This window comes from Castor canadensis, chromosome 2 (genome assembly GCF_047511655.1).
Source record: "Castor canadensis chromosome 2, mCasCan1.hap1v2, whole genome shotgun sequence".
NCBI lineage: Eukaryota > Metazoa > Chordata > Mammalia > Rodentia > Castoridae > Castor > Castor canadensis.
The window spans coordinates 61,116,195-61,372,378 of record NC_133387.1 but is presented as its reverse complement, the minus strand read 5'-3'; the positions used below and the strand labels follow the sequence as shown (position 1 = coordinate 61,372,378).

General features: G+C 35.2%; 1 protein-coding gene across 1 annotated transcript; it reads right to left on the bottom strand.

The window, feature by feature from the left end:
* Window positions 1-75,415: 75,415 nt before the first annotated feature.
* On the bottom strand, window positions 75,416-224,527 carry Sema3c (semaphorin 3C). The gene is made up of 18 exons (XM_020178631.2): window positions 224,215-224,527; window positions 222,104-222,243; window positions 155,941-156,101; window positions 154,641-154,703; window positions 145,666-145,785; window positions 139,702-139,792; window positions 136,183-136,302; window positions 134,660-134,802; window positions 133,294-133,408; window positions 131,468-131,537; window positions 128,465-128,609; window positions 122,661-122,883; window positions 95,496-95,584; window positions 92,537-92,578; window positions 89,263-89,420; window positions 83,567-83,634; window positions 81,589-81,719; window positions 75,416-78,357 (listed from the first exon to the last, which is right to left on the bottom strand). The coding sequence occupies exons 2-18, from the start codon at window positions 222,204-222,206 to the stop codon at window positions 77,944-77,946; spliced, it is 2,256 nt and encodes a 751-aa protein (XP_020034220.2). The 5' UTR covers window positions 222,207-222,243; window positions 224,215-224,527; the 3' UTR covers window positions 75,416-77,943.
* Window positions 224,528-256,184: the final 31,657 nt, after the last annotated feature.

Genomic DNA, 256,184 nt, shown 5'->3' with positions numbered 1-256,184 from the left:
TGAATCCTCATTTTAATTCAGTTTGCCATTTCGTATAATGTAATATGAATGTAGTCCCTTTAGGAATCCATCCAAACTGCAATATAATGAAATTTATAAAAATGACTTCTTTTGTCTTCCTTATTATGCTTATGTCTTCTCTTCAATAAAATTAGTGATAAGGGCAGAACAGGACCTGCCTGGAGCTGAGGGAGGTAAGGGGATAAAGGGTGGGGGAGGGAGGAAGGGTGGAGAAATGACCCAAATAGTGTATTCACATGTGAATAAATGAACAAAATAAAATTAAATAAATTTTCCCTGCTCATTTACTTTTTTCAAATCTGAAAAATCCATTAGTCAGTGAATTAAGTAAATGTAGGGATCAAAAATGTGCAGAAGATGATGATGGCTTTTATTTTGTTTTCCTCTTTTTATTATTTTCTGTTTTCAGTAGAGTTTTTTCCTTACAAAATCATGCTCATGGATGTGAGGGCGATCTGGCTGCGACATCTGTCACCCCATTGATCGCAAGGGTTGATTCGGCTGATCTGGCTGGCTAGGTGGGTGTCCCCTTCCTCCCTCACCGCTCCATGTGCGTCCCTCCCGAAGCTGCACGCTGGGTCGAAGAGGACGACCATCCCCGATATAGGAGGACCGTTCTTCGGTCAAGGGTATACGAGTAGCTGCGCTCCCCTGCTAGAACCTCCAAACAAGCTCTCAAAATCATGCTCATATTTATAATGCCCATTATTATGTCCACAGTCCACACTTCCCAAGACACACAATAGCATGTGTCATGAGGTAAATGAAAAGAATGTGATTTTCGGAGTGGAATATGTTTTCATTTCTTCTTCTGTGTTTCAATCACTAATCTAACTTCTATCTGCCCCTTGGATATACAACCTCCTAGTCTCTATAGCTCTGTGGCAAATAATATTTGTGAACTGTATGGGTAAGACATATATGTTTTATGGTCAATGATTTTTCTGGGGCATTTTTAGTTTAATTGTAATACTTTTCATTGCTGGCCTTTCACTGTAATCCTTACATCCAGTTCTTTTACTCCAATGATTCCCTCATATATAAAACTATAGTTTAGAAGTCCTCTTTATAAGCAATTGTAATGTCTTAAGGCCAACTTCTAATTATCTTTAGGACATTATAGTTTAATTATATTTTACTGGCCAAATAACAAATAAGTTATTCAAGCATATCTCTTTTTTACTGAAAGGCTCTATAGCCAGTTCTTTGAATTAATATCTTTTCTTGATGGGAAAACTAAATTCATGAAGGCAGCCTTATATTCCAAACTACGTACTTCATAGAAATGCTAAATTATTTTTACTTCTTGTCAACATGCTTTTTAGCATCTTGAAAAAAAGTCATTTTGGAGAAATAATACCTATTATTGGTATTTTATTTAGTTTAGAAGGGAACAGATTTAAAATATTTATATTTACCATAAGTATTAGTTTTATGTAAGGGTAGCAATTTCTTCTGAATATCTTCACTGATATTCTTCAGCTTTCATTTTTTGTATTGATTCAGCACAGACTAAGAAGTTACTAGTTCTTGGTAAAATCACATTTGTCTTGACTATTCTTCACACCAACTAGAGAGGTCTCTGGGTTTGGATTTTCTTCTTGAGACCTTGACTGCTTGGAGTTCTACATCACAAACTTAAGCTGTCTATTCCATGTAGAGATATCCAGCTTTCTTGCATTTGACTGTTGAATTTAAGTTAAATATTAAATTTTATTTTTCAGGTCACTGTATTAACTTTGCAAACTGGCCTTCCTGCTAGCACATATTGTGATTCCATTTCTGGGGTTACAAGCAATAACAATTGCCCAGGAATTAAGATCAACGTTTTCAATGATGGCACTGCTCATTTTTCTATTAGCAATTCTGCTGAAGACCCACTTATTGCAATTCACACTGAATCGAGATTATAAAATGCAAATTAAATACTTATAGATAGAGCAATAACCAAGTGTGTTTCTCTTCTTGTTTGTACATTAATTCTTATTATTCATTAACTCTTAGTATGAGTAAAAAGCTTGGAAAAGTCTTTTAAAATATTTTAAAATCACACATATAATTACAAGACAACTATAGCCATGATGTTGTTTTGATTTTGAAGATTTTCTTTGGGCTGGTGGAGTGGCTTAAGTGGTAGTGTGCCTGTCTTGTAAGCATGAGGCTCTGAGTTCGAACTCTACTACCATCAAAAACAATAATTAGAAGAGTCACTACCCTCGTTTCAAAAAGAATAATATCTAAGAACTCAAAAGGCATCTTGACAAATACGTCTTTTTGTCATTAACACCATTTGTCCACTATATATCTCTAATTTCTGTTTACTCATATTTCTTCTATAGTGTTCCTATTGATTAGGCATAGCAGGTTTAATGATGAATCCCATAGAAAGATAGCTCATTTGGGTGTTTTTCACAATAAGAAAACACTTTTGAAGTTAATAGAGTTAAAAATAGAAGAAACTTCTAATATATACACTAAAACTTTTTAGTAATATTGAGCTTACAGGAATCTTCCCATATTTTCTGTATAGCCTCACTCTCATTTTCTTTGCACAGCATTGACTTGCTATCGCATGGCTATCTGTTCTTTGTGTTTCTAGCTTTCAATTTTTTTAGGGCTTTAATAACACTATACGCCCAGGTCTTCTTCCTACTCTTTTATTTATGCTTCCTGTTACTTTCTATATAAAATTTGTTACGGCTCTTATCAAGATCATCTTATAACTGTTTTTTTCTTATTCTTAAATAAGAAAATAGAAACTATTACTTGAAAACTGACTTCTTTTCATCTATACATGTATATAACCTGCTAAGAAGCAGATTCACCGTGTATGGGTTACAATTTCCATGCACTGCATCTTTGGCTGCAATTTCTACTATTCATTGGGTCTTACGAAACCGAAAATATATACACATAAGAAGTTTCATTGTGGGAGACCAGTAACTAAATAGACTGAGAAAGAACTTTGACATGTTCAAGGTTGTGTCAAAGACCTTTGTGCTGAGAAGACAAGGACCCGGCACAAAGAAGGTGAGCAAGGTTCAGCAAGGCTGCCTTGAAAGAGGGGAGACTGAGGCAGTAGAGACAGACCTTGGCATGAACATGGCTCTGTCAAAGAGCCCCTTGGCTGATAGGCATGGATCTAGCCAAGGGAAGGCAAGGTTCAGCAAGGCTGCCTTGAAGGGAAAACAGGGCATGTTGATGTAGTCAGCAGAGTCTGCAGTAAATAATAACATGCCACAACTGTGCTGTTCCTGTCACCTACAAAACTGGACCAATGAGAACTCACCTGCACTTCACCCTGCCTTCCCACACTTGCCATATAAATACATGCACTTGTAGGTGGAGGGGATCGCCAGCATCTCTCATCAGGAGTGCTGGACCCACCCAGTACCAAGCTTTTCTGTATGTCTGTCTTTGTGTCTTTGCTCTCAATCCCCAGTCACTCCCAGTCAGGTCAAGGGACCTGTTCATGCTGACTGTGAGAGGTGGCGCCCAATGTGGGGCCTGGCTATGGGGAACTCACAGCTCAGGTGAAGGGATGCTCTCCAGGTGTTGCACCCTGTAAAGTAAAGTAAGGGGGAAAGCACAAAAGATATAGCCGGGTATAAAACAACGGGACAAAACGGCTCAAATGAAATAGATCGCTATGTACAAATGCTAAAAACAATGCATAAAACTAGAGGAAGCAAAATTAGGTCGCTTCAGTTTACACAGTTTTTATATTATGTTCAGGACATATGTCCCTGGTTTCCAGAGGAAGGCACTGTAAGTCTTGATACTTGGCAAAAAGTGGGAGAAAGACTCTGAGACCATCCCACAACTAAAGGGCCAGATGGCATGCCAGTTTTCACTTTCAGTTTGTGGAGTCAGATTAGAGACTATTTAGATCCAACTCCCATACATAAATTAAAATTTCTCTCATCTGTGTCACAGTCTGGAGGTGCAGGGAGTTTTTCCAGGGTATCTGCAGCTCCTTCAGGGGGAATACCAGACTCTAGTAAGTGGGGTAGACTCTATTATTTGTCCGACTGTTCCATCCCTAGGAGACACAAAGCCTGCCTTTGAATACCATAAATATAAGACTGAGGACTCAGACATGAGCTCTGACTCCAGTTCTGAGGGGAAAGAATATGAAGATGCCATGGCTCATCAATTAAAAGATACTCTTCACTTGGGGGACTGTCCATGGCCCCCAAGACCTGAGAGCCATAGCAGTCCCTTACAGAAGGCCTTATGGCAAGCACAAATGCATGGGGAAGATATGTCAGGTTTTTTGTGTCTACCCAGTGTTGAGAAACCTGATCCCAATAATCCTTAGGCACTCATCAGAGTTCTGAACATGTCTCATTTCAAGCCTTAAAAAAACTCAAACAGACGAGATCCGGCACATTCAGGGTGATATGAAACCTTAAAGCGACAGAGGTCAACACAAGAAGGGGATCGGGAACCAGTGTAAAGATCAGTTAGAGATGAATCAACATGGGTTGTAACACATTTGTACATGGAAGCAATGCTAGGAATCTCTCTGTATAGCTATCCTTAACTCAACTAGCAAAAAAGCTTTGTCTTTCTTATTATGCTTATGTCTTCTCTTCAACAAAATTAGAGATAAGGGCAGAATAGGTTTTACCTAGAAGCAAGGAGGGGTGGGGGGAAAAGGTGGGGGCGGGAGGCAGGGGGGAAAAATGACCCAAACAATGTATGCACATGTGAATAAATGAATAAAAAAAATAATGAGATGAAAAAAATTTTAAAAAGCTCAAACAGGCATGTACTATGCATGGTCCAACTGCCCCTTTGACTGCTCAGTTGTCACAGAGTGCAGTGGGAGATTCAGCCCTGCCACCTGAGAATTGGATGGGGATTGCCAAGGCTTGTCTATGCCCAGGGGAATATTTATTGTGGAAACCTGGCTACATAGAGTTATGTGGGGAACAAGCAGCTCATAATGCTGCTCATGGAATTCCAATTAACTCAGACATGTTACTTGGTAGGGGCCAATTTGAAGAGGTGCTTAATTAACTCCAGTTCCCTATTCGGTCTTATCAGCAGATGGTAATTGCAGCTATTACAGCCTGGAGGGAGTTGCCTGCTAAGGGTGATGAGTCTCAAAAAATTACTAAAATCTTACAAGGGTCCAATGGACTATTCCAAGATTTTGTTGCTTGCCTCCTAAAAGAGCTCAGCTCCAACCAGGGCTGGCCCCTTTCCTGTCATGTGCAACTGCTGCAGGAGCACTCTCCTGCTAACCCCACCCCTGAAGCCAAGCCCGGGAGTTGAGTGAGGAGATGGCCACCAGCAAGACAGACACAGACTGCTGGTCCATCCAGTTGGGGATCAATCATGTGCCCAACAAGGATGACAAGTGATGTAATCAAGGGTGTAATCAGTCTCGTAGCCTTTTTCTTGGCCATGTTGGCAATTATCACCCTACAGGTAGGTGGCTCAGTGATCCAAACTCAACAACACTGGACCTTTACACCTCACCCACTGCTGCTTCAAGCAGCAACTTGGAAAGGACCAAACATAGTGGTTTACACCAATGATTCAGAGTTGGTGGGAGGCCATTCTAACGGATACATGACTCCCACCTTCAGTTCCTATAATTTTACAGAGCAATCCACTTTTGTGGCATTATGCTTAGGCTCATTGCAATGGTGCCTTCCTACAGTGCCCACCTGGAGGAGTGCCCTTCTATGGAACAGCACCCATTACATAGATGAAAAAAAAAATTCTGGGCTTCAATGCCACTTAACAGTAAAATGCCCACTATGTTAATACTCTCATTCAAAATACCACATACGCCCTTCAACAGCAAATGTCTATAGATGAAAAAAATTGGTGTCTGCTTAAGCACCCTGGAGGCGGCTCTCCTCACTATAGGGGATGAGCTACGATCTATAAAATTCAGACAGGACCTCCTATGTCACGCGGGCTTCCAGCATATCTATATCACTGCTGCTCCCTACAATGAGTTGGAGTATTCTTGGAAGAGCATCAAAGCTCACGTAATGGGAGCCTGGAACACAGCAATGATACCTTAAATTTGCAACACCTCAGACAACAGCTATTGGCAATGCAGAGAGCATATGACCAGGTCATTTCTCCTGCCAACATGTCAAAAACTATATTAGATGAGCTGCAAGGTTTTAATCCATTCAATTTCCTTAAACAGTCCTTCTGGTACCTTATGGGAATAGGCATTTTGCTACTAATCTGTTTTTGTATCTTTTCAGTCGGATGCAGAGCAATCCAAAGACAGCTTCTTGTACTAAACATCAGTCTGCACTGAGAACATTTAAGAAATATAAATGAAGGAGATGTGGGAGAAAGAACTTTGACATATGTAAGGCCATGTCAAAGACCTTTGTGCTGAGAAGGCAAGGACCTGGCACAAAGGAGGTAAGCAAAGGTCAGCAAGGCTGCCTTGAAAGAGGGGAGACTGAGGCAGTGGAGATAGACCTTGGTATGAAGACAGCTTTGTCAGAGGGCCCCTTGGCTGATAGGCATGGACCCAGCCAAGGGGAGGCAAGGTTCAGCAAGGCTGCCTTGAAGGGAAAACAGGGCATGTTGACGTAGTCAGCAGAGTCTGCAGTAAATAATAACATGTCACAACTGTGCTGTTCCTGTCACCTATGCAACTGGACCAATGAGAACTCATCTGCGCTTCACTCCACCTTCCCACACTTGCTGTATAAATACATGCACTTGTAGGTGGAGGGGGTCACCAGCATCTCTCATCAGGAGTGCTGGACCCACCCGGTCCCAAGTTTTTCTGTATGTCTGTCTTTGTGTCTTTGTTCTCAATCCCCAGTCACTCCCAGTCAGGTCAAGGGACATGCTCACATTGGCTGTGAGAGTTAATTATTTACTGACAGATAGCAAGGAACTTCAGAAGTCTAGCATTCATGATGAGTCAGGCTCCCAATGATCAGGAAAGCTGCCTAGAGCAGATAGAGACTCATTTGCATCTTCCCCATTTCCTTCACCCCAGAAAGAACCCTGGCCTAGAGCATATGCCCCAGGAGTCACAGGATTCACTGGCTGTATGTACAAGGACATCCTCTCCTACAAGGGACAGAAAGAATGTGGGCTTGTTCTTGCCTGTTTTTTCTCATCTCAGGATGTACTCCTAATACATTCTGCAGTTATTTTTGACAATTACAAGTGTGGATGGAGGGGAAAATGAGTTAATACACAACCAGTTGGACAATTGTTCTTTATTTACCCTAGAATTTTCTTCTTTTCCATGTCATGATAAAGAAAATGTACCTCATTCTTCCAAAGGCCATTCCTATCCCTTATATTAATGATAATATATTAATGACCTGTTGGTCACATTGGTCCCCTCAGATTAGTTGCTCTATATTCTTTTAACTAAAATCTCCATGTTTTGTTTGGATTGTAGTTTGTCCCCTAAGTATTCATATAGGGATATATGGTTGCTTGTTCACTATTGTGGTGATGTGAAAGGTATGAGACCCTTAAGTTGTGGCACCTAGTGGAGGTGGTTAGGTCATTGAAGATGCTGCCCTCAGAAGGAATTAAGGAAGTTCTCTTGGGTCCCTCTCTGGATTCCTGTCTCAACATGTGATCCCATTCACAAGTGATCTGGCCATGATGCCATTCATTATGATACCTCATCAGTAATCAAACAAATGAGGCCAACTGATATTGGTCTTTCAGCCTCCAAAACATAGACTATACAAACCTCTTTTCTGTATATATTTTATCCTCAGGTATTTTGTGATCACAATGGAAAATGGACTCATACAATCTGTAATACACAGAAAGGTTTTTTTTTAAAGGTATACCTGCTTTCTTTTGTAGCCAAATATCTGTTTTCATTACAGTCTTAATATTCTCAAAGTTAATCATTCCTCTTCACAATCAAGAGTCCATCATCAATACCTCACTGAATCTTCTCCTGCCAATATTAATTACATTTATTTTACCAATCCAATGTACACTTCTATCCTCTTTGTTCTGTACCTCGCAGTAGTCATCAATGTGGTGCGTAACTCCTTCATTCTCCCTTTGGTTCCTATGATTCTAACCATATGATTCCCTTCTGTCTTATGACTCTTTTGTAATTTTTTACTGGATAATGTTTTTATGTCATGTTCATCCTTTTACGTACTGTTTAAGAATTTCTCAATGTTTGGAAAGGGAGTACTGTGGCAACACATGATATTCAGGTAGTGATGAAGATATATCTTTACCCCAACAGTAGAGGGGAAGATGAACATTGTGGACATAAACTAGCAAACTTCACAAAAGACAATTGCAAGGGATTCTACAGTTGGCATAACCACATTTGTCCATAGACATATGTTTGTACAGAAGTTAAAAGATTGTCCAGGACAATAAAACACTAATGTCACATATAAGCTGAAATTTTAACTTTTAGAATACCTCAAAGGAGATCCTGTTGATTATCAAGGAGTTGAATGAGGCATCTACATCTATTTTAGTCTTCCCTCCCATCATTCTCTTACTTACCACACAACCAGGGTGATTTTCAAATCAGGAAATCACCATCACCTCTACTATAATGTTCCCAAATTCCATCAGTGGATTACCACTTACCTTAGGATAAGTCTGCATCTGAAGCCTTACTTCCCTTTAACTTTTGCTTCCTTACCATGCTAACCTTTTAGGTACTCGAACTCAGCAAGCCCTCATTAGCTCCTCAAGTTCAATAAAAAAGAACATTCTACTCCTTCCACTTGGAATACTCCTTTTCTCTTCATTAATTAACTCCTATCCACCACTAAAATCTTAGTTCAATGTTTAATACTATATGGACTTACCCAGGATCATTTCAGGACTGCTGGTTACTTTCATGGCTGGCTTTACCTTCTGTCTTATATTTATGATAGTACTTTGGGACATATCTATTTCACTTTCTATGGGATTCTTAAGTCTCATGACAGTATCTAGAATATTTTATGAAAGAGAGCAATAATTAAGTAAGTATTTGCACAATGAACTGAGATGAAGAAAGAGAAGAAAAAATGTTAAAATATTGTTTTCTGAGGAGGGAAAAATTTTTAGTAGAGATGTGGTCTTGGAATAGAGATATCCCTCTCATACTCTCTCCAGTTCTTCCCAAATTTAATTAATTCCTGGTTAGCTCTGATTATCAAAAGAAAGTTAAATACTAGTAAGATAGCACAGGAGGAGGTAGAAGCTTTCATTATGGCACTTCATGAATAAAAGTCTGGATAACATAGAAGACTCTACTTACAGAAGAGTGAAAGAGAAGAAGAGCACTGAGAACCACAAAAGAGGAACAGGACAGCTGAAAAATACAGTGAAACAGAAAGGCAATTAAAAAACAGTTTACAGCTGCAACTGCAGCTCTAGTCCCAGCTTCCTCCCCAGGGGATAGGGTGAGGAGAAGAAACCAAGGTTTCCACCCCAAGAAGCATGGAGAAGGTTAGTGCTAGGGCCAAAATAGTTTTGAAATACCAACATCTCACAAGTATGTTTATAAATGTCCAAAACAAGGATCCATGTGACTAGAGGGAAAAATTATTTTGCCCTTATCTCTAATTTTGTTGAAGAGAGAGTATAAGCAATAATAGGAAGGCCCAAGGGCTTTTGCTAGTTGAGATAAGAATAGCTATACAGGGAGTTGACTTGTATTGCTTTCCTCTACATGTGTGTTACCTTCTAAGTTAATTCTCGAACTAAACGTTTCTCTAGTTTCTGGTCCCCTTCTCCTATTGGCCTCAGTTGCTTTAAAGTATCTGCTTTAGTTTCTCTGTATTGAGGGCAACAAATGCTATCTAGTTTTTTGGGTGTCTTACCTTTCCTCATACCTCCCTTGTGTGCTCTCGCTTTATCATGTGATCAAAGTCCAATCTCCTTGTTGCGTTTACCCTTGATCTAATGTCTGCATATGAGGGAGAACATATGATTTTTGGTCTTTTGGGCCAGGCTAACCTCACTCAGAATGATGTTCTCCAGTTCCATCCATTCACCTGCAAATGATAAAATTTCATTCTTCTTCATGGCTACATAAAATTCCATTGTGTATAGATACCACATTTTCTTGATCTATTCGTCAGTGGTGGGGCATCTTGGCTGTTTCCATATCTTGGCTGTTGTGAATAGTGCTGCAATAAACATGAGTGTGCAAGTGCCTCTGGAATAACTTGTCTTTTGGGTATAACATTCTTTTGGGTATATCCCCAAGAGTGGTATTGATGGATAGTATGGTAGATCTATGTTTTGATTTTTAAGAAGCCTCCACATTTTTTTCCGGAGTGGTTGTACTAGTTTGAATTCCCACCAGCAGTGTAAAAGGGTTCCTTTTTCCCTGCATCCTCGCCAACACTTGTTGTTAGTGGTATTGCTAATGATGGCTATTCTAACAGGGGTGAGGTGGAATCTTAGTGTGGTTTTAATTTGCATTTCCTTTATGCAGATAGCCTAATTTCTGAAGAGATTACTTTCTGTGTTGTAAGAGACAGTTGTTGCCGTCTGACACAAAAAAAGAGAAAGAAAGAAAAACTCTTGCTGAGGGCATGGCTCAGGTGGTAGAGGGTCTGTCTAGAAGTATAAGGCCTTGAGTTCAACTCCCGTACCACAAAAAAATTCCTAGTCATTTAAACCAAAATTTTTAGAATTTTTGACTTTTGTTCTTATGAAAATATCAAAGTAAATTTTAAAAATCGCTTTGAAATTAGTGCTAGTTTAAGCAAGTCTCTGTTTTTACTTCTTGTTTGTTACTGATGCAAGTTTCCTCAAAAAATAAAAGTAGATATGAAGAAGAAAATCAGTTATAAGAGCTGTAGGTAACCATTTGCTACATACAATATAAAGTTTTAGAAGCTATCATCTATGAGCTCCAATGAACAGCAGTATTTAAAGAAAACAGGAATGAAAGTGATATATTAAAAGTCATTTAAAGGTCTTTCACAAGAAATTAAACAGATGGGTAAACTCACAATCTGCTTGCTGTTTTTGTCCTTGAACATAACTCTGGAGAAAAAAAAGAACAAACAGCTCAGAGCCACTCATGTAATTGGTTTTCAGTTTTGAGGTAGAAATAGGTGCTGAAGGGGTTTATGTACAAATAGCACCTAAATAGGCACGAATAACAATGATGTTTATTATTTTCCTGTAATTGAAAAGTACAACTCACTATTTTTTATTATTGATTTAAAATATTTTTTGAGTCACATATAGATTATATTTTAATAGCTCAATCAGTGGATATTTAAAAAAAAATCTCTGAACCTCATGTCTTCATGGAAATGGGACAAAACAGAAACACTCCCTACTTTTCTCAGCTGTGTGTATTAAATGAGAAGTATATAATACACTAGATGTTTTCTGGCTGAATGCAAACTACCTCATTTCAGCAATAATCATGTGGCTTTTATTCTCAATATTCAGGGTTGACAAAAATCCAACTCAAAGAAAAATAAAACACAGAGCATTGGAATCAGAGCAGAATGTAATACTGAACTCTAGTGTGATAACTTGCCATATTCAGGCTATGCCTCATAAATTAAAGCTAGTTTGTAACAGAGACTTGAAATCAGCTTTTGCCAAAGATATTGGCTCTGTACTTGGGCCTGCAGATATCTGATGTGTAACTAAAACCAGAATTAAACTTTGCATCTCTGTCTTCAAATTGCATCAGTCTCCTCTGCTACCTTAAACTTCAGCTCTGACCCCTGTGAACTTTGCATGTGGGTATACAAATCATTGATGAGTGTTTCTAAAACTTAGAAACTTAGGTTTATTAGCCCTAAATTTACCTAGTCTCTCTCCTCCTTCTTTAAGAGTAAAGAGACTAAAATTAGAATAAATTATTTTCAAGATGGATAAGGAAATCTGTTGATATCATAGTCAAGAGATGTCAACCACCAGGTTTTAAAACATCTGTTCCAAAACAGCTGAGTGGCACCCAGAAATCACTGTCCTAAACCTGAAGGAGAACCCAATTGTTGTCTTAACTAATTACATTTTGTTCCTCTAATCTTTTCTTTGTCTTTGAATCATGGACCCAGCCCCCAGTTTACCTGCAGTTCCAGAAGTGAACCTGGAAGGCAACCATCTCTGCTGGCACCAGTAAGACCCCACAGAACAGACCTGAAATAATAATCAATGAGATCACAGTTTGACCAAGACCACTTGGCTATGGATACCTCCCCCCACCCCACCTCTACTTTGTCCTTCCCCTCCATAATCTTACAGCTATTATCAATACCTCTGTTCTTGGTAACATGACCACACCAATATTTATTTCGTGTTTTACCACTTCTCTCTCTCTCTCTCTGCTGATGGTAGTATAGCAAGTAGCTGAGTCTGGTCTGTTGGGACCCTACAGCCAGATTCTTGGCCTACCATTCTGGTAACAAAATGATAGAATATAGTGGTCTTGAATTTAGTGTTGCTTCTAACTCATTTGAGGTCATATTTTATAGTAATCTTTCTGTCAATCCTCAGCTTCCATGTTGTATGCTATGATCAGGTAGCCTATGTGTGCTTTAGGACCACAAGTTAAGTAGATTTATATGTTATAGGGAAACCTACATTAACCTTAATTCTTAGCTGTCTTCTAGCTGCTTTGAAATGTGTTGTTCATGTCAGTACAGAGGATAATTGGGAAAGCAAAATATATATATATATATATATATGATATTTAATAAAAAATGTAGTAAAATAGTTAAAGTAAGACATAATAAGGGATGGAAAGTAGTTTGGGGCTTCACATGGTGGGGGGGTGCATGTGCTAAAGTTGTCTGAGTTTTCTGGAAAAAGAAGTACTTGATATGTATTAGGAAAAATATAAGAAAGAAAAGGGAGGGGAGTGTATTCTAAGAAGAAGAAAAGAATGACAAAGGGATAAAGAAATGAGATGTTTGGTACCAAATAGATAAATTGATTAGTAAGACTGGAGAGATTGATACAGATCAGCTTATTACATTTTAATGAACATTACCTTAAATTTGCTTTTCTCCTACCTCAGCCTCCACTTCGTAATTTAAATGACACTGAATTCCATTGCAGTCCATTTGCACATATGTCTGCCAGTTTTTAAATGGTTTTGAATTTGCATGAACCTATATTTGTCAATTCTCACTCCAGAGTTCATCATCATATGTTGAAATAATTGGTTATGAATGACAACTTGCTTCCTGCTTACAATTTTTGGAGAAAATAGAACTATCCCTTAATTTAACTGTCAGTCAATTGACAACGCATACTACAAATTAAACAAAGACCCATCATCTACCAAGAGCTGATGGTTTGACTACTACCACTGTCTTTGTAGAACAAAGTTCAGACATAAAATGTATTCATATCTCATAGCAGTTATTACTAAAATACATTAAAATTAAAATGCACAATTGTATCCAGCAAAACAGTTGTTGGAATCATAGAAATACTGGGAAAGACGTACTTAGTTTTTTGTTTGCCAAACTGGTAAAAAGTAAGCTTGACACTATGGGAAAAGCCTGCTTGAGGATGAAGTCAAGACATGGAAAGAATGCACACTCCATGAAGACAGAAGGTATCTTGAGGATTTTGTGAGCTCACAATTCTACTCTGAAGCCATCTGTATCATTGCATTTCTGAGTTATCTAATGCATTTTCTTTATGCTGAGTCAATTTGATTATGTTTTTCATTTGAAATCCAAAGCATTTAACCTAATATTGATTACTACTTTTGTTCTGTAGTGTTTCTCCAAAACCCTCTTTCTTTGTATTCATTTGCCATACCACCTTATCTGGCACACCTTTGGCTCAAGGGCAACCTATTTTCTCATGGCCTTAATTTTTAACCATATCCTGGACTCATGATTAATTCATCTATTTTACTTCTTGAACATGGAGTCTCGCTGACTAAAATGTGCTCTTTAGCCATCATCTTTGTTTCCTCTCTTAGGCATTTATATTAACTCCCAAATCCTAGTGAAGAAGATTTATGTGTTTTGCTGTACGCCTTGGACTCTAACTACAACTATTACTGGGGCACTTCCAGCTTGCCTTCTGAATTCTTATTTACAAAACTTGACGCTATGTCTCACGTCTGAACATATTTCTCAAAACCACAGGACACAGGCCATTTTTCTCCATTGTATTATGGATCCTAAGCACCAATTAGGCACCATGCAAAGTGGCTTTTCAGCAAATATAGACTACCAACCCCTTCTCTGCTGCTGCGAATTCTCTTTGTAAAACACGAGAGTTATGCATTGAAACCACCATGTCCATGACGAAGCCATTAATGGAGCTCACGTGCTGTTGGCTCTCAGTATCTATGGAGTTCATATCTGTGAACTGAACTGCAATGGATTGAAAATACTTCTTAAAACCCACAAAATTGTGTGTGTACTGAACACACAAGAGTTACATATATTGTACATTAGCTACATTGTGTCCATGTCTCTCCCTCAACCAACCTCTCCACCCCACTTAACAATTACAAATAAAAACAGCACGGTACTGGCACAAAAACAGACATGAAAACCAGTAGAACAGAATAGAGGATCTGGATATGAATCCACACAACTATACCCACCTCATTTTTGACAAAGGTGCCAAAAATATATGATGGAGAAAAGACAGCCTCTTCAACAAATGTTGCTGGGAAAAGTGGTTACCTGTCTGCAAGAAACTGAAACTAGATCCATGTCTATCACCCTGTACTAGTATCAACTCAAAATGGATCAAGGACCTAAATATCAGACCTGAAACTCTGAAGTTACTATAGGAAAGAGCAGGAAACACTCTGGAACAAATAGGTATAGGCAAAAACTTCCTCAATAGAACAGCAGCAGCTCAGCAACTAAGAGAAAAGATGAATAAATGGGACTTCATAAAATTAAAAGGCTTCTGCACAACAAAAGAAATGGTCTCTAAACTGAAGAGACCACCCTCAGAGTGGGAGAAAATATTTGCCAGCTATACATCAGACAAGGGTCTGATAACCAGAATATACAGGGAACTTAAGAAGCTAAACTCTCCTAAGATCAATGAACCAATTAAGAAATGGGCAACTGAACTAAACAGAACTTTTTCAAAAGAAGAAATTCAAACTGCCAAAAAACACATGAAAAAATGCTCACCATCTCTGGCCATAAAGGAAATGCAAATCAAAACCACACTAAGATTCTACCTCACCCCTTTAGAATAGCCATCATCCGAAACACCAACAACAACAAATGTTGGCAAGGATGTGGGAAAAAAGGAACCCTAATCCACTGCTGGTGGGAATGCAAGCTGGTAAAGCCACTCTGGAGAAAAATTTGGAGGATTCTTAAAAATCTAAACATAGACCTGCCATATGATCCAGCAATCCCACTCCTGGGGATATACCCAAAGGAATGTGACACAGGTTACTCCAGAGGCACTTGTACACCCATGTTTATTGCAGCATTATTCACAATACCCAAGTTATGGAAACAACCAAGATGCCCCACTACTGTTGAATGGATCAAGAAAATGTGGTACTTGTGCACAATGAAATTTTACTCAGCCATGAAAAAAATGAAATCTTATCATTTACAGGTAAGTGGATGGAACTGGAGAACATCATTCTGAGCGAGGTCAGCCAGGCTCAGAAGACCAAAAATCATATGTTCTCCCTCATATGTGGACTTTAGATCTAGGGCAAATGCAGCAATGTTGTTGTACTCGGATCACAAGAAAAGGGGACAGTACATACAGGAGATACAGGAATAGGTAGAAAACCCAAAACATGATAGCGTTTGATATGCCCACTCCATAGGAACTAACACAGAAACCTTAAAATGGCAGATTATCACTAGCAGGGGATCAGGAACCAAAGTAAAGATCAGTTAGAGTTGAATCAACATGGGACGTAACACATGGGTACATGAGAGCAATAGTAGGAATCTCTCTGTATAGCTATCCTTAATTCAACTAGCAAAAACACTTTGTCTTTCTTATTACGCTTAGGTCTTTTCTTCAACAAAATCAGTCACAAGAGCAGAAGGAGACTTGCCTGAAACTGAGGAGCGGAGGGGGGAATGGGTGGGGGGGGGGGAAGGGTGGAGAAATGACCCAAACAATGTATGCACATAATAAAAAATAAATAAATAAAATTAATAAAATAAAAAAAGAAATGCAAACACATATTTGAAAATGATAAAAAAAAACCCCACAAAATTGTGTGTGTACTGAACACATACAGATTTTTCTTGTCATTTCCCAAACAATACAGTACAATAATTTACTTAGCATTTATATTATATTAGGAATAATAAATAATGTAAAGATCATTTTGAGTATATGGGATGAGTGTTTAAGTTATACATAAATACTACAATAATTTAAAGAACTTGAGCATTTGTGAATATTAGTATCTGCGAGTGAATCCCCTATGAATACCAAAGGACTACTGTTTTCATTGTTGGTAGAAGCTCTTCACATGCCAATGCCTTGTTTGTTTAGGAAGAATCTCTTTACCCTAATAATGATGAGCTGCATGAAGTCTTAAATCAATCAGTATTGTTTGTGCATCAATGCATCACAGAGACTTTCAGTTAGTATACATACTTTCTTTCTTTAGTCTTTAACCATCAATCTATGGGAATTTGTTGAAAATAAGCTGACTAGTAGAGGCAATATTATATGCTGAGAATCACATTTCCTCAACCCTTTTATCACATTTCACCTGTCTTCATTACAAGTTCTGTCCTTAAGATTACCTCATCTCTCAGGAAAGTCGGAAGTCTCATCCTTGCAATCATTCTTTCTTGGTTGAATTCTATCAACAGTATGGCTTCTGGTCTTGTTGAGAATCTCATCATGAAAATATGAAACATTTCATATGGATTGTGGGGCTTCATTGATTTTCGTTTTTGTTAAATTTTAACTAACACTTTTTAACTGATGCATAACAGCATAGAAATTGTACATATTTATGGGGTGCATTGTAATTTTTTTTGAGATAGATTCTTACTATGTCTTCCAGGTTGGCATCATATTCTCTATGCAGACCAGGTTGTCTTTACACTTGTGATTGTTCTATCGTAGTCTCTCAAGTGTTTGGATTATAGCAGTTCACTACCATGCCAAGCCCATGAAATGTTTTGATATATGTATATTTTGTGTAATGTTTAAATCAAGTTAAATATATCTTTCTCCTTAAACATTTATCACATTGGTTGAGAACATTCAAAACCTTTTCTCCTTTTTGAGATATATGATATTTCATCATTAGATAGAGTCAGCCTATTATACAATAGCACACCCAAACTTCTTACTCTTATCTAACTACAATTCAGTATCTACTAATCAAAATATTTCCATCCTTCTCTCTCTCTTACTCCCCCAGCCTCTGGTAACCACCATTGTACTTTCAGCTTCTATGAGATCAACCTTTTTGGATTCCACAAATGCTGAGATCATGCAGTCTTGTCTTTATGTGGCTGGCTTATTTCACTTACTGATATCCTGTTCCATTCATATTGTCACAAATAACAGGATTTTATTCTTTTTAGAGATGAATAGTATAGCATGATGTATGTGCATCATATTTTCTTTATCCATTAATCAGGTGATGAAAATTTAGGTTCTTGCCATTTCTTGACTATTGTCAATAGTATTGCATAAACATGGATGTGCAAATGTCTTTTAAAGATACAAATTCCATTTGCCTTGGATATACACCCAGTAGTAGTGTCAGCAGAGACAAATTTCAGGTTCTTCATCTTGTCAAAGAAATAATTCAGGGATGGACACAGTGTAGTTTTAACAGAGCAAGATTTATTAATGAAGAAGCAAGTGAAAAAGCAAAAGTACATCCTCAATGGAAATTAGGGGCAGGCAGTTTGACTAAGCAGTCAAAGGCCCAAAGCACCTAATCTAAAGCAGTGTTATGGATAGGGCTTAAAGATTATGCTAAGGATGTATACATAATTGTGAAGATTTCTAAGAAATGACAGGGAACTTCTAAAAGCCAGGGGTTAGAGAGTGGTTTTCCTATAAGGTGGCCTCAGAGACAAGATGGTGATTTGAAGGAAGGTGTGTACACAATACTGAAACTATAATGAGATGCAGATGAGGGGTTGGGTAAGTCTGTTGGGAGACTGTTGGCTGTTGCACCAAGAAATAGCCTCAATGCTGGTCAAGTGTAACTACAGGACAAAGGTGAAGCAGAATGTTTGGCAAAATGTGTCCAGTGCTGCACGTGCTCTCAGACTCCTTTGTGTCAGCATTTCCCTTATGCCTGCCTACCTGCCCTTTGCATTTCAGTAGGATTGTTTTATTATATAGCAGTTCTATTTCTAACTTTTTAAGGACTCTCCATACTCTTCATAATGATTGTACTAATTTACATTCCCAATGTATAGTGCGTGAAGGTTCCCCTTTCTTTTTATTTTCATGAGCACTTGATATCTTTTGTCTCTTTGATAATAGCCATTATTATTGGAGTGGTTTTGATTTCCATTTTCCTAATGAGTAGAGAGAGGTCAAGTGTTTCCCATGTAACTATTGGCCATGTGTATATCTTCTTGTGAGAAATGTCTGTTTACATCTATTGCCCATTTTTTAAAAAATGAAGTTATGTAAATGGATTAAAATCTCCAATGAAAATACATAGAATAACTGAAGGGATACAAAAATCAGTCCAAGTTGCATGATTCCAATAAAACACATGCTGCACCTGTAAGGACACACATAAATTGAAAAAGAAGGGAAGAAAAAAGATACTCCATGCAAACAGAAACCAGAAGAGCAAGATTAGCTATACTTAGAGGAATAGTATTCAAGCCAAAAATTATAAAAACGATAAAGAGAAGTCACTATAATGATAAGTGGGTCAAATCACAAAATATAGAATTTCAAAAGGGACTGTTGTGAATTATATATTTGATATATTGTAAGAACTTTTGTAAATGTCACAATGTACCCCCACCAGCACAAGAATAAAAAAATGAAAATATTTTTAACAAATTTTCTTTAAAAATAAATTTCATTGCAAAGCTCCCCCAAAAATTGTATAACCTACAAGTTAGGGATAAAACCTTGACACATACATATGACTTAATCAAAAGTCCCTAATTACAAAAAAATCCAAGACTGGGTGGCTTCACTGCTGATTTCTACCCAACACTTAAAGGAGAACTAATACCACTTATTTTCAAATCTTCCGGAGAAGGGAACACTTCCAAAGTCATTTTATGATACCAGGATTACCTTCATTCCAAAAATAGAAAAGGGCACAACAACAACAAAGAAAACCTATAGGCCAATATTCTCCACTTCCACTCAACATAGCACTGGCTGAAATTTCTCTCCAGAGCACTTATCTAAAACAAGAGAATAAAAAGGCATCTAAATAAAAAGAATTGAATTATTTCTGTTTGCAGACACTCAGATCTTAGATATAGAAAACCCTGAAGACTCAATGAAAATATTTATTAACAGCAAACTCTCTGAAAAATAAATTTTTAAAATTTCATTTATAATAGCTAACAAAAATAAAATATTTAAAGATAAATTTAAGAAAGAATGAGATCTCTACATTATCAACTATATAAAACATTGATAAAAGAATTTGAAAAAGATACAAATAAATGAAAATGTACCTCAGGTTCATGGACTGGAAGAGTTAATATGATTTAAATGTGCATATATAAAGTGACCCACAGATTCAATACAATTCAAAATATCAATGACATTCTCCACAGAAATAGGTATAGTAAACAAACAAGATTGACACTGCCATAAGGAGATATACAAAGACCAATGGAGCAGCATAGAAAGCTCAGAAGTAAATCTGCACATTGACAGCCAACTGCTTTTCATAAAGGCACCAAGAATATGTAATGAGGAAAGGAAGTCTCTTCAATGTGAATCACGTGCAGAATACTAGAAATTCACATGCAGAAGAATAAAAGTAGTCCCATACTTCCCACCGTATACAAAATCAACTCAAAAAAGACTAAGAATTTAAAGGTAAGATCTGAAATTGTGAAGCTAATAGAAGAACACCTAGAGGGAGAGGCCCATAATATTGGTCTGGGCAAATATTTTTTCAAGCCACAGACACAAAAGTAAAAATAGATTAATGGGATTACATCAAACTAAAAAGTTTTGCACAGTCAAGGAAGCAAGAGTGAAGAGACAACCTACTGAATCAGAGAAAATATTTTTAAACTCTACATCTGATAAGAGGTTAATATCAGAATATATAAAGAACCCAAAGAACTAAATAGTAAGAAAATAAATAACTGAAAACACATTTCAAACATTTCTCAAAAGATAAATAAATGGCCAACAGGTATATGTAAAAATGATGAACATCATGAATCAAGGAAATGCAAATTAAATTCACAATGAAATACCACTTTACTCTTGTTGAAATGACTGTTTAAAAAACACAATAGATAATTGTTGGTAAGGATGTGGAGAAAAGTGAATGCTTTCATACTATTAGTGGGAATGTAATTTAGTACAACCATTTTGAAAAAAAAATACAGAGGTCCTCAAAAAGCTAAAAATAGAACAACCATATGATCTAGCAATTCCACTAGTGGGTATATATCCAAAGGAAATGAAGTCAATATGCCAAAGAAACTTGCACATTCCTGTGTTCATTGCAGCACTATTCTTAGAAACAACCTGACCATTGAATGGTGAATAAAGAAAATGTGGTCTACATAGACAATGGCATGCTACTCAACAATAGAAAACAAGGAAATAATGTTGTTTGCAACAGTATGGGTGAACCTGGAAGACATCATGTTAAATGAAAAATCCAGACATAGAAAGACCAATACTACATAATCTCATTCATATGTGGAATCATAAAAGGATGATGCCATAGAAGTGCAGCACAGAAGGATGGTTACCAGGAGCAGGGATGGTGGACAGTACGTTGAGATATTGGTCAAAGCATACAAAATTTAATTAGATTAGAGGAATAATTCCAAGAGATCTAGTGCAAATATGACAATTATAGTGAATAACAATACATTGCATTCTTAAAATCTGTCAGTATTTTTGTGAGGTAACACATTATTTAACTAGACATACTCATTCTACAATGTAATTGATATATGTGTGTATACAGTTCAGAAATTGTGTATGCAAGGAACACCCAGAATTTTTTCTGTAAACTTTTGAAAAGAAAGTGAAAAAAACCTGGGTTTTTGATCCGTGTGTGTACACATGTGGGTGTGCACTGCTATAGGAGACAGGAGAGTTAGGAAATACAGTAGATGTGCAACTTTTTGTTTTGCCTTGATGAAAGTAAACAATGTTCAGAAAGGGTGTTTGGATATTTGTGTTTGTATTTGTTCGTGAATTAATTTGTATGTCTTATTCCCATGCACCATTTGATAAAGACACATACATTATCCCAAACTATGTTTATTCACTAAAAATAGTTGCTGTTCAATACTTGTTTGAAAACTTATAGCCTCTGCAAATGGGCTAGCAAACTAGAGAATCAGCTGCTTCTGTAAATGGGTAATTATTTATTGCTGCTTATCAGTACATGAAGAAATAGAACAATCATAGATTTCAGCTCTTTGAAAAAAAGGAAAGATATGAATATAATTTCAGGAAAAAATACAGTGTTGGTTTTTGTCTATGCAAATTCACTTGGAAAATGGTGAACACTTAGATTAAGATATGGATATGTGCAATAATCTGTCATCTTTTAACTTGTTATCAATGTCTAAGCTACACAATACTTATCTTGCTGGCTAGAGTTTGTTTTAGATATGATCCAAACAGCAGTTCAGTTTTTCTGTTTGAAGTCCAGTGTATCCATGATATTATAGTATGCTGTTACCTGCTTCTTTCAGCCTATCTACCACTCTGAAAGGATTTTGAACTCAAATAAGTAACATTGCCTATTATTCTGCATGCAAAGAATTACATATGCTTTTATTCTCCTAACTTGCTTGTAGCAAGGTGAGCTAATAACCTAAAAATGAGTTTGATATTTTTACCAAATCCATACAGGAAGCTCTACTTTTTTCCTTTTGTGGCTCAAAGGCAGCTTCATCTTTAAACATTTGTAAAAAATAATACTCCTTTTATAAGAATGATTTTGTTGTTTAAATTTTTGAGTGCATTTGACTTCCGTGTTTAATATTGCTACTATAATTTTCTTTTAGCTGTTATTTTCTATTCATGAGGTTTTTTTCTATTTTCTCTTCTCAGCTGTTCTAAGATGTCTGTACCATTTGTCTACACATTTCATAAATTTTTTATTTCACATACTCATTAAGGGGAACTGTTGCTTTTTTAATTATGTGAATTCTGAGCTAGCAGCCTCAGCATCATCTGGGAACTTGTTGAAAATGCAGAATCTTAAGTCCTACCCCAGATCTACTAAGTCAGGGTCTGCAGATTACACATGCACAAGTGAGTCATCCACATCAAGACCTTTTAAGAGCCATGATGGAAGTCATATGGAAGCTGTACTTGCTGTAAGAGCTTTATTTGACCTGTTGTTGGTATTAGTTTGATTTATTATTAGAAGGACAGGGAGAATAAAGCTATATAAGCATACCAGGTTCAAAGGAAATTCATCAGCCTTGAAAATGTTGCTATAAATATTCCTTTGTTTTGTCATTTGCCCTGTCAAGATTTTCAGACAGTAAGAAAGCTAATCTATAGGGCAGAGTAGAGGGTAAAGTGCTGCTAATCTTATATTCCCTAGATTTGCTGGAATGTGTTATTTTATCTGCTTGACAATGTTTATCACAAATATCTAGATTTACTGCATGCAAAGTAAGGAACAGGTTTGGGGCAGATAAGATACTGAAGTTTAAGCTATTAGAATTTATCTGAAATGGAGATGATTCACCTGATAAAGAAAATTATCAGGACCCAGTAATTTTATAGAATAAAGTGCTGGAATGGAAATATGCACTGTAAGAAAGTCTCATTTAAGATTTTCATCTCCTGATATAGACTAGAAAGCAGAACTCTGAAAATTCTCTTTTCTGGAACCTACTTGAAATATCAAAGTATATTAATGGTGCAGATTTCCTTAGAAATATCTAGAGGTCATTTAAAATTTATAGTTCCAAGAATTTGTGAAACCGTATATCTACTGATAATAATTCAGGAATTTGCCTTTACCCAACCCTCCCACTTACCTTCACATATTAGCTTGGCAAGCAGAAGCATACAGTCTTGGTAAAATGCAAGCAGCCCACTGGGCCTCAGGACAGTAACCAACGAAATGGATTGAGAAGTTTTCCCAGGAAATAGCCTCTTGCCAGAATGTGCAATGCTACTTTGCTATACTGCTTTTGTTTTCTGCTTTACTTAAGAATATTCAGTTCTATTTATAAAGGAAAAAAGAAAGAAAGATGAAACTGAAGGGAAAAATTAGCTAGTGTAAAATGGCAGATGTAGAGCATGTGTTGAAAACAAGAAGTGATTGAATTACCAAATGCCAAGTCACTAAGTGTTCCTCTTACCCTATATTTATATGTGTCATAGAGAGATCTCATTTGCCCCTGCTGTTAACAAGCAACAAAGGATAAACAGCAATTATGTCTGGTCACTGTCATATTTGTGTCAGGTGAACCTGCCCCTGTGCCTCTCCAGTACAAGAGTAGATTCTGAAGCCTAGCATCCTCTATATTTTGGACTCCTTTTTTCAAATCCCAACATTGGTCTTTATCCTCACCACTAGAAGAGAAGGCCAATGAATACAGAGAGAGGATCTTTAAATACTATTTGTCTCAGGATTCTGATACAGTGGCACTTCCACTCCGCTTGTGCCCTGCTTTAAGTTTGTAATCCTACCCCTTTTTGTTCTGGCTTCTCCTTATGTATTTTAAGTTGATTAATAAATCATCTTATTTGATAATCTCAAACTATTCCTTGAAATTTTTGTTTTAAGAGCTCTGGGGTAATGCCAGTTGGTGTACTTGGTAGATACCATTAGATCAAGGTAATTTCCTAGGGAATAATATGACATTTATATTGAGAGTAAGAACAAGTTTCTGTTGGTTTAGAGTAACTCAGCATGCAAAACTTAAAGAATTAAATAAACTTGCTAAATAAATTATGTCAGATGCAGGATAAGGCCATGGCAAATAAGCTTCTCTTAGCAATCATTTGATAGCAATTGCTTTAAATTATTTAGTTGAAAAGGACTTGAATTGGTCGAGAAAGATATGAAGATAAGACTAAGATCTGTGTTAGAATAATCTATCATGAAAAATATAAGAGAAAATTCTGGGGACCTAAGGCAAAGAATAGGCCTCTAAGGGTAAATACGAAATAAGAAAATTGATGATTTATTCATTGACACCATAAGTGATACAAACTTTTATGTTCAACTACTATCTTAACTCATTGCTACATTATAGAAACATTTACCAGCAAAACTCTCAGAGTGTATATTATAGTAAGTTCACTTTTAAATATTAGAGCTACCTTTGACTTGGACCTGGGTTTGAATTCCAGTCCACTACTTACTATATGACTTTGGAGAAATTAATAAACCGTTCCATGTCTCAGTTTCCTCATCTCAAAATGAAGATATTAGAAGCTCCATCATTAACTACTTTGAGGATTAACTGAATTAACACATGTAAAGTGCATTCAACAGGAAATGAAGTAGAGTAAGCATGTTTAGTAAAAGCAGATAACTTGGGTCAATCGTAGCAACTCTGAGTTAGCTGTCTAATGACTCGGGTTTCTTCTTTGTTAAATAAAACTAACAGCCCTGGAAGTATTCTTCAAACATAATCAATCATTGGAAAGTGCTGAAAATTTACCATTACCATGTTGTCATGTTGTGTACTTGGTTTGAATTTGCCCTGCTTACCAGCTAATGAGTCAGCTAATGAGCTAATAGTCATGTACAATGTCATGGATGTTGCCAGAAGACACATGCTACCCCTGGAGTCGGAATGAAAAGCTCTGTTACTTAAAGGTAGTAAAGTACATGTTCACCAGCATATTTTCCATCAGTTCCCCTTAACCCCAAGTTTCCTGGGGAACATGCCTTGTGGATGCTGTGTACACTGTGGGTTTGTATCACGGCCATAGAATACTGAGCTGCAAGAATTCAACACTTTGAGGGAAAAGAATAAGCAAATCCTGCTTTCACTTGGGGACAAAGGTGGGACATCATTTCAAGCTGACCACTGCAAACATACTTCTAAGAAAAGGACCAAGTAAGGAGCAGTGAGGGCCTTTCATTCTTAGATGAAAGGATACCGTGAAGCCCAAAGATGACTGTCTCTTCGAATTGTCCTCCTGTGTGGATAGTACATCACAGGTTAGTTTTTCCCTCTTCCAGCTTTATGATAAAAGTTTGATAAATTTAGTAAGCACCATAAAACTTATTTCTTCATGGGAGACTTTTTAGAGCCTTTAATGTGTTATAAATCTGAGAGGAAAATCTAAGTGTTGAATGTTTACCAAAGTTTTAAGACTATGAATTTCTTTTTCTAAGAAAAATTGCTTAGAAATGTATAGTGCATTTAGAAAAAAATAGAACACTGTTGACTGTTGCTATTTTGCTTGCATCTCAATTTATTTCTTGACTTTTCAATCATTGTAAGCTATCCGACATTTAATTTATGCTTGATTTTATAATGCCTAAAATATAGAGGGTTGTGCATAGAATGTTTAGCATTTGAAATGTTCTGTGTATTCCATATTCTCTAGCTTTCACTGACATGTTGATCATCAGACCATGGTAATGACTGCATTATTTTAACCTTGTGTACATCATGACACATTCCTGGATCCACAGTTACCATTTGGAAGTGGAATGCCAAATGGTCCCTTAATTGCCTGCCATAAATTTCTGAATTTCTTCTCTCTTACCTCTCAGCTATCTTGGCAATTTTTAAACCTTCTTTTAAACTCAATAATTCCTTCCATGGACATCTTTCAACTTTGTTCACCATCTTAAAATACTTATGATAATCTATCATAACATTAAGAAGCCATTGATCTGTTACTGCTATGGACACTTTGTTTATGAAGAAAAATTAGGGAACATTGTTAGTGGTGGAATTGTTAAGTGGTTCCTACTTAAGGAAGCACTGCATCTTCTAGGCCACTACAATTAAGGGGAATAATGCAATAAATTCTGGCTTTTTGTTTGTGGATGGACATGTCAGATAATAATCCTCAGAAGCATTGAGGAACTTTCAGATTCTTGTCAACTGATGCACTACAATCAGCCTGGTATCCTGAGTGACCGCAGTTTGCACATTTCAGGATTATAATAGGAGAAAGAAATCCCCATGATATGCCATGGAGATTTTGCCAAGTAAGGCTGTGGTAAGAAGTGTGAATTTTACCGTGTTTCAAGTAGTAAAACATTCTCCTAAAGTTGAAAGATTTTCAAGCTGTCTTCAGAGCTACCAGTAGCCTATGTAAAGCCTGAGTCATAAATTTTGAAATCTTGAAGATTGTTAGCAAGAATTGAAGCACCCTATAAGTGGTATCACTTAGAACACTAATTTGGGGATATGATAATAGATACTTTATAGAAAAAAAATGTTCCTCTGGTGAAACATTTGAGAAATGTTCCAAACTAAATAGTCCTTTTGGAGCACAACTAGATGTATAAACATGATAAATATTCCTATAATTCTTTTAATCTAGTATTTCTAAACTTAAACTAGAACACATCCCCCCATCAGACATTTGGAATAGTAACCTACAGAATGACAGTTTGAGAAATGTCAACATAGAGAAAAGTTTTCTACTTCTCAATATGGCTGCTATGTGATAGAGAAATTATGTATAATCCATATAACTCAAGAGCTGCAGGAAAAATGGGCATGATATAACATTCATTTAAGCTGTAATTTACTGAGTCATAACAAAAACTTACTGGTGTATATATAAAATTTTGAAACATAAAATGAGAGGGAACTACATGCATTCATTTCATGTATATGCATACATATACATGTATACATGCAGACATATATATGTACATGTGTGTTTGTATATACATATATATATATATATATATATATATATATAGAGAGAGAGAGAGAGAGAGAGAGAGAACATTAAAATGGCCCATTTCACAGAATGTTAGGTTTTTCGTGTGAATCTTGGCAATGTGGTAACCAGAATGTCCCTCAACATCCCCTAATTCTTAGAACCTGTGAATATGTTTTGTTATATGGCAAAGGGATTTTATTTTATTTTTATTTATTTATTTTGTTTTATTATTCATATGTGCATACAATGCTTGAGCCATTTCTCCTCCCTGCCCCCACTCCCTCCCGTACTTCTGCCGCCTCCCTCTGCCCCCTCCCTCTTCCCCGCTTCCTCTTGATACCAGGCAGAAACTATTTTGCCCTTATCTCTAATTTTGTTGAAGAGAGGATATAAGCAATAATAGGAAGGAACAAGGGTTTTTGCTGGTTGAGATAAGGATAGCTATACAGGGCATTGACTCACATTGATTTCCTGTGTGTGTGTTTTACCTTCTAGGTTAATTCTTTTTGATCTCACCTTTTCTCTAGTTCCTGGTCCCCTTTTCCTATTGGCCTCAGTTGCTTTTAAGGTATCTGCTTTAGTTTCTCTGCGTTAAGGGCAACAAATGCTAGCTAGTTTTTTAGGTGTCTTACCTATCCTCACCCCTCCCTTGTGTGCTCTCGCTTTTATCATGTGCTCATAGTCCAATCCCCTTGTTGTGTTTGCCCTTGATCTAATGTCCACATATGAGGGAGAACATATGATTTTTGGTTTTTTGAGCCAGGCTAACCTCACTCAGAATGATGTTCTCCAATTCCATCCATTTACCAGCGAATGATAACATTTTGTTCTTCTTCATTGCTGCATAAAATTCCATTGTGTATAGATACCACATTTTCTTGATCTATTCGTCAGTGGTGGGGCATCTTGGCTGTTTCCATAACTTGGCTATTGTGAATAGTGCCGCAATAAACATGGGTGTGCAGGTGCCTCTGGAGTAACCTGTGTCACAGTCTTTTGGGTATATCCCCAAGAGTGGTATTGCTGAATCAAATGGTAGCGCAATGTTTAGCTTTTTAAGTAGCCTCCAAATTTTTTTCCAGAGTGGATGTACTAGTCTACATTCCCACCAACAGTGTAAGAGGGTTCCTTTTTCCCAGCATCCTCTCCAACACCTGTTGTTGGTGGTGTTGCTAATGATGGCTATTCTAACAGGAGTGAGGTGGAATCTTAGCGTGGTTTTAATTTGCATTTCCTTTATTGTTAGAGATGGTGAGCATTTTTTCATGTGTTTTTTGGCTATTTGAATTTCTTCTTTTGAGAAAGTTCTGGCAAAGGGATTTTATGGATATAATTAAGGTTACAGGTCTTAAAATAGGGAGATTATCCTTAATTATTAAAAAAAGCCCAATCTTATATGAGCATTGAAAGCAGAGAACTTTCTCTGCCTAGAAGGCAGAAGAGATACAGCAGGAGAGAATGCTATCAGCAAGATGGCTGACTAGAAGATCCTAGTGCTCTGCCACCACTCATAAAAAAACACAGAACAATGTATAAACAATGACATCTTTTCCAAAATAACTCTAAGAGAGCATCAGTGAAAAAGCAAGTATGCAACAGAAATACTGTAGAGCATAGCATGTGGCAGAATGGCCACATAGAGAAAGGAAGGAAACACCTTGCCCCCACCATCCCATCCTTCTAGTCAGGATCAACTTCTCTTTGTGAGAAAAGGTAGGCAAAAGAATTCTACAACCCCCATTCATAGTAGTCTTCCTTATTGGAGACATCCGCAGTAATCACAGGCTCTGAATCCAGTTGAATGAGCTTCTGGGATGTACACACTGAGCTGGTCCAGAGAAGAAATTGACATTACACATCTTTCTTATGGTCCACATGTTGATACTGCTTTGTCACATTGTGGAACCAGTATCACAACTAGGGTGAGTCCTATCCAGAGATAAGTAGCCATTATACCGCTTTATTCCTAAGACTCAGACACCACAGCACTGTGCCCACTGGTAACAAACCATCGTTGGGCAGAAATAGTGCTACTCCTTACTCACCAGGTACCCAAGGGTACTCCGTCCCAGAAACTGATACACCCTCACTTTTGGGTAAAGCTGAAATGGTAGCTCCCTGTCTCAGGGACCCAGAACCTCTAACTATTGAAGCAATCACTCTTCTGCAACACAGTAGAGGCAGCAGCCTGTCCCAAGGGACCTCAGTCTCCTAGCACATTGGTCCAGTAACTCCACCAGAGCTCTGGGCTCTGGGCCTCCAGCACACCTGAGAAGTTGTACCTTCTAGCACCACAGTTGATTCAGCAACCTTACTCTCAAGAATCCAGAGGCTCTTCCCACCCATGTAGCCATGTGTTCTGGGGCCAAGAAGATGCAGTGTCTTATATGATCTGTGTCACCCGGCACTCCAAGTTGCATAGGCTCAACACCCACATACCTGTAGCTGAACTGGTCCCAAATGTCCGAAGTGTTGAGAAATCACTTATTTAGGGAATAGAGCCAGTGATGTTTGCTGTGTCTCCTAAACCCAAGCCATAGCAGGATCTTGCCATTCTTAAGTTCTAGATGCTGTTGCACCTGGCTTCACAGAGTCTAGGCTACTGTCCCACATTCCAGAATCATGACTGAATGCTCCCACATCCTTGAGCCCAAGTTGACATTGTGTCCTGTTGATTCTGGGTCCCAAATTATGGCTGTGCCTTGCTCCCCAGGGCCTGACCCTTCAGAGCATTCCTGTTTTCCTGGGGCCATACAAGTGATGTGACCTGGCTCACAGTGTTTTTCTAGTAAGCACAAAGACCTGAACTCAAAACTCAGTACTGCTCCCCTCAAAAAAAGTTAGAAACATTATATTTCCTGATTTAAAATTATGTTACAAAACCATAGCAAGGAAAACAGGATAGCACTAGCATAAAAATAGAGAACCAAATAGAGATCCCCCAACAAATCCAAACATACAAATCCAAATAAATTTTGTCATGGGCAACAAAAATACACAATGGGGATGGACTCTTCAGTAAATGCTGTTGTGAATTCTGGATATCCAGGTGTAAAAGAAATTGTACACTTACATTACATAAACACAAAAATAAACTCATGATGGATCAAAGAACTAAAGACTAGAAACCATAAGACTAGCATCATAGAACATGTGGGAAAGCTACTGGACACTGGCCTTGGCAATGATTTTTGTGCTATCACACAGAAAACACAAATAACAAAAGCAAAAATTTCATTTTTTCCTCTTTTTTATTGTTATGCAGGATGCGGGTACATTGTGGTATTTGCAAAAGTTCTTATAGTATCAAATATACTTGAATTCACCCTCGAAGCAAAAATTTTTTAAAAGGACAACATAAAAAGTTTCTGTGTAGTAAAGGAAACAGCAAAATAAAACAACAGCCATAGACCAGGAAAAATATTTAAAAACTATGTATCTGTTAGAGTTAATATCCAATATTTATAAAGAACTCACAAACCTAATAATAGAAAAAACAAAGCACCTCAATGAAAATGCACAAAAGACATAAATATATATTCCTGAAAAGAAAACATAGGAATAGCCAACAGGTATATGAGAAGATATTCAACCACTTTAATCAAAGAAATGTGCATCCAATCCACTATGAGATACCACTTCGTACCCACTAAGATGGCTATTATAAAAAAAGTCAAAAGGTAATAAATGTTGGTGAGTATGTGGAAAAATCAGAAGTCTTGTACATTGTGGGTGGGAATATAGCCATTCCCAAAAACAGCATGAGGTTTCTAGACAAATTAAAAAAGAACCACCACCTGACCTAGCAATTCTTCTTCTAGGAATATACCTATAGGAAATTAAGTTAGCCTTTTGTAAAGATATATTTACTGCAGCATTATTCAAAATAGTCAAGAAATGCACACAACCTTAGTGTTTGTCAATGAACTAGTGAATGAAGAAACTACTATATATATATATATAATGAAATTTATTCAGTCCTAAAAAGAATAAGAGTTTGCCATTTGCTCTAACATAGATGAGCTTAGCAGACATTATGCTAAGTGAAATAAATCAGAAAGAAAAATATTGTATGATCCTACTTATACTTGATATGTAAAAGTATTCAAATACACAGAGGTAAAGAATAAAGCAGTGGTTACCAGGGGCAAAGGTAGGGAGTTGAACCTGGGAAGTGTAGGTCAGGGGATACAAGGTGGCAGACATGTAGGATGAGCAAGTCCAGAGATCTAATGTGCAATATGAGGATTATAAGCAATAAAATTATGCTGTTCATGCTGAATTGATTTAAGCGGTTCTTTCTGCCAAAACAAAGGGTACTCTGTGAAATGATGAATATGGTAATTTGTTTCATTATAACAAAAATTTCACTCTATATGTATCCCATATCATGTTGTATATTCTAAGAGTACACAATAAAATTTACTTTAAAAGGAAAGAGATGGAAGAGCATATGAGAGAGGAGGTAAGAACATTCACTGCTTGGTAAACAAAGTGAAGGTTTGAAATTATTTCTTTACAGTCAGACTTCTCATTTGTTGTGAAAAGGTGATAAGAACTAGGAAGGAACTATATTATACAAGTATTTCTCAAATGCATTATTTTTTAGAGAAACCTACATGACTAGTGTTCTACAAAACAAACTTTAAGAAACGGTCATCCAAACAGATTGTAATCCCTATGTGTGAAGGGGAAGAGCATTCGACCAGCAGATAGAGGCTCCAAATTTAATCCAAAGTGCCAATAACTTCTTGCGTGAACTTTATTTGCTCCACACATAAGCTGAAGGAAATGAGTTAGTCTAATTGCTTTATGTTGATAATTCTAGATTGTCAAAAAGAAACCTTGTGCTAGTTATGTATGCTATTAGAAAAATATTGTTTCCCTAACCAAGAAAACTGATGGTGCCATTCTAGAAACAAACATTTACAAAACAATCTGATAAAAACTATTCAAACATTTTAAATCTCTGATGAGACTTGATTATTTTAATAATCTTCTACCTTGTATTCTCTGACCTACACCTCCCTAGCTCACTTCCTTATCTTTGCTCCTCGTAAATGCTGCTTCGTTCAATATCACTGTATATTTGAAAATTTTTTGGTTACTTGAGATATTTTCCCATATTTAAATTTCTGTTCAGATTAAAGCTGATTCTATCACTCCTGAAAGACCACAGTCTTACTTTAAGCACACTGGAAATCCTAACTGGCTCAGGGGCTGGGTTGGTGCTTCTCCAATGTCATTTGGTCCTGAATCATTTGAGGATCTTGTCAGTACACAGAGCCTGCTGACAAGGGTCTAGTGTCAAGTCTGAGAGTCTACATTTCTCCCAAACTCCAGTGCAATCATGGGTCCTGAATCACTTGAGGATCTTGTCAGCACACAGAGCTTGATGACAAGGGTCTAGTGTCACATCTGAGAATCTGCATTTCTCCCAAACTCCAAGGTGATCCCAATGCTGCTGGTCTGCAGCCAGTAGCCTAACTTGAGTTTTTATTTCATTGTATTGCAACTGCTTGCTTTGATGGGATTGACCCATTCACCAAATACTTTTCTTTCTTTGTTTTTTCATTGAAAAATAGTGATAACACATTTGTTCTGATGGCTATTGTGAAAGTAAATTCAAATTTTATGTGATGATTCACTAAGATTTCAAAGTATGTATGTATTATTTTTACATAGATTCAATGGTTCTCTCAAACGGCTTTCAACCCTGTTAGATGATATACGTTACATATGCCATCATTTGTTATTTACTGATTTCCCTCATATGTTTAGGCTTCTAATAGTTCATTGATGTAGGAGATGCTCCAAGTAAGGGTAGGGAAGAATTAGGCACTGAGAAGGAAAGAGAGTACTGATTTTTAAAAATCAAAGTAATTTTTACTGTTATGTAAAGATGCAGCAGAGTCACAAAATTTTGTACGTAAGAGAACTTTACCTCATTTTATGGAAGATTAAATGGAGATTTAAGAAAGAAAGAAAGGAAGGAAGGCAGGAAGAAAGAGAGAGAGAAAAAAAGATGACCCTAGGTCACAATGCATGATAGTCAAGAACTAGGCTGTACTGAAACTCAGGGTTGCAGAACATTTACTACTTTTGAAACAATAAGAGTCTTTGCATGAAAGTGCTTTAAAAGTATAAGGTGAAGATGAAGATTTATATATTTCAGGGGGAAAAAACAGATTGAAAACCTAAGGCACTGGTTCCTGATCCCCTTCTCATGATAACCTCTGTCACTTTAAGTTTTCTGTATTAGGTCCTCTGGAGTGGGGACATCAAATACTTTCATGTTTTGGGTTTTCTACCTATTCCTATATCTCCTGTATGTGCTCTCCCCTTGTCATGTGATCCAAGTCCAACCACATTGCTGCATTTGCCCTAGATCTGAAGTCTGCATATGAGGGAGAACATACGTATAAAGATCGGTTAGAGATGAGCTAATATGGGTCATAACACATGTGTACAAGAAAGCAATGCTAGGAATATTTCTGTATAGCTATCCTCAACTAGCAAAAACGCTTTGTCTTCCTTATTAGGCTTGTGTCTTTTCTTCAACAAAATTAGTGATAAAGGTAGAACAGGACCTGCCTGGAACTGAGGTGGGAGGGGAGAGATGGGAGGGGAGGGGGCCAGGGGGGAGAAATGACCCAAACAATGTATTCACATGTGAATAAGTGAATAATTTTTTAAAAATCAAAAAAGAAAAAAGAAAAACCTAAGGCAAAGCCTTTTTTCAAAACATGCAATTTATCAAATTTCCAGTAGATGGCAGACTAAATCCAATGTTATGTAGAGTGAGTATGATGAGAAGGGAAAAATGGAAAAAGCAAATTTTTTCTTTATTAAAAGACTGGACTTCTGACTTTGGCATGCTTGTTCAACTTATTCATGTATACCTAGCACTAATTGAATATGTTGATATATACTTCATATGAAACTCTTCCTAAACATTTTTAAATTGATTCATAACATGTCTGTATATATAAAAGAGGAAATAATTTAATATGGTAGTAAAACTGTAAAAAAGAGATTAGGATCCTGGTTTTGGATCCTCGGAATCCTGGATCTTAATTGGGATCCTGGGATCTTGGGTCTAAGTAAAGATTGAGATCTTTATTTTGATCCTGATCTAAATAAAGGAGTGATCTTGAATAAGTTTTTGAACTTCTCTGAATTTCATCTTCTCACCATGCAGTACACTATTAATTTGAAGGTTGTTGGGGTTATATGGAAATTTGCTTTGCAAACTTAAAGCACAGTGTCAATTACTGTTCTTGGATGAGTTAGTGGGACTGAGACTCCCTCCCCCCCACCATGGTAGTAAACCCACTCAGTGCCCTGAAGATTTCGAATTAACAGTGTTCACTGACTACCTGGTGCCGCTGTTTGTCTACCGGACTCCTTTGGACACTTGCAAGTTTCTTTACTCAGGTAAAACAGTCTACTGATAATAATACAAGAGGACTCTAGTTTCATTTATGAGTTAAAAATCTCACTTGATTCTTATGAGAGAAAACAGGAAACTTTCAAGAGTCAAGAGTGCTGGAGTCAATAAATTTTCAAATCCATGTGACAGAGGTCAGATATTGTCATACTTGTCCCTTCTCACTTCCCTCTGTCCTTCTTAGATGTGGAGTTTATTCTTTCCTCCTAGCACTGTCTAAATTCCAGTGATTCAGACTCAAGAATAGTCCAAACTCTCTGTTCATATCCCCAAGAAGGATAGTACAAGCCACATCCCAACAATAATGTTTACGATTAAAATTACTAGAGTCTGAGGTTTTATAGCTGTGACTGAAGTCTTTACCTATAGCAAGCAACCCTTTGAAAGACATTTGTGTTATCGCACAAGTGAGAGGGCAATAGAACAAGTCTTGCTAGATCTAACACTGCTTAGCAACATAGGTAGTAGGATATTCCTCAACAAAGGTTGTGATCAAGCATTATTGGGAGAATATTAATCAAGGATATTATTCAGGGGTTTATGTAATCATTTCAAGCAGAAATAATAGGAGGCTTTGATAAACTTCAAATTTCAGAATAATAAAACACTTATTTTGCCCTTTATATACTATTACAAAAGTACATTCTATCATGGAAACTTCTGGTTCTTTTACAGAAAGTAATTTTTCAAAGTGCAACTTAAACTTCTCAGCTGTCAACATTATTATCAAGACATGCTTGTCCTCATGAATGATTAACTTGATTCACTGTGATTTCTTTTCAATAATGTTATTCCCAGTTTTCTGCTAGTACACCTGCATTTGAAATTTCTTTATTTTACTACCCAAATTCTACCTCCTGAACTTGAATTTCTAATGAGATTTTTCAATGAATTACTCCTTCCAAAGCTTTTCACATTTCACAAGAATCAGAATAATAAAACGAGGAAGAATGGCTGAGATTTTTAACTGACTTCTAAGTCCCTTAAAATCCCCATCCAAGACTTAGTTTCTAGCACCTTTTAATCATGTGTGAAAATACGCTAAAATTCTTTGTTTTGTTACTGAATTGGAAGGAATGATCAGACAGGGATGGGACACCTGAAAGGTTATGTTTAGAATTAATTGACTTGAAACATGTTATATGAGAATATCAAACTGATTTTAGGTGGCCTGAAGAACAGGTCTCAGAGCTGTAAGGGGCTAGCTACAAGGGCACACAACTAAGGTTCAAATAAAGGTCCATATGATGCCAAACAAGACACAGTGTTCCATACAACTTAGGACAGTTCATATAGAAAAAAAAACAGAACTTTTAATTGAGTGTTGAAAGTGGTAAGAACTGATACTGGAGCAACTACAGAATGTTTGGCAACAGAAATTTTTACTTGGGCTCTACAATGTGAAGGAGGTCCAATAATAAATATATGAATGCATATCAATATCCTTTCTCTCCTGGGGAGCAGGAAGCTCTTATCCTCTTCATTATACTTCCAAAAAGACAGGCATTTTTGTCTTGCATGTTGATATAAGACCCAGTTTCTACGAAGTACATAATAGGTACTCAGAAAATTTATGTTGAATGGTGATACTGGCATAAGCTGAAAGAATTCCAAGTGGAATAGAGAGGATTGAGAAATATGCAAGAGAAAATGTCAGGATTTGCTGAGTGACTGGAAGTAGGGTGTTTAAGCACATTAAACTTTCAACACCATTAAGAATAGACAAACTGAGTCAGGAGAGTATAGACATAATGGGAGCCAAAAGATGAAATGCTTCTGAAATCGTCAGTAGTCTTAAAGCAAATTAAGGACTAAAAGAAATTTTACTGGATGTGGAAGCATGAAGAACACGGTGAGAATATGTTTGACATAATTCTGCAAGCATTCTATACTCATTGTCCCACTGTTCTTCTTACTAAACAAGCCTCCTGTTCTCTCCTCTCTCCAACCAGCACCATACAAATGTGCACAGATAATTCTTCACTGGTTGTAGTTGCTTTGAAACATATGCACAAACTTTTTGATATTTCTTTGACAGGAGGTGGAGTCAAACTCACTTCTTCCAGAACCTGGGTTGGCCTTGTCTAAACAATACCATGTGGTGGAAGTGATTCTGTATGACTGCCTGGCTTTGTCTCTACTGACACATGTCACTTTGGAGCACTGGGCCACAATGTAATCAACTCTGCTACCATAAGACCAGCATGGTGGAGAGGCCAGGTGGACAGACCACAAAGAGACATAGCCATGACTGAGGAGCTTCCACACCTTTAATCTGCAGCTATGTGTCTTCTCTGCTTACTTCAACATGTGAGGAAGGAAGCTTGTAAGATGGCTCTAGTCACCATCACCATCCCACTAGAGCACTAGAGGCCTGCAGTTTCAGCACACCAGAAACTGTAAGAAAATACAGCTGTTTAGGCCACCTTGTGTATGGTATTGGAGATCAGGATGGTAGCATGGTCAGGTCTGCTGAAGGCTCTCTTCCTGTCTTCACGACAGCTACATCTGGCTGGATGCTGGTGGTTCACACCTGTAATCCTAGCTACTTAAGAAGCAGAGATCAGGAGGATCATGGTTCAAAGCCAGCCCAGGCAAATAGTTCATGAGACCCTATCTCAAAAAAACCTTTCACAAAAAAAAAAAAAAAAAAAAATAGGTCTGGTGGAGTGGCTCAAGGTGAAGGCTCTGAGTTTAAGCCTCAGTACTGCAAAACAGACAGCTACCTCTGGTTACCTCACATAGTAGAGAGAGCAACAAGCAGGACCTAGTGTCTCTTTTTATAAAAGGCACTAATTCCATCCTATTAGGGTCCCACCCTTATGACTTCGTCTAACTTTAATTATTTTTCAAAGCCTCCATCTCCACATACCATTACACTGGGGTTCAGGTTTCAACATATGAATTTGAGGCTGGGCTCACAGAGATCCATTCTACCATAAATAGTCACCGAATATGGAATAACTACCTGAGGCCAGTCCACAGTAGGACCATGGGAGATAATAAATTGGAGTTGTGCTTTTATAAATTAAATTGCAGATAATTTGATATATTGATAGAAAACCAAAAGGTTAGATAACTACCATTTTCCTTTTAGGCTTCTGCAACTATTTCTTCAGACAAGAATTTTCTGGTGTTCCCTTCCCCATTTCTTCCAGTCAGGTAGCTAGTCCTATGTGTTACCCTAAATTCCTTAATTTGCTTTAATATGGCATTTATCACATGTAGGCATAAATGTTTGTATTCTCTATAAAAGTCTCTGAAGGCAGATAATATAGAAGTTAAAAAATATGTTAAAAAGATAGATCAACATTTAAAACATACACACATATGATATCCCCAAAGAACTGACTTGTGGATAGAGAAGACGTAGGGAAAAACCCACTTACAGGAGTAACATATTACACCTGAAGAAAATCACATCATTTTTACCCCTCCTTCTTCAACAGCCCTCTGAGAGAGAGAGAGAGAGAGAGAGAGAGAGAGAGAGAGTGTTTGAGGAAGAGACAGACAGACATGTCTTACCTAAAAGTCTGATATACAAATCTTGACTAATTTTAAGGAGATGCAGAACTGAAGAAGAAAAATCATTAGAGGCAGCTTGCTTGGTTTTCATATAATTATGTAACAACAATTCAACAGGGCCACAGATGGTAATTAACACTGCAAACATTAAGCAGAAGAAATATTTGCATATTTATTGAATAGCTTATTTGTGTCTGGATCCATTTTAATTGCTACAGCACAAATAAGAGAAGTACAAGGAAGTCTTCAAGGAAGTAATTTTCAAGTTAGTGAGATAAGACATAATCACAAGAGATTTAATACAGGTGATATTAAGATATATTAAGATATACCCCACTAGGAAATAACCCATGTAAAGGGTTTCCATTGCTATCTTCAAAATTTTTTCTTCAGTAGTGGTTGACATGGGTGGGAAGAAGAGGAGGAAATGGGAGATGTAGGTCTAAGGATACACAGTAGCAGAGTATAGGATGAAGTCTAGAGATCTAATTACAACATTAGGACTATAGTTATTCAGGATTTTGCTAAGTGAGTAGATTTTAGTTTTTCTTGCCTTTAAAAAATGGCAACTGTCTGAAGTGATGAATATGCTAATTTGCTTTACTATAGTAACCATTGTACTCTCTACGTACCCCATAAAGTTATGTTGTATACCTTAAACATACATGAGATTTATTAGCAAATACTTTTCAAATGTGGGCATTTATGAGTTAGTAATGTACATTTTGTTATTATAATTATTTAAAAAAAATGAAAATATCCCAAAATAAATCTCTGTCTTAGATTTTCTAATTAAGAAAAATAGCAATATTCTCCTCTATGTTTTAACAAACACATTTTCTTATTTTCCTCTTTCAAGTTTATATTTAAAGGTCATTTATGCATGATTTCTCCCTGGTGTTAAGACTCAAATAGCTTAAAAAATTTTTGTGCTTTCTCTAGAAAAACACTAGGTTAAATTTGATTTAGTACAATATGAACAAGAGTTATTTCTTATTTTGAGACTCATCATGATAATTTTGCTCAATAAAAATTGCACTGTTTTAAGTTTTAAATAAAAGGAAGTTAGTATAACTGCAGAAGTAGAAAAATTACCCGAAGGCATAACCAGATAGAAGTGTTTTACATTACCTTTCCCTACTCTGTTATTTTCTTTCATTCTCTGTCATAGTGAATGACTCCTTTAGTTGCCCAGTTGTGAACAAGATCAACCCAAGTAGCTTTCGATATAATGTGCATATAAATAAGCAAACATTGTAATACATTATTTGCTATAATAAAGACAAGAGAGAAACCTATGGAAAATCACTCTGAGAAACAGGAAAAACCAGAAAGCATCACAAAAGGTAGTCATCCATGAAATCCAAGCAGGATGAATTCTAAGCAGAATGAAAATATTGACAGGAGGGAGAGTTCCTAAAAGCACAAAAGTAGGTTTATGCAAATTAAGTGCAAGTTAGAGTTTGGCAAGAGTGGAGCTGAAGTAGGAATGGTAGCTAAACAAGGAAGGAGTCCATGCAGCAAGCGTGGAGTTAAAGAGGCTGAAATGGAGTCTTGAAATTTTATATAGAAAAATGACACAGATAATATTTTAGAAAAATCATTCTACCTTCAAGGCAGAGAATTAATTGAAGGATATTATAACAAATTTGATATGAGATATTAGTGATCTGAACCAAGATAGGGAAATTTGAAATAAAAGTAAATGGTGTTCAAGCAATGTTGATGGAATTGAATTGATAGGATTTGTTGATAAATTAATAGGAAATAGAGGATTTTTATGTAGATAATTGGATAAACTGATGGGTAGACATGCCAATCACTGACACAACCAATGCACAGGTAGATTTGACTAGAATTGGGTAAAGTGGATGTGCTCAGTATTAGAAGTACTGATTTTTTCAAGTGTATATAGAATTTGTAAAGAGATTCAAACCCCACATCCATCTTTCTCTCTCTTTTTTTTTTTCTGGTAGTACCAGGGTTTGAACTTGCTAGGCAGATGCTCTACCACTTGAGCCACATCCCCCTCCGTTTTTGCTTGAGTTATTTTTTGAATAGGGTCTTAATACGGTCACTCTATACTGTGAGCCTTTATGTTTCCCAAAAGTGCATGCCATCATGCCAAGATTTTATTGGTGGAGATCAGGTCTGTTGCTTTTTTCCCAGGCTGTTCCTGAACTGAAATCATCCTTATCTCTGCCTCCCAAATAGCTAGGATTATGGACATGAACCACAGCACCAGCTGGTAGCCATCTCTTATTGGATATATGACATTGGGAGAAATTACATACCCTTTCTGTCCATCAGTTTGCTCATCTATAAAATGCAGATGCTAATAGATTGATACTTAACTGGATTTTAGGAGGTTTAATAAGTTAACATTTTAAAGAATTTAGAATGGTACATTGTACATAAAACCATTTACTTTGCCTAGTACTTGGTGATTGGTAAAGATAAAGAAGTAGGAGGAATACTTCCTAGTTCATTTTATGGAGCCAGAATTATCCTGAGACCAAAGTCAGACAAAGACACCACAAAATATGCCAGACTAAATCATCTGCTGAACGTAAAGGCAAAAGTCCTCAATAGAATACTAGCAAGCAGAATCACATCTACAAGACTATGCATTATAACCAGTGGAACTTATACCTGGGTTACAAGTTTGTTTTATTACATGCAAATCAGTTGAAGCAATACATCTCATTAATAAATTGATGGACAAAAGCCATATAATTATGTCAACATATACATAAAAAGCAATTGACAAAATTCAATATTCTTTCCTTTTTTGTGTGGCACTGGGGTTTGAACTCAGGGCCTCATGCTTGCTAGGCACTCATCTCTTGAGCCACTCTGCCAGCCGTCAGTATTTTTTCTTAATAAAAACTCTAATACAGGTAGAAGGATATTCACCCAACATAATAGAAGCAAAGATGTCCATGGTTGCTACTTTTGCTCAACACAGTACTGAATATGCAAATAGGAATCAGATAAGAACTAAAATGTATCCAAATCAGAAAGTAAAATCATTCCTATTTGCATATTATGTAATCCTTTATGTAGAAAACCCAAAAGACTTTGCTAAAATCTGTTAGAACTAATAAATGAAGTCAGTAAAGCTGAAATGTACAAAAATCAACCTGTATAAAAAAATTAACTATTTCTCTTTCCCTGTCTCAGCAAAATCTATAAAATATTCATTTTATTAATTTTTATATAGAGATTTTAAAAACTTAGTTAACAAAAAATGATATGTTTATGGTAAAGTATGGTGTTTTGATATGTATCTATATTGTGGGATGATTAAATGAAATTAATGAGTAAGTCAATCTAATTAACATATTCCTCCCAAAAGAAAATTAGGTAAAACCAATCCCATTTAATAGCTTCAATAAAAGGAAATGTTCAGGGATAAATATTTGTATACTAAAACACTAGTAAAAGAAATTGAAAGCACAAATAAATGGGAAAAAATATCCTATGTTCACAGACTGAAATAGAGAACATTGTTAAATGTCTATACTATCAAAGTTTTGTAGGGATACAACACGGTATCTATCAAAGTTCCAATGGCAACTAAAGGCTCATGCCTGTAATCCTAGATTCATGGAAGGCTGAGATTGGGAGGATTGTGGCTTGAAGTCAGCCCAGGCAAATAGTTTAGGAGACCCCTATCACCAAAATAACTAGAACAAACTAGACTGGAGGTGTGGATCAAGTCATAGAGTGCCTGCTTTGCAAGCATGAAGCCTTGAGTTCAAACCCCAGTACCGACAAAAAAAAAAAAATTCCAATGGCATTTTTCAAAGAAATAAAACAATTCTTAATACTGATATGAAATCACAAGAGATGATGAATTGTCAAATTTATTTTGAGACAGAAGACGAAACTGGAGGCATCACACTTGTATTATGAAACTGTAGTAATCAAAACAGTATGGCACTGGCATAAAAACAGACACATAAGCAAATGGAACAGAATATGGAACCTAAAAATGTATATAAAGTCAATAAATTTGACAAGGGCACTAGAACATACAATAAAGCAAGAATAATGTGTTCAAAAAATGTTGCTGAGAAAAACTGATTATTCACATGAAAAAGAATGAGACTGTACCACTGTCCTACATCAGACATATTTGCATTTGGAAAACATATGGAACGTCTTAAAAATATTAGAAATTAAAAACAGAATTAAATGAATTCACCAATTTTGCAGGATATAACATCAACATACAAAACCAATAGCATTGCTATATACCAATAAAGTTCCGGAAACAGAAATCAAGAAAGCAGTCCCATTTACTATTGCTACAAAAAATGGGTAGGAATGAATTTAACCAAAGAGGTAAAAAGATCTCTACAATAAGAAGTACAAAATATTGATGAAAAAAGTAGAAAGGCATTCTTTGATCACATATTGGAAGATTCAGTACTGTTGGAATGTCTATACGCAAAGTATTCTACATACTCAGAGCAGTCTATTAAAATCAATGACATTTATAACATATATACTGATGGAACTACCACAAGGAAACTCCCTGTATAGCTATCTTTATCTCAAACAAACAAAAATGTTATGTTTTTCTTTTTATCTTTTCTCATCTGCGAAATAGCAGAATAGGAGGGTGAAACAGGTACTGCCCAGGGGCAAGGGTTGGCACTAGCAGGAAAAGGGAGGTGGTGGGGACAGGAGATAGGAGGGTGAACATAGTGCAAAAAATGTGCACACATGTATGTAAATGCAAAAAAATGATACCTGTTGAAACTGTCCCATGAATAGAGGGGGATAATGGGAGCAGTGGAGGGGGTGAATTCAAGTATGAAATAGTTGATACATTGTAAGAACCTGTGTAAATACCATAATGTATCCCAACTCAGCACAACAATAAAGGAAAAAAAGAAAAACAAAAACAAAGTTTCTACAGAACCACGAAAAGAAATTCCCATTTAATCAAAGCAATATTGAGCAAAAAGAACAAATCAGGAGCCATTCTACTACTTAACTTTAAAATTCAGCACAAAACTGTAGTAATCAAAACAGCATGGTAAGTGGCATTAGAACAGATGTGTATGTAGACCAGTGAAATAGAAGAGAGACCCCTGAAGTAAACCCACACATCTACAACCAACTTATTTTTGAGGTACTAAAATACACATTGGAGAAATCATAGTTTTCAATAAGCACTGCTGAGAGATTGAATATTCACATGTCAAAGAATAAAACTGGATCCTTATCTCTCAACAATTATAAAAATCAACTCAAAATGAATTAAAAATAAATTTAAGACCTGAAACTACTAGAAAGAAGCAAAGGAGAAATGTTTGGGACATTGGAACGAGCAAGGACTTTTTTGGACAAGTCTCTAGAAGCTCCTGCACAGCAAAGGAAATAATCAACAAAGTGCAGAGAAAAGTTAGAGAATGGGAAAATATATTTACAAGCTAAACATCTGACAAAGGCTTGATATCCAGAATATAGAAGAAACCCCAAAAATGCAATAATAGCAAATAAATGAAGGCAACAGACCTAAATAGATATTTCTAAAAAAAGATATTTAGCACATGAAAAATTGTTCAAAATCACTAATCAAAACTGCAGTGAGACATCACCTCATTACACTAAGAATGGTAATTGCTCACAAGGACATGGAGAAAAGAGAACCTTTACAACTGTGGGTGAGAATGTAAATTAGTTGAGTCATTATGGAGGACCTCAAAAAACAATTCAGAGATTCAAAATAGAATTACTATGTAACTCAGCAATACTACCACCTGTATGTATCCAACGGTATTGGAATCAGTGTTAAAGTGACGTCTGTTCTCCCGTTCATTGCAGAAACAGTCAACAATAGCCAATAAATGCAAAAAATCCAAGGGCTTATCAACAGATGCATAAGTAAAGAAAATATGGTACCTATATACGGTGGATACTATTCAGCCATAAAAATGAGGAAAACCTGCTATTTGCACCAACATATATATAGTTGGAAATCATTATATACTAAGGAAAATAAGCCAGGCACAGAAAGAGAAGTGTCATGTGATATCATTCATATGTGGAATAATTTTTTTTCAAAAGTTGAATTCATGGAAGTCTAGTGTAGAATGAATAATGGTTAGCAAAGGCTAGGGAAAGTAAGGGGGAGGAATGGAGAAAGGTTGATCAATAGGTGTGATAGTTAGAAAGAAGTTTTGGTGGGGTATTGAGTACTGAGGTAACTACAGATCACCTCAGTACAAATAATGCATGATCTTACTCATAGATAGAATTTTAAAATTTTGAGTACATAGAAGCAGAGAGAAAAATGGTTTTTACTAGGCATAGAGATGTAGGGAAAACATGAAGATTTTGGTCAAAATACAGTAATGTGTATTTCCTAAAGCAAAGAAGAACATGATCATCATAAAGAAATGATCAGTGTTTGAAGATACAGAAATGTTTTAACTTGATTTAAACATTACACTCTTTACACATGTATCAAAATATTATACAGTACCCCATAAATATGTACAATTTTATGTTTTAATGTGCAAGTTAAAAGTAAATTTAATTTAAAATAGAACCCATCACACAATTCCCCGGGTATATACAAGCAGAAATGAAGTCAGCACTTCAAACAGATTATCTGTGCTCTCATGTCATTGCAGTGTTATTCACATAACCACGATAAGGAAATAACCTATGTATCCCTGGATACCTGAGTGGTACAATGCAACATTATTCAGCCTTAAAAAAGGAAATTTTGCCACTTGTAACATTATGGATGAACCTGGAGGGTATTCTGCTAAGTAAAAAAGTCAGACAAATAATGCATGATCTCACTCATAGATAGAATTTTAAAATTTTGAGTACATAGAAGCAGAGAGAAAAATGGTTCTTACTAAGCATAGAGATGTAGGGAAAACATGAAGATTTTGGTCAAAATACATAAAGTTGTAGCAAATCAAGTAAATCAGCAAGTGAATAAATTTAGATAGTGAAGTTATAATATAATGATAATAGTGAGTATTATATCATATACTAGAAATTACTAAGTCAATTTCAAGTGCTCTCAGAGTAAGATAAAGATCTGAGATATCCTAATTTGCTTCACTGTGATTATTCTACTATCTATCAGCACATCATGTTTACCTTAAATATAACTTTGTGAAAAAGAATTTTAAAAATTAAAAAAAATGTATATTTATTTTTTAAAAAGTGAGTCATTTTAGAATCTCAATTGGCTTAAGTCATGCTCAAATTGCTGTTTACTGAGAATAAACTTCTTCAGAGCACAATTCTTTCTATATCATTTTTCCCATGTTGTCTGGCCTATATGCCTGTATAACAGTAATTTCTCAGTGAGGGTTTATTGAGCTTAATTTACTTCATAAGAGCAAAAACTTGCACAACATTGAAGAATTAGGACAAGGGAGTTTTCTAACTGTATGCCAAAAAAAGACAATGATATGGGAAGTACTGCAAGAATACAACTTCCACCATATGCAAGCAGTGGTTATTTCTGGTCAGAGCTATAGTTTTCATTCTCCTAGCAAGCATTTCCAAATGCTGCAAGTGTGATAAATGCTGCTGCCATGTCTGTTATAAATTTATATTTATTATTATTAAGCAGCTCTAGTTTACAATTGAATTTTCTCTCTGACCTAACCGTCCTCTTCTTGTGTGCATATTGTCTCAGTTTGGATGCTCAGGAACCCTCAGGCATCCTTTGGCTCTCTGCTGACACATGGTCCCCTGTGGGACATTCAGCACATCACACACCTCACTGTCAGGCACACCCTCCTAAACCCTTTCTCTCCTGACTCACATGTGATCCTGCCAAACTCTTCATCATCTTCTTGAGTCACTATTCCCCAGGGGTCTTGCATCTGGCTGAGGGACTTGGAGAATCAGGAGTCATGCCCAGAATTCCTGGATATCTCTTATTGCCAACAGGAATTAACATCTGGGTTGGACTAACCAGGATTTCAACTTCTCCAAACTGAAAAGTGCAGTGGGCCTGAGAGTCCCCAGCATGACAGCTGACCAAGTCTTAAATCCAAGCCTTCTGCACACAGCCAGGACATAGAATTCCCCCTTTACATGTCAGTCTGCTGCTCTGGATCACTCCCATTTCTTCTTTATTTGAACCACTGCTCAGTGAGAACAATAATACTAAATGGAACTCAAGGAACTTTATCTTGTTACAGGATTAAAAGGTGAGGTAAAAATAATTTTAAAACAATGAAGAAGCTTTCTAACTTGAAAAGACCTATTTTACTTTAGACATGATCATATTTAAATTGTCAAAAGCACTGTTTTTGAACATATGATCTGGGAATACTATCTCCAAAGTCTATTAATGGTATTTACTCAAAAGAAGGAAAAAAAAGTGGGGGAGGGATCAGGCCATGAGAATAACTCTGAGCAATGCTGGAGAGAGTGCACAAAATTAAATGGGTTGGTTGATTGCAGAATTCTTCAGCCATTAGTAAATAACAGTGCAGTCTGCATACTTAAGAAGATAGGAATGCAAAGTGCAGTATTTCCTGCTGTAGCTTTACAGCGGTTAGTATTCCACAGTGCATGGTTACAGAAAATAGTCCTTTAAGGAGATCACAACTGACAAGCTAAACAAGTCATGCATATGCATGAACTATGGAGTTGCTGCTGATCCTTTTGATTTGTTTTAGCTCTAGGACCCAGGAGGACTCTCACCTGTGCTTTTCAATGCTGCTCTTATGGACTTGATACAACAGAATAAGAAGCTGCTCAACTGAATTAGGTTATAGGTTAATCAGCCAAATACACTAACACCAATTTCGAGTTACAATTTTTTATCCTGATTGGAAATAAAATTAATAATATTCTTGGCACTAACTAGCACTTCAGTGGCTTAAAGTTATCACTCAAAAGCCTACTTAAATAGGAAATTTGAAAAACAAGATATGTCTAAGTATATCTTAAAAAATAAAAATCAAAAAGTGGGCTTGCTCACCTAGTGACCAGAATTTCTTATGTATTTTTAGAGTTAACTGAAACATTAAGAAATATTGAAAGCATAGGATGAGGTCATGGTGAATTCCCTCCTTCCAGTAACATCGCTGAGGATGACTCATGTTCTGGAGACAAAAGATTCTTCTGTCACTTCTGTCGTTAGAGGGTGAGGAGTAGCGAAGACAAAGGAAGAATCTGTCCATCTCTGAGTGGTTTATCACGTGCTGAAACAGGATATGGAAATCTCTTATCTGTATGTGAAATGACTTTGAATTCTTAGAAATAAGGGTATCATCTTAGCCTTAAGGGTATCACATTCACATTACAGATGATTCTGAGAGTGTTTTGTTCATCTCATGTTTGAGGGACAGTGTTCTCTCTGGACCTGTAGGTTTACTGTTTCAGGGTTGGATGCCCTGGTACATGCTGAGTTGTTACATACTGAGCAGCAGTTTCACTTAAGATAAGAATGTGCCCTAACAAACACAACAATGGGATTGGACTTTGAGCATGTGATAAAAGCAAGAGCACACAAGGGAGGGGTGAGGATAGGTAAGACACCTAAAAAATTAGCTAGCATTTGTTGCCCTCAATGCAGAGAAACTAAAGCAGATACCTTAAAAGCAACTGAGGCCAATAGGAAAAGGGGAACAGGTACTAGAGAAAAGGTTAGATCAAAAAGAATTAACCTAGAAGGTAACACACATGCACAGGAAATCAATGTGAGTCAATGCCCTGTATAGCTATCCTTATCTCAACCAGCAAAAACCCTTGTTCCTTCCTATTATTGCTTATACGCTCTCTACAACAAAATTAGAAATAAGGGCAAAATAGTTTCTGCTGGGTATTGGGGGGGGTGAGGGAGGGGGCAGAGTGGGTGGTAAGGGAGGGGGTGGGGGCAGGAGGGAGAAATGACCCAAGCCTTGTATGCACATATGAATAATAAAAGAAAATAAAAAAAAGAACATGCCCTAAAACGGCTTCTATTGCTGTAGATGAACAAGAGCATCAACCATTCTTTAAAGCCATGAAAGCAAAGACTTCAGTCTTCTTCTTCAAAATTTAAAGACTATAATAAAAGATAAGAACTGAAAACTCTTAGACTCAATAATCACTGAGGGTGGTTTCAAAATCCAGAAAATTGGTTGAAACATGAATGTGAGTACTGTAAGCTGCAGCAATATGATTAAATTATTTTCAACAGAAACCTTACATAATGTAAAGACATCTGCATCCTATGCTTACATATTATTCAAATTGTAAAATATAAATTATTTATAATTAAAGTACATAATTAATATAAATGTTAACCATAATTTTAGTGAAAATATTTAGAAATAAAGTTAATTTAGTTATTACCCTAATGCAAATCTGTAATGAATCATAATTGATGAAAATAAAATACTATTTGATCATGGTAAAGAAGTTCAATTTATACATATATATATATATATATAATTCATAGTTACTAAAAAGTAGGAACTATTCAAATATCCAATGGATAAACTAAGATGATATATCCATGCAACAAAATATTAAGCAATAACAAAGGAATGAAATCCTCATATATGCTACAATGTGTATGAACACTGAAAAATTATAGTAAGTGAAAGAAACAATTGACAAATGATCACATACTATATGATCCCATCTATCTGAATTGGCCAGAATAGGGAAATCCATAGACACAGATCATATGTTATTAGCTGGAAAAGGTGGAGGAGGATAAGAGGAAACTCCTGTTAGGTACATGGTTTCATTGAGGGGATGACAAAAATGCATTAGATTAAGGTGATGGTTACAGAAATCTAATTATACTAAGAACACATGCATGGATGAAATGGCCATATGTAAATTGTCATCTCATTGGAGCTATATATACATAGTAGTATGCTCTTTAAGTGAGTTTTATTTGCTTATTAAAAAGCTTGTTATGTGTCTCTATCAATTAAAGGAAGAAGGCTGAGATATTTTAAACTAATTCCAAATCTTTAATCTTCAAATAATTCCGATTTTTCTTTGATAACCTTAGGAAGACTTTTCTGTTTTCCAAAATAAGAATGGTATGTTTTTCCTTGACAAGAGCTATATTCTGTTTTAAAGAACACTTTTCAGTTTCTTCAGTCTTTTTGGTGCAGAACTACTTGAAACATTTTTTGTTGTATTGAAATCCTGTTGGTTAAGAAAATCAAATCTAAATTAGAGGACATTTTTGCTTTCTTATGGAAGTAACCAAATATGACAGCATGCTGAGTCACTAGAGTACAAATCTGCTTAGCACTACAGGCTGTGGCTTGGAGTCAAAAAAGAAAAAACGAGGTAAGAGAGTCATTGCTTTTGAATTCAAGGTACAAGGGTCAGATTTCTGAACTTCAAAATAAGTTGGTATCACAACAAAATTATGTATAGTTCAGTAACACAAAAAGTTTTAAAACTAATTTTTAAATACCAGAGACAATTTTGGAGATTCCATCTGGCAGTTGTCACTCCTGTTGCTACTACACAGGAATCAGGGTACTATTTGAGTCAAGGTCAGTATGGATGACCTTGTTGTACAACAAGAACTCTCAAAATATGCTGCTTTTCTTAGTCAGTGCCCAGATCTTTGACTGTCTGATAAACCTACCACTGTCACCTTTTAGGTATCTGTCATTCCCTCAAAAAAATAGCTACCCTGCAGCTCTAGGACCAGAAAACCCTTTTCCCTTCCCAGTTTCTAAAACTCCCTTCCTACTTGTGTTGCTCTTTCCTGATTTCTTAGCACACCCTTCTCAAAGAGTTAAGGCACCAAAGAACTAAATCCCAGAGCCAACTGTTCTATATAATCAAGCCATGCAAATCTCCCCAGGGCTAGGGAGCATCATGGCCTGGGAGAAGGAGAGAAAATACAGTGAGTGCCAAGTAAATTATCTCCAGTTTATCCTGCCATATATGGATTCACTTTATTCCTAACAGTTTACTCCCAATACTTCTGTAGTTACATCAAACAAATTGTGTCATCCAATTTGCTATGAGTTGAACTTTTACATTCCTGTGATCCACGTTAGTCAGCAGTGGTGATTGCTTAATTCTGTTCAGTTTGCTTAGTTGTTGTGTCTTTCAGTCAGTCCATCAACATAAGTCATTGTGCATAGTGTCAATGTATCCTGTGTCCACTTCCCATTGACTTCTGCCTTAATGCTCATTTTTAATCTCATCTGGGCCTCCAGACCTGCTGGTAGTCAAACTTGCATTCTGCATGATGCATTTCCTGAACTGTACTTTACTATGTGTATTTTCTGTTGTCCTTTCACAGGTCTTTTGTACTCCTAATTTACTCTCCTTTCCTTAATTTATAGATTCCATTATGGTTAATGATTAAGATTACAACACATTTTTGTAATTCTAACATGGTTATCACCAACATCATTTTGCTGTAACTACCATACAAATTCTGGATATGTAAGACTGAACATTAGGTTAATAAACTTATGTTTTAAACAGACTTCTTATTTCTTTTGCACATTTGCACTCCAGTTTTTATATGTGTATGTGACACATGTGTGATAGAAACAAAGAAAAAAAAGTTTGAGTCAGCTTCTCATTTAGGAAAGGAAATTAAATCCTCACAAATGACAAATACCTTTAAACCTTAGAAATCCTAAATTAAAAACGTGGATTAGCTTAACTTTCTATGATAGGGGGATTTGAATTCCTGTCCAATTCAAGAACATACGTAAATCTCCATTTTAGAAGTACTTTGTGATTTTTCCTCTCACTCAATCAATTTGAACAAATCTTTTTAAATCAAAACCATTGATTTAAAGGATGAAAATAGGGCTGGGAGTATGTCTTAAGTGGTAGAGCACTTGCTTGGCAAGTATGAAACCAGGAGTTCATTCGCCAGTGGTGGAAAAAAGATGGAGGTAGAAAAGCAACCTCTGTAATCAGATACCCTAACACCGCACTAGGTACTATGAAGAATTCAAAGTAGTTCGATGTCTTTATTTCTACATAAATACATAAAAATAAAGTATATATCAATAAAACCCCAGATACTAGAAGGGAGTACAGTTTTCAGATAAATTCTGCAGACAGTAATCACTCTTAGCTGAAACTTAAATTAGAAACCATGCAGTGAATTACTCACTAGCCGTTTTTTTTTCCAGAAGGCTGTCCTTATTGGTACTGCAATTAAACTTTAGGACTAGAATTGGGGGATGATTTTGAAAAAAGATGGTAAAAAAGTAGTAAAAGAGAAGAAGATAATGTTGGGGAAAGGAAGAAAAAGAAGCAGAAGTAAAAGAGAGAGGAGAACCAAATATAAAAGCAATAAAGAGAGAATGTCACCTATAAGTGCCATAGTACTCAACTACACCTGTGCTGGGTCCTCTCAGGAGTAGGAGAGGATGTAGATTCTTGGATGGAAATCAAGTTCATGTGAGTGCATTATTTAACTTACCTTAGTACAATTTTTCTTTGGGGTAAAGGATCAAACTCATACCGATGAACACCAAGATTCCTGTTTCATTCGAAATTCTATGAAAGGTCACACTAATCCAGGTGGCAGCTGGGCAACTCAAGTGTATGTTTACATTCCAAACATACTCCAAAAGCACCCTGTGGAGTTTGAACAGGCCTCTGAATGTGTTCCTCAAAAAGAAAAAAAAGTCTTAAATATAAGCTGTTCTTTGGAATTTGTTAAAGTGTTCTTTTCTTCTTTTGTAAGAGATCTCTGTCTGAAAAAGCCATCTGGGAAATATTCACCCTAGGTTTCCTTGTAGGGTGGAAACACTGCTGCATACTAACTGCCTAGAAGGAGTACAAATCTATCCAGCGGTCACTATCTGACACCAAAACCCTAAATCACTTTCAGCTTTGAGGAGACATGTATTGGGATGGGTCCCATTCAATTAGTCTCTTTTCGTTGAACTCGAGTGAATTGGGGCTTAAGCCAACTCTTAACAAACACACCAGATTTTAGCATCTGGAAGGAAGGCAATCCAAAACAAATTAAATGATCCACATAGTATATAGCTCTGGTGTGGTCATCTGATTCCTGAGCGGTGACCATTCCCTGGATGTGTAGGATGAACTTTTAACCCAACAAATGACAATTTAGCAAACACCAGCTGCATAGCCCTGTCACCAAAGGAACTATAAAAAATCAAATAAAATGATTTGTGTTTACAGTGGTATTAGCATTTCAAAAATGGCTAATTCTTTTAGTTCACAGAAAATAAGAGACCCTGCAACAATCATAGGATTCAGCTCCTTTTTGGGAGATAAACCATTCCATAGAAAAGCAGGTAAGATTAATGTCTTTCCTTGTCCTGTTCAACTGGCTATTTGCTTTTCTTTCTCTCAAATCTTTTCCAAGGGAAGGCTTTGCCTTGAATAACTCAGCAACAAAACTTATGCTATGTTTTATGACTAATTAAAATGGAACTGAAAAGTGCATGATGGTGTCACAAATGAATGCCCACCCATTTGGACCTCCCCCATTGACTCAGCAGGTTGTGTTCTTATCCTACAGCCCTAGGCACGTTCAGGTGGCTATTGATTGATCCAAAGATTGAGTTACAGCAAGTGACACTGTAGGGTCAGTCTCTTAATTACTTAATGCAGTCTCTGTGGGTCATGACAATATGTATATTAAAATAAGGGGTATAAATAGAGCTGGAATGATCCTGGCTGAGGTAATTTTTATAAAAGCTGCTCTGTCCAAATGGGAGGAATTTCAAATTCAGTTAGGCAAAGTGTTTTAGTGAAAGTGATGCGTTATCCAAAAGCCATGAGGTTATCTATTATGGATAAAATGACCACATGAAAAAATTAAATAACACATACCTGTCTGTATGTCTGGTTCTGGATGGGTAGGGCTGTACTTTGCTTTGCAACAAATTCCCTTTTTTAAACAAAAATAAGAAAGTATCATGATGTCGAATTACTAAGTCCAGGCCAGTGGGTTATTATTAAAGATACTCATCTTTTCCTAAATATCAATGAAGCTCATCTAAATACTAAATATGAATGAGTAGGGTATTCCACAATGCAGGAAATCAATTTATCTACATTTGTCAATTTGCTGCAAGTTTTAATAGTTAATAAAGATCAATTCACTTGTTATTTTTTATTCTGTTTTTTTGGTTGGGGCTGGTTTTTAATTTTTTTTCTCTTTCTTCTTCTTTCTCCTTTTCTCTTTTCCTTTTCTTTTTCTCTTTCTTCCTTTTTGTTTTTCTCTCCTGTTTAGTACAAAATTATCTCAAAGAAGATAGGGATAAAGGTTTGGGAGAAACTTCTAAGTTTAAGTAGTCAATAAAAAAAAGAGGTCTTTAATTTTCAGAAATTCTAAGATTGTTAAAAATTCCATCAATACCTAAAATTTGTGTATATTTTCCTATTGATTCATCATTTCATACATGTGTTACCATTCAGACTTATACATATTTCCATTATGTTCTTAGTCAATTACTCTGCCTAGGAGACTCAAAGTCCAAATCAAAACATTGTTTGAGACTAGTTGTGGTATACACCTGTAATCCCAGATACTGAGGAGGCAGAAATAGGCTAGCTCACACCAATGTCAGTGAGACCCTATCTCAAAAATAAGTTGGGTATAGTGATGCACATCTGTGGTCTTAGATACTTGGAAGTTGGAGGTAGGAGGATTGTGATCCAAGCACAAGATTATCTATAAAAACAAACTAAAAGCAATAGGACTGGGGTTTAGCACTAGTGGTAGAACACTTGCCTATCAAACACATGGCATAGAATTCAATCTCTAGTACCACACAAAAAACCCCAACCAAACAAAAAGAAAAACAAACAAATAAACAACATTGTGCTATGCCATTCAATATCCTATCATATTCGTTTCATATATATATGTGTGTGTGTGTGTGTGTGTGTGTGTAAAATATTTTAAACAACATATATAATATACAAAAGAAGTACTCCTGAAACTGCAAAAGCATATCCATATTTCTTTAATAGTCTTATTAATCTGGCACTTCAAAAGTATACTACCCTCCTTTATCAATAGATTTTATATTGATTGTGTAGTATGTGAGAAATGTAAGATGAAAGGATATGTCCATAAGAGTAAGGTAATTACTCTGCCAGGAAATTAGCCCTCTTTGCTAATAACAGTGAGGAAAACTATCGGAGAAAGTAGATTTTGATCAGGAATGTAACCATGGTAGTGACAAAGTCAGATGAGTTTCCAGGCATGGGTTTTTGAAAATTCTGTCTGTTGCTAAACTCCAATAACTATGTATTAATTGTTTCATGAACTCTGAGATCATGAGACTATAACATTTCTTTTAAAATGAAGGAACTTGAACAATTCTCTTGTGACATGCAAACCACAACCCCTGTGCTCATCAAATTATACTGTTGAGTAGTTTCTTCTTCAATAGCAGTGATGGACAAGTCCTCTTTGCTGACCCTATTGCTATCTGTCATCCTGAATTCCACCTACAGTGCATTCTATGAGCTACACTGAACAGGTTTCACCCTGGTCAAAGTCACTGCCCAGCCAATCAAAAGTGACTGGGTCACTGCAAATATCCAAATTACTTCCAAATGGAGGTGGTGACAGACATTGTTAATGAGCACCGTTCTGTCAGACCTGTTGATGACCTTTGACAACATCTTTCTTCCAGACTGCCAAGATTAGTCTGATTTTTCTCCCTTTGACATTTAGGTGGTACCTGATACTTAAATGCACATTGGAAGGTAATCTGAATACAGTGTCTGAAGATGAATTGGCAAAAGTGATAAAGCTGATGGCATCATTATGCATCCATTAGCTAAGAAAATATTTCATTTGCTGATCTTAGTGAAGATCTAAGCCTGCACCTCTGGATAACTGTTATTTGAGAAGTGGATGTGAACTATGTGAATCCACATGTTCATCCGTACAGCCTAATTATGATAGCAGAGCAAGAAGACCTACTTCTAAGCAGCAGTATAATGCACTTCACTTTTCCAGTTGTGCCCTGCTTGTGCTGGCCAGTGAAGTGCAGATAAAGGACAATAATAGAACTTAGCATTAAAAAATAGTAACATCTGCTGATGCTTGGGCATTATGATGAAACTATCAGATATATCACATAGACTTTTGGGATCATAGCCTTCACCTTCTACATATCCAGTTATCTGCTGTGGTAAATTAGCCAATTCCCAACACTTAAGGAGTCACTTGAAAGGCCTTAAAGTGAATGGGACTGTGCATAAAGAAAACCTATGAACAGGTAGACCCTGAAAATTCTGTAAATAAAAAACAGAAAGGTTTAATACATAATTTTTTAATTTTAAAATTGTACTACCCAGAGGCTTTCTGTTTATGTTCTGTATTTCACACTACTATTCACCAAGACTGTACTAGCTAAATGCTACTTTGTTCAGTAATTCTACTTCACAGATACTTGATTCTTTAAATGTTCACACACTTACGTTGAGAGAACTCCTTACCTGACTATCTCTTCAGTCCCCCAACCGTTTAGTCCCCAAGGCAAGTTTCAGGATTTTCTCTTTCTCTGCTTCTTTGACTGTGTTTAATCTCCATGCATAAGACCATTACTACTTGTTGCCTCCATCAGGATTCTACTCTTAGCTTTCTTCCAAACTAAAGCTTACAGAATGTTTCATGACTGTCTCACAACATCAGATAAAACTACTTCAGAAGTACAGAAATATTCTCAGAATACCTATACGTTACAAAACATTGTTCTTAAAATATCACAGACGATACCATAGACATATACTCTATCAGTCCTCTCGTGTTTCACTGAAAAGTCATACAGGTTTTGTTTCTTCAAAAACAGTTTTAATAGTCAACTTTTACATTCTCCTCCACTTGCAATTCAACATCTATTTTCAAAAGTCCTTTATTACAAATATAATGGACAAAAGACATTTAGAACAGACTTATGATCTAATGTCTGGGAAACAAGTCCAAAATTAACTATGAGAAAATAAAGAAATAAAATAGAAGCCTTGATATAGACACAAAGTTCAAAACGATGATAGCATCCTCAACATTTTTTATCCTTTGTAATTTTTCTCAAATTATGTCACTTTTCCTTATAGCTTCAACTATCTTTTGTTGAGCATCAATAGCCCCTGGGCTCTGAAGGCAAACTGAGGGAATCTCTTCCTAGTTTTGTATTTAGAGACCTCATATTGGGTAGCTTGACCCTACCCATGAAGGTAATATTTATACCATGGAAATGGGAAGATGTTATACATCAAGGCTTTTTTCCCCTCTTCATTTAGTGAGCCAGTTTTTAACCTATTAGTAGTTCACCATTTATCTTAATCCTATCCTAATTCAATTCAGGTATAGTCTTGGCAAAAACAATTTTACTTTGTCTTTGAAACGAGCATACCAAAAAATCTTACCAATCTAGTAAGTAATCGTGATGGAAAGTAATCAAATTTGGTTTCTTGGAGAAATATTCTCTGTATGTTACTCCAAAAGGAACAGCCAATTTTATGCAAGGGTAAATTATATATTCTTAGAGTCTGCCTCAGCTGTCCCAATCAAAGACTGTAATCATTTATAGAGAAAAGAAAAACTAGTCTCACTGTGAAGGATGGGGAGAAAAGGAAAAAGAAAGAAATTCTCCTCTTCCCCTAAAATCAACCTTCATATCTTAACCGTCAATTATAAGAGTAGAGTCTCGCATCCAGTTTGTCCCTTAGATCAACAACCTGGATATCTCCTGAGATTTCATTTCAATCTCACTGAATGAAAACCTACCTTTTACTAAGACTCAGAGACAATTCTTGTACACTCTCAAGTTTGAGCAGCACTGAAGATGAGGTAGAGGCAAAGGAGAGGAAGGAAGAGGGAAGGATTGTAAAGAAAGATGACATTGGGTTGGACCAAAGGTCCACACATTCAGTTTTCAGGCCCTAAATCTCTGCCCTCTTACAAAGGAGAGGCACAAACAAGCACTAAGTTGGACTTTTTAAATGACTGTGTTCAGATGACTTTCTATTCCCTACACCTATGGCTGCTTGTCTTACTCGTAGCACTTATTTAAAAGGGAGGTGATGCTGACAAGATAATTCTCAACTACTGCTGAGGAATTTGGAGAAAGTTGTCATTGTGACCCCAAGGATGAAGCTATTCATTTCTTTACCAAGTAGCAAATAGGGATTGAGGGAAAATAGATTCTACTTTCACTTTGGCTTTGTTTTACGCAAAGGCCATGTGTAGCTGAGCAAAGCCAAATGAGACTGACCAAAAAAATCTGGCCTAGTTATATGGGGCAATTGAACAGCTGCCAGGCCATGAACTGGAATTTCAGAAATTCAAGCTCTTACTTATGTGATGCTGACAGCTGAAAAGAATAATTTTTTGGTCTTGTGTATACTTTTCTGCACTACATAACTATATCTCAAGGTCACTTATGTATATGGAAAAAGCACTACATGAAGGCATAGGAAACCTGGCTTTGTTACAAAATGTGTGACCTTTGTATATGTCTCAGCTTTATCATCTGTAAAATGGTTGTGTTTGACTGCTCTTCAGACCACCCTGGTCTTCCCACCTGTTTTCACAGTGTTTACCCTTAAGTATTATGATCAGTAAGAATCTCTTAACTAAAAACAAGTTGTTCCCTGGTTCCAGCTGTTTCAGTATGTTCTGACAATGTGTTCCCTTGGCCTTAGGTTTGCTGGATTCTTAGGCCTTACATTAAATTAGATTTGTCTGAAAGATTTTCACAGTTTAAATGTGTACACACATTGTAAATCCTTCTATATATAATTAATATTTTTAACTTTGTCTTAATCATTTATCTTTTCATCATAAAAGTGATGTCCTAGCCAAGCATGGTGGCACAAGTCTAAAATCCTGGCACTCAAGATATGGAGGCAAGAGGATTTGGGCTACATAGTAAGTTCTAGGCTAGCCTGGGTTACACAGTGAGACCCTTTCTTAAAAAACAACCATAATAAACAAACAACAAGAAAAAATGATGTCCTGAAAATTTTCAAATATTGTGGTACTATGCTACTTGATAGTCTAACAGTATATGGTAAAATTATATTATCTGCAGAGGAATACATGTATACAAAGGAATACAAAGCTGGAAGTCTTCCTGTGTATTACACTAATATTTCCTACCCCAAATTATCAAGATTTTTAAAAATATGTTTATTTTTGTGCTGAGTGGGATACGTTGTGTTATTAACAAAAGTTCTTACAATATATCAAATACATCATACTTGAATTCATGCCCTCCACCACTTTCCTTTATCTCCCCTGCCCCTCCAAATTATCAAGAGTAAAGATCACAGAGGATCCAAGATGGCCACCAGAACACCGAAACAGACTTTCTGATCTCCATGATCCAGGGACTTTGATAAGAAGCTGGAGACACACTTGATGAAGGTAAAGCACCAGGGGAGCCGAAACAGCAGCACTCTGAACCCCTAGCTCACAGGAGGCCTCTCCATGCCACCATATACTAAAAGAATAGCAGGTGCTGCATGCTAAGCCCTGGCCCATGGAGCCGCTGCTCCACATGCTGTGGGATCTCCAATACTCCAGCCTTGCTCCTTTGCTCTGTCAGGGCTGTGCTACCCCAAACTCCCACCCCTCAGAACCGCATATCTCCGTGGGACAAGCCCTTAAGACCGAGGATCCATAGACATTCACGATCTCTGCCAGGCCACGCCCCCAGGCCGGCTGCACCAGAGATACAAACAGGCATGATCTCAGTTCTGCTGGGCCATGACCCCAAGGCTGGCACAGCCCTACAGGAGGTCTGTTTCCACTGGGCTGCACCACCCAGCCCTGCATTATCTCTGCCTTGCCAGCTATGCCCCCCAAGGCCTGCACAGCCCTGCACAATGTTCACTCCTCAAGCCTGTGCCTCTAAGACCTGCAAAGTCGGGGACCCACACACACAGGATCTCCATTCTACTGGATAGCACCCCCCAAGCCGGGGATCCACAGACATGCAGGATCTCTACTCTGCCAGCCTGCGCCCTTCAGGCATGCCAAGCCCACTGCACCAAAGGCCCACTACTTCACCTCAGCTCAAGGCCTCCACCCGAAGGCCAGTGGGATCCCACCCACTGTCCACTTCCATAGGAAGGCTCCAAACCTACCTAAGAGACACACACAGACAGCTCTGGATGCTAAAGAACTAGCATCAGAACAACTAAGACTGCAATTCTACTGCTCCAGAACTGGTGATTTTTTTTTTCTTTCTTTAAGGGATTTGCTGCCTGGTTTACTGTTTGATCATCCACCATCTCTACCATTTTTTTTCTCTTTTCCTCTCTACTCCATTCCTTTTATCTTTCCATCTCTCTCTCTTTTTTATCCTTCTTTCTTGGTTTTGTTAGTATTAATATTGCTACCCAGCTAATACTAAATTACATATAGTTCAGGGATAGAAATGTTACCTAGTGGAAATACAGAAAGAAGAAAAAGGGAAGGAAACCATTCCCCTCAAAAAATAAAGTACTACAGGATTTAGAGCAAAATGAAGAAAATGGATACCCAGATCCAGACTCCAACAAAACAAAGATAAACTATACCAAGGAACCCAAAGAAGCCCACAAGAACCCTCTGAAAGAAGAAATCCTACAAGCAATTAATGAGAATTTCATAGAGATGTTACTAGATATGGTCAACCAAAATGTACAGGAGACACTCGAGAAATTCCAAGAGTACAAAAATAAAGACTATAAGAAAACACAAAAATAAATAAGTGAAATCATAGAAGCCCTAAATAAACACCAAACTGAAACTGAGACCACCATAAATAGAGAGATAAACAAATTTAGGTCAAAAATTGACAATATTAAAGAGGAAGTAACCCAAGATGTGGAAAACCTCAGAAAAAAGAATGAAATAGAAATACAAAGCAAAATGGAAGGCCATTCCAGCAGAATACAACAAACAGAACACAGAATCTCAGAACTTGAAGATGAAATGGCAATTGAAGGAAAAACTGAAGAACTATTACTTAAACAACTGTGAAAAGAAAATGCAAGAACTCACCTTGACTCCATCAAAAGACCAAACCTGAGAATCATGGCCATTGAAGAAGGAGAAGAGGTGCAAGCAAAAGGAATTCGTAATATAGTCAACAAAATAATAACAAAAAGTTTCCCAAATCTAGAGAAAACTATGCCCATTAAGTAACAAGAAGCCTCCAGAACACCAAATAGACCTGACCAAAATAGAACTACCCCATGACATATTATCATTAAAACAACAAATACAAAGACTAGAGAAAGAATATTGAAGGCTGTAAGAGAGAAAAATCAAATAACACACAAAGGTAAACCCATCAAAATCACAGCAGAAATCTCAACAGAAACATTAAAAGCAAGAAGAGCATGGAGTGAGGTCTTCCAAGCACTGAATGAAAATATCTTCAACCCTAGGATACTCTACCCAGCAAAACTATCATTCAAAATAGATGGAACAATAAAAGTCTTCCATGATAAGCAGAAACTAAAACAATACATGACCACCAAGCCACCACTACAAAAGATTCTCCAAGGAATTCTGCACACAGAAAATGAAAGGAAATAAAACCATGAAAGGGCAGGCAATACCAAACCACAGGAGAAGAAAAGGCAAGAAAGCAAAGAGTAACATTGATTCAGCTACACGCAATCAAACCCTTAATCAACAAAGACAACTACATGACGGATCACCACGTACTTATCAATAATAACACTGAATGTTAATGGACTAAATTCCCCCATCAAAAGATGCCAATTGGCAAACATATTAAAAGGAAGATCCAACAATCTGCTGCCTACAGGAGACCCACCTCATCAACAGAAATGAGCACTGGCTGAGAGTGAAAGGCTGGAGGAATATTTTCCAAGCCAATGGTCCCTGAAAACAGGCAGAGGTAGTAATACTTATCTTGGACAAAGTAGACTTCAAACCTACTTTGATCAAATGAGATAAAGAAGGACACTCCATACAAATAAAAGGGGAAATACACCAAAAGGAAATAACTATTATCAACCTATATGCACCCAACATCAATGCACCCAATTTCACCAATCATACTCTGAAGAGCCTAAAAGCATATACAGACTCCAACACAGTGTTAGTGGGAGAACTTAATACCCCCATATCACCAATATATAGGTCATCTGAAAAAAAAAATCAGTAAAGAAATCCTAGAACCAAATCACACCATAGATCAAGTTGACCTAGCTGATGTCTACAGAATATTTCATCCCAACTCCTGCACAATATACATTCTTCTCAGCAGCCCATGGAACCTTTTCCAAAATTGATCATATCTTAGGGCACAAAGCAAGCCTCAGCAAATATAAGAAAATAGAAATAATCCCATGCATTCTGTCTGACCATAATGCATTAAAACTAAAAATCAACAACAAAAACAGCAGTAAAAAACATGCAAACAATTGGAAGCTGAGCAACACATTGCTCAATGATCAATGGGTCACTGATGAAATAAAAGAGGAAATTAAAAGGTTCCTGGAAGTTAATGAAAATGAAAACACGACCTACAGGAACCTATAGGACACAGCAAAGGCAGTCTTAAGAGGAAAGTTTATAGCCATGAGTGCATACATCAAAAGGACAGAAAGATCTCAAACCAATGACCAAACACTGCAGCTCAAACTCCTAGAAAAACAAGAACAAATAAATCCCAAAACAAGCAGAAGGAAAGAAATAATTAAGATAAGGGATGAAATCAATGAAATAGAAACAAAAAAAAATACAAAGAATCAATGAAACAAAAACTGGTTCTTGAAAAAATAAATAAGATTGACAGACCCCTGGCAAACCTGACTAAAAGGAGGAGAGAAAAACCCCAAATAAGTAAAATCAGAAATTGAAAAGGAGAGATAACAACACCATGGAAATCCAGGAAATCATCAGAGACTACTTTGAGAGCCTATATTCTAATAAATTTCAAAATCTCAAAGAAACGGACAGATTTCTAGAAACTTACAACCACCCAAAACTGAACCAAGGGCTATTAATCACCTGAATAGATCTATAACACAAAAAGAAATTGAAGCTGCCATCAAGAGCTCCCAAAAAAGAAAAGTCCAGAACCTGATGGATTCACTGCTGAATTCTATCAGACATTTAAAGAAGAACTAATACCAACCCTCCTTAAACTGTTCCATGAAATAGAACAGGAAGGAACACTGCCTAACTCATTTTATGAAGCCAATATTACACTCATCCCAAAACCAGACAAAGACACCTCCAAAAAGGAGAACTACAGGCCAATTTCCCTAATGAACATCTATGCAAAAATCCTCAATAAAATAATGGCAAACCAAATCCAACAACACATCAGAAAGATCATTCACAATGACCAAGTTGGCTTCATCCCAGGGATGCAAGAGTGGTTCAACATACATAAATCTATAATACAGCACATTAATATAAGCAAAGACAAAAACCACTTGATCATCTCAATAGATGCAGAAAAAGCCTTTTTTCACTTCATGATAAAAGCTCTAAAAAACCAGGAATAAAAGAAATGTAGCTCAACATTGTAAAGGCTATATATGCAAACCTATAGCCAACATTATACTTAACAGTGAAAAACTGAAACCATTTCCCCTAAAATCAGGAATGAGACAAGGGTGCCCACTATCCCCACTCCTATTCAACATAGTATTGGAATTTCTAGCCAGAGCAATTAGGCAAGAAGAAGAAATAAAAGGAATACAAATAGGTAAAGAAACTGTCAAAATATCCTTATTTGCAGACAATATGATCCTATACCTTAAAGGCCCAAAAAACTCTACCCAAAAACTTTTAGACACCATAAACAGCTACAGTAAGGTGGCAGGATACAAAATCAACCTACAAAAATCATAAACTTTTCTCTACACCAACAATGAACAAACTGAGAAGGAATACACAGAAATAATTCCATTCACAATAGCCTCAAAAAAATCAAATACCTAGGAGTAAATTTAACAAAGGATGTGAATGAACTCTACAAGGAGAACTACAAACCCCTGAAGAAAGAGATCAAGGAAGACTACAGAAGATGGAAAGATCTCCCGTGCTCATGGATTGGCAGAATCAACATAGTAAAAATGGCTATACTACCAAAAGCAATCTACATGTTTAATGCAGTGCCAATCAAAATCCTAATGACTTTCATCACAGAGATTGAAAAATCTACCCTAAAGTTCATTCGGAAACACAAGAGACCACGAATAGCCAAGGCAATACTCAGTAAAAAGAGCAATGCTGGAGGTATCACAATACCTGATTTCAAACTATATTACAAAGCAATAGCAATAAAAACAGCATGGTACTGGCAAAAAACAGACATGAAGACCAGTAGAACAGAATAGAGGACCCAGATATGAATCCACACAACTATACCCACCTCATTTTTGACAAAGGTGCCAAAAATATATGATGGAGAAAAGACAGCCTCTTCAACAAATGTTGCTGGGAAAAGTGGTTACCTGTCTGCAAGAAACTGAAACTAGATCCATGTCTATCACCCTGTACTAGTATCAACTCAAAATGGATCAAGGACCTAAATATCAGACATGAAACTCTGAAGTTACTACAGGAAAGAGCAGGAAACACTCTGGAACAAATAGGTATAGGCAAAGACTTCCTCAATAGAACCCCAGCAGCCCAGCAACTAAGAGAAAGGATGAATAAATGGGACTTCATAAAATTAAAAAGCTTCTGCACAACAAAAGAAATGGTCTCTAAACTGAAGAGACCACCCATAGAGTGGGAGAAAATATTTGCCAGCTATACATCAGACAAGGGACTGATAACAAGAATATACAGGGAACTTAAGAAGCTAAACTCTCCTAAGATCAATGAACCAATTAAGAAATGGGCAACTGAACTAAACAGAACTTTTTCAAAAGAAGAAATTCAAATGGCCAAAAAACACATGAAAAACCATCTCTGGCCATAAAGGAAATGCAAATCAAAACCACACTAAGATTCTACCTCACCCCTGTTAGAATAGCCATCATCTGAAACACCACCAACACCAAGTGTTGGCAAGAATGTGGGAAAAAAGGAACCCTAATCCACTGCTGGTGAGAACGCAAGCTGGTAAAACCACTCTGGAAAAAAATTTGGAGGATTCTTAAAAATCTAAACATAGACCTGCCATATGATCCAGCAATCCCACTCCTGGGGATATACCCAAAGGAATGCAACACAGGTTACTCCAGAGGCACCTGCACACCCATGTTTATTGCAGCGTTATTCATAATAGCCAAGTTATGGAAACAACCAAGATGCCCCACTACTGATGAATGGATCAAGAAAATGTGGTACTTGTACACAATGGAATTTTACTCAGCCATGAAGAAAAATGAAATCTTATCATTTGCAGGTAAGTGGATGGAACTGTAGAACATCATTCTTAGTGAGGTCAGCCAGGTTCAGAAGACCAAAAATCGTATGTTCTCCCTCACATGCAGACTTTAGATCTAGGGCAAATGCAGCAATGTGGTTGGATTTGGATCACATGACAAGGGGAGAGCACAAACGGGAGATATAGGAATAGGTAGAAAACCCAAAACATGAAAGCGTTTGATGTCCCCACTCCAGAGGAACTAATACAGAAACCTTAAAATGACAGGTTATCACTAGCAGGTGATCAGGAACCAAAGTAAAGATCAGTGAGAGTTGAATCAACATGGGTCATAACACATAGGTACATGAAAGCAATAGTAGGAATCTCTCTGTATAACTATTCTTAACTCAACTAGCAAAAACACTTTGTTTTTCTTATTATGCTTATGTCTTTTCTTCAACAAAATCAGTGATAAGGGCAGAACGTGACCTGTCTGAAACTGAGGCGGGGAGCGGGGGGAAGGTGGAGGAGGGGGGAAGGGTGGAGAAATGACCCAAACAATGTATTCACATGTCAATAAATGAACAAATAAATAAATAAATAAATAAAAGATCACCTGATTCTCATAGAGCGTCTATGAATGGCTCCTTATAATGAAACAGAGCATCTTGGTTTTTAATATTCTCTTTAATATCTTCTTATTAAAGTCAAATTTTTAATACCATTTATGCCTCAGTTTCCTCATCTATAAAAGGTAAATAATAATAATACCTATGTTTGAGCATGAGAATTAAAAAAGACAATGCTTAAAAATCATAATACCTGACAATTAGCATCCATTAATGTTAGGCTTATTGTCATTATTATTATCATTGCTTATTCTTTTAGGAAATCCTCAAAGTACCACGCTGGCAATACTTAAATGCATTCAATAATCATTTTACCAAAATTTAACTATCTGGTAGTATCTACATGTTTTGGCACATATATACAATGAAAGCCTAGTTTCAATGTGCCACTGAGTCATTGGAAAAAGCTAAGCCCTCATTAGCACTGTTATTCCTATTATGGTTTCTTTCTAATTTGGTCTTCAGGTCTCAGTCTGGAAGGTGACTATGAGCTTTGATAGCCCCTCTTTAAGACAGCTCTGTGAGTAGGAATGTTTTGGTCAAGTGAGACACAATGAGAAAGTTAAACAAAAATGCATGAAACATAAGAACATAGTACTTCCAGGTTTCAGAGAAGTTGGGCAGCCAACAGGACACTGATGGAAAGTATTGAGGTGGCAGAGATTTCAACCAACAAATGGAGAGCAAGAGAGCAGTGGATGTTTTTCCTTTATTAAGATACATGGTGTCAGTCATCCCTCAGGCTTCCCTGCAGGCATGTGGGTTGGTATATTTCAGGGAAATGCCTACAAAAGGGAGACTTTATTTCTATGACTCTGATGTTGAACATTAGACTTTATCATTGTTAGTGGCTATGGTGTGTGTCAGATTTACAGTGAGTAAGATGAGAAACAAGTGGGCTACCCTGGAAACCACACAGGAAGGGAAGTTTATAGTAAGCCAAAGGTGATGATGTATGACTGTCTAAAAATTGACAGACTTAAAAATGGATGCCATGACAACTACATTAAACAAACTTATGATAAGTAATCTTTCACTTCTTTAACGTCATTGACTTTTAACTTGTCTCTCATTTTGGATTCATCTGGAAAGAAGCCAGTGCAGCATTAGTGAATCAATGTAAATGTTTGCCTTTCATCTTTCCCTTTTTAAATACATCTTCTCCTCAGTCTTCTTACATTGATTAACCTATCTCAAAAATCAATGACAGACCATGTTTACTTCATTGATTATTCCATTCACATGTATAGATATCTAACTGGATCTTAGAATTAATCAGTGAATCTTTTTCTGGAGTGTTTATTTTCTCATCCCTACACAAATTAAAAAGTCCTTCCTCTTCCATATTAATGTATCCAAATCCTAAAATACACAGTGCATTCCAAACTCCTGCTTGCAGCACAAAGCCTTCCCCAGTTACCACAGAGAAATTCCTTTCTCTACTCTTATTATGTGGGCAATATAACACTACCAGGCAGAGGTAGTTTTTCAGTCCTAGTCCAGAAGCCTGCTACTTGTAGCAATGATGAACCTACTTTCCTACCTACAAAATTCATGTAAATATTCTATGAGATAAGTATCATGGTGAGTAATAGATGAAAGAATAAATAGGGCTTAAATAGCACAGTAGTAGAACAATGTAGATTTTTAATCATATTCTCTTGCTGCCCTTGTGATATAGATTAAATTGTTTTATTGATGTTTAAATGTAATCTTGAATTATTAAATGTTTGTAATTGGGTTAGGTGCCTCTTATTGAATAGAGTTGTTATTGTTTCTTATATGAGGATACATAGCATTTTAGTTGTTTGTTTGATAAGTTTTGTGTGTTCTACTTACCATAATGAAAATTCTACAGATTTTCAAATCAATAACTATTCATGTTCTGAAATGTGTATTGTATAGTATATAGTATCTATACTAATCATTCAATATTAGCATCTATAAGGATGCATGATATACTATCAACAAATGAGGACTCTGAATCCATTCCACCAGTTTATTAAGCAGTGAATTAACGAGTATGTGACTGGCACTGTCCTAGATACCAGGAATAAAAACTGATTGAGATATGAAGCTTATGCTTTAGTTCTCTTATTTTATATGAAAATAATGGGTTTTGTGTAATAAACAGGCTGAGTGTTACAATGTAGCATGGACCAAGCCATATATGGACCAAGCAGAAATGAACAAAAGACAGAAGACTTCACAGAGCTGTGCTGCGTTTTTATTTTTATTTTTATTTTTTTAGAGAATGTATTTCAAGTCAGTCTGTAAAAGGTTTTCATGGCTTCTCCCAACCAAATGGAAAAGAAAAACAAGTGTTGACAATCTCAAAATATGTGAAACACTCCCTCTGCTGTTCATTGGCTATAACTATTTTTTCATAATGCCAGGCCCTAGTTTTTGTAGTGGTACTGGTGGTGGTGGTGGTGGTGGTAGGGACAGTGGAGGTTAGGACTCATTAAGTAGAGGCAAAGACAATTCATCTCTTCTTCCTTCTTTCTCTTCCTCAAGTTCATCTTCCATAAGTATTTCTAGCCCCAAGTATTCATAATTATTCTGTTCTTGAAAAGGGAACTAGATTCTCTTCCATTTTCAGTCCTCACTGCCAACTTCTGGTGAAGTCATGTTAATTAAGGCCATTTCTAGAAAGTTTCCCTACTTTGACATGGCAAAGAAAACAGCAATGTAGGGAAGGGGTCCACTGTAAGAAGTTATAACAGTCCTGGAATCTCTACCTCAATGCTGACCCCAGACCCCTAATTAAAGGTGCGTTCTCACATAAATGGAAGTATGAGTTTCATTCTTTAGAAAAAGAATATCTCATCATAAACTCCATTTTCTATGTCTTCCTCATTCACTTGGACAGCTTGTTTCTAAATGAAGGAATAAAGCACATCATTTCCCTAGTAAATAAAAACAGGGCTGTTAGGGCAGCTGGGCTTTGCAAAGAGTTGTTCTAATTCTGCTGTGTTGCCTCTGTAAGTTATTTATTGTGACCTTTCATCAGTAGAGATGCTTGTGTCCTCAGTGTTTAGAGCCACTGCCCATGGGCCAACAGCTTGTCCTAATACATCCGCACAGCTTGTCTCTAACCATCCTTGGATTTTCATTCCTGGTTTTGGTCCCTAATATTGAAACTTAACCGTTTCTTCTCTTGGACATTATTAAGTGGTAAATATCTCCTGACAGTCTCTGCATATTCTAGCTCTAGGACCACCACATCTCTAGCTCTCTTCTTGATCTCTGTTTGTGCTCATTTTTCCTTTGTGGAGCACATGTATCCCACCTTCTTTGCCCCAGGCAATGAACATCTCACCCTTTCTTCCTAAAAGTGCACTCCAGGAGAAATTATTACAAGAAGTTTATACCATTGGGTGAATGGAAGTCAACACAACACTAGGATCTCTTTTAGATTCCTAGTTGGTTGTTCTGTTTTCTTTATTTTTTGATCTTGACTCTAAAGTATAGCCAGAAATTGTTACACTGAATGTAAATCACCCACTTAAATCACTTCAATGACTTTATAACCCTTAAAAGAAAACTAAACTTCCTACCATGGCCACCAAGACCCAAGTGACTTGTTTTTTCTACCTTAGAGTCCAGTCTCATACCTCTGGTCTGCTTTCTCATGTATACCAGCCACATAGATTTTCTTTTGTTTTCCTCAAATCTGCCAGAATTGTTTCCACCTTAGAGCTTTTAACTAGTGTTTTCCTCTCCTTAGAAGACCCCTCTCCAGTTGAATACATGATCCTTTTACCTTCCTTTAGTTTTTATCATAGCATGTATCTCAACTCAACCTATTACATAATGATCTGCTCATTTAATTTTCCCCTTTAGAAAGCAGTATTATAACAGACTTTGCTCTTTTCTCTGACCTTGTAGCCTAAACTGATGCCTGCTACATAATAAGTGCTCAGTAAATATTTGGTGAAATAATCATGATATATACAGCATAGAGTTGTGGTAATAAAAATAGCCATTTTACATTAGGTAAATTCTAAGCACTTCACATGAATTATCTCAATTGACAGTACTCCCATCAGATTGATATGAGGATAATCTTAGACATGAAAATTTAAAAGCTAATGAGATAAAAAGCCAAAGCTAGTCATTCTGACTTCTTGGCCTAAACTAGATGATACTGAGGGCCCTGCAAATCATATTACAAAAGCTACTATTTATGAAATCTGTCCCAATGATCTTATTTTCCTAATGGATATTCCTGAGGGATACTACATTTTGAGGCACATAGCTGCTTAAAGATTGAAGCCAGACTCTGTCTTTCATACTTTTTGATCTTTAGGGATCATTTAACTTGAGCAAGTCTCTAAATACATCAGACCCTTGGCTTGCCACTTTTAAAATAGACTAATAGTATGCACTTAACATCCTATGGGAAGCAGACAATCATGTATAGTGAGTGTTTAAGTTCACATAGAAAATGCTCCAAAAATGCTCATTTTATGAGAATGGTGGTGGTAGAAGTTCTGATGGTATTATAACTGCTGATACTGTGAAGTCCCCAGCATGGTGTTCAGCTTACCTACCAGTATGAATTCAGACTCTGTGGATCATTCTTGCAGAGTTGCAAGGGCAGACGTTTCAGGAGGCTGTAGAATGGAGAACTGAGGAATCTTAAGAAAAGTCAAGTTCCTAACACTGAGGATGACAGCTAAACTCCAGGATGAATAAAATCAAAGCTCCATATTCTCTGAGTAACTACAAGGCTGCCAGGCAGTTGGAGAAAGAATTAGATTTCAATTTGAGGAAGCAGTGAATCAAGGATTAGTTTTTGGATTTGGAGGGGAAAAGTTTAAGGGAATGAAGGGGATAGAAGCATGGCTGAAATGCACTTGGTAGCAAGCATGAGCTCCTGGGTTCAATCTCCAGTAACACACACAGACACACACAAAGGAAAGACACAAAAAGTGCATGACATGACAACAATTACCAGATTTCAGCTACCCAGGACCAAGAGGGTAAAAAATAAGAACAATAGGATAACAAACTGTTAACTGTTAACTGAAGCTTTTAAATGAAGTCAAGAGGGTTAAGACAGTATGCAATAATAGCAGCAATTAAATTAATAGTAGTGAATCATGTGGCAGAAAAATTAAAAGTACCTTCAACAGAAAAATTATTTCACTTCACAACAACTCTATGAGGCCATTAATAGTATCCCCATTTTTTGGATACAGAGCCCAATCAGCAGAGAGGTTAAGTGATTCAAAGTCACTCAGTTATCAGAAGCTATAGGTGTCTGTTAAAGTAGAAGGAACAGAGAGTTATCCTGGAAAAACCATGGCGATGGCACCATGGAGCCAGAGAACCAATCAAAGGCACAGTTGTCAATATCTGCACACATATTGAGAAGAATGACGTTGAATTGCAAATCTTCTCATTAAGTTAAATTGTAAGAGAGAAGAATAATATTGTTGGCTCATTAATTAAAATAAAATCTGATGGTTGTGATGTGAGATACATTCTTCAATAGATATTTAATGTTAGAAAACCAGCACTACATTGGAATTCCTGCCATATCCACCTAACTATGTAAACACAATTGCTCACTGTTTTCATAGCTACAGAAATTAGGAAAGCATTTTGTTGAGCTTCATTTAATTCTCTCAAATAAGATTCATCTACAGGCAGCTTAATTAATGGAACAAAAAGAAGTTCCATCTATTCCATTATATGCTCTTTTTCTTTGGTTGTACTGGGGTTTGAGTTTAGGGTGCTTAAGAAGCACCCTACCATTTGAGCCAAGTCGCCAGACTTTTTGGTCTTATTTTTTAGAATACAGTATCACATTTTTGTCTGGGCAGTCTTGGACAGCAATTCACCTTTATACACTTCCCTGATAGCTGGGTTGATAAGTATGTACCTGGCTCACTGTTTGAGATGAGCTCTTGAGAACATTTTGCCTGGACTGGTCTCAAACTTGAATTACGAGGCTTAAAAAACTAAATAGATTTGCAATTTATTTTTATAATCCAGCAATACCACTCCCAGGGATATATACCCAAAGTAATGTGATTCAGGTTACTACAAAGGCACCTGTATACCCATGTTTATTACACCACTATTCACAATAGCCAAGCTACAGAAATATCCAAAATGAGCCAAATGGATTAAGAAAATGTAGTACTATACACAATGGAATTTTATTTAGCCACAAAGAAGAATGAAACTATGTCATTCAAAGGTAAATGGATGGAACTGGAGAACATCATCTTAAGCGAAGGTAAACAGGCTCAGAAGGCCAAAAATCACATGTTCTCCCTCATATGTGGATTATAGACCTAAAACAAATGCAGTAATATTATTGAACATGGGTCACACACTAAGAGGAGACCACACACAGGAGAAATAGGGAAAGGGAAGGAAACCAAAAACTTGAATGTGGTTGATGTACTCACTGTATAGGAGGCCACCATGGGAAGGGGACTAGGGAGTAGTGAAGAGGTCTGGTAGAGATGAACCAATTGGTGTTATAGTACATATATGCATGGAAACAACACAAGGACTCTCCCTGTAGAGCTATCTTTATCTCAAACTAGCAAAAACATCATGTTTTGCTTATTATCTTTTATGTTTTTTCCTCTACAAAATTGGAGAACAAGAGGGTGGAACAGGGTCTGCCTGGAGGTGGAGGGGAGCACAGAGGGTAGGAGAGGGGAGGTGGTGCAAATAATGTATACACATGTAAGTAAATGCAAAAATGATTTTAAAAAATGAGGAAAAAATAATCAAAAAAAAAAAAAAAAAGAAAGAAAGCTTGAATCACAATCTTCTCACCTTCTACCTCCTAAGTAGCTGGAATTATGGATTTGAGCCACTGGGCCTGGCTCTATTGTATGCATTTTCAATCAAGAGTTCACTTTTTCATGTTTAATAATTTTCAGAATTTGAAATATAGTTATGTTCTGTGGTTAAATTGTGGCAATTTATACATTTGATTTAATCAAAAAAGAAAAATATGAATACTTAGAATCTTATGGTTATAAAATATTTTAAATAAGAATGAAGCAAATATACATATTTTTGCTGCAGAGGTATATCATAGTAATCATTCAAAAACAGCATAACTATTATTTTAAAAGATCAAAATTTAATTACTGGAAATTATATCCTTTGCAACAACTTAAACTTAGAATAAAAATTCTATTTTAACTTAAAAATGAGTTAGCGGCTATGTAACTTTTCAAAAATCTCTTGTAGGCTGTTGGTGACTATGGTTGAAACCCTGTGTTGAAGCTCAAGGGAACATTCACTGGGGGGTCATCTTGGCTCCAGAGAGAAACAAAATAGAGACCTACCAGCATGGGAGATGCAGAGCACATCCAGACTGGGGGCCCTACTTTTTTAGCTCACGTCCAGGTTTGTGTCTTGGGAAGGTACAAAACTGTGGAAGTTCAAAACATACATACCCTACAGGTTTTAGGTGAGAGAGGCACAGGAGCTGTTTCCTGGCACGGGAGTTGTTTCCAGGAAACAGAAAAATTTCCGATTCCCTGAAGTGTGTTTGGTCATAGCTGAAAGCACACCTTCCTTGAACACATGATGCAGTAGGAACAAGGGAGAACTCAGAGGACACTTAGGTAGGAACTAATGGCAAAGTTAGAAAAATGATGTGGCCACAGAGCCAGTATAGATGAACAACATCAGATATCAATTGAGCTATAACATTTAACCATTCTGAAGTGTACAAGGCATTGTCATTCACATTGGTTGCATTCAAATTGACTTTAATCCAGTCTTTATTTTTTTTTTTTTTTGGTGGCACTGGGATTTGAGTTCATGGCTTCTTGCTTGCTAAGCAGGGACTTTATCCCTTGAGTCACTCCTCCTGATCTCAACTGAACTATTTAGATGCACAAGTAAAAGAGATAAATGCTCAAATAAAATAAATATTTTTGCCCTCCTTACTGAAAAATAATTGTATAGAGTATAAGAACTTCACACTTATTAATTTAATTCTCACAACACAATATGAAATCCATACTATAATTCCAATTTTAGTGAATGTAATAATTCATTGATAGGGATTAAGAAACATTTCCAGATTATACTATTTAGAAGTAGAGAAACTGGAACAGGAATTTGAAGCATAAATTGAGATTTGTTTTGGAGTAATAAATTGAATATAGCCATTTTTTGCATTTATGGGTGTACAACCCATGGATGCATACATCCTATATGTGAATATAAAGAAGTTGGCAAGAGTGCATTATATGTCTTAGGTTGTATGGCTTGGGTCAGTCACATCTCTGTCATTGTTTTCTGTGGCCCATTTTTCTGACTCATAAGACAAACTGTCAATATTAAATCATAGTTTACAACATTTTCTCATTAAAGACAGGACTTTAATCGTGTCATGTGGACTAGAAGTGAAGATGATTATAATTTATCCTCAAAATCAACACAAAGAAAACTTAAAGCATACAACTTCTTTTTCCTATTTAAAATGTAGGGATAACATTATTAAAAAACCTAAGAAAGCAGGAGGTTCTTTATATGCCATGAGCCAAGTGGTAGAGCACCCGCCTAGCAAGCATGAAGCCTTGAGTTCAAACCCCGGTACTGCCCCCCTTAAAAATCAAAGAACTTATCTTAAGGAAATGATAGTACTATTTTCAATATATGTATGGCCAAGGATCATACATATATTGAAAAATATTCAAAGAAACATAGGGACGACTTTTATTTTCATAATAATGCTATTATATGTCCATTTTGCCTTGCAGAAAAAATGAAATTTTTGACCACATAAGATCTTTGGATGACCTCTTTTTGTGTGAATAACTCAGAGGTGAAAAGAAAACACAAGGAATAGAAACCCACCATTTTTGATCTGAGGGGTTGTGAGGTAACCTTACATAGAATAAACAGTTTTAATGTGTTTGTTATAATGCCATTTTTAATAGCACTTTATGTAAGTAACACTCATAGCATAGCAACATAATAGCCCTGAGAAACACACAATTCAAACTATTTGAGAAGTAGGATTTTATGAGGTGAATAGACAAATACATTTGAGTCACTAGAATGAGGAGCATTTTGTTTTTAGTCTCAGAGTTCTTTCTTCTCTAGATACCTGTATAGCATGAAGGTAACATTACTATGAAGCCATAAAAATTATAATATATACCAGAGAGCTCTGAAGAAAATAATTTATTGACAATAAATTATTGTCAATAGTTCACCAGTTGGCCTGTTCAGAGAATCTTCTTTATTTGTTTTGATTTTGCAGAGGGATTTGGATTCTCATGCAAATATTGGTTAGTTAAAAGGATGGTAAGATAAACTATTAAGAAAAAAAATTGTTCTCCACAATGGTCTTCTACAGCTTTATTGTTATGCGTAGAATTCAATAAAATTCATCCTGTCTGGTGGTGCAAACATTTCTGCTTACTTAGTCTGCTTATTTCCTTGTCTACATTTAAGCTTTTTAATGGACTTAACTATGTGCAAAACAAAGCTTAAGGTCTCTTTTGACTTCAGCTAGCAGAACAGATGTGGGAAACTCATTGTTTTTCTCAAAAATTCCATTTAGGTAAGAGGCACAAGGCATCACAATTATTACAATTATTAAAACACATCAAATTATTTTAAAACTAAGGTTAAGTTGAAATATAAGTAAAGGAGACAGAGAGAAAAATGAGGCAGTTAGGAGTAGTATAAAATTATTGGTTTGGAAGGTTGTTCTGACAAATTTTAAATTTTGCTGATCCTTTTAATCTACTCACATTAATACAGATTGAAAAGTCAGAGGTAGACAGAAGAAAGCTATCGAATAGTTCTGTCACTCAGAACTATGAATTAATTTATGGTTTCTTTCCTGTCACTTTATCTGGTGAGGTGTTACCTGATCCACTCACTGACGGTTCCCCAACGGAATCACTGGCATTTAACTTGACATAGAACACATCTGAAAGATTCCATACTGTTCTAGCATGCTGTTATATTCTAAACAAAGAAAATATTATGACATTTATTGAATACTTATCATATAACATGCTTTTGCCTAGAACTTCCCTAGTATGAACTTACGGAGAATACTAAAGCAGAGAGAAGTATTAAAAACTTTCCCAAAATACGATAGTGAGCTTGGATTAAGTCTAGGTAGTTTGACTCCAAGGCTCATGAACTCCTAAACAATAATTTTAAAATAATGTGGACTAAATGTACATTGAACAGTTATATATAGACATGGATAGATATGCAATACTAGGGATAAAATGTGTCTCTATTTTCATATGTGTGCAATATTTTGGAAATACACACAAAAGACTGATGACACTGGATGACTTTAACTCTGGGACTTGAATGAAGGCTAATAGTATAAGAACAGCTGTCCATGTCTATCCTTCTGGAAGTTTTAAATCTTGAAACATGTACATGAGCTACTTTTTAAAAAATGGACAAATAAGTAAATTTTTGAAAAATTCTAAGAATTCAGTGGATGCTATTATATTAACAAATAAACTCTGCATTAAAAAGAAAAGTAAAAGACAACCTTAGGGGAAATTCAATATGTTTTATTTTGCTAGGTAAATGATTTCTTTAATATCCAATTAAATCTTGGTGTGTTAACTACATTTAGTTTGCTTTCTTACACAGAGTGAACACTTGCTGTAATGACAGTTTCATCATACTAAAATCTATTCACAAACCTACACCTTGAAAAAAGTGCACTTCTAGGAAATTTTATATACAATACAAATGAAAAATATGTTAAATCATTAAGTTGCCAAACTACACAAATTCAACCAACCAACCACCAATATTAAGTTTACATTAATGATATCTTTGACAAAGAAAATCTTCTTTACAAATTTGGCAGAATTCAAGAAGAATTTCTATATCTTTAAAAATAGTGAAAGTATACAATTTAATGATGGTTGAAATAGAAGGTATTAAATAGCACAAATAATATTATGAAGCTAAACACCATCATTGTTTATCAGTTTGGAAGAACATAAAGCAAAGGGAACTGTGTTAACTTGCCTTTAAATTTGGTACATACAATAGATTGATCATAAACACAAATACCTTGCTATTTGTCCAGGTAGAGGCGAATGTTAAGTGTAGGACTTTTAAGAAGGCAAGCCATTTGCAGAATAAACTGATTTAGAAGTTATCTTAGAATAACACACATTTGCACCTATAGCTTTTTAAAAATAAATTTGAGTGTTCTTTATGTTGTGCATTTTCACTGTTATTTTTGTCACACCAAGACTTCCTCTTACATTATTGAATTGTACCATTATTTAAATAATAAGTTATATTTTTTGATTTTGATTAATGACCACATTCATTTTGTCAAGGATTTTAGTTACTTTTTTCCCTTTGATGCTGGGGTCTTCTTCACACTAAGCATATATTCTACCACTGAGCCGTACCCCCAGTCTTGATTTTACTCCTTGAAGTTTTATATTGCAATATTCAAAAAGGTAATATATCTGCCTTGATTACCATCTTTATGAATTGTTAACTAGAAATAATGTTTTATATTAAATTTCATTAGTTATTTGGTGCAATTTCTATTTTTACCTGGAAGCATAACAAATATCTTAAAAGTAAATGAAACAAACATAAAAGTTGTATATATATTTTGTAAAACATGAGAATATGAAGAAGTTTCTCACATTTCTCCTATCTAATTTTTAATTTGGACAAAATAATTTTAGTATTGAATTTCTGTAATAAAACTATCCAAACTTATAATTAGAAGATAATTAATTTATCACTAAAGTTGCCACATTGATACTTACTAAGAACCGAACATGTATCAACATTGTTTTAAAAGAATGTTTGAATAACAAACAGTATAAATCAAATACAAATAAACAGACTAAAGCATGTGTAATATAATGTCAGAATCTTAAAGAATGTCTATTTTTTGTTTAATTATACTATTTTTCTTGCTTGATATATTGAGAACATCTCCATCACACACAATAATTATAAAACATTGAAATTTGGACGAAAATCAATATGACATGTGAAATTGAGTTTTTAAAAAGTGGCAGTTAATCACAGAACTTGGTTATTGTAGAAAATGAGCCACGTTTGTTTGGAAATCCTCTTGATAACTAATTTTCTATGTTGATTTTTTTTCCTTTTTGATGAATTCACCCTTCCCATGTAGAAGTTTGATACTTCGAAATGTTTTCTTCTTACATTGTTTAATTTGTCATGCAGAGTAGAAAATTAAAATCAAAACAGTGCTCAATTAAATAGTGTAAGATTATATTTGTCTACAATAACTTAAATTACTTCCAAAAAAGAAAGTGCTTTTGTTTACAAGACAATAAGATAACAATATACACCTAAATGTTTACTGATTCATCTCCCATCAAACATGTTTACGGTATGGATTATTCATTTCACCTACCAGAAATAAGAGAACAAAGATCAATGAAAGATATCAGCAACTGACAAATTTTACAATTTTAAAAAAGCAATACTATATTTTACGGAAGCATATTAACTAATCATTTTCTCCTTGTGAATCATTCATGTTTTTATACACTACTTAGATGCCCTCTTCCCTATCATTAATCTAGTCTACATTTCTTTTGATGGTCATTCTATCACATGCATTTACATGATGTTTACTACATGAAAGTTCTGAACTTGAATTTGTTTTCACATATAAAAACCATTGATGATTAGAAATTTAAACCCCTAAAGCAGGGAAAAATATCACAGGGTATAGCCCTCGCTCAATCGAGGGATGTAACAGTTCTACTTTTGTAGCCACCACATTGATTTTGAAGAAAAGATGAATAAAGATATAAATAAAATCTGGGTTAAGTTAAATATTTATATGCACCATGAGGACCATGACATGTCTAGTGCTAGTCAATATTATACAAAAAAATGCATGCTCACTTCAGTTCATGTCAAACTCACTTTAGGAGTGAGTAATCACCTTTTTGTCAGCTATTTCGCATGGGAAAAGTACAAGATTCTTTGCTCAGTATTTGATCGCTGAGGACAGAGCATTTGTTAGGGAGGCACAGGCCCTTGGAAGACACTATTATGACTCTGGCAATTGGTTCCTCCTGTTTCTGCTTTTCCGGCTGTTGATGAGAGCCTTCAGCTTGCCGTAGTCCCCTCTCATCTTCTTTGGTTCTTCTCCCTGGTGATGTTGCTGTCGAGTGTCTTTGCAGTACTGATTGATCATCTGCATTTCTGAGTGGCTGAATGCCCCCAAGATGTCCTTGGGGTGGAAGGACAGAGCCCTCACAGAGCTGGCCCAGGTCCACGGAGACCATTTGTCTGTCACAACGGCCACCATTTCTGAATCTAAAACTTTGAAGTTAATCTTGGCTATGGTCTGTTTGAAGCTGTTTTCAGTGGCAATGCAGTGATACAGGCCTTGGTCAGAATCTTGAACAGAGCGAATCAAGAGTCCTTGGGAAGTGGCTATGATTCTCTCATTCAGCTTAACCTGAAAGAGACACAAAGTTCTCAAAACTGAAGACTATACTTTCTAAAAAGGTATGACCAAATTTAGTGAAAACATTGAATTCAAATTAGCTTCATTCCCAGTAGACACAAATTTTTGGTTAATTGCACTGCTGTTTGTTCTTGTTACATATGAAAGATCTTGCAACATGATTACTGAATTGATTGAAGGGAGAGTGAAGGTATTACCTGTGTTCTAAAAATAAAGTACATTTTCTTTGGCTAGATTGAGCAAAGTAGCTTTCATCACCTATAAACACAGAATTTTGGTTGCTTTTGGAATCTGAACCACAGGCAATGTATATAAATGAAATTCATACATAATTTAAAATATCCATTTCATCTGAGAGTTCTTTCACTTTTACAAAAATATTAGCAAAAATATGGATCGATTATTAAAGAGTTGACATTTTTCACTTTCTAATGTGTGAGTATTTTAAATAAAGAATTATATGGGCAGAGCTCTGAATGTTTTCAAGGGTGCATTCAAAGTCACCACACACAAAAGTGAAAGCCAAAAAAAAAAAAAAAAAGCATAGTATCAAAAGAAGGGCAGTAGAATAAGATTATAAAAGAGAGAATCATAAGGAAGACGTAAGGAACAAAATTTTGACATTAATTTTTTGAGTTTGAGTATAGTTCAAAATAATTCACATACTAAAGAAATGGACTTAGGAATTAAAGAAAAGAAAGGCTTTCCTATTTGTGCAAAATTGAAAAAAGTTTCTTGAGGCCTATTTATAATACCCATAAAATATGGCCATAATATGTAGTGCAGTGTTTTCTTTCAATGATTTTTTCTGAGACAGGATCTCACCATGTGGCCCAGGCTGGGCTTGAACTCATGACCTTCCCACATCAAGCACTTCCCTTATGAGTGCTAGGATTACAGGTATGCACCATCATGCCCATCTCTAGCAATTACTTTTCTAAAATTTTACTTGGAGGATAAACTCCAGCTAATTAGAAGATATATTCTCACAAGTATGCAGATATTTGTTTACAAGAAGAAAGATAAGAAACAACTTAACTAGTAAACAGCATTAAAGCAATTACAGGTATGCTCATGCAACAGAATACTGTGTAGTCAAGAAGAAAACAGGGAGCTCCACATGTAGTGACTTGAAGGTGTGTGTGTGACTGGGGGACATATTTGGAGGGATATAAAATGACTAAATACATAACTCCTCTGAACTTGTATGCTCAGAAGTGGAAGTAAGTATCAAAGTGGAAGAGGATGTTTAGCTTTCACTTTATGCCATTCAGTGTGAACTATTGAATTCTGTCTCATGAGCTTTTATTAGTTATATTATTTTGTTTTTTACAGAGGTCAATTGTTACATATCAGTAATGTGAGAAATGTGTATATTTGCCTAAAGCAGTAAGAATAAGAGTAAATTTAATAAAATACTAATAGTTTAACTAAATTGACAATAAGTAGAATTATGTTCTTAAACCCTAAAAAGATACGTTTCATAGTTGTAATAGAATTAGCTTTATCATAATGTTAAATTATTATATTCTTGTGTCTTTAGGACTGAAAGAAGAATCAATACAGCAATATTTTTGTCTACATTCTTGAGTGCTCTGAAATAAAACATCAGAACTATCACAAATGAAATTGAATCCATACATTCCATTTGAAATTGTATTATTAACTTCTAGGACATATATTCATATTTGTATATTTATTATAAATGCATACATGTTTCTATTTAAGTTAATCTTAAATTATCAAACTATATTCATCTGTATATTATCTTATTGAACTTTTACTAAATAGAAGAAAGATAATTCCAGCTTGACTATTAATTAACCAATTCATGCACATACATATGGACTTTTCCAGAAAGACTGTTCATGTCTGTGTGTTCATGCTCCAACATAAGAACCCATTTCTGTATAGCAATCACCATCACACACTACAGCTTCTACCCTAAGTTACTTGTCAAGGTGATTGTCATTAAAGTCCACATCAATTCAAAATGATTTAAAATTTATTAGACTGTGGCTATTTCAAGAATTCCTTGATGACAAATTTTAAAGCTAAAAATAAATCTTGAATAAATAATTTATTTAAAATTACTTTTTTAAAGTATCAGAATTCTGAGGAAAGAAAGGTGTCCTGAAGTCCATCTGACCCATCTTTCCTTCAAACAATTAAATCTTTTGTAAGGAGTATCAGACTATGGTTTAATATTCCACTAACACAGGGTACACAATTCATTCCACAGCTCAAAATACTCTTGGATAGTCAAGTCTGGGAGTAGGAAAGTTTTATCTCCAATGGAGCAAGTATTGCAGTAACTTTGTATTCTATATCTCGTGATAGTGTGCAGTCTACATAACCTTAAGTAACTTAAACTGTAGAAACAAAATTGCCTACAGCAGAAGAACACACACAGATGCAGGAGGCTCCATCTTCCCTTTGACTGTATCAGCATTTACGCTGTACTAATAACACTTTAGTGTTATTTTAGAATGTCCTAAGGCTTTATAATCCACACACATGCATATTTTTTTCTTGTTTTTATTCATCAATGATGTCAATATTTTGGAATTCATTAATTATAATATATTACTCTGTGCCATTTTAGATCTCTTTTCTACAAACAGTTCTTTGCAATCAGTGAAAGGTTACAGTAGGTGTCTTTTTATTTGAAAATCTAAGATTTTCTTCCATATCAGTAAGTAAAGGCAACAGTCCCATAAATAATGACTCTATATATTACCTGAGTGAAATATGAGAGTTATGAATAATAAAGCAATGGAAACAGATATTGCACAGTGGAAAAATACACTTTGCCATAAAGGTAATGGTTCAATGTAATTTCTTGCTGTGGAAAATTGGACTATTTTTAAAGTCTCCTTTTATCTTATGAATCACACAAAGGTCTGTTGTGTGAGAACTTGGCCTCTGGATTTGCACATATCTTGTTTCTTTTACAAATGCATCCTTACATCAATATAACCACCTTCAAGGCCAAGTTCTTATTTCAATCACTGCATTATACAGGTGGGCAGGCAAAGAGAGGAGATCTAATTAATCCTTCAAGTCTAAGGGCAAAGGGTTTTATAGAAGGTAGCACTTGTCATGCCATCAAAAGGATGTCCCCACATCTCTCCTTTTTGTTGGCTCTGTACCTCACAAACGAGGTGATTTACTGTTCTGTTCCTAGGTCCTGATTGATTGCTGCTGTACTGCATCACTCACCTCTTTCCTCCTGTCTTTGTCTTTCTGTAGCAACCACTTGATAGATGCCTGTGGAGACTTGGGGGCACACTCCAGGAACGTGGTATTATTTTTTACTCCATACTGAACAATTTCAGCTGCATTTCTATACGCTGAAGAGCAAAAATTAAAGGAGACCGAGAGAACACAATAGAATTTAGAATTTAGAGCATACTCTTCTATAAGAATGTTTATCTACCTATAAAACTGTGATGAAATATGGCAGTTAGAAAGAAACAAGGATAATCATTTAATAAGCAAACTATTGTAATGCATTTGCCAATTTTATTTAATGTAAAGAAAAGGAGAGCAAGACTATAAAGTTAATTAAGGTGATGTTGATATAGTTAGTATGGTATGGAGGAAATAGAACAGAAAGAATGGTGTGGCTACCATGGGATGTCTTTGAAAGAAGAGGAAGCTGGTGTAAAATCTTGTGACTTCAGCACTACTGGTTGTGTGACCTCAGACAAGTTACTTGATCCCTCTTTGTGCCTTTATCTTACTCATTTCTAAAGCATGGGACATAAATGGGATATAATCTTTTGTACTTTTCAACAAAAGTATTAAATTAGATAAAGCACTTAGTGTAATCCTGTGGTAAGTAATTGTCATTCATATAGCAGGGAAAATAATGGACTCTCCTTTTAAAGTACCAACCAACTCAAATAATCATAAAAACACACTTAGCTCAGGTTCTGATCCAGAGTCAACAACAGTATTTGCTATTACCTTCTCTGCCTGTATTCTTATTACTCTGACAATTACCATTGTTAATGGGAACTGATATGCTTTTTTTAAATAGTCTGTGAATAGGGAAATGGCACCTGGATTTATTTCCTCAAGTACATATATGGAAGAATGAAGCAAAATCTTAATTTGTGCCTTGTAGTTGGGGAAGTTAGTAAATAAGAGTGCCATTCCTTACCACAGGAGAGCCCAGACCCAAGGCATTGGAGTCAGGAGTCTCAGTATTAATGTTTGAAAGCAATACATCTGTGGCACCTTCATGAGCCTGGAGGGGGTTCTGTTGGAGATACTTCTAGTTTATGGAGTTGAGGTGGAAGGAAGGGATTAATGGAGAAAGTTTAATAACATGGAATACAATCCATTTCCTGTTAGACAAGGAAAGAAGGAAGGGATAAGACTAATCTAAAACACAAGGCAGATGGTCAACAGTACCCAGGCCCATGCTCATAGCAGGATTATTCACTAGAGCCACAGGGCAAAAGAAATACAAATGTCCAGAAATGGATGAATGAATAGATGAAATGTGCTATATACATACAATGGAATATTACTCAGACTTAAATTGGAAGAAAATTCTGATATATCTTACAATGTGAATGACCTTAAAAACATCATACTAAATGAAAACAGTCACAAAAAGACAAGCTTTGTATGATTCCACTTATATGAGAGATATAAAGAGTCAAATGTATAAGAAATTCATTAAAAGTAGGATGGCTGTTGCTTGAGGAAGAGGGAATAATCACTTAGTGGAAAGAGAATCTGGGAGGATGAAAACTATCTGGCTGGCAAACATACTTAATGATATATAACTGCATAGTTTAAATGCTTAAAATCATGAATTTTACATTATTTCTTTTTCTATAATAAAGAGTACTATTCTTTGTGTTATTCCATAGTAAATTTTAAAAGTAATTTTTTTATACATAAAGAAAATAGTAGCTAAGAAAATCTACAATAACAGTTTGTATGAAAGACTCAACAAATGTACTGGAATTATATGTGTTCTCAGACATTTATTTTTCATGATTTTCAGGACTCACATAAATAACACTTCATTTAAAATTACCACAATAAATATTAAAAATTTTCATGATGCTTTATGGAGCTTTCAAATGAAAGGCTTGAGTCTAATACATTTCTGTTACTGAAATATGATACTGGCCATTGCTAGTGGTTACCCAGATGGAACACTGCCCACTTTCAATACCTTTCAGGTTAAATCCTCTGCACTGAGTCAGTGGATTTCCATGTCTTACATCTTGTCTTCGGCTCCTCCTAAAAGTACAGAAATATGTAAAAGAGATTTGAAATCATTGCCAATTGTGTCATACTAATGCATTCCATTTTTAAATTCACAACTTTTTGGTTGCATGTGATTTCATAAAAAATTAAAATTAAAATCGAGTCACATTTCTCACTCAATTGCACTAATGAGGTGGGTCCTCATCCGCATTTTATTTGAATGAATCCAGTCCCTCCCCATGGGACATTTACAATGGGATGGCCATGAATCTCTTAACATTTACCTTTCCTGGGTAAGTGCTACATTTTATAATTAATTGTGTAAATTATTTCATCCAGAATTTTATAAAATGATAGCTGCTAAAGTATATACTCAATAGTATTTTTCTTCTTGTAAAAGTTTGCCTTAAGTAAACATGTTTTCATTATAAAACCTAACATTTCTAACACTTTCCAGACGTATTTAAGCTTTTCTGAAATAAGTAACACAGAGATAAAACATGGACATTTAGTATAAAGTGAAATAACATTGTTGATTCGCTAGAATAAACATCCCTACTCCCAACTTTGTATTTTGAAAAATTTCAACTCCACAAGTAAGTGGATATATGAGTACAGGGAATGCTGGAATGACTCGATTCACAAATTATTTTATTTTCTACTTTTTCCTATGAAAGTACATATTGTTCATATACTGTGTATGCACATATATGAAAACTTTTAGAAAATAAGATGTAGACATTATATTAGTTCACTCAAATATTTAGCATGTACCCTCCAAGGCTAAATAATCTTCATATATAACAACATTATCTTACTGAAGAAATTAAAATTAATTTAATAATATCATCTAATCACAGTATACAAAAAATTTCCCTAGTCATCCTCAAAATACATGCAAATTGTATTTTAATTGTTTTATTGAATCTCAGATTCACTTTAATTTCAATTTCATTTCATAGAGTAACAGATCAAAGTAAAACAACTGAATGCAATGTGTCCTGGATACAAACATTGCTGAAAATAAGATGGAAAAGCACTCTTTCAATTTTGGGAGAATGGTACTAATTGTTACTGCCACTGCTGAAGAACAAATGTGAATGAGAATACCATTTAATAGGTTTAATTATAAAGTCTTAATATGTTTATACTTAAAGATAAATTATAATATTCAACCAGATACACAGAAATATTAAAGTCACACAGTGATTATTAAACTTACAAAATAAAATTAATGTCAAAATCATCAAAAAACTTAAAAACTTATTTTGATGTTACAGCAAATAGTAAATCGTTAGGTACATATACATACATTTATATTTATGTAAATATAGATATGCAAACATATCATTTAAGTGTTTCTTTTCTGAACAGTCACATGATCCTTATTAAATTACATATTTCTATACAACCTCACACACAAAATACTGCAAGTGTAATATGTTAGGAAATATGATTAATGTTATATTCTAGAATAGCTTCCATATCCAGTTTTTACTGTATTGCATTTGCTGTATTTGAAGTCACAGCATTATTTATGATCAGCCAATTTAAGAGCATATATTATGTGAGCCCTGAGTGGGGGTTCTTCTGCCTGACCTGGTCATTTCCAGTCTTTTTGACAGGCAGTATCATTCACAATGGCTAAATTTATTGTCCTGTGATCAGCACAACGTAATGGCTACTCATTGAAAGAATATAAATTTTCAAGCTGGGCAATCTGAATTTACAGTGTCAGCTTCCAGACATTCAAACAGAAACACATTATCCCTGCTTGGCTTAGATGATGAGATTGGCAAGAGCCTTTTGTGTGTGATTGCCTTGAAGGCATTCTGGAAGAATCACAAGGCATGCTGGTAGGCAGGCAGTATTGTGTTGCATGTAGGATCTGGATTTGATTCAAGTTGCCAATGTTTCATCCATGATAGTCAATTCCTTTGGATAAACAATGAAATCATTTTCTTCTTGTATAGAAAACATAATTACTTGAAGATTAAACTGATTATCTTGTCTCAAACTTTCTAACTACATGTCTTAAACTAGAGCAAATAACACTAGAAGCTAAATTGCAATACTTGATACAAATGAACAAATATTTAAGATACTGGAGTGGTACAAAAATGCTCATTTTGTTTACTGTGAGCCAAGCTCTTTCAGAAATAAAAGAAACAACTAAGCCAATGACACTCAAGAACTTCACTGTGTCAGCATATGGACTGCATTGATGTCTAACTATTACTGTACTTTTCTGATTCTTTCAAAGGACATAATTTTGAATTTCATTTTGAATTCCTCTAAGTGATATTTGTGAACCAGTTAGAGCAACCAGAATAAAACCAGGTAAGTTAACATTATTAAAGAAGGCCAATATGGAAAATATTCCAGATAATCATTTTCATCATTACCTTTTAATCTCTAGAGAAAATGAGTACTGTATATGGGAATAAGAAAAAAGGTTATTCAACAAGCATGTTTATATTCTGCTTAAGTGTAGGTTTAATTATAGTTGGAAATAATTTGGAGAATTAAAATAGTATATAGATATTTTTAGTGAAACTTCCAGTATGCTAGTCAAAGATGAATGTGGGTAGGCTCAGACATTCCATGTATATGTATCATTTCTGTCCAGCTCTTCATAGTAGAATTAAAAGAATTCTAGAGATAACCAAGACAGCTCTTTGAACAGTACTGCTTTCTTTCTCAACCCTGATGCATGATTTAATAATGATACTGTAATAGCAAACAAATGCAAGGTAGCTTCAATTCTTTGTTTATCAAAAAGACATGATTAAGTTCATGATTTGTCCCGGTAGGATGACAATGTACAATCTCCAGTTTAGTACATATCTTACAGAGGAAACTGGGGTTGCAATAGGTGGGAAAATGTGTAACATATTTCAACAGAAACTTCTATAATATAAAAAATATATCTAATATGCAATGATATTGGAAGGAAATTTACTTGAGAAATATTCTTTGTTTGCTGATTTAAAATGCTTGTTGTTCTAAGCCAAGGTCTTTATAGGAAAGGAGTATTGATCTCCAATTCCTTCAAATTACTTAAGAAGTTGATGGACTAATAAAGATTGCAGGAATATGGAGAGATTCAATTTTTAGTCCCCACATTACTTTCTTCTCGGGAAAGTGTAGTGCTTCAGCTTTCTTCAGCACTAAATCTGGTAAATAGATTGAAGATTACCTTCCAGGTATAAGAGATGCCAAGTATTAGAGCTTCTACCCAAAATTAGTGTATGGCCTTACAAATGCTTAGTTGTGGTAATTTTAAAACGTTGTTATCATATTTGTGAGTGTAAAACAAATATGGTTGAACAATTCAACAGAGGACACAAAAATAAAATTTTATTTGAGATTACATTTGGAATTTGTATCCCTCACACTGCTGACCATGATCAGATCTTTCCACCCACTGAAAATTACAAAAGATTGCATGATAATAAGTTTCCAAAATTCCATGTAAAAATCAAATGAAGCCATGGACCTCCTAACTCCTAATATGACAAAGGAAAACATTTTGTCTCCAAATACAGATACAAAGGACTCCTGGTTTAAATAGAGTTCTCTTCATATCTCATGTTTATAAATACTGAAGACCCTCACATGATCCAGCCTGGGCCACTCAGCTCTACTCCAGATTCATGCCTCTTAGTGCCTCTTATCTTCCTCACAGGAATAGCTCATAGACATCACAAAGTTAAAATCCTCTTTCTCCCCCTAATCTCTCCTTTCCCAGTCTTCACTTGATGTCTTTGTATTCCTAGTGCTCAGTTTTTAGACCTTGGATTAATTTTTTAGTTGTGTAACCTCCCACATCCAATATATCAACAGATTATATGAGCTCTACAAAAATCAGACAATCTTCTCTTTTTGCCACTGCTACTTCTTTCTTCATGTACAAACCACCATGATATCTCACCTGGGTTATTAGAGTAGCCTCTCGTTTTGCAGCTTTTACAGCCCCATACTACCCCAACTTCTTTTTTACTGCAAGGTTTCAAGGCAAGCCATATCCCACTAGTGAACTTTTTAAGCCGAAAGTCAAATAGTATCCTTCATGTGGTCAAAACCCTCAGTCACTTTTCCTTTTACTCTAAATAAAAGCCCTTCAATTATTTACAAAGTCCTACATCATCTGGTACTATGAGTTCATTTCTTCCTACCCTGCCCTTTCTCATTTCTAAAGCTAATATAATGAGTAGCCTCATTAACTTTGGTGCTGTTTCTTCAATGTTCTCTGGCATACTCCTGGAATGCTTTTCTCCCAGGTTATGCCCTGGTGCCTTTCCTCATCACATTCAAGTCTTTGTTCAAATACTATGACCTTGGTAATACCCTGCCTGACCACCCACACATTCAACATTGCAAACCTCTGCTTCCCACATGTTTTACTGACCTTCTCTACACTTCTCAAAATAATAGATCTACTAATATTTGATATATTAGTGGGTTTCTATTTGTTGTCTGTCTTCTGCCTTTAGAATATTTTATACCTGAAAGCAAGGATTTCTGTCTTTTATTGCTATTCTTTATTTCATATGCCTAACTAACTTTTACAACATGTCCAGAAAATATTTGGCCCATGATAAATATGTGTTGAATTAAGAGATAAAAGATCAAAATGTTCTTGATGTGTGCAAGTGCTAGGATAGGGTTATTTTAATCTGTCTACCGATAAATATATCTGGTAAAGAGAATATAAGCTATAAAACACTATCACCTCAATGATTTACTTTAAAGATCATTGGTAGTGACTCAAGTAGTAGAGTGCTTGCCTATCAAGCATGAGGACATGAGTTCAAACCCTAGTACCACAAAAGCAAAACAAAACAAAAAAACATTGGCGATCACAACTGAACTGCTTTCTCCCTTTGTTGACATAAATTTTTATAACTTTGGACGCTCATACACATCATGATTCATATCATAAGATGACTGAAAATAGCTATGCCCTCGACTGACCATGGACTCTCCATATTCTTTGTTATGCAATCAGTTCTTTACTGCTGATCCCTTCCAAGTTGATGCAGACTGACGCAGTGCTTCTTCCTGTCTTCCCTGGGATGAAAGGCATTCAGCCTCAGACAGCTCTTTTAACTGGACCAGTAACCACGTACTCACCACTCAAATAGAAAAAGCATGCTCACCAAGATTTAAAAAAAAAAAAGCAGGGCACCTTTCCTGGGACAAAGCTTCTGCAGCTAGAATGACACAAGTAGTTTCATTCTAGGTAATATTTGTTTTCATCATTTCTACTATTTTCTGTTAGATGGAGGATATGTACTTGACCATAAGGTTATTAAGCAGTATAAGGAAATCCTAGAATGTGTGATATAAGGATATACTGAAGCAAATAAAACAAAACAGAGACAAAAATTAGGCAGTGTGAAAATAAAGTTAAACGGTTTTTGAAATATTTGGTGGGTCCTGGGAGGGATAAGATTTCCAGAGGGGTACAAGAAATAAGAATCTTCAGTTATAAAGCATGACATTTTCTTCATTTAAAAACTGTATGTAACACTAAGCAGTTACTATTTTTGTGTCATTTTAAAAGAAATCAAGAATAGAACAGATTCTCATGATATGGGACACTTCTGCACTACCTGGTGACATGGACTGATCTTCGGTTGAATGTTCAGTACTCACCGTTTCCCAGTTGGGTAGAATCTAGAGCAAGAATGACCATCCCAGGCACAGTAAGGGTCCCTGGCCAGGCAGCAGTCAGCACAGGCTGTGCCATAGATGTGGCAGCGGTGCAGAGACACTTGGGAAAGCCCTTCATTGGAGCTCACATACAACTGTTGCTATAAGAGAAATAGTGATGATTTATTTCAGATGTAGAAGTTAAAAGAAGACTTTCAGCAGGAATGCATTATGCCCACAAACCCTTGGATTCATTTTGAACCAGACTAAAAATGAGAAGCAAAGCACACAAGGGTATAAAGCCAAAATAAATAGAATTTTCCTATGTTAATATGCCTATAACATTACCACTTTCCTGCTTTAAAAAAATGCTCAGAGCACCGTGAAGAATGGCAATGTGTTTTAGACATTGGGATTCATTGTTCTCTCAGATTGGAGCTAATATATTGCAGACTTAAATTATGATGTTTTCTTTTTTCTTTGAATGCTGTCTCTTAGCAAAGCACAAGGAAGCTTTCTTATTTTTCAAGTCTGGCAACATGTTACTTTGTAAATTTGAAAAAAAGTCAGGTTTAAAATAAAGGGTACTTTACATTTGGGAGAAAAAATATTAGTATTATATGAAATAAAAAGACATTTTGGTCATATGTCTTTGAAAGTAACATTATTTACTTATTGAAGCTATTTTAAAATTATTTAGGAGTATATCAGTATTTATATTTAAACATGTCATAAAATTTCTGCATGATCCACCAAACTTCACCACCCAAAGAAATTCATGAATAAGGATTTTATTCTCCTTCATTTGTAAAATGTTGAGAACTTATTGTGATATTGCTCCAACGCTTTTACTTATGCATAAAAATGTTCTCTGGAGTTGAAAGAATGTATTTCTAATTGGCACTCCTTCTATTCCAAAGGACTAATATTCATAATTCAAGTTTGCATAGAATTTCTAAGATTGGATTAGAATAGACGTGGATATGAGGGATTATTCACACCCCACCCATAGATGTGTAAACATTTAAGAATTGAACCTATGGGAGCACATTGGTCTACCAGGCTATGGAACTTTGCAGGCAGACTTCCTGGGCTCCAATGTCAGCTCAGTCCCAAATCTGCTGTGTAACTTTTCTGAATCTCAGTCTCCTTATTATTAAGATTAGCACAACATAGTACTCACCATACAGAATTTTGTAAGAAGATACATACTATAAGGAATACCCCATATAAAATGCTCAGAATAGTTTCTGATCTATAAATGCTTAATGACTTAATTATAATAGTAGAATAAAATACCAATTAACAAGTTATCAACCAATAAAATTTTAATTCTGATCAACTATCTCAACCATATCTTACTGTACTGTGTCTAATGTAATTATCTTATTCAGATCAAATGACTTAAATTGTGCCAAAATTGATTGATCCCTATTTAGGCATTCAAATTATAAGAAAACAACAGCATGATTTAAAATAAACAGTTATCCAGAAATATTTTGTTCATTAAATAAAGACTAATATAGAGAATGTGTCAGTTTCATTAAAATATTTTAAGCACACCAATTTATTTGAGAAAAGAATAAAGGTTGTTTTATTGGATATAGTTTACTTTTGATTAATCCTATTATTTTTGCTAAATGCAGAATAAGAATGAATTGAAAATAAAAGCATGAAATGGAAAATGACATAGTTAAAGTACTAGAAATGGTACTAAATTCATGGAATTTAAATATTATCCTTTATTTAATATCACCTTCACAATATATCTCCTTCACATATTTCACTCCTCTCACATGAAAAATAATACAGTATGCAGTTGCACAAATGAATTCCAAAATTCAAATAATCACTGCTGTCTTGAATCTGTTTAAAGGAAACATTTTCAACTATCTACAATATAAGATGTTGAAAACCAATGTCATATATGAACTACAAATAGGTGGAAACCTGAAATTTTAGGTTAAGACTGCTATGCCAAACAAATGGCTTTGTGTTCATTTGAATTTTTCGCTGATACTTTCTCTTTCCATTAAATCATTGTAAACAAAGGGCTTCCCTGCTGACTTCAAAGACAATTCTGACTTGGGATCTGCTCTCTAGGACATTAGGCAAAATGAATAATGGCTTCTTGTTACTTGGGAACATGTTTCTTATGCACCATACAAACATTTTTACAGGTGAGGTCTTTAGCTCCATTGTACCATATTTATTTTTCCTCATAAAATTTAGTCAAGTGAAAAGAGAACAAGACTAACTATGGAAAATGACATCAGCTCTAACAAACCAAATATGGTGAAGATCACTAAAATTCTATAATCCATTGTGCAAACATATGAAACTTTTATTTTCTATTCCAAGAAAAATAAGTCTCAGGCTCTTACAGACAGTGTTTGCAGAAGATCAACTTTATTTTCAGCAACTTATATAAATTAACTTTTTGTGAGAAAATCAGATATAGAAATTCAGGTTAGAGAAGTTAAATAATTTATCCATAATTTATGGACAGGTTGGGATTCAAACACATCTCAATCCCAATCTGAAGCTTACTCCATTCTGCCTACACTACCCTACTCCATTGAGCTGTTATTTTAAGATAATACCTTTAGGGCTAGAGAAGTATGTGTCTTGCACACACACACAGATTGGAGTTGTGTTCTTTCTTCCCATGACCATTGTACATTTCCATGTGATGGAAAATCAGATTAATTAGAAGATTTCTGAGAATTATCATCAAATATTTCTCCTTCAAATCCTGAAGCCTTAGATTTGGGGCTTCAGATTTTTATAAGACATGTGTAAACCCTAGAGAATAGCATTTCCTTAAAAATAATCACAGAAAAATTCATTGTGCATTTCAAACAAGTGACAGAAGCAGGAACTCAAAAGAGGATTGATTGCTCCTTCCAAGCCCTGAAGAATGTTGTGATGTTACAGTAGCCCAAACATTATGCTAAGTTCTTCCTTCAGATAGTTATTTTTATTTTACTTGGCTTCATATACTGTAATATTTGAGAATACAGTATACATAAAATGTTGGAATATCTTTCTGTATGTATGTTCTGCTCTGATGAACTTTTATACAAAAATAAACTATTCAGTCTTACACTAGCAGCCAATAAATTCTATATCAAAATTAAAGATAATTCAGTGCTTTATTTAAAATGGTATTAATTATTTGTTATGATCAAAATAAATTTTCAGAAGTTATGGAATGTCTTTTCATAACAGCAAAATATTTTACATGCAAAGAACATAAAAATTCTTAGTTTTTTACCTTTTTGGATGAGATTTTCATTGTTGTTATAGGAACATGATTCTAAAAGATTAGAAAACATATTTTAGTTTCTCATATAATCTTTTTTAAAGCCATTTTACATTACATTTCTTGTAAAAAAAAACCTCAAAAGTCATCATTTTTCTCTCTGTGTATCTATTTCTCAGTAAAGGGCATTTCCTCTTTTGGGACTAAGGGTGGATTTCTTATTGGATAGATATAACCTTAAAAAGTAGTAATCACAACTTAGTTACCATTATAGACATTAGAAAAAATAAAATTTGTGACAACTGAAAAAAGTCTATCTTGATATACTGAATTCATAATTGGATCTGGGTATTCAGGTAGTACAAGCTGTAGAAAGGTAGCCCATCTGATTTCTCCATGACAGAGACAATCTTCATAACACACTCTTGTTCACCTGCCAAGTGCTGCTCTGGGAAGATATATATGGGTCTGAACTAAACTATTTAATTCTCATTATTGAAAACAAAAGAATATTGTTAGAAAAGGACTTTTTATAAATGTGAATGAAAGAAAGAACCTAAGGATTCTTTGAAATAGTAATCCTTCTGAAAGTCATTCTACTCATAACTTTACTTCTTAAACATTACTTCCTTTAAACTTAGAAGTTAGACTTCTGATAGCCTGATGAAGATCCACAGAGATTTATTTGAGAAATTTAAGTGGAAGCAAGTTCTCAAAATCAAAACACATTTTTTTGTGTTTTCTGGAGTCATGTGTATTATAAACACTCAAAAAGAGAAAATGGTGTTATCTTTAACTCTCAATTGCAATGATTTTTGATTGTCATTTATAAGCACACACACACACACCACAAATGTTGCAACTGATGGCCACCTAGGCAACTGCTAATAGTTGATTCAAATTAAATGTAGAGAAGCCAGATGGATTTTCAGGAAATATAACCAGAGGAGTAAAAGAAGAGATCATGGCACTGCACTGTATAAAAATGAAGTGCCTGGTTTTCAAAAGTCACAGTAAGTTTTCTGCAGTACATCAGAGTGACACTCAGCTAAGGAATTTTTTCAACATAAATGCATTATTTCCTCACGTGCTCATCAGTCTATATCATACACACCCGATTATTTTTACCTTGCCTAAGAAAATGTGACATAAACATCATGTTGCCGACAGTTACTGTATTTGGTCACTGTGTTTCTTGATTTTTGACTTATCAATCACCACCACCCACATCAATAAGAAAGCCCACATAGTTTTCATTTCTCTCTTGGGCTGCTGTCCCCCACACACATTCTGACTGTCTTCTTCCATTGAGAGTTTATTCTTCATGATGATAACAACAGAGTAACTCAAGCAACAGACCATAAATACTTCTCACTTGACCAGAGTAGCTCACATTTCTTTAAGACTTTCCCATAACATATATGTCTGGGTAAGTGTCAAACTCACTTAATTAACATTTTCTGATAATCAAAAAAAGATATTTCAGTATTAAAAATTAAGTCTGCAATTTGGCATTTTTGCTATCTTCAGAAAATTACAGAATAAGACACATTACATTACTTTGACCACCAAAAATTGTTTCTGTTTAGCTGAATGAGAAAAATTGTATAATGTACAATGGAATTTTAGTTACTCTAACAAAACAATCGGTTTCTTTACAAAAAAAGCGTGAAACACTACTTAAATGGTCATAGTTCACATTATTTTATGGGCATACTTTTAATGTACTAATCAGTAAGAATCTAATGACAATCTGATGTTAGTATTAAAAAATGGTAAGTTTAATAACACATTGAGAAGTGGCCAGAGCTCCTGTGATTTATATTTACTTGATAATTTTTCCATTTCTTTTCTTTTAAACATTATTAGTAAATTCTAACAGTATTGTATCTTCACTATTTATATGCTCATGCATTCAATACTTTTAATGGCTATGTTAATGTACATTAATGAGTCAATACATTCTGAATCCACTCAGCTAAGCAAAGCAACTCATTGGACTTGCATTCTGCTTCTGGGAGTTCTGAAGTGTCCCTGTATTCAGTCATAGGCCAACTCTGGTCTTTTGTTGTCCTTAAGCCGTTGTTTCTTAATTGGCTTAGTTGGAAATAGTGATCTGCAGCAGGACTGATTCCCTGCCAATGTTCCTTTGTAATTCTAATAGCTCCTCTGGCCGTGTTTTAACCATCTTTTCAAGTATAGATAAGAAGGACCACTTGAACTACCTTGAACTATGGAGGTGGACTCTTAAGAAGGAAATGGCAAGGCAGGACACCCAAAATCCCCTCTCCTGGCTCACAGTTACATAAAGAGCACTGCCCTGACCAGCCAGATCTTAGTGAATTGAACTTTCCCCTGTGTACCCTTTTTGCTTGTTTGTTACTCTGTTTTTCTTTTAGTCCCCAGTCCAAGGACAAGTAGAATAGTACAGTGAAATCACAAGTACTGAGAGAACATAAGGCTTTAAGTGGTAAGGGACAACATTTGTTTTGTTAGCAAGAGTTACATTTGAATTGAAAGCAATAAAACAAGAAAAAAACAAAGCAGTTTTCTTGAAATTACTGGTTGCAAAAATATGACAAAACTTATCTAACAATCAATAGTGTGAAAGTATTTGGATTTCAGTGGCTTATGAAGCAAATGATAAGAAGCCTTTTCATGGCAAACTTTTCTAGACCTTGACCACAGAACTCATTCTTTAAAAATAATGATGACCAAAATTCTTTAAGTAATGATGACAGCTGAAAAAAAAGTAATCCTTTTATGTTAAGATAACTTGAAGTGTAAGAAAATACTTCAAAAATATTTGTTCTACATTTCTCATTTTATCTGATGTTTATCTACCAGCAAAAAATTTATAGCATTCATTTATTTGATCTTTTGTCAAGTATTTTTCCTCCCAAGTGGCTGTAAGATTAAAGAATTGCATTCATCACCCATGTTTTGAGATTAATAAAAGATATGGTCAAACCTTAAAGACTTCCAGTTCCTCCAGAATGAGCTCACCACTGGCAGAATTATTTGTAGGAAGAACCACCACCTTCTGCACAGTGCCCCGATCTGAAAACAAGGAGACGCCAAGTTTTTTAAAGGAAAAAAGACATTGAGAAGATTACTATGCATTAGAACTTCAAATGTTATTTATGTAAGTACTCATCAAAAAGAGATTGTATATATTAAGCACTACCATTTGTATGTAATACTTGGATTTATTTTAAATTGGGATTACATGCAACTCAAAAGGAAAAAATGTGAACACGTTATATTTTGTGCATATTTTATCTTAACCATAACTATGAGAAAAGGAAAGACTATCCAAAGTCTTAAGTCAAAGTTGTTAACCGAATGCGTTAAGTGAGTGTAATACATAACTTTAAGCTGGTCCTTGAAAATATTACTTCTTCAAATCAACATTATAAAGTGATGCTCTCATCATTTTCTCACATTGACCTATAATGATTTCATTATCTTAAAAGAGATCACTAGAAATAAATTTTATAATAATTGTATAATAAGTCACTAGTACCAGAAGATTGACATTTGATCTGCAGCTGTTCAAGAGTTTAAACAACGCAAAACATTCTAATCACATTTCAAAATATGGTTGAAGGAGACATCTAACTGTGATTTTATTGCAGGTATTATACCTATTTATAGAATTATTGTACTGTTTCCACATTTTAATCATTTGGCCATGTGCCTCTGCATATTCTTAAAATGCAGAGGAAAATTTTAAATCAGATGGACCAAACAAAAGCCAATAAAAAAAATACTCATATTTCCCAGATATTACTAAAAATAAAGATGTTTAAATAAGTGTAATACATATGGAAAATTTTATTAATATCAAATCAACATTTATAATTAAGATAGTTTCATTTAGTCATGTAATTATTTTCTATGCATATAATTATTCTACTCTATTAATCACATAAATTTTACATTTAAGAGAAACTAGTTGAGATTTAGTCACATGAAGTTAAAACAAATTTGTAAGTAATTTGGTAAAGTAAAAACATGTTTACTAACTAAATGTTTCCTTAAAATGATTAATTATTGGCATCACAAGTATCAAGTTATTACTCTTAAAATGTAACTGTGAATTTATAATTTATAAGTATGTATTATTATCAACAGATATATAGCATTTTTAAAGTTCAATTCAATGTGAAATATTAGTAAGAAGAATTACTTTGAACAGGACTTTAAAAAACTAGGACTCATTTAGTGCTTAATACTACAAATCTCAGATCTTACATCTCAGTTGGCCTCTAGTCCATAAGCAAGATTTGCTATTACAAAAATAATCCTGTTTCATGTTTAGAGTTTGTGTTTTATGAATCTCACTGAAAAACTCAGCTCTAAATTAAAGAGAATTTCAACTTTAAAATGGTGTAAACTAACAAGAACAAAAAGACTATTTAAAAACTATCCTTCTTCAGGAAAACAAAATCTAGAGAGTTTGCTAGAACACCACCTAAAATTATGAGGATATGAGCATATGGCCTTAGAAATTTCAAAGTTCATTCTGCAAATTATAATTTACTGCTTAAATTATACTAAATGAATAATACCAAAGCTTTGCAGCCTCTAGCTATAATTTAAAAACTGAAATTTCTCTGTTTTATTGAGAAGCTTCCTTAGAATGAGTCTTGGAACACTTTGGGCTATTTTGCTTGAAGATAAGTGATATAAGTAAAAATTGGAAATGACAAAAACACTTGGAGATGCTGTGCAGGGATATGTCAAGGTTGAAAATGGAGGAACGTGGTTGGAAATATTCCTTAAATTCTATTAACAATTTATTACACTGAGTGGTGGAAACTTCCAGGGCAATATAACATAACAAAAAATCTAATCAGAAAGCCAAGAAATTGTGACACCTAGAGCAAGATTTGTGTAGTGCTGTGTGGTATGTGTGTGTATATATGGGTGTATGTGTGTGTATGTATCTGTGTGCAGGTGTGTGTATGTGTGTCTGTGTGTAGGTGTGTGTATGTGTATGTGTGTGTGCGCACATATGTGTGTATGTGTCTGTAGTTGAGTGTATGTGTGTATGTGTATGGGTGTGTGTATGTGTATATACTTACACGTGTGTATGTGTGTATGTGTGCATGTGTGTATATGTGGATATAAGTGTGTGTATAAGTCTAAGTGTGCATTTGTATGTAAGTGTGTATATGTGCATATTTGTGTGTAAGTGTGTGTATATGTGTGTGTGCATATATGTGTGTATGTTTGTGTGTGGGGGTGTATGTGTGCATGTGTAAGTTTGTGTATTAGAGTGTATATGTGTGTATATATGTAAGTGTGTGTGTTTGTGTGTATGTTTCCATTTGTGTATGTGTGTTTGTATGTGTGTATGTGTGCATGTATGTATGTATTTGTGCATATGTGTGTAACAGTGTGTTTGTATGTGTGTGAATGTGTGTATTCGTGTGTGTAACTGTATGTATGCATGCATGTGTGTATTTGAGAGAGTATGTGTGTGTATATGTGTAAGTGTGTGCACGTGTGTAACTGTGTATGTAGGTGTGCATCAGTGTGTAAGTGTCTGTGTGTGATTGGTGTGTGTCTGCGTTTGCATATGTGTGTTTGCATGTGAGTGAGTGTGTGTATTTCTGCAAGTGTGTAGGTGTGTGCATGTGTGTATGTGTTCGCCTGTGTGTTTATGTATGCGTGTGTGTATTAGTGTACGTTTGTATCTGTGTATGAGTACGTATACGGGTACATGAGTGTATGTGTGTTTATGTATGTGTGTGCGGATGTGTGTATATGTGTTTGCATGTGTGTATTTGAGTGTGAAAGTGTGTGTATGCATGTGCATATGTGTATGTGTATAAGTGTATGTGTGCATGTGTGTGTATGAACGTGTGTATATGTCCATGTGTGTGTATGTGTGTACACGTGCGTGCATTTGTGCATCTATGTCTGTGTGTATGAGTGTAGGTTTGCACAAGTGCATGCATGCATGTATATGTGTGTACATATGTATATGTGTGTAGGTGTGTGTATGTGTGTAAATGTGTGTATGTATGTAACTATGTATGTGTGTATGTGTTTGCATTTGTGTATGTGTGTGTGTTTATGTGTGTATGTGTGTGCATGCTTGTGTATGTGTGCGTGTTTGTGTGTGTAAGTGTGCACATGTGAATTTGTGTGTTTAAGTGTGTATGTGTGTGTGCGAGTGTGCTGAAGTGTCGGTAAGTGTGTAAGTGTGTATGGGTTTGCGTGTGTATATGTGAGTGTGTATGAGTGAGTGTATATGTTTATGTGTGTATGTGTGTATAGGAGTGTGTGTGTATGAGTGTGTATGTGTGCACACGTATGCATGTTTGTGTACCTGTGTGTATGTGTGTGTTAAGTGTGTGTATGTGTGTGCATGTATGTGAATATGTGCATGTGAATCAAAGTGTGTGTATGCACATTTGTGTGTGTAACCATGCATATGTGTGTAAACGTCTATGTGTGAATGTTTGTATGTGTAATTGTGCATATATGTGTATTTTTATGTGTGTATGTATTTTTGTGTTTGTATGTGTATACGTGTAAGTGTGCATATGTGTGTGATTGTGTATGTGTGTGTATTTTTGTTTGTATGTGTATATGTGTGTGTATGTGTTTGTGTGTATTTGTGTGTATATGTGTTTTTGTTTGTGTGTATGTGTGTGCATGTGTGTATTTGTGTATGTGTGTATGGGTTTATTTGTGTATGTATATCAGCGTCTGTGTATGTGAGTTTAAGTGTGTGTAACAGTGTTTCTGTATATGTGTGAATGTGTGCGCATGTGTATGTTTGCATGTCTATGTGTGTGTATGGGTGTGTACGTGTGCATGGGTGTATGTGTGTGCATGCATAAGTTTGTGTGTACAAGTGTGTGTATTTGTGCATATGTGTGTGTATGTTTGCGGGTCTGTATGTGTATTTGTGTATGTGTGCATGTGTGTGCGTGTAAGTGTATGTGTTTGTATATGTGTGGGTGAGTGTATTTGAGTGTGTGTCTATGTGTCCATGTGTGTGTGTGTGTTTGGATACGTGTGTGTATGCCTGTGAATGTGTGTGTGTGTTTTTGTTTGTATGTGTGCATGTCTGTATGTGTCTCTGTGTATGTGTGTGTGTATGTGTGTGTGTTTGTATATGAGTATATGTGGGTGTGTATTTGAGAATATGTCTATATGTCTGTATACGTGTGCATGTGTGTGTGTTTGCGTATGGGTACGGGTATGTTTGTGTGTGTATGTATGTGTGTGTATGTGTGTGTGTTTGCTTGTGTCTATGCATGTATGTGTGTATAGGTGCATGCGTGCATGAGCGTGTATGTTTGTATATGTGTGTATGTATGCATATGTGTTTGTGTGTGTAAGTGTGCATATGTATGTATGTGTGTATGTCTGTACTGCATGTGCATGTGTGTGTATGTCTGTATGCGATGTGTGTACATGTGTGTAAGAGTGTATATGTATGTGTGTAACTGTATGTGCTTGCACGTGTGTATGTGTGTATATGTTCGTGTATGTATGTGTGTGTGTATATGAGTATGCATGTATTTGAATGTGTGCATGAATGTGTATGTGTGTGCACGTGTATGTATTGGTGTGTATGCGTGTCACCATGTGCGTGTATCATGAGTATGTGTGAGCATGTGTGTGTATGTGTGTATCTGTGTGCGTGTTTGTGTATATGTGCATGTGTATGGATGTGTATGTGTATTGGTGTGTGTATGTGCGAGTGTGCATGTGTGTATTTTTTGTATCTATGTATGTGTGCATGTGTGCGTGTGTGAGTATATGTGGTTTTTTGTTTATGTGTGTATATGTGTGTGTGTGCCTGTGTATTTGTGCATGTGTGTATGGGTGGTGTACGTGTGTATGTTTGAATGGGTGTATCTGTATGTGTGCATGTGCGAGTGTGAATGTGTGTATGTGTGCATGTTTGCGTTTGTATATGTGTGTAAGTTTGTGTGTGTGTGTTAGTGTGCATGTTTGTGTATGTGTGTGTGTTAGTGTGCATGTTTGTGTATGTGTGTGGGTGTGTATTTGTATGTGTGTGTGTGTATGTGTTTAAATGTGTATGTGTGTGTTTCTATATGTGTGTGTGTGCATGTGTCTTTTGAGTGTCTATATGTGTGTAAATGTGCGTATGTTGTTGTATGTGTGTATGTGTGCATGTGAATGTATGTGTGTGTATGTGCGTATGTGCATATGCGTGTGTGCGTATGTGTAAGTGTATGAACTAATGTGTGTAAGTGTATGTGTGTGTTTGTGTAAGGGTGCGTATATGTGTAAGTCTGGATGTGTATGTGTATGTGTGTGTATCAGTGTGTTTATGTGTGTATGTATGTGCATGGGTGTGTATGTGTGCATGTGTGTATGTTGTATGTTTGTTACGTGTGTGCATGTGTGGTTTTGGATGTGTGTATGTGTGTACATGTGTACATGTGTATAGGAATGTGCTTATGTTCATGTGTATGTATATGTGTACATGTGTGTAGGAATGTGTGTATATGTTCGTGTGTGTATGGGTGTATGTGTGCATATTTGTGTGTGTGTATGTGTGTGAGTGTGTATGTAAGTGGGTGTAATAGTGTGTGTATACATGTGCGTGTGTATGTATGTGTGTGTATGTGTGCATAGGTAAGTGTGTGTACTTCAGCGTGTGTTTGTGTGTATACTTGTGTGTGTGTGTGCATGTTTGTATATGTGTGTGAGTGTGTTTGTGTGTGCATGTGTATATGTGTGCTTTTGTTTGTGTGTATGTGTGTATGTGTGTATATGTGTGTATGCACATGTATGGGTGTGTATGTATGTATGTTTATGTGTATGTGTGTATGTGTGTATGTATGTGTATGGGTGCATATGTGTGTATGTACGTGTGCTCGTGTGTATGTGCGTGTATGTGTGTATGTGTGTATATGTGTGTATGTGTATGTGTGTATGTATATGTTGTATGTGTGTGTGTTTTTGCTTATGTGTATGTGTGTATGCATGTGTATGGGTGCATATGTGTGTATGTGTGTGTGTTTGTATGTATGTAGTTGGGTGTATGTTTGTATATGTGTGTGTTTATGTGTGTGTATGTCTGCGAGTGTGTGTGTGTGCATGTGTATATTTGTGCTTTTGTTTGTGTGTTTGTGTGCATGTGTGTATGTGTGTATATGTGTGTATGGGTGTATATGTGTGCATATGTGTGTGTGTTTGTGTGCATGTGTATGTGTGTGTAAGTGTGTTTATTTGTGTGTGTGTGTTTTCTCTGGTGTGTATGTATGGGTGTATGTGTGTGTATGTGTGCATGTGTGTATGTGTACACATGTGTGTATATATGTTGTGTGTGTGTCTGTGTGTGTATGTGTGTGTGCATGTGTGTGTAAGTGTGTGTGTGTATGTGCCCACATACACATACTTCTGTCAAATATTTATTGAATGTATTATTGGCCATTAAGGAGGAAAGAATAGCCAGGAGAAGGATGGGGGAGGTGTAAAATGTTTGCTTTCTATCATGTAATTATAAAGAATACATTTTATTTTAAAGTCTCAGCAGAGTTTTATGGTTCCCCACTGTAGCTTCTAAAGGTCACTAGCATTCTGCAAGACAACAATGACTTCTTCCTTTCTGAATAGCTACTGTGTATAACTATTGTCCCAGGAAAAATTACATGGTTACCTAGGTTACCTAGATTACAAAGACTCTCCAAGAAGACACTATCAGCTATGAACAGGATTAAGTAATTAGCTTGATTTAGCCATTCCATAATGTATACATATATTAAAACATCATGTCATATACCAAAATCATGCAATTTATACTTGCCAATTAAAAACTTTTAAAAAAATACTGAAAAATAAAAGAATTAAGTGAGTGTTTGTAAATAAGTCAAAGAGTTTCTAATTTTTAAATCTAATGTTTAAACTTACTGTAAGAGTGAATTTTTACATAACTCATAATTTTCTTTTGAAAGGACATAAAGATAACTTATTCATCCCTTTCATAAAACATTACACAAAGAAGAGGTATAAGATGAGCTAATAAAAATAATGCAAAACCAATTTTGGTCATTCACAGTAAAAAGAACTACTTTTATTTATTGTGTGTATTTTTCTTTAATTTGTTATTTTCCTAGTGAAGATTGAGTTCCCTTTAAAGAAAATGCTTGATTTATTTATTTAGTTTTTTGGTGTTACTGGAGTTTAAACTCAGGGCTTCATGCTTGCTGGGCAGGTGCCCTACTGCTTGAGCCATGCCTCCAGCCCTTTTTGCTGGTTATAGGTAGGGCTGATCCTTGCATATGACTAAACCCCGCTACTGACTGAGATGAGGTTTCGCTAAGTTTTTGTCCTGTTGACCTCAAATTGCGATCCTGTTGATCTTAGCCTCCCAAGTAGCTACTCTAGGTGAGAGAGAGCCACAAGGGGGGCCCATCTTAGAAGACACTTTTAAAGTATCCTTGGGCTGTATCATTCATTACTAAATAAGTAAGTAGACTTGGGTGCCTTCCATCCATTTTTTACTTATTGATTCAACAAGAAATTACTGAGTGCCTTCAGTGAGTCAGACAGTACAATAAATAGGCACAATACTCAAGAGTTCACAGTCTAGAATTTATGGTTTTTTGAGTAGTGTGTTCCCATTAAAATGTTAGTCACTGGGAGCTATGCATTCCAGAATGGCCATAAAACTCCCCATTACTTATGTCCACATAAAGCCATCTCTGTATCCTTTTGTTTGAAGAACATGATACAGTTATCAAATGTCTTCCTTCTAGGGGTGGTGAGAATGGTATTCTTTGAATGCACTCATAACTATAAATCCTTTTTATTGCTCTGTAGAGTTGGGATATTGCTGAATATCCTTGGGAAAGCATCATACTACAACAGTTAGTCAAGTAGACTCTTCTTTTTTCCTTTATGCCTCACTTGGCTTGTGTGTAAAATATAGACAGTAACTAATCCTTTTGTCATGGTTACCTGTGACAACAGCGTACCCAAAATCATGTCCCCTTCTTTTGGTAATATCAACATGAGACCTTTTGGAAACAACATGTTTAAGGGATGTTTTCCCTTCCTCCCTGCTCCAGTGAGACACACGTTTTGGGCCTTTCCAATAAGCATCCCCCTGCCTCTGTGATTCATGCAGGAGTGGGACCAGAAACAAGTCAGGGCCCAGCCATTTCTGGGAATTAGTTCAGTGGCTATGTTACATCTCTTTACGTCAGACTGTATGTCTGAGATGTTGAGCTGTTCCTGCTGCCACACGCAGAGATTCCATTTGACAATTAATAATGCAGAAGAAAGCAGAACTGAAAGATGCTGGACTAAGTTCTGACATCACCATTTTAGTACAAATTTCATTCTGTTTGACGCTGCCTTCTAGATTTCCCAATGGGGTAATTTTTTGTTTGTTTGTTCTTTTTAACTAATTAGAGTAAGGTGTCTGGTCACTTTCAGTTGAAAGAGTTCTAATTAAATGAATAAGAACATAGAAATTGCCTTGCATAGTGTCTGGTACATAGTGTATCCTCAGTAAGTAGAAGTTATTTTTATTTCTAACTCTTCCACTTACTAAGTTTTTAACAAAACTGAAGTCATTTTGTTTTACCTAACCTCAATTTCCTCATCTAAGAGAGATAGAAACTAGATACCTGAATACATTAAAGCATTGATGTGTGAATAAGCATGATAAATCTTAGAAGTGATCATAATGAAAACTGATACACAAAGATAATATAATAGACTCATCAATCCACACTAGTGATTTTAATTTTCTTTTGTTTAATTAAATACTTAAAGAAAATTCCTCAGACAAGCTTCCTTTCTGCCTTCTTTATTTTAAATTACCTAGGTCTTTCTAGTACAGGAATCATAGCAATCATCTTTAAACTTTCCTGTCTCCAGCCAAGAGATCAGCTTGCATTTATAGCACAGTGGGTGTTGGCTGTCTCAAACAAGTGATCAAACATAGCTCATTACCCAGCAGGTCACTTGAATAATCATTTGTATATCTGTCTCCTGGGTTGCATTTTAACTAAAGTCCTTAGAGGGTTTCCTTGGAAACCATGAACCAAACTGTGCTGGCCTCTGGATTTGGGGGAACACTGCCTCCTTAATCAGATATAAGGAGTACCCTCTCCGGCTTCCTAACTTATAAAAATATTCTAGTCAGGTTGGACTCATAGGTGTGTGACTGACTTACACTGTCACCCAGCTTCTGTGCTCAGAAGTGCTGCAAGTTGAATTCAATGATCCACTGTCATCTTCCTGAAATTCTTAATACTTTTTAAAAATGTCCCTGAATTTTTATTTTATACTATGCCCTACAAATTATGTAACCACTCTGTGATTCTAGAAGATGATAATTAATAGTAATTCATACCAGGTAAAAACCTGTCATATTCACTTTACCAAAGATAAACATGCAAATCTCAAACCACATATCTGTCTCTTCCTCCTTTTCCTGTCTTCACCACCATGACTCTACATGTCAGCCTAGACAGCCCAGCACATGGCTTTAGAGCTAAAGAATTATAGGAGAATCAGCTATAATTATAGTATTTATTAATTAGAAGGACTATTATAAAACCAAAAATGTCATCTGTTAAATGGCAACTCTACTATAATTTTCTGGGTTAATTTGTTTATTAAAATAAAGATGATTTTAAGACAAGAAAAGAACTGCAAAACCTCTGGCAGATGAAAGTTTTACCGAGATGCAGGAAGTATGACTGGGTGTCTTGCACTTAGTTCTATAATTAGATCTTACCACTTGGCTTCCTTATTTCAAGTTAGGTCATTTAGATGTAAATAGATGTCATTTCCTTGCTAGGTTACCAAACTGTTACTACATTCTTCTAACATCATGTTTTTAGTTTGAGAACAAAATTGAATCATGAGTTTAAAAAGTCTTTTTACTAGTTTGCAGAATCTACTTTTAGGAGGTGCCACTCTACTCAGACAAGCCTCCTGGTACAAAAGAAACACATGCCAGGCTCACGTGGTGCTAACTACCTCACCTGAGCTGCTTGGGAGACTGAGATGAGGAAGATCACTGTTCTAGGCTAGTCCAGGCAAAAAGTTTGTAAGAGAGTATTTCAGGTGTGTGGTGGCACACACCTGTCATCCCAGCTATGATGGGAGGCTTGAAATAGGGGGACCATGGTCCAGGCCAGCCTGGGCAAAAAGCGAGACCTTATATTCCAAAATAACCAAAGCCAAAAGGGCTGGAGGTGTGGCTCAAGCAGTAGAGTACCTGCCTCACAAGTGTCAAGCCCTGAGTACAAACCCTACAATCACAAAAAAAAGAGAGAGAGAGACAGAAATAAATGCACATGTATTTCCAAACCAGGTCACTTGGCACAGTTTCTCACACATAGCAGTTCAGTTCCTCACACAGTGAACCTTGCATAGTTAATTGAAGAGCTGTGATATTGACATCTCTAGTTTCTGCCCCAGCTGCCACTGAGCCCCAGTTGGTCACCAACACCATCTAAGTGCCTCCATTTGATGGGAGGCCTTTGGAATGGCAGTGTCCATAGAAACGATTTAATCAGCAGCTCCCCATGTGCTGACGCTAGAGTTTGTAGGACCTGTAGAACCTTTTAGAAAATTTCAAATACTTTTCTGCATTGTGAGGAAAATACAGTATTACATGACTTCCAAGTTCATTTCCTAACATGACCTGGATCCTTAGCCCCTATTAGGCAAGTAGTTATTTTGCCTTGCTTTGATTTTGCAATATTGGGGTTTGAATGGGCCTCTCTACCACTTGAGTCATACCTCCAAACCCCTTTTGGTTTAGTCATTTTTCATGTAGGGTTTCACACGTTTTGCCTGGACCAATCTGGACCAAATCCACCTACTTACACTTTCCGTGTAGTTGGTATCACAGACACATACTACCATGTGAGCTTTGTTGGTTGAGATGGGGTATCCCTAACTTTTTGCCTAGGCTGGCCTCCAACCACAGTCCTCCTGATGTTTGCCTCCCAAGTAGCTGGAATTGTTGGTGTGAACCACTGCGTCTGGACATATACAAACAATTTCAAAATCTTTTTTTTAGATTATCTCACTCCAAGTCACCTAGGTAGTTTACTGAAAATATAGATGCTGTTTCCCATATTTGACCACAGACTTAGAATTTTTGGAAATACTGCATATTACCAAGCTTTACAAAGAAACATGTATCTGCTCAAATGGTGAGAACCATGAGACACATGAAGTAATAATTCTTTTTAGTCTGCTTAACTTCTTGGAAGTTGTCTATAGTTGTCAAAGAGAGAACTACTAAGTGATTTTTAAATATAAAATTGTCAAACTTTATTTTCATTTTGTCTAAATTTAGCTCAAATGAAGCACTTTCTACTAAAGTTTAAAATAACTTTTGTGTAACGTAATAAAACAGTAATGTAAACATTCCAAGCAAATCAAATGAAGTGTTAAGGCTGGGTCATGTCTCAGGTGGTAGAGCATTTTTGTTCCAAAAACAAATTTTAATATAAGCAAAGGAGTTTCAGATTTTTTGAAAATCAAAGTATAATACATACATACATACATACATACATACATATGATTTATGAAATTGACAATAGAAGACTAAATCTCAGTCTGCAAATGTTATAATTAATCATAAAGCTTAGAGCTGGCATGGCTATAAGGCAAGAGAAATGTCACCATGGTCACTGATCATGGGAATAACGGATGTTAGTACAGTAAGACCAGACAAACTGTTATGAGGCAACTCCTCTTAAGTCACGAATAGCATGCAATGCAAGGCTAAAAGAAAGGGTATGCACAAACTGTCCTCATCATCATCCACTTCCTGCCTGGGAACGATTTCCCAACAGAGATTCAAAGAGTTCGTGTCCAGGAAGAGCATGGAGGCCCCACTTAGATAAGGAGGGAGATAGGAAAATTTGAAGCAGAGAAGGAAATGAATTCTATGATGTAGAGTATCAGGAAGAAAGAGAACTGCTTAGCATGGGATTTCACAAGTCCACGTGGAGACTCCCTGTGAGTCTGACTGAGTGTTGGGTGGTACCCTCCTCAGGATAAGGACATTGAGGCTTAACAGAGTGCAGCTGCTAAGGGGGAGAATGGAACAGATAAATCACCATTTCTGCAGTTCTATAGGAAAATCAATGCTGAACTGCTGGGCAAAGCTGGAGTTCTGGCCTCATTTAGATTTCATTCACACCCTGTTAAACTGTTGGCATCCAGATGACACAAGAAAGGCTGAGCTTTTTGGTGTAAGTTTCACATTATGGAGTAAGACTTAGTTTAGGTCTCTCCTAAGAAAACTTCCAACCAAGATCTCGTAAGACATGGAGATGAGAGTTTGGAGTTCGATTCATGAGAAACTGGAGTGACTTACTTTGAGCATGAATTCTAATGAATAATAAAACAAGACCAAACAAGTTTAAGGTCAACAAAGTGCATGCTGTAATAATAATTAACACCATGTAGAGGAGAGTAATAGAATGCAGGGCCAAGGTATTATCCTCGATGTCCAGCACTCTATAACCAAATCCATTATACATAAAAAAGACAAGGGAAATATGATCAAGCATCAAGGAGAATAAATAAATCAAGATAACCCAGATGTTTTAATTAGCAAATAATAATTTTAAAGCAGATACACTATTATAAACTTGTTCAAAGAATTAAAAGGAAACATGCTACCAAATGAAAGGAAGACATGTTATTGAGTGAACAAAAAAGGAAATTTCAACAAATAAATAATAAAACATTAAAAAAAAGTGTAATAGCAGATTGGTAAGTTGGAACTGAAAGTAGAAAAATCAATGAACTTAAAGATAGATCAATAAGAATTTATCCAACCAGAAAAAATGGGACAGAAGCGATGAAATGAATCTTGTGGGCTACAAGATATCATCAATTTGCCTCACATTAGAGTTTCAAAAGGGGAACAGACATATATGGGGGAAAAAACATAGGAAAAAGTAATGGCTAAAATTATCCAACATTGATGAAAAATATTGCATTTCAGATCCAATAACTCATCCAGAACCACGACAAGCAAATACAAAAAGTGTCAAGCCTTGGCACATTATATGCAAACCACTAAAAACAAAAATCCAGGGAAAGAAAAGCAATCCTTGGTAGCAGGAAGAAAAAAAAAAAAAAACAGACACTGATGTAAAAGCAAGCAATGATTACTGATGACTTTTCATGAGAAATAATGGAGGCCAGAAAATAGTAGAATGATATTTTTAAATGTTGAAAGAATAAAAATGGAGATTCTACCTCAAAAAACCACAAATAGAACTGTTATATGATCCAGCAATTTCACTCCTAAGGATATACCTGAAGGAATGTGAGTCAGATTACTACAAAAGCACCTGCACACCCATGTTTATTGCAGCACTATTCACAATAGCTAAGCTATGGAAACAGCCAAGATGCCCCACTACTGATGAATGGATTAAGAAAATGTGGAATTTATACACAGTGGAATTTTACTCAGCCATAAAGAAGAATGAAATTTTGTCAATTGCAGGTAAATGAATGGAACTGGACAACATCATCTTAAATGAAGTTAACCAGAATTAGAAGGCCAAAAACCACACATTTTCTTTCATATGTGGAATACAAACTTAATACAAATACAGCAGTGTTATGAAAAACAGGTCATGCTAAGGGGAGGCTACATACAAGAGGGGGAGGGTAAAAGAAGGAAATTAAGAAGATGAATATGGTTATGTACTCTGTATACAAGAATGAATATAGAATTTTTGAAACTATCATACTAAGGGCACTAAAAGAAGAAATATAGAGGAGATGAACCAATTCAGCTTATAATATATAAATACATGGAGATGTCACAAGGAAACTCCCTGTGTAGCTAATCTTAAGTAAGCAAAAATATCATTTTTTTCTTTTACAAAATCAGAGAACAGGAGGAGGGCAGAACAGGTCCTGTCTGGGGGTGTTGGTACCAGTGGGAAGGGGGAGGGAGTGGGGAAAGGGCACAGGAGGGTGAATATGTTGCAAATACTGTATACACATGTATGTAAATGGGAAAATGAGACCTATTCCTATTCCAGGAATGGGGGGGAAGGGAGATAAAGGAGAACAGTGGATGGGGTGAATTCAAGTATGATATATTTGATATATTGTAAGAACTTCTGTAAATTCTACAATGTACCCACACCTGGCACAACAACAAAAAAAAGGAGACTCCAAATTCAATCTCTACAGAAAGTACTCTTTACAAATGAAGGTGACATTGATCATTTTTCAATAAAGAAAAGGTGAGGAAATGTCTTGCCTCTAGACCCCCAGCATTTGAAGAAATGCTAGTGTGTCTTTTAGAGTCAGGCATGGTGTGCACACCTATAATCAATCCAGTGCTGAGGAGGTGGAGGTGAAGGATTTCGACTTTGAGGCAATCCTGGACTACATAAGGAGACACTGCCTCAAAAAAAAAATGTATAAGTGTCTTTTTATCTGAAGGGGAACAGTACAAAGTAGAAACTGGAGATCTACAGGAAGGAATGACAAGAACCAGATATGACCTACTTTCTGTGAGGACTGACTGGTGTGCAAGTAGACATTTGGAACTTCTGTAGCCCGTCACAAATATGAAAGCTGACATAAGGACAATGCTGATTCCTGCTCCTTCCTAAGGTTGACAGACAAAAATTTTAAAGAGAGAACCTGAAGTCTTCCTCAAACCATACCTAAAACCCACCCCACTACTGTGATTTTCAGTTTGTGAACCAATAAATCTCCTTTAATAAAACAAACAATACTTCTGAGAATCTTAAGTGAAAACAAAATAAAAATCCCCCCCCAAAAAAGTGAAATTAAGTTATTTGTGATATCTCACTGAATGTCAGAAAAAAAAATCGGTATTTATAGTACAATGGCTGTATATGAGTAGGGGATTACACTCTGTTAAAGATGACTCACTCATTCATTATCTGCAATTCTAAACCACAAAAACTGTGGTGTTTTTATCTTTTTAAAAAATTCTTTGCTGGCAAATTTTGTCCTGACTTGAACTGATTTGTCCATAAAACCAGACCTGCATTGACTTGATGCTATTTATGGTTGTTACTTATTACACTTGGTTTAAAAATTTCTATGTGACACAGTAGAAATAGTGCTGTGTTATTTATGGGGTTTGGCTCAAGGCTTCTCAAGACATCTTCTAATATGCACACATTACCTTTCCCTCTTCAAAACCTTCTGAATTCTGAAATGTGTTTGATTTCACCACACCCCAATTCCTTTTCTTACATTTTTCCTTTTATAAAAATCTATTTTCTACTTTAACAATAAGCATATGCAACTTGAACAAAATAAAACTTACTGACACGAGATACAGTTAAATAAAGCCATAAATTGAAAAGGAGGTTTTTGTTTTTAAGAAAATAGTGTGTAAATTCTTGAAAGCAGACTTGCTTCAACTATTCTGCTAATTCAGAGCACCACAACTGTGTTACTCCGGCAGCTGCTCTTTTGAAGCGATGCTGTTCACACACTGACACTGGGGGAGTGCTGGCGCCATAAGCCTCTGAGGTTTTGTTGGCCCTTAGCATCAGATGTGGAAAGTGTCCTTCATCAACAGCCCAGTTCTGTGTTGCTTGGAGTAAATTACACACACATACACATGCACAAACACACATACACACACATACATGCAAAGCCTGTGACCTGTAATGCTTTTTCTTTCTCTATAAAATACAATGCACATATGAATAAATGAATAATAATAATAAAGAAATAAAGAAAATAAAATACAATGTATTTGCCCTCACACATGACAAGGCTGCTCAAAATAAAGCACCTTCCCTATAAATTCAAGACTAACTAATTTTGCTATCCATGGTATGACACTGTACTTTCTTATTCCTACTCTTCACAGGTTACATAAATTTATCTATTTATGCTTCTAATTCACCAGTGCTTTACTTTAATCTATAATTTCTAAACAGAAGAAATGCTTCCAGAATATTACAAGCAGATTTCATCTATGTGTTACTACAGTTGTTTCTTTCCTTCCTTCTTCCTTCCTTCCTTCCTTCCTTTCCTGCTTCTCTCTCTCCCTCTCTCCCTCCCTCCTTCCTTCCTTTATTCCTTCCTTTCAGCTTTCATATTTTCCTAATAAACTCTACTCAAATTTAGGCAACCCATAAACTACTTGCAGGCACACTCTTCATAGTTCATTTCTTCCAGAAGAATATGAGCACTGCGAAAGGAGAAACATGAGTGTGTTTTGCTTATTGCTTATTTCTAGTGAATGCAACAGTATTAGGAAACATAATAAGCATAAAAAATATTTATTAAATATCTAGAGATATGATGTATCTGTTATATGAATCATGGATTTCAATAAATATGTGTATATATGCATATGCATCTTCATAATGCATACCAATTTCTAGGCAGAATTGTGTATAATTACATATATTATCTCATTTGTCTTTTATATTAAGTCCATTGAGTAAGTACAATTAAGGATATATAATTTTCTCAAGGTCATACAACTGAAAGGTGATGGAGGTAGGGATTCAGGGCCTTTGAATGTCAATATGTATTCCCTATTTTACCCTATAATTTATCCAGAAATAATATTAAAAAGCACACTAACACGTTGTTCTGTATTTAACAAAATTTTCGAGAAATCCAAACCAAAATTAGAATTGGTCATTATGAGCAAAATCTGTGAAAATCTTAATTACATATTATACTGCCACATGTTGACCTAGAATTTACAGGTAAACACACATGTGCTTGCAACTGTCACTGCTATGGAAAGTTTCAGAGTTATACTTTTAGCTTGGTTAAAGGAAAAGTAAACTTTTGGGGCAAAGCCAAAAAAAATATTAAGACTAATAATTTTGCTAAACTAGGATTTAGATAATAAAGTGTGACTAAATTATGTTTTGAGACATATTGTCCCCAAAAGCAGATAACAAACTGTGCTTTTAGAAACTTGAGCTATTTATTCAACTACTGTATCTATCCTCATGTAAATGTCTTTTATATATAACGTGTCAAAGAGTATTAAGTTTACAATGATACTGTGTTTTCTGGTTCTAGAAGCTCATTTTCTGTGAGGGTTAAGGAAAACAGGATGATATTGTATCAGTAAATGTGAAACTCCATCAACATATAGACTATTATTGTTGCCTGATGATGCAGCTAAAGAACGCTCAAATAGCACCTTTGCAATCACTGAAATGAATGGTTTTTGGATTTTTCAAATTACATGTTTTAGTATCCCTTGTCACATTGTTTTAATTTAATTGCTTTAAAAAAGAACTGCTTTTATTTAGATTTCAATTTCAAAACAAATTCATTTACTGAATAATGAAGGTATACTTTGTAAGGATTTTCTGTCCCTATACAGAACCCAACAACTAAATTTCCACATGAGCAATATTAGAGCTAACATTTTCTATTTAATTTTTTATTGTAAAATAAGCTGTTTTGCATTGATTTTAAATGTTTACATCACATATGTTAATTGTCCTGGAACATTTTACCTGGGGAGGTTGACTAACCTGGGCTCCCAGGTAGAAAGGATCTTGCTTCTCTGCATGTGGTCATCTTCCAACCCACCATAAACTTGACCCTATTAACTCCTTCCTGGTTCCTTCTCTTCACCTGTCTCTGCTTCCATATGAAATGGTGATTCTTACTTCAAATGTTATTAGTGTGTTAGGATATAAAACAATGAGGAAAGCAGCAAATTACAAGGGCACTCAGATACAATGTTTCCAAATTTGGTCTTGCCTTGCTTCTTTCTTTCTGCTACTGTCTTTTCTTCAGGCCACTATGACTTTATTTCTTTGTATTCTCCAGTTACTTTCATGATCACTCCTCCGTCTTCTTGGAAAAATACTCTTTATTTTCTCAGTCCTTAAATGAGCTTTCAGAGTTAAATCCTTCTTTATAGTTTCCTGGAGTCACCTCAAGCATTGTCATGGATTCAACTAACACCTACATTGCTAATGACTCTCCTATCTCCACCTCTAGCACAGTCCTCTCTACTGAAGTGTCTCTGTACTAACACACTCTTTACTTATCCAACTAGATAGTCTATCAAATCTTCAACCAAATGTGAGACAGACTTGGGCTTAGATTTCATTATTCTTTCCAATAGCTTCACAATCCTAAGCAAGCAATTTAATCTCTCAAATTCTCAGTCTGCACAATTGTAAAATGGGCATATAATTCTATCTCATTGGGTTACTATGAAGTTTTAATGAGATGATGTATTTTAGCTGAATAATTCAGTCTCTATGATGCATAATATGTCAAAGGAAAGGACAGGTGTGTCATTACAAAAGGCATCAATACTTTCAACATCTGCCTGCTGATTTTGTATTATCTCAATCAGTTAACTGTATACTTTCTGGCTCTTTGCTAAACAATAAATCAAGACATAATATTATTCTCCTAAATAGTTCTTGAACCAGTCTCCCACTTCTAATTCCTGCTTAGACACTCACCTTTCCCGCCTGTCTATGACACATGAAAAATTTTTTTTTCTTTTGTCTGCCTTTAATGTATCTTCCACCACATTGCCACAGTGATTCCTGTAACATGGTGATAGGCAGTACACAAAAACACACTCTCAGGTAAGCCCTAATGAGCCATACCTTTATATAATCCCTGCTCACAAATACAGGTGAAACACGTAACCACTACTAACCAATAGAAAAACATAAGGTATGGTATGTTAATGCCATGATTGTGCTGCATTCTATGGGACCCAGTCTTAACAGACTGAAGGTAGAAGGTCTGACAAACTTGAAGAAGCAAGCAACCTATTTTATGGCCCCAAAGAGATCCATATGGCAGAGGATTCTGGGGGTCTCAATTCTGTGACAGTAACAAACTAAAATTTGCCACAGTCCATGTGAGGGGAAACTGAACTCCAAAAAGGGATGTCGCCTATCCACACTGACTGTAATCTTGACAGACCCCTTCAGACAGAACAGCTTAGCCACCATCCATGGAAACTTTGAAATAATAAATGTGGATGGTTTAAGCCACTAATTTTGTTTTGCAAGAATAGAGAACTACCTAAAATGTGTATCAGGAAGCTACTCCAACACTCAATAACTATTTGTTGAATTGGATGTACTTGTCTCTTCAACTAGGTCATGAGATCTTAAAGGAAATGATGTTTCATTCTTCTTTACATATAATAAGCATCTAATAAGCTCAATAAATTCTTCTAAATGAATAACTGACATTGCTGTGAGGTATCACTATGCTGTCCATACTAGTTAAGATGATGACTTTAAAATATATTATCTTTTTGCACTAATCAAAATGGCTTTTTCCACAGTTTTAAAATATCCAAACTGATGTACCTTTATTTAAAAAAATCTTTAGAAAAGCATCAGTTAAGTTAAAATTCAAATGCTAGTTTTATTAGTTTTGTATTGATGTCATAAACAAATGATTACAATTTAGGGTCTTTGAGCAACACACATTGATAATCTCACAGTTCTGGCACTAGAAGTCCAATTCAGATCTCGCTGTGCTAAAATCAAAGTTTTGAGAAGCTGCACTCCCTTCTGGATGTTCTTGGGAGAATCTGCTTCTTTGTGTTTTCCAGCGCCTAGAGACCATCTGCATTCCTTGGTATATGATCCCTGTCCTCCTTCTACAAGGCCGTCAAGTCACACTTCTCTGACACTTCTTCCACTGTCACATCTCCCTCTGACTATAGCCAGGAAAGGCCCTCTGTTCTAAAGGAGTCATGATTAGATTGGGCATATGCAGACAGTTCAGGAAATCACCTCATTTCAAGGTCAATAACATTAAAGATATATAAAATCTCCCTTTGCTAATTAAGTGACATGTCCATCCACAGGCTCTGGAATTAGGAGATAGAGCTCTCTGGGGGTCCCTATTTCTACTACTACCTCTGTGGAGAAGAAAAATAAGCATACAATTTATTGAAGTGATTCTACAGACTTATGTCAGAAACTCAAGTTTGAAAATTTTTTGTTCCAATTCACTCTATATTTCACATTCTAAATGAAAGATTTCCTTCCGTTTTCTAGAATTTGAACTTTTCCCAGAATCATAAAAAAAAATGAAGCTATCTTTCTACACTAAGCCATTACCACAACTGACAGCTACAGACTTCCTCCAGTAGTCTTAGAGAGAAGGCCTGGCCTGGCCTGGCCGAGCAAGAGGCTATGAATTCTTCTAGGGATAAAGGCTGCCAAGTCTGCCCCAGGCAAACTTGGCAGGACATCAAGAACAAAAACATAGTGTGCCTATTTATTCTTGACACACAGACAATACATTTCATAAATTAATGCTGTAGAGTCAAGCACTGTCTTACACTCCTGTGGGCAGAGGGTGAAATAGAACCAACACCCAGGGATGACATTTGACTGTAGTTGCTCTCAAGTAAGCTAGAGAATACAGTGACTAATAGTAAATGAGCCAATGTTACAGAGCAAATCTCTCCATCTCTTCTCCTACTGAGAGACACTATGTCCTTGCCTGTTCTGAAATCTTCCAAATGTATCAATCAATTATGCAGAATCCATTTTAACTAAGTAATCAGAACCATGAAAAAGAGTTTCTTGTGTGTTTTGGTGAATATGTAAGGCATTTTGGATACAGGCATAATCCCATTTTAAAATAAAATTTAAATGTGACAAAATTTAAAGGTAAATCAAAAATTAAAGCGAAGTCCTACTTCATTTATGCCTTCTTCTGGTTTCCTCCCAAAATATTTAACTCTATTTCTAAATATAGTGTAACAACAGAAAATGTATCAAATTCTCAGGTTTAATTCTAGCACAGCTAAAGTAATTTACACGCAAAAATCCAGGTTGTTTTACACAGAAGTTTGTCCAAATCTTCTCTGCCACCTTGTAAGATGCATCTTGTTCACAAGTAAGATGTGGTGACAATATTTGGATGGGTTAAGTGAGTGATATCACTTGAACAAAGGAGTCCATACTGATGTTGAGTGTCAACCTATCAACAACATCATCTTGAATATGTGGAAAAAACAAGTTATCCATAGTAAAATGAGAACATACAATGGAAGTTAATTTCATTATAGGAAAAAATGTAAAGTGGTGATGGCAAGTGAGGTAAGTATTGGAAGAGAATAAATATTCATAATGTAAAATCAGACAGCAGGAGTTTGCATTTTGATTATATCACATACTAAATATCAAGATGTGATCTTAACATATCTGAAATTCCATCTGAATACAGTGTTGAATAAGGAGTGCAATTCATTCACTCATTCATTCAAATAATGCCTACGGGACAGCTATTTTGAGTGATGTGCTAGTCTAGGTACTAATGTCACAAGAGTGAATATATCAGACCAGTATCACAGCCTCTGTACAGCCTGTATTCCTGCAGTGCCTGAGAGAAGTGTACAAGGTGGGATGAGAAAAATCATATACCTGCCAAAAGTCATCCTTATTATAATAAATATTTTGTATTATAATAAATATTAACTACTATAAATATTGAAATAAATATTAAATATTAAAATAAATATTTCTGAAACTTAAAAAGTGTACTTATTTACACAATAATAGGATACTAAATAAATAAATGGGTAATTTGAACCATCTAGCAACATTGAACTTTACATAATCATTATATAAGACTTTAAAGAGAAGATCTTTGAAGAGTAGCTTAAAGGAAAAGATTCAGCTTTTTGAAATAATTGCTTAAAAAATGAACCATGTATTCAATTTTAGTAAATTGTCTTTTATAGTATAATTTAAATAAGAACATTTGTCTCTAGATTGGGAATCATTCTATGGACTATCTTCTTCCTTTTTTCCTCTTTTCTTTTCATAAATGTCTTTTTGCTACTTTTCTACATGATCAAGCAGTCATAACACTGTGAGTTATCATTTTTCTCTCATTAATTCAGCCATCATTCCACTCAGTTCCACTAGAATTGCCTGCTGTGAAAATCCCTGCTGAATCTGTGGTAAACTCTGAGAGGATTCCAGATTTTCCTTTGGAAAGCAGTGACCCATAATGTTATTAAAAACCAGTGACTTGCAAGAGATTTGTTCCCTACTCCTAAGCAAAGCGGCAATCTAGTCACCAACCTTAGAGTGGTATTCACACACAACTTCCAACGGACAGAAGACTTTTCTGAACTCAAATGCACTACATTTTAGACTCGAGTATTTTAGGGTCTTTAAATATCAGAATTCCTGGCTCTGAAGTTCATCAAGTGTGCCATTCCAAGAGCCGCGAATGCCAAAACCTCTAGTTAACTATGAATTCAGTTGTCCTCTGATGCACAAGGCAAGCATTTTAAGGCTTTAGTAACAGATGTAGCACATACTTTTAAACTCCACACTTTGAAAAGACCTACTGGAGCCAATGTTTCCAGTTTAGCAGTGGCACATGTTTAGTACTTACCCAGTTAAACAGAAGCTAATAAGGAGCATGAAACAGTATATGCCACATAGGAATTTTGGCAGAACACCACATGTACTGACCCTACATTAAAAAATCAAAATGACATTAAATCACCTTAAACCTTTAACACCCATTCACAAGAACACTATCACTTTTTCCTCAAAAACCACATGTCACCCTGATTCATGTACACTGCTAAAAATATAAATTTGACTGAATGTGTCTGAACCTGACCCAGACACCTAAATATTTTCATAACTCTAGAAGCAAAAAGGAAAATAGGCTAAAATCTCTTGACTATGCTATACAGTTTGCTTTGAGAAAATGGTCTGACTATAGCAGTAGGTGGCAAAGTTAAAACAGAAATATAAATCCTACTTGAACCCTTGCCTACTGTTTTACAACCCTTCTCAAAATTGTTTTAAAGAAAGAAATTTAACAAATACTGTGGAATAAAACAAAGAAACAGCACAGATATTACATATATGCATATATACACTCACACCAATATATATATCATGATCTTTCATAGAGAGGGTAGTAGCAGGAATGAGTGGAAAAATGAGTAAGTATACTTAGCTTCTTGTTTAAAATTTAATAAAATGGCTAGTTCCTGTACTACCTCTACAACAAATTAGAAAATAGCTTCTTTAAGATTAATTTTATTTTTATTATTATAAACCGAAAACAGAAATCAGCAACCTTTTCCTATAAATGGTCAAGAAATATATATTTTAGGCTTTGTGGCTAATGGTTTCTGTGGCAACTCCTCAACTCCATTGTAGCACGAAAGCAGCCATGAATAGCACATGAAGAGATAGGTGTGGCCAAGTTCTAACAAAACTTTATGAGCACTGAAATCTAAGAGCCCTATAATTTTCACTGCTCATGAAATGTTCTTCTCTGTATTTTCCAACCATTTAATGATATAAAACAACATTCTTAGCTTATTAGCACACAGAACATTCTATGGGTTGGATTTGTTTCATAGTTTGCAGTTGGATAACCTCTAGACCAGTTATTGATAATACAAAAAGAAATAAAGTAAGAGTACAAAGATCCCTTTTCTCTCTCCTTCCTTCCTTCCTTCTTTCCTTCCTTCCTTCCTTCCTTCCTTCCTTCCTTCCTTCCTTCCTTCCTTCCTTCCTTCCTTTTCTTCCTTCCTTCCTTCCTTCCTCTCTCTCTCATACTCTTTTTTTTTTCATAATTTTTTATTTTGCTTGGCATTTGGCAGAATATAAAAAAACAATCTGAGGAAATCCAATGAGAGTGGAAGGCCAGATTTTCAGCATCTTAAACTCAGCTACAGTTAAACTCTGCGATGACAGTGAGTTAATTATAACAGTTACTAGGCATTGAGCCCACACAACTAACCATGGAGATTCTGTGAGCTACAAAATCATTCATAATACTCATACTGAGTACAGTTACATGATATATTACTTGCCTTATAATGAACTGCCACAGACTTTCTCTATGGCATCTTTCTTGATGTTTTCATTGAATCCTTCTGAATGTCTCATGATGGGGGAGAAGAAGTGAAGCCAGGATAAATTTTTTTTTCTTTGTTACCATAATTGAAGCAACCACTATTTTTATATGACAGTGGAAGGAATACTTGGGAATTGGGCAACACCCAAGAAATGTTGTATTCTTCCATTTATTTACACAAAGCTAAGAAATTGTGAGATAATAGTTATAATTCCCCTAAGAGTCACTTCAGAAAATGCTAAATGGTTCCCTTATAACAACAAACACAAAAAAATTATTTTGAAAGAAATTTCACCGGCAAATATTTTATATCAATATACCAGTTGTTAAGAGTTTCGGGTAAACTGAAATCACTGTTTCCAACTTAAGTGCAGCCTGATATGACAGTGTGGATGAAGATCAGTGGTTAAGTGAGTGAGTTACCATCTCTGCAGAAAGATGTTGTTGGAAGAAACAATGCTATCACATACATTTTCCTGTTAGGATAGAGATACTAAGACACTCATGAGGCTTTGTAAGCAATCCTTAGTGAGGCTTTCCAGTACAATTAAAAACATGTGCCTAAATATTGTTTTTGAAAATGACACAATTGTTTAAATACCAATATAAAAGTCCATTATGGTGCCAGAAACTTTTGTGGTAAGAAAAGTCGAAGGATTTGTGCAAAAGCATGTTTCATACTGTCTTCTATTTGAATAAACATTGTTGAACAGTTTTAAGAGGATTGAAAATTCCATCCATGAAATCTACATAGTTTATGTAGATTTTCATGAAAAAAACAAACTGACTGGGGCATCACAAGCTACCTTTAAGATAGGCCTCAAAGGAAAACAGTTATCTTTTTTGGGTAATACGAGACACTAGGGATAGGTGAAACTCAAAACTGTCACTTTGTTTCAGGAAAAAAATTTGTTTTTCAAATGTAAACTCCACATTGGATGATATAAAAGCAATTTTTTGTAGTCATGTACATCTGAGGAGAGTGAAGCTTACATGAAAATGAAGATTAATGCTTTCGCAGGCATTTATGAATTCATTTTGGTACATGAGGAATAGTGGACATAATTATGCTTCTTAATTAGTCTTGAAAAATATTTATTGAACTCACCAGGTCCTATGATATGCCTACAGAAAATTATATATCAACAAGAGGTAGAAGCTTGATAGGGATGTACAACTGTGAACGCAAATACAGGAGATTGGATTGAGTCTTAGAAGCGGATAAATTGAGTTTAAAGCATGGTGCTTGAAATGTTAATGGGTTATACAATGTGTGTTATCTACCAGTGAACTACAAATTCAAATACTCAGTTAGCAAGAATTAATGACATACATTTTGAATTTGTTTGCACAGAATAGATAACTGAAGCCAAATGAATAAATGAGGTTTTTGAAGAACTATATAAAATCAGGATCATGGATAGAACCTCTAGAAAGAGTTTCCTACACTTATGGGCAGAAGAAAACCAGCTAATGACAGACAGGAGAAAGCAGGAAATTATGTGATAGATGGTTTTAACAATAGTCAAAGCAATATTCTACAATGTCAAATGAGGCAAAGAGAAGAGATATTATTAATAAGGTCCTAGAAATGGTAAAAAAAAAAAAAGCAGGGATAAAACCTGAGAACAGAGAGAGTTTGGAATGGTTAGACTGAGAAGGAAGGCTTATGCCTCAGGTGTTAGGTAAGAGAAGAGGGGACCAATGGAAACTCAGGGATTCCCAAGCATGGGAGAGGATGACAGAGAGTACATCTTAGAAGATTCTCTATCTCTATTTCTCTATCTGCTATTTCAAGCAGAAATTATATGAGAATGAAAAATTCAGATCTAAGATTTTAAGTACAAGCATAAAAAAGGATAAAATAATAAACTATAAGAACTATAAAAAATGTAAGAACTATAAAAACTATAAAAAAGGATAAAATAAGAACAGCAGATTTTGGAAATTTTACTTAGCCAAGAAAAAGTAAGCACTGATTGAAATCTGAGTGCAATTCCTTCTTTAATTCAAAATATATTTTCCACCACTGCCCTATTTTATAATGACTTCTACAGACATATTTTGTGTCTATTTCCTAAATTAGAAGAGAAACTAGTATATTTCATGGGGGCACTTCAGATATTACAGTAGGAAAAGTGATGAGATTTTTATCATTGCTTACAAGTTTGTAAGATGTGTGAAATCCTACAATTTGCAGCAACATGGCTGAGTCTAGAAGATGTTATGTTAAGTGAAATAAGCCAGGCACAGACGTGCATTATTAATTATTGTCTGACCAGCCAGCCAAGGTTTCCCTTTCTTGTGTAGTGGTTCTCAAGTTTCAGGGAGCATCAGAAGTGTCAGAAGGATTTGTTCACATACAGGTGGCTGGGTCTTGTCCCTAGAATTCCTACGGTGGGGCCTGAAAATTACTAACTCGACCAAGTTTTCGATGGTGAAGATTTTTCTAGTCTGAGGACCACACTTTGAAAACTACTATCATTAAATATTTACTACTAATCTTTTCACATCATATAAGTCTCTGTGACCAGAGTACTTTCACTTAAGTTATGATAAAAACAAATTAACAATATGAATTTGTGGATGTATTAAAATAGCAACAGAAACTGGGTGCCAATGGTTCACACTTGTAATCCAGTTACTTGGGAGGCTGAGATCAGGAGGATTGTGATTCAAGGTCAGTCTGGGCAAAAAAGTGAGATTCTATCTCCAAAATAACCAGAGTAAAAAGAGTGGAGACATGGCTCAAGTTGGTAGATTGCCTACCTAGCAAGTGCGAAGCCCTGAGTTCAAAATAGACAGACAGATAAATAAATAGATATATAAATAAAAATAGCAACAGTAATATTTTTCCAAAACCTATATGCATTTGAATTAAATTCACTTTCAAATGTTACAGAGAACACATTATCTACCATTATCATTACCCTTAGAAAATGGTACAGGTATTGATTAAGAGCTAACAGAATTTATTCCACTTCAGAGAAACTATCTATACTTAAAATTTACTTCCAGTCCTTAATTCAGCTGATTATTTTATCTTTTATTTTAATATATTTCAAGACCTATTATAGTTGCTTTATATATGTGAACTCATTTGTTTCTTATAACAACTCAGAAAGTAATTTATTTCACTAAAGACCAGACAAAAGGAAACACTGGAATCTTTCTGGTCCCAAACTACTACCTGGGTTAAAGCACATGCTTTTGAAGGATAGCTTGAGCCCCAAATACTTACCTGTCCCAAGAAACAGTACATGATATCTCCCATCAGCAGCATTCACTCGGTCCACAGCTATCTTTGTGTACTTGTAGTCAGTGCCTATACGGACAATCAAAGGCCTTCTGTGGATGGGGTAGATGGAATTGTACATGAGAGGATGGTTCCGAATAAAAGTGACAACATCATCTGGGAATTCCTTGGTTGTTCTCATATTGGGTGTAAATGCTCCTCCTGGGCACTAAAAATTTTTTTAAGAAGAACCAGGTTAATAAAGTAGTTCATTTTAATAATAATCAAAAGGTCTCTCCTCAAAATTCAGAATACAGTTGTTTTAAGGGATTTGCTACCCACTGAGAAAAAAAACATACGTATACTAGTATCTGTAGAAAATTAATATACAGGGCTTCCCCTTAAATGGGTTTAATTTAATAACTGAAGTTAAGTTCACCTATCCTGTTTGTTTTCAAAGAGGAGCTAATGTCATGTTGTATAAGTAATTTTTTACCTTTCTCATCTACCACTTTTCTGTTTTGTTCTGGACACTATATTATTAGGAAAAAAATCAACAACTTGTGGAGTCAATCTAATGCTGCTATCGACTAAACTAAATTTGATGGTTATTATTAAATTTAATCAGAATTCTAACACTTAAGAATTTTGTTCCACTCAACCCCCTTCCCAAAAAGGATCTCAAAACTTGGGGCTTAAATTAGTTGGTAAATGAGATCTGATAATCCCATCTAGAAGACTCTAGGCATACCCATTCCCCTTGGAATAGAATCTCAACAATGTAGAATGGCCTGCAAGCTTGTGCATGATCTGTCTGAGCCTGCCATCCTCTCATAGTTCTTGCTGATCCTAAGACCTTAAGTTTGTTACCCCTCTAGGATCCCAGAACCTGCTACTGTCCCTCTGGCTTTGTTTCTCCAGTCTACCTCTGGCTTTCTCTGTTGCCCCATTCAGTTACTAGTTTGAAAGTTAGCTCCTAAAAGGTGATGTCACATATAAAAACAGTTTCTCTCCACCTCCACTCTCTATGTCCTTACCTGGTATTTTTCCTCATAGCTCTTTACTTAACAGCAGATTATATATGAATTGCTGGTGACTTTATTACCTATTTCTTCATCTAGAATGTAAGATGTATAGAAAGTGGGTTTATTTTGCTCATTGTTTTGCCATCAGACATATAGCAAACTGGTAATAGTAGGTAGGTACTTGATGAAGAGTCATGGAATGGGTGAATTATATTATTCATTATAGGTGGCCTGCAATTTTGGTGAAAGGATTGTATAAAAGAAACAGAGGAAAGACTCAGAGCTTCAAGTCCAAGGGGGAAGACACAAAGATTTGAAGAATGGACTGCTGGCTGGGTGTGGGTGGCTCCCAATGAGATGGGAGATGGAGGTAAGAGGATCACAGTCTGAGGTCAGCCTAGAAAAAGTTAGTGTGAGACTTTATCTGAAAAACAAACTAAAAGAAAAAGGACTGGGGGGAAAGGGGTTCAAGTGGCAGAGCACTTTCCTAATAAGCAGGAGGCCCTAATTTCTATCCCCAGTACTGAAAGAAAAAAAAAATGTAATGCTGGACAGCTTCAATGTTCTGGAGAGGGATCCTGATAAAGGGTTCTGAGGAAAAGGTTCCATAAAGTGGGCACCTGAGTCCAGACTCAGGGTAGGCTGGAAGCTGATGAAAAGTTTAGAGTTCACCCAATAATAGGAGCTGAGTGTTAAGTCATAGGCACAACACTGTGGGATATAATATTATAACACATACAAACATCAGTTACCTATCTTTATTAAGTACCTGATAGAGTATCTACTTCTAGAAACAATAATGTGAATAAGTATATACTTATTCACATTAAAGAGGTTCAAGGTTAAAGGAAAGTAGCAAAGCCAACTTCCTGATCACTAGCAGAGGGCATGACATCAGTAACAAGTGGCAGGAAGTAATGAGGACTGTGACCACTGGAAAGTCATGCTTCAGACACAGGTGGCAGTGGACTTTTGTTACCAGATGGTTGCTCCTATGCAGGAATGGAAACCTAGTGCTGCCAGATTTTACCAGAAGATAGAAATGTGGAATTTTGGGTTGGGGTGTAACTTAAGTTACATCATGAGTGTGAACTCCTGAGTTCAAACCCCACTACTGTCAAAAAAAGAAAAAAAGAAGAGGAGAGAGAAGAAAGAAGAGAAAAAAGAGAAGGGAAGAGTTAAAAAAAGACAATACTGGAGACCCAACAACATATGGCATCCTCCGGGTACAACCCTTGCAATAGCTAACCAATGACGTTAGGGCCTTTAGGTCAATGTTGCTAGACAGACCCACTTGTGCACAAATGTCTCAACACATTACTAATACAAACTAGGTTATTTATACTGTATCATCATGCATATGGTTTTTAGAATAACTTGGCTAATTAAAATTACCAGAAGTTTTTATAGGACGAACAAATATAGTTCTTATTTTTGAGAAAGGCATAGAGAACAATTAAATGACTTCACAAAGAAGAGATAATGAGACAAGCAATAAAACTAAGTATCTCATTTGTTTTTCCATTATTTGGAGTTCATAAATTTTTAAGAAAAAGCTTTATATTTAAATATGATGTTTACAAATTGCCCACAATGAAGACCAAAATGAGGACAAAGAATTTAATTTGAGATTGTTCTAAGCCGATGGATGTGTTCCATACTTCAGTGAAGTATGGAATTATGGGTGTTTTCTACCCTCATTCTTCACACAAAGTGGAAAAAAGGGAAATACATTGCTCACTGAATGAAAACATGGAAAGAACAATGCATGAGCAATTGAAATAGTTTAGACTTTCATAAAACACCACTAATTATGGCTTGCCAGGCTGAGACATCTCCTTAAGTATTTGCAAGCATTCACATTTGTAAGTTCCGGAAAGATCAAAAGTTATTATATGTTAAGAGGCAGTTTTTGTAATTTCTAGTTGGTGCAGTTTGGTGTGTGATGACCTTGTTAAATTATCAGTGCCTAGTTTCTGGCTTTTACTTAAAGGCATCCAAAAACCAGATAAAAATATGTGAAGCTTGCTCAAAAGTGTAGCTATTGAATAGGTAGCCCAAATAAGCCAAATCAAGTTAGAGATTTCATATTCCTTCAATTAAACCCCCTTGTTAGGGACTTCTATTATAGACTCATAATGAACTTTTCTCTTCAAACTAAGGTCTCTTAATATAAGTTTATTTCCAAAACATTGTAAAAACTTATGTAAATTCCACCCAGCACAATAAAAACAATTTAAAAATTATTTCTGATAATAATTCCTTCACTGATTCACAGCCTGAATGCTGCAAATAAGACAGAGTGAACGGTAAAAATGGTGAGACGAAAAAAACTTGATTATTCCTTTCAGACTCCAGCTGCACAAGTGAATTTTCTCGGTATAACGTTCCCAAGTATAAATAAAATGTGATAAGGTTTCCCTATCCTTTGATATAATAAAGTACATGTATTAAAACCTCAAGATAACATGCACATGCTACCATAAAATAAAAGCCTTTGTTCATTAATTAAGCTAGTGTCTTATCCCTTAGGCTAATTTTGCTCTATTATTTAATAGACATAAATAATTTTGGTTAACTTCTCCTTTGTTTTTCTTCAGTACTTTCTACTTATCAGGTAGTGGTAAGCACTCTTTTTCTAGTTAACGACAGTCTGAGCATTAATAAAGTGTAAGGTGAAATGCTAGGAACCCTGAGAAATTATGGTAAGAATCAACAACTGTTGTCCTTACCTAACTTTTTTCCAATCTACTTATGTATTCACAAACAACCTGTTGCCTTCTAATTCTTCTAAATATTCTCCTCATAACCACATCTAATATAAAAGTTTTCAAAATTAGTGCAGTTACATATTAAGAAATATGTATTCAAGGATGCTTTTTATTCAAAAAGCATTTTGTTGTGCCCAGAAGGTAATATAAGAATGGGAAATTACTTCTGTCTTCTAGACACAAGTATACTAGTAAAGAAAACAGATACATTCAACAAAAAATAACAAAGAATAAAGTAATAACTGGAGACAAATATAAAGTAAATAGTAGAATGTGATTTAGGATTAACGTCATAAGAACCAATATTTAAAAAATGAATTCAGGAAAGTAGAGAACTTAAAGTTGCCAGGGTCAGTGAAGAGATTTCAAGATGAGAACACGAAGGTTGAGGTATTCAGGGAACTGTATGTTAATTCCCGAGGCACTAAAGCAGATGGTCCTGTTATGCTTACAAATACATATTCAAATTGAACATTTTTATTAGATTCTGCTTTACCAGGACATGCAGTATGCAAAAACAATCTCTGCAGAAGCATTGTACACGTTGCAACAGAATAATGTAATATGTTAGCTTGGCCACAGAGAGAGAGTTTGCAGTCTTTGTCTGCCCTTTGCAACATACCAAAGGTGTCTTGTTTCTTCCACAAACTTGAATTACTTATGGAAAAACATTATGACACAACTGGCAGGCTTCCTCCTACTGGCTCTGCCTTGCTGGTTGAGCTGTTTGCTAACACAGCTATCAAGCTTGCTTTAAAAGAAGAACCTACAGGGAACATTAGAACGAGGGTATAGGTTTTCTGCCAGTGTCATTTCTTTAAGAACACAGTCATATATTTATGGGGTTGACCCAGCAACCAGACTACTGTGTGGGGAAATAAAGTATGACAATCACAGTTGATCCTTTATTGGGAGGACTTCAGAGGCAGCATTTTTGACCCGAAAGGAGAGGGAATGCTTTGGGTCACTTGGCTGCATTTTTTCTGGCTACATGAGCAGGAAGCCCAGGGAAGAGACAGCCACTGGCCACGGTGAATCAGAGAGCTGACTTCATGGTATTTTGCTCAGTGAAGGGTGGAGAGGCCAGATCTGCAAGGAAGTATGCTTTTCCAGGAGGATTTCCAGAGGTTACTCCTCCACCCTGCCTCTTTTATTCCCTCAGGATCACTCATCTGACAATTTTTGGATTTAAGGAGTTGTTCTGGTCTTAACACCAGATGTAAAAAACCACATTATAGAAATATGTCTTAAGTACTGACTACTCCCTTTTTTCACAGAGTCTGTTCCAGATGTGTGTCACTAAGCCCTGGCTTATTCCACCCTGTTTTAGGACAGGAGAAAAAATGTGTATTCTTAAGAGCTAAAAAATAGAAAAACAATGGGACTGTTAGCAGAAATTTCTAATTTAGTATTGGTTTATTTTGTTTTACTAAAAAGAGTTCATCTGTTCCCACATTATGTAGGATAACTGCTTCTTGACATGAGTGGTTTTCTTACTGTATCCCATACATATGTATGTATCCCATACATATGTTAAGGTGGCTTTTAAGTTGCCATTTTGTTGAAGAGCCTGATGAGGGGTAGAGACAGAAGCAGCTTTTCCTCAGGAAAAAACATCTCTGAGAGAGTAACAGTTTGGACTCAGGACCTTGTGATTCCTAAGCAAGCAGTCTGCTACTTGATCCACTCCTCCAGCCATTTTGCTTTAGGCTGTTTTTCAGATAGGTTTTCATATTTTTTGCCCAGGCTTGTCTTGGACATTTATCATCCTACCAATGCTTCCTGTGTAGCTGTGATTAAAGCAGTGACCTACCCTGCTCAAGGAGCATTCCATAGTATATTTCACATATTATAGTCCTAAGTCAGTGAAGCCTGAGCTGGAAACCTTGAGCTGAAAAGCTATGAGCATAGCAGGAGAGCTATGTTGTGTTGAAATAAATGTCAGAATGACATTCACTTTGAATTAAATGGATATTTTAAAGAATGATTGTAAAGAAACTTTCTGGATACTTACGGTTCCAGGGCGAGGATATGGTATTCTACCTTGATAGGAAATCAGCTGATGATTGGGTCCTTCTTTATGGGCAAAAGGCCCATTGAACACAGTCTGAATATCAGATAAGTGATAAACACACACTGCTGATCCTTTAAAAACTGAGCTGAAAAATAGAAATAGCAAGAATCCATTTTCTTATTTTAAAAAAATATATTTAAAAAAATAGATGGCAAAGTTTCTGATAAAAAGTTGATATAATCCATCCTGGAAAAGTTGAATGCTATGGTACAATGTACACAGCTGAAAAACTTACTTTAAGATAAAGCACTGATATATAAAACATGAAAATACTGAATTAATCCACAGAAGTAATCATATTATTGTTGTACTGAGAGTACAAAGTGACATTTACAAAAGATTTTACAATATATCATAGGTGAATTCACCCCCTGCATCATTCTTCATCCCTCTTCCCTTCATTCTTAGAATAGTTCCAACAGGTGTTATTTTTCCATTTTCATACATGAGTACATAGCATTTCTACCATATTTACACTCCTACATCCTTTTCTTAAATCCTTCCTTCTCCCATGAAGACTACCCCCAGATAGGACCTATTTTACTTTCCTGTTCTCTGTTTTTGAAAAAAGACATTTTTGTTTGTTTAAGATAGCTACACAAGGAGTTCCATTGTGAGATTTCCAGGTATATGTATATTATAACCAAAATAGGTTCATCTCTATTTTTTTCCTTTCTACTTTAGTCCCCTTCTTATGGTGATTTCAACAGGTTTAAAAATTCTATATTCATTCTTGTATAGGAAGTACATCAACCATATGCACCTCCTTAACTTTCTTCTTTTACCCTACTTCTCTGGCATGTGACCTGATTTTTATATTATAGCTTGTATTTGTGTTGGGCCTGTCTATATCCCACATATGACAGAAAACACATGGCCCTGGCTTTCTTTTTTGTTTGTTTGTTTTGTTTTTTATTTATTTATTTATTTATTTTATTATTCATATGTGCATACAAGGCTTGGTTCATTTCTTCCCCCTGCCCCCACCCCCTCCCTTACCACCCACTCTGCCCCCTCCCTCTCCCCCCCTCAATACCCAGCAGAAACTATTTTGCCCTTATTTCTAATTTTGTTGTAGAGAGAGTATAAGCAATAATAGTAAGGAACAAGGGTTTTTGCTGGTTGAGATACGGATAGCTATACAGGGCATTGACTCACATTGATTTCCTGTGCGTGGGTGTTACCTTCTAGGTTAATTCTTTTTGATCTAACCTTTTCTCTAGTACCTGTTCCCCTTTTCCTATTGGCCTCAGTTGCTTTTAAGGTATCTGCTTTAGTTTCTCTGCGTTAAGGGCAACAAATGCTAGCTAGTTTTTTAGGTGTCTTACCTATCCTCACTCCTCCCTTGTGTGCTCTCGCTTTTATCATGTGCTCATAGTCCAATCCCCTTGTTGTGTTTGCCCTTGATCTAATGTCCACATATGAGGGAGAACATACGATTTTTGGTCTTTTGGCCCTGGCTTTCTGAACCTTTACTAGCTAGTACATTTTAGCAGCAATAAAAATTGTACTGATGAAAATACTAATTTGAATTCTAAATCTCTAGTAACATAGCTATTATCATTTAATTCTGAAACAAATCCTATTAATAAGAGAATATCATACCCTAAGCTTATTTTAGCATGAAAATATTCTCACATGTTAATCTGAATACTAGCTGGAAAATTCTAAACTATCATTGTTTTTGCAGTTTCATGTTGGTCACACAAAAAACATTCATTCAATTATGTTTAGCCAATAAAATTTCAAAATTTTCTTAAATCCTTAACAACATAATCATGTCACTAGGGCAGATTGGCTGAAACCAGTGGTTCTCTGGCTCACATATTTATTTCAAATTATATGTTTAATGGTGAAAGTATTGCATTCCCATGAAAATAAATAAGATATATTATTACTCACTAGCATTAATAGTCATAAATGATGATTTTGAATTTTTTAAAATTAAAGCTATTGAATGTATTGGAAAAACAGAGACTAGAAAAGCATGTTTTTCCCAAAATCAACATTTTATCAAGAACCTGGTTATTATTTTCTTCATTCAATGCTTTGTGAGTTACATTAAGAACTCCTGTTCTGTGTTAGAACAAGAGTGAAGCACATCCAGAAGGACATATTATTTTAAAATCAATATTTCTATAATGTTCTTTAACTCTGAACAACTAATTGTAGTTTACAATTATTTCATCTTCTGACCCACTTAGAAAAGAATGCTTTGGATCTTTGTTTTGTAGCTGACTGTCTGATAAAAAAGGAACCAATACATCCTGCATTGACCAAGTAGTCATAGCTGAAGTATTAGACTGAATTCAAAGGAATGATCCCAGTAGAAAACTGATCAACAGAAATTTGTGCAGGAAACAGTTAGAATATAGAGAATTGTCTTGAAACATAATAATTCCCATCAGGCATCCCATAAAAAATAAGTCAATACATTAAATCAATTCTGAAATATATGAAATATTATCATATGGTAGAACATAAAAGCTTTAGTCGTCACTTTAGATTGTTGAAGAAGTGAAAATTATGTTGATGGAAATGCCAATTTTTTGCAGGTTATCTAAAGTATATTTGTTATAAAAACTGCACAAGACTAATGTATGCAATATGATCAGTTTGGACATAGGTGTACACTTGCATTACCACTGTCACAGTCTAGGCAATACACATATCCATTCCCTCCAATAATAACAACAACAAAAATGACAAAAGTTTCATTTTTCTTCAGAGAAAATATCTTATATACTTCATTGGTATGTTATAATTCATATTTTATTTCTTTGAGAAAACATCATGTAATCATTACATATGCTCTACATAAATAATTTTGAAATTTTTTGTTCAGCTCAAATATACTTTGGCAATCTGGTAAAAGTAAATATAAGAGGACTATAACACAAATACTATATAAAATTAAAACTTGAAGAATACTTTTATAATTACCTTGATGTTGTAAAAATGCCATATACTAGTGTTGTCCTTGGATTATCAGTTTCTAGCAGAAACACATCCTCTATGAAAAGGAAAATGCCATTCTTTTAAAGTTCACAAATTTTAACGGTACTTATAATTAACATAAGAAAATAATTTCAACTGTGAAAAGTACTATAATTTGTAAACAAGTGAATGATAAGCACATGGTAAATAAAATAGAACATAATACAGATACTAATAGGATTTGTGAGGACTAAATCTCCATGGAAACCAAATTAATGAAATATTAAGTGGGAAAAATGCTACATAATGTAGACTAGAACCATGTAAAACTTAAAATTGTATACCAGAATAGAAAAGAGATTAATCATAAGACTCCCTGGGTAGCAAAACTTCCTGTTGCTTATTTCTGTATTTCGTAAATATTCTTTAGTGACATTAGTTTCCTAATCTTTAAAATATTAATTTTCAATTCTTTTTAACTTGGTGTTCAAAGTTGCAACATGGAAAATAACTGTTTCACAGTGACCTTTTTACATAAAATATGAAAATGTGACTTATGGCTAAAATTTCTAGTAACATGTTTATTTAACAAATAGTTCCTCTAACTATAAGACATCTAAAATATATCAAGGGAAAGACAAAGGTATGTATAGAAAGTACACTTAGAGAGCAGAACATGAGGTTCAATTCTGAGAAAAAAACCTGACTTAATATCCATCACCATGGTTATCAGAAATGCTGGAATTTAGTGACAATCTTGCATATGTGTGATTCTTTCTAAGGACACAGAGAGAAAGAGAGGTGTATTCATATTAAATTAATTTGGGACTTCTTAAGCAATAAATTAACAATTGCTTAGTCTTTCATATGTGAATAAAGACTGACGATGTCTAGTTCTCACCAAAAGAACAAGAAAGAGTTAAACAAAGAATTTAGGTGGACATAATTGGCTACCAGGCTACATCACAAAAAGATACTTAGAACATTTTCTAGAAAATCTGATACAGGATTTTTTGTACATGATCAACAGAATGGCTTTTAAGGAGAATATCTACTTTAGGTTTATAACTACAAGAAACACTAAATGTTTGCATATTGTAATGCAGTTTGTAATTTATCTCATTATCTGCCTCAAAACCTGAGAATAGCCAGCATTATGCATTTTAATGGAGTAAGGCAAAAGAAAAGACATTTTTAAATGGCAAATGGTACACTTGACACTACAAGGCACACCATGGTATCCCAGTGAAGAAAACTTTTCCATAGCAGAAAGGAATCAGGCTGTTAACCCTCTTTGACCTGGAAAGAATATGCCTCATCAGATCACCCTGGGAGCACTCAGTCCCAAGATCACCAAACAGAACTATAATGGGAACATAATTCAACGAATTTCTATTTTAACACTTTCCATCCAAATTCAATCCTGCCCATTAGTTGCAATAGAAAAGATGAATAGCTGTATTCTTATATACACTGATTTTTAATCAAATAATTAGATGTTCAAACATACAATAGATATTAATTTATAAAAGCCCAAATACATCATTACCTATGCATAAGTTATAGAATTATCCCCCCACCACAGACACACTCATTCATATATTATGGCAAATTCAATGAACTAAATGTTTTGTCTGTGTAGTTGGACAAAATAGACTAGAAAAACACTTACGGAAATTTCACTCACAGCATCCAGATCATTATTTCATATTGGCACATTATTTATGCTGAAACTATCTAAGGATGATACATTCTTTTCGGATAGCCTACTAAAATACATGAATCTTACAAGCTCCCTTTCAGAAGCATTGTCCGATCTCACATTTATGTACCTAATTCATCAAAATGTGTTTCCGGCCCATCTTCATCTGTGACGGAGCACACGAGCCTTGCTTTTAAGAAGGTGGTCCACTTGTTGACAAGGCTACGAAGTCCTCCAGTGTCATTCTGAAACCGTTTTGTAAACATAATTCAGATTACTTCAGGAAATAATGAATGGCATTAAAAGTTCATCTTGGACTCCAATAACTTTGGGATTTATTGTGATCTGAAGGATGGAAATTTTAGCCACATCTACAAATTAATAAAAATAAGATCTATAGTATTTTATAAAATAGTCAGAATTATCCAATTATTCCATTATAGAATGGTATTAACTAGAAATTAATAAATTGTGTTAATAGACCTATATCCTAATTTTAATAGTATGTGACAGAAATATTAATAAAATGTATGGAGAATATTTCAGTTGCCTTTTTTGATAGTTCATGTGTCCAGAATAAACAAAAACTATTGTATACAGTAAGGTTTACAGATTCTGCTGTGGTCAGGAGAGTGGGTACATCCCTACATGAAATGGTCCCAGACAGTTCTATTTTCCCTCCTACATTTCTCTGCATTATCAGTTAATCCTCAGTATTTCTAATTAGATGCTTTATTACATACATGTTTCTCCAGTCAAGGCAAAAAAAATGGTATTTGGATCATTCACAAATAGTCTATCCATGACTTTTTTCCCTCTGTGTCCAGAGGTCTTTCACTCCTTTTGCCAGATTTGCTATCTTGTTCCAAATGATTAAGAAACTGCCAGGCTTTGATTTGTGGAATACTACAATATGTAAAGATAAATGAACATGAAACACTTTAAGAAACACTTTTTCACAAAGTATGCTAATCATAAATAAGTCAGAACAGATCTATAAAATTCCCATATAAAAGGACATCATGAATGTTTTGAGTGCTATGTATACTAATTGTTGATACACGGAATTTGGTTACTCTTTAAAATTAGAACTGCATTTCCTAAAGCATTTCTTAATTTTTATTATTACAGACAGTCTCACAATAATTATCTTTTACTGAGATTCAGTGTATTTTATTTACAAAAATTATTTTGTTTCTTTATGTAGCAGACAAATTAGTTATTTGTTTGAATACCATTGCATTAAATTAATATGAAAATTAGTCAAAACTATTAAGCTGTTTAAAACTAAAATCAAAATATTTCCCCATAGATTTTTAATGAAATAGAACATGCTTACCTCACATGACTGATACAAATATCCATTATATTAAAAGTCTATTTTTACAATTTTTTGTATTTGTTACAGAGGATAATAAAAGCATGGAGAAAAGCTAGTGGGAAAGTATTGATATAATTTGAAATCTTTCTTCAAACTAGAACACAATAATACTTACAGGACATATTCTAGCAATCATGGAATGAATCTGTTTTGTGCTCCTGTTATTGTCAGTTAGTTTTTCCTTGAAGAAGAAGTACACTTTAGCATCATTTGGGTCGGTGCCATCTGGGATGACATGTGCGTCCACAAACATAGGTTCTAGAAACAGATAGAAAGACTATATAGATTCATGATGGCAATCCATTTACTGTCTTTCCAAGTAGATCACAGATTCATGCCTTCCCCACGTTTGGTATAGAAGAATAATTCAGTGTTCATAGGCAAAATCTCAAAAAGCAGTGATTGTATTCACTTCAACATACCACATTTGGAATGTTAAGTACCACAAAATATAGCATAATATGACAGCTCAAACTAGTTTTCTCTGTCTGCAATACATTTTGGAAGTACTGTAAATGCAAAAACTCTTGGTTCACTGATGAGTTTTCAAAACTTGAAAAGCTTTTCAACCAGTTATTTCCCATGGAATCTGATGGTCATTACATTGAAAGAATGTTTGTTCTTACAAAGTGTGGTTTTCAACCTAGTGCACATAAACTCAAATTCACTGAAGCAGAATCAGGAATTGGGAGCCCAAAACTGAAAAACAAATTTTTCTTAAAAATGAAACAAATGAAATGAAGGGGAAAGTACTCAAGGAAAAAACTGAGTCATCTAAAGACATACAAGGTTTCCTTATTTCAAGAACAAAACAACTTTTAGAATACTCTATTTCCAGATGCACTGGAGGAACAATTTGAAGAAGTAAATGAACAATCAGTGCTTTTTGTGTGGTGCTCTATCAGTGAAATAAAATGCCTAAATGAGGCGATTCATGCATAAGTGTGCAATGTTAAGTGAATACTCAAATATAGAATCAGTTAGAAATTTTCCTCAGGGTGAAATGACAAAGATTTGAGTGGTTTTCCCACTTCCAAACAACAGCAACTGATTGGAATCATACAGTCAAATCAAATGAGCATCTTTCATGATGTGAATTCCATAGGATCCCCAAGAATTGGAAAAAAAGTTGAACAATGATAATCATAAAGTTATTATACTTATGATTTCTATTAAACAAAAGTCAAATTTAAAAAAACAAAATATACCAGTTTCATAATTTTAGAATCTAAATATAAAACCAATAGGATAAATTCATGAATATAACTTATTCATTATATCTAAATGTCATACATTTAGGATAATTTTTAGATTTGGCATTTTTGAACGTACAAGAAAATTAAATGAGGTAAAAACTATATTTAATATGTTACCATTCAACATTTGGAGAAGATGCTTGGGGACTGGCATGCGTGATGAATAGTGCTGTCATTTTTACTTATTCATATTCCTATGACAATTGTATATTGTTAATAACTCAAGGAATTAGAATATGAAAGAACTGTATCATACATGTTAAAATCATGGAGTATAGAATTATTATTGCTCACGTAATGACCTGAAATTTTACCATATTTTTTCTAGTTGTCCTTATGGAATTAAATGCTACTTTATAGCATGAATGTTATAATTTCTTACCACTTAGCCATTTGGAATTGTGTTGATCAGTTCTGACTGCATTCCTCTTGGTTAAACTTCGAAAAATAGCAGCGTCCGTTCCCATGAAATCTATATACATCCCTGAGAAAAGTTCCTCGTCTATGAAAGAGAAAGAAAATGTCAATTTCAAATTTTAAAACTATTTTAAAATTCAAGGATTTTATTAATAGATCATCTTATATGTTACAGAATGTTTATAATTGTTAATATTTTTCTATTGCCCTACCAAAGAAAAAAAGACAAGTTTTAATCTACTTTTACTGCTGCCTATGTGATTATGTCTTCTAAGTGGAAATAAAAATTCCTATCTTCACTTACTTATACTAAATACCAATTTTTTAATAGTATGTACAGAAATTGCAGATGTATAACTGAAGAAATAGCTTAATTATTTTCTTTTAATAAATTTTTTAAAAAGCACAATAAGAGTCAGAAAGTTTGGTTTCTAACTTTGGCAATCAGTAACAACTGGCAATTAGGGCTAAGACATTTAGATACTGAATCTCAACCTTCTCATCTATAAAATATGAGAATGGGTTATGATCTCAAAAGTTCTCAGTGTGTATTAAATTTTTATGATTTTACTAAATACCTTGAACATTACGGTTTTGTTGCTATTATTACCTGATGACATAAGGACTACATTAAAATTATTCAAATACTATTAATGATTAAAAGACTTAATCATTATAAGAATATATTTTGATCTTTAGTGCTAGAAGACTGACTAGTAAAGGGAACAAAGTAGACTTTTTCAAACTGTAACTGAATCAGAAAAAAGAATATATCAACAAGAAAGAAAATATATTTAAAAATTAAAATAACTTATCATTATTAATGGCCTGTTCAGTTATTTTAACCTGTATATAAATAGCACTTGCAATTTACTAATCTTTGAAAATCCATATTATCTTCTATCCTAGTAAGGAACAGCAGACATTGAATCAAGAAGAAGAAACATGACCCTGGAGTATAAAACAGTAGCTGAACATCTATTTTAGAAAGACATTCATCAGGTTTGGCACACTGAGCTACCACGCAGATGTGCTCTTTGATGTTTTAGTTTTGCTTGCCTGGTTACCTTTGGATTGTGGTCATTTGGACTGGAACATCTGAAGCACGCTAAGCTCACTGCTTAGTAATAAACAGTACCAGTTGGGCAAGAATAGACTGGAGAATGGAATGTTCCTGAAAATGTGCTCACCAGGTTATGAACTGGACCCTACCACTTAGCAAGCCTGAACAGCAGGCATTTTGTCACCCAGGTCTTCTCAACATGGGCTCAAAGCCCATAAAAACAGATATACAGGGAGATAAAAATGTGCATGAAGGTCTCTTGAGAAATTCATCAATTTAAAATTCTATGAACATTTGTCAGTTTTGTCCACATAGATCTGGCTGTCAAATTGATACCTCTATAATTAACATTTTCCATTTTGTTACAACCAATTAGCCATAAAACTGGATTATAAATCCGTGCATTTCAATAGATTGAGTAGCACAGCTATTGATGATCATATCTGTTTCCAAAAAGGAAAGGAAAAAAGAAACTCAGAGGTTGGTGTAAGAATTGTCTAATCCTTTTCCAAGCCACCTCATTAGTTTTATCCTAAACATCACACAAGTTTGCATAGCTAATTGGCTTCACTTCCTGTCTTATGTTCTCAGTGATTCCAGTAGCAGATTGGGATGTTTCTGCTTTCTGTGCAATGAATAAAAATGTTTAATTAATGTCATTTTGAAAAAATTTTTAAGAGGAAGGATTTATGCAAACATAAACATGTGCCCTTTAACTTTAACCCTAAAATATTTTGATTTCCAGTTTCACTTCCACTGATTAAAAAAGTTTCATTAGCTTTATGATAGGTTCTTCAAAGATAACATCTGACTTCTTTGTTGCCCTACAACTATGACAAAAAATACCAAGAGAACATTGAACTTGCAGAATGGATTACATGCTGTAATCAGATGGTAAAATTTTGAAGTCTTCTGATTCTTAGTATTTCTTGGTATTTAATAGGTACAAGTATTTTAACTGATCTGTATTGTGTAATGCAATGTAATTGAATAGAAATGACAAAGCCCTATAAAATGGTGAAGTGAGGTGATCACTGTGAGGATCATTTTAGAGAGAAGACCAAATCCATAAATAATAAAGACATGCTTATGAAAATTCCTGTTCTTTTCATTTTTGGTTATAAAGCAAATTATTTAATGACTTTCTTTGATAGCATGAGTTGTAACATTAATCATAATATTAAAAGTTAATATAGCAACATGTGCACAGGGATTCAAGTTGTAGATCCTTGAAAAAATCAAGAATTCCAATATGTACTTCTTTTTTTTTTTTTTTTAAAAACAAATCCATTTCCTCAAAGGCAAAACTGTTAAAAGACTTAAGAGAGTTGACCAAGGAAATGTATAATGTTACATTCTAATATTTTTTATTCTAAATAATGTCCAATGAAATAAAATTACTATGATAACATATACTCATTTATTTTCATAGGTTTTATCTTGAAGTAATGAAAATTATATGCATTTATTATCATACATATTATACAGTTTCTTGTGATATTTTTATTCTAAAGGTAAATAAAATATCCATCCTAATAGAGAAAAGATTTTTTTAAAACACTGCCACTGTTCAGTTACATTCAGAATCTTATCTGAAAATATTCTCCATCAGACAATGTTGGATAGTATGTAGTTTCAAGTTTTCCAACATTTTTTTCCCTAATGATTCACTACTGGCTTCTCCCTACCTAGTTTGAATGATCATATGGAAATAATTCATTGATTAACTTGCAAGCTCACATTTTAGTCTGTGCTGGGTGTATCTGTCTTAATTTAAATTCTAGACATGAGAAAGAAAGATGGGCTGCCTACTAAAATAAATCAAGCAAGCACTTAAACACAATAATTATTTTTTCACCTGTTCTGTGGTCAAAGGATGAAATTTTACTACTGGCAATAAGTACATAAAATGAAGAGGAAAAAAAGTGTCTAATATACATTTGACATGCTAAATCCAAGGGGTTTGTCACCATTCAATTCATGACAACTTGGACATAAACCTAAAAGTCTTTTAATGAACAGTAACAGAATGTCTTTTAAGTGGTCCATGGACAGACACTCAATAGTTGAAGTTGAAAAACCAATTTATTTGACAATGTATGTATCAGCAAATGATTGGACCTACTGCTTAACTGACATTTTATAAAAAGTAAGGAAATTTAAAAAAGTATCACCACCCCCTTTAGCAACTTCCAAATCAATCCACAGAAATGTCCTTGGCTAACATCTGCATTTTGCTTTTCTTTCATTTGAAATAAATGCCACATTTAATCATTTATAAAAGATTACAGAAGGAAATGTAGATAGACTCGATATTAGAAAAATAACTATAGAAAAAACATTGAAAATTGTGTTCAGATAATGTCAGGTTAACTTTCTTCATTATTTTATATCTTCACTCCCTCTATATTTTCTACTTACTGATCATAACAGACACTGTGTTCACATTGGGGTTGAAAGAGCATCGTCCTTTTCCAGATTCACACTTGGAGTCAATCATAAAAACTTGGTCCTTTGTTGAAGACAAAATACCACATGACAACAATTTAGTATAATAAATATAATGAAATGTAATAATAACTTATTTAGTTAAAACAACTGTTAATAAAACAAAGTATAGGAAATAATAATGTGCTATTTGATTGCTTATGTCTTCCAAGTTTACTATATTAAGACTTGTCCTGTATGAAAAGTCCATCTGTAAAATGTTAGCTAATCTCCACTCTCACCCTACTAACTTCTCAGACAGCTGATCCAAGCAGGAGTTATTCTCAAATCAACATCACAAAAACACTTGAAAATCAAGGCGCATTCTAAATCTGAACTACATGTGTTGCACATTGGCCAAAAAAAGAACATTATCCACACAGGAATAACGTATATAAGGAATGAAATATCTCTAAAATAATCAAGACATATTAAGAAATAAAATTTTATGCTATCATTTCATTTTGTGACATAAAAATTATATGAGATTAAACATAATAATTTAGGTTAAAATATAATTTATTCATCCATATATTTATTTGATAAAAATGGATTGAGCATCTACCATATGCTAGATACTTGACTAGCCATTGCAGATATAGTAGGCAAAATGCACAAAAATCTTTGCTATAAGATAATTTGTAATCAAAGGAGGAAGATAAAAAGTAAAGAGAATAAATAGAAGAAATGAAACAGGAAAGGCCAGAGATTGAGAATAGTTCAGTGTGCATGGTGGTCAGTGTAAACTTACTGAGAGGAGTCATCTTGTCAGTACCGATATTTACTTGTCTTTTAAGTTAGTAACCTTTCTCAAAGTACATATAAGCTACTACTGAAATTCTAAGGGAAAAAAATGACCACTTTTGTAGGATGTATCAGATGGTAGAGGACTTTAATTATTAGGCTAAGGGTTTTGAAAATTATTCTGAAGAAACACAGACTCATTAGTGTATGTGAGTGTGGAAATGAAAGGATCAAACACTGTGCTCTAGGCTGGGCATTGTGGCACATGCCTGTGAGCTCAGCACTCAGGAGAATGTAGCGGGGCATTGAACAGTCCAGGACAGCTTGGACTACCTAGAAGACCCTGTCTCAAAAACAAACAAAACCTCAAAACAAACAAACAAACACACCCCTCCTTAAAAAAATCTCAACTCTGCTTCAAGCAGAGTTGGCCTTATTTTGAGCATTAGGAAAATGAGGAATGGGATAAATATAATAGAGACACTGAATTTAGGAAAATAGATTAGTTTTCTATTGCACAAATCTGGGAAGAAGATAATAATAATCTGACCTTCCATGATTTCAGTGGTCATAGTAAGAGCAGCAGAACTATAAGAGAATTTGTATGGTAATGATATATAGAGCTTGGCAACAAAATATAAATTGTTTGTAGTCCAAGAATATTAATAAAAACCAAAGAACAATTTGAAGTTTTCCTTCCTTGAAGAAAATAAAAGTAGATCATTTTTGTAACATGAAGTTTGATGTATGATAGAAAATCTTGGAGGCAATACAGAATGATAGAACTTTAAAAAATTACGGTCCTCTAAGGCTGAAAACTTAAGTCATGATCCTCTCCAATGAATTCACTTGAGAGACTTGGGGCTTGGGCCAGGCCATGTAGCTAAAGGGTGACAAAACTAAAATTCAAATTTGGTGTCCTGACTCCTACCTAAATCTACTTTCCAAACCACATAAATATTTTTCCAAACTAAATAATTATAAATATAAGAAAAAAAAATTTAGTAATCTTGCATGTGATCCTAGAGCCAGAGACAGTTTTCATTAGACAGGTGAAAGATGGCACTTGAGGAACTGATATCTCTTTGCTACTGTTTGTCCTCCAAAGATCCACTCTTCCATGGCACAGCAACCTCACACCCAACATAGTCACTGGGAATCCACGTGGTCCACCTTAATATCACTAATTAAAGCAACCAGAAGAAATTCTTCGAATTTCTACTAAGAACTCAGCTCTACTTTACCCCAGTTCATCAGCCTTTCCTCTTCTTGACTTTTAACAAGTTTTTTACAATTTTTTAAAATTTCATTAACTTTTTGTCAAAAATGTAAGTTCCTTGGAGAACATCATCTTAAGTGAAGTTAGCCAGGCTCAGAGGGGCAAAAGCCTCATGTTCTCCCTCTTATGTTGATTATAGACCTAAACAAATGCAGCAGTATTATGGGACATGGGTCACACTAAGGGGAGGCCACGCCTGGGAAGGATAGGGCAAGGGAAGGAAACCAAAAACTTGAATGTGGTTGATGTGCTCACTGTACAGGAATGAATACAGAAATCTTAAACTGGTCAGGGCCACCATGGGAAGGGGACTACAGAGGAGTGATGAACACTGGTAGAGATGAACCAATTGGGGTTATAATACATATATGCATGGAAACAACACAAGGAATCTCCCTGTATAGCTATCTTTATCTCAAGCAAAAACACCATGTCTTTCTTTTTTATATTTTATGTTTTTTCTTCTACAGAATCAAAGAACAGGAGGGCAGAACAGGTTCTGCGGTGGTGTGGAGGCATATTGGCAACAGAGGGAGGGAAGACCTGGGGGGGAGAAAGGGGTAGGAGAATGAATATAATGCAAATAATGTATACAACATGTATGTAAATATAAAAATGATACCTGTTGAAACTGTTCCAGGAATCAGGGGAGGGGGGAATGAAAGAGAGCTGTAGAGAGGGGTGAATTCAAGTATGATATATTTGATACATTGTAAGAACCTTTGTGAATACTACAATGTACCCCACCCAGCACAGCAATTAAAAAAATGCAAGTTCCTTTGAATCAATGACAATTTAATTGCATCCACACCTTAGAAGAGCATGTCTATGTTCCCCATACATGCGTAAACTGCTAAGCATTTTGTGAAAGTAACCCAAAAGGGTAAATTCAATGTATTATAGATTTTTTTACCATGATTCCAAAGCAGACCTTCTTTACCACTTAGCAATCTTTCAAGGATGCTTTTGTCAACTGGTCCTTCCATTAAAAATTTCAAACCATGGGCTGGTGGAGTAGCTCAAGTGGTAAAAATGCCTATTTTGCAAGCATAAGGCCCTGAGTTCAAACCCCACTGCCAAAAAAATTAAAAAAGTCTAAAAATTTCAAGCCTTTGCCACCAGAGTCAAAACCCACTTTGTTTTATCTCCTAGTATTCTCAGTTCATATGATTTTCAACTACTTTATGGAGAAAGTGAAGCCTTTAAATGAGATTTCCTCAACTTGTAACACATGTATAAAAATGTGTTTGTGTGTCTGTGTGTACACAGTAATATATATACCAAATGCACAAGAGCTATTTCTCTTACTTTGAGGCCAATCCTTCAACCAATGCTTTGAATCTCATCTTACCCAGTCTTCCCAGGTACCTTGCATTTTTCCTTCTGTTTTTTGGCTGTATATTTTTGTCTTTCTACTTGATCCTTTATATCCTCACTTAAACTGCCCTTTCAGTTCCACACATGTCATTCTCTATGGCCCACAGTTTTCAAAGAATTATATATACTCATCACCAGTTTCTGACTTTGCATTTTATTCCGAATCTACTTTAATTAAACTTGATTCTTCTTTTGAAACACTTTTTAAATTTCTTTATAAGATCTTTAATGACAATATGAACCACAGTTCCAGGTCTTTGCTCTGTGTTGTCCAGGTTGGTCTTGAACTTCTAGACTCAAGCAGTCTTCCAATCACAGACGCCTGTATCCTAGGACTACCTGTGTACACTGCCTTGCCCAGCTCAGTAATTATATTTTAGACTCCATCTGATTTGGATTCTCAGTGGTTTTTTAAGGTTGTTAACTATTTCTACATTTTAAATGAATTTTTTTTTTTTACAGAACTAAGATAGTAATTTGGGCAAAAGAAAACACAGTCTTCCCCCTACCCCCTTGAAAGAGGGTCTCCCTCAGCAGGCCAGGCTGTACTTGAACTTGTGATCATCTTGTCGCAGCCTCCCAAGTAATGGGATTATGGGTGTGAGCCATCATTTATGGCTAATACTATTTTTAAACTTGAAAAAAGGGAAATGTAGGGAAAGATGAATGTACATAGGAAACACAGCAATGATGGTTATTGATTAAAGAGCTTTATTGATGAAGAAAATGCACAATTTTCCTTCTGAAACAGGAGAAAAGCTATAGAAAGATGCTGACACACAATAGTTCAGTGACTGATTTACTTTAATGAGCATAGGAATAATGTAAATGCCAGCAATATTCTTTATCACCTGTGATACTACATAATGAGTTGCAAAGCCAGAGACTTAAATGGTATTGAATTATTGAAAGCGTGTTATAAAAACATATGATAAAACCAAACAGAGCAATATAGCAACATTTCAAGAATTTTATCAAGATTAAACAAGCACTGCTTTTTCTTGATGTTTCACTCATTAGCTTGGGGTCATGGTTTACTTGTGTTGCTGCATCTTTTTCCAGGAACAGAAGACAGGGAATAAAGACAGCAGACTGAAGAGAACCATGGTGAGGATTCCAGGCTCTGTGGATGGACACTTGCTGAAATGCTCTGGGAAAGCTCTCAGAAAATAATGGAGCATGATAAAGCTGGACACGATGCATACACCTGCTATCCCAGCTATGCAGGAAGTTTAACTAGAAAGACCATGGTCTAGGCCAGCCTGGGCATAAGTAAAAGACACTGTTCAAAAAATACCTAAAGCAAAAGGTGTTGTGTGCATGATCAAGTGGTAGAATGCCTGCCTGAAAATGCAAGGCCCTAAGTTCAAGCTCCAGTGGTGCCAAAATTTAATAAATAAAAGATATATATATGTAAATTACATGCATGCAAAATAATTTAATAATAAAGGAATACAGAAAGAACCATTGTTCAATTATATTAGTATTAAAGTAAGTTGATTCTTAATAAGGAAAAATAAAGTTGATTCTTATTAAAGAAAAATAAACTTTATAAAGTATATCAGTAGCAACATTTGAACTTTTTCACAATTCTCATCCCTGAAATTGAACTTAAGACATTATCTAAGAAGTATTTTCCATACTTAAGTTTCATAGTGAACCAAATAAAGATAGTTTGAATTAATTCAGTTTTTTAAATAATTACATTAAGTGAAGCAATGTGTTTGACTAAAAGAATGGGGAAATGCTCTTTTGGTCTGAGGTATAGCTTCCTTAGTCAACAATTGTGGATGGGGATAATAAACACAGACTTAAATATCATGGTTGAAGTTCAACCAGACTTCTATTTGACTATGCATTAGCTACATATTTGATTAGTTTTTAGCAAACACAATTCATAATACCCTGTATCATTTTAACTAATGAAAGAATAAAGCAGAATAGCCCAGTGTAGGACAATGTTAGTCTTAAACAAAAGAATGATTTATTAACTTATAAAGTTCTTTACAGCAAAACTATTTGCCATCCTGCTTTATACATATCTTACAGGTATATATATATATATATATATATATATATATATATATATATTGCATAAGTCTTTACTGAACTTCAAAGATAAATAAGGTTACTTAAAATAGATTTAAAAGAATAAGTTGACAATACAATATTTCTATAATCCAGGGCAAATATTTTAGTACTTTACATTCAAAGATTTTATGAAATACATTTTCCTTCATTGTTTACTATATTCTCATTTAGAAATAAAGACATAAACACTCACACACATATAAACACACATGTATTTGAAATCAAAACCACTGTGTATTTTAACTCCATAACTACCTGGGCAGATAGGAAAAAAATATAATAAACTTTGTATTTAAAGATCATGAAGATATTTTAAAGATATTATTTCCCAGTTTTTACTGTAATGTATGTTTTTAAAAACCTCAGACACTAACACCTAAGTGAGAATGTAAAATTGCCATGCTTACCTCTGATCTCCTTCCTCTGTTCAGGTAAGTACAGACTGGGCTGAAAGCACCACTCCCACAGACATACAGGTGAGTGCGGTTGAAGGTCTGAATCACACGGACAAAATTCCCACAGCCATGCTGGAAGAGTAGGAAAGAAGTTAGCAACTCAGTGACTTTTATTGCTTCTTATGCTAGCTAGCTATATTAAATTGAGATTTTATAAGAGAGGTAACAAAGAAGTGACATCAACTTTTTAAGTATTATTTAGTAGTTTGAGAAACTGCATGTGTACTTCACAGAGGAAAATTGAGAATACTCATCTAACTGATGGAAATACCAAAACAAATATTAAGATTTGGTGCCCTGAAAAAAAGGATTTGGGAAGTGTCATATAAATATTACAGAAACAATACCTTAAATATTATTTACTTAGTACAATCTTAAGTCTGGTGGTAGTCTACTCTTTGGGGCATTTTCAGTGAACAAAACAAACAAAATCTCCATCCTTATACAGACTGATTGAACAAAATAGTCATGTGTGCCCTAGTTTAAAGTCTTTACTAAAATCCTAGTACTTCATATGAAAATGCTCTCCAAGTTACAAATCTCAATACAAAGTAAATATGATTTATATATACTTTGCTATACATCAACTTTCTAACTTTTTTTTGTTATCATTAGGAAATATGTTTATGAAAATAATAAGAGAACAATCTGGTTTATTCCACTAATTAATTTTAGGAAATAGTTCACATCAGATATTAAACATAATGATGTGTCTATCTCCTATCACAATATTTTATATACTACATATATTTTTATGTTCTAAAACTTTGTAAACTTATTTTTCATATGAGAAAGCTAATAGAGACATATAACTAACTATTTTCTCAAGTGTTTCATAAAACACTACACATACACACAATTTCAGAGCAAAACTGTGTTTATTTGAGTTCCATATTATCATTAGCACACAATAACAAACATTCTTGGCCTTCACAACTGGAAAATGAAACTAACCTTAAAATGCCAGAATAACTGTTTCTTTCTATGAAGAATGAAATAGTCATTCTCTACTTTGATCCTCTAAAGTACTTGTCTGTTTTCCCCCAAAACTGCTATCTCACTTCCTCCCAGTTCAACTAACAGCAAGGCTGTCATTTGTTCCTTCATTGAAATACAAAATAATTGCTGTAATTTAAAATTGACTGTACCTAAATTAATCAAGGTATGTTTCATATTTGTTAGACTTACTTCATTTGTTAATTATAAATTAAGTCTGAAATTAATATTGTTCCCTACCCAAAGTTATTTTTCTCTCAAAAACATTATTGCAAATAATTTTATCATGGGAGATGGAATTTATTTTATAAAAATATATAAAGAAATACATCAACAGTTATCAGTAGCTTTTCCCTGTTTGGTCAGACTACACATGTTGCTTCTTACTCTTTTTAAGGTATGTTCCTGATTTTTTTATAAGGCACATCTATTACATATATTATTGCAAAAGTAAAACAAAACAAATTTCTAAAATAGAAGCTAATTTTAATTTAAAGTCAATATTATTTTATATGTTTTGATTAATTTTACTCATTATTACTTGTTAGAAAATATAAGCTTCTTTTCATATATAGTAATTTTATACAGATGTTTCTATTATAGATTTTATTATTAAATAATCAATCATTAACTCTACTGTCAAAAACATTGGTCCTTACAGACAAGATATACACTTCATTTTTATGTTAAGACATTAAGTATTTTTGTTAAATATATAGTGTCATTGTACCTTGAAACCTGTTTATAGAGCCACCTGGAAATTGATTACATAACTACAGATGGTAATATGTTTCCCTGGAGAAAAAGCATAGACGAAGTGTGGTGTGTATATAAAATGTCTATGTTAAGGAAACCTTGAACAATGAGACTTGTGCATATTTTTTCACATTCAATTTAGTCATTTAGAATTCTGCATGCAATATTTTCTCATAAGACAAGACTCTAACCCAATGTTATTAATAACAGGTTCTGTCTGTCTTTTCTTGGGTTTGTATACAATTTACTATTGTGAATTATAAAAAGGAAAAGTCAGCAACAAATACTTTTTTATACCTCAAGTTCAGGCTACACTCATTTCATACATATCTATCTGCTTATCATGGATAATATTATTGAGAATTTAATATGTGGAGATATATAAACAGTCATTTTACATATTTTGCTATTTTACCCCCCAGGAGGTTTGATTTCTGCCTTCATAGCTGATGTTTATTGAACACTGACTATATGCTACTTAGTCACTTTACATGAATTCATTCAAGTTTTTATGACAACTCCATCCTTAGAAAATTAAAGTTTAGAATTGCTTCTTTCATTAACTTAACTGAAGTCACTCAGGTAGAAATTATAAAGCAGATTTCCAAACACCCGCCATGGTTCAATTGCCACTTTATAACTTGTCATTTGAAGAGGAATCCATGGTTGCTTTTATAGGAGACATTAATATGTACAGAGTTTTTATTTCGTAGGTATAGATAGCTTTAATTCTCACAGAAATGACCTATTTAAGTATTAGTATCTCATAATATACTAAATTTTCTTGAGTTACAAGAAATTAAATGAAGTGCTCTAGGTTTAATAAGTAACTGAATTTGAACTTGGTCTGTGGCCTCCCACCACCATCCAGCTTTTTCATTAGCAGGATTTTCCTTAGCAGCAAAGAGATACCTACATTATTTGATGCTCAGTAGCCTCCCAGCCCTTGCTACACACAAGGACAAAGAAGGAACCTTAATCCTTGGAAATCATTACCCAGGTGCTCTGCATTTCCACTGCTGCGGTAGTTTCTGTGCACATTACTTCTGGCCCAGAATATTATGCCAATTCCATCTAGCAAATATTTACTCAAGTCATTCTGTGCAAGGGACTGCATACGAGGCTGTATACACCACTAGCAACACTGGAATGCATAGGCCCACATTCCCCTTTCAAAGAAAGAAGGGCATGATATGTCAGACTGTGATAGGTGCTGGAATAGGGCTGTATTTTTTTTTAAATGTGCTACAAAAAGAAGAGAGAATACGCAGTGGTGAATTGAGTTTGAGCAGAGTTTTGCTTTCAGCTATGCCTTGTAAAATAACCTAGAGGTTTTGACAGGCAAAAACATAAGGAAAGAACATTCGAACAGAAAGCATGTACAAAAGTAAAAGGCCCGAGAGTGTTAGGATTTACTGGGGAATAGTGCCAGGAAGGAATAGAAGATTGCTGTGCAATGCAAGCGATTACTAAATAATAGTAGCAGTTAGAATTGACCTGTCATTGTGTCAAATGGGCAGTAGAGAGTACTGTCAAGAGTAGAGTGTTGATTGAAACATGCAGATCTTAGAGTCAAATGACACAGGGTCAAACCCACTTTCATCTTTTCCTAGCTTCAGGCAGTTACTTAGCCTTTCTGTGCTCCAATCCTTGTACTTATAACTGGTAATGATAACATTTGCTTCTAGCAGCACATTAACAAAGCAGTTGGAATAGCATTTGGCACATAATAAACACAGAATAATCATATATCGATTTTTTTATTTGCATTTTTGACTTGTATTGTCCACACAAAACAGAGATGTAGACAGGATATTTATTTGTCCTGCACAGAGGTTAGTATATATGCTGGCCATAGAAATTTATGAAAGATATGAGAAGCAATAAAACCTTAGAGTGAATATAAACACCACAAATACTTTATATTTCAGTGATAAAACTTACTTTATTTAACAGTTATATATTGTTTACTGTGTGCTATATACTATTTTAAACTCTCTACAAATATTGACTCATTAATCCTGCCAGTAGCTAAATAAGATAGGCACTGTGAATTTGCACACTTCACAGATAAAGGAAGCCAAGACCCAGAGAGGCTAAGTCACCAAGGTCAGAGCTAATATGAGATGGTCAATTTTCTGTTATTTTCTATGTGCTTTTCTAGGTTTTGAAAGATTTTTATATGGAATATATATTAGTTCACTAATATAAAACAGATATACATGAAAATGACAAAAATGCCTTTTTTTTTTTTTTTTTTTTACAAAAAATGGAGAACAGAGGGGCAAAACAGGTCCTGTCGGGGGCCTGGTACCAGCGAAAGTGGGAAGGATATAAGAAAAGGGTATAAGAGGGTGAACATGGAGCAAATATTATACATATGTGTATGTACATGGAAAAAAATTAGACCTATTTAAAGTATTCCAGGAATGGGGGAGGGGAAGAGAAAGGAGAATGATGGAGGGGAAAAATTTAACTACAAATATTGCAAAAACTTGTGTAAATGTCACAGAGTGCCCCCAGTACAATAAAATAAAATGAAGTGAAAAAATGTAAAGTAAAATAAAATACATCTTGGAGCACAGGTGAATAGGGTTTTAGAAGTAGTAACCCTTCATGGTCCATAGTATGCAATTTTTAAAAAATTAATCTTTTTCTTGCTTGTTCTATACATTTTTTGTCTGCAATAAAGCAAAAATTTTGACAAATTTATTTCTAAAGAGAATATATTTTCTAGTAGTTTAGGATCATGTAGTCATAGAAATAGGGAAGCTAATATTATACAAATAATAAATCAAGTTTGAGACCATGTGTATACAATGTATGTATGTGTAAATATATAATCCTGCTCTATTTCTCAAGTATTTCCTATAGTATTTACTTAATCCATTCATTAGGCCCTAGTGTTATTGGATGAATTTGATAGGATGTGCTATTGATTAAGCTCAAATTATTTAGAATATGAATAAAATATTAACATTTAGAGACAAATGAAGTATATAGAAATGTGTTTGTCAGGTGCTATGGTTTGAATATGGTGTTTCTCTCCCAACTCCTGTGATAGCCTAATCCTAAAAGCCATGTGCTAATGGTTTTAAGAGGATAGAAACTTAATCAAGACTGTGGAGGTTAGAGGTAGGGGTTTTGTATGAAAAGTGATCAGGTTTATATAAGGTAATTAGGAAAGTTCCCATAATTAAATGCTGGTAGATTTATAAGAAGAGGGACAGGGGTCAGACGTACATACACATGTGTGCTCCCTGGTTTTTGTCACGTGATACCATGTGCAAAGGTTGTCATCATAATTAAGTCAAATCTAGTGCTGTGATTTTGATCCTCCAAAACTATAAGTTACATAAATGTCTTTTCTTTAGAAAGATAGCCTGTGTTAGGTGTTTCATTATAGTGAAGAAAAACTGCCAAATATACAAGAGAAGAAAGGTAAGGGGCAAATGGATTATACTCTCTTTAGCTGTGGCAAAAAATTTGTTATATTCCCACCATGGTAGTTTATTTTCTTTATAAAAATTAGTTAATATGTAATCATTAATTTGTTACTTGGGCTCAGATTTTAAATTTTATTGTATTTTCTTCTCATAATTGTTTATAACTTCATAATCATTTATAAACTTTGTTTATAACTTCAATTAGAATTTGATGCAACTAAAGAAGTTGGAGAATAAAGAGATGCTTGATATTTTTCTTTCAATTATTATAATGGTATATATTTTTCTAAATAGATGATTAACTTGTCTAAAAGCAGAAAAATTGAACAAAAATCTACTTCTAAAATATGTACATAATAAATTTTCTACATGTAAACATCATTAATCTGAAAGTATTAATAAATGCATCATACACCATGCCACATCTCCAGCATCTGATAATCAGACAGATTCCCATGTTTACCTGCTTCTACCTCTACTAATTGAGAGCTGGTATAAAATTATGAAATGCCTAGGTACAGACCTGGGCATGGGAGATAGTGACATTTGTCATGCAACATTTCCAATCAGTAAGGAGAGATAAATTTAAAAATGCCACAAAATAAGTGTAACAGTGTTTTAGGACAGCACATGCAAGACAGCCATCTAGCTCATACTGTTTGACAAAGAAGTGGTTTATGCACTAGGACCTGAAAGAATGAGTAGATGTTTTCCAAGCTAAAGAGATGGGATGAGACTCATATGTAAGTACGAAAGGCTGGAAGCAGGATAGAGTATTTGAATTTCAGAATCATTGAAATAAAACAAGGAGAAAGATTAACAGAAGATCTAATGTGATGGCCATCAGATCTAGCAAAACTTTACAAATTATTCCAGCTCCCTATTTTCCTTTGTCTTGTATTACTCTTAACATTTACATTTTCCCTTGAAGAGGTGGTATGATTTATCCAAGTAAGGTGTAGGTTCAAGACCTCGATGTCCTGAGTCAGATTCAAACGGCCCCACTTGCTCATGGTACAGCTTTGAGCCAATTCCTCACTCTCTTAGTTGCTCTTTTTCTTCATCTTAAAAAAATGTGGCCAGTGACAATAAGGTCTAGCATGTAGCATCGTTAGGAGGATTAGAGTAAAGCATTTAGGAGATTATCTGGCCTATTCCATTAAATCCTGGGCATTATCATTGCATGTATGTCTCATCACCTCCAGTATATTGCAAAGACTTAAATGTAGGAAGTTCAGCTTATTCACCTCTCATTTGTTCACAATAACTGACTTGTGCATATTAAATATTCAATTTCTACATTTTTTAAAAATGAAATATTGAATTGAGCAACATTTATTCAGATAGGGTTAAGACATTCCTGACTGATTTCAATGAGAAATATAATAAAAATAGGCTGTACTATGAAGATCTAGTTCTCATTATTTTTCTACCACTGGCTTATTTTTTCTGTGGTTGAATCAAAAGACATTTTGTATATGCCTTGTACATACGAAATTAGTTGGATTTGTCATTCTCTGCTCCTGCATAGATAGAACATGTTTGAAAAAATCTGTCTGATTTTCATTTCTCAGGACTCAGCAATGTTATATGGACAAATGAAACCTGACTAAGTCCTAAAAATACCAAAATGGATCCCTCCACTAGTTATTTCCAAAGTATATAGCAATTGACCATATAGGATTTAAAGGTATCCATTAATGACGTTATAGCGTAACAAAGCTATGGGAAAATACAAGCATCTATTGAAGATTTTATTGGATAACTTTTCATTATCACAAAGCAAACAATAGGAGGTTTCTATTTTGCCAAATGGAGTAAGAGATCAAATGATTTGACTAAGATTTTTGAGAAAGTTAACAGCAATTTTTAGAAATAGAATATATAAAGATATCTATAGTCCACATATTCTTCCTATAGCAGTTTCTATAAATAAGAAATACAAATCTTTTTGAACAAAAGATAGTCAGACTGAGTACTATCACCACAGGATATTATTGTGGTAAAAGGCAAGACATGATCAGATATGCATCAGTGGGAAAAATCTATTCATTAGAAAATGAAAAAAAATAGTTTAATTCATGCCCAATTATTGAAATAACAGCTTCAGGGAACAAAACATTCTCCACATGATACTTCATTTACTATTGGTTCCCTGGAAAGGTCTTTGTAATACTGTAATGCACTCTTTCAACTGTTTCTTCTATGTGTGTGTGTGTGTGTGTGTGTGTGTGTGTGTGTGTGTGTGTGTGTGTTTCCCCTCCTCTAGATCCCTTGGATAGCAAATATGCTCTGGAAAATTTCTTGTTCCCTCTTTTAAATTCACCTTATTGGATATCTGATAAAATTTTTAAAGTGAGACCCAGAATTTAGTTACTTCTGGTAACCTCTCTTGCCAAGAACACTTGAGTGATACTCAGAGATCCTACATTCCAAAGTCTTGTGTGGTCCTGCCTTGAGTCAGACCTATTTGGAACTTTACACTTTGACTGTCTTTAGTCAATCAAAATAAAAGTTTCACTTCATCAAGGATTAGGTTTTTCCCCCACAACTGGCCTAGCTTGCTGGATCTCTGAAACAATCAATTTTAAGATTCAGTGCACAAAACTTCACTCTCCTGAGCATTTCTTGCCTCTACCACAAAATAAATGTTGAGCCTACATTTTTGACACTAAGTTAAGGCTATTATTTGTTACGAACTAAGATTTGGATGTATGTATTAAAATTTACTAGGTTTTGTACCCAGTCATCACATTTCCATCTCATTTGCTAATTGGCATTTATTTCCAGGCTCACTTGATTGATATTAATTTTTCCAACCAGATAATGAGGATAATTAAAGCTAGAACTAAGTTGTTTTTGCACAGATAATGTCTCTAGCAACTAACACTAGGCCAGGTATATAGGTATTCAAAAAATATTTATTAAATGAACAATTGAAAGAATAAATGAATGAAGGAACCTCTCTACCACATTATTTGTGGGACTAGATGATTTTGATACTTGGTTCCACTAAGTTATTTTTCATGATTCGAAACAAAAAGGTTAATGATATATACACTTGATTGTAAACACTGTTCATTTTAAAGATTAACTCCATGCATCTCTTTTATGATATTCAAGAATAATTTAATTTGTCAACATCAATAAGTTGATCATAGACATCAATATAGATTTCTTGGGTTACTCTATAATGAATCCCACTTCATGGAATACAGTTTGCACAAGTGTTGCATTGAACCTTTATTGATACTTAAATCTGCTTTGATTGTGGTTTTGTGGTTATTTTTAATCAACAAAGGTATCACTCATCGCAGTTGATTTATGTCTGGAATGTGCCAGCTAACCACGAGTTTTTCACCAAGAATCTTTGGGAAAGCCCACATGGCGTCTGGGAGCTACTCCAGACACTTGCATTATCATTATTTTAGCAGCCTGCTGAGAATTCTGTAGGTTGCATCCACTTGGAACAGGGTTTATTACTGAAATCCATCATGAAAAGTGTCTGCATGGAATAATGAAAGCAAGGCAGGAGATTTTACCCAGTCAAGAATTCTAAAATTACAAATGGTATGAGAATTCGAATCTCTTCCCATTTACATTTTTAACATGTGTCCAGACAAGGATGTAAAACACCAGCACCCTTTGTCTCTCTTTTGGCTGCACAGAGAGTATGTGGACTTAAAGACCACATACTGTGTGTTTTAATTCTTTTTAAAAAGTACTCACTGTAGGATCTTTGCCAGCCATTTTGCACTCTTCAACTTTGATTGTAGATGCTGGCCAGAAAACCTGCTCAGAAAGGAAAATAAAGTTGCATAATCTCACTCTGATATATGACAACTCAATGTTCTTCATTTGCTTCTTTGCTAACATTTTCTTAAAGTATTTCTATATTTACATTTCAAAATTCATCTTCTTTCATTTTACGAACTCAAGTTAATACTCTATTATGTTATTATAACATTTATCTGCTTATTTCTTCTATCAGTTTTTTTCTTTAAACAGGTTCTGCCTGGAAGAGAAGGGGATCAGGGGGCAGGGGGTAGTGGTGGCCCAAACAGAGTCTACACATATGAACAAATACATAAACAATAAAAAAGAAAGCCTTTCAATAATACATGGCCATTTACTAATTGAATATTAAAATAAGGTTATTATTAATATTAATGAACACAATATAATGCATATTTCACTCTTTTTTATTTATAGTAAACTTTTCCCAACTGCTTAAGTCACAATGAACTTCTATTTATGCTGCTATCTCAATATTACTTTTGTCAAACCACACAGCTGGACTCACAGATTTACTTAATGTGGACCTCTAGGAACCTTAACAGATAAAACAGCTTGGGTAAAATCCGAGAGATTTTTCTGTTTAAAATACTGTGCTAGCATTGTAAGACACTGCAGTCTTGGGTCATGTCTGGCAGTAATGATCACTTTTTTTTTGAGTTGTCAGCCTGTTGCTCAGGTTAATATAAAAAAAAAAGCAGAAGCTTTTCTTTAATAAATTTATAATTAATCTACTTCTACTTTTTACTCCAATGAAGTTCAATTTTATGTTGTTTTTGGGAAACAGAATGATAAATACAAACCACACTTGTTCAAAAATTGCATTAATAGTTGTGCTTACTTCAAGCTCTGTGTGCATTTTTGCACAGAATACAGGGTTCTTTCTCTCATCTGCCCATTTTTTCTATACTATGCTCCATGCTTCTCTTTCTCCTTTCTATATACATATAGAAGTATATAATATATATATATATATATGAAGTATTAAATACAGAAAGTATTTTCTCATTTAACTCTAGGTTTTTGATTGTTAAAAATCTAAAGAACTAGCCAGAGAAAACTGAGGTTAATACATTTTTATCCATGAAAAAAGAATTAATTTCCTTAACATATATTGACATGTTGCCATTATTTTTTGTTGTTCTAATGAAGTACATATTATTCTCACTGTATTTTAAAGTTCTTAAAAAGTCTTAGAATTTCAATACTGCCCTCTTAAAAATGACAAACTTACACTCAAAGGCTCTTGACTTATATTATTGATATTTAAGGACAAAATGTGATCTTTGCTGCCCACATATATCCGGTCCTGATCTTCATCCATTAGTAATATCCTGTAGTCTAAAGGGTGGTGGGATAGGCTGAGGTATTCAGAGGTCTTGGTTTCTCGAAGCTCTGAAATATGTGAACAGCACACATAAAAACAGCATGTTGGTTCTTTGATTCTATAATTCTATTATTTAATGAAAATTCTTATAGAAATATTTACCAAAAAAGTCAATATTTTTCTACTATAATAATAAATTATTTATGTTAATGGATATTTTACATTATTGCCTTTATGCTGAAGTAAAACAAGTAAATCAACAGGACATTGTTAAAGTTTTATCTGACCCAGAAACGAGAACAGATCCCTTCATGAGAAGAGCAAAAAAGGCTGGTGGAATGTCATTCAGGAAGGTCAGTCCATGCCAGAGAAAAGGTTAAGGGTAATACATGAAAAACTCCAAGATCTGAGAAGATGTGCAAGAATACAGAATCAAAGCAAATGTCACACAAATTGCCTTTCTTTCTAAAATCCTAGTGTTATATAAAGATTTTCACCCAAGGGATGCAATTCACAGTTGGGCAAATTTTCTGCAAAACATCAGGGGCAGAGTATATCTCGGGTTGCATAATAGATGTTCTCTAATATCTCTTAGTCAAATGTTCCTCCACAAATACATGTCATAAAGTGGTAAAAATGTAACTGAGTTCATGGCTTCTAAACTCTGAATTTTGGCTCTATCATTTCATTTGTATATGTACTTATGTAGCTTTCTAAACTCCAGCATCCGCAACTATAAAGTAGAGATAATAAATAATAAGACCTCAATCACTGGGTAGTTGTGAGACTTGAATTGGTAACATACACAAAGTGATTAAAAGAATACCTGAACTATAGTGATACTAGCTACACAGGTTAACTATTTACTGAGACTGCAGATAATACATCAATCATCGAACAATAAAGTAAGCACAATTCCTTACACAAGGGAGATAAAAGGGGAAACTAGATCATGGGATTTATATTTAACATCAATATGCTTAATGTTTTTGTATTTAGAACTACTTGAATTATTTGAGTAGGAGATTACAATAATAAAATAAGGCATTTTCAAGGAAAATAAATTGAGTATCCAGAATAACTTTGGCTTGTGAGAATTGGAAGACTGAAAGACTGAGTGTTCTGGTTATGAAGATATGGTGTCAGTAAACACTTGCCATACTAGAACTGGAAAAGAACAGTAAATGTAATCAATACTTAAAATAATAAAGGGTATGGAATTATTTTGTATGTGCTTCAGTTTGTGATAAAGGGAAAATGCCAATTTCTCCAAAGTTCTAAGCTAAGTTGAGGAATAAATATACCTTTACTGCTTTTGAGAGACCCCAAAAGAGGGATTTCTTTGGCAGAGAGGGCATTTGGATATGGATAAATTAAACTGAAATCAAAGAATAAAGAACCCACAAACATGTAAAATTATATGACTAATTTTCTACTGGAGCTATCAAATATGCAGGTAAAGATTTCAAATCCTCATGGGTCATTATATCTACTCTGAGAATAGACATAATCTCTATTATGAAGAAGAACAATAGGTTTTATCTATTATTCTAAAGAAGGTTTAGACCTAAAGAAGAAAGTTTAATCTAAAGTAAAAAAAGCATAGAGATGCTATAAAGGATCCCTAGAATGGAAACTGAAAGCAATTTGTGGTGTGTAGGAAACAGTGTGGCATTGTGGAAAGAATACCGAATTGGAGTCACATGGTTCGGAGTTGAAATCTCAGCATTGTCACTTACTAAATATGTTATTTTGGGAAATCTACCTCATTTCTTCCAGTTTCAAATTCATTATCTTAAACTGGTAATAATACATAGATGAAAGGGTGTCACCAGCATGCAGTGGAGGATCAATGTCTAAGCCTTTCACCAGGTTGATTGGATTGTCTAAATAGATACTAACCATCTCTTCTCCTTAGCATGGCCACTCTATGTCAACCATACTGGTCCCAAATTCTAGTCAGCGAGTATATAAATGTAGCCATGTGACTAGTTCTGGCTAGTGAAATTTAAAAGGAATTTTCTACAGGGCTATTGAAAGAAATTTATTGAGTCTTAAAAACTGGAAAAAAAAATAGAGGTGATTTCTTTTTCAGTAACCAGACATTTACAGCAATTATATCTACCAAGAAGGTTGCTAGCTAAGAATGACAAGGAGAAATGTGAAGGAAAAAAAACACAAAAAATGGGATCTTAAAGAAGTTATTGAGTCACTGAACTAACCCTGGAACAGTATTATCACTGGACTACTTTGATTACCTGAGTTTAAAGAAAAAGCTTGAAACTTTTAGGTACCTTGAATTGAGGTTCTTTTTTTGTGAAAAATCCATCTAGCATGTTTCGTGTTCACACTCCCCAGTTATCCTTTCTCACCCTTTCTACCATGGTTTATTCAGTTTAGATTCTCTCTCTCTCTCTCATCTCTATCTCCTTCCCCCCCTCTCATTTTTCCTAACCTAGGCTGAAATAAAACTGAGAGTGGGATCCTAGCTGGAAAACAGCCTCAACTGTATTTAGTTTGCAAGTAACAAACAATGTCAGTTCCCCTTTGCCTATTTCACCAGAAAATAATCAATTTCTTGCATTAGTTCAAATACTGGAGAGAGGGATAACCACATCAACTTAAAGACCTTTCTGTTCTATTTTTCTGAGCCATAAACCATCTTCACATTTAATTATCTGTAACTCATTGGCAGTTGACAACTGATAAACAAGGAAGATTTACTTCAGAGTTCCCTTGTTGTGACAGAAGCCCAGGCTATTTAGTTAAAATGCTTTCTAAATTGCTGTTAGTAACCATAATGGGACTTTGGAGCTTGGGAAAAAAGCAACAACCTGTTTTTTTCCTTAGAAAAAAGATGAGTTCAAAGCAGTAAGAAATTTAGCTATAAAAACAGTGACCCAAGAATTTATCATTTTGATTCAATGTAGGTCCAACTGAAGTGAGCGACTCAGTGATTTGGCAACAGTTGTAGGAAATGACTGATTTAAAGATTTGGCTGCAGTGAGAGAAGAAAGTCACAATTACTAGTTCCTCATCTAAACAAGTGAAAGAAAGGTGCTGTCTTATGTTTCTTTAAATCTTAATGATGATATCATCCTTTTTATAGCATCTGTGGTACAGCTAATTGTGTTGTTTCTCAGAACATGCACAAATGATTGAGAAGAGCCTTGGCCATGAGTATGTAGTATTAGAAAAGGCAATAGCCCCACAAATGGCAGCATAGGTCTCAAAGTTCCTGGGAAAATCTCCTGGGAAATAGCATTAAAAAAAAAAAAAAAAGCTACAGCATGTTTCTACCCTGAAATTCACATTATTATAATGTCCCATGATGGAAAATTACTGTTACGCCTTCTGTGCCAGTCAGTATTCCCAGTGGGAAATTTACAGCATAACATGCTTACCTTAAATGCATGTGTTCAACTGAACTTTTCTAAGTAATGGAAACTACTGTGAACCTGAGAATTTAACCAAAACTGGAAGAATAAGTTTTCCCAAAATATAAACCTTAGCAATATAAATGTCTGAGTTTACTTAAGTGTAGTCAATATATCATTAAAGCAATTATAACCATTTCAATACACAGTAATATACTTGTCAATAATGTTCTAATCCTAATCACATAAAAACTAATTTTTATTTTCCATTAAGCCAGAGATTTTAATATTCCTGAGGTGAACACATCATTGAGAATCTCACGCATGAATAATAAATATTTATTAAACTACCTAGTAAGGGAACTCATTTACTCAGGATACTACATTATTTTTTGTCTTTAATAAAATTCTGAAATAGGTGATTGAAAAATCAATTCCCAGGAGTCTCTCCATTAAAAGCACATGCTATAGTTACTCATTAATTACATTTAAAGCTCATGATATGCTGTTTATTTACTTAACACATATTTATGGAGCCCTAATCACACCAGACTAGACACTTTGCTTGAATAAGAGGACACAGATAAGAAGATAAGCCCTTGTGATAGCTTTAACTCTTACCTTGTGTTCTGCTCTTCTGTTTAGCTATCCCACCTTAACATTCTCTTCTTGATAAACCTCAGCTCTGCCCAGGGCAGAATGCACACTACAGATTTCAAAGTAAATCCTAAGATCCCCATTACTTTCGAGATAGTACTACTGACAGGATAATTTCCTTTCCTGAATGTCTTATCTCAGAAGAATTTTAAGTAGAGTGGGCTCAAATGACCCATCCTCTCCCTCAGGCTCAGTGTTTTGAAACTGAACTTCACCTGTCCCTTTAGGAAAAATAGGCAGATAAAGACAAGAGCTGAAACTTCAGCAGACTGAAACTACTGCTAATTCCCAATGTAAACACAGACAGAAGGCATGTTGTTAAAACCACATTTGCTCAAAATTAACAACCCCAAACACAGCCATCTGTGGACTCACCAGTAGAGTAACTGTCCTGGGTGTTTTATATACTTATTTAATTTTCACTCAAAGCCTTGTAATTAGCTTATAATATTATTCTAGACTTCCCCTATAACAAAATTAAAATTCAGTGAATTTGAGCAACCAAACCATATAGTAGAGAGTGGAAGAGACAAGATCCAGGATGCAAAGCAAGGTCAGTTCTTAGTCCATGAACTCAATTGTCTTGCTTTTCTTAACACAGACATCCTCAGCACTTATTTGTTGGATTCTATCATATTCTTGGCCTAAAAATGAGTCTGTGCAGTATCACACAAGAAATGCCTCAGCTGCTCAATTTTTCTTTGCCAGTGCGGAGAGGTGGTAACCACATTAGAAACAACTGAGGAGCCATCAAAGTCTACGATGGCTTAGTGATGCTGTTCTCAATAAACCATCCTAGCAGGCCCAAGAACCTGCATAAAAATGGCATCAGACATAGGTCATGCAGAATGTAAAGTGTTCCACTTTTCTATGTTTCGTGATGGATGTGCATGATTAGCTTGGTGAAAGCAAAATGCCACATGACTGAAAGAAGGAATGAGAGACACAGTTCTATTTATCAGTCCTGGCCAAAGAAGAGTGAACACACTATGTATCTCCCAGGCACTGCAAAGAGAGATTAGCAAACATATAGGAAGCTCTGAAGAACGATTCTCAGCCCTGGTTTGTACCTGTTTTCCCAGTATAATTATCAATAGCACTCACTTTCATTCTCAAAGATACATGTTAAGTTTTATGTTCACTGTATTTTTAAGCTCTCTCTCCTTAATTGTCTTGAATGACTTTCTATTACATTTAGGATCAAACCCCAAATTTTAACCTAGGTTTCATGGTTTGGCATGATCTGATTTAAGACAATCTCACTACTAGAAACCTCCATCATCACTACTGGGGTATCTGGGGTATTTTTTTGTATGTTCTTGCCTTTCTGGCCTTTTTCCATAACTTGGAATCTGTCTTTTTTCTCTCTGCTTTGGGGTCCTTATACAAATCATTCCTCTTCCTTACAAGATGCTTTCTGCCTTTTTTTAAAAAAAAGTTTTATTCATAATAAAACTTTTAACTTTTAACTTTTATTAAATAATAGTTTCAATCTAATTTAGATAGAACAACCTCATTAAAACTTCTTTGTCTTTTAGATGAGGTCAGGTTTCAGGCTGCTAGTACTTCTTTATTTTCCTTTTGGGTTTTCTCTTCTCTTGGAAGACTGTCTGGAAGATCATTTGGAATAGGCCAAAAATCCACGGGTTGGGAGGTTGGGTGATGACACTGTATGACTACCTTATCTTTTGAGCTTAAAACTGACTCTAAATATAAGACAAATTTCTTTGTTTACTCTCATTCTACTTTTTTTCTACTACGTAAAATTTTAAGATCTTTTCATCTGTGTGAATTAAAAAATATGAGCATGAATTAATAAGATGAGAAAAAAATCATCAAATTTTAGAAGATTACGATTTTCATAAAAAGATTTATCACCATTACAGAGTAGGGTCTGGGAGGAGTAATACACAGAACCAATAGCAAAGACAAAATAAGGTGGGGGCATAATTACAGTTAGAAATTACAGTAAGTTATTTCTGTAGAAAAATGAAGATACAGAAAATACTTGGTTATGCTGGTTTTTTTAAAGCAGTCTGTATTCAACATGAAAATAGTTGTTAAAAGTTAATTCACGGAAAATAAGACAAGGATGGAAATCCATACAACACATATACCAAGGCACTTGGATGGAGGGAGGGACAGAAATTTGAAGACAGGTTGGCAATAGTTTAGAACAACACGTGTACATTGGGAGGAGCCAACGTGGTGTTTTATGCCAGCAAAACTCCAGAAAAGAAAACACAACAGACCCCACTCCTCACTCCCATCCCCTAAAGTGACCACATTGGGATTGTATATGCAAAGATTCTTAAGCAATATCTAACACTTGCCTGTTAAAAAATTCCATTACTTAGTTGTTTTCCATGGTTTCAATAAAACTTCCTTGGGTACATGGTGTCCTTCCAGTGGGAACTTCTACTCAGCATACTTTAATTATAGCAAGAAGAACAGGAGATCCCATGTGCTGGATGAGGTCTCTTATCTATCTTACCATCATAAATTTCTCTGATCCTTTGTGTCATGGGTCTCTATGTCATAAAGCTTGTATTTATATATAGTGCAGTAGGTTCTATCCAAAATAAAAATACTCTTTGAGACATATACTCATTCAATGTTTAAATAGATTATATAGAAGCCTGAGGCTTGGAAAAAAAAAAAAATCTTGGACTCTCTTGTCAAAGAAGACAGTCTAGAGATAAGGTTCACAAACCATGTGAAACAAGAAGACTCAGGAAGTTATAGGGTCACTGGAGAGGTAAGATCAAGACTTCCTGGAAATAATCATGAAATCTTAAACAGAAGGAAGTACTTGACTTTATTTCTTCATTGAACAAATATTAATTGAGTCATTTTTAATATTAAACTAATAATCACATTAATAAATGCATAGAGTATAGTAAAAGACACAATGTTTTAAACTCAGGGCCAGCTGTCTTTTATCAGGTGCCAGAAAAGCTTCTGGGGGTAAGTGTTATGTAAACTGATCTGAAGCTAAATAAGAACCAATAAAGAGATAAGCATTTTCCAGGTAGTGGAAAGAACTCATGCAGAAACCCTGAAGTGGAAGATTAAAAGGATGTTCAGAAGGTTTTGGAATTGATAAAGAAGATTTGTGTGAGGTTTTCTAAGTAGAAGTAAGGAGCCAACCAAACATATAAAAATACATACAAACTTCTTGAATGTCACAAGCAACATATAAAGACACAAACTCCTTGAATGCCAAACCAAAATGTTTGGATTCTTCCCAAGTTCCTTGAGATACATTGGTATCTCAAATAAGAGAAAGTGTAGGAAACAATCATGTGTAAGTTTCTTAGAAAGATAATTCAGATAATGATGACTCTCTGAAAGAGATTATTTTATGATACAAAAACTATTTTATGTCTGTATATAAATATATATACACAGAAAAAACTTCTGGAAAAATTTGACTTATTAGTGATGTGTTCAAATAAAAGAGTTTGATAATAGTGAGGGCTCATTTCAGTATTCTGTCAGCTTAAAGGATTGTAATTATTCTTTGATCAAAAATCAGGCAGCACAGCTTTCTTTACAAATAAAACATTATATACATGTTTTCTCAAACAGGAGTCTGGTTGTATTGCACTGAACAAAATGTTTAACGAGATGAGGAAGGAAATATGAATTACTAACTGGAAAATAGCTATAATTGCCAAAAATTCTATCTCTAGATTCCTTCAGAATGATGGAAGACCACCCACAACTGTTAGTGTGACAGACTATTTGAAATTTAACCACTGAGCAACCCCCACCAACCCAAATTCTTGAACTACATTTTCATTTGAGTACAGTAAAAAATATAATAAATTGCATACTGTATAATTTCAAATTTAAGGAATCAGACTTTATGAAAAAAGACATATAGAGATATTTTCCTAAAGAAACAGCTATTTTATCTAAATATTATTTAGTCCAGTTTGACTTATTATTTAGTCAAGTTATTGAATTTGGCTTCAAAACACGAAAGAAGTTTGGAGAACTGTACTAGACAGTACACTTTAAAGACTTTTGTCAGTCACTCAAAAAAGAATCCCCCTTCTCCTCCTTTTTTCTTTTATATCTCTCCCCTGACACTGTCTAAAATACAAGGTCAGTGACTCTGCAGCACTCCGCTGCTGGAGAGGAGATTTAAACAGTCCTTGGGAGTGTGCTTCTACATAGTAATAGAGCTACCCTTTGATTCTTTTCAGGAGAAGCACAAAGAATCCGACCATGTTTCCTGCGGCTTTGAAAGCCCAGAACTCATCATATATACAATGCTCTCTAATGTATATGCAAGACATCTCTCTTTTCTGCATCCTAGACTGGGAAAACATTTGTTTCCAAATTTCACATGATGGTGTTTTGAGATGGCATCACTCAGTCTTTCACAAGAGAAAATCAGTGTTGCACTTTTCTGCTTTTACTCTGAAAACATAATATTTATCATTCTTGCATGCACTTCAAGGAGAATAGCAAAATATGGGATTCAAAGTTTATTTATTTTAAAAAATGTTGCTGCCTTCATGAGATAAACATTAGCCATGACTGTATCTAATTGTCAGTGAACAAGTAAAGTCTTTCAGTGGAAATATGGACCACTTAAAAGGGGAAGTGACAAGTCATAGAAATCAAAAATTATATCTGAGTATTAATGGCTCAAAGTCCCCCCCCCACCTTTCTTTAAGTGGAGAGAAGTTTCATTCCATTTACTTATAGCCAATTTTATCCATAAATCTCACAAAGTGAAACATTTTTTAAACAAAATGACAGGTATTGATAGTTGAGATGATGTTATTCCGGGGGCTTTTTATTATAAACAATTTTAGTGATTTAGCAGGATTAAGTCAAGGGAGTCACATAATGCTGTAAAACCAGCAGAGGAGATAAACAGGTTTCTAGTTAGGTATTTGCTTTTGGTTTGTTTTCATCATTGTAATTCCCTAATTTTGAATTGTTGCAAGCTTTGTTACTTCAATAAGTAATGAATGCAAACAAAACAAAGATTGTTTTTAACATCCAAAAGTAAAATTAAGTTTAGGATAATTTGAGTCCCCAAATCAGTTTAACCAAAAACATACAGGTAATTAAAATGGCAGTCTCTCTCTTTCTTTTTTTTAAACTTAATACATTTTCTTGGAACATACTTTGGGTTTTGAAACAGATCTACTCTCAAATCTTGGCACTGCAGTTGATTAATTGTGTGGCTTTAGGCAAGTTATTTAAATTATTGGTGCCTAAGTCTTCCCACCTGCATAGTGGGAATACTAATTTCTAGTTTATGAGACTATTGTGACAATTAAATGAGAAGATAAGTGTGAAGCACCAAGAGCCCAGTAGCTGTCACTCATAACTGGCAGTCACCATGACAAGATAAGAGTTTCAGTTTTAAACAAGATATTTGTGTGTTTTCCTAGCTTTAGGGCATTATTCTAGAGTAGTGTTCTGATTTAATCCTATCAAATAAAATCTATTGAATTAATGTCTAGTTTGTATTAAAGTGCAATCATGCTAGCAATAAATTATATATGACACCTCAAAATTCTAGCAAAAAATAATTACTGTATTCCATCAGAAAAGCTAATGATGAGAAAAGTAAAACCAACTTTCTCTGTCTTTATATACAAAATATCTATACGTTTTCTAAGATCAGACTAGAAGCATTGTCTCATAGAATCCCTGCAACAATCCTATTAAGTGGATCCTATTATTTTTGCACTAAATGTAAAAATTACAACTGAACCTTGGATTTCCCAAATTTTGAATGCAAACTCAGGCGTGTGTATTCTCCAGTCCATCTTATAAGGTGATAAGAACATGTTCAGTAGCCAAGAGAGCTGGCCTGCTTCACTTTAGTGCATATAAGATATGTGTAGGTTGCTTATTAAAAATAAATAATAATTCCTAGAAATAAAAATATTTTGCATAGAAACACTTATTTAGCAAGCCTTTTTAGATTTGTCTGTTGAGCATACCAGCGTTGATGTAACACCCAGGCTATTTCCAAGATTACCCTAAAACTTCCCAATGTTCAAGGCCTTTCACATTATTTTTCACCTTAAGGTTCACATTCATTTTCAATATTTTGCATTTTGGGGTATATATAATTAATATCAACACGTGATTAGTAGAATGTTTTATAGAGGGATGCTTTTATGAGCTAGTTTTTGACAATACTTATAATTTGAAAACATCTGACAAAGAACTCAACATCTTCCAAAACATGAATTTGTTTTTCTTCACAAAGCTTTATGAACATAATTGATAATTTACACTATCACCGATATTCTTTATTCCGCAAAGAAGCTCAAAGGAGATGAGAATCAGGGGACAGGTACTGGAGCCCTGTACAGAGGGTAACACTTGTGTAGACACGCTTTCTCCCAATGTGGCACACAGTCTCTAATTCACATGCAAATGTGTCCGAAAGTTCATGAACCAAGCAAGTATTTCATCTTCAAAAACACTGTTTCCTGCATTCAGTCATTTTATTTCCTGTATGGAAAAGGAACTTTGAGGCAACAATGATGTGGAATGACTCAACTAGTCATCTTTGGAAATGCTATTTTCTATAAAAAGTCCAGTGTTGAAGTTGTCTTGTGAGCCTCATTTCTCTCTGCAAAAGACTATTTGACCCATTTATATGTGACTATTACTAATAATGATATGGGATCAAACATTTGCCCTGTATTACTAAGATATTGCCTAGTTTTGATTTATCCTCATTATATTTCTATAAGGTGTGGGCCCTCAGGTCAAAGTGGAGCAGAAATGATTCCCCTGGACACTTACTTCTGCTACCCAGCAGTTCCTTCAGTCTCTGGAGCCTTAGTTTACTAAGGTTTGTTAGTAGGATAAAATAAGTGAATAAATTAAAGCAAAACACATCCAGTTACATCCTATTGCTCTTACAATATTAACTGTTACCATTATTATCATTCTCATCTTTCACAAAATCATACAATGAAAACAATGGCTGATGAAAGGAAGTTGAAATGATGTCTTTCTGATCTAGAACCATTGTCCTTTGCAACACACCATGCCACCTTTTTACACTGTCAGTGCAGATGTGGACTATATTCCACCATCAGTGAGCCATCTCTTTTTGAGATTGTTCTATTGTAACACAGCCCTCCAGAAGTCCTTCTACAGACTGATTATACATCATTTCCTATACACAGTAGACACATCAAAGTCATTTATCCCATAAGCCTGGGCACTCCTTAAAAATTTTATTACTTATTTTAGAATACTCTAGAATACTTTAGAGAGACTGGAAGACTATATCCATTTAAAGAAAATTGTTTAAACTGACCTGGAAAAGACCTTTAATTTTCTACTCAAATTGGGAGGCAGGGAGGAAAGAGAAAAGAGAAAAGGTTCTTTGTCCCCAAAGTTAGTGCTGCCTGACTTCAAGCATTTGTCATTCACCAGAGAAGACATTAAAGGAGAGAGCAGTATAGACCGCTGTTAGATGGTCAGTGGTGGAGGATGTTGTTGGGTCTTCATTTTATAGTACACAATGAATGCAAGTAACTCAGTCATTACAAATACAAGTCAAACTTTCTGAATCTTAGAGTCAATAGATTTTAAACTTTGACAAATTGTCAAATTGTTGCACATTTTCTAAAGGAAGAGTCTCCTTTCCTGTATTACCTTGTAGTAGACCGGTAACATTCTGCCAACTCTGGAGGCTCATCACACTTGAATACCATTGGCATAAAGGGTTTGTTTGTTTCTTTTTCCTTTTCCAAAAGTAACAAGAGTAAACTCACTTTGCATTCTCATTTTGGTTTTCAAATATTTAGGATACACAGTGAGTCAATATTATGATTTGTTACTAATCTTCCCATACCAAGAAGTCTACACAGGGCTTACTGAATCAACAAGCATGAGAGCCTCTGGCCTACAAATAAGCATGGGGCACTGTAGGAAGCACTTACTGACGGAGTGTGCGGCAGAGGTACAGTGCCAATCTTGTTCACACAACGGGTGGGTTTATCCTCTCACCCTCAATCTTAGTATCTGTGAATGAAGGGACTTAACCAAGTACTCAATAAAATACTTATTAGCATTGTTATTTTTTCCTGACCTTGAGAATTGCTAAACTGCCCTTAACACCTATTCCAATAATGATTTCCAAGTCTTCCAAACTTTATCCATAATATATTCTTCTTTTTAGATATCATTTCTTTTGCTGCATGTGCACATAAACCAAGTGTCTAAGAATCAGTTACATAATTTTTGAATAATGGTGAAGTATATAACTGTAATTAAATCTGAATTTGAAGATTTCTAGTTTGTAATACTTAATATGTGGGATAAAAATTAGCACATAAACAAAAGTACCAAACAATAAAAATAAAACTACTTTAAGCAATGTTTCCCTCTAGAATTTGACCAGGACTATGCTCTTACTGCGTGGTCTCATAATTAAGTCTGAAGTTTTATTTTTTGAATTTAGGAAAATTGGTTTGAATTCAGGGGCTTGTGCTTGTTAGGCAGGCATTCTACCATTTGAGCCACGTCTCCAGCCCAAGTTATGTATTCTTGATTAAAATCTTTCACCTACCAAAAAAATCCTGCAATGATAAATGATTCCCTATTCTGTCTACTACAAAATAGGGCATAAAGTTAAGTAAATTAAAGTTATTAATTAAATGATTACTGTCTCCACACTTCTATACCTGAGACATTGAACAATACTCAAGGTTAGGTCATGGGGTGCCAAGCTCCACCCTTCTAAATATTTCTTCTCTTAACATGTTAGGAGAAAAAAAAGTTAGATTTCTTTAAATAAGGTTAAAATAACTTAGTCCCACTACTTACATAGTTTGTGATATTTTTATTCTTCAAAGGATTTCTACTCTATTCTTAAGTATATTTAGAAACATAGACAGAATGCTCAAAAAAATCCAAAATTTTCTTCAAACTGAGCATTCTTTATCTCTATTCCTTTACTTATTTCATCTTAATTTAGTGTTTTCTCTTACATTTAATTTATGCAGCCTATGTATTCTGTACAAAGTAGTCCTTTTTCATCCCAAAAATTCAAAAATGAAAACATGGGATAAAAAAGGACTAGTTTGCAAACAGACTCTCTGATGAGTCTGTTCATGGTGATTTTGTTGTAGAATCTAGCTTAAGGAACTCTGTCTTTTTCTAAGCCTGGAAGTCTTCTTGAAAATGAACATAGACATTTACATGGGGAGATGCTAAGATCATTCACTAACCCCCTTCAACACCCTTTCCTCATATTTCACAGCAGCACATTTCCTACTGCAAGAGATTTTACTGCCTTTTAATCCAGCTTTTGAATGTCACAAAACATCATTTTGCAGCTACGTTTCTAAATTTAGCCTTAAGTATGTCTACCTAATTCTACCATAAGTGGATAATTACTTAATCTTCTACAGTAATCTTCTTTACTGTTCTGCAAGAAAATACAAGAATATTTATTTAGCCCTCATTTTATATCACGTCTAATTTCACCTAGCATGTCAAACCATAGAAATCATAACACTAACTTCTAGTAATGCTACCAGTTAAAGAACTTTGATGCTTTTGCAGAGTAAATACATAAAAAGAAAAATTACTATTGCTGACAAAATACTTTTGACCAATACTATAGCCTTAATATTTTACTTTACAGGGATATACTGTAAGGTGCTTTATCAAATCTCCACTGTTATTTATAATAAAATCATATAAATAAAAATATAAAGGTGGGTGCTAACGAATATAGGAGATAAGAATGTACCTTTTCATAAGAAATGCTCAAGAGAAAGAAAATAAACACTATATGTGAGGCAACAGAATAAAAGTTACTCTCAGTTGGTATAAATATAAATTGATAGATTGTTTCTGAAAGAAAAGTCTTTTATAGAAGGGGTGAACATGGTCAAGTACATTATATGCATGTATGGAAATACAACAGTAAGACCCCTTTGTTCAATTAATATGTTATTAAAAATAAATTTAAAAGTCTAATATGGATTGAAATGTGAAAGGTATACAACAAAACACCTAAAGAGTGAATTGAAGAAGGGAAAGACTAGTCACTGGAGAGGTTCAAAAGGGGAGTGCATGTATTTTTTCAACCTGGTGGCAGTTACCCAGATAGGGGTTTGTGCTCACTCCTGATAACTCATACCTGTTGAAGATTTTTGTACTTTTTCTATATCGAGAATTGATTTGTGAACAATTTTAATTTTAAAGGAGTATTTAAATATACAAAGGCATTGTTTGTGAATTAATGTGTACTAGTTTTTTGTGGTTGTTTAAACAAATTACTACAAGTTTGATTCCTTGAACCAAAGAAATGCCTTCTGCCACACTGGTAGAGAGAGGCCTGAGGTACGAGACCAGAATCGCTGGTTGAAATCGAAGTGACAGGACTGCACTCCCTTTGGAGACTGTATGAAATAATCTGTTTCTTGCCCCTTCCAGCTTCCACAGATGTACCTGGAAGCTACCTTACTCCAGTCTCTTCCCATGTTGTCACAGTGTCTTCCTTTTTTTCTGTTTTGGCCTCTAAGCCTCTCTTAGAAGGACATTTATGATTGTATTTAGAGCTCACTTGGTGATCCAGGATAATTTCTCTGTCTGAAGAGCTAAAATTTATTCATATATGTAAAGTCAATTTCACCATATTAAGCTAACACAGGTTCCAGGGATTAGGATGGTGACATCTTACACGGGGGCATTACTGCATGCTGACAATGATCACCTTGAATTCTGAGAGAGAGAAATACCAGCACTAGAAGCAGCTGAGAAGGCCTTGTGGAGAAGGAGTGGCTAATGCATTTTTGTGGATAATGTAAACAAACATGTAGAAAGGAATAGGCAGTCACAGAACAAAATGGCCACAAAAGATGGCAGGTGATAAAGGGAAAATAATGTTTAATACAATCCACTATTGGAGAGGCAAATGAAATATGAGAGGCTAAAATGTGGTACATTTCATGAAGGAGACAGTGTTAATCTTGGTTGTATTTATACATCTGGAATTATAAGAATGAAAATATTCGTCTTAATTTGATAAAGATTGAACAGAGGTTGATATCACTATCTGTTTTTGTTTGTTTCTCCACACCTCTGAAACACTTTGTTTGCTCTAAACTCCTGTATTTACTACTCTTCTGCAAAGCTACTCAGGCTGCTAACACTAACATAATGGACAGAGGGCTTTGAGAATGGAGCATTTCATCATCACTTTGGCTGTAGAGACTCAGGCTCAGTTTGTTGGAAGCAGCCAAGCCCTTCATTTCACCCCCTGATTGGGTGTCTGGGAGAAGTTCCTGTGGAGAGTCAAGACAGTCATGCTGCTCTCCACTGCATTGTTACATGTGTCAGCTTAATCTCTGACCTTACTGATGTTACTGGTTTGAAATACTTGACTATCCCCTCAGTACAGTAGCTGGTGTCACTTGTAATTCACATATCTCTTCAAAATACATGGAGATTTATTTCTCCAAACAGTGAAAATGAAATAAACATTGTTTTAATTTCCATAATGAAAACTCAGGTGCCCTTATTTGGCTCAAATTCTTATGGTATGATTATAATATCAATTGATCCTGAAAATAGATTATGTGTTTTAAGAGATGTCATTGGTAAAAAAAACAAATCTTATTATTCTTGAAGATTATACAGACCCTCCCCCCCCACACACACACAAACTGCTCTCAACAAAAAGCCTTTTCAAGAATTTCCATCTGTCCTTCTTTGCCTGAGGTGACCTTTAGAGCAGACCCCACATAGACTTGGACAAAATACAACTTATGAATGTCCAAAGAAGGGAGACTTACTGTTCCTTTATCTGACCATGCTTTGGAAAACAGCAATATCCCCCTGCCATGCTCTCAGGGGTGCTAGGAAAGCACAGTATACATACCTCCCACTAGAAAGGTTATGGGCTTAAAGCTGGAGCTGAGTCCTAGGGTCCCATTCCTGACCAGAAATGACCCCCTTAGCTATTAGCTCCTGGGTCAGTCCCAGGATCTTGGTTAGCACTTAGGCTACCAATATGCAAAAGAGTCTCGAAGGATATTCGAGTACTTATGGTTTATATTCCAGTTATGAGGGTTTCCCTTACAATATTTTCAGCTTTACAGTTGTATGGAAGTTATACGAATTCAGAGGAAACTGTACTTTGAATTTTGAATGTTCTTGGGCTAGTGATATGTATGGCACAGTACTGCAGCTCCTCTTGGTCAGTCACGTGATTGTGAAGGTAAGCAACCAATACTGAACTCCACAGTGCACTACATTTAATAAACTACATGAGATCTCCAACATTTTTTTACAAAACGTGATTGTGCCCAACTCTTGCTTAATATGTGTGTCCTAAATGTTTAAGTGCACTATAAACTATGAAGTTCAGCAGGTTAGATATGAGTTATTGGGATGTAAGTCCTTAAGTGGAGGAACACGTTTGTTTTAGTCTCAGCACAGATATGTTGTTGCTTATTAGTTGAATATCAAGTGGGTATTAATGGATGACCATTTATGCCTTTTATATCATTATAGATAGGAACATATTTTATCCAACAATTAAACCCACCTAGAATATGACTAATACATAGCCTATTATTTGCCTAAAATATCTGCTTGTGAGATCGAGTCTAACATGCATACTTGTTCTCTACCAATAATATTTTCTGTTTTTACATTTTATTACTGTAGGGTTTTGAAATCTTGAGAATGTGGATTCACTGATAGAACAACATTGTTTCTATATTTAGATATGAGATGAGGCATTATCGGTGTTTTGTGGACATTTTGAGCCTCTCGGGTGCCCATGCCACTGTCTATTATGTCTACTGTAGGGAGCAGGTGCAACTCTCTAGTATTTCCTATATCAGCTCTGTTGTTTTATAGGCATCATATTAGACAAGAAATACAGTCATATAGTCACATTATAATTAATATTTCTCTAAGCCCTTTCTATTATTATGGATCATCTAATTTAATCTTCACAATCATTATGTAAGTAAAAGACTGTAATTCATCATCCAAAATGAGATATTTTCAAGTGTGAAAGGCGAAGCCAGAAGTAATTATGATGGATGGCATCGTACATATGAGAATTCCTTTTATCTTAATATAGAGTTGGGGAAACTGGGGCACAGGTGATTCAATGATGTGCCCACATTCTCAGTAGAATCAGTCCAGGCTTACTGGGAAGTCTTATGCCACACCTTTGCTCTTAATCACAAGGCTCAAAGACTCAAGCAGAGTCAACACAACGCAAATCCAAGGCAACCAGAAATAATAAAAAAGAAAGAAGAGGAATGATTGCAGTTTCAACAATTTACCTTATTTGAAACACTCAGTTGCAACACTAGTTTGAGTTGAGGAGACATGTCTTTGTTTGTGTTTAAATTTCACGTCAACATGAAGTTCTTTAAAAAAAATAAACCTTCCTCAATCACTCATGCTGTGTTTTAGCTAGACTTGGCATGTATTTAGAAGTCTAACTATCATGTATTTATGTAAAAGATAAGCTTTTATGAACCTTTTTCTTGCTTCTTAAAAAGAGGTCACATGCAGGGGGCTATCTGAATTAAACATCTGATAATATGGCTTTTAATAGCCTTTCACAAATTAGCAAAGGAAATTTTCCATTAAACATGGTTAACTAATTTTTACAGTGGTTAAAATTATTTTTATTATATCTTGAAAGGTTCTCCATAAATATGCAAGTAAAAATTCATAGTTCTTCAGATTTGATAAAGGTATCAGGATAGTAATGAATTTGATAGATCATCTGAATTTTAAAAACTATCCCTTCAAAGCTATGTTTTTGGACATTTGTTATTTTCCGTCTGTTCTCTCTTATATATAGCAGATAAAACATGTCCATTTCTGAGATACAAAAATATACCTACACTTGAACAAAAAGGAAAAAGAATATGAATTAATTGTGAGCTAACAAAATGATAAACTGGGAGGGATGAGGATTAGCAAAAGCAGAGAGGTTGAGCACAGTGTTCAAAAAAAGGTGATCATTTCGTCATTGACTTGCAAGCGCACACTATCCTGCAGTGGTTGGGAAAAACAGGTCAGAAGAGGAATTTATGCTGAAAAAAAAATTGTTCTTTAGGCTTAGAGTTTAAAGGATTAATAAACAAAGGAACATTGTGAATATAGTTTTTTTTTTCTGGAAAAATGTAGCAACATTTTCTTATTATCGTACTGACTCTTTTGTTCCTAGATAAAAACTCATTCACTCCAGGACTCTGCTTCTGAAGAAGGTCACTGGAAAGAAACTAGGCCTGATCCTCAGTTGGGCCAAGGGCCCTGTGTGGTAAGAACAAGGAGAGATCCTGCCCCATCCACAAGAATGGCTGAAGTTCAAGCTGCTATCACTCTAAATGGCCTTTCCATTTGCCTCCCTCTATGTTTTGGAATGAAAATTACTGCTCTTGGGATTGAGTTTGAAGCAAAAATCAACATTACCCTGTACTCCCCTTCCTCCCTTCTTCCTCTCTCTTAATTCATTCTAACAACTGCATACCACTGGATAGTGGGAGGAGCAGTCACTGTGGTCCTAACCTCACACACTTCATCATTAATACATAGCAAGGCAAAAAAAAAGTATCTCTTTATCTACATCTTCACCTCTGCCTCCAGGAATTTAATGCAATTAACTTCATTTTGCCTTGTTATATATGTGCATTTGCTTCTTAAATAAGAGTCAAATTCCTGATGTGAACAGCGTATTTGAGAAAAGCACACAAATGCTTCAAATAATGCAGATATTGGTATCAATGAAGAGGACCCTTTACTGAAGGGAATTTGAATGTGCCATTTATTCTTACCACCCCAATAGAAATTCCATAAAAATTTGGCAGGTAGGAGATAGGAACAGAAAAAAAGTAAGAGATAATAAAAAGGGGAACAAAATCCCAAACTCAACATTTAAGTTGCATGGTTCATTGCTAATTCAGTCAGGGTATCTCATAACAGCTTATCATTAGATAAAATATTTGTTCCACATATCTTGATTTTTGACATTGCTTTTCAGGATTAATTTTCTAATTGGCTTCCTTAGCCAGATATAAATAGATCTCTTTCCATCCAAAAGGAGTTCATAAAAGCTAACATATACTTATCTGCAGTTAGAAATATCAAAAATTACCTTTAGGTTGGATAACCACTTACTTCCTTTCTCTAGACCCTTGATCATTTAACAATGTTTTGATCAGATCAGCTATAACTATGAGTCAAAACAAAGACCATGTAAAGGAACTAAAAATTTATTGCTAATTAAACACAACCAGAAATTTTTTCTTTTTTTCAGTACTGGGGTTTGAACTCAGGGCCTACAGCTTGAACCACTCCACCACTATCCCATCTTTTTTTTTTTTTTTGCAATGGAGATTTTTGAGATAGGGTCTTGAGAACTATTTGCCTAGGCTGGCTTCAAAGTGCCATCCTCTTGATGTCTGCTTCCTGAGTAGCTAGGAATTTTTAATAACCCAAAAGTTTGCGAGAAAGACTAATAATGCCTTAGTTGCATGACGCGTTTATGAATGTGTTCTTACTGTGTCCTGCTTTTAAGTGTAAGCAAGGATAGTCTATGTTCACAAAGTATATATAATTCAATCAAGTATACTAGTACTTCTCTTTTCTAAAATTTCCATAATGTACATATATGGAACCAGAATATGAAGAGTTTTGTTGTGCTATCTAAGATATTGCTTTTATTTCACCTTAAGATGTTATAATTTCAAAAACTCAACCACCTTTATAGCATTAGCATATTGAAAAAAACCAGGCCTTTCCTACTCAAGGTGACATATATTTCTAAAATTAACTGTATTGAGGAGGGCTTTTAAGAATCTTAGAAGGATAGCTATCCAGACCCCCATAAACTTCTGGATCACAATCTCTTTGTGGGGAGCTCCAGGATGTATACTTTAAATCTTCTGGATGATACTGAGGTTCAGGCAAGCTTGAGAATGAGGGCTCTGAATAGTAAAATGAAAACAGTTGCCTGAAGGGCTTCTATCTGGTTTAACAGATGACTATGAAGTAGACCCTAGAGGATAATTCTTAATTATGTAAAGGTCCAGACATATCCCAAACTGTGACACATGTGAATAATGTACCGCAAGCTAGAGTACTGCTTTTTAAATAGCTTAAGATTAGAGTTTTTAGTTGCAAATTCACAAAACCACAGAATTTTTGAGGAGGCAGTCCCTACTTTTACAGATGAGGAAATCAGGGACATCAGCTGTCAGCACTTAAAAATCATGCGTGATCAAAGGAGTGTGCACAAAGTGAACAGGAAATTCAAAACACGTCTAAGATAAACTGAACAAGAAGCTTGAGTTACATTGGATTGATTCATTCAATCCGTGAAGCTGCTTGGTACATATTAGAAACTGTCCCTTTAACTTTTCTTCTCCTGAGGCCCCAGGATGATTAATTAGACCAAATGCATTTCAGCCCGGGCTGCTTCCAGCTTTACATGAACTACAGGCAACTCCCATTTCCACTTATTTTAGGAGTCCGAGTTAATGGAGGAAACAAATCTCTCCATTGTAACTTCAGTATGAGCACTGTTGAACCCTTGACAGTTAGAACAGAAGGGTACCTTGAGATGGTGACATTTGGGTCCTCAGAGTTGCACCATTTGTGCCTCATAGCAACACTTGAATATCACAAGAATTTTTAAGTTTTTAGGCTTTATTTTCTCTTTGACCATTTTCTGTCATTTGAAACTTTTGTCTAAAACTCTCTCATGAAATAAGCATTCATCATTACTTTAATTTTTAAGTGATAAATCCAATACAAAGAAAGAATGATGAAAATCCAAACTTTTTTTTCTGTCCATAAAAAGAAATGTATTTCTATTATAGAGATGAAGCTTGTTAGTGGTTTATACTACTTCTATGTCCAGACATACATATTCAGCCATTTTTTTCCAGTTAATGCTAAAGGTCTAGAACTCACATCGTTCAATATTTAGAACAAATGGATTATCAAAATTTGGTCTTAGAATTTGGGGTTGTTCTGGAGGAATACTGAATAAGCTCCCAGGAGAGGAAACCTGATCTGCCCTGTCATTTCCAAGTTCATCCCGAAGATTTGCTTCAAGTCTCAGGTGGACCCAGTGAGTTCACAATGGTGAGGAGGGCTTTCTAATTCAGGGCAGCCACTCAGCTTCCCAACAAGGGCTCTGTGACTGCAAGAACTGAGTTGCGTGTTTGAAAATGAAGAACCAAAAAGGCGATTTAAGTCCAGTACAAAGCTTATCTGATTTTTGGTGTTTGTATTCTAGGTTAGGAACTTTGGGAGCACACAGTTTCAAACTTGGCATGCTGCAGTTGCCACATGTGTTGACAGTCTTCATTTAGCTGTCTCATGGGTCCCTTGCATGGTCAGCTCCTCTCCGCAACGAGGCACGAGCCCTTATTTGGTGATGAGAGCTCAGCCTTCAGCTCGTGGCTGGCACAGAAAATGTTTCTGAACTAAACTGAAATTTAGGAATCTGCAACACCTCTCACATCTGTTTTGGTTTAGGAGTCCCTTTGTAAGTCTGCCAGACACAATTTGTTTTTACATAATTGAGTTTCAAGAATGTCTCATCTATTTGGGCTATGGACTCATATTTAAACTTGGTAAACAATATTCTTAATTAGTAAGTATAAAACAGAAAGTTCTATTTATACTGCACCCATTTAGTTTTTATTCAAATAAGACTTAATTCCTCTGAAATAATCCATGTAATCAACAAGTGCATAAAGATTGTAGTGTTTTTATGCAACTTACCATAGTAATAATTCTATTTCCTAGGAAAAATTAAGCATTCTTTAATGTTTACTGAATAAACTATGACTATTGTCTGACTATATAAATGTTAATCATAAAAATGAATTATTAAAGATTATGAATCTTTATTAAAGAAAATGAAGGTCAACTACTTCCTAACTTCATTAAGATTTGGAGAATATGTAACACTATTATTGCTTCCCTAAGATACATCACCATGTCTATTATAACTGCTTTTCAGAGAAGAGCACCATCATATTTCTACTAACATGAGGCTCTGGACATACAATAGGTCCAACTATGACCCTGAAATACTTTCAAAACAATTTAGAATGGTAAAAGCTATAGCCTGAGCTCTGCCTTACGATGAGCGTTACAGAGGACTACCCTGTTTCCACTTGCCAGTATTAAAATGACCTCACTCAGAGAGCAAGATCTAAATTTAATTGGCAGAAGCCCAGAGTTGAGGTTTGAGATCTGAAACCACAGAGGTCAAGGGCCAACAACCATTACTCTTCAGCAGTGTCAGAAACTGAATGGGCAAGTGCATTCAATCACAGGGGAGGAACAGCAACGAAGAGGCCACCCACACAAACCTTTGTTTGTCTACTTGGTGCTCTTCATAGGAGACCATGAAGACAGGTGTTGTGGGGTGTGAAGAATTCTATTTGGGGAGACCTATTGCTTGGTGAGTGCTTTTTCTCTGTAGGTACCTTTGAAGCAAACTTTCCACCTTTCTTCTTAAACTGATGATTTTTTTATTCAGTGTCAGTAATGTTGGCATAGTTTTATGTGTGACTTTAAATCAAAGGCACACTGAATGAAATAATATGGATTTTCACTTAATTAACAAAGACCTTTATTAAGTTTTCCAAACATGAGAGAACAATAGCATACTGATAAAAGCATTCCTTTGCCATTTTTGTTTCCTGACAATGTCACTAGAGGACACATTTTGAATATAGGGCACATGAAAAAGTGTTCTTTTCTCTTATGTGCAGCAAAAGTTTGATTTTTAAATCTATTAATTCATTCATTATCTGCAAACTACGAGAATGTCAATCCTTAAAAACAATATATATGCACAGATACACATATAATATACTAATATATACATATGTTATATGTATATATACGCATACACACATATTTACATATATATATTCATTCAAAGGACAACTGCTTCCAAATCAGTTAGTTCGAAAAGCATTTTGCATAGACAGTAGAATATAATTCAATCATTTTTAATAATGTAACTTTTAGTTAAACTTGTCACTTAATAGCATGATGTCACATATTTATATGCAATAAATTTCAGCATTCTAGGATTTGCCTTAAATATGCAAGCCAATATCCAAATTTTAGAACTTACTTAATTCTATTTCTGTATCACATTTTATAAAATGTATTTGTGCAATATATCAATTTAAGTCTATAACAAGCCAAATTTAAAATAAAATCCTGCTTTATTCACACATATTAAATAGCTATAAATTTAAATAGTGACTTTAGAAAACTGTTTTCAAAAGTCATAAAATGTAGCTATTATCGAAATAGCAGCATTCCCTTTTTCAAGGATTATTCTTGAGTGTGTTTTATTTACCAACTACTGTACTAAGCTCTGAGAAAACAGTGCTGAGTGAAACAATGTATCTCTTTTCCTGTGGAGTTTTACCTCAATGCTTAATTTAATGATGCAAGGGTGACCATATTGTTACTAAAGTCATTTTCACTTGTCCAGAGATGGGAAAAATATACCAAGAAAGACAGGACATAATCTAGGAAGAAAAAAAACCTTTAAAAAGTAATCTTCAGCCCCTTACATAGAACATCCAAAATAATGTACTCTCATAAAGTTGATTTTATTCCCTTCAATCTACATAGATGCAGTTGGTTCCTAAGAATATCGCTCTAGTGTCTACTTTTCTCCTGATCTATAAAATTTTCCTTTTCCCAAATGCTTACTAAATCTCTCTTCTTGACTTTTCAAAGTGTGACTCCTACTTTGTCTGTGATGACAAGCTCTCATTATCTTATCTGCACACCAGCTCTTTGTTTTGTCCCCTTCTCCTATTACAGGTGCCATAATTTTCCCATACACTTATGTCAATCTCTCATTTCTGCTGTTTCTGCAGCTCTCCCATGTCCCTTCTGTTGGCTCTGTTAGTGTCCTCATCACATATGAAATGGTTCTTTTCATCACTTGAATATTGAAATGATCTCATATTTTACAAACCTAACTTAATCATCTGTGACATTTATATACACTCTGGGACAATATAACTCTTTCTAACAAAGAGTTTCTTTAAACCCCACTCTTTTTAATTAGCTTTGCAGTCTTAAACAGGTCACTTATACTCTCTGAGTAATAAGTGTGTAAAAATTGTACAGGTAATATATCTTACTTCTTTAAAATCCAACGATTCTGTGTCAGAGACACATTTTTAAAAAGCCCCTTTTGTACATTTATTAAGTATATATTTAGATTCATTAATATTTAACTAACTTCTCTTGCCATAGAACCTATGACACCACTAAACACTTCTTCCACTCTGGCCTGTTGAACTACCTACTATGCCATAAATATAGTGTACTCATTCTATATTCATATTTGCTTTTTACATCCCTTTCATCTGGGACATTCTTTTTCAAAATTTACCTTTCCATCTTTATGAATGTATAGCAAACACCCATTTGTAACATGAGTATTCCTGATCTTTCTTTTTCAGTGTCCATAAATACTTAATTTATACTTTTTCTCTATATATTACATTGGAATTACCCAGTATATATGCTATAAAGAGGAAGTATTATATATTGCTTTTTGAATATCCCTTCAAAAGGTTGGGGCAGTGGCTCACACCTGCAATCACAACTACTTGGGAGGTAGACATCAGGAGACTATAGTTCTAGGTCAGCCTGGACAAAAAGTAAGATCCCATTTCAACAAACAAGCCAGGTATGGTGGTACATGCTTGTTATTCCAGATACAAAGAGGCAGAGGTAGGAGGATCATGGTCCAAGATTGGTCCTGAAAAAGTAATCCCAAAACCCTATTAAAGCAAAAACCAAAAAAAGGGTTGGAGCATGGTAGAGCACTTGCAAGTTCTAGCTTCAAGTTCAAAACCCAGTACCACCAAAAAAAACAAAAAAACACAAAAAAAACCCTCTACTACCTAATTCAATGTTTTGCATATACTAAGTGTTGAATAAGTTATCTTTTAAATGACCTTATGTAACACGATCCCAAGTGCTTTCAGATATATTTCCTCAATTAATTTCCATAAAACTCCATTATGTAGAATAAGCATTTAATTTGCATATAAGGCAACTGATTCTCAGGGAAAGTAACTAATTTGTCTATTTCAATGCTCAGGCCAGAGACTTAATAGAAGACTGTCATCAGAGGAATCCAATGTCTTTTCTATAATTTTATGATCAAAATTCAAATTAAAACAAATTTACTTGCACAATGAAAGCCATACTTTAGGAAGATTTTCGATTTAACGAAATATCAAGAATCAAATAATTTACACACCTAAATTTTATGTCTACTTTTTTTCCCCAAAGTTGTGTTTCCTTAAGAAATAGTCAGGTCACCTGGTTACTGAAGGTTTATCAGTACATTTTATGGTGATAGCTACACGTTTTTATAATCAGTGCTACAGAAAGGTGCCAGGGCAGCTGGAGAAGAAGTTTGTTTTGATTGAAAGTTGCCTGGACATTATGCAGAATCAACTATTAACCTGGGGTTGAGGGAACTCAGTCCTAGGGCTGCTTAGAACTCAATGGAAATATTTTTTTTAAATTGCTCAACATATGAATGATTTATAATATATGGAACATACTTTTGCATTTATAGACACTGCTGTATTCCCATAGATTTCTCTGGTGGAAAAATTAAACAAGAATATAAACTCCTGTACAGCTTAGAAGTGGACCTATTTGTTAACTAAAGTATGTTTAGAGAAAATACAGACAACAATGTGAGGCTAAACTTATAGAAACAATGAAGCTTGTGAACCCAGGAAGTTGAACAAATTTTAGGTAAACAGAGAAAAATTCCAGGGAAGGAGTCAGGTTGGAATAATCATTGAGGAATCCATACTGGAAAACATTTGATTTTTATATATGAAATATGCAACAAAATCACCAATTTAACTTATAATTATGGGTGTCATAATATCTTATGATGAATACATGTATAAAAAATAGTTGTACACAGGCACACATATGCACACACACTTGGCTACTCTCCCTGTGGAAAAAAATCACAAAAGGGAAGCACTCGCACCTTTAGAGACTAGCTATGTAATGGAAACAAGTCAAGAAAGCCAGGAGATAACACAAATTGGTGATAAATATGAAGTGAGTCTTCATTTTGCTGTCAGTTAAACATTAGGGAGTGGTGAGGACAGTAGAAAACACAAGTCCAGGCCCTGTCTAAAGGGAGTGGTCATTTCTTAGCTATTGGAGTACCTGTCCTTCCAAATTTTCAGTAAGAAATTTTACAATTTAAAAATGCTGACAACTAACTAACTCAATTATTTTTCATTGTTTAGGTCAAGCTGTGCATTTCTGAGGGTCAATCTGACCTGTAGGGAGCTAGTTGTTACTTCTAGAATATAGAGTGGTACACTTTGTTGTCAAGTTGAGTCAGCACCAAGAACAGAAAATATTTCTTCTCTCTCTAGCTCCCTGCTTTGTATTTTAAAACAGAACTTTATTAAAACATTCATTAATCATGTCTGTAGCTAGCTGATGACCATATACTTTCCTTTCTCTGGAAGCAAAGACTAGTCATAAAAGTTAAATGAAAACTTGTTTGGGGTAGGAAGAAAAGGAATGATGACTAGAGAAATACCCCAAAGCAGACTGTAGTTATACCAGGTGCCATAAAAGCAACTGGAGCAAACAATCAACAACACTCTGGAAAACCATTTACCTGTAAATTAGGAATCACCCATATTAAATTAATAGGAAGCTTCCCGGGTCAAATTAGAAGCTTCATTATAACACTGAAATTCATATTTAAAATTAGACATATCAGGAAAGATTATTTACTATTCTTAAAACCTAAGTTAAATGTATATTTAAGAGCACACCATACTTTGACTCTTCTAATTGAACAAATCAAGATCAACTACAATTTTAATTATAATAAGGATAGTGGTGATTTTTCAAGTGTATTTTTATATAAATTCCTAGTATTATGGATCAGTGCAGTTTTTTTGTCAGGTAGATAAAGGAACTAAGAGTATCTACCTTTTCTCTTCCATACTCACCAATTTGACAGTGCTGCAAGCAAGCACATATGAATTTAATGTTCATAATTAGCTGTAATTAGCTAGCAAAATGTTAATGAAAGTGGATTAGTTAGCTGCAAAGAAAATCAGCATCTCATTACAAGAAAAGTAGTAATGGCTTCATACATAAACCTAATTGTTCATAGATCACTTCTTAAAAGTTAAACACACAAATTTTCTGTGGTCCTTTTAAGATTTATGGCCCATAAAACATCACAGGGAAGAAAGAAAAACATGCAGTAGGTGATATTTTTCCATTTCCATTTCCTATGTTCTTGGTCTTTCCAGATTCCACACCAGAGCCTTTCAGGATTCAAAGGAAAAGGACTGGTGTTTATTGATACACTCCATGCCAGGCACTGCGGCAAGAGGAAAGTATATCAGAAGAGTCATGAGCACCTACAATACGATTTAATTTACATGTTCTCCTTCTGTTGGCATTTAGAATCACAAAATTTTGTTACTAGATATATTATATCCTTTCCCAAAGAACTTCTCTTTCTCCTGAGGGCATCTCTCCAGTTTCTGGAATTGAAAACTCAGTTTCATCCTTAACCCTTCCTCCCTCTGTCTTCAAAACAAAACAAACCAGGGATCCTATAGGTTCTAACTTTTCAATTCCTTGTCTTTAACTCCCCTTTAAGTACTTGGTTCTGGCTACTTTTACAGATGTGGCTTTCTCTTCTCCCTAATTTTTCCTTTTCCCTGTTACCAGAGTTTATTTTATAATCAAACAGAAGACAAAATCCCACATGTTGAAAAGTTTTCAGTTTCTCTCTTACAGAGCAAAAACCCAAGCTATAATTGGTAGAGTTGAATGTTCTGATCATTTTTTCCCACCTATGTTTCTGCTGTGTCACTTCTTATTGTACATTCTTGGTTATTAGGTTCAGGCTCAGTAACTGCCTGTTTTTCCCTGCTTGGGATTACCATGGACCCCTAGTGCATGACAACCCCTTTCTCATGTCAAAGTCCAAAGGAAAAGCTCTTTGTCTTCCACACCTTCTCTGATGCCACTAACTGAAATCGTTATTTTTTTCCTCCATACTGTAACAACTTCCTGATGCTTCCATTGCAGTACTCTCCAGAATTTGTACTATATTATGCTATTCTACATCTTTCCCTGTAGGATTATGAACTTCTTGAAACCAAGGACCATATTAACACACTTAAGGCATCTATGTGTTCGATTTTTCCCTTTTTAATTGAACTGAAGACAGATATTTCTTTTCCACTCTTCTTTTTAAATAAAGAAATGGAAGTTCATACATACTAAATGAGATAAACAGTCTCGCAGCCATTTAGTTGCAAAATTTGTCCTTCTTGACACCCAGAATTCTATGCCTACCACGCTTAATGATGATCGCTAATACTGATATATCTGGGGCTGTTCTAAATATTTTAACATGCGTTAAATGTTTAAACTGAAGTACAGTGACATTCAATTGGTTGCCCAAGAGCAAGCACTAATATAACATGGAGCCAAAGTTAAGCACAGGAGTTTGACACTAGAGCCCAGATTCTTAGTGCTCTGTTATGGGATTTGTATTTTAAAAGTGCACAGCAGAAAGAGGCACTTTGAAGAATGTCTCTCGAGATGACATTCTAAGCAAAACTTGTGACCTGGGTGGGAGGGAAAAAGACCTCCCCCAGAGCGCTTCAAATCAAGGCAAAGATACCGCACCTCCTTGCTTTATTTTATGGGCTTGCTGTTAAGAAACACGTGTATTTTTTGTCTGAGTGAGTACAGACTTTAATACTAGCCCTCTGAACAAGATTTGGCCACCTTGAATTTATGTTCCTCTATAAAGTCAACATGAGTTTCTGGCTGTAAATTTGTCATGCTTAACTAATGAGCTAAATTGTGTTTTCTGTCAGTGTTCCATTTAAATTGATGTGACCTCATTTATTAGCACATACATATTTCTAGTTGTGAGAAATCAACAAAGGTTTAAGAAACTTCTCCCTACACAGAAAGTCAAGAGGAAAGTAGACTAAAGAGTTGGTAAAGATGTGTGGAAAAAGGAAGAAAAACTAAAACAACTTAAACTTTCACTATAAAATAATATTTCTCATGCCCACTGTAATCCTGTCACTTTCCCTGTTTGAAGACCTTCAATTTTTCTGCGCTGATCACATAATCAGTTTCATGCTCACTTGCTTTGTATGCAAAGCTTCCCCAGAGTCAGCTCAGACCTATGCTTTAATTTACTCCATTTAGACATGATTTCACATCTTGACATATGTATTCTGCATAAGGTGACTGAGTTCTTATTACACTTCAAGCAGTGTTCTAGAGGCAGAGGTGCTAATGGATGGTGAACACTCAGAAATCCCACACCCCTTGATACTTACATTTAGTGAAGAAAACAAAGAAATGAAGTAAATTTTGTGTTTGCTGCATATCTATAAAACAGCTCTCAGACTTTTTTAGTCTTAAAATCCCTTTGAGTTCTTAAAAATTATTAAGGACCTCAAACAAAGTTTTTTTGGGACTATTACTGAATTTTTATCATTTTTACCATAGAAGAAATTAAAATTGAGAAAATTTTTAAATGTTTATTATTAGTGTAGCCATAAATATTATTCATAATGTAAGTAAAAAATTTTATGAACTCTGAAATTTCAAAACAAGTAATTAATGAGAAGAGTAGAAATATTTTCCTAAATCTCTTAAATGTTTGATTTAATAGAAGACAGTAGAATTCTCACTGTTTCTTTACTCATTCTGTCTCAATGTCACCTGCCATATAATTTCTGGAAAATTCCACTGTATATTTATGACAAAATGGGAGGAAAAACAGAAAGTTATATCTGACTTTTGTCATGAAACTAGTTTTAACTTTTTTTGACCCCTTGAAGGATATCTCCACATGTCCCAAGACCACACTTTGAGAACCCAAGGATGAGTAATTTTGGATAGGCTGAGGGATCAGGAAGTCCCACTTTGAAAATGTGAAAGCTGAGCCAAGGTTTAAAAAATAAGAAGGACCCGAGTCTAGGCACAGAAAACAAGAAGCAAACAGACCCAAAGTGGGGATGAGCTTGATAAATCTGAGAACGTGAAAAGAGGACGCTGTGGTGAGAATGTGGTGAGGAAGGGAAAGGGCAGCATGAACGGTGATCACAGAGCTGGCAGAGACACGATGTGCAGGCCAGAGGTCGTAAATTAGTGGCCTGTGGTTCTGTTCTGAACATCTGACTTACAGATCTGTCATTCGCTTGTACTGAGTTTGTCTACACAGTGCTTTTTCATACTATTTTTATAGTGGAATGATAATGATGATTGATTTAACTTTTTAAGTTTTGGCAAAAAGGTATGGAATCTCTTACACAAATTAGAATATCGAGCAATAATAAGCCACCTCTATGTGACAACTAGAACTGAGCCACACAGTCTCCACAGCTCCCTCTTGTCTCAGCAGGGTTGAAGCCCTCTCCATTGCCATTCTCTTCTTACCCATGTATTAAAGTGACCTTCCTCACCCTACAGGAAGGCTGTGTGTAAGATCCCTAAGGAGCTTTTGATTCTAAGGTGAAGTCCTTGAAATTGTGATATGCAAAAGAGGGACAAACTCTCATTTATGTTTTTAAAAGACTGAGAGTTGGTAGAAAACAGGTGATAGGGGCAAGAGAAGAAGTTCCTACTGATGTACTCACTAAGCCCCACTCCCTCCTCCTCTAGAGTGCATCCTAAGCCCTGCTTTGACTCCATCCTTTCCCAGACTGAATGTTATTCCTCCCACTCATACCTTTCCACACTCCCTACCTATTTCCTTCAAGATCCATGTCAAAGCCCTTTCCTGCAAAGGAGATATACTTGGGAAATATCCCCAGACCACAACTGCCTCCTGCCCGATCATTTACTATACTCCTTATTTACACTCAGAATTTATAGTCAATGGTTGTAGAGCTTTTCAGTTAAGAGCTGGTTCATCAATTAGACAGTAAATTCCTTGATGGCCTGAACTCTGCTGTTCTTATCTTCTAGCACTGATTGCTGCTAACAATTCCTACAACAAGAAAAATGATAGCAATTAGCAGTCCTCTTTACACTGTTTACAATTCCTTAGCTGTTTTCCAGGCTCTCAGAACCCTTTGCTTGGCTGATTGTTCAAGATGCATAGACCTTTAAGAAGTTAATAGTTATTCCTGTGTCATAAGCAGTATCTTTTATAGCAAAGGTCCTGGCAAGTTAGCTTCCCTCACTCCTCCTTAGTTTCATCATCTGCAAAATGGTGCTGTGAAATGGGATAATATAAACAGAGCACTCAGTTGCTGTTTACTGCACAGCATGTTAGATACTAGCTATGGAAGGCAGCAAGATGCTTGTCTTAGATGCTTTTCTCACACTCAAAAGAAATGATAGCTTATGTCTGCATTTTTCAGAAAAAAAAAGTGACTTTTCACAAAGTCCCCTCCACTAAAGGGCATGTGGAAACATTAAATTTTAGTAATAAATATATTTCCAGCACTGTCAGTATATAAATTACTTAAAGACACCTTCTGGGGAGAAATTTGTTTACCAATAATTTCTCTTGTGATCTATTTTTTTATTAACTTTCGAATTATAGACTTTCTTCATTATCTCATTTCAGTATCAAGTTCCATAAACTTTATTGGTGCTGCCATGTGACACAAGAAGGTTGAGCATTTTAAAGTTGTAAGACATAGGGAGAAGTGAAAAGATGAAGAACAGAGACTTTGGAAACAGATGGCTTGGTTTGGGCCTGGAATTTCCCACTTGTTTCATGTAATACAACCTCTACACAACCTCTTGTCTAACCTCTCTGTGCTTCATTCATCATATCATGTATTGGAATTGATAAGAATATCTAATTTACAGCTCTGTTTTAAAGACTAAATGAGTTTTAGTGATATCTTCAATTTGTGTTAAAAAATGTAACAGAACATTGCTCAATTACTTAACAAACAAAAATATATGGCTTTCTGATCACTAAAATGTTTTTTAAAATTATTTTGATGACTAAATAGCTTCTTTCACAATATAAATTTAAACCATTTGATAATAATTAAAATAGGCCATACAAAATCTCACAAAATTTTCAATTTCTTTCAGAATTTGACTTGTCATTTGCCAAATCCTTATTGTTAAATGGTGTGAAAACATTTGTCAATAAAATGAGAATGCTACTTGTCTCCAAACCTCTCATTTCTTTACTCTTAACATCATTGCCTTGCTCCCAGGAGTTCCTAGGGAATTTTCTTTAGGGTCACACCAAACAGGACCCAAGAAATTGTAGTAATTGCATGCCAGTGGTGTTAACATTCAGCTTCGTCCCACAAGTTGCTGAGGATGGGCAGGGTGTTATCTGTCATATTAGTGGCTACCACTTAGCTGTGGGTGGTATATATTACTTTCGTGACATTTTATGGTGTGCTTTTGAGCACTCAGACTTTTGTAAAGTCTGAATTAGAGTTATTTTGGAAAAGGATCATAGCAAGATTATGAATACTGATTGAATAATATATAGTTACAAAATATAAGGCACAATAGCACAGGAAGCATGCATAAATCTCTCTTAATTGCATTACAAACTTTCTCTACTGTGGCAACCATGTATTTTTAGCGAGTGTCCTGATTGATTATGTATGCCAAGAGATGACATTTGTCAGTAATGCTCACTGAATCCTTCAAATTTGGAATGTTTCTTGCTTCATGTTCCAGCAACTGCCAAGCTCTTGTAACCTGAGGCATTTTAACTTTGGCAGAAAAATTCCCCTTTATACTGAAAGATTATTATATTTTTCATCCTTATAAAGATTAATGTAAAGTACAATTTTAATTATTACACACGCTCTCATCTTACCTTGTTTGAGTGTTTTCATGCTATTTGGTTACAATGGGCACTTGTGTTACAAACAGTATTTTAATTATATTTCTCACTAAATATAATTATTAGTTGACAGATGGAACAAAATATATACCCTGTATTTTTCTCTGTTCTTAAAATTAAAGTCTATATTCACACAGATTTTGTGATTACATAATTAAATGTTTTCCTCAACTAGACTTTTGCTTTGTATTGATCCTGGTGGTACATGTCTATAATCCCAGCACTCAGGAGTATAAGAGAGAAGGATAGCAACTTCCAGACCAGCCTGGGCTAAATAGGAGATCCTGTTTCAAAAAAGCAAACAAAAATATCTACACAATGCAGTGTTAGTCAGCCATTGAGAAGAATGAACTTAGGTTGTTAGCTAAAAAAATAGATGGAACTGAAGATCATCATGTTAAGTGAAATAAGCAAATTCCAAAAAAGATAAGTTTCACTTGTTTTCTCTCATTTGTGGCAGCTAGGAATAAACAAAACAAAACAACCAAGATAATAAGGTAAAGGGAAAACTAGTAGGAGATGAAAGGGGAAGGGAAAAGGGAAAGAGGGGAGGGGGGATAAGAAAGAGTAATAGAGGGGTTGAATATGATCAAAGTATACTATATGTATGTATGGAAATATCAAGATGAAACCCTTATTAATTAATTTTATATATGTCAATAAAAAAAGAAAGAAAAAGAGAAAATTAGTTGCAATTCAGTATTGAGTAGTTATAAACTTTTTTTGGTCTTTAGAACTTTGTAATGACAAGTTTAAAATTTATCTTCTTAATTTAAATTCAGTTACTTTTTATGATCTAAGCTTATTATATTAACATGAAATTTATTTTCATAATGAATTTATTTTGTTTCACATTTTATAGAAAAATAAATATACTCTCGCAAAAAAATTGACATTGGACACTGAGGTAATTTAAGAAGTTTTATGTTGTAAGATACAAAGAAAAAAGCAATTGGTGGTGAGGAAAGTGTGAAAGGAATAAACAATGGCTGCCAAGTCTCTAGCTTGGAGAGTGGGACAAATAACAGCTGTCATGTACTGGACACAGAACAAGAGAAAGGAGTGTGGGATGTTCAGAGTTAGCCATCATGAGTTTGATAGTATGCCTCCCTTATGAATGTCCACATAGGAACCAAGTATACAGTTGTACTAAGAACACTGGATTCAGGAAAGACTTGAGACACATCTGGGAAGAATCACAGCAGAGCAGTGGTGATAGAAGCCTAGGGAGGAGGTGAGACTGCCCAGAATGTTGAGCTTGACTCTAGGGACACTGACATTTAAGGAAAAGGTACAAAAAAAGAAATTTGAAAAGATTAGAAAGATATCACAGAATTAGAAAATTACTAAGCCTAAAGATAGGGATATTTTCACAGACAGTGGTCCACAGGGGTCAAATATTAGCAAAAGATTAAATCAGATAAAGGGTGAAAAGTCTCATAATATAGCAGTAAGGAGGCTAGTGACCTTTCAGTGAGGTAAAGGGGGAAGAACCCCAATTGTAAAGTTGTAAAAACCAACATTTGCTGTGCGAATGGCAGTCATTGAAACATATCCAAGGAGCCTGGTGCTGAACACCAGTCCTGCTGGAACATAGGACCTAAGGAGGGTTTTTTTTTTTTTTTTAATGAAAAACAGGAGACATCCGAGCATGTATTATTGGAAGCAGTCATTTGAGTAGGAACTTAGAGATAGAGGAGAAGGAGAATAACTGATGGAACAAGGTTCCTTCAGAGACAAAGGATACAAGATTCTAGGGCACAGGAATCAAACAGACTTAAGAAGGAGGATGTGTGATCTTTTCATCAAGAGTGCAAGAGGCAGAATGAGATGGAAGCAGTCAAACAGCAGACATCTGAATGTCCTCTCAAGAGGCAGCAGAAAGATGGAAAAGTGAAGGACACAGATTCCAAACACACACTATACTTTGTGAAAGCCTCTTTCTGGCCTCTTATCAAATTATTCATGGAATTTAGCTTCCGACTTCCTTGGTTTATGTTATGGAGCTCCTGTTTGTATGCATACTTGAGTTTAAATCATAGTGTAAAACACCAACATAGAGTAAGAATAACAAGAGGTAAGCCACAAAGAGATTAGGTGGAATTTAAAATTACTTTAGACACATAGCCAAACCTAATTTATGGTGACATTGAGCCACAAAGCTCAGAAGTCTTCCTATAAAGTTTCAGAATTTACAAGTCTCTTTTTGCAGGGGTCCTATCACTGTAGCTATGTCTTTGAGATCTGCACCATTCCTATCAACTTAATACCTTTTGACTTTATCATATCCTACTCTCTCACTGCATTAGCCTTCTTCCTAGGTCAGACCAGGTATGCTCCCACACACCTTTGGGCCTTTGCTCAGGCTCTTGCCTCTTTCAAGAATGCTCTTCCTGCAGATTTCCCTGTAGTTAAGTCTTTCTTCTCCTTCAAGTCCTTCCTCAAACCTCATGGTCTCAAGGATGCCTACCCTGACTACCAATTTAATGCTGTAACCTACCCTCCACCACCCATGCTGAACACCATTATCTTACTCTGAGTTTTTGAAAATAGAGCTTATCATTGCCTAAGATACTGAATAATTTATTTGTTTGTCATCTTTAGTATTTTTTATCTGTCTTCTTCCATAAGATTATAAGGTCTGCTGTGGCAGTATTTTATCTTTGCATACAGTACTAAACAATAAGTGTTTGTTAAACGAATGAATAAATTTGAATGATATTACAGTGATTCACTATGTTTAAAAATCATAGCTGCTGCTTATCTTAGAAATATATGTTACATAATTTATATCCATTTTTCAAAAGATCTATGTCACTTATAAACAATCACATTACAGACAGAAATACCTCACCACCTCCTTTAGAAAAGGCCTTTGCATTATAAATATTCAATAGTTCCTACTTACAAAAATTATAATTAATGACAATCAACTGAAGTTAATTTGGTTTATACAATGTACTGTGGTGTTTTGATAAAGAATGATATACCAAAAAGCTATACACCCAATTATTCTTCATGTTGTCTGGAGAAGAGTATATACATACACAGACTCTCAAGTTTTTCAATAATTTTAACCAAAAGTCAACAAGAACAGTATGATATTTCTTCAACATGAACCTCAAACATTGCTCTGTCTATAGCTTCTTATTCAGTCTTTGTGTATAGGGGAGGAAGTGGGTACTGGGGACTGAACTCAGGGCTTACTAGTCAAGCACTCTATCACTTTGGGCCATCCCCCCAACCCCTCTTAGCTACTCATGTCATTATATTTTAAAACAATCTGCAAGAGATGACAAAATCTCAAAATATGCTTTAGGTTGAAGTTATTTTGTTTTTTTTCATCACTAACATTGCAGCACCAGCTTCTAAGAAAATAGAATTGATACTTCCTCTGAGCGCACTCTCTGAGTTTTATACAATTCTTACAAGAAATAATGGACCATTTTTGGCATCATGGAGGGTTTTTGCATGTGTAATTGATTAGGAAAGTGAATGTTCCAATTGCTACATTCACCCTGAGCTTATCTTTCACAGTGTGGAAAAAAAAAAAAAAATCAAACCTCTCCTACAAGTGATGTCAATCTTAGTAATCATGGGAACAATTAAGTGCATTACAATTGGCTTCATAGCAGCAGCCTGAGTTGTGTTAAGGTTAGAGAATTAGATTTGTATTGTTCCTTAAGGAGCTAACCAATTTGTAGGACTAAAAACCTCTAATCAGCCAGTGCATTAAAATGAAGACAGTGTGAGGAAATGTCAAATCATATAAAAGCTTGTTGAGTATCACAAAAGACTGAAGGATGTTTATCCATATATGGATTTGTATCCATATATTTATGAATAGGTGTACATGTATACTAAAATGGCTCTCCTAAAATCGCAAATAATCTCAATTAAAGAAATGAAGTATGTTACTCATGTCTATCAACACAGTTCTCATTTCCTGGGAGGTATTTTATTGGCCTGGCTGGAAATTTTAAGGAATGAATTTTTTCTGGCATTTTACACTAGCAACTATGTCTCATAAAATGTACATGTTTGTTAACACACAATCATATTATAGAGCTCTGAATGCATAGGTGTTCATTGAACATTTGGTGATTGGTTAAGCTCTAATGTCAGAGAGACTTTTCAGAGCACAGTAGGGGCCAGATTAGTATTAGCTTCCCCCTTAAAGAGCCATGATTACCTCATGTCTCATTTCAAACAATTTATTTTTCTTGTATGCATGGTTGAGTTCAAGAGTTCTTTTCTTGTTTTAATTGGATATATTCTCTCTTTTTGTCTAAGTCCTTTAGTATATTAAAGGCATCCAGTAGAACTCTTTGAGAGATATCTGGAAAACCTTTAAACATAAGTGGTCAATTTGGATGATTTCCACATAAAAATGAATATACACTTATGATTTTTTTTTTTTTGCAAAAAGGAAAGACACTGACAGGGAGGCTCCTACAAGGAAGTACCATTCACCTAAATCATTTGTATAACAGAAGGACTGAAGGTAAATACATCTGCAAGAAAAGAATGAGGAAAAGAATTCCATGGCACACAAAGACTGAGAAAACCAGAATTCTCACTTCCTTCATGTAAACTGGTTTGAATGTTTTCTTTCAACATTTACTGTTATAACACTTTATTTTTCCCTTGGAAGCATTTGTTAAGATGCTACACATCACTCTATATGCACTTCATTTTATATTTAGCAATGAATGCAAAATACACAGATTAGCAAATGCTATTTCTAACAAATCAACAGACTCTTTTCAAAACCAAAGGAAACAGATCTGAAAGAGTTGAATCAGAGTAATTATATCACATCAAACCTGGAATTTGGATTCTGTTGCAAATTTCAGAGGACAGAAGCAAACACTGGCAGGCCACCTTACTCAAGTCTCAAAGGATGAGTCTCAGGAAGGTCTGTGTTTGGTCTTTGCCAGATTTGGGATAGTTTCAAACTGAATGAGAGGCAAGTCACTTGAATTATCAAATAAAAGTAATTATATAATTCAATGGCATAAGCTTCTAAGAGAAAAACCTGATTTTGCCCTTATTACGTGAACATTTGAGAGCAGCTTCTCATTTCTCCAATGCAGTTTTTGCATACTCAGACATAAGGTCATCATCTTCTGTTTAGAATAAGATTATGTGCCTCTGTCATATGACTCACCCACGCTTCTTGCTGTTCCTCTTACCCTGGACACAACTAAAGCTCTGAGATTGACCTCAGGCATGCTTCCATAGGAGCTCCACAGAGATTCACTGCTATGCAGTCCTTTGTAGCATCAAAGCAGATCTTTAATCATGAGGAAAAGCCCTGAGTTGTCAACAAGTCTTTCTTATCATCAATTAACCCATCACTTGCAAGAATCATCACTCTTCTTTCACTTAGTACACAGTAATTCCTACAAGAAATGTTTCTGAAGTCCACACTAAGTGTGAGGCACAAATAAATCCTAGGGGCCATTCTTTCCTAACCAGAAGGATTTATGTTATTGTCATGGCCATTTTGTAAGCAAAATTTCATTTCAGGAAAGATGATTGAGATTAATCCAAAATCAGAAGGCCATTAGTGAAAGAATCAAGACAAAGTTTTTGACTACCAGAGAGTACTTTTAAAGTCTCATTATTAACTAGCTTTACAAACATGAGATACTCTATAAGAATATCTGATAAAACAATAATAAAAAAAAGCAAAAAACCAAAACAGACTATTATGTTCCAGTATAGCAAGTAAATGAATGAAACATGTGTTTCACAGACTTCTGTATGGACAATCTATGGTGAAAATAAGCAGCAAATATTTTCCATCCATCTAAACAGGAAAGCCTGGCAGAGTGAAACTTCAGCCTTGGAAGGAATGTGTTGAAGCAAGAACATAAGCAGTCCACCCTCTCACAAATGGTGGCATTGTTTTTCATCTAAACTCTAGTGCAAGGTAACCCAGATGTAAACTCTAACCACATGCTCAACACACAGTGAAGTGACTATGTGTCTTTGGAGAAGAACGTCTTTATGTGTTTATTACTGCTTTGATGTACACCATAACTTCTGCTTAAAGGTCACAAGATTGTGATGACACATTAAAAACCAGGTTGCAATATGTTGACTATGTAGAAAAACTGTGTAAAGAGCTGCACAATAATAAACATTAAGAGCAGCATATATATCAACAAATACAGACTACATTCTCTTAAAAAAGAATTGAAGGAAATTTTGATTCCCACAAAGCACAAGCATACTATTTTACTGTAGAGTTGAAGTTATTCTGTTTCTTATGAAATTTCTACTGAAAATGTTCACAACTTGTAGCTTTGTGATAGCTTTCTGATTAGAATAAGACAATCGATGAAGGCAATTCTTCTGATCAGATTTGTTAGCTGAGTACCTTTAAAGTCTCATTATTAACTAGCTTTACAAACATGAGATACTCTATATTCAGTACTCAGTATTTCCTCCTCTATATTGTTTCTGAAACAGAATTCCATCTGATGTCTGAATAGAAATATGTATTTTCATGTTTTTCAGGGATTTGGAGCATGGTTGTTCTCATTTTTGATTCCTTTGCAGATTGAAACAGGAATTATTTTTGCCTCCTTTAAAAATCTGTATATTGGTAAATTCATATGAAAATACAATTGTTTAAAGCAGAAAACAGAACAGCTCATTGATAAAGTTTAGAAAATACATGGGATAATTCAAAGTAATTTCTACTCTCATGTGAATTTGTCATGCTTAAAAACTATTTTCAATCTGACATCCTAATATAGGGACTTATAAACTCTGTTCTGCACTCCCACTCCCATCACCCACACTGGCTCCCTCAAACCACACTGCCTCCCCCAAACCACTCTGCCTTTATTTATTTGTATTCTCTTTTTCCTCCACCAGCAAGGCTGCCTGCACAGTTCTTTAATCTTATGTTTTGTCACTGCATACTGTGCCATTAGTTTATACAAACCTGCTGCACTAAGCATCTATGACAACAAACCTGCTGAGGATATATTGATTTTTTACTTTCACTTGTCTCCCTTGAGACTTTTGAGCAGTTGGTTTTTTGTAAGATTCCACTGAGTCTAGAACATACTCACATAATTCATTCAGAATAATTTAGACAGACTGCTGATCATTTACGAATGCATCTACTGTTGAAGATTCTAACAGTAAAGACCAATCAGCAAATTAATTAATTATATGGTTGCATACATCAAGCCTATTACTTTTACCTGTTTGTTTATAAATCTACTAATGCACTTATCATATGTTCAATAGATCTATACTGTGTATACAATGTATATTCATATATCCATGCATTTGTGGGAAAAAAGGTGTAGTTAACTTTTGTGCAATTGGAAATCAAACTGCTCAAACAGGACTTGCATCTTCAAGCTCTCTCATGGCAAATGATATCAGAAGTTTCTTCGTGGGCAAAGATTCAGATAGCTGAAAGTTCTCTAGTTAAATGTAATATAAAACTTATTAAAACAACCCCACACTAAAAAAATCACTGATGTATATTCTAGTCCTTAATTATGAAAATAATGATTGAATTTGTACACATACTTAATGATTTGTTCTTATAACAAAACCAGTAAGAAACGATTTAGAGTACTGTTGAATAACAAATACTCATCAATTTTTCTCTCAACCTAACATTGACCATTTGGATCATGAAATGTGTGCATGTATGTATAAAATCATTGATAGCTTAGGTTATATTAATCAAACATGGCATATATTTTCAGGTTGTCAGTTCTGAGTTCATGTATACAGTCCATGAAAAAATTTCTGCTTTAATCTCCCAATGTCATTTCACAGAGCAGATGAAAAATTTAAGGTATGACACATCAAGTAAATGTAAATTTACTAAATCTTAAATTTTCTTACATAAAATATTTATTTAATAATATTTAAAGAGATCAAGCTTACCAATTTTAAAATGATATTCAAAATAATTTCAATTTAGTATAACAGAAATAGATAGTATGAGGGAACAAGCCATGAAAGAAGAGTGACTCACTGAAACTTTATAATACTTTTCAAATGCCTCTCAGTGTCATTCTATCTTCTGTAACTATACTAAATTTAGAATAAAGCAGAAAGATTGAATTGGTGGTTCAAATCACTAAACCAAGATTAAATGGATGAATCAAATCCCCAAATCAAAACACTGTAGTACATCTAACAAATTATAGCATTAAATAATACAGTAACCTAGAGGCAAAGGGTGAAGACTGCTTCAATCTGCCAAACCAGCTATTGAGATTCTTCAGGTTTTACTTTTCCTACAGCTAATTGTAACACAGACTTGCTAAATTAACTGAAAGAGCTTTTTACCCTCAGAATAAATTGTAATTGAGATTGGATACACTGTAGCAATTACATAGCATAGAAATAAATCTTAAAAGCCTTCAAATACTCTCTCTAAATCAACATTCTGTTGTTACCATAGTCAAATGCATAGCTTTTTTTTATTTTTATTTTTTCGTGTGCTTCTGGGGTGTTGAACTCAGGGCCTCATGCTTGTTAGGCAAGCACTTGAGCCACTCCAGCAGCCCTTTTTTGCTGTTATTATGTTTTTTGATGGGGTCTCCCTAACATTTTTTGCTGGGGCTGGTCTTGGACTTCAGTTCTCTGTCTCTGCCTCCCGCGTAGCTGGGATTGTAGTCATGAGCCACTGTGCCTGGCTGTGTACCAATTTTTCTGTTATTTCATATCCTATGATTATAATTTGATTTTAGCTGAAAGATAGTAAACAGTCTATTTACAGGATATAGTTGGGAAGACAAAAATGCGGATTAATGCTACATATTTGAAGAATTCCTTATTATGTGGTTTAGTTATACATTATAAAATTTTATGTGATAAAACAAAACTTTAGATATTTATGCATTTAGTTTTCCAGAATCACTTAAAGTAAGACACAATTCCTGAGATGACATCAAGAAATCTTAAAAATAAATAATTTTGTGATTGAGGAGTGATGAGATTATTGACAAGAACACTTAAGTTCTTATCAAAGAGATAGCTTGAATGACAATGTGCATTGTAATCAACAAAGGATGAGGAATTTCTAGTATCAGTCTTAAGTACCTGAGTTTTTATCTATGTCTCAGCTTCTGTTTCATGTTTCAGAATTATAAAGACCCTTGAATTGGTTTTGAGTATGAATGGACACTATTGATATTTAGAATATTATAATCACAAGAACTGAAAATTTTATAAAGTCCAATTAAGGAGATATAGTATGCTGTATTTTTACCTATGGTTTTATACTAAAATGTACTTTGATTTGCTCTTTCATTAGAAATATGTTTTAAATTTTACATTACAAATATAAAAGTCTTTCTTTTATCATTTGAACTCATAATAACCTTGTTTGGAAAATGGCAGTTATTTTTATATGCACTTAGATATAACACACACACACACACACACACACACTCATGCATGATAAAAGACTCAGGTAATAATAAATGTTTTGTTCTCCATGTAGTCAAGTTCTTATGCAATCTCCCACTCTGAACAATTGACTCTGCTTTATGTTATATTCTGATAGTTTCTTTCCAGTGTTCATCATTCTAATAGGAAAAGATTATGTATCTTGTGATTCTATTCTAAGGGAGTCCAGGACATTGATATTTCTCAGAATATTTTCCTATTCTTCATTGATTCTGATAAAGCCATAAAGTCATGCTTTAACCATAAGAATTCTCTTGTCCTAAGCTCTTTCAATAGCTCATGGGGAAGAGGCAGAAACTGTGACATCCAGAGATTCTACTTAGTTTTAATGTCATAGACATCCCCTTTCAGTAGTTCATTTATATTGGTTTCCTTGTCGAGCACTCTTTTTCTTCTAATGTTACATCTTGAACTCCAACCGAATGTCTTGCCATAGCAGCCTGTCTCATCACTGGACAATGTGTTAGCCAGGTTAGCATCCCCACTCCCATTTCATCCTAATCTCTAGATTCAACATTGTCCAAGTTCATCACATAATGTCATTGACTCCAGACAGAACAAGTTGGAGACTGATGTCTATACCTTTGCTCTCTCAGATAAATTCTGTATCTTCGTCCTTGAATATTTATTCTTGAACAGTACCTTTCTCTAGGTACAACTCAGTTTTACATCCTGTCTATTTTTTCCTCTTATCTCTCTAGCTTTCAATACTAACTGCTAATAGTACCATTTGTTGTACAGTTACTATTATCTTCATCTCCTTACAGAATTGTAAATTACTGGAAAACAAGAGACCGATCACGGTGCTCAGTACTGAAGACAAAGAGTTAACCACGGTAGGTGCTCAATCAGAAATTTAAACTTATTATATTATAAGAGTAAAGCCTTGACAAGATAGGGAAGGATCTCTATATGTAATAGTATGTATTTTGGGTTATATATCATACTAGATTCATGTGAATTCAGAGGTTATATAAATAATTCAGAGAATATATTTAGGATATTTCTTAGGCACATTAGTAGTTACTTAAAAACAAAAGAAAGACCACCTTACCAAATAAAAATAACAAATTCACTTTAGCCATGATGAAACAAAAAGAACCATTTAAAATATAAACAAACCTTAAAAAGCTACGAGGGTTTTCATGCTATATCATGACTGAAAGGCAACTAAAGACATTTCTCTATTTTGAATACTGCTGCTATACCTGACTTGAATTTTAGCCTTCACCACACATGAATGCTGAGAAAGCTAGCTATCTTTCCTACAAACGTCTTATTTTTGCCATTATTATGAAATAAGTATATTTTACATATTCATCTCCTCATAAAGAATACAAACTACTACAGATTATTTTCTGAATACTCTGAAACAATTATAATTATGGCAGGTCATTAAGAAAGTGCACCATGTTTTCCTTATTTACATGTGGTGTCATCTTTTGGTACAGTGTATTTTAAAACCACACAGAAAATTAGACTGTATATGTGCAATTTAGAGATAAAGTCTTTATGCTTCTCTAATAGAATAGAATATCACTTATTTTTCTTATCTGCAGTTATCACATTGTCATTTCAGTATGACACTGCTCATTAGAATTAAACTTTACATATTTAATTTTTCAGTTTCTTTCTTTCTTTTTCTCTTTCTCCTCTTTCTTTTTTTGTTTTTGGCAGTACTGGAGTTTGCACTCAGGGCCTCGAACTTGATTGGCAGGCACTGTATCATTCAAGTCCTACCCAGCCCCTTTTCTTTTAGTTATTTTTCGAACAGTCTCCCTTTATGCCCAGGGCCAGTCTGGACAGTGACTGCGTAGGTGGGATGACAGGCATGCACCACCACGCCCAGCTTTTACTTGGTTGAGATGGAGTCTGGCAAACATTTTGTCTGGGCTCTAGATCTCCAGCTCTGGCGTAGTTAGGATTACAGGAGTGAACAACTGTAACTGGCTAATTTTTGAGATTTTTTTTCCCTACACAATGATTATGGGACTTTTTCAGAAATACAGAAGTTATGGATGCATGTTTCTATGAACATATTTGAAAAACACACATTTTTCTTGGATGATTCCAAGGTAGAGACATTTGGATCCTGTCTGATAGAGGCTAGACAGCACTGGGGGGACTAGAGACAGATGTGTACACATGGTTTCTTTTCTTCTGTTTTTAGATGTTAACTGAAAGTAGTGAGTATTTTAATAAATCAATTAACTTTTGTTTGGTTTTAGTCCCCAAACTACTAATTCACAGAGCTCAGTTTACCTTTTGTACTTGTTTCTTTAAAGCCTGATGGGACCTATTTTTTTGCCTCTCTTATCATCTTATACACACTGCATTCTCCCAGTTCCTCCATTTAATTCCTAAGGAGGTAAGCAGAGAGTGGTGACGGGGGAATGCCACAAATGAACAACTAACAAGTGTATCCAGCTTCTACTTATCCTTCATTGAGGCCAAGACTCTTAATCTCTTTAGCCTCCCTCAGCTGTAATATAAAAGGGCCAGATTAAATGACATCTAATTTTTCTTTCAGCAATAAAATTCTGTTTCTAAATATAGAAAGGGATGCACGTTCTTTCTAGCCACCAGGATGCTACTTCGCGTTTTACCACATTTAAACTTTTAGAAATGAGACTGCAACATAAAACATCTGCCGTTTGCCAGTCACAAACAGTATCAAGCTACCATCACCTAATTTATTGATTTATCCCAACAGTACACACACAACATATAACCCATAAATCCATATTCTCTTTGAAAGTGTCACTTATTTCAGTTAGAATTTTTTCCTAACCTTGTCTTTACTAATGTTGCTTAAACACCATGTGGCTTAAGTAACAAACCAAGGAATATGTGTGAAGCAAGTGTGTGGTCATGAATAAGAGGAAATCTGAATTTAAAGGGTAGAATGCAAGGGAAAATGGAAGCCAGCCGACAACCTCTGTTTTTCTAGCTGTTTCATAAATAAAAAAAATCCTAATGTAACAGATTTCTTTATAGCCTCATTAGTTTCCTCTATATAAACTGATGATGCTCAGATATTGTTCCAATACTGCAGTCTTTTAATTTTCAAAATGTATTTCTTGACTCTAGGCTTAGAACAAAGTAGGAAATTTTCATATAGGTGTTAAAAAATCTGCAGAAATAATAATCCCTAATACATAAAACACATTCAAATTCCTAATGTGCACCTCAAACTATACAATTCATACAGGATGATTAGAAAATTGAAGACATTATAAAGTTTAAAAATGAAAGATTTCAATAGTATATGCAATTTATTAATTACCTAGGTAGAAATGGTGGACTTAAAAAGAAAACACAGAAAATGATATCTAAAAAAAAAATCTGTTTAAACTTCCAAACAGTTACCTCATTCTCTAAAATATCTCTGGGATCTGGAAAAATCAAGATGATGATTAATTTAAGTTTATATAAGGCAAAGTTTGTTCTACAGCAATTAACTATGTTCACTGCCTCTCATTTTGAAACTTTTCTTCTATAATCCACCGTTAATAATATCTGTCTGATCTTCAGACATGTGAATAAAATGTGTAGGCACTTTTAAATTAATGTCTTAATATTTTCTAATTATTATGAAATAAATAGAAAATACAGAGACTATAGAAATGTGAATGGAAGATGTGTGTGTAGTTTTTCATATGGACTATACACTATACTTAGTACTGTCCCTACACGACTCTTAGCACAATCGCAGTGTTACAATTCATGTAACAGTGCCTTTTCTTTTTTGTTGTTATGGCTGTCATTACTTACAATATTTTATCACTATTTTATTAGCATATAATAGTTGTACAGAGGAATACATTGTGATATTTATATATGTGCTTACTATATATCTTAGATTTAGCTCCTCTATTGTTCTCTCTCTTCCTCCCTCCCTTCTTAGAACAATTTCAACAGGTTTCATTCTTCTATTTTCATATATGGATACAAAATATATACCCACCCACCTTTCACTGGTACTAACCCCTGGAAAAGACCTATTTTTCCCTCCTGCCCTTCATTTATTTTAAATGTATACTGATAGTCCAAGTCTATTAAATGCTTTAATTTTCAATTTCCCTAAAAGACTAAATCATTGCTTCTAAATAGCCCTGCAACTATAAATAAGAGATTATTAATTTATAACTACTTGATGCAATTTTGAAACTCAATAAAATCAGAATCATAAAGTGATCTGATACGTCAGATAGTCGAGATACTTCTTAATATAATCATTTGCATCAAAGAACAGATATAACTCAGATTGTCTTTGGTAAAAGAACTCTCTATGTCTCCCCCATCTGAAAAGGTAGAAAGGAAAACAGAAGTCATTTTAACAGCCTCTAAAACCAACTTAACAGTGACCTAGTGCTCAGCTAGAATAGAATAGTACCTCTAATACTGAATAGGAACTCTTGTGAGCTTCCAACAACCCCAGCTGTTGGTCTTTCATAAATGGCTGTCACAGGATTGTTTGTTGGGCATTTATCTAATCTTTGCAATCTTGCAAGCACATCTTAGCTTGTCTGCTAACTTTTTTGTATTCTGCTTCTTCTGAAATTGATCCTTCTTGATCTTGACTTTTTCTGCTACAGTTTCAAGTACCTGCTTTCTCCCAGTACATGTATATTTCACCCTCTACAGATGCTCCCGTATTGTATTCCAACTCCCAGGAAAAGAAATATGATGTACTGCATGTGGTCCCATGGGGTAAGGGTAGGTGGGGGAGTCCACAGGCTGTCTAGCATAGAATGGGGTTGTGAACCTGGGCAGCAGCTTGCATGACCTGACCAACCCACCAACCTATACTTTCTGAAATTAGTAATTACCAATTCTCCCTCTAAGTTTCCTTTTAGTAACAATTAGGGGAAAGAAGAGCTAATTTTACTTGAAACTAAACAAAATTATCAACCTTTTTTCTGGGTTGTGAAGTGGTGTATGAAAATAACAAATTGGGGAATTTCCATCAAAAACATAAAAACATGAAGCAAGCAAATAAAAACAGTGCAATGGAAACATCAGCATTGTTTTCTACCTTTCTGTGTGGAATTGGGTCTATACTGGGAAGTGATGTCTCCTTTGGGGTGGGGAATGCAAGAATGGATTAGTCATATAAGGGTTGCTTACATAAGCTCTTGTGAATGGTCTGCCCACTTGACTGCATGCTGTGGCCTTTTCCAGCCTCCCTTCATGCACTCCAAAGAAGAAAAATGAAGGAAGAAGAAATGAAAGGTTATGTGCACGACTGGGAACGTAGAAAAAATACTTCCATATGAAGAAGAAAGGGAAGAAAGAATGAGAATCAAGACAGAAAGAAGAAAAATAACTGGATGAGGGGAAAATATGCTAAAAAAAAGGCAGTTTGAAACTCTTTAATGGATTGCAAGATTTGATACTGAGGAAAACAAAAAACTGAGTAGATGTTCAGGTGAGGAAGAAGGTTGAGAGTAAGATGCTTCATTTAGCTATGAACTTTTTGTTTTTCTTCTACTTTGTTTTTCTCCAATGCTGGAGATTAAACCCAGGGCCTTAAAGCAAGCACTGTAATACTACGAACTACATTCCTATCCTAAACTTTTAAATTAGGAACTTTTTTACTTTGTTTGGCAGTACTTTCACTGATGGATAGTACAGTCAGATAGAACAAAAGATGTTGAAATGAACACATAATAACATGACTTACACTCTTCATCAACTTCAGGTTACAGTGTTTTGTGTTTTTTTTCTGTCGTTACAGTTTGACATGCCTTATAAAAACTTGTGACAATTGTCATAAAGGATAACAAGAGAGAATTTAGGTGCAGTTCATATTGACTATTTCCAGAAAATTAATTTCTAAATGTTTCCCAAATTAAGAAACTAAAAAATATTCTAGTATTGAATTTGAAACACTTCCTATCTAAGATGAGTAATATGGAGCTAACTACATGTTTAAGAACAAAGGAAGCAATGAAAAGGCATGTAATGATAATTACAATTATACAACAAGAATTGTTGTGCGTATAGGATATAGCTGTACTAAGCAACATCTTTGTTAATATTTAGCAAAATATACATAGAACCAATCACACCAGACTACAGCTGGCAAGTCATGAGAATCAGGCTTCGATAATCACACTGTACTGAGTATCAGGACTCGTATATAGGACACCTCTTTCCTTAGAAATACAGGCATGAAGCTAAGATAGATTTGAAATGACTGAAGAAAATTTTCTATTGCTTTTAAATGCAAAACCATAGCCAATGTTATCACATTAGCAGCCACAGCCTGCTCATTATTTCCCTAAAATTAAAAGAAAAAAAAAGCAATTGCTGATCACAGTACTGTCTTGAATTCCATCACAAAGTCTGTAAAAATATCCTAAGGTTGTTTACAGGTGATTGTGGTGTCATACAAACCTCAACACTAACATGATATATAATATATACAGCATATATTATATATGTATATAAAATGTTAGAGAACTTTAGACAGGTGACATAAATGAGAACAGGAAATCAAGCTAGAAGGGGTAGCCCTAGTCAGCTCTATTGGTCATTTCAAGATCCTCTTACTCTTCAAGAAAATGAGAAATAGAGATTGTCAGTTGAAAGCTCTTGGTTCTTAAATGTTAGCAGCTAATTCATTTTTTAAAATTTATGTGAGTCAAAAACATCCTTTTTCAGACCAGTGACCTACAGTCTTCCACGTCTAGATTACTTTAATTTCTCACTTTATACCAAATAATATTACTTAGTATTCAGAATATTTTACTGTCTGTCATATCTAACATATTACCTTGTTTAATATTCACGATGACATTATCAGAGAACTAATATTATTCTCATTTTAGAGCCTAGTTAAAGTGAAAGGGAGTTGAGATAATTCCACAAGTCCCCCGGCTCTTCAGTGGTGGAGGAGGATTTCAAGTCCAGACAATGCTCCTGACCCAGACTTCCTTCACTTGCTTTAGCTGCTAGAGGGTTGTGCAAAGCAACATCAATTATTTGTGCTTTAGTTTAAATAGAGCAAAAAATAATTAATGGGTGTGAATATTCACTTCTGTCCTAGGAATTATAAATCATCTATTAAATACCACAAACAAAAACAACCTATATAATACATGAACATAAAGAAATACAGTCTTTCCACAATTCGTTTATTGTATGACACTATACATATTCTATCACCATTTTTCCACTTTGTTGCTGATACAACACAGAGAAGGAATGATGTATGGAAAATGATGAACTGTGTTTTATTGTCAGTTGTCTAGAATAGAAGGTGTTGGGCATACTGAGAGGATTACGGATAAATTGGGAAATGTTGCTGTATAACACCTCACTTTGCACGTTGCACTAAACAGCTATGGCGTAATTGGGTGGGGAAACGAGTCATAGTTTCTCCTGTTCAGAGGGTGGTACAAGGAATTACTACACCTAACAGTGGAAGAACTCCAGAAATGAAATTAGGAACATGATAATTATAATAAGGCCAAGCAATATTTCTAATTGTTAAGTTAGAACTAATGGTGACTTGTTAATATTCTAACAAATAAGTGAAATATTCTGTGGAAAATATGAACGCTGACTACATGATCTTACAATTTACTAATTTGGCTCTTTTAGCATTGTGCACAAGTAACTTCCATTGGGAAAAGCAGTTTCTCTTTGTACCATTCAGGGAAGTATCACAGTTGTGAAATTTGCTTTTTGATATGCAAGGAGTTTAGTCTTGGTACAGCAAACCAAACCAGATGTTGACATTTTACCCCTGGAAATTGTGTAAGCATTTGTCACTTGTTAAGTTACTTTGCTTTGTCCAAGTGCTTTGCAAGCCTTACCCCACCACTGTTAAGTTCTAGAAGCCCAGCCATTTCTTTCAAAGGCAAGATATCTCTTTTTCTATTAACCATCAAGAAAAAAATGTATAGGTAGGAGCTAGGAAATAATTACATCTTTGCTTTCTATGACTGAAATCCTCAAAAGGCACAATGTTCTAGAATACCTTGGCTGCTTCATTTAATAAAGTAGCTGTCCCATTCTCTTTCCATCTAAACTGCATCCAATGAGCAAAATACACTTTTTTCTGACTTTGCCCATATTGAGTATATTGTATGTTATAAGGTTAAATTTGTATTTTCCACTAAAAAAGGTTTTTTTTCTAAAGATATTACATTGATGCAAAAAATAAAGAATTTTATAAGCTCTTAACAAATGACATGTAAACTTTAATTCATGTTGTTTTAAAGTAGAAGTAAAGTTGGCATATCTTTTACAGCCAACCCTGTCATTTGATTAGACCCAAGTATTCAATTTGAATTGATTTGACCAAAGATTGCTTACTTTATAAGTATGTATCTAGGTTTTATAAGGTAGTGAAAGCATCTACATTTGTTAAGGTGTATAGCTTAACAAAGTTAATCTCTCACTGACTGTAGAAAAATTATGTTTCTAGAAATGTACACATAGTAAACTGGTCACACAAACAACTATATATCTTCATGATCAAAACCAATTTTTCATATATATATATGCACACACATATGTATATATGTACATATATATACATTCAAATTATCATTATTGATTCATCTAAAACCAAACAACATGTAATCATGACTTCACAATACCACACCAAAATAATATTTAACTCTTTGTAACTGACAATAACAATGGCAGTCTTGCTCTCATTTCCAGTCCCAAGTGAAATGGATTTCTATGCCTTCTAGAGATTTTTGGATACTTATTTATTTATCTATTTTGCAGCACTGGGAATGGAATCAGTCCCTACAAATACTTGGCAAATGTCCTACCACTGAGCCACACTCTTCGGCCCTGGACTTTTAATTTCTCTCTGAACAGTATGCAGGCAGTAGGACCTTAGGCAAATCATTTGCTCAGTAGAAGGGTAGGAACATTACTAAGACTGGTCTCTGTATTATTGGTACTTTATGATTCTGTAACAAAGAGTCAGTCCATTTTGAACGGAATACCTAAACCTGAGCAATGTATTTCCTCATGGTTTTGGAGGCTAGGAACTCCAAGATCAAGGGGCCAGCACCTGGTGAGAGCATCATCCTATGGAGAAAGGAGAAAGAAGGCCAGAGAGAGAGCAATGGAAGATCTCACAACTCCAAACTCTTTCTAATTGTCTTCAACCCATTTATGCAGCCCTCACAGTCAATTGCATCTCTCTAGTTACTACCTCCTGTTGCTGCTGTGTTAAGGAGTAAGTTTCCAGTTAGTCTTAGATTGTGAGTGACTCTAAGGTGCAGCCCAGGCTGGAATCACTGTTCTAGGATCTCAGGTTTATATTTACCTGTCATTTTTAAAATTCAGAAATATAGATTTATTTCCTGGCTTAGTCCCTAATTTTCTTCTAATTTCCAGACATGACTTTATGGTGAAGTGGGAAACTGCTGATGGTAATAAAAGCCCAAAGAAAGGAACTTTTGTTTTCAGATCTTAAGTTTGAACTCAGGTCCCTGAATTTGCTAGCCAGTGCTCCAGCACTTCAGCCACTTACCAACACCATTTTCTTTAGTTATTCTGCAGATAGGGTTCCACATTTTTTCCTGAGGCTGTCCTCAGACCTTGATCCTCCAATCTCTGCCTCCTGCACAGCTTTGATTACAGATATATGCCCCCCAAGCCTGGTTTGTTTGCTGAGGTGGGTTCTTGCTAACTTTTTGCCCAGGCTAGTCTCAAACTGTGATCCTCTCCTCTCTGTTTCCCATATAGCTTGTATTATAAATGTGTGCCACCAAGCCTGTTCCAAAGAAAGCAACTTTTCAACTTTGGGTATAGAATTTGTCATTAAGTATGAAAGACAATTCTGAAGTCTAATTATTTTTAACTTTTGAACTTCTGATATTTAAAATAGTCTCTTTCATGTCTTTGATCCAACCTTCAAATATGGCCAATATTGTGTGTGTGTGGTGTGTGTGTGAAAGAGAGTGAAAGACAGAGACAGAGAGATTTGGAAATAGAAAAATGGAAAGGACTCTAAAAGCCATCTGTACCACCACTATAGACAGTTGAGGATTTTAATATCTTGGGCATTAGGAGTCAGTTTGGCAACTGGGAGTCAACCTGTTTGTCAACTTATCAATCAGGCAGCCATAATGATTCTGTATAGTTACAGCCACTGCTAGGGATTTGGAGATAAAAGCAAAGCTAAACAAAACCCAGCAAAGGTGACTTGCCTCATCGTCTTGGGAGACATTTAAATACAATAACTTCGTCCTTGGCATTCCAATGTAATTTGTCTCATCCATTATATAACCAAGATAAAACTGCATTAATGCCTACAGTTGGCTTAATGCTAATATTTTAAATTCACTTAAGGTTAGTATTCCTTCACAAATGTTCTCTTTTGTAAGGTGCCTGAGCCTCTCTGGTGTATCCTGGTTTGCCTGGTGTTATATAGTTGGCTTATCCTGCTTACTACAACAGGAGGCTACTGGAGACAGGATTTATGCCCTGCTTCTGTTTGTACCTACAGATGAAGAACACAGCCTTGCACAAGGTAGGCTCTAAAATATCCATGGAATGAAATGCAGCATTTTGCATCTTTTTTTAAAAAATGAATACTGGACTCTCTCCATTAGAAAGGTAGGTGGAAGGGTGGGGAAGAAAAGAATAAGAGACAAATGGACATAACATTCTTTATAAAAGGACCCAAACTCTTTTTCTCATATTGATTCATAACTCTCCAACAATCAATTGTAATAAACTTTTCCAGTTTCCAGCTTAAAATGGGCATAATTTGTGTGGCTGGAACTTAATACTGATACTTACACACCTTGAACAATGTCGATGCTGTTAATGGACTTCAATAAACTTTTCTGCAGTTATTAAAAATCTCATATCTTCTTACCCAGAAGCAATTTTGAAAAAGGTTTTTAAATTCTGCCTTTGTATCAAATATTTATTATAAATTTGGAAATCAACAGTTGATTTAGAGGCAATTCCATTTAAATGCCTATGGCACTGAATTTCATTCCAAAGTATGAATAAATGACATATTTTTACTCACAGTCACCTTTCACTCCATTCTTGCTACACATTCCATCAGCATCTAGGCTCTGAGACTTTCATCGTTTTGTGAATAACACCAAGTGCAGCTTGATAATCTTTCTCACATCATTTAGACAAATACACACACACACACACACACACACACACACACACAGAAGAGAGGTAAGGGAATGAATGTAAGGAGATCAACTGCTTGATACATGCATTTTACACTATTAATTTTCAAGGTAATATCTGAAATGTCTATAAGTAATTATTTATAAGAAAAAATGTCAAATACATATCAGAATATTTGGATGTAGATATAAGATAAACAAATGTAGATCATTACAAAATTTTTATAAGGTCAAATTGTTGAAAAACACATTATAAAGGAGATAGATTTTACAGATGTAATAAAGAGGAAGCAATAATTTGTTTTTACTTCAAATAAGGATACATTATTATTATTTATTGTATTATTTTAGCAGAGCCATATATACTGCTTTTTTCCTCAATGAAATAAAGCCACTGAATGTTGTTTTTCTTCTATAATAGAAAATTGCTTATAGCACATTGTCAGTATAATTAAATGACTAAACACTAGCAGAAAGAATTCTTTGTTTATCCTACTTTATATACCAAAATAAAAAATACTGCTGTATAAGACATATGCATTATCAGGTTCTCCTGGAAATTTCTGCATAATGAGATTTTCACACAAAGATTTTAAAACTCTAGTCATATCAGCAGGTTTGGAGAACTAATGGAAAATGGGATTGATGCAATTATGTAGCACAATGGCAGGAAGCATGGCTTTTAAGAGAATCAGCTTAAAGAAGAAAGCCCAGTGGCAGGTACATTAAAGCTGTCAAAACCCTAAGCTAAAGATCTGCTCTCTGTGCCAGCTAAACCCCTGTCCGACTCCGGAAAGTAATTTTCTGAAGCCATGCCAAGCCCTTTGCTTGAAAATAACATCCTAATTGGTTTCTTCTAATAAAATTCCAAATGCTCTTTTGGTGATGATAATACACTCATTGTTTTATTTCAGCTTAATGTTCTGGTCTCTTGGAATGTTCTGAGTAGTACTGTTCAAGGAAAAGAAAAAAAAAGCCCATGTGTTTGAATTTATAAAGCGACAATCTGGCTGGATGGATGGACCCACAAAGCTGGAAACTTCTGATGCCAGAGAGACTGCTTCTATAAAGACTGTTATTTTAAAACTCAGATTCCTGTATAGTGGCAAGGAGACTCTAATCTCTTCCCACTTTTTCCATTATTAATACACAACTTGGATGTAAATACACAACTATTTTGTTTAGAGAATGGTTAAGGCTCTGTCCATTCACACAAATTAAATATCCAATAACTCTTTTCAAATTAAGAGATAATTTAAGTCATGAGATTTTGCTTTGGGTTGAATTGTGACAGTGACTATGTCTATAAGATGTTGGAGAAGTTATAAAAAGAGTTATAAGTAGAGTTTGATGAAGTTTCAATTTTCACTACACCATATCAAAACTTGCATCTTAAGTTTCTCGATTAAAAGTTTTTCAATTTAGTGAATTGAATGACATATAAATATACATATATATATATATCTTTATGGAGACTTATAAAAGTGTATATGTGTGTGTGATATATATAGTCTTAAATCTATTCCATAATAAAATTAAATAAAAATATTATGGCTTTTATGCAAGTCAATTTTGTAATTATTTTGCTACTACTCACTTATTCCACTAAAAAACTGGTCCCTGTGGTACCAATTACAGATGTGTTGGAATTGTTATTCTAGCATTTATATAAGGACTACATATAAATGCTCCTACTTAACTTATATAGGTAAGTTCAAGAAGTTTAGGGTGTTTAAATTCCCTTACCCTCAGTTTCTAACTTGTTAGAGCTCTCTTAAAATCACTAGACTTGTTATGCTTGTTACAAACTTCAGTAATGAATAAAGTACCTCACATAGCCTGCACCAAGTTATGTCTATTTACAAAAGTAAATCTCTCTTCTAGTCTAATTTTTGTGAAATGAATATTTTAGACAACAAAAACACATAAAGATTATACTTCATACTGTAAAATTGTGATGCTGCTCTCTCTTTGGCAATTGATGTTAAAAAGAGTAATACTAGCAACAGGGTTATAGGCTTCATTGGCTAGAAAAGTAGATGTAGAGAAGAAATTTAGATAATCTTTCAAATTGTGTGCCCCATTCACTCCCCTTATGTTCCTCATATATATGCTCAGGAGAGATTGCTTCCTTCTTTTTGACTGAATTTCAGTAAATCATTTTGTTCTAACACTAGCCTTTGGTAATGGGAGAGAGACATAAGTCACTAGAGTTTCTTGTCCTGGTCCTCAATCTTTTCGCACTAAACTATTACTACATAGCTAAGTGTTACAATTACATTTAAAGTGCTAAATTGTTTGCTGCATTCATCATTCAATTATTCTATAATTACAGATCTGTGGTTATTCCTAAGTACAGTAAAAATATAAATAGCACATTAAAATGATACCAAGAATACAACTTTCTTTCTGACCTAACAAGTTTTGTTATGTCACAACATAACAAGAAAATATACAATTAGGAAAGACTAAAACAGTGTTGAAGTTGATTTTTACTCATACGCTACCTGTGTGTGTGTGTGTGTGTGTGTGTGTGTGTGTGTTTATGTGTGAGTAGATGTATTATACTCAGGTACAAATCCCTTTTCCAGGATTCATTCTTTCTCTAGAAAGTGAAAATCTGTTAGCAAAGACGTCTTTCAAGGAAGAACTTAACAGATGCTTCTTTAGCACTGTTAATCCTACATAAAGTCTGACTTCTTCATGGATCACAAGTTGTCTCCTATAAAACTATATTGCTTTAACTGCTTTGGTCTATTAATTTCACATAGACTATAGACTTGACTTTGGCCATTACACTGTATATAAGATTGAGTATAAGAACAAACCTGCATCCAGACATTTTGAAAACAGCAGCTTTCGTGTGGGAGTAACTGGAGAATTAAATGGTAGAGTATTTCATATTTCACTATTAAGATTCTTACATACCAGCAAATGTTAAAGTTGAGCAAGGGAAGAGCATTTAGCACTCTTGCTGGCATCATTTCAAACCAGGACACACAAGATTGTAACAGTTATCTTCTGTCAAAGGCCAGATAGATGAGAGTGAGAGAGAGAGAGAGAGAGAGAGATGAGATAGATGAATATCCTAGGGATTGGCTAAGGGAAAAATGAATTCTGATGAACATATCACATTAAATTAACTTCTGACTACACTAGCTGTAACTTTGGAAAGCAAGACAAGAAAAGTACTGTAATTAATTTGCACAAATTAGAGAAGATAAACAAAAATAATGACTTGTTGATACTAATAGACTGCCTAAGTTTTTGAACAGATAATTTAAACCTAATGTGATGTCAAACAATTTAAAGTCTGCTATTGGTGATAGGGTGTAGATGTATGGTAGAGTGCTTACCTAGCACCTGTGAGGACCTGGATTTCACACCCAGCACTGGCAGGAAGTAAGGAGAGGAGGAAGGAGATAACCTGGAAATTCTTCAGAAGATAGAAAGTGTTCTGCCGAAGTAACATATTATCCTTGAGTGCTTGAAGGCATTGAATCACTACTGGAGAGGAAGGGAGACTGCAGGTAACTCTTTCTCATAAGCTCCACCTTAGACATGTAGAATGGACTTGCCATCTTCTCAGCTCAGCACACTGCTTTCTGTCCAGTGCCACCCTAAAATAGCACATGCCTCAGCACTGAGCTGGGCCTCTTGGTGCCTTTCCTGCCAACTCATACTCTGTGCTAGCAAAAGTCTCACCTTTCTGTTCCTTAATTTTAAATTTGTTTTCTTTGGCAAAAGAAGTCCTCGGTTATAGATAAATGAAAATGCAGAAGACAAAGAGGAGTGCTGGAATTTGCCTAAACCTTGCAACTCTCTCTCCTAATACTTTTATGCTTCATTTTTTTCACAGTAGCAGAACTGAAACAAAAATGATGGTTCTCTTATTTTTCCTTATATAAAAGGTATTTAGAAATGGAATTATTGAGTGTGTTTCAGTGTTATATTTAGGTAATGCTACAATGGTGTTCATGAAAAAGTACACTTTAGTCACTTCAAGAGAAAGTGTAGGCTGCACTGAACATATAGGGCTACACCTTGAAAAAATGGCATAGTGGAGTGATGAGAGTGAATGATAAATTCTTCTGCAGTTTGCTGCACTTGAAGTGAGACTTGCTCCTACAGCCCCAAGAGACATCACCTATAGAAAAAAATGATCATGCTCCAGGGGATGAATTCCCCCAGCCCCACGTTAATGAATTATAAATTGAAGGAAGAATTGCAACGGCATCTAAAATGAGTTTTACTTTCTTATTTTCAGTAAGACTTGATGTTATAAGAGAAAAGTAAAACTCTGCTGTGACTCTTTTTTCTTTTTTCTGGCTTTTTAAAGATGTTTTTAAAATTCTTTTTTTAATTGACACATGATTGTACATATTTATGAGATACGGTTTGATAATTAAATGTATGTTTCCAATGTGTCGTGATCAAATCAGAAAAGCTAGCATTTCTATCTCCTTAAATATTTGTCATTTATCATTTGTTTTATTAATGCTTTTGGTTTTTGTTTTGTGTTGTGTGTGCTTGGGATTAAACCCAAGGCCTCAGGCAACACACACTCTACCACTGAGTTACATCCCCAGCCCTATCACTTTCTTGTGTTGAGATGCTTCAAATGCCTCTCTTCTAGTTATTTTTTTAATAAACTATGTAGTAAGTTGTTGTAAACTATAGTTTATAGAACATTAGAACTTTTTCTTCCTATGTAACTATATTTTGGTACCCCTTATTCAGACCAGACTCTCTCTAAACACCTTCCCTTTACTAATCACTATGGACTACAGTTCTAGTCTGCTGTGACATGATAAAGTGAGATATAAAATATCTTCTTGAGAAAATATTTTCTCTTAATTTTGATTTTTGTGGATTTTACAACTAATTCTATCACTGTTTTGTTCTGGCTCTGTTGTCTGATAACTGATATTTTTAATCTTGCTACTTTTCATCTCTACAACTTCAGGCAAATTACTTAAATCATCTGTGTCTCCATGTTGAGGATAAAAAAAACACCTAATCCACAGTGTTGTTAGAGAATTAAGTGAAGTAACATGAGCTATGTAGGTTAGTGTCTAACACAAAGGCAATGTTCATGTTAGTTATTACTATAGTGAATATAAATTAATTACCAAAATATTTTAGAAACACAGAAGATAAAACAGTGGTATATATCTGTGAAGGACAGAAACATACAAATTTTTGGTTCTAGGTATATTTTTCTAAACAAAAATTACAAATAAACTTTGTGCAAAATACAGTTTTATAAATATATGTGAACATACCAACATATATAGTCAATATGTGAACAAATTTAAACTACCTAGTATCACATTAGCCATTTTCATTTGATAAGGAGCCTGAACTAACTAAAATAAATGTGTACATGTGTCTGTGGCAATTCTACGGAGTATGACACATTTCCTTCATGAATTACTTCAATTGGGTGACTGAATAATCATAACACATAAGCTCAATCTTCAGACCTCAAAGCATGGAAACATTCCTTCTTTGTTCCCAATTGTGAGAACCTTGAACCTTTGCACTGGCTTAACATCCTAATATTTTTTTGGCAACAGAATAAAGCTTAATAGATTCTTATTCACCTAGAATAAAAATTACTTTTTTTATAACAGGAAGATAAAATTTCTAAATTTTTATAAAAGTTTCTAATGCAGCTCCACAGAACATCATTATAATACATTTCTATCCTAATATTCCCCAAGAAAATTCTTTGCAATACCTGAAATAAAACTTCTTTCTTCCAATTCAAGTCTGTGAAAGAGATTTTGTTTTACTTTGCTTACCAGAATCCTATAGCAACGTATGTTATAAGGGAAAATAGACTACACTTCTTTGCAAGTTTTCTCATATGTAATTGTATCTTATGACAGTTTTTAACTTACTGCTTTACCTCACAAATATAGAGTTACTCTATTCTAGACTCTGCTTTAGGTTATATCCAACTCATACTTGCATTCATCAATCCCTTAATGAGTGCAATGGCACTGCCACAGAGGAAGAGTACAAAGAGCTTTTTGTTTACACAGCACCTCTTCTTGAGTTTGGGTTTATTAAAACATGTAGGTGATATTCAAGATATTTAAGTGACATTCAAGAGAATCATTGTAAGAGGACTTGAAAGAAACTACAGCAACACAAGTTTTTCTGAAAACTAAGTATTTCAGAAGTTTAATACAACTAGAATAAACATTCTCCAAGATTATTGGAGACATCAAGAACAATTGGCTTTATTTTTATCTCTTGGGCAACCACTAGACAAACTATGTTTAACAAATGTGCCTTGTAATGTTGATGCTACCAGAGTTCATAAAGAACTTTATTTATTGTTCAATAACAATTCATCAGCTTTTGGGTTGAACTCACTAGTTCTCAGGGATCCTTTTATTTCTTACTTAATTAACTGTCTTACCAAATGAGTCAGACATTATAAGACAAACGATGTTTAATTTTCTTTGATTTGAAATGAAATCGTCTTTTATTTGCACACTATCAATGACCTAGAGACTCTGATGACTTTATTAATGAAAAATTCAGCACCGAATGAAGGCAAAAAAAAAGGACAAAAAAAACAGATGAGAGAATTGATACATCTATGCAAGGGTAGCCCCATTCTTTTTGTACCTGTCTCCTAGTCAAAACTCACCTTCAGTCATTTAAGTATTTAAACTACCGTCATGCACATCTAAATGTAAATGTAAAACTTAATCTTGGGCTGGAAGATTGGCCATTGATAGTGAAGAAAAAAATTTACCAAAATAGTAGAAATTTCCATGGAATTTTTATCTTTGTCATTTTCCCTTTGAGTTTTAGGTAATTTAATTTAAACTGGTAGAAGGCACTTTCATAGTAGGATGTTTTACTGTTCTACTGAATACAAGCCAGAATAAATAGCAGTGTCACACAGTTGACTATTCTGCCATGCATTTTTAAAGTACCAAATGAATTTGTTTTGAGCTTTTATAGCTTCATAAGTGCTTTAAAATATTTTCATAATCACCTTGATAACTAAGAATGTTAAGCCAAAATAAAATGTGAACATAAAGCCAAAGACTGCTTAGTGAAGTCATCGTCAGACTGCATGATGTCTGGGATGCTCAGTGCACTTTAGTTTTATCCTATATACTGTAGGATATTACACTTTAGATATGAAGTACATAAATAAATAGTTATTCATCAGGATTACCTTTTTTGAAAAATAGCACTTGATAATTCAAATGTTTATATGATAAAACTGCCACATGACTGAATTATTTCTTTGGTAACAGAGACAGAACCACTATGCCATCTTGGATAAGGTAATTTAAGACTGTTGTCACCCAGTCTTAAAACACAAAATATGAAGCAAAATATAAATTTTCTTATGTTGGTGACTTAATAATAAATAAGCTCACATAAAACTCACTAATCTGAACATTAAATATCAATTAAAAGTCCATTAATTGCTTCACATAGAAAGTATCCCAAAGAGCAAATACTTTTGGTGAGTTACAATGTACTCACCTTAGATATAGAAAAAATCCATTATTTAAAAATCATTTCGTTGGGTATATGTAGATAGTATATATTTGATATTTATATGGATGCATTTATATTTTACTTATTTAGGAGTTAGGCTATCCCATATGCCCTTCTTCCTGGTATTTCATGTCATCCTAACTGCTTCACAAATAGCAAGAAAATAGTTTTCCAATTAATAATTTCTAAAGCCATGACAGTCATAAATAAACCAAGATGTTTGAATTCTTATTAGTCATCATGATTTGAATCTTTGGGAAAATGGTGCATTTGAGGCAATAAATACATTAAAGATCTAACGTACCTAGGCAGCTAGCACATACAGATCACAATAGCACTGAGGATTAAGACAACCTCCTTAGCAGGTCTCCAATCAAGGTCCTATAGGAAAAGCTTGAGTATATGTGAACCCCCTTCCTTCTAATATTGGAAACTTGACTTATAATCAAGACATGCAGGAATACTATTAGGAAGAAAATAGAGTAATTAGGAAGAGGTTTGGATACTAGCTGGAAAGGATTAATATAAAAATTCAGTTCTCAAGTCACATTGAATCTTTGGTGTATAATGTAGGAAAAGTTTAGAGATAGAATTTTAAAACATGACCACTAGCTATGTACCAGGGGATGGATCTGTATTCACTAGTGTAGAAAATACATGTCTATTTAAATATATCTTAATAATTTCCTAAAAATTTCTTAGAAACCTTAGAGAGTCTAACATTTTCCCCACTTAATTATAACTACATTTTGATGGTATTTACATTTTGATGGTATTTTTCACTATATAAAAAGATAAAAGTGTCACATACACAGAATGTATATGTGACAGAGTAAAGATTATTACCAGGAATAATCAGATACTTCATAATGGAAAGGTAGTCAATTCATTGGGAGGTGTTAACACTTCAAAATATGTCAGTATGTGCAAACTGACAGAACTTGAAGGAGAACTAAATCTATAACCACAGTCGGAGAGTCCCACCTCTTCTTTCAGTAACTGATGGGACATGTTGATAGAAAATCAGTGAGGGTGTAAAAATTATTAACCAACTAGATCTAACTGTTATTGACCGAGCACTTGAACAATAAAAGCAGAATATACCTTCTTTCCAATATAGACTACATTCTATGTAATGAAATAACTTTAAAGAAATTTTAAATAATTGTAACTGCACAATATAAGTTCTGCACCAGAGGTCAGTAACAGAGAAATCTATAAAAATGCCAAACTGTTCACAAACTACCAACACATTTCTAAATAATGCATAGGTTTTAAAAAAAGAAAATAACACGGCAATTAGAAAATACTGGAGTGACTGGAAATCAAAATTCCTTTTATCAAAATTTGTGATGGACTGGTAAAGCAGATTTTGGGGAATGTCTATGCAGTGAATAGTTATGTTAGAAGAAAGGTCTAAAATCAATGACCTAAGTTTCCACTCAAAGAAATTATAAAGGAAGAGAAAATTAAACATGAATTGTGAATAAATCAGGGAATAATTAATTTTAGAATGAATCAATGAAATTTAAATGAAAATGTGGAAAAAATTAACAAAATCAAAAGCTGATTATTTGAAGAGATTGATAAAATGGATAAACCTATATCCAGATTAATCAAGACATAAAGGGTAGTTGTAAGTTTTCAATATCAGAAATGAAATAAGACATTACTACAGATCCTATAGTAAAGATAACAAGGAAATATTGTGAGTAGCTTTATTTTAATAAAGATTTTAGATTCACAATCTGAATTACTAGCTGAAAAAGTAATTTTAGTATTCATTGAACAATTCACTACATCTAAAAAATAGAAATAATATTTAACATACTTAACTCAGTAAGCATGGTCTATATCAATTCGAATATAGATAATGTTTTATTTGCACTTCTGAGATTTGCTTCAAAGATAACATGCAACTGATATATTTTATCACATTATGGAGTACTTATTCCATATTATGGAGTACTTACATATTATTTTGTAAGATAATATGTGCTAGAGTATCTCCTAAATAAAGGCTGAATCTTTGAATAATGCTTTCCCTAGATAATAACAGGAAAGCAAGACTTGCCTACTGAATATAGGTAGTCCTCTCTTTTCTTTTGATCTGTTTAGATGATAAAGACATTTTGTAGAAAAAAAATGCAATGTCAATAATACTAGGAAGTTTGAATCTCTCAATCTGTTGAATTTTTCTTCAACAAAAATTCAACTTAAAAAGTAACCTAAACTTCAAGTTAAAAGCAACTTAAAAATGACGTTTTTATTCATTTGGAGAACTATTTTGCATAAAATCACAAAATATCTTTTGGAAGACACAGTTTTCTTAACATGAAAGATTAAGCTAGAATAAATGTATACAATTAATATCATGTGACATAAGTTCTCACATAGGACTGATGACCATCTGTATGACCTTGCACTGGATAGCATGGACAGCAAATCTGTAAATCATTTCTGAAATGTTATCACTCCATCAATCCATTACAAGAAGAAGGGATGGAATGTGGACAAAGAAAAGAAGACGTTTCTTCTCTAACACACCTTTAATTTGACAGCAATGATTACTTGAACTTCAAGTAAGGCAAGAATGAACAGATTCTTCTAAAGTTCCACCCAGAAAGAGACAGGAAGAGGACCAAAGTTATAGAGTTCAAAGATTTCAAGGTAAAAGAGCCAATAGGCAATGTAATTAAAAGTGAATACAAAGATCCATAGAGATATAAAAGAAGTGATATAATTGACTTCTGACTGATGAAATTTGAAATTACTTGAATTTCCTCAAAACATCTTCCAAATTCTGGTTTTTGGTTGAAAAACAATGATATAAATTTGAAATACAAAAATAAAAAGCATACATCTTATGTCTTTAAATAAATATGTATTCCTATACCTATCAACTCTGTATATAACTTTATATTCTAATGTCAAGAGAGGCCATTTCAGAGGAACCTTAGTAACTTGTTCAGTGTGATACTAAAATAAGTCATCATTTGATTAAAAGAAGCATTAAATAGTTAGAAATTTGGAACTGTCATCTTAAACAGGGGCACTGTGAAATCTCTTTAAGAAAATGATCTTGAAATTTGTACGTTTTAACAATTGTTTTTGCCAAAGGTATTTTTTTCCCATGATACTTTGCTTAATAGAAACTTTAAAAAACATTGTTTAGAAATTGCAGAATTTTATTGAAAATATTCTTCCTGTTAATATACCTCTTTAAAACAGTGATACCCTACTTCTGTAATTATTTAACAGTAACTCTCTTGGGAAGGACTAAATGTCAGGAACTATAGAACTTTCAGATCAGTAACTTATATCATAATGTACATAAGCCTTAAACTTAGGTGAATTTTGCTTTGCAAGTATATGTTTTGAGTTTTCATTTGAGAGCAGTTAGAATATTAGACATGTAGTATTTGATACATTATTGTAACTTCCAGTCACTGCACTACATAGTATTGAAGCTTGGTTCTAAAAGATTTTAGTACTTCATTTTCTTCTGTAAAATACAAATTTTAATTGTCTTTCAAATGTAGACTTGCTTGCTCACTTGTGACTGGTGACTCACTTGTTGCTAATAGTTACATTAAAAATTTGGAGCTACTTTTGATGTAATAGAAGAGCGAGCAGGTTTACACACCGAATCTATTAGAGGACTCCATCTCTCTGCATACTAGGAGAAATGTAGAAAACAGGAAATCACAGGGCTTCTTAAGGCCTTTTCTTATTCTTATTTGATTAGATATCACATAGGTTCTAAATTTGGGGAAATAAGTGTGAGCACACTATAAGATGACTTACTAATTCAGAACAAAAGGACATTCCAGAGGAGGACTTTTTTGATTCTTCACAACTTCACTGCATAGCTATGGTTTTAGTGGGAATGCCTGGTGTGTAGACTAAGGAAACAATTAGAAGCTCACACTGGGTTCTAAATATGGCTCCTTCAGTGCTTATGATGACCTTGAGGAAAGCTCTTGGTAACTTAAAAAGAAAGGAAAAGAAAGACAGCTATTAAACTGATAAGTGTCAGTCACAGTGCTATTTGAACATGGAGATAACAGCATTTCAGAGACAGCTGCCATAGGAAAGTCTGGAAGTACACTCTATCAAAGGAAAGTAAAAGTATGTGCAATGACACTGAAGTTCATGTAGAGATGAAAAACATAATTAAATATAAATTATATGAATGGCAAGATGAGGTACTTTATCAATTTATTTGACCTGTCCAGTTAATATGGGTTACTTTACTGACTTAAGTCTCTGTAAGTCATTTGAATAATATTGTTGAAAGTTCATGCACACATTTGGTAAGCGATTCCTTCAGATGACCTTATGATATTTATGAATATAAAAATTTGAAATTGTACCCTTTTCCCTAAGCTTCTGAAGACATTTGTATACAACAATAATCAAAAGCATATTTCCAATTATTTTTAGTCATGTTTTGATTCATTAGAACAGTATGCCAACTGCAGGAAATCCTTGTGGAAACAGAAGAAACACCATTAGAATAGCACATGGATTAGCTAGTTTTGAGAGTAATGCCTGAAATTTATTGAGAGAATTGTTCAGAAAATTAACTGATAAAACTCTGCTGTAGAGAACTGGCAGAAGAGGAATGTTTCTCAACAGAGCCAGGTGAACAGCAACACCAAAGATGTTCAGCTTAGAGCTCTTCATTACCTCCCCAGAAACACACATGCAAACACCATCAAGCATTTTCATAAACATGACCTCAAATGCAACAGATAGGTTTTTGTCTATTAACTGATAACTTGACATAGCTATGTCATCTGAAAAACACCCCAGTAATACTTTTTAAATGAATCCTCAGTAATATTTTGCTCTCTTCAATAATTTTTGAATCTTGATAAGGGAGAAAAATAAGACTTTAAATAACATTTTCACAGAATTTTTTTTATCAACTCTCTTACCATCAAATGTTAAATAAACTCTTGCTTGGGGCTGGGAAGATCCTTTTACACAGATAGTACAAATAAATACTCCAACCAACATGCATGTTGCTCGGAATGCCATTCTTCAGATTTGAAGGGTAATACACCAGAGAAAATACCTTGAAAGGAGAGATAAAAATTTGTGGTTGCTTATTTCACATTTTAGGTGTACAGAAATACAGCAACAACAACCCATTCACAAAAGATGCATCTGAACTCTTGCAGCAATGCAAACAGTAGGAGGTGCTGTGACTTTGCTTCTCATATGCGAAAATTTTTATTTATTTGGGTCTGGAATCTTTGCAATAAGAGAACTGTTTCATCTTCCAGAAAAAAAAAAATGCTAACATCAAAGCAGAGCAAAGCAAGTTAAAATATATTGATTCCCAATGGAAAACCCAATATTGTAACTGATCTTCTCTCTAAAATTCCATTCCATTTAAAAATGACTTGAGAGTGGTAGCAACAGATTATTGCTCCCCACAAATGCAGTAGCAGAGAAATCCCACATGAATGCTCGTGTGTGCCCACTGACTTCCATACTCATTAGATCTTTTGGAGTACTTATCCCTAAAATGGTGTTTCTATACATAAATCTTTGTCTGCTCAATACTTGCTTACTAAAATCACTTGAATCAGTTATTTGCCAATTGATTCAGATTATGATGCAGCTGTTAAATGATGCAGCTGAGGTAACCGTGGACTTGTGCCAAATTCAAACCAATGACCTAGTGGTGAGTAATCCAGTGAGCCTTGTATCCACCAATGCACATTTTACATCAATCAAACAGAAAGCAGCTGTCAAAATTCCAAAAGATAAATCAAAGAGACAATTATTACTGCTTAAAACTATAGCTATAAAATTGATACATGCTATTAACTAATGTCTGAATATGAAGGAAGATCAGGTGATGTATTGAGGCAAAACTGAAGGAGAACTAACTAGTGGCCACACTATGCAAAATAAGCATGGTACCATAAAAGAAATTCCATCATTTTGCATAATGTACTGAAATGGTACATTAAAATGACACAAGAATTTAATCTAGAAATGTATTTACACAGGTAACGATACTGATCTTCAATATTATATGGTTCTTTACATTGAGTATATCATTTCTATTCAATAAAGAAGTGCTGTTAAAAATTGAAAAGGCTGCTTCATTAATACAGAAGAAAAAGAGCAAGTAAGCTAAACGTGCAATCTTAACCAAAAATAAGTTGCGTTCATAGGTAGTGCACATGCTATGAGAGTTAGAAATGAAAATGCTTCTTGTACCACACAGATGGAGGAAACCCGAGGAATGTTTGTGTTGGTAATTTTCAAAAGAAACAGTCTCTTCCTGCTTCCACAACCTCTTCACCCTGTCATCCCTAAATTAACTTAGAATAAAATGGACTTTATGGGTAACTTTCCCTTAGTAATTTGCCCCTTGGATTTGTTGACTTTTTAGTTAGAGGTCCCCTTCCCCTCCCCCAAAGCCTCCAAAACCTATCAATATGCTCAACCCAAGTCTGTTTACTAGCCTAATGATATTTACACGTTTTTCCTATATTGCTATTACCGGTATGTAACCTGTTATGTCTCCCCCAAAGGGACATGTGCCACAAATTGCAAAGAATAATATTGTGGATAAAATGACAGATCAAATGTTCTGTTCTACAGAACAATCACAGTATCACCTAGTGAGGAGAGGGGAAGGCCAAGTGTCTGCACTTCTCCCCCCACCCCCATTAGCTTACAGCTTCTTCCCTTTCACTCACACAGTTAGAGTGGCGCTTCGTGTTTTCACTTCTACTGATCGCTAACTAGTAATTTCTAAGAATCCTTTCATGTCCTGGAGACCAATTTTGCCCTAGAAGGCATCCTAATACCCAACTTTAAACTCTCCGCAGGTGTCACAGCTTAAAGAAACAACTCCAGCAGGGCTCTCAGCACCAGGAACCCTTTCCTGACAAACCGCGTGGGCTCCTAAGAAAATGCCCAGACGAGCACACCGACGTATGAAAAGTCAACACATAGATCAAAAAAGTTCTACGTTGCTAATTCTGTAATGCTGAAAAAAAAAAAAAAAACGAATCCAGCTTACCGAGGTTGGAAGCAATCAGAGCCGCAAAGTCATCAATTTGCTACCGGGTTGGATCCACCAATCTCCTCTAGTCCTTTTCCCAGAAAAGCTTAATTTCCAGTGAGTCCGAGCCAGCGTGTGGGGAAAAGCTTTCCTCCCTCCGGGTCCTGGAGTTTCTTTGTAAAGGAATCCTCACGCTGCAGTGCCGCGGCACCCGGAGCCGGTCTCCGCGTCGCGCGATCCAGCACCTCGCAGTGAATGGCAAGTGGCCGGCGCGGGGGGCGAGCGCTCGGGTGTCCGGTTACAGCGACGCGGCGCGCGGCTGGGGCAGCCCGGGCGCACCGCCCAGCCGGCTCGCAGCACCCGCCCTGCGCAGCGGCCGCATCTCCACCAGCCCCGAGGCCCCACCCAGAGGGTGGCGGGGAGCCGAGGGCGGACCCCGAGCGCAGCTGCCCTGTCCTCCCGCGCCGCCGGCTGCAGGACCGGCCCTGCTCGCTTCTTCTGCAGCCCACCGGGCAGTGTAAGCAACTTGCACCGTGCGCTCCAAGGTTTTGTTACCGCCGCTCTTGGAAAGCACACGGGCTTTGCTTGGTTGTAAATATCAAAGTGCAAAGCAGTTTTTTGCCAGAGAAGGATGACTGCATCCTTTTAAGGCAAAGAGTTGCGTTTTTAAAAGGGCACCAGTCTTGTCCTTATCCTGTAGCAAATTTTCTAAAGCCAGTGGGAGATAAACCTACAATCTTGTCTCAGAAGTTTAGCCTTTTTAGGGATGTCGTTTTCTATTGCGTTTCCTTAATGTCCCAAAGGCAATAATTCTGTTGATTTCTCATATTGAATCATATCCAGTACTTTCCCCTCCCCTGAACATAATTACAAGAAATTATTTCACATTTTTTTTTGAGGAATGCTGTTCTAAATGATGCCAACAGTTTAAGGCTTACAAATCGAATCATCAGGGGTGAATTTCCAACATTGCTTTAGGTATACTCGTTAAACTCTGCAAGTGCTTTTGATGTTTGGTGAAAATTATTTCTTTCAACCACAATGAACTGAATGGGGGTGGGGGGGGAGAACAGTTTTGTTCCACTTGTTCAAAATCACTGTGGGCAACAGTCCAGTAGATGTCACTGTATGGAGGGAGCGTTGAGTGTAATTTGCCCACCTTATACCTTACGATTTTCTTTTGATGAAATAAAACAGAATGGTATAGTTCCTATTAGTGGCACCACAGGAAACACCTCTGAGAATACAGAACATGGTTCAGTGGGACAGAGGAATGAAATCTTGAATAGGAGGGGTGATGACTGAGGAAAATCTTTCATGTGTCTACACACAGTCTCTTATGCCCAGTAGACATAAATAAACATGTCTGAGTCTTGCTGTATACTTGAGAAATGAAGGAATCAAGTCAAATAAGACTGTGCTTTTGAGTTCATGCTTGCAACAAAGCCACTTTATTTTGGTCATCTAAAATCAAACTTGCAGTTTCTCTGAGGTATGCCTGAAGTCCAAATGGTCAAAAAACCTATATAGATGTATCTCAAAAGAAAACACATGAATGGCTAAAAGATATATGAATATGCTCACATCACTAATAGTTAGAAATGTGCAAATTAAAACCATAATGAACTATCACCTCACACCTGTTGTAAGGCTATAATCAAAAAAGATAAAATGTAAGTGTTGGCCAGGATGCATGCACTGTGGTGAAAACTAGTACAACCATTATGGAACACTGTGAAAGTTACTTCACGATACTACCAATAGAATTACCTTGTAATCCAGCAGTCCCACTTCTGGGAATTTACCTGAAAGATGTGAAATCAGTATGTAGAAGAGATGTCAATATTCCCATGCACATGGCAGCAATATTCACCATAGCTAGGTTAGGGAACAGCCTAAGTGTCGATCATGACCATGGATGAATGGGTAAAGAAAATGTGGTACACATACGTACATTTATGTATGGAATATATAAATGTATGGAATACTATAGCATACAATTCTACTGTACGATAGAACACTATACAGACTTCTGCAGTCATCGTGCCAACATGATTGGAATTGGAGTATATCAAACTAAGTAAAATAGGCTTAAAATAAATAGGTAAATACCACATGTTCTCATTGTCTGTGCAGTCTGAAATAATTGGTCTCAAAGAATCAGCAGTATGGCAGTTAGCAGAAGCTGGGTAATAGAAATGGGGAGGTGACAGTCAATGGTCATAAAGTTTCAGTTAAACAGGTGCAATGTCTGACTTTAGAGATAATTTCATACATGGTGAATGTCACCAATGTCAATATCACTAAGAGAATAAGTTTCTAATGTTCTCATATTTGAGGCAATGGACATGTTAGCTAGCTTAAGTTAATCTTTCCACATCATATTAGAAATGATAACACTATATTTTCCCTATAAAGATATACAAGTATAATTTTTCAATATATAATGAAAAATGTCTACATGTACCTGCTTAAACATTCAAAAAATTAAGGATTCAAAAATAATATCTTAAGGACCATATTATCTTCAAGCTTATCTGTTTTTGAAAGAACTTTCCAAATGAACAGATGTGTTATTTCAAAAAAAATATATAGTAAACTGTTTTTGATGACTAATACAATAAAAATGTGAGCAGCTTCCAACAGAAATTTGTAAATGTAGATTTAGCCCATGAATCACCTGGCAGTATTAGAAACCAGACATAAATGTAAATGAGCACTATGCTTAATACTTCTGAAACTGATTCAGAGCTAGATTTTATGCTTTCTACTACTATCATGGTACACATATCTCATAGTACAGGGTAAGGAGAAAAGGTGAGGAAAAGTATGGAGGGCTTTAGGCTTATTTTTAAACATGATATATTTACAGGTAAAACACCAAAGCAAAATTCCCACTGAATAACAAACAGACACCTAAGCAATGAAGGACAGGAGTGTAAAACAGGTCACGTTAAAGGGAGGGCACTAGTTGGAGGGGGAGAGTAAATGAAGAGAGTAAAAGAGGGTGAATATAATTTATTCACTTTCTATACAACTATCAGTGTGGAACATTGAAACCTGTAGAAGTCATAGTGAGAAAGGGATGGGGTAGAAGGGAGAATAATGAAGGGGATGAACCAATTTGGGGTACACTACATCTATATATGGAAATGTCACAATATAGCCCCCTATGTAAGTATCATATGCTACCAAAGTGTTTTGGAAAAAACAAATGAAGGACATGAAGGTAAAACAGATCCTTCCTGGGGATTGGTACTAATAGGAGTGGGAACATAAAGAAAGGGTGAAGGAGGATGAATATGATAGAAGTATTTTGTATTCATGTATGAAAACAGAACAATGAATGCTGTTGAAATTGTTCTAAGAAGGTGGGGGAGAGGGAGTGAAGGAGAAGGATAGAGGAGGTGAATCTAGTAAGGCGTATTGTAAGCACTTATGTAAATATCACAATGTATCTCCCTGTACAACTATAATATGCTAATATAAGAAAAACACTGAAGGATCAAATAACAAGGAAACGTTAGCCTAAAAAAAGGAGAAAAAAGAGTGAAGCATTACAAAGAAAATGAGTGTGAACACTAGCAAATTATAAAATTCTCAATTGAGACTGTGAAGCCATTAGAAACTGATTAATCTACAAATCCATGTAAAGTAGGATTTTTTTATACATTATGTTTTTAAGTTTCAGGGAGCCAAGATAAAAATTAAAACACACAAGGTGAATGCATGGCAAATAGTATTTATGAGGGAGTAATTCCAAACTAGATTTTCAAAAACCTGGAGAATTAGTTCAGTCTTTCACACATACTCACAAGGTTTTGAGAATTATGACAAAGGGCTTAGATTTAATTACAGCCTCTGAAACTCATGCTGAGATTCCCTCTGTCTTGCCTGAATAAACTTTTTTTCAACATGCTCCTGGGAGTTAATGGTATTTGCTTAGTCCTGCGACATTTACAGTGAGCCACACCTCAAAATGAGTCATGAAAATACTGATAGACATTAGCTGAGACAGATTGAAACACAAGGAAACAATCAGTACTCATGCTTACCTGGAATGTAGGCCACATAGTGAAAATTTTAGAGTGGCATTGAGTGTACCAGAAAATCTTATTTCTGCCCCCATGGTCCCAAACTGCTTAGAAGCCTAAACACCTTAACAAAACAGGGCTTATCTGAGAGAGAGTTGTAAGCCGGATTTCTTTTTCAGATTGTGGTCTTTGTCCTTACAGGTGGAAAATAACATGAACTAATTGAGAAAGTCAGTTTAGGAAAGGGGACACAAGTTGGATCAGTAGGAACAATAATAGGCTTCTAATTATAAATTCTTTCCCCACTGAAATGTCTTGGGAAAAAATATCCAACTTAGAATACTGAGGAGCACTGTATCTTTCCAAAAGATGCTTTCAATGGTGGTTTACTTTGTCCACATCACCCTTCCTTCTCCTTAGACTACATTAGCAGTTTTGACACCAAGGTGGTCAAACAGGTCTGGTCTAGAAGTCTGTGTAAGGAACTGCTATCTGATAAGCTTTAATATCACCTCTTTCAAAATAAATCCTTATCATTGAAAGGGGTGAGTGTGTCTCCACTTTCATTCTTACTCCATTACTAATTTATATCCCTGACTCTCGATCTGTTTCTCTGTTGCTATGTACTAGACTCTATGCCTAATTGTAAGGTCTATGGCACTGAACAAAATAAGCTAGTGACAGTGATTTGCTCTGGAAAATGACACTGTCCAGAAAGAAAATTTTTATTGTTTGTCTTGTTATACCTTTGCCATTTGAAACCAGGTGCAGGTATATTATGAAATTTAAAATTTAAGTTTTTAATATTTCTTTACATATCTTTATATATCTCAAATATAGTAAAGTGCAATATTTCCAAACTCAACCAAAATAAGAGTATATTGCCTCTAATGGTTTTATATTATAGTGTTTCACTTGTAAAGTAGATCAGTAAACAGAATCTGTTAGTGATTTTGCTTTTTTTAGTTAAAAACTGTCATCTGTACATGACAAAAATGGTAAAAGACTATTGTGATCAGCTTTTCATCAAAAGGAGAAAAAGTAAACTCTGTTTTGTCCTTTTTGCAGTATTTTAGGTGACACCCCAGTGAGCGTAGAATATAGGTCTTTGGGATTAACTATATACAACTGCAGTGGCTCGGTACCCCACAGTTACTTAAAAATTAATGTTTCTTAGTTAAATATATGCACAGACACCACAGTCATACTCCTTTGAGAAAAGCTATCACTTTTATGGGTGTTTTATATCTACAGCTCTCCTCACCTGAGAGTGCAAAACCCTTTCCCATATCTATTCTCCTGAAGAGCCATGAGAGGCCTGTGTAAGTGGCTCTGATTGTTAGGTGTGTGTAATGAGGCTCAGAAATAATACAGAACTGGAGCATTGAATACAAGGTTGTTAGTTATGACTAATTAGCTCCCATCAGAATGGTCATAGGCCTTTTCTACCTAACTTTCAGATTTTACTACTTTTCTACTCTTCTTGAACTTTAAATAGTTGACTAAAAATGGAGTACTAAGTCACATAAACAATTTTAATATCCTAGTAGATACATTTTCATAGTGAATCTGACAGACTCAATTGTTTTCTCTACAGTGATTGCCAGACTATAGAGAGGGCTGTGCAGGACACATGAAAACTACCAAATACATACTGGAATTGATTTACTTTTAGTCGTGATAGCAAGTGCTTTGAGATTTCAAATGATGCTTAACAACTCTATTGAAAGATACACAATTTTTAACAAGCATGACAAAATTTAAGATCTAAACCTTTTGGAATACATTTCAATTAAATCTTTTTACTTGTTGTGTTGTATCCATTGCAGTGGGTTCATGGAAATTTCGATCAGAAATGTACCAGAAAGGGCAGAATGATTTAAACTCATTCTTTACCCTTAAACTCCTTCTGTATCAATGTCTTTTTTTTTTTTTGGTAGTATTGGAGTTTGAACCCAAGGCTTCACACTTGCTAGGAAGGCGCTCAACCACTTGAGCCACTCAACCAGCCCCCTGCTTTTTGTTTTTGTTTTTTTTTTTTCCTATGCTTTGACCATGCCATGTCTCCTCATACTTCTGTGGCTTTACACATGTTTTTTTCTCTCTTTCTCCCCAAGTCATCCTCCGAAAATTCCTCTCTTACTCATGAAAACTCATCTCTATATTGCCTCCATACATTCCTTTTCTATAATCCTAACCAAAACTTAAGTCCTGGATGTTATATAAAAGTTGTAACTATATTAGTTTTATGTCAAGTAGGTTTTTATTTTAATTTCCAATTATTTACCCTTTATTTTGAGTAATGCTTGATTTTCAGTTTTAATGTAAAATCTAAATTAAAACAACCACCTTTAGATTTATTGGTTACTTAAACACATTAATGGGATCACTTCTTGATTCCCATCACCTTGTTTGTCCCTCTGCTGTATAACTTAATGTTACAATGTTCTAATTATGTGATTTTTTTCCCCCAACTGTTTCAGAAAAGGACAAAGGAATCTTATATATTTGGTATCCAACAGCAAAGTCAAGCCTTGGCACACAATGATGGCTGGATAGATGGTTGCTCAATTAAACTAAACATTTCTTTTATGGTATTCTGTGCACCTTAAAAACCTAATAAAATATTTTGCTGTCATTGGTAGTATGACTTTCCATCATATGTTATTTCTCAAAGATTTCTGAATTACTTTGCAAAATTCATAATTTTACTCCCAAAGGTAATTATGTTTGTGGTAGTTCCTTCAGCCCACATTTGAATTTTATTTTGAATTTGTAAAAACTATGGGACATTTGAACTGGCTTGACTCTTGACAATCAACTGCTATAGAAACAATGGTATGAGTTAATTTTAAAGTCTTTTTATTTAAATTTGTTATAAAAGTAAAACTCAGGAACTACATTTGAGTTCTCTCATTACAATGTAAAACAAGATTCCCTGAAAAGTATATTATGGTAAAAGAAAAAAAAAAACCCACAATTTTTAAAAACTAGTAGCAATTCATAGCATAAAAAGGGAATGCCATTCTAGAAACTGAATATGATTTTGCTTCTTATGTGTCAATCTAGCTCTGTTTCATTCTGGCTTTCTTCTACAAAGTCTGAACTTAGGACAACAAGAATACAGTATCTTAACAACTAAATTATTTGTTAATTGTATGTTTATATTTTAATCTAATAATTCTGGAGGTTTCCATCTCAATTTATTTCCTTATTTTTAAGGTATATAATATTTAAAATAAGTTATCTATAAAAATTTATAGTTAGCTAATGCATTAATAAGAGCATGATTTTTAACACTTGCTTTAAAACAGATTCATCAATTTGTCCAAGAGATTCCTTAGCATAGATGCAAAAATTCTCAAAAAATATTTGCAAGCCTAATTTAACAAAAAGGTCATGCATATGACAAAGTGTGTGGATACAAAGGTGGTTCAACATGTGCAAATCAATAACTGTAATATAGCATATAAGCAGGACAAAACCAAATGACTATCTTAATAGAGTCAGAAAAAGCCTTTGACAAAATTCAACACCCTTTTATGATAAAAACTCTGAAGAAACTAGGAATAGAAGGAATGTACCTCAACATAATAAAGGCTATATACAACCAACTTATGGCCAACATCATAATTGGGGAAAACTGAAACTTTTTCCTCTAAAGTCAAGAATGAGACAAGAGTGTCCACTGTTCTCCTTTTATTCAATATAGTTTTAGAATTCTTAGCCAGAGCAATAAGACAGGTGGAAGAAACAGAAGGGACTCAAATAGGGAAGGAAAAAGTCAAATTATCACTATTTGCAGATGATATGATCTTAAACCTAAAAGACCATATAAAAGTCCACCAAAAACCTCTTAGACATCTCAAACACTTACAGCAAAGTAGCAGTATACAAAATCAATATGCAAAAATCAGTAGCTTTTCTGTACACCAACAATGAATACACTGAGAAATAAATCAGGATGACAATCCCATTCACAATAGCCTCAATAAAATAAAACAAAATGTCTAGGAATAAATTTAATTAAGGAAGTGAAAGACCTGTAGAATTATTACTATAAATCAGTGAAGAAAGAAATCAAACATATCAGAAGATGAAAAGATCTTCCATGCTCATGGATTGGCAAAATCAACATTGTGGAGATGATCACACTATGAAAGAAATCTGTATGTTCAGTGTGATCCCCAACAAATTCCAATGACATTTTTTACAGAGATAGAGAAAGCAATGGTAAAGTTCATATGGAAATACAAAAGACCTCAAATAATCAAAGAAATCTGAGCAAAAAGAACAAGTCTAGAAGTATCATAATACCTGACTTCAAACTGTACTACAAAACCATGGCAATGAAAACTGGCACAAAAACAGAGAAGACCAATGGAACAGAAAAGAAGACCAGAGATCAATCCTCCCAGTTACAACAGTCATTTAATTTTCAACAAAGAAGCCCAAACTATACATTGGAGAAAAGATAGACAAGTAGTGGTGGGAAAACTGAATTTCTACATGTAGAAGATCGAAATTAGATCCCTGTCTCTAACCTTGTACCAATATCAATTCAAAGATCTCAATGTAAGACCAAAAACTGCTACAAGAAAGACTAGGAAAAACACTGGAATATATAGACATAGGCAATAACTTCCCTAACAGAACTAATAAGAACTCAGCAAATAAGAGATAAGATTGTTAAATGAGACTTCATCAAATTAAAAATATATATATTGGATAGCAAAGGAAACAGTCAAGACTGAAGAGACAATCTACAGAATGGGAGAAAATATTTGCCAGCTATACATCAGGCAAGGGATTAATAATCAGACTTTACAGGGAGATCAAAAAGAAAAACTCAAGTCCCAAAGAAGCAACAACCCAATGAGAAAATGGGCAAATGAACTGAACAGTTTTCAAAGAATGAAGTATAAATGGCCAAATAATAATAAAAAAAAGTGCTCAACATACCTGTCTATAAATAAAGCACAAATCAAAATGACATTGAGATTTCACCTCATGCCAGTCAGAATGGCTATTACTGAGAATACAAAAAACAACAAGTGCTGGAAAGGATTCAGGAAAAAAAAAAAAAGAATCCTATCCATTGTAGGTGGGAATATAAATTAGTACAACCACAATTGAAAGCAATATAGAGGTTCCTCATAAAACTAAAAATAGAACTACCTTACAATCCAGTGATTCCACTCCTGGGCATATATCTGAAAGAATGTAAGTCAGGGTACAGTAAAATCACTTGCATAATCATGTTTATTGCAGTGCTATTTACAATAACCAAACTATGGAAACAACCCAGATGCCCTACAACTGGTTAATGGATTAAGAAAATGTAGGTATATAGACACAATTGAGTATTAGGCAGCCAAAAAGAAGAATGAAGTTATGTTGTTGGTAGGTAAATGAATGGAACTGGAGATCACTGTGTTAAGTAAAGTAAGCCAGGTTCAGAAAGACAAAGTTTGCATGTTTTCCCTCACATGTGGAAGAAAGATCCAAAAGATAAATGTTATAATAGTAGGACTGTTTGAGGGGAATAGGTAGAGAATTGGTAGAGAACAAATAACATCAAAATACAATTCATCTGTTCAGGAAGATGTGATAAGAAACACACTGAAAGCTGTTGATTGATAGGGTGAGGGGGAGGAGAAGGAAGAATAACAGAGGGAGTTAATTTGATTACAGTACAAAGGGAGTTAATTTGACTAAAGTACTGTATATTCACAAGTGAAATATCATGGTGAAACCCCTTTGAACAATGAATATACACTTAAAAAATGAAGGATAGGAATGTAAAACAAGTCCTTTCAGGAAAAGGGGGTACAAGTGGGAGGAGAGAGGGTGAATGGAGAGGGTGAAAGAGGGTGAATATGGTTGATGAACTTTATATGCTTGTTTGAAAATAGAACAATGAAAATTGTTGAAAGTATTCTAAGTAGGGAGGAGAGGGTGAGAGAGAATGATGGATGGGATGAATCTAGTCAAGTTACATTATAAACATATATGGAAATGTGACAGTGAAACTCCCCTGTACAACTAATATATGCTAACAAATATGTTTAAAATTATTGTCATTGTTAGCATATGACTTCAAGAATATATTACATTATATGTACTTGTGTACAGAAAATTCAGATCACTAGAAGTGAAATCATTGTACTTCACAATTATAGGAAACAAACTTTACAAAAGAAAACCTTGCTGAGCAGTATTATCCTGACAGAGTCAAATGCTATTAGGATTTTTCTCCCTGGATTCTTAGAAAATGTAAATGTGTACCTGTAACTCCAGAAAACTCTTCTTTATAATCCCTATGTGGATAATATTTAACTAGACAACTTCCCTTTTTAAAATGAACTATTCTTCTGCCTAACCTTAAAAACCCATTCTTCATACCCCATAAACATGCCTATATTTGTGAATATATATTCTTAAAGATTTTTAAGGAAATTCTTACTTTGATATTAAAGTGTCTAAGAAACATTAAAATACGTTGTAATTCTGTTATAATGTAAACATATGCAGGCAAGTCATGACCTCAATTTTGACAGAACACATTAGATTTGTGTATCCATTTATTGATGATAACATTTGTCTATGTGTATACATTGAAAAGATTTCTAAGGTGTTACAGCCTTCGCTATAGGAAGTAATTAATTATTTGACTTCCATTTAATTTAGGTCTCCTGAGTACGCATGAGCTCTTTGTTCACAATGTATTGGTTCTCCACGGGATTTGTGTAGTTAATATCCTACACACACATACACACATACATAGTCCTGGGATATAGATGGTTGAGGGATATAATATATTTGCACAAAATATACAAAGTAATTCTTTTAGTCTTTGATTTTCATTTAAGTCCCTTTAAATACATAGGCATCTATTTTTACCCTTTTTGCATTCCTGTCCGTCTTTTTTTTTTTTTTAATTTTAAGGCAACTATTTGAGAGAAACCAAAATATGAGGAGAGACTGCAAATTCAAATGCAAGAAATTACATTTAATGAGTAAAGCCCTTGGCAATACTTTAAACAATGACTGGGTAGGCAATATGTGGGATAACAAATGAAAGGATTTGATGTCCCATGTTGTAACCTCCTGAGATTGGTGCATATTTTTAATGACAAACAAATGTCCTCTGATTTTAAATCTGAACATTTTCATCTATACTTAAGCTTAGAAAAAGTTAATCTTTTCACTGCTGAGTTTCACCACATAAAGACTCCCAAACCATAGATCGACAAAAACATAAGCATAAATCTACTTTCTTCAAGTGTCACAACCATTTATCAAGTCACATTGATGTTTTATATTTTATTGATGTTTTATATTTTATTGAGTTTGTCAATTTATGCAACTGTTTAACTCAAATGCTATTATTGTATATTTCCCAGTGTTTCTTACAAACTCTTGACAATAAACAATAGGTGCCCTGGCACCTATTGTCTGTTTTCGAAGGGGTAAAGTGATAGAGAACTTTATTATGTCAGTTTGTGTCCTTATGCCTTAAGGAATCTTCCAAGAAGCATCCATCTTTGCATTTACAGCTTGTGTTTTCAGCATCAACCAAGACCTGAAGACAAAGAAAAGCCAGGTAAGGAATTAAATCTGAATGACACGTAGAAAACACAAAGTGGGACTCTGAAGATCTCCACTCTTTTCACCCCTTCACAGCTAAGCATGCCGTGGGGCACTGATCACAAGTCCCTACTATCCATCCATCCAGCCCAGCTATATCCTAGGGGATGTGCTGTCTCCATAAGCCTTGGTCACAGTGTCATGACAAACAGTTTCAGCAGCCCTCTGAATGATGTCAGCATCACCCAGGAGAGATGGTCCCCTCAAAAGATACACTGAAGTCTCAATTCCCTTTGTACCTCTGAATATGAACTTATTTGAAATAGAGCTTTTGTAGATGTAATCCAGTTAAAATTGGTCATTAGGTCAGTCCTTAATCCAACATGACACAAGTCTTTAAAAGAAGGCCAGTGAAGACTGAGGCAGAGTGTGGAATTACACTGTAACAGCCAAAGAACACCTGAGGTTACCAGAAGCTGAAATTAATAAGCAAGGAGCCTCCACTAAAGGCCTCTGAGGGAGAACAGCCTGCCAACACCTTGATTTTAGACTTCTAAGAACTGTGACAGGAAACATTTCCGTTGTTTAAGCCAGTCAGTCTGTGGTACATTATTACAGCAGTCATAAAAATTTAATTATTGTTAATTTTCTGGCTTTGCTTTCCACAGTATATCTTCTTTTGTCTGGATCTTATCCTTTATTATAAATTAACATTCTGTGTGAACTTGGACAAGTTCTGTATTCTCTCTGAGCTCCAGAATCCTGGTTTGTCAAATGTTATTTATAATATTTCTCTTCCAGAATTGTACAGTTTAAGCCAAATGTAAAATACAGCATAGCTCACATGTTGCTCAACCAACAAGCCACACATGGTGGTATGTACCTGTCATTATGAAGAATGGATTGCAGGAGGTCCCAAAAGGTGATAATTAGCCAGAGAGACACTTCTCCTTCCCAAGAAATGTCTGTTTGCCCCTGAGAGACATTTCTGCCCTCGGATAATACAAAAAAGGCTATAAAAACCCAATTTCCAAACTGACCCACAGGACCACCATGCAGCCTTTCTCTTCTCTTCTCTACAAATAAAATCTTTTTGACCTCTGTTGCTCAAGTCCACCACTGCTTTAAATATCAGAGTAAACCCAAGAACCCTCAACAGCTGAAAATTCCTGCATGTCATCTGTGTATCATCGGGTGACCTATGAAGGGACACTTCTTCACCTGAGGTCAGTAGAGGTTGCACCAAACTGGAGAGGACTGCTTAGGAAGTGGCCATGATCATCTGCACTCAGATGGAGTCTTTCCTCTAGCAGAGCCACACCACCACAGCTTAGCTACGGTGGATCTCTTAGGCTGTCTCTCTCTCTCTCTCTCTCTCTTTCTTGCTAAGGAGGTTTTCTCCCTCGGGAACCTGGAGAAAAAAAGCTCAGACCCTAACAGCTGTTAAGGCAGGCAACCTGAGAAATCGGGGACTGGCCAAGGGCTTAGACCAGACTGCCAGTGCTATGGGGGCAGAGCTAAAACTTCAATGCACTAAGGTTTTCTTTTTTTACCTCTCAACTCTTGGCTCCCTCCCTCCTTAAACTCTCTCCCTTTCAGATTTGACCCACTAAGGAGGAGGTCCAAAATCAGCCACTGGAAAAGAAAGTTTCTCTTCAAGTTCTAAGTGTACTCTGGCTGGGGTAACTCCCCAGTGAGACCCAAACCTGTAGATACAACTTCCTGTCCTGCCCTGAGGTTGCAAGCGTGGCTAAGTATGGGAACCCCTCAAACCATGTCCATGGCAAACAGTCAGATCTATACTTTTCTCACAGATTCTGTGGCCCAAGAGTGGATGGAGGTCACCCCTTGCTTCCAGTGCTCCAGTACTGCCTTTGGTAAGATAGACCTGGACAGCAGTGATGACCAATAATCCCTCATGTGTCGAGCCTGGAAACTCTCTTTGCCCCAATCCTGAGCTTCTCCTTTCTCTTTCCCAAGTAGATAAGGATGAGTGGCCTCCCCCTTTGTCCTAAACAGCAGTGGGCCTCCTTCTTCAGCTGAGTCTGGGAGAGATCCCTACATCCCCAGTGACAGACACCAAAAAGTGCTACTCTCCTGGCTTAACTGTTTTTTGTTAGGCATCTGGTTGGTCTGGTTAAGCAAGTTCCTGTAGTCTGCCCTCAGGGGAAAAAAAAAAGTAAAGGGGATAGAGACCTTAATGGTCTCCAGTTTTTTGTCCCTTACCACAGCAAAAAACAGTGCCTTCAGATGCTCCCTCTCTTTTCATAAAATATATATGTCTTACAGGATATATAGGGGAACAACAGTTTACCTCATCGAGTCCCTGTCCACACCTCTGCAGGGGTCCTCCCTCTGGCTATGCAAGCCCTCTTGGTTACTTTAAAGCCCCTCATTAATAGAGTTGTTTTTAAATCACAAGCCTTCAGCTGGTACAGGAGAACCAAGTACCTGGGCTGCAAAGCAAACAGGCAAAAAAAAAAAAAAAAAAAAGATCAGTGTCACTCTGGCGGGGTGGCTGCAGTCAGATACACTTAAATGTCTTCCCTATGACCTTAGCCACAGGTGGCAGTGGTAGGAGAGCACAGAATAGAGGGATGTCCTCTCCCATGTAGAGGACCTCCTCACCTGGGGACACCTAGGTAAAAGGAGAAAACCCCTGTTAAGATAATCAGTTTTTCCTTGTTTCCCTTTTTATATGGGGAATCAAGTCCGTGATCTCAGAAGGATTCCCCCTTGCCTGCTTTTTAAAACATTGTAAAGACCTTCATCCAGAAAGTCTTCAATGAAAGTGACTCAACTTTTACTGCATCCAGGCCTGGCCACAATATCCTCTGGGAGATGGAAAAAAATGGCCAAGAAGAGGAAACATTAATTATAAAACCATTCTTCAATTAGATATGTTCTTTAAAAAGGAGTAAAACTGTACTAAAGTCTCATATGTTCAACTTTTCTTTTTCCTAAGAGACCACCCAGAATGGCTGAGCAAATGCAGGCTAGATACCAAGATCATGGCAACCCTTTACAAAAAAACCCCAAACTCCCTTGAGGAACCAGAACCCAAAAAACCATCTGATGCCCAATGGTCCCTAACAATGTCAAATCTTACTTCTCTGGAGAAACAGTGACTACTAGATCAGGCAGCTGCAGCTGGGGACAATTATCACTTAGATAAATGTGGCCCTATAGGCCTATCTCAGACCAGGCCCTTAGAGGAGCAGGAGAGAGAGGGGCAAGAAAGACAGACACTGGATACCTAAAAGGGAATCCCCATGTCCAATTCCTACAGGAGATCAGCCAGTGCCTAGATATGATTCTGACTGAGACCCGGAAAATGATAAGGATGAATGGACCCAAAATCACTTCATCCACTGCATTCTTAAGGGTCTAAGGAGAGCCAAGATAAAATCTCTTAATTGTGGAGAGCAGATTATGAAAAGCCAATGAGAATCGGATGTAAGCAAGGCGAGAAGCAGTTTAATTGCTTTTACCTGTAGGCCAAGATAGGCACAGCCCCAGTCATGAAACAGAAAAAGCAGAACAGCTGTGTCTCCTAAACTGTGTTCAGAGAAGCAGGAGTGCAGGTTTCTCCTGTAACAATGTCACCCACCTCCCCAGAGCCTCTGCTCCATCCTGTTTTGCTGCTGTTTATAAAAGGCTGCTGAAGGAGTGCTGGAGGCTTTTGCTTTTTGTCTTTGGCTTTTACTTTGGGCTTTGGAGGGTTTTTTGGGCTTTGGCTTTTGCTTTGAGCATTTTGGTGTGGGAAGCTTTTGGAAGGAAAAAGAACTGCTAAAGGGAAATTGTTAAAAGGAAAAGTATGGCTAAAGGGGGTTAATAGAAAGTCTGCACCAAGAACTTTAACATAGGCCATAGAAAGCTAAGCCAAAGAATGAACTTTAACATAGGCTTTAGAAACTAAAGAAAAGCCAAAGAGAACATGTGACAGTGCAAGATAGAGGACCAAGACTTTGCAAGTCTGAGCACTGAGGCTTTAAAAAAGCTAAAGAGAGAATGCTAAAGAAAAGCTCCAAGCCTGGGGGCAAAAGATTTTAAGAGCCACTAAGCTACAGATAAGCAAAGAGAAAACCTGGGACAGTGCAAGTCTCAGGAAAGAGGTTTTAAGCAAGGTTTTAAAGGAGACTTTAGAAGCAAGGTTTTAGAGAATAAAGAGAAAAGAAGCAATGAGGGTTGGGTGTCTCCACCTGAGCATCCAACACACCTGACCCCACCTTCTGTCTGTCTATTCTGTGTCTTTTCTGAATCTCTAGTCACCTCCAGTTAAGCCCAGTTAGGTTTGGTAATAACCAGGAGCAAGAGAGAAAAGGCTCGCTCTAACAAGGGAGGGAGAGAGAAAACAGCACCTTCTCCACTTAATTACTCCCAAGTCGTGGCTGTAGAACAGGGACCCTTAGAAACCCCAGTAGTTTTTCTACAGAGACTAAAGGATGCTTTACAAAAGCATACCAACATTGTACCGGAGTCACAGGAGGAGATCATCCTAAAACATAAATTTCTAACACAGTCAGCCCCAGATATTTGTAGAAAGCTTCAGAAACTGGTGGCTGAAGGGAGCAGAGATCTAGACCAATTGGTCCATGTAGCCACATCTGTATACTATAATAGCAACTTAGAAAAAGAAAAGAAGGAACTGAAGAGGGAAAAGAGAAAGGATAAATGGCAGGAGACCCTGATTGCAGCACTCAGAGAGGTTCCCCTGGGGCAGAGTCCAAACCCAAGGACATGTTTTCAATGTGGACAGGCAGGCCATTTTAGGAGGGAGTACCCCCAGAGGAAGCCACCTCCAGGGCCCTGCCCCATTTGCCAGGGAAATCATTGGAAGGCACACTGTCCTCGGTTCCCAAGGGAACCAAGGCCAGAGGCTCCCACCCAATGATGGGAGGCCTCCCATCCAGGCTCCTGTGACCACCATAAAAGCAGAGGAGTCCTGGGCAATACTTACTTATGAAAAAGCATAAGGTCAGCCTCCTTATCGATACTGGAGCCAACATTTCAGCTATTTCTTTCTCACCCAGACCCAGGTCCTCCAAGAAAATTACTGTTTGGGGCATTTTAGGCCAGCCCCTAGAACATTATTTCACTCAGCCTCTAGTCTCCTCCTGGGGAGATTTCCATTTCTATCACTCCTTTTTAATTGTCCCAGAAACCCCTACTCCTCTGCTAGGAAGAGACCTTCTATCTAAATTGGTGGTACAGCTCCTTTTACCCCCAGGAGCACTTTTGCTTGCCCCTAATAGAGGAACAAGTAGACCCCACAGTGTGATGCACAGACATACTATGGGACAGGCATGAACAGCAGTCCCAGTCCTAATTCATCTCAAGGACCCCTGTTGGTTTCCATATCAAAAGCAATATCCTTTAAGACTGAAGTTAAGGAGGGGCTAATTCCCATAATCAAAGACTGAAAGAGACAGGGACTGCTAATAGAATGCTCCAGCCCATATAATACTCCTATTCTCAGGGTCAAGAAGGGACCTAACAGATGGAGGCTAGTCAAAGATCTCCACCTGATCAATGAAGCAGTAGTGCCTCTCCAACCTGTAGTTCCAAATCCCTACACGTTTTTAGCCCAAATACCTCCAAGTACTGCTTACTACTCTGTCCTAGATTTAAAGGATGCCTTCTTTTGCATTCCCTTGCATTCCCCTTGCATTGTCAACCTATCTTTGCCTTTGAGAACCCTACATGAAAGGCTTGACAGGTCACCTGGACTGTCCTCCCACAGGCATTCAGAGAAAGCCCCCATCTCTTTGGGCTGGCTCTAATCCAAGACTTGGCAAAATGACAATATCCATAAGCTACTCTGCTACAATATGTAGATGACCTCCTGCTCTGTGGACCAACTGAGCCTGTCATTCTGAGAGCCACTGAATCCTTACTAAACTTCCTAGCAGATAGAGTTACAGAATCTCTAAAAGAAAAGCCCTTATTGATAGCTCCAGCCCTGGGTCTCTCAGTTCAAGACAAGTTTCAATTATATGTCTGTGAAAAGAAAGGATTGGCCCTGGGAGTGGTGATTCAGCTCCAGGGCAACACTCCCCAGCCAGTGGGCTACTTAAGTAAAGAATTAGATCAGGTAGCCAAGGAATGGCCAGGATGTCTTTGAGCAGTTGCTGGAGTTAGCCTTCCAGTACCTGAAGCTCAAAAACTTATCCTAAACTAGCCCCTAGCAGTTTATACCCCACACAACCTAGGGGGAATTTTAAACTCAAAAGGGAGGTTACACTAATAGTTTTAGGGATAACAGAACTGATTACAGCCCTATCTAAAATAAGCTATGGAGTGATTGCCAATCATGTAACTACAGAAAACCTAACCAAAGTAGTAGAGGGTACCTCAGACCAGATATGACTTGCTATTAGGAACATGCAAAGATCTGTGACATCCCTTGCCTGTTTGGTCATGGACCACCACCTGGCCCTAGATTTTCTTTTGGCTAAACAAGGAGAGGTATGTGCCATTGCTGATATACTTCCTGTTGCACATGCATAAACACTTCAGGCATTGTAGAGGAATGTGCAGACTACATTCTCCAACAGCCCAAGTGGCTCCAGGAACAGTCCCTCCAAGCTCAGGTATCTACACAGGTATGGAACAAAATAAAATCCTGGTTCCCCTCCAGGACATGGCTCCTACTCTTTCTGGGGCCTATAGTTGCCATTATTCTCTTACTTGTGTTTGGGCCTTGCATTTTAAACTTACTTGTCAAGTTTATTTCCTCTCGCCTAGAATCCATCAAACCCATGCCCCTTGATAACCCCTTTCTAGTCAGCCCTGATTCTGTGGGTCCCTTCATCACCCCCTGTCAGCAGGAAGCAGTTACTGAATAGATTTCATCGTCTCTATCCCTAACAGCAGTTAAGGCGATCATTGAGAGGGAGGACTTGAAGTACGGACTGCAGGAGGTTCCAAAAGGTGATAATTAGCCAGGGAGACACTTATTCCCAGGAAATGTCTGTTTGCACCCAAGAGACATCTTTGCTCTGGGGCAATACAAAAAGAGCTATACAAACCAAATTTCCAAACCGACCCATGGGAGCACCAGTTTCCGGGTCCCACTGCATGCCCCCATGCAGCTTTTCTATTCTCTTCTTTAAAAATAAAATCTTTCTGACTTTTGCTGCTCAAGTTCACCTCTGCTTTCAATCTCAGAGTGTACCCAAGAACCCTCAACAGCTGAAAATTCCTGCGTGTTATCTGTGTATCAATTAAAGCTACATAGAAGGTATAGGTAGGAACATTGCAGTCTGAGGTCAGCCCCAGGTAAAAATGCATGACCCTATCTGAAAACTAACTACATAGCAAAATGAAAAGGCTTGGAAATTGAATGTTTGCAGAGAAAGTACGAGTATGAAGCCCCAGTGGTACTAAAGCCTTGGTGGTACAAAAAATTTAAAAAAGAAAAAACAGAACATGGAAAAATAGTAACTGTAACTAAAACCCTGGAAAACACCATTTTAATCACACATTCAATGTTAACATTATGAGTGATGTAATCTGGGTACCATGTCCTTCTGATACCATATGAACTGATGGGCACTTCATTTCTGTTATCTTTCTAAACCCGATAATCTCCATCTATCAGTGAGAAAATCAATAGACAAAACCAGATCAGAAGACACTGTGCAACATTAGTCACTTGGACAGCACTTTTCAAGATTATCAAGGTCATGGAAAGCCAAGAAATTCAAATTGCCAGAAAAGATGGGGAGACATGGCAACTAAATGCAGTGTGGTACCCTGGGTTGGATCTGGAACATGAAGAGGACAATAATGAAAACCCAGGTGAAATCCAAGTGAAGCCTAGAGTTCAGTCATTAGCACTATACCAGGATTTCTTAGGATAAATGTATCATGTTCATGTCTTGTTAATTTTTGCTAATTTTCTACAGTTCTAAAGTTATTACAAAATAGAAAACAATAATCTAAAAAAACGAAATGTAGACGTGGAGCACAGTTAAATAATCTAGCCAATACCTCTCTTTCTCTTTTCTTGGTCTGAACTTCTAAAACTATAATGGTGTATACTAATATTTCTTAATTAACTTAAAATGCTACCCTTTTGTTCATGGAATGATACCTGGATGGACAGACCTTACATAACATAATTTACTGTCCATCTTCTTTTCCTGGGAGAGTGACTGTTCTTTTTGTTACTAGGTATTTGTTATTCAGTTATCATTAAATTATAAATTATATTCTAATGCTTTCATTCTTATTCAACAATATACATGATGTACTGAATACTAGTTTCATAAGATGTCTATATTATTACTATCCACAATCTTTTTTATTTCAGCTCTTCTTAAACTGTCTCCCTTTTAGTCCTTTGAATATTTTCTTACAAGTTGTCAAGATTAGTTACATTTTACCTGTTTTATAACCAAAATTAACTCTTCTGATGTTTTATACAGCTTAGTTTAATAAAATTGAAAAGCAATTAGAGATACTTTATGTCCATCTAAATATTGTTTTCATGGAAACAAAGGGTATATGGATGTGCTGTGATATTCTCTGGTGTTATTCATTCATTCACTCATTTCTTTGTATTTTTTTTCTCTAATTTCAAAGTGGCTTTTTTTTTTTGCTTGTAACTTTTATGATTTTTTGTTGTCGTTCTTTAGAATCTACAAGGTCACCTTTCATTATTTTTCCCTTCTGAAGTAACTCACTTTTCTAATCTTTTGTTCTCCCACTTTAAACTAGGCTGATTACAAAACATTCTGATACATTTCTATATGATTTCCAAGGATTGAATTCTCTATTGTTCCATATTCTGTATGTCTATCTTTTTTTTTTTTCACAGCACACTCTAGGCAAGAGCTCTGTCACTAAAGTTTATTCCCAGAATCTGTTTCCCCCTCCCCTTGCTGAGACAGGTCTCTTTAATGTAGCTCAGGCTGACTTCAAACTCAAAATTGACCTGTCTCAGCTTCTCCAGGACTGTAATTATAAGAATGTACTACCGTGCCCAGCCTCTGTCTTCTTTTTACCTGTTTGTTTTACTCTCTCCACCTTTTTTTTTTTTTTGTAGAACACATATTGAAGGAAATTCTTTATAAGAAAGATTCTGAAGGGATACCTTAACTATGGTGAACAATCCTGTTCACCATTCTCTCCCATAAGGTCCAGAATGAATATTGAATGCATTGTAGCATTCTCTTCTGGGATCCAATTCTGTGAAGTCAGCTTGAATACCATTCCTTTGTGGTTGACCAGTTTGCTCTCTTTTTTAAGGAATTCCTCTTCATCCTTGCAGTACTGAAATATTTTTTTCATATCCTGTACTGAGTATTCAATTGACCCTTTTAATCTGTAGAGTGGTGCCCATGTCTCAGAAGTTATTGTCTATTAATTTCTTTTCTTTGTATTTTCTTTCTTCCTGCTTTTTGGAACTCTTTATTAGTTTGATGCTAAGTTCCCATAATTAATATTATAGATCATCCATGTACTTTTTGAGAAATTTCCTTGACTTTATCTCCTAAACTTCTTAATATTCACCAGTAATATTAACTATTTGGAGAACAAATTAATTATTAATTTCTAATAAGAGATACCTTTTGTTCTGATTATTCCTTTGTCACAGACTCTATATATTATGAATACAGTATATTCTTTTTAAGAGTCTAATGACTGTCTTATATTTCTGACTGATTTCTCTTCTTTTTTGAATTGTCCCTGCCAGATCATTTATTTGTTTACTTTGGCTTTTTCATGTTTTAGGTTTCCCTCAACTGTCCCATGGACTTTGATCATAGATTTATGTAGGATCATGACTGAGAGCTTTTCTGGTGTGTGACTGCCAGACTTTGCTTTAGACTGAAGTTAGAGGACTGGATTGTTAAACATTTGTCTCCCTAAATATCAGAATATAAATGGTCTTGCACTGAGTGGCAACATTCATACATGAAACTACCCATTAAAAGTTAATTTTTGATTGTGAAGCTAAAAAGCTGTCTTTCGAAGATTCTGCATTCGGTCATGGGAAATACAGTAGGTCAATTATTTTGTCTACCTCCTTTAAGGTGAATGGCCTACTTTTTATGGTCAGGGTTCCTGTAGGTTGGCATATATGACTTTCCTCACAGGTGCTGCCTTCTGTTCTCTAGGCCACAGATTCTTCCATTCTTCTACCCAATTGCAATAGGACTACAAATGGACTAAAAGTCTGTGAATAGCCTTATTCTGTTCACCTTGTTATTACAAGTTTTTACTCCTTACGAATTCCTTTAAGATTACTTTAATGAAAGTTAAGTTGGAACAGATATAAATTTAAGTGTTCTATCTCCAAGTTTGAACAATGCCTCCCCTCCTTCTGCTCCCACCCTGCTGTTTTTGTTTGGAATTAACTGTTTCTCTATCTCATCTCACAATTGCTAAAATGTTTGCTTTGCACTGGGAAGATTTACTCACTAAGAAAACCCCATGCTTATATGATTGTTCCCAGTACACCTTGCTTATTAGACTCTGACTGTTTTAAGAGTTCACTACATATAAGAAACCAGACGAGTCTAAAAATGAGATACGTTGTATGGAGTATAGAGAAAATTAACTACCATCCCTCATTTAACTCCTGGCCCTACATCCTCGACTATGGAATCAAAGAAGAAAAAACAAAACATCCTCTCCACCACATTTGTTTGTTTATTTATTGAGAAAAAGTCCAGGAGGCTGTGAACTCTTGATCCTCCTGCCTCAGCCTCCCAAGTGCTGGAATTATAGGGGTGATCTATTACATACACTTTAAAGTCCCTTTTGGAGTTGAGTATTTTTCAATTTTACACACAAACCTCTGTATTTTGTATCATATTTTTAATAAGCCTCAATGATATGAGAAGGCAGCAATTTTTTTTATCGTTTTTAAGGTATTCTATTAAATGCTTGCAGAAAGGGTCTTGGTCTATAAATAAAAAGAATATCTTGGAATTTGTCCACATAATTCTTCCTATTTAATATCATTTATGGACTTCATTGTATACTATGACTTCCTGTTTAATAAATTAATATAATATAAGAATACAGGTATTAAATATTTTCATATAAAATTTTACATAGATTCACTAGTCTTCAAGACTAGTAAGCCAATATGTGTTGTTCTAAGGATATTTTTCTTTCTCACCAGATAGTATAATTACCTTTTCATGTGGAGTGTATTAGTGACTCTGATGACATTTTAATGGATACTAAGTGAATCTTGACCCTGCCCTTATCTTATTTGTATTTGATGTTCTGTAAACCACTAGGCCTACATCCTTTATTCAGTTAAATTGTGTGAAACAAAACTGGTACATTCCTTGCTTTCATTTCATTTCTTTTTTTATGTGATAAAAATATATTTGTGTATTATTTTACCTCACAGTATGAATTAATGCCAAGATTAGTTTCTTATTTTTAATTATGGAATAAAAAGTATTGTTAAGCCAGTTTTAGATCATTGATTTGAACTAAACATTCCATACAATTCAATTTCTGGTGTCAGGCGTAGTCTCTGTCTAACGCGGGTCATTTCAATGAGGTACAGACCATCTTTCTCCACTGGAGGCATTTACAGTTCCCTTATGTGACTGACTCATCCATTTAAACTACTTATTGTAAAAGCTGGCGATCTTTATTTCTATATGCAAAGTTAAAAGTTAAGTTAAAAGGAAATACATTAAAGCAGAGAATTCATAATCATTATGTTTTACTTTTGACAATTAATCACTTATACAAAGTACAAACAGACATTCTCCTTGATCTACAAGGTTTCTTTAATTTTCTTTTGGAGGAAAGCCAGTACTCTAAATATTTCCGAAACTGAAATGTGGTCACAACACCATTTATTTCTAAATTAGACTATTTAGAATCTGTTACTATTTAGAATCCTGGGGTTAAAAGATAGTTTTGAGATCATAGTGCAATCTATTCATTGCATTTGTAGAAATTGAGACTTTGCATGGTTGGCAAATTGTTATGGTAACAAAAATAATATGCAGCAATATCAGAGAGAACTAATGTCTGTTGGTAATGAGTTTAAGACTCCGTCCACTGTCACTGTGTACTCACCATATTTCTAAAACTCACTCTTTGTTGGTTCAGACATGGATGAATGTGTATATCAAAATATATTTATTTTTTCACATTGTATAGGCATTCATAGATTCCTGGCACTGGATAAGAAGTATCTTAGTGACCATCAACTGTACCCTCGAACTCCCCCTATACTGTGAGTGGTATGTTTGATATTATGTAGGCTTAATATAAAAATATACACACATATATATACTTATGTATCTCTCTCCACGTCTATATGTTTTTTGTATTCTAGTTTATATTCTCATACATTTTTAGATTTTAATTTTCATTGAATTAAAATTACTTACTATGTGAAAGACATACATTTAACACGATGTATCTATCTTGTCTAATTTCAGTTCTGTAAAAATCCTGAGATGTTTTCTAAAGACCAATTATGGACATCAGAACAATGTTGAGGAAATAGATGAAAAAATAATGTCTCACTTCCTACCTAACACAGCAGATGGGAAGAAATTTAAATCTATTGTCCTCTATGGCTTGGATTGTTAATCGTAAGTTTCTTTGACTCTTTACATTTCCCTGCTTCAAAACTGCCAAGCTTGTTCTCGCTTTTGCATCTTCAAACTAATGGATCATCTTCCTGGAAGTGTTCTGCCCTCCATCCTAACATGGTTTATACCTTCTAGTAATAGAAATCTCAATTGAAATACCAGTTGAGTAGTCTCTTGTTCCTAATTTGTTTATCATCACTGATCTACCCATATCATCTACCTTTCTACCTTCTAATTTCCTTTTTCCTACTAGAATAAATTTCATGAGTGCAATATATTTGTCTCTTCCATACTAAAATGCCACTAGTCCAATACCTGACACGGAACAGTTCACAAAAAAATATGACTTAAAAGAATGAATGAATTTACACACTCTGCATTTCTATGTTGTTATAATTTCATCACAGGTATTAATAAATAGTTAGCAAAATTATTTGCAGTAATAGCAAATTATTTTGTTAGGCAATTAATTATAATTTATTTAATTAAAATTTTTTTGAATATTTTATTTGCTTTCAACTTTCTGATGCTCTACATAAAAAGTTCTCAACTGCATGCTATTGACATTCTGGCGCAGATTGTGAAAATATTTATTTGTTGGAGGTGCTGGGTGGGCATCCTGTACAATGTAGGATGTATAACATCAGCTCCAACCTCCATGCACTAGTAGCTAGTACCTTTTCTATCCCTGAGCTGTTAAAACAAAAGTGTTTCCAATATGCTCCAACTGTCTCTTGGGGAACAGAATTACCACAAGTTGGGAACCATATCTCTAAATCATGCCACAATAATTACTTTTAGATATAAAGCTTCTTTCCATATTTGAAAGTATTTCTAAGGGTTAACATGTAGGATTCAGTTTATAGATAGAAAAACAGAGGCTTACAGAGTAAAATACATTGCCCAAGGTGTCAGAATTACAAAGTAGAAAAGTGAGATGTTTGTCCTTAATTAGTATGAGTTCAAGTCATTGTTTTTAAGCTATATCAGAACTCCTAAGTAAAGGTCCCATGTGCTGTGATCAAAGATTGCAGCATTTTGCTTCTTGATCCCTGCTTCCACCTAGTCCCATTTCTTTCTTTCCAGAGTTCCTTGCTCTCTCCTAGACTGGCTCCCCAGAATCTAATTTGCCATCTCATATTCGGAGATGCATATTCCCCCTGTCTCCTCACCCCTTTTACTTACCTCTCTCTTTATCTTGGCCAGGTTCAGCAAAAGGACTCTGGCCAAGGATATGATATTTATTAAGGAAGTAATTCTAGGGAACACTGTTTAGTAAGTTGGAGGAAGTAGGAGAGGCAGAGGAAGGAAGCCAAGCCATGGTGCAGGTACTCTCAGACATAGTCTTGCATAAGGTGACTTTAATAATTCTGCAGTGAGCTCTGGAGAATGTATCATGTCTTAGAACTGTCCCTACTAGAGGCAAGAAGGCTGGTTTTAGGAGAATCTAAGTGCTCTCTCATTGTTAAGGGTAGTAAATAGAATACATACCAAACCTTTAACATCTTTCTTCCTGCCCCCAGAAATAGTTAAAAAACAGATGAAACAAAGGATCTCTCATACTACAAACATCTCAGTTACTGAGTCACCTCCACCATGAAAATTTCCATTTTCTCTGTAACTATTTGACTGGTTCCTGGATAATTGACTAGAAACACTTAAACTGGATGTGAACAATGGTTCTGGAAACCTAAGTTCTGACATAGCCTACTTGCAAACATCATTGGTGTTTGTACCAAAAACAAAAACAACTGAGCTTACTCATGTGTGTGGAAATCCATTGACTCTCTGAGGAGCAATCTGTGGATCAAAAGTGGCCTTTAGGGGACACCTATTTTAAGGCCCTTGGATTTGTTGACCTGAGGGAAATGGTAATTATTGCACTTAGGGAAAAGTGGTATGTTCATGGAGGTTTAAGTTTAACTTTGCAGTCAGGAAGCAACCATCATCATAAATATGTATTCATTATAATGAGGAGCACACCAAGAACAGGCTCAGTTTCTGTCATAAAAATGAGGTAATGAATAGCACAGTGATGCATAAAAGGAGAGAGAAAATTTTGAATTTCTTCATATCAGAGACTATGAACATAATCTTAAAATAAATATTAAGCTCTTAAACCCCAAACAAACTATGTATTTGTCTGTATATAATATCACTGGTAAGGGAAATTTACACCATTGATAAGTGTTACTTATTAGACAGTCTTCTTCAATAAAACCCTTCCCACACTGCTGCTCATTCCTTGGCTATTTTCCTGTTCTCTCTTCCCTTTTCCTCATCCTTTCTACCATCTCTGATTTAGTGTTTATTTCTTAAGAGACAAATACATATATCTCTTAGTGATCTCTTTGCCAACAGAGTTTACCTCACTTTTAAAGAATGAGGCATTTTTCTAAATAATCCACCAGAGGGTGAGTTCTAATGTCCACTGACTAAAGAGTTGCCCTCATTGTGGTTCGACTTACATTGGCAATGTTTGAGAATAGCAAATACCAAACTTGTACTCTTCAGAATATTGTACTGCTAACAAAACTGAAGTCTACATAATCAGATTGCTACTTAAAAGTCCCAATTCTGAATAACAGGCTCACTTTTCTCTTTTACAGTCAGAGAATACTATCTGGTCCAAAACTCTTGCCAGCCTTTTCATAGCTGCCCCAGACAGCCAGTTGCAGAAACTGGCTGAGTCATGTCTCTGCTCAGCTACTCAGTAATGAACCATCTCCAGGGACATTCCTGAGACATGCCAGAGATGTGTTTCTGATCTCCACCTATTTTTTAGTCATGCCCCAGGCCATGCCCACATTAGGAATTTCCAATGCATTGCCATGCTTAGCAGGACAAAAGGAAATTCTGTAGAACTGCTTCTTAATGTTACTTAATAAATCAGTAACAGAAGCCATGAGTTGGAATGGAATGCAAAATTCTTGGCTCCAAGCATTTGAGAGAACCACTTCCTTTCTAAGAGCAAATAGTGGTGCACAGGGTGGCTTGGGGGGGGGGGCTCTGGGAGATGGAGTTTCTAAGCAGTTAATACTACTATGAAAATACTTAACCTTTTCAAAAGAAAGGACTGTGCTAGTCGTCCCTCCTTGAAGTACTGAGTCTATACTCAGTAATAGTCAATGAATAAATATTTGCTGACTTTTATAAGTTAAATGAAATTTTTTGAAAAGAGTTATTGAACAAACAATTTCTGACAATAATTTTGTCCCAGGAAAGCATTCAAAAGAACATTACTACCGGTGATTTAGAAAGATAGCTGAATTAATCAGGCACTTGAATCACTATAACCAAATATCTGAAAGAAACAACTTGAAAAGAAGAAGGATTTATTTTGTTCACAGTTTCAAAGGTATCAGCTCATCATGACAAGGAAGGTGGGTTAGAACAAAGCAGTTTACACCATGACATCCAGGAGGCAGATTAAAAGCAAATACGGAAAAGTGTCAGGGAAAGCTATAGTCCCCAAGGACATTGCCCCTAGGAACCTGCTTCCTCCAACTAGATCCCACCTCCTACCTCCCACCATCTCCCAGTAATGTGATCATATTATGAGTTAATCAAGTTAAAGAATGGGATGAGTCCATTCATGAGATCAGAGCCCTCATGATCTAATCATCTGTGGAAAAGCCAACACAGATATTCCAAAGTATCCAAGGTGTTTCTCAATCCAATCAAGTTGATGAATAAGATTAACCAACACAATAAACATCTGACAAAAAAAATTCAAATTAATAAAATGATACTGGAGATACTCTATTGAAGAAAAAAAATTCAGAAACAATTATTCTTGTAGTCCCTATTTATCTATTTATCAATAGCTCCTTCTGTACCAAAACCAAAGTACAGGAATGAACAGTTTTTCTGTCAGATAAAAAAGCTGACTCATATCACTGTTTCCTAATTATCTTTTCCAGGATGCCATACTTCTGTTATCTCCTACAATATCTTTAGTTTAAATGCTCCATTTAAACTGCAAAAGCCCAGTATTATTGAAACTGCTCCCTTGGAGCCTCTTACTCTCTACCTTGGATATTGATGTTCTGATACTTGGATCAGCAATGCTTTCTGAAGAGATTTTTCTTTTGACCATGGAATCAAGTAGCCAAGGTTAATGGGGAGTGGTGAAAAGATACAATCTGTTTATTCCACCATGTGGTTATTCATCATTTTAGGCCATGCTTCAGAATACCTCCACTGTTTTGGTTTAAAAAAAACACACTCTGAGATTTCCACTTCCCTATTTAAATCTTGCATGGCTTTTGATTTCCTGGAGAATAAAAGGTAAATCCCTGAGCACAGCCATATGGCTTTCGAATGTGACCTTAACCAGCCTCTTATTACAGGTCCCTTCTCAGACTTCTCTATCTTTGCCCTTTCTCTTTCCTTTCAATAAAATCACTTTGCTTCATACAGACACTTCTTCCCAGCTCCAGGATTTGGACTATGAAGATATTTCAATATTATAGTTTTATTTTTGCTTCTTTTTTTATAGTTCTCACTGAACTCTGAATGCAAAAATCATATATTTATTTTGTGTGTGTTGAATTTGCAGCTAGCTCAGTAGAACTCATTGGGGGACCATAAGCAAATTGGTGTCAAGAAGAAGCCAGAATGAACAAATAAAGAAGAGTACTGGAGTAGAGTATTGTTTGGTGCATTAAAGATAAACAAGTTCTGCCATACCAGCTTTCCAAATAAGCATTGATTTTTAAATTTATTGAAATGCAATGACAGCTGCAGACCTTCCTCCGGTGTTCTGGCTATTAATTATCCTTATAGGAGGGTTATGATAGGACTTTTAATCTTCGGATTATGTATATAACTTTAGAAGAAAGTTACATCATTAGAGTTATTCCCTTAAAAAAGCAAATTTTCTTTAAAAAGGGTGACATAAGTAGCATCATGGCATCCATTTACTTATTATTAATTTTATTTCTTTATTTATTTATTGGTTTTTGAGACAGGGTCTTGTTATGTAACTCGGGATGGGTGGAGCTGTCCAGCAGTCAAATTGTGAAAGTGGTATGGAATTCAGATGACAATAATAGGACTAAGTCTTCCACACCTAGACGGTAAATGAAGCCCTTGGAGAAAATCAAGCCCAGGTAACAAAATGTGTCATGGTAAAAGAAGAAGGCCTAGAGGAGACCTTGAGGAAGTATAGACTCTGAGGAAGTTTTAATGAAGGAGGAGGTGTCAACTGTTATACTAAAAGTGAGTGTGAAGTAGTTTACCAGCTAAAACATGAGCAAACTAGCAATTTAAGGAGACAAAATGTCAACTTAGTTGGTTTAAGAAATGTCTAGGAGAGTACTAAAGCACACTTCTGGGTGTGTCTGAGGGCATTTCCAGAGAGGATTAACTAAGGAGGGAAGACCTACTCTGAATATGGGTAGCCCCGCCCAATAGGCTGGAGGCCCAAATAGAATGAAAGGAGAAGGAAGTCCACTAGAACACAGGCATTCCTTCTTTCTCAATCTCTCTCTCTGTCTGTCTGTCTCTTTCTTCTCCCAGTCTCTTCTTTTCTCTGTTTCTTTGCTCCACTATGTCCTCTGCCTTCCCCACCAGGATGGACCAAAAGTTCTGGAACCATAAGCCAAAATAATTATTTTCTCCTTTTAAAAAAAGGATAAAGTACTTTTAGAAAAAGATTTGCAAAAGACTGATATTTCTTGGTAAAGCAAATTTTGCCAAAATCATGAAATTGCATAAAATTTCATATTCATGTAATTTAAGTTTAGAAAAAAATTAGTGGATGTCTAATAGTTGTAAAACTAACATTCGTTCAAATACTATAAAACCTAATATGGATGGATAGCATTTTAATATGATATTTTTCTAAGTAGAAACAGAAATATTTTCCTAATGAATTATTTATGTGAATAATAACATTATATTATGAAAAATATAATCATAAGTGCCTAAAATTATTAAAAGAATTTAAAAAGTTAAAAATGAAGTTTGAATGGAAATAGGACAATTCATCCAAAGGATAAAATATCTATACTACAGCTCTTTGCTAAATGATACAATTTTGACCCTAATGTCTTTAAACAATTTAATTAATTTTGTTTTATCCAATATCTACTCCATAAACCATCTCATTTGTGTAAAAGTAAGATCCAGCTTTTTAAGTTGCCTTCTTACAATCAAATAGCCCTTTTTCTCTCGTTTTTAGTGATGCTTTATTCTTGGAACTATCTGTCATAGCAGTGAACTTATGTTCTGTGTTCAAGAGGAATTTCAGTTTTGCAAAAATAACAGAATAAAGCATTTTCCAGAATACTCTTTTTAAATTTTTTATGTCAGAATTTAGTTATTTATTTTAGATAATCATTCGTAATACCATCTAATTTTCAACTCAATGAACTCTTTTCTAATAAGAACAAATGCCCTTTGTGGATTAAATTTTTCTTTGCAGAAAGATGTCAAATGGCCTAGAGGCTGGCACTGTCATTACTATCTATTAATATAGTAAGGAAAAAGGTTTGTATTGGAAAGTAAACTTAGCAATCATCTCTCTACTGCAAAATCAAATATCTTGAACTTTTGGAAAACAGTTGCAATAATTCTTGAAACAAGACAATGCAAAAACAGGACAGAGAAAGCCAAATGAATTTTCCAAGTCCAAAGTTAAGAGGGTGAGTGTTTGAAACATGCAGGCAATGGGGAAGGACAGCATTTGTTCTAAGAATCATGATGGCTTTATTGTTAAACCTTTCATACAGTAGTGAGTTGCTTGAATATTAAGAGGCAGATCCAGAAATCCACTTCTCTTCTAGAAGAATTAGCCTCTGAGGTATATTTAGAAGAGTATGGGTTTCTTTAGGATAGCAGAGAAAAGATATGAATGGTTGTATGAAAAAGAAAGAAGACTGAAGAGAAAAGCTGGTATTAAGGTGTGTCTGTAACTAAGTGACTAAAATAAAGTTGTCAAAGGTTAAGGTGAGCAGCATCACATTTGACAGCCAGGGTTTGTTTGGTCTGTCGTCTGGTGCCTACCTTCTTTCTGAGAAAAGCAGTCTCTTCTTTCGATTACCTGCTTCTCATTTCACCCCAAATACATGTCTTTTTTGGGACTGAATTATAAGTATGATAGATTGCCTGGCACTTAATCCTACCCTTACCACAAGAATGGGAAAGGGCCCTTGCCAAGCTAACAAAAATTCTTCTTTAGGATTATTTTTGTGAGTTGAAATGAAGGGCAGCTACATCTTTCTCTTTTCTACAGTTTGTTGTATAATTTTCTTCTTGCTGCTGAGATATCTATATTTTAATCTATGGAGCCTGTGAATATGTTAAATTACATGGGAAAGGGAAATTAAGATTGAAGATGAAAGTGGGGTTGGCAATCTGTTGACTTTACAAAAGGATTATCCTAGATTCTCCTTTTGAGCCAGATATAGAATTACAGGAACCTTACTTAAACATGGAAGAGGGAGGCAGAGGAGGAGGTCAGAGTGATGGGCTGTTAGAAGGACTTTGCCCATATTTGCAGGCTTTGGAGATGGATGAGGAAGGCCATGAGTCAAGGAATAAGAGGTATAATCTAAAACTTGGAAAAGACAAGAAAACAGGTACCTTGATTTTAAATCAGTCTCTTATTCTACTTGGGCTGTCATAATATAATGCTATAGACTCTGAGACTTAAAGACCAGAAATTTATTTTCTCATGGTTCTGGAGGTTAAATATTGCAGATTAAGATGCTATCAGGCATGGTGAAGTGTCTCTTCTGGTTGCAGGTGGTTGTCTTCTTGTTGTTCTCTC

What these genes read in the sequence shown, in the direction of transcription:
- Sema3c (XM_020178631.2), bottom strand. Translation starts at nt 222,206, where the DNA reads ATGGCATTCCGAGCAACATGCATGTTGGTTGGAGTATTTATTTGTACT. An exon ending in TGATTGCTAGAATATGTCCT is followed by an intron (nt 133,409 to 134,659) that starts GTAAGTATTATT and finishes AAACGGTTTCAG; the next exon opens with AATGACACTGGAGGACTTCG. An exon ending in TGAAAATCTCATCCAAAAAG is followed by an intron (nt 89,421 to 92,536) that starts GTAAAAAACTAA and finishes TTTCTCTTATAG; the next exon opens with CAACAGTTGTATGTGAGCTC.